Source organism: Acipenser ruthenus, chromosome 10 (assembly GCF_902713425.1).
Source record: "Acipenser ruthenus chromosome 10, fAciRut3.2 maternal haplotype, whole genome shotgun sequence".
Lineage (NCBI taxonomy): Eukaryota > Metazoa > Chordata > Actinopteri > Acipenseriformes > Acipenseridae > Acipenser > Acipenser ruthenus.
In genome coordinates, this window is record NC_081198.1 from 50,145,962 (window position 1) to 50,377,051 (window position 231,090).

The 231,090-nt window shown below is 41.5% G+C and overlaps 3 protein-coding genes and 1 long non-coding RNA gene across 11 annotated transcripts; 1 reads left to right on the forward strand and 3 right to left on the reverse strand.

Annotated features, from left to right (window-relative positions):
* The first annotated feature begins 8,436 nt into the window (after positions 1-8,436).
* LOC117413786 (homeobox protein GBX-2-like) lies at positions 8,437-12,621 on the forward strand. The gene is made up of 2 exons (XM_034924093.2): positions 8,437-9,498; positions 11,366-12,621. Exons 1-2 carry the CDS (start codon positions 8,985-8,987, stop codon positions 11,881-11,883), a joined length of 1,032 nt encoding a protein of 343 aa, XP_034779984.1. The 5' UTR covers positions 8,437-8,984; the 3' UTR covers positions 11,884-12,621.
* A 12,045-nt stretch (positions 12,622-24,666) lies between these two features.
* Positions 24,667-208,322, reverse strand: LOC117409584 (arf-GAP with GTPase, ANK repeat and PH domain-containing protein 1-like). 6 transcript variants are annotated; one of them, XM_059032522.1, is made up of 18 exons: positions 207,399-208,320; positions 114,881-114,939; positions 112,532-112,619; positions 104,970-105,055; positions 103,726-103,867; positions 100,643-100,777; positions 92,139-92,266; positions 89,117-89,272; positions 88,621-88,713; positions 72,638-72,742; positions 67,597-67,765; positions 63,402-63,563; positions 55,891-56,052; positions 42,436-42,590; positions 40,743-40,833; positions 40,066-40,285; positions 27,394-27,652; positions 24,667-27,045 (listed from the first exon to the last, which is right to left on the reverse strand). In XM_059032522.1, exons 1-18 carry the CDS (start codon positions 207,559-207,561, stop codon positions 26,818-26,820), a joined length of 2,601 nt encoding a protein of 866 aa, XP_058888505.1. In that variant the 5' UTR covers positions 207,562-208,320; the 3' UTR covers positions 24,667-26,817. The 6 variants fall into 6 exon arrangements, with proteins under 6 accessions (XP_058888505.1, XP_058888499.1, XP_058888501.1 ...); XM_059032516.1 differs by lacking the exons at positions 24,667-27,045; positions 27,394-27,652; positions 207,399-208,320 and adding exons at positions 47,595-47,672; positions 110,178-110,192; positions 138,984-141,248 and having other exon boundaries at positions 39,625-40,285; XM_059032520.1 differs by lacking the exons at positions 24,667-27,045; positions 27,394-27,652 and adding exons at positions 47,595-47,672; positions 110,178-110,192 and having other exon boundaries at positions 39,877-40,285; positions 207,399-208,322.
* A 3,406-nt stretch (positions 208,323-211,728) lies between these two features.
* On the reverse strand, positions 211,729-222,493 carry LOC117400848 (ribulose-phosphate 3-epimerase). 3 transcript variants are annotated; one of them, XM_034001184.3, is made up of 6 exons: positions 222,187-222,493; positions 220,028-220,107; positions 219,626-219,765; positions 219,156-219,290; positions 215,998-216,084; positions 211,729-215,827 (listed from the first exon to the last, which is right to left on the reverse strand). In XM_034001184.3, exons 1-6 carry the CDS (start codon positions 222,306-222,308, stop codon positions 215,705-215,707), a joined length of 687 nt encoding a protein of 228 aa, XP_033857075.2. In that variant the 5' UTR covers positions 222,309-222,493; the 3' UTR covers positions 211,729-215,704. The 3 variants fall into 3 exon arrangements, with proteins under 3 accessions (XP_033857075.2, XP_058888507.1, XP_058888506.1); XM_059032524.1 differs by lacking the exon at positions 222,187-222,493 and adding an exon at positions 221,312-221,330; XM_059032523.1 differs by lacking the exon at positions 222,187-222,493 and adding an exon at positions 221,268-221,286.
* Positions 222,494-227,747: 5,254 nt separating this feature from the next.
* On the reverse strand, positions 227,748-230,200 carry LOC117400858 (uncharacterized). Its single transcript, XR_004544268.2, has 3 exons — positions 229,783-230,200; positions 229,010-229,062; positions 227,748-227,844 (listed from the first exon to the last, which is right to left on the reverse strand). It is a non-coding gene; the product is annotated as an uncharacterized LOC117400858 (long non-coding RNA).
* Between the last annotated feature and the right edge of the window lie 890 nt (positions 230,201-231,090).

Sequence of the window (231,090 nt, forward strand, 5' to 3'; positions counted from 1 at the left end):
CACTTTCCCTGTTTTATTTTACATGACAAATGTAATAACTCATCAGTCTATATACAAATTTAGACTATATACCTTTATAAAGTTACCCCAAATATAGGATTCATTGCAAGGGTATGTTTGAAGCAAGACTGGTTGCATTTAAAATGATGGATGGGCTACAGCACTCATAATATCGCCTATCTGCTTATACACAAAGAAAAAACAAAACATATTCATTCTGTCACATATATATATTTATTTGTATTTCTTGCAAAGGGTATAGATCTGCATGGTCAAGATTCTGCAGTACCCTCTGCTTTTTAGCATTTCCAAAACAATTACTGAACCACGCCCCATAAGAATGACGGCTCATATTAGCTTGCAGGAAAAATTTAGTTTAATCATATTTCATGTTGTTAATTAAACTGGATAATTTATAAGAACAAAAAGGGGTATTTATTAGCTGGAGTGGAAATACTGCAGCATATTAGTGAAGAGACAACCACCCCCCTCCCTTCCTTCCTAGTATTGATGCCCCCAAATGATTGATAATGAGACAGTGCCTGCTATACTATTTGTCTAATAGCTGTGCAATTAAATTCTCTTGTAAATGACCCATGCCTCATTTCATCCTAATCTATGGAATTTTGATTGAATTCGTCAGCTCTAATTGAAAAATACTGCTATTTAATGTCTGCATTGCACTTTTGGATGAGGATGAGTTTAATGAGACCGTGTCCTGATGACCCTGGAGATGGGGGGTTGTTAATGCCCTTGGTTTTGCAAAGGGGGGGGGGGGGTATCTACAGTATTGCACCATTCTGTAAGTAATGTTACATTGTCATGAAAGTGTTTCAGAAGAAGTACTATCATTCTCAAAAAGAAAGAAAGAAAAAGAAAGATGTATTCAAGGATAAATTGAGATTTAAAAAAATTCTCATATAACCCAGTTGAAACTAATGTGTTTCCTTTATAAGAAACATCAAGTATTATTTTAAAATGTAAATCTCCTTCAAGATATCGATCACATTTTTAAAAACTGTGCAATATTTTTATGTTTGATCCCACTAGTAGAACGATGTGTCCGATATGCCTAGTAATAATATGACATTACAAACACATTTCTTGTTTATTTCCTATTACAATTACTGTAGTATTTATAGCTTTATGCTATTATTTATACAACAAAACCAAATCTTATATGAAAAACTTGTACCAGTGTATATAGGTCGCATATTATATTTTTAAAGGGGAGTTGTACACATTATACTGTTCTGTTGACCTATACGCCAGACAGGCATCATTTATTTAATGTGTGTAAATGTCAGTACATTTTGGGATCAGACATATTCATCAGAAATAGCCCCATATCCCTACCTTTACATACATTACATGAATGCTCTTTGATAGGATAACTAAATCTCTGCATGGGTCTGCTGTAACTCAAAGGGTTTAAGGCTCTTGCTCGGTGCAAATATACATTTGTGTTTATTTGCAAAAAATAATAATAATTTTATATAGAGCCTTTCATAGTGGACCTTTACAAGATATAGTAAAAAAAACAATGCATAATACATTAAGTTCAGTTTAAAAAGAAACAACAGCTAATAACAGATATCAGGCTTAAAGAGCATGGAAAGCAGCTGAGAGAACAAGTGGGTCTTGAGAGCTGATTTGAAGCGAGCGACGGTGGGAGCATCACACACCAAGGCTGGGAGAGGGTTCCAGAGAGTCGGAGCCATGAAGCTAATTTTTTTTTTTAACTTTTGCTTGGGGATAACATGCAGGCGAGAATCGGAGGACCTCAGCTTGTGGGCAGGGACATAGCAGGTCAGCAGGTTGAGGAGGTACTCGGGACCTGTGTGATGAAGGGCATTTTAGGTGAGCAGGAGAATTTTGAAAGTAAACCTGAACTTTACAGGTATCCAGTGCAGCTGGGCAAGACGTGGGGTAATGTGTTCACATTTTTTACATCTGGTAAGGATCCTGGCAGCGGCATTCTGAACTAGCTGCAGTCAGTTGATGGCGCGCCAGGAGACCACCATATAGAGAGTTGCAGTAGTTGAGTCGAGAGAAAACAAATGCATGACAGAATATCTCCGCATCTGGGAGGGAAAGGTAAAGATGGACTTTGGAGATGTTTCGAAGGTGGTAGAAGGAAGATTTGACCACAGAGGAGATGTGGACATCAAAGGAGAGGTTGCTGTCCAGAAGTACACCAAGGCTTCTACATTCAGAGAAGGCAGCAGCAGACAGTTTCCAAGGTTCAGGGCAGCTATATTGAGATTCTTAAGTTGAGTTTTAGATCCTACTAGAAGGAGTTCTGATTTGCAAGTGTTGAACTGAAGAAAACTGGCAGACATCCAGGCCTCAATGTCTTGAATGCAAGCCGAGAGCCAGACCATGGCAGAGGGACATCCAGGGTTGAGTTTTAAGTAGAGCTGGGTTTCATCAGCATAGGAGTGAAACATGAGGTTGTGTTGGCGGATGAGGTAATTACAGGGCAAAAAAATAGGTCTGACTTATTACAATTTACAGAATATTATAGTGCAGAATAGCAGTGGTGTGTACTGGATACTACATGCTGTTTGAAGTCCAGTAGCCTACATGTGTATGACAGCATTCTGAAGGGTCCCTTTAAAGAAGCGATGCACTAGGCTCAGACTCCAGACACTAGCTCCTTTGACCCCCATGGTGCCCACACGGTCATGTTTACAGGTTGTTAAGGATTAGCATATCTCTAAGACAAAACACCAGAGAAGGCAGATTTTAAAAAAAGCCATGCAGTGCTTAAGAAGACAAATAAGCAGCTCTTGAAGTTTGTGAATTTCAGGATAGTCCAGATAATAGCTGATAAACAAATGCAAACAGGTTTGCTATAGGAATCTTGTGATGTTGATAGCGCGGCTTATCTTGTAACCCCACTGCAGGGGGTTATAGAAAAGTGTTCCTCAATCCCACAGCCTAGTGTGTACCACAGGTAGGCGGAAGCTATGTTTTTAATACTTGTTATTTATTCAGATATGTATAATGACCCTTCTGTTTAAAACAGACAATCCCCTCTGAATATAAACGGTAGGGGAGACCGGGACAGCTGTAACACGGGTTAATTTTAACACCTCAAATTTCTCCAGTCTGAAACAAGCTACAGTGATGAAACTCACTCTGCACCTGCGCTGTTAGGTTCCCTGCTTGCCTCTAGAAAAGAAACTACCTGTGCTTAAAGCTTAAGATTGCATCTACAAAAAAACGATTTTTGAGGTAGGTAAGTAAATTTTTTTAACCAACTTTATTTTTGTGATATATTCCTGAGCAGTTCATGAATCCAAACCTATATATTTTTTATCACTAATCTGTGTAATTACAATTGGCACAGTTGATTGATGTTAGTTTAAGTTGTTTCTTGTCAGAACATGAAGTTTAGTAATGGCTCCCAGGGTTGGGGCCAGTTGTAACAAGTGTTACAATTGACCCCATACAACACTAGCTCATTTTTGTATTCATTATTTTGCTTTCAGTATGCTAAGAGTTAAGTGAGAGCGTACCGTTACACACATCCTGGAGAAAGCATCGAAGTCCAGAATGAGGGAAAGTCAGTGCGATCTGGCAAAATCATTTGATATTTGCCATATAACATTATCCAGATGTTGTAATTCCAGAAAGAAGTTAGCTGAGGAAGGATCTGGTACCTCATAGGCTCCTGCAATGCAGCTCCAGTCTTCACTGAGGAGCAGGGGGAAACAGCAGAATATATACTGAAGGCTGCAGATTCGTACCATGGACTGAGTCACCGTAAGCAGGATCATAAATTGCGCATGGTGTAAGACAATGCTGGGCTTAGTTAATAGTTGATATTGACAAACCAAGTGTTGAGAAAACTGGCAGTAGCCTAGCTGTGTTCATGGCGCTTTTCATTTATTCCTATTAAATAGCAGAAAGTGGATTTGAAACTATTTTAAAAGTAAAGTGGTGTCTTAAATAAGAATGATATATATATATATATATATATAAAACGTGTTATTTATTTGTTATTCTTTACAGTGTTGGATTTAACTCCGACCACTGTTACAACTGTCCCCGGTCATGGGGGTCAATTGTAACACATCAAATGGTTTCTGAGTAATGACGCGAAATGTAATTATATATATATATATATATATATATATATATATATATATATATATATATATATATATATATATATATATATATATATATATATATAAGCCAGACTGTTTCTGAAAATCATGATTGCTTATAAGCTGTGCTTGCTTTTCCTTGTTGTACTGAGAATTTAAGTGCGCTAACAAAACAAGAAAATAGAAAAACGAGATAATATAACATTTAAAAAAGACAGTTAAATTGTTTGCACACCGTTGTTATTAAAGTGTTTGAAATGCATCCGGTTTTGTATCTATATCATTATCATCCATTGCTTTACAATCCTCTCGATTCAGCCACAGCCTGTAAACCTAAACAAAACAAAGTTTAGGAAAATATTTAATGCACAACTCATTATTGAAGTGTGTTTAGATTACGCCATAAATGGAAAAAAAAATACCCGATATATTTTTTAACAAATTGATTAGAAAGGAAGTTTTACATATTTTATAAACCATATGAACCCGCTTTGATTTTAATAAGTAGTTTTCATACAGTCGCAAGGGAGTATGCTGATCACGTCTAATGGGGTGCTTTCCTTAAGCGAGAAGTGTGCTAGATAACATGTGTACAAACACATTGTAAAACAAAGTATTACAAATTAAAAATAATGATGAGTATTCGCCCGTTATAAACTATAATAAGCGCCCTTAAATAAAAATAATAGAAGATCGCATTCAGCGGCGGGCTGTGATAATAAATCTTGTAGCCTCATTAGAGCCGATTATTACTACAGGGGTCGAACAATCAGCTCGGATTCGTAGTATAACACTGACACACACAATTCCTGAATCTTCGAGTAACGCGGTAGCTCGTTAGGGCAAATAACGCTTTTTTCAACGTCTTTACCCAGTCCTTTCGCCGTTGTGAATAATCACTCCCTGATTTGAATTGTTAAAAACTCCACCTCTGTGATTAGGAAAATGCCGTGGTCCTCTTCAACATGTCTTGCTTCATATCTCCACATGGCACTCCCCTCTTCCTACACATACAGTTACACGCGTGGTGGTAAGCGTACACTTCGAAAGAGGATGTTTCTTAAAAACGCCATTGATGCTGTGTATAGTGCGCACACCGCAGATTTGGTCTTATAGAAATCTATGGTAAAGTCCGCAAAACGTTTAATCTACGGCTCCCGAACCGAAGGGGAAAACGTCCTCTTCAAAACAACTGCATTAGAAATTAATGTTTGGATTGGGGTTGAATATAAAAAAAATGTATGACATATATAAGAAAATCATGTTTACTTATTGTCTATATTTAAATGACCAACATGTTTTAACTTAAGCTAGGGTGCTGCAAAATAATAATAATAATAATAATAATAATAATAATAATAATAATAATAATAATAATAATAATAATAATAATAATGCGAGGGTGGAATAGGCCAGTAATAAAAACAATACATCTAAATGGAATTTCGCTTATCTTTCAGTTATGAGAGAAATATTAAATTGTAGATATCTGTACACACTAGCCACGGGTTACAGTGTTATAAAGCGCACTCAAGTCTTGTTCTTTTCAAATGTGGGGAAAGCATTCATTGAATGGGCTTGTCTCCGTTTCACTTTCAGTGCCCCCATATCGTTATTTACGGACTTTTACATTGCTTAAAGTTCCCTTGACGCTCTATTTACACGTTTAGCAGGGCCTGTTTTGTTTCGCCTTTTCATTTGTCCCGAGATAAAGCACGGGGGCTGCAAATGCTTTGAAACTCCAAGAATACACGAAGAGGCAAGCGCGGACTGAAAGATAGCCGGGTGAAGTCTCCCCAGCTCCGCCAGGATCGTCAATGGGCTCTTTTACATAATTGCGAGGGGGTTGTTTTCAGAAGTCAGAGGCTGACTTCACTTAGCCACATGGAGCCTATTTTGGTCTTTCAGATTAAAAATAAAGCGAGGGGCCATGAATGAAGTAGCCTACGTTTAAAAGGAGAAGCGTGAATGCAAGTCATCTTCCAAATTGGTGTGTCTGATGGGGATTTTTTTTTTTTTAACACAAGGATCTCTTTGTGGTAATAGCATCTCCTAGTCAAAAATAGGGAAATATTCTGGATTTGCAGGGGGTGAACGGCAAAATGATCTCCTCCTTCCCTAAATAGCACCATCCCCTTTCACTACCCAAACTCACTGTACACACTGGGGATAAGGTAATGAAATTACCCATATAACTAATACGAATAAAAAGCGCTTACTTAAGTGATTACCTGCAGTGTAATGTCTTTTGTTACACCAAGGTCATCGGGTGGATAATGGTGTACGAGTGAACAACGCTGTCACCGTCTGCCGTTTTTCATGAAGCTTTAGTTCAAGCGCAGCATTCCCAATGATGTACACGATAGTATATCTTCTCCCCTTCTCAGAACTAGTTTCCCAAACGAAAAGGAGAACTGTATAGCAACGGGAAGTAATAGCCTTGCTTTCTTGCCTGGGTGCTTTCTTTCTTTCTATCGGTAAAACGGGACTAAGTTAACAAAATTCAGAAATACTTCTTATAAATTCGAAATGATTAGCAGACATTAAATGTGAGTGATATTGTAGGTGTATTCATGCTGGAAATACGTTCATATATATTAATTCAAGCATAACTTGGCTGCCAGTCCACGAATATATATATATATATATATATATATATATATATATATATATATATATATATATATATATATATATATATATATATATGAGCCCTTAAATACATCATACAAATTGACAAGTAACCCCGTGCTTAGGAATAGCGAGTGGGTCGAGAGATCCATCTATAATGTCTGAAAGACAACAAATAACCGGGCAGATCAGGTATGAAATGGGAGTTTATGATGCGCCGCACCAGGATCGATTCCTTCATACAAGGTGCCCGTTGCTATAAAGTGTCGGAGATAGTACATCAATCTAGCCCGGGGTCAAGGGGTAATGGGCTGAGATAAACTCGTGTCCAGAAATCATCATTAAAGGGTACTACAGAAAGATGTACCTCCGAAAGCAGAATTGTACAATCGATAGACGGTTTAAAATCGATTACCGCTTTTATTTTCCAATTAAGTGTACATTTGGCTGGAAGGCCAAGTTGTTGTGACGGCCCTGTCTCACCTACTCAAGAGAAGCACAGAGGCGCTCGTGCTGTGACTGTGTCAAGCCTTGGAAGCAGCATCTGATTTGGAACGAGCATCGCTTTCAAGTTCTGCTCATTGCTGTTGTTGCATTTTCAAACAATATATAATATCAATAATAGTCATATATGTTTGTTTGTTTATTTTTTCCTGGATTTTTATTGCCCATAATTTATATTATAATATATTGGCTTTACACACCTGCCAGTATCAAAAAATGTTAGTGATCAAATTTAGAACACGAATTCGTATACACTATATCACTTTTAAACATTTGGGGAAGTCGCAGGAGAACTTCTGTTTATTTTATGCATGTATTTATTTATGCAGACATGTAGATTTTCTATGATGCGGATTGCACTCTTGGGAGTACACAAAGCTTATCCACGGTGTTTGTTGTGATGTTAACGGTGATTTAGATCGCTAATTCCATTCAATACACTCATTGGTGCTCGACTTCCATTGCTTCACAGCTGATATTTGCCGTTTTAAGTGTAGCACACATTTATACAGTGCACACAATTAATAAATAAATGCCTCTCAAGATCAAATAAAACAGACATTTCATGCATTTTATAACGGGGGTATTGGAATGGTTTGAAAATATACTTTATAGACAACAAAATAAGCATTCAATTATTTAAATAAATTGTGCTTACAATCTGCTGTATGAGTTTATGTTTAATTCCTGAACACAGTTTAAGGAGTGTCAAATCTAATTGCAAACACACACACACACAATGACTGTAGTATGTTGTCATGTCTAAGAATGCCGTTCTTAAAGCTATAAAGAAACCATGGACAACATTTCAAAAAATGTGAATATTCAATAAGTAAGGCTAATGTGGAATATTAGTGTAATACAGCTTTGAAATACATAACAGTATACACAATGCATTTTGTTTCTTTTTCTTACATACACCTTTCTAAAGACACACATAATACTTAAATAAAACCGATCCGAAGTGTTGACTATACGAGATGAATGGGGGGCATGGAATTCTGTCCTACAATTCCAAAACGACCTTTCACTTCGACCAATTAGGAACTTGGACTCGAGAGGGAGGCGGTTCTGAGGCAGAGGAGACGTGATTAAGTCAAAGGAGCGCAATTTAAACCTGCTGAGAGAGACACAGTGCGACAGAGAGAGAGAGAGAGAGAGAGAGAGAGAGAGAGAGAGAGAGAGAGAGAGAGAGAGCGAGAGAGAGAGAGAGAGAGCGAGAGAGAGAGAGACCAGCATTGTCATCCTGACAGAACGAGACTGCACTTTCCAACAGGGAAGAGATAATGAGAGCAACACTTCGACTTCCTCTATAAGACCGGAGCACCGAGAAGCGATGAAAACAGGAATGTTCGGACTTTAAAGACTTACAGCTTATACTGGACAGTATTTTAAAGTGATTTTCTCTCAATCGAGACCTGCACCCGCAACTGCATTATCTGAGGGCAACGGTATTCTGTAAGGAAGCATTTTTTAAACAGAATCTGCACTTAAATGTGCTGCAAAAATATATAAATAAATAAATAAATAAATAAATAAATAAATAAATAAATAAACAAACAAAAAGAAAAGCACGTTTCAGTTGCCTAAACTAATGCACCACTAAAGGACTGAACTGAAGATTCCTGGGATGCGTTTGGGATTTTAGTTTACTTTATTAGTTTCTTTTAAAATCTTTTACTTATTTGTTGGTATTTTTTCTATGTACGTACTTTTTATTACAGCTTCTATATGAGTGCAGCTTTCAGTCCGTCTCTAATGATGATGCAGCGCCCTCTGGGAAGCACCACAGCCTTCAGCATTGACTCACTCATAGGCGGTCCGCCCCAGCCCAGTCCGGGTCACTTCGTGTATACCGGCTACCCCATGTTCATGCCTTACCGCCCGGTGGTGCTGCCCCCGCCGCCACCTCCGCCTCCGGTCCTGTCTCAGTCGTCTCTGCAGCCGGGTCTACCCCCTGTGCACCCCCATCACCAGATCCCGAGCTTGCCCAGCGGTTTCTGCTCCAGTTTGGCACAGGGCATGGCTCTCACTTCCACCGTGATGGCCACGCTGCCCGGCGGCTTCTCGGCTTCTCCACAGCACCAGGAGGCGGCGAGGAAGTTCGGGTCTCAGACCCTCCAGGCTGTGTTCGAAAAATCTGAAGAGATTCGGCAGGATGGTGAAGACGGCAAGACGTTTCTCAGCAAGGAAGCCTCGGTATTATCACCATTCCAAGCGTCCGAACCCGTGCAGTCATCTATCGGTGAGTCCCTGTGTAACCCCACTGACGGCTGTAGGACTGGCAAAATACATACATAACAATACCGTAACAAAAGAAGATATTGTATTTTTAGTTTGGACTGGATAAAATGAGATTATATAAATCGTAAAGTTTTTAACCGATTTAAACTTTGTTTATTTTATTTAAACACGTTGCATAAGTGCTCCCAAACATCACTGCATATGAAACAAACCAAACTTTTAATACTATTGTTATTTTAGTGGTTTATTTGTTTTATTTTTTTTTACATTCTGGAAAGAAGACTATTCGATGGGATTTGTACAGGTCTACACTGGAAGCTAAAACAGTGCACTCGATTCTTTCAGCCATTATTTTGATAGCATTGCTTGTCAGTTACAAAATGCGTCTGTCCTGTAACATTACTGTGGACAAATGTCAAGATGATGGCTGGGGATATTTGCAAGAGAATACTTTTCTAAATAATTTTTCGCAGGGTTTGTTTTTAGATGGTGTATCAGTTTTCTATCATTTAAAACATGACGATTTAGGATTTAATATTTTAACAGCCTATATTTTGTGAAATTAAGTAACGAAATGTATTATAGAAAAGCATAATAATAATAATAATAATAATAATAATAATAATAAATCTGTTTGCCACTGTTTGAAATGCAACAGGGTGATATATATATATATATATATATATATATATATATATATATATATATATATATATATATATATAATTTAAAAAAATGTAACTGAAGCATGTAGAATTTTACGATTGCATTATGACATGGGTGTTACTTTATTTGTAATAAAATAATTTAAATATTATAAAAAAAAGTTTTTATTTTTTATATAAAGTTGGCAATTTAACGTAAGACTCCAAACAAAGGCTCTTACATTTCTACAATACTCTGTAGTTATTCGGGTTTAAGAAGGGGGGGGGGGGGCTGCCAGAAAAGTACGTGTGGTATTTAAACGAAAGATGATTTAACAAATGCAATACTATGTAATGGTCAAATACCAACCGAGTAGGGCCTACAGGGGAGCTGAAGTTCACTACACTTCAAGCTTCAGAGCAGTTTCTGAGTCGACAGTACAACAAATAAACAAATGCAGAAACAATTCGTTTAATTGAAATCATTGCTATCAAGAGCAGGTCAGAAACTGTTTTATTGCAATGAAAAGCAACAAGCAGATGTAGCCATCCTAGAAAACATCCAAATTAGCAATTTGAGTTATGCAGACAACAAAACTCAGCAGGGGGGAATAATCTTTATTTTGAGTAAAGGTTGTAATTATGCTGACTTGATCATCATAAATGAACTGGACGATCATTTAACATTGAATAACGTCGTCCCAAAACTCTTGGTTCGGTATAGGCCTGTTTATTTACCACTTTGCATATATATATATTTGGAAACAGCATAGATCACCGTTAGAACTGATTACAATAAAAGGCGTTCTCTCTGATATTTTAGTTTCTCATACAAGTACTTTTAACGTTACATTTTGGTTGATCTCTATACTGGGGAAACAATCTTTATAGGCTAAATCAAATATTTACACAATATCATTTATGCTTACTTTACTAGCAGCAGCATTATTACTTACATTATTAGTATTATTAGTAGTAATAGTACTAGTAGTATAAATAATACTAATAATATGAACAAATTGCTAGAATTACAACATACACCCAATTGAAAAAGAGACTGCTTCATGAATTTTCTTACAATATGACCGGTTTTAACAACCAGTTGTAATTATTAAGACACTATTAGTTTAAATGTAAAAGGAAAATGCAGTGATAAACTGCAAATGGCATGTGTCCACACTGAATATGCATTTAATTACGTTGTATTTTATTTTCCCTTTATAGCCAGAGCGCAGGGCAAAGATGATTCCAAGGACGACCAGTGCAACAGAAAGGATGAGAGTTTCTCCATGGACAGTGATTTAGACTACAGCTCTGATGATAACCTGGCAAACCAGACGCACGGTCAGAAGGACGAGGGGGACCCAAACAGCGGTCTGGAGGAGAACCTCCACGGCTCCATCGGCACTAGTAGCACCACGTCAACTGGCAAAAACAGGAGGCGGAGGACAGCTTTTACCAGCGAACAGCTTCTGGAACTGGAGAAAGAATTTCACTGCAAAAAATACCTGTCCCTCACGGAGCGCTCGCAGATTGCACACGCCCTCAAGCTCAGCGAGGTCCAGGTCAAGATCTGGTTCCAAAACAGAAGGGCCAAATGGAAGCGCGTCAAAGCCGGCAATGTTAACTCCAAAACCGGCGAACCCTCCAGGAATCCAAAAATCGTGGTCCCCATCCCAGTGCACGTCAGCCGGTTTGCTATTCGAAGTCAGCACCAACAGATGGAGCAAGCCCGTCCCTGAGTATCTATATGCCTATAAACACTTCGGTGTAAGGACAGGGTGGGGTTGTCTATTCAAAATAATACAATAATAAAAAAGAATAAATAACAATATTCAAAAAAAATAAACTGAAGAAATAAAAAAAAAAACATTACAAAAGCAAATGTGAGTTTATTAAATAAAAATACCTTTATTATGACTTTTTTTGTGAGATACGAGGATCTGAATTGAAGAACTTAATATTTATTTAAAAAAAAGACAAGTGTTGATATTACTGAAGATCATCGACAGTATTTTGATTGGTGTGTGACCAAATTTAAAAAAAAACAAACAAACACTAACCTTCTATTGTACATTCCTGAAGATACATAAGAAAGACCACGGACTGAAGATCCATAGAATTTAACATGTTTGAATTTTCCTTATAATTTCAGCAACTTTTCAAAAATGATGACGGCTAAAAACAGATTTTAATTTGTCTGTGAAGTCCAGGTGGCTGGTTTTGATTTGGCTCCCACCCCCTTGTAAAATAATGATTTTGAAGCTCATGAAACGTGACACAACAAAAGCACGCGGTGTTAATTTATTTTCCTTTTGTGAAAATGTAGCTTACTTCTTACATAAGTTATAAAGCGTTTTATTAAAAAAAAAGTCTTGTGAATAAAACTGATCAGCAATTATGTAAATAACAACTTGCCAGCATGATTTGTTTTCTCTTGTGTAACCTGTGGTTGGAATACAGGCAACTTGTGAACACAATGGTTCGTTTGCAGACTTACTCGTGTTTTGTGTGGCTACTGTGTCATTATTACTTAATGACCATTAACATCTTCCCTTTTCTTAATTGCAGGTTGTGCATATCCCGTTGACTTCCAGGTTTAGTGTTAAGCAATGGGAAGCTCAACGTCGTTTTCCCAGATGCGAGTTTAATTGTGCAATAAAGGCGTGTATCGGTTTAACGGGCTCTATGAGATAAATGCGTAATGTATCGGTATGGCTTTATTTCTTTTTTTCCATGCAATATTTCAGCATATAAACTTCTGCAAGACATGTTATTCTTGTATGTTAATTTCAGAGAGGTATTCTTAGATTTAAATAAGGCAAATGTGATTTATAAAAATGATCGACTGTAAGGAGTCACATTTTAATATAGTTTGCTTTTTTAAAATACTATATAGACGTATATTATCTGCAGTTAAATATTAAAACAAACCTACCTATACCAAAAGCGTTTTGGTACTTATTCATAAGGTTTATGACTTGGCGGCTTATATTAATGCTATCCGATAATGTGTACACCTGTATATGAAAACTGCCATTTGATAGAAGCAATCATTTGAAATAGAAACAGACCTCAATGATTCTGTATTTCACTACACGGTCGAGTGATATTTTTCTTTAGCTGTATAGGTCTGTGAGACTGTGCTATTACTGCTCTGGTTTAGTATACCAGTGGAGTCACTAAATCAGACAAACGAAAAAAAAAAATCCTTCTGCCATCCTGAATCTCGCAAAGCCAGTTGTCGGGATCGCAATGGCGTGTTGTGTTGCTTCAGTATAGTTAAATGAGCCCCGAGGTCATGTGGCGCACTACTTAAAGGTCATCATTAACATAGTTGAAGAGGTCATTCTTTTTATCAATTCCAGAATATGTGTTTCACCTTGCACTCGTCCTCGTCTGTTTGATGGAAACATGACAATAATGACACCCCCCCACCCCCCTCACCCTCACAGATGAGACTCACGCCAAGTCCAGCTTCATTACCATCAAACGCCTATTAGGAGCTGGAGGTGTATCGTGGCGGCGCTATTAACACGCGGGGGAAAAGGCACTGTGAACTAAACTGGCCACGAATAGTTACATTACCGTACTAATTCCAAACAAACATTGTTCCCAAATGAATAATTTAATTGCAATAAACATTTGATTTCCCTAAAGTTTTCCTCAAGCTGAAACATGTTAGTGTTACAAAATGCAATAGGTAGCAAGTCAATATTAATTTGATCAAATATATATATATAAACAGGTAAACAGTCTTAACGGATATTCTTCAATGGTTTGTTTTCGAATGCGAATGTGAGTTTACTGCTGCAAGTTACACTTCTACTTTGTAGCGTTTATTTATAAAATGGCCAATACTGACATGTCTATAAAATATATAGGACTTTAAAACAGTTTGTACTGTAATGCGTGTCTATAACAAAGGGAAGAGTTTAGAATAGCAACGTTACCTGTAATATGCATATCCTTAACTATTGAAAGTGATGATGAATGAATGATTGAATCCTGCATGGTGAAAAACATGCCAGTGACGCTACAGTCAACTCTCACGACTTTGTATGGCATCCAGCGCGCAGTCTGGTTATTACTAAATTACAATTCTACCATCAAAACACGGAGGTTTAACGAAATGCGTGATCAAACGATTACCTTGGTCTTAACAATGCTGCAGCTGATCCCTGATCGCCACTTCTTAGTCCAATACAAAGCGTAGATGACAAATAACTACATGGCAGCTTTAACATGCGCGTTCCTGACAGCTCAGTCTCGAGGGCATTTTCCGTATGCCTGCACCTCACCAACAAAATAAACAGCAACATCCATGCCACGCCATAAACAATCCGGCGATTTGAAGATCTGCAGCAGTCTAGTGCAGTACAAGCTGTCTTTCCACAACAGGAGAGAAGTGAAACACAGTGCCTTCTGATATCATGAATTCTACACCCTCAAAAGTTAAGGTAACTGTATTACTGATATACTTCTTTTAAATGTATAAACATGAAATATCAATTAAAAAAAACAGATACTTGCTTAATAAATAGTATATATACATGTTGGAATTACTTAAAGGAATTGTGACGTTCACATTAAGGATCTACTTTCAACTAAAACAAGGAAAAAACACGGGAATGGGGACATAAACAAGATAGATGTTTAAAGATCCTCTCACGAGTCCAAGACGCGATTGCCTCACTCAAGGAATTAATTGCAATACCCAATCTCTAACCATATTTATTAAATGTTCCGGTGATTAAACTAATTAATCTATAATCTAAAACGGGTTTACAAGCTGTATGACTGCTTTTTAGTGCTCCAAACCAGAATACTTTAGTGGGGCTCGTTCCAAACAAGTGCAACCAGACGGACCGACCAAGTGAACTGGAGCGGCACCCGAAAGAAACCTCTTCAAAGTGTAAGATAAGAAGGCAGGGATTTGATATTTCAGCATCTTCATGGCTTTTATCTGGCGGCCTAATCAGTCAGATATGTGAGAGAGAGAGAGAGAGAGAGAGAGAGAGAGAGAGAGAGAGAGAGAGAGAGGAGAGAGAGAGAGAGAGAGAGAGAGAGAGAGAGAGAGAGAGAGGAGAGAGAGAGAGAGAGAGAGAGAGAGAGGAGAGAGAGAGAGAGAGAGAGAGAGAGAGAGAGAGAGAGATCTGACAATCGTCTTGGCTCTAATGAATTTTTTTGCAAATTGTAATCAAGCCAGGCCGTCTCCGATGGCTGATAAATGAGACCCAAGGGGTTTGGCCAGGACCTCAGCTTTTCATTCTACCATGTCCCTCCTGCACCAAATTAACAGCAACTTGTCTGAGCCTCAAATTAACTCCAAATGATTAATTCTGATGTAAGGCAAGCCTGGAGAATAGCTTGTCCTAATAGATGTTGGGTTGCCAATGCTGCCTGAAATGAATACTCCCCCCCCCACCACCGCCCCCACCCCTAAGCCACAGCTTTTTATTTTTATTTCACAACAAAAACAAGTGATAGATTCTGTAAAAAACAAAACAAAAAAAAAAAACAGTGGACTGTGCTCTTAGAATCAGTCATCCTCTGATTGTATAAGAGTATAGTGACACATTAACAGATTTGTAGCTCAATGTGTGCAGTGCAATACCTTTTTATTTTCATGATCAATGGAAACAAATCTGTTGGTTCTGGAATAATGCTTTGTTTAAAAAAAAAAGTTCTCAGTCAAAAGTTATGTGGTTTGACCTAAATATTGTTAAACTCAACACACATTGCCCAAATAAAAACTGGCAAATCACACTATGCAACAGCAGCAGCTTCACCAGGTTAGAATTGCACAATTTAAACATGAGTTGCAATGATGCCCTAAATGGCAATGTCACTTTTATTGTGTGCATTGTTGACACAGAAGATCTCATAGCACTTGTCAAATACCCAGGCGTAATCGTCAATGGCACACACAGGCTTTTCTCATCCTGTAATTATGGGAAAAATGTCTCTCTTTATGCTTACCCATGCACAGCATAGCTAGTGTGTTTAAAAGAGCAGAGGGAAGGTAAATAACTAAAAAGGTTTACTGGGCTTGAGCTCCGAAGAAAAAAAAAAAAACTCCCTTAGCAAATTATTATACCAACACACCATAAATCTGAACACAGAAAGATGTGTCTACATGAATTCTCTCTTTGTCAATAAACAACTGCTAACAACATTATTTTACTTAAATGGACAAGTACTTCTTACATTCCAAAAAGTAGGAGGTCACTCACCCACACACAGAGACACACATACACAGAATAGGGTTTCAGGGATACCAACATTTTTTTAATAATGAGTTGGGTAACACAGTGGAGAGTATGGTACACATCTCCAAGCAATATCCTCAGAGTACGGTACACATCTCCAAGCAATATCCTCAGAGTACGGTACACATCTCCAAGCAATATCCTCAGAGTACGGTACACATCTCCAAGCAATATCCTCAGAGTACGGTACACATCTCCAAGCAATATCCTTAGAGTATGGTATGCATCTCCAAACAATATCCGAGTCTCTCTGTATGGGTTTGCATTCTCCAAGGACCCTAGAGTAAAGGATAGACAAGACCACACACACATATTGGCAAGACATCTTAATGAGGATCTTGCATTGACTCTAATGAAGTGTAGATTTACAATTCGAAACTCCAGAGGCGCACGGATCACCATAGCCAGTGGCGACAAAGCAAATATTTATTTTAAAACAACGCTTAGATCTCCCACGCATAATGAGGGCCGGGCCCTGGTCACACTGCACATTTCTTACTGATTTTCATCATTGTGCAGCCACAACTGGTTTATATAGCGTGACACACACACACACACTATACAATATGAAGTTCTTCTGACCGCAAGAATGTGTAATCAAGTCCAGAAGCTGCTGCACCTTGAGGCTGTGTGCAAACACCCAGACAGACAGACAGACAGACAGTGCAAGAATGCACACTAATCAAAAGTGAACCTGCATTTCAAAAGATTACAAAAGCCTGTTTTAGATAAAACGTGAGTGATTCTTGTCATCCTGTACCCTTTGCTTTATTACAGAATTACAGTAATTTACAGTCACTTTAAACAATATTTTGTGTTTCTGGAAAGATAATGGGACAGGGGCTGGTTGCATAATAAACCTTAAGTATTAAGTTTAACACTTAAGGATACATTTTCCCTAAAGGTTATTTACTTAGATGTGTTGAGCTGATGTGGTGGCAACTGGAACAACCTTGAAATGAATCCAGTTACATCCAGCCTGGTACTTTTTTGTGTGAATAAACATTCAAAAACAGTGCTAAGCTAAAATGCATGCTGTATGGTAGTCAGTGCCTGCTTTCTGAAATCTACAGTACAGTACATGATAAAATAACATAATTCTGTCTTCTCTGTGCTATGCAATGATAAGTCAGTAAGTATGATGAAAAGCCTGTTTATATTAGCGGCCTCTTTAAAAAAAAAAATAGACACCATTATTATTAGTGATGCAGCCGCTTCAGTTAAAAATGCAACAGGGTTCCCAGTGTGTCTCTATGTATAGGACAGGGCACACAGAATGGCCTTTGCACTGTTGCTATAGACTAACTCTATTCTCCATAATACCAGTACACCTACTTAGATAAAACTAGTTGTGTTCATCACTTCTGAGGGTTAAAACAGTACCCTGGGACTCCTACTGCAATGGCTTTTTTCTTTTTCCTTCTGAATTATTATCAAGCCTGGTCTGGCAATTCACACCGCATTTGGAGGTTCCTCTTGCATAAATAATCACTTTTGTTTCACTTATCATAACACTTCAGTAGGGCCTCTCTGACACAGCTAACATTAACTCATGCCTCCAGCACCAACAATTCTGAGCATTGAGAAGATAGCGGTTTGCCCAGCCCAGCCCAGCCCAGCCGCCACATGGAGAGAGAGAGAGAACAAGTAAATTGTCTCACATTCATCTCACTAATGAAATTGTTTCAGCAGCTGGAGAATCTCGACAGCAGGTCTGATCTGTGAGCATGTTTGCTAAATTGTGTTAAAACATCAGTGAACACCACTGTGATTTCCAGAGCAGTCTCGACAGCCACGTCAGGTGCGTTTCACCTCCAAAACCCTGTGGGTCCAAATCAGGAGCCTCAGAGGGGATGGCAAGCGGCAGTGGAATCCTCCTGTCTCCTCAAGTGTGCGTGGACATTGACTCTGATGAACAGACACACGTTTCACGCAGCTGAAAACATACTGAAGATGTTCTTGCCACTTCACTTCCAACCACATTTAACACGGCTGCCTGTCCAGTACCACAGTGGCATTGCACTAACCCGCAAATCCTTTGTTCTGAATGAGCATTAGTTACAACTGGAACATGTGATAGGGAGATACACGCAGACTATTCCATAGATAAAGGGAGTAAGGGGTTAGAATCAAACCGCCCACTGCTCATTACCATTGGTGTATGAATCTCGCTGTTTTGTAGTAACTTCAATACATTTTTATAACTTTGAGAAACCCTTTTGCGTCTGGCTCCAAAACACATACCAAAAATGAACAGTTCAACTGCACAGGGCTGTTACCACGAAGCTACTGAAAGTTAGGCAAATAGATTTTAAAAACTTATAAAGAATACATCAAAATCACCTTCGTCTTGAGCATTTCACACAAGCTAAAGAGAAATCAGAGAAAGGTTGTGCATCAGAATGCAATGGCTGTATCACTGACTGTCACAGAACTCCTTCATGAAATGATTCCTTTGTAATAATATCCTGTAGCTGATATGCTACTCTACTGGTCTTTCACAGACTTTTAAAGACAACACTGCAAAGACTCCCATGCATCAGAGATGCTGAGTTTCATAAGGGTTTCTGTTATTTAGAGCAAGGCAGTATTTAGATCAATATAGGCACTTGAATACCTACCAATGGTCTTTATAAAGCAGCTTGTTATTCATCTTCAGCATGCATTTGACCAGGTTTAAAGTTCTATGTGAACGTCTTAAAAGCCCTGTAAAGCACTTCACATTAGCAAGCCTGCCACACCTACACACCTCCCATCCTCAAACAGAGGAAGTGCAGTTGCTGTGGACTGTTATGTGTGTTACCTTAATTGGCCTCATTATTCCACAGCTTGATTGTCAGAAGCTCTCTAAAGTTCCGATTTGAACAGCTTCCTCCTCCAGCCTTCGCGGGGGGCACACCTCGATCCCCCCAGAGCCGGGACAGGCTGACAGGGGCTCCTGTCTAAGAATCGGAATGAAAGCACAGCAGGTCACATCAGCTGCCACTGGAGGATTGCAAACACAGCATCTTCAGTAAAGAATTCAATCAAATCGTGGTTTTACCCCCCCCTCCCCACACCACCTACCACAATGAGAAATCAAGTTTATATTTTATTGGCACATGACACTTTTACAAAAGGTCTACCATGTGCTGCTTTGAGACAGTGTTTAATGCTTTACATTAAACTTGCTCATTTTCTTAAGGTACATTTCTTTTTTAAATAAATCAAATGTACCCAGTATAGTGTATAGGCCTAGCAAGTGACCTGGTTCCAGAATACAAGGAATAAACCAAAATACAATGAGATTGTAACCATTAGGGTTTGTTTTATGTTTAAGCAGTTTACATTTACATCTAACACAGAGGAAGGAATAAAAGATTAGACTATACAAAATTGTTATTTTCTGGCAGTAATCTGTCTGAGGTTCATTTGCCAAACCAGTTCTGTTAATTTTCTGATGTGAAAGGGTATTATTGTGAGCATATATCAATGAAGATATGCATCCAACTGCAGTCCTAAATACTTCAGCTCAGCAGAAGGCACTGTTTGCCATTTCTATAAGGGAGGAATGGCCTGCTTCCCACATTTAGGAACACAATGGAGGCACTGCTGATTTCCCAGTCACTTCACTCAGGTAAAAGGAGCTCAGATTAGAATATGTCAGCACTGATCCTTGCAGCATTCCCCTTATTTGTTTCAATGGAAGCATGTGCTTGTGTTTATAATGCTTGTATTATAAACACATCAAGCTAAAGGAAACAAGTATACATACACACAGTGTGTGTGTGTGTGTGTGTATATATATATATATATATATATATATATATATATATATATATATATATATATATATATAAACTTAGACAGCTGTGCATTCTACACAAAATACACTGTGCACATGTTTCACGTAGACTAGGAAACCTGCACAGTAATGCTGTTTACTCTTATACCAGTTAAAAATACCTTGTTAAAAATGTGGAAAAAATAAACAAACATAAGAAAACAAAAATCCTCTGGGAATCATGCAGCCAAAAGGCTGGCCCCTCCTTGGTTAATTAGGGATACCACTGCAATACCCAGGAAAAACACACAACCCAAACCCTCGTCACAGACACGGCCAAAAAAAAGCTCCAAAACAAAAAGAAGTATTTTAAGAAGTATTATTTTCTTTATTGGCTATTTTCAACATAGTACTGTACAGCTGACACAAACTCATAATAATAATAATAATAATAATAATAATAATAATAATAATAATACAGACATACTAAATTGTAACTTAGTGATACAAAATTGGAGCCAAAGAAAATACTTATTTAGTTACAATACTAACATTAATAATGCATCATCATCATCTTGCTTTGAAACATGAAAATTGCCAAAATGAGGTAATAATTAAAAAACAAAAACAAACAAAATCATATCTGCTTTTTTTCTTCTTTTACTTCTTTAAAACTATTTCCATGCAACAGAATTGGAGCCAGGCGCCTTGAAATGCTTCCCAGTCTGCAGGAATCACCCAGTTTGCCACCTGTGATCCCAGGGTGACGATGCTGGGAGGTCAATGTAAACACCCTCTCATATGTCCTCACTATCCTGTACTCTGATGCTCCGCCCTACAATTGTGCTTGCTTTGCTTGTAAGCAGAGGGCTACAACTAAGTTGCCTCAACCTTGCACAGCAACAAATATGTGACTTGAAGACTCCTCACTGCAGCTTGGACTGGTGCAGAGACCCCAGTAACTGACCCATAGAGATTCAGTAGCTCACGGAGACGCTGCTGCAGCTTGGACTGGTGCAGAGACCCCAGTAACTGACCCATAGAGATTCAGTAGCTCACGGAGATGCTGCTGCAGCTTGGACTGGTGCAGAGACCCCAGTAACTGACCCATAGAGATTCAGTAGCTCACTGAGACGCTGCTGCAGCTTGGACTGGTGCAGAGACCCCAGTAACTGACCCATAGAGATTCAGTAGCTCACTGAGACGCTGCTGCAGCTTGGACTGGTGCAGAGACCCCAGTAACTGACCCATAGAGATTCAGTAGCTCACTGAGACGCTGATGCAGCTTGGACAGGTGCAGAGACCCCAGTAACTGACCCATAGAGATTCAGTAGCTCACGGAGATGCTGCTGCAGCTTGGATTGGTGCAGAGACCCCAGTAACTGACCCATAGAGATTCAGTAGCTCACTGAGACGCTGCTGCAGCTTGGACTGGTGCAGAGACCCCAGTAACTGACCCATAGAGATTCAGTAGCTCACGGAGATGCTGCTGCAGCTTGGACTGGTGCAGAGACCCCAGTAACTGACCCATAGGTTTGGTTGTTTTTGAACGATCACAAGCAACAGCAATCTACCCTGATAGAAAGCAATTCAAGCTTACTGATAAATCAGAGGGCACTTCTCTTAATTCCCCAGGCTACCCTAAGCAAATCTAGCACTAATCTCAGAAAAAAAAACAACAACAACCCTGTAGTCCCACCACTGTCACTCTAATTGTGGAACAAGTTAGATTCCCACACTGGATCCTGAGTGAAGCGTTTTATATTACCTGTTAATTATTATGAACACTATTGCAGCCGAGACCTGAACTGAGACGGCTCACATTCTTGGCTTCTTGGAAATCTCATTAGTGGATCACTCGAAGGAAGATGAAAGGGATCCCAGATTAGCTCTATCAATACCCATCCAAAGTATTTCTTCTGTATTCAGTCGTGTCAGTTTCAATGGGTTGAAGTTTGGACCTTTGATTAATGCGCGGGATGGGACGGTCCTAAAACTTGCCTGGTAGCACTTCACCTGTTGTCATTTTTAATAGACTTTAAATGTTTTGTTGTTATTTAACAGACTTCATAGCAGATAAAACAGCAATTTAAACAGAAAGGCAATGCCTGTAACAGGACCAAGTCAAGCAACACTCAAGTACAAGAAGCTGCTCTTTTCATCTTTATAGAGGATTGTCATATGTTTTGCAAGCCTTCTTAGAGCAGAATATTCAAAACAACTCTCCTTATTTGCCATGCCATACAAGACAAGACAACAACAATATAGATAGAGGCAAAGTCCGAGACTGTACAGCAGACTCTGTACTGGCCTGTAGAAATGCAAAGTGTATTAGATGTCAACTGTGTTTACAGGAGGAAAAAAAAAAAATCACTATTAAAAAGATCTCAAAACACAAATACTGCAAAACAGAGGAGGCTGTAACAGTTTGCACTTGCATATGGTGACCATAGGCAATGTTTATTTTTTTAACTTTATTTAAAGTTCCATTAATAGCAGTGTCATTACAAATTATTATTAGTTTATTTAGCAGACGCCTTTATCCAAGGCGACTTACAGAGACTAGGGTGCGTGAACCATGCATCAGCTGCAGAGTCACTTACAACTACATCTCTCCCGAAAGACGTAAGTGACTTGCTCAGGGTCTCACAATGAGTCAGTGGCCAAGGTGGGATTTGAACCGGAGACCTCCTGGTTGCAAGCCCTTTTCTTTAACCACTGAACCACACAGCCTCCTTAATGAACGAACAGCAGATTTCCACCTAGATACTTCAATTCATATTGAATTCACCAAGGAACCATTTTGGATATGTTTAACTGCTGTCCCTGCACACGGTATAGTTAATTACCAAGTACTTACACTGCAGCTAATGCAACTTTAAACAAACCAAAACACATCCTCACATTGCTCTTCTGCATGTGAAAACAAAGTGAAATATAAATACAAGTCAACAGTGTGCTTTATTTTATTGAACATGTATAGGATAGTATAAGCAACTGTTTACACAAAAGGTGACCCAATTAAACAGCCTTAAAAAATAATGTTTTGTGTTCACAAGGGTTTTCAACGTATTTTTACAAACTGAACTGTAAAACACGGATTCTCAAACAAAAGATGGGGTGTTTCTAATCTGGCATTCACTATAGCCAAACATTCTGACAAGAAATGAGTCCAGTTGTTTATGATTTCATTATTACTAGACCCAGCTTGTGCTGATGCCCTTCAGTGTATAGAATGAAAGACAGTCCTGACAAGAAATGAGTCCAGTTGTTTAGGATTTCACTATTACTAGAGCCAGCTGGTGCTGTGTGCCCTTCAGTGTATGGAATGAAAGACTATGACTAGAGGCAGTCCAGACTGAAGAAATGAAGTAGATATCTGTAGAGCATCTTATGTGTTTAGTATTTATATTAATAATGGCTTATAATTATGCAAAGCAAGTTAACATAATCATATCAAATGGGTTATGGGTTAAGTACTTCCATTTTAATATAGCAAGCATTTCTGTAAGAAATATCTTTAGAAACTGTCAAACAAAACCATCACATCGCATGAGGCTTTTTATTAGACCTCCAGTCTGTTATTAACTCCCACGTTTTGAAGGAGCCAAAACATCTGTTAATTTAAAAGTTATATATTTCAGGTCACTTTAGCAGTCAGTTTATGATAACTATAATGACACTGTAGCTGTAGAATATGGTGAATCTGTGGAAGAATGCGAATTCTGTGGGAGCCTGCAAATTCCGTGATCTTGGAGGAATTCTGTTATCCGCAGATGTGGACTGCCTCTACCCATGAGTGACGGGAATATATTTCTCATTTCAAATGTCAAGGTCCTGTCTTCAGATTGTGTCAGAGTAAGAGGAAAAGAGGATGTTGCACAACTTCAGTATTCAAAAAATGCATGCAACTCTCTTATAGATCTGATAGGGGGCACCACTGAGACCCAGCGGTTCTTCATAAACAGCGCAAAGAAAGGGCAGCAGCTCTGGTCCCCTCCAAAGGGCAAGTCTGGCTATGGACTATGGGAAAGCCATGCACTTCATGAGAAATGGGCAAGAACTGATTTCTTTTTTCAATGCTTGGGCCAGAATTGATTTCTCTTTTCAATGCTTAAATAAAAAACAAAATATCAAAACAGATCAAGTTTTTTTTCTAATCTCTTTCTGAGATCTATTGCTGACTGTGCTAATTCCAGGAGAAGTCCTGACTGTGAGAAGGTCTCTACGACATGCATGTTTTGGGCCTGTGTGTTTCCTGAAGAAAGATATGAAGAGAAAAACAGAAATCAAATCAAATCAAAAACAAAAAAAAAACACAAGCACATCTGCAACGTTGTTCTTTCATTATCTTATATCACTCCCCTCTTCTGGTTTTGAAGTGTTACCAGTTACTACAAGTTATATCATTTAAAAAACGACTAAACAAAAAAGGGTCTGAACAAATTATTTACATTTTGTTTTATAAATTACGACACCACCAAAAATGATTTACAAAAAAGAAATATATTTACAAATGAGGATTCTACAACCAAAGAAGCCCTTTTGAGTTAATCGTTGGTCAAAAGTGATGTGAGAGTTAGGGTTTTAAAAAGTCTGGGGAAAGAAAACCACAGCAGGCAAAAGAGCACGTATAGGAGCAGGAAATAGAGACATGGGTACCCAGCCACTGGGGAAACATGAGTCTGGTGAGAACCTAAACTAACATAAATGTTTCCATAATTAGTCATAACATTCTTATTCCAAACATTGAAATAACAATCAAAACAATATGATAGAACCTCTGTTAATAAAGTAAGCCTTTGAGTGGATTTCTGGAAGTGAAGTAGTGGGAGGGGACACTCTCTTTACTGCATTTCATTGTTGGTTTTCTAGTATAAAATGTTCAGACAAGCAAAGGAGTGGTGAGTGCGAGTGACATTCTTGTGGGATAAAAAAAGAAATGAAATGATCTGTTATTCATTATAACAAATAATAAAGATAATAGTTATTCCGCTTTCAAAATATAATGTAGTACTGATACATTAAATTGTGAATACATGAATTCCCCAGACTCAAAACACACAGGTAACAGAAGCGTACAGATCAGAGAATATCAAATGGCTGGATAATGAATGAACAGTCCCTGGAACCTAAACCCTGGAATAATAAAGTTCACTGACACAGTGTCATCGTTAACGTCATGGTATTTACTGGCTCTTGCAGAGTTCCCAAGTATATACTGGTCCAACACTGTGAGACGAAATGTACTGCATTCTGTCACAGTGCACTAACTTTTCATTGATTTAAAAACACAAAACAATAAAAACAATAAAGACATGCTTCCACACTTCTACACAGAAATACATCGATATTTGGGTTTGCAATATATATATATATATATATATATATATATATATATATATATATATATATATATATATATATATAATTTTTTTTTAATACCAAAATATCTTCACATTTGCATCATTTAAACAGAGAATACCAAAGAAAAAAAAGCATAATTTAGTCAAAGAATCACAACAGTGAAAACAAGTGTCAAGTTTCTTAGCTAAAAATATCCAAAACAAAAAAAACTAAACAAAACCACAATGCTTTTGAATTCTAGAAGAGAAGAACCACAGCTCTGAACTGACCAGTAGCAATTCTCCAGAAAAAACAAGTCACCTACTGCTTTTCAAAAGTAAGTTGTTTAAAATGCTACCGCAGAGTCATACGCTTGAACATTTATTATTATTATTATTATTATTATTATTATTATTTTAATGTTACAGTTTTTCCTCTGATAATTTTTTCTTCACATATGTACATATTCCCAACTAAAATCCCTTCTCTTGTCTCTTTTGTTCTGAACGCTATGAAGAGAAGGCTGGTCATGGTGGAGTGTAGAAGGGTGTATTCGTGGTCCCAGGCTGAATTAAAGGTATACAAACACACTCCTCATTCTTCTGAGTGATGAAGTGTCCGCGTAGCTGCCGCCCGGCTAATGCTCTTAAATTCCCCTCGATTCATTATTTACAGAGAACTATGAAAGAGCAACACTTTCTGGAGAGAGAGAGAGAGGAGGGACTTGGATGTACGAGTGCAATGAAGCTAATGGTCCCAGCGGGCAGATTAGCTTTGACTGGTTTGACACAAACCATCATAAGAGCTTCACAACCTGACAAACTCCTGCCCGGGCCTCTGATTCAGCCTGTCAGGCTTTCCTATGGGGACAAGCCAAGACCCAGCTCTCAGCTCCACTGGTGCGGGAGTGCAAACGATGTGAAAATGCTTCTCTTCCAGAGTTCTAGAGCAAAGGCGATGGCCTCCGGGTTTCCACTAAATGATACCTATACGGCACAGGAGAGGTGTGTGCATGATGCTTTTATCAGTACAGAAAGGTTGAAAATCTATTAATAATCCACAGTCTACGAAGCAAACAAGTTGCTCTCTAATTTTATTGGGAAGTGTTTTTTCCCTCAACCTCCAGACCAGTCCAGGTAGATTTATTTACAGACCAGTCCAGGTAGATTTATTTATAGATTTATGTATTTTTTTAACACAGATTCAGGCTGGAATCCCCACAAAATGGAGAGGACTGTGTTCAAAATCAAAGCAGAAGCAGCAGTGCCGGGGGTCGCCACCAGGGTGCAGTAGCATCAGATGATGGTCGGCATCCTTCCGGCTCCGACGATGCTGCTGCCGCTGCCGCCGCTGCTGCCGTTGTTGTTCTTGCGGGACAGATTGGGTGTGGCCATGAGGGCGAAGCGCTCGTCAGGGCAGCCGTACTGCAGCAGGGTGTCGATGCACTCCTGGCTCATGGCCTGCCGCGCGTAGGCAAGCGCTGTGTTCCCATGGGCGTCCCGGGCCATCACGTCCACCCCGTACTGCAAGGCAAAGCACAGGAAGGGTAAGGACAGAAAAATGCAAGTTGGCAAAATTATGTGAGGATGTACCATGTACAGCAGACCCTGTTGTTTTTAACTGTCTACGCCCAACATAAATGTTCAGCTATACTTCCATGAAATCTTAACAGTGTGGTTACAGGATAAAATCAAAACTACAATATTTAATTGGGGATATTAAGCTGTCTATCTATCCAGTTTGTTTTTTCAACAGATCACGGTCTAATCCATTCCTTGAGGGATGGTGTCTCTGCTGTTGATAACTGATAACAGAAACGCTGTATTAGAGTTGAGCAGACCGATAGCAAGAAGAGAACAGAAGTGCCGTACCCATATCAGCAGCTGTGTGATGACGACGTTGCCCTTACGGCAGGCGAGGTGCAGAGCTGTGCGCCTGTCTCCCTCCCCGCAGGTCTCGTTGACCTCGTCTCGCCCCCCGTGTGCCAGCAGCAGCACCACCATGCGCAGGTCCTCCTCTGCGGTGGACCTCAACAGGTGCTGCCCCAGGGGCAGGTCTGTGAGAGGCAGGGTCGCCAGGAACAGCTTCTGCTCGTACTTGGCCCGGATCCACCGCTCCCTCTCCTCCCTGAATGAAACAGGATATTTATGACTCACAACACTGCTTTCCACTCATGCATATCTATTTTTAAAGATCTCTGATGCAGTTTGGCACTCTGTATGTGAAGTTCAGATGTCATCTTTTACTCCGCAAAATAGAGGGGATACAACTTCACACAGCTTTGAGTTTGTAGCACTAATTGTAAAAAAAAAAAAAAACATGGTTCCGTGCATCAATGCAGAGGTTTAAACAACTGTGCTGTGGCTTCTCAGGGTGGATACTGTGCCTAAGTGCTGTGTGCTGAGCACAGGGCAGTGCAGCTTTCCTGGGAAAGCCTGGTGTGTGTGGACCAGGTTTCAGCACTCTGTATAATCCTGTGTCAGATCAACACTAATCTGGTTCTAATCTGGTCAGTGTAAACAACCTGCTTTCATTGCGCATCAGGATTAGTTTTGCCTCACTTCCTGCTACAAGTGGAATGACCCCAGAGTGACCACAGGGTCTGCTTTTTATTGTTGTAAAATTAGGGATATTAAGTTGTTGGCTGATAATGTTCATTTAGGAGGGATAGCTTTTCTTTGGTTCTACCCATTTTAGGGCAGATAACAAGCTAACTTCATAGAGTATAGAACACAGAGAGGTGCTCAATCTTTGTTTGCACCATCAGAGAACCTGTATAATAAATAAAGCCTCACGTTTAAGTGAAACTAAGGCATTGAAATGGTCTACTCTAACACTGTGGCTGTAATAATTATAAATTATCTGTGTACAGTATTTCGTACCAGCATCTGCTAAACATATCAGTTTATCACAGAGGCCAGCACATAACAATAGCTGATCGATGGGCCAGGGATCAATAACATGGTGACATCCTTCTTAATCACACCCAGCCCCGAGTTGACTGTCTCAAGCACACTGCAGCTTCACAAGAGATTTTCTGTCCCTTTAAAGATGCAGAACCCGCTGGACACCCCATTATCAAACCAGAGAAGAACACAATCAGATTGGGCCGATTATTCAAGGAGGAGGATACTGAAACTGTGCTTGTGGCTCAAGCTGAAATGCAGTCAATAGTCAGTAAGGGATATGGTTCAAACTGGGAGTGAATGTGAGCACATATGAATCAACCGGCAATGAGGAGCACTAAAATAAAAGAACTTTCAAAGAGCGATATGTCCTTTGCAGTCCCTCAAGAAGAGCTTTCTATACACAAGCTCGCCTTAACAATGGAAACTACCAAACGAGGTACATTTAGATAAGGAGCCCTGGGGAGGGAGTTCTGCAATTTGGATGCGTGCTAGTGGCCCCCACGCACACTGAATGCATCTTAACCATCACCAGATCACGAGAAGAGCTGGGGCTTTCTTATAGCACACTGTTAAATCCCTCCTAAAACTGCACTGCTTTCTTTTATATTCATTCCAAGTTGCCTTGAGGCTACTAAAACTGCTGTTCTTTTAATGGATACCAGCATTAGCGTGCTGATTTCGGGAGTCTCTTGTTTTACCCTGAAGGCGAAAACACATACCGACACAGGGAGAGACAGACTTCCAAAGCACAATCTCAGGTTGTGATGAGTCCACACCATAGGGAACTAGCTGCTTAATTACTTCATTGAATCTCACAGTTTCATAGTTCCAACAGTGGTCATCACTTCCGTTCAGCTAAACTGATGTCTTTATTAGTAATGAACAGTCAAATGCCTTAGGTCTGTTTCATACGCACACACAGCCAAACGGATGATGCGTCTTTCTTCTTTCCCCTCAATCAATCAACCACTTTTCCCGTGTTTGTGTAACTATACTGGCACAATCATTTTGGTCAGTTTCCATCTTGGGCGTCTCAAAGTCTGGAGTAATTAAATGCATTTGTTGTGAAACACTGCAGATTTTCTCTAGTTCAGTTCTTCATTATTGAATTAGAAGATATTTTCCAGAGATGAGTTTACAAAAAAAAAGAAACACCACAAATATGGATAATGGAGAATATTTTGAGTCCAAGTAAATGCAGCCTTGTTTTCCTATATTAACCACAATGGGAGGAGGAAGAGGAGGGCTTGAGGGAACTAGCCATTCTGGGAATTCTGCTAGCCCGTTCTGGGCTAGCAAGGAATTTGTACAGGACCTTCCTGCCTCCTCGTGAAAGTGGTGAGGCTGGACTGGGCAGGCATGGAACAGGGGCCGGGAACAATGTAGCATGGGGGTGGGGGCTCGGCAGGGGCTGCCCTCTCTCTGTTGCAGAGGAAATGCTCAGCAGTTGACTGCCCTTTGGCATGCATGCCTTCTCTCCCAGCCCTCGTTGCTAAGGGGAAACGCAGGCGAGGTCTGCAAACAAGAAAAAGGTGCACACATATTTCGGGGCTTAATTACTGCTGCTCACTGTAAACCTCTAAATCTGGCCGATGAGGTTAGCTTGCTCTTGCAGCGATGCAGATTTATCCGCTAGCCGCTTGGAAGAGCCCATAAATAACCACAGCAGCCTCTGATCAATTATGCAAGTGTGTTTTACGATCTTGAGGAAACAGAAAAACAAGAAGGGGGAGAAATAAATAAAATCAACCCATTGATTATCCTTTAAAGGTATTTAAAGTCCCACCTGCCATATCTAATTCTTATACACAGTGCTACTAGATTTTTTTTTTACTGTTTAATAAACAAACAAATTGTTTGCACCTATTAATTGCTTCATCAATCTAAGCATGTATGTGTGTGTAAAAAGTATACTTTATACAGTACACAGTTTGCTGGACAGACAATACAAGAATATTCAGTGTGTATGTATGTATGTATGTATGTGTATATATATATATATATATATATTACACACACACAGACGCTCACAGTATGTATTGAATATGATTGTAAGTAAGCATGTTTACCAACATAAGCCTGTGTGACCGTGACTGCAAAAAAAAGAGCTGAAATTGTTACTGCTGTATTAGTATCATTATTATTACAGTATGTAAAAAACACCACTGTGAAAGACGATGTCACATGACATTCCCACCAGTAATTGATTTCAATGCATTGCTACTGGAATGTACTTCCTTTGGCTGGGCGCAGTAATAAGAAGGGAGTGTCAATCACAGCTCCATCGGCGCGGGCTGCTCTTCACTTCCTCAAATAATTGATTGGATTTGGTGGTTTCCCCTGTTGTTGCGGGGCTGTGTTTGTGTGTCTCCCCCTGCTATCCCTGGCTAAGCTCTTTGTACGCTGTGTTTACTCACACAATCCGCTTCCTGGCTTCACCCACTTCCCCGGTCCTGAAGCCTGCTGTCTGTTTACCAAACTTTTTCACCGGCCTGTTCTGCTCAAAGGGGCGCGACGGAGATCCCACCAGCTGTTTCAATCTCACAGAAAGCAACAAAAGGGCTTGCTAGCCACGGCTGCAGCATCAGTGATTTTACTTTGTGAGACAGAATAATTGTGCTCAGGGAGCGCAACACTTTCCAGGTGTAATACAAAGAGAGACCACAGTACTGTTAGTCATTATCTCTGGGACTGAAGTACAAGTGACATGTGTCTGTGTGCAATTATATAACAGAGTTATTAAGTTTTTGTTTTTTTTCTGTAAAAAGAAATAGTTGATTCTACAAAACAAGTAAGAAACTGAGCAGTGTGTTTAAAATACTGTGAATACCAGGATTCCAACTTTATCGTTAAACACAATGTAAACAGTCCATAAAAAAGACCTGATTTTCTTTATTATCTTAGTCTAGTAGTATACAGCCACACTCTTCCCATGCAGTGCTTTCTGTTATACCACATCTACTTTCAGCTTCATTCCACTTTCCTTAAACTTTTTTTTTTAAATAATTATATAGCTAATTTGAACCATTAAAATACTTATGACTTGCAGGTAATGAGGTCTGACAGGCTGAATCTGTCATGCAGATAGCTGAACATCACAAATCTGCTACGAGTAAGGAATTAAGTATCGGTACCAGGACACTTCATGGAAAATCTGGTTTTGCAATGAATGCACAGCACACGGTAACTACACTATCTGCACCAACAGTGTTACAGGCACTTGCAATACACTGCTTCAAACAAAGCAACAAACCAATTCACGAGACACTTTTAGACTGAACCGGTTTCCTAAATAATCTGACATGGAGATGAGATGGCTGTAAACTAAAACTGGATTGCCATTACACTGGTGCTGACTGCTTCCTTAACAAAGTCTGGTTGTAACTAAATGTGAACTGAGCCTAAAACAGTGAAGATTGAGTAGAATTGGACTGTAAACCCACTGCATCTCTGCTGCTTGTGCAATAACCTGCCAAAATAGGCCACTGTCACAGAAAGTTTTCAGTAGGCCAACACTGAGCTAACAATGATCTAAACCCATAAATAGCATACAATAACTGCGCAATGAACTGGTATTGACAAAGCAGTGAACACACTGATTTTACACAGCTCCAGGGGAGGCTCGGGATCTCATTAATCCTCCAGAGGCACACCTGTCAAGCTCTCTCCCAGCAGGGTGCTGCCTTGACGAGTGTAGAGTACTGTAAGTTCCAATTGGCTCTGTCTTCTAAGCTGTCTCTTAATAACATGCTCAAGAACCACTTTCCTTGGCCCGGCTTTTTAACAAAGTCTGAAATCAATTACACTTTCCAAGTTCGTTGCTAGCTGCCCTTGGACAGACACAGATAATTAAGCCTGCCGTTTTATTATCTGTAGATTCATTTCGACTGAAGCTCAGGCCTGAATTGCGCTGAAATTGCCCTCCTGAAATAATGGGCGAAACTGATTTGAAGTTTCCTCAGCTGGATCGCAACGCTCCAGTGCTGCCATGCAAGCAGGGGGTAAAGGCCAACCGAAAAAAAAGAAAAGTGATACCCTGGTCACGTTGAGTCTGTACTGATAAGCAGAGGGTATAGAATACATATCATATCAAACGCAGGACTTTCATTACCACAAACCACCTCCATAGGAGGTGGCAAAGCAACAGCCAAACCAGGCTTGTACTCTACATGGCCTCTTTACTTAGTACAATCACAAACCTGGGACTAAACTAAATACAATAGGCAGCTAACACAGGTACCCAGGGTCCAAATCCATTAATAACCACATTCCTATGGCTGGTTTCACAGGCCCTGATTAGCACTAATCCTGGACTACCTAATGTTACTTTAGGTAAGGTAGTCCAAGTCTAGTGTTAATCAGGTTCTGTGAAACTAGCCGTTCATTTATTTTTCTTTCCAGATTTCCTGTCTAGTTTAAACCAACCTTGTTTCTTCTTACCGACTGCATTCACCCATCTTTCCATGTGCATTTCAGTTACCCTAATGCTCTTGTCTGAATTATTTTTAGGACTCTGAGAACAGCTCTCATACCAGAATGCACCAAACAAACAAAACATGCTGTGACAGGGTAGCCGTCTGCCGTGTGGGTGCGTGCATTCGCTGCTGAGTGACGGGCAGGAGATCAAGGCGGAGGTTGAGTTTGATATGCCCCGCAGGCGAACCGGTTTTATTTACACAGACAGACAGCTCATGTGACACTACCAGCAATGGTAGCGCATGGAGTACATACATGGGAATGTACGCAAAACAAAAATACAACACGCTACAAAAAACTGTAAACCTCACCTCACTCTCTATACTTTGGTGGATCTACAATCCCTGAACTAATCTTCTCTGTTCAATAATAAACAAACCCCGACTCCGGCTTCTCGCCGGCGGTTTCGACTTGCTTAGTCTATGGTATTCGACCCTGGTTCACACACAGCCGTCTGCTAATTTCAGCTTCTTTACGTTCTGATCCCGGGTCACTCTCACGGCGATCAGAGGATTACAGCAAGGTGTTTACGTGTCTTTGTCCAGGGCGTGTGTACGATGTTCAGCCCGTTGGCTTTGGCTTTGCAGCAGAGGTAAATAAACTGAACCTTTTTCTACCTGATGCCCCGCTGGATTCCAGTATAAAAATAAATAAAACTAGGGCAGCATAAAGCTTTCCAGTAAGTAGAGCGATCATATATAACTCTGTGATTACAAAAGAAAGGGGATTGGTTTCAGATTTGGGAAAACGACAATTTACTCATGGGCAATTCTTTTTTTTTGTTTGCATTGCTTACAATTACTTTTGTTTTTTACTAAATGTCACACACAATACCAAGCTGGAAGATGAACGTAGATGCGGCTATAATAATTTAGTAAACGAGGGATGACGTCAGCTGGAAAATAGACAATATGATTGCTTAAAGCATTAATAAAGCCTGTAGTTTTCCCTTTTTAGCACAAATTAGCATAACTTTTCAGAAATAGAGGAGAAACTGCTCTGAGATGGCCTCTCTCTTTGCAAGTTTAATGTCAACAGTAAATTGGAAGGCTCGTTAACCTAGTTGGGACATGATTACGGGCAATATTACGCAGTCATGTAAAAAAATAATATCTATTAGGCTAATTTAATCAAGGAATCCCTTTACAGATGGATTAGAATGTAGAATTCAATTATTTTAAACATTCCCTGCCCTGCCTGTCAGCACGCTGTGTTTCAGCTATTTAAAATGCGCTGGATGGGTTCCTTCATATCAATGGCTGGGAAGATAATAGCGCTGGAATGACAAGTACAATCAGCTAGTTACATTGATCAAATGGACCTCACCCGGGCTCTCATAATCTACAGCTCCTCTCAGTGACAGATCACTCCTGCAGATTGGCTTGGACAGAGTGGTTAGCTGGCTCTTGCCACACATGACAACAAGGCTGCTGACTGACTACCTTTTCCAAGTGCTGTGCTTCAATAGAAGCAGCGATTAAATACAGCACCTGCACAGCGTGGGTCTGGATAAGGACACAGCAGGGTCCTGACTTTCTACTTCACGTTGTTTGCTTGGGACTTGGGTTCTAGACCATAAAAACAAACAACAAAAAAAAACCACTGACAGCAGTTTGCCAAACTGGGAAAACCACAAAGGAAAAGATTGCTAAAAGACAAATTGGCCATTGCAGAGTGGTGGTGTATACGTTATGATAGTTAGCTGTCCTCTAAGATGTATAAAAAAAAGCTTGGATGTAATTGGTAATTGGATGTTATTGATATAATGTCCAGTTTCTGGACAGATGTCAAACGTCAAGAGGTTATAAGGGGTTAAGGCTTTGACGAGGAACGCAGTGTTCCCAGGTCCAAGACTGGGGATTACAACTAAATCCTTTGGGAAGCCTTAATCAGCTGCAGCCCAGTGCCTTACAGCGCTGTACAGACACAGACACACTGCACCTCTGCCCTTGTCGCTGGCCCACCAGAGATCAGAAGCCAGTGGCCTTGTGTCATGATCTGAGCTATTAAAAACACACACACACAGACACGCAGTCAGTCAGGTCTACACACACCCCCCCACACCCACTACAGCAACATGTGCCTAATTAATGACCCAGCGGTCACAGCTGTGAGAGCCAACTCGGGAGTGATTAATGAAATTAGCCAGCAGAGGAAATTAGAGAGGAAAAAGCCAAAGTTTGATTGCTCCATAATTAACTGTGATGCAAATAATATCTGCACTTCCAACTTCCAGAGCAGTGGATCAGGGTGTAATTAGGAGGCAGGGCCGGTCAGAGCAGTACACAGGAAATCGCAGGGCTGCACTCGTTACTGCTTCCTCGTTCTCTCCAGGCTGTATGTACTGGCCCAAGCACCTTACAAATATAGACACATATTTTTCAAAGGCAAAAGTATATCCTCCTTTAAGCTATACTGCATTGAATCCAATTTGGTTCAATTTAAAGTGATGGAAAATATCTTAAAAGACACACACATAAAATTGAATAGCCAAATGATCAAGTTACCTTTTCATGAAATGCTGTTTTTTTATTCAGTGAATGCACATGCTTGAGAAACTTTCTTTTGAATTGCGAAATTTTTTAGACAGAGACAGAAAGGCACAATGACAAGGGACATGGAAGAAAGTTGTTATTTTAATGAGGGAGGAAAATGTTGAACCTCTTCGTAATTATTATTATTTTGTTTTAAAGTGTTAATGCTGGTTTTTTTCTCACTGCCCAGTGTCTTAAATCAACGCTACCCCACCTCGCTCGCCTCGCTCTGGTTCCTGCTCTCCAATGGCCCCCCAGAGTCCTATAGCTTTCCTAATGCTTAAAACAGCACCTGCAAACCACAGCCAGATATTAAAAGCTTTTGTCCTAACCTCATCTTTAATTTTCTACCGCTATTTCTTGCATAAAAAAAAGAAAAATCTCTTTCCACAGTGACAGTCTTTTCGTATTCAGAATCCATCCTTAAATTATTACCGCCAGAACATCACTCATTACCCGAACATCAAGCTAAATATGCGCGCTGGCTTGAGAACTGTCCCGCTGGGGGAATCAATATTTCAGATAGATAATTAGGGTGAGGTTTCTATTAAGACAGGTTGTGGATTTCTTAAGTCCCTTTTATTCTACACTTTTCTGGGGCTGACCAAATCACTAGAGCAACAACACTGTATAACATATTAAAAGCAATTTCTTAATGGCAAGTCCACATTAATGCTAAAAGTGTTCAAAGAGCCTGGAATACCAAAAGAGGATTGAAAGAACGAGAGCCGTGAAGGGGAAATTAGAAGTAATGAACATTTAAAAAACAAAACAAAAGGGAGACAACTCCTTCGGTCAGTGTAACTTGGCAGAGAATATAATTCTTACAGCCACACTGTATGCGCTTCAACCTTCTATGTAAATCTCTGCAGGGCTATCACATACAATCACATTGGGAGACAAGATGTGAAATTTGAAATGGAAAACATCAACAGATTCCAGCACCACGGAGGACTGGGGCATGCCTGCCATAGTCACAATAACTCACCATGAGTCGCAATTAGTGCCACTGTCACTTCTGTCCGCTCATGCCAATTAATTTAGGCTGTCAAAGGGAAGGAGGGGTGGGGGGGGGGGGGGGGGTTGGTGTCGATAGCACACACATGATAATTAATACAATGAGAAAGGAGAGAGGGCCTGGGTGCCAACACAACTTTGCTTGCCACCGATTGCCAGCTCCTACTGTAGCAGGAAGCACATACGACAGTATGCTCAAACCATTTTTTCTAAACTGGTTTGAGTCATGTGCACCTCACCTTAAAAAAAAAAACAACACAATGCAGTGGTGTTCTGATGGGGGTAGTTTAAATGTGGACCAGCATGTATATACATATCAATCAATCAATCAATCAATCAATTAATGAATTAATCAATCAAGCAATACTAATGCTAATGTGTGTTTTCTCTCAATTTAACAACAGGAATTATCATGCTTAAGGAAATTGTTAAAATAACTTGATTTCATGTTAAGGTTTTAACTTGATGTTAAAACCTTAACATGAGTCTTAAGCACAGACCAGAATAGAATTATTTTTGAATAACACCTCAAAAATCTGGAATTAAAATCCCATCATGCCGGTATTCCTGACACACAGCCGGTCCTAAATATCAATGAATTCATACCAGTGTTTTTACCTTATTCTGTTTTCATCCGTTACAATTAACAATTACAATTAAAACAGGTTACTGCTGCTAAATAAAAAAAAACAAAAAAAAACATTGAAGATTAAGAAGAAATAAAGTGTGTGTGTGTGTGTGTGTGTGTGTGTGTGTGTGTGTGTATGTGTGTGTGTGGGGGGGGGGTTGTTAATCTCCACCCCCCTCCACCCCAAACTGAATTTAATTGAAAGGCAAGTGTTGCCCAGACCTTGACAAGCGGGAGGTCAGTGTAATTGCTGCTGGCCATATTTAACATTAAGATAATCAGGCCATTAATTACCCTTCGGATCATTAAATCAGCCACTTGCAAAATGAAATTTCAGCCTCTATTACTCACTTCATAGACTACAGGGAGGCTTATAAATTGATCAGCCAGGAGCCCTGCACACAATAGAAGGCTTTTCCGTGCTCCTATACTTTTTATTTTTGGATGGGGGAGTGTGTGTTGGGTGTCTCTTCACACCAGAAGACACAGGCTCTTATTCCAAGTGCTTGAAAGAAACAGGGATTCAAGAAAAATTACAAATGCCAGTGCTCAACACAATCAATGCACACAAAGACGGTAATCCAATTGTAGCAATAAAAAAAAAATGCCAATACCCAACTGTTAAGAAGGAGGCATGGCTGAGGAAGTACTGGCCAACTTCAGGCAGTGACCAAGGGAATGAAGCCCTGCAGGTGCAGTCTGTCCTTGGGTTCACGAGGCTACACAGTACACTGAGGAGTCACTCAGTGACAACAGTAGTGGCGTTGTGAAGACAGACGCTCGGACACCACTTATCAACCTAATAAGGAAATGATCCTTGATGATTAGGTGATCTGCAGCGGTCGCTGTGAGCAGTGTTTCATTAATTCAATCGCTTGTTAATGAGAGAAGTGCCATGTGGGGCACAGATGCCACCCAAACACAGCTGGGAGCAAGTCAGCCCCTTCCCCCTCCCCACCTCCTCTCTCCAAAACACAAAGCCTAACAACTGAGCTCCTTTCCTCTGTCCATACACAGCTATCAACAAGAAACAGGGGCTGCACGGGTCAGCAAAAACAAACAAACACGAGAAACCAAAAGAAATCCTATTGATAGCTGCCTTCACAACTTAAAAGCTATTTTATTCATGTATTTATTTCACTGCTTATTTAGGTGAATAGACAGATCTTGATAGATACTGACAGACAGCCAGACATTTTTGTTAATACCTGAAGCAGTATTGACGGTTTCTTGCATTACACATTTTACCAAGCAACTTGCATGGACACAATAACTTCACTAAGCGACAACTTGAAAACGTTTTTGCGAGAACTGCTTGACACGTTATGTAATATTATTCTAATTGCTTTTTCTTGTCTTCTTTACGATCTCAAAAAACTTAATAGGTTTGATTAAAAACAAATTAATTTAAGACGACTTTCATTATTGCATACTACCAAAATACTTACATAAAAACATAGTACATATAAAAAATATGTAGAAACAGGCATGTCGGTTAAAAATCCTGTTTAATCATATTCAGGCAGCTACTGTTTTATATATATATATATATATATTACCCAGCAGTAAGTAGACTGGGTTCAGAGATTCTGCATGTAGGGATCGAAATAAGACTCCCATTGCATAGCGGTTTGATCCATTTCTGGTTTTACTAGGAGTTTAATAAGACACTCCTGAGTTTGCTACTGTGGCTACTCAAGCACATTACTAAAACTTGGAATGCATTAACCTGCTATGCAGTAGGAGTCCTACTTCCATCCCTGTCAATGGAGAGGGCTTCAGTTCTCCCTGACAGGAGGTGAGCGAGCAGAGCATTTGAAGTAACCTCTGTGTAAGTGGTATTGATACTAATTAGTGAAATCTGGGGAAAGTTCTGGCAGGAGGCTCAGGTTAATTGAGATAATATTGACACCCAATCTAATCTGTCCTCCAACACTAAATGAGCTGCATGGCTCCAAAAAAATAACACCACATGTAACAGTGAATAGATGCAGAGTCAAAAATAAATAGAAGGGAGCCAAACAGGATCCATACTGAAAGATTTTTTTTCGGTGGGAGTAATTAAAAGGAGCTTTTCATGACTAATGATCCGGTGTAAAATGGGAAGTCAATATTCATGTGAGCAGCAGTCAGCTCTAATTTGTTATGATCACTGGTGTAGACCACACTGCTGATCCTGGGCTGCTGATAATTACAGCCAGCTCCTAGGTAGAGAGAGAGAGAGAGAGAGAGAGAGAGAGAGAGAGAGAGAGAGAGAGAAGAGAGAGAGAGAGAGAGAGAGAGAAGAGAGAGAGAGAGAGAGAGAGAGAGAGAGAGGAAGAGGAGAGAGAGAGGAGAGAGAGAGAGGAGAGAGAGAGAGAGGAGAGAGAGAGAGAGAGAGAGAGAGAGAGAGAGAGAGAGAGAGAGAGAGAGAGAGAGAGAGAGAGAGAGAGAGAGAGAGAGAGAGAGAGAGATGAACCCAGCGCAACATTCTAGACTAAAATGCTACTCCACAGAACTAGGTAAATAGCTTTTTAACATAAGCAATGTTACACGCTTCTCTCATGGGTTTTCAAGGGCTTCCATTGGATTTTCATGTTAAATTCAGGTTTGCACATTTAATCTGTAATGAAAGTGTCTGAGCCTATAGCGAGATTGAGATTTACAGTAAAATATGATTCCTGTATGTGTCTGATTGCTACATACTTCCACAGTTCAGCCTTCTCTGCACTCTACACTATCAGAAATCAGATCTTGCTGACCAGTTGTTGTAAAACGAGTAATGTATGTATACAGTAAGTATAATATAGGTGTAACATCTATCAAGGTGTCTGTAGTTATTGCAGATATGACTGATAAAAGAAAGTAAGCTGCAATATAAAAAAAACACCAGCAGGGGGATCTCAGAAGGGAGCTGTAGTCTCCCTCATCACGGTGTTTCTTCTTTTAGCTTCACTCCTCTGAAGCACACAGTACAACACTGAGGCCGCGGTCATACCTGTGGAATCTGGTGCGGGTTTCATGCGCCCCTGTGCGCTCCCCTCCCACACGCTATTAGCCAGCTCGTTGCCAATAGACGACATGACCTTGATGAGCTCCAGCGGCCACTCGTCTAGGTCCAGGGATCGAACCCGTGACAGGTGCGTGCCGAGATTGCGGTGAATTCCCGAGCATTCAATACAGATCAGCGCTCCCAGGTTCAGACTGGCCCAGTCCGGGTCTGGAAGGGGAGGAAACGGGGGTCACTGAAGAAAGCATCCGGGCTGACTTACTGTACTGCAGTCAGTCAATATTACGAAACCTCATTAACAAAGTTATTATTTTACTGAAGTCCTAGAAAATGAAACAAAATGGATTTAATCATATCGTGACCATATGGTAACTGCTTGTGCATGTAATTTAATGGGTTTAGCTTTACATGCTTCAGGATTATTTGATATACTTTTTAGTTAACGTAATTACCCAATAAAATATGCAAAAAACATAAGTCAATCTACATACTTTTTTTGGACCACGTAAGCATATCTAAAGCAAATCCGATGGGGTTTTACTCAACACACTGGTAGAGATCTGATTTTCATAACACCTCCACACTCTTATTCAGGCTGGGAGTTGAGAAGCACAAGGATGGTCTGGACTAACAGCTGTAGGTATGAATAAGCAGGCAGAGGACTCACTCTGTGCTTCACAGTCCACGCAGTGAGCGTTTCCACGCAGGTTCCTGATCGACTGCAGGGCGATGGCCTCTGTCTGGCTCGTCAGGCGAGACTGCACACAGACAAAGCAATACAAAAAGATTTAGAAAGGAAATGCAATTAACAGGAAGGGGCTAGAATACCTCAGTGAATACTCGCTAGATTCAAGATGAAATCTGCACATGTACTGTGCAAAGGTTCTGTAAAATGACCACTGATGCGACCCGTTCACCTATAAAAATGCTTTGTCCTGCCGTTTATAAATGTTATAAATATATTTATAACACCATGGTGGTAGTCTGCCTGGTTTCATTGCATTTGCATGTTTTTTTCACAGAAACAGTACAAAGTGGCCAAGTGACTTCACAGCAATCCTATATATTATACACACAGGACAGAACAGAATATAAAACTGTCTCAGTACAACGTATTACACATTAGTTGGTTCTACCAGCTCTGACTGGCAAAATGCCGAGCACTCAAGACACTGTGATCTGTAAATAAAGCAACTCATTACTTTTACTGTAACAAATAAAATCGAACAAATAGCACTCATGTTTAAAATACATCTGCTCCAGCCCCCAGGCCAAAACAGAATTACTGAATTACAGAATCCCTTTTCTGGTTTAAGCAGGTAAATAAATGGCGCTCAGGGTATTTTTTTTTTTTTTTTTTTTTAGGAGGTAGAGTAATTGCTGTTTATAATTACAATGGAAACAGCATTATTGTGGGGGCTGTGTGTATGTCTGTATATTGTCATACCATTACACTCCTACTAATGAAATGGTCTAATGCACATGCATCAGGGCAGGCTCCCTGCATTCTACCAGCGTGAGTGTGTACTGGGGGCAAGGACAATACAGAGGCACAACAACGGCAGCACAAGTGTAGCCTGTTGGAATAACATGTGCTGCTACACTACAATTTGGTTCCTGCTGACTGTGAAGCAGGAGCCAAACATTGCTAAACCACTATAAAGGCAAATGACCCGCTATATATGTCTACAGTTAAAAGTGTATTGTATGTACAGTAAGAAATAAAGGGTATGAATCCAAAGTGTATTGGCCTTAATGGTCTACTACAGTATTTCCAGTGGTCACTGGCAAATGTTAAATAGCATCAAGGTATGGACAGTATGAGAGACAATAGTTTAATATTGAAATTCTTATTCTATTCAATTACAAGAACAAAACTGCTATAAAAAGAATACCACTGCTTTTGTGTGCTAATTCTACACTGGGGTCGGAGCACCGTGGGTTATTGAAACAAACAGATTACTTAACATTTAAAACACGGGCCAACGCACAGGTGTGCTCTAGAATTTCTTGACTTTTTTTTTTTTCTTTTCAAATCAAAGTGATTCCTTTACCCCCTGAGCACTGAGCTTGAGGGCCGGTGAGGCAGCCCCTCCCTGGTCTCTCTGCAGTGCCAGGTACAGTACCTTTACCCCCTGAGCATTGAGCTTGAGGGCCGGTGAGGCAGCCCCTCCCTGGTCTCTCTGCAGTGCCAGGTACAGTACCTTTACCCCCTGAGCATTGAGCTTGAGGGCCGGTGAGGCAGCCCCTCCCTGGTCTCTCTGCAGTGCCAGGTACAGTACCTTTACCCCCTGAGCATTGAGCTTGAGGGCCGGTGAGGCAGCCCCTCCCTGGTCTCTCTGCAGTGCCAGGTACATTACCTTGTTCTTGCTGCTCTCGCAGGACTGCAGGCTGGCCAGGATCTGGCTCTCGATGGCCTGCACCCAGGCGTCCCGCTCCTCATAGGTGGTGGCCTCGAAGTGCCACGTCTGCCCCGTTAGCGACACAATGATGAACTCAAAGTTCTCCTCTTGTTCTGAAAGTAAAAGAACACGGTTTGGGATTTAATGGGGACCATTCATCTCCGCTAGTCGGGAGAAGGTCCTGTTTCAGAGACAGAAACAGATCAAACTTTGGATTTACTCCCTCTACTATCAAGCCAACAGTAGTGTGCGTGTGTGTGTTTGGATGTGTGTGTGGTGTATGGTGTGTGTGTGGTGTATGGTGTGTGTGTGCGTTTGGATGTGTGTTATGGTGTGTGTGTGTTTGGATGTGTGTGTATGGTGTGTGTGTGTGTGTTTGGATGTGTGTGTATGGTGTGTGTGTGTATATGGTGTGTGTGTGGTGTATGGTGTGTGTGCGTGCATGTGCGTGTGTTTGGATGTGTGTGTGTGGTGTGTGCGCGTGCGTGCGTGTGTGTGCGTTTGGATGTGTGTGGTCTTGGTGGCAAGGCACGACACTGTTGGTCTTGATACAGCTTGAAAGACCTGTGGACCTCAGTTACCTCATTGTCCCATCTGTTACCAACTAAGTTCAATGGACAATGGCTTCACTTCCTACACACCTCAGCTTTGGAATTCCCTTCCTGGGGTGATTCTTGAGGGAGAATTCAAAGTGGAATTCACATACAGTACAGACTGAAGCCATGCGCTCATGTGCCTGGTCTCCGACTCCTAGTATACCGTCTGCTTCAGCTTGTTGTCAATGTAGAACCAGGTCTTTGTTTTAGTGCTAAATGTATTTTTGAAGCCACATGAAATTGCTTTTCCCTACCGTGGGGACAAATCCTGTTTGGAAAGAAGAATCCTCAGAGTCTCATGAAGATCTTCAGTACATACACAACTGTAATTAAGGCAGGATGCAACGGTGACACTACGTTAAGACATGATTAGTGCAGGGGAAGGGTGTCCCAGCTGCATGAAATCCCTCGCTCCCACAGGTGTGGACAGTTTGAAATACACATTAGCCACAAGGCAAATGAGAAGTGTGTCGCCCACTTCTTAAGAGAACCAAAAAAACTCTCTTTATATATAACTGCAGCACAATAATACTAAACAAGCCAAGTCTCCATCATAAGTGTTAAAACTCATTAATGATTCTATTAATTTGACAAATAAAAAGCAGCAATATGTACTCCCTTTGGTTCACAGATGTCATACTGTCCGAAACGACACAGAAAGACACGTCGGGAACAGAAAGACGCGTCGGGAACAGAACCTCTTTTTTACTGCCGAGAGCAGTGTGAGCTTAGTCCTGGAAGGAACACATTTATTGGGGTTTGATTAGATAAATCAACTGCCGTATCTATCAAATCTGTGGTGCCTTTGGCATGGTGCACACTCCACAAGAATCTACAAAGTGCATTCTTTAATCTACCTTGCAATATTCTGATTTTGTAACCATTTTTGAAGCTGGCCTTGGAAATGGTGTCTAGAAATGGGACAAGAGCCTCCAGAACCTGTGGGAGCCACTTTCAGTACCCACAAACCCAGGCGATTATAAATAGCGTCCAGGTGATGGAACGCTACAACTTCCTATTGCAGATCAATGGTGCTTCAACCCTCAGAGCTGCTCAGCAGGAGTTCCCACCCTAGACACCTGTCCTGCGCAGGAAGTAAAGCAGGCTTTTTTTTAAACCACCAGTGCCCTTACTGGTCAGGCTTTGCTAATTGTCCAGGATGTTCCTCTAATTACGGCCATGTGCTGCCCCGAGCACTCCGACACTGCAGGACTGTCATCTCAGGCAGAGTGCAATGGAAAGGTCAATCACATTATAATAAGAGTCTTTTAAGGCGACACATGGATCTACTACCCAAACTTTCAAATAGGTTAATGGGCCAATTAAGGGCCAATTAGGACCACATTACATCGGCATCTACACAGTTACATGGTTAAAGGGCTCGGGGCACAGGGGTTAGGGAAACATGTGGAAACCGTTAACAATAGAAGAGAATTCAGACCCAAAACGCCGTCAGGGACAAACACATGGATAGAACTAGTGAACTGCTGATGAAGCATCATAAGTGATACGTGCTCAAAGGGGGCCCTGTAATGTGATCCACTGGGGTAGCTAGAGATCAGAGCCTGGTCTGGTTCAGTTTATAATGGAAAGAAATGGGGAGGGAAAGCTGAATAATTATGTAATGAAGAGGGAATCACTGAAGCTCATCTATTCGAGACAAAATCGAAATTTACCAAAGACTGAGTGCCACATGGGCTCGGAGTACGACCCAACTGGAGAACTAAACCGCTTTCGACTTTTCAACGGCCGTGACGCGCGTGGCGGAGGAATTGCTTTTTAGTAACATCGTCAGCACTGACAGCAAAGAATGACGCAGAACAATTCATTTTAAAAGCAGCACAGTGCACCATCACAAAGGGGGTTACAAATGACCAATATATGTAAGCAGAGGAGGCAATGCTGAACATGTGACCTATACTTGACAAGGTTTCTTCAGATGTTTACACTCGCTGATATGACTTACTGTACTATATCCCTGCTATATTCACGTGTTATTCATTTGAGATCATTGTGTTGCCTTTCATTGCACACGTTAATGGCTGCTAAGTGTGCAATGTACACTGCGCAGTACAACAGTTTTACGTCTTTCATTGCTAAAACCTATGATGTCTTGAGTTTCTTGAAAATGACTTGTTTTCTGAATAGGACTGAGAGGAGAGGGAGCAAGCAGGTCCAGAGCCAGGATCAGTCTGTTTACAGCTTGCTAGTTTGCTGTTTCAGATGTAGGTACCCAAATTTAGTGACCCTAATAACCACACTCAGCCAGCATGGTGTTTTTATTATACTGATTCACATTAGTACATCATGATGTTCAAACTGTCTAAAATATGTAATATATATATGTAATATATATATATATATATATATATATATATGTAATATATATATATATATATATATATATATATATATATATATATATATACACACACACACACACACACACACACACACACTTTCAAAAACACATGCACCACTATGCCTGTAACACCGAAAAAAAAAAAAAAAAAGGTTTGTCCCATCTACATATTGTTTTAGTTTTGATCAGACCCCATCTTCTCCAGTAAAGTTATGGAAGTCAGCAGCAATGTCATTATAGTTTAACTCATTGCATTTTACCTACCAGCTGGGTTAAACCCGGGCTTAAGACTAAAACAAATGCTTTTGTGTCAACTGCCAGTAAGCCATGTGCGTAGAGGATGAACTCCTCTTTAAAGAGGGGCTTGCATTTAGGTTACCTGCACTGTTGGACAATATCTTTGTTACATTGCTCTGTCCCTTACCTCACACAAGATTACCTCAACCTCAAAATCATTTCCATTCAAGGACAGGATCTGAAAACTCTACAAGTGGTCTATCTGTCACCTAGAATGCCAGAATAACCACAGAGCATATTACAAATAGTATTGGATGACTTGTATCATCAATTATTCTAATGAATAATTCAACAGTAGAATATTATAGCTAAAATTAATTCTCATTTATCGTGTTATTGCTTTCCTGCAATGCCACTGAATGATTATATATATATATATATATATATATATATATATATATATATATATATATATATATATATATATATATATATATATATTTTGTAATTGTGGTTAATCTGTTAACATTCAATAAATTCCAATATCTCAAAAAATATTATTTATTTATTTATTTATTTATTTATTTATTTATAATAGGTCCGGTTAAATGTATTTATTTACATTGACTAGCTTACACCTAGTTACAATACAAACATCATGTTAAGAAAATCAACAAATCTGCCCTGCATGCTATTCGCGAGTGACTATTTGAGCATACAGGATGAGCGGGATTTATCCTGAACTCCAAACTGGGCAGACCCCTATTACACGAGAACCCCTTCAGGCTCCGGAATAATGTTCTAATGACAATTACATTTCTGCTCTTTTTTGGGCGAGGGGAGGTTGTTTGACAATTATCGAAACCAGCAATCCAGAAAGCTGAAACATGGAGGCATAAATAACAGCCTCCACCCCTTTCCCTACGCTTTCGAGTCAATTAATGAATAAAAAGGGCATTAGGCTGTGCGTCCGTGACCCCCACGCTTATTACAACATGCCCGCTGAAACGTGACTGTCTGTGCATTCCAAATACCCCTCGTGTGAGATTCCATTACCCCAGCTGGTACTTTTCCAAAAGGGCCTGTGGCAGTTATAATAAAAACTATAATAATCATGCACAGACCCCCCCCCCCCCCCCCCAAATACCCAAACACGCACACTCACTATTTATATAGTAAAAAATAAAAAAGCAACATTATCTATGAAAAAGCCAATTTAAAAATGTGTTTATAAAAATAAAAGGTGGTTTACATTTTTTTTTTTTTTTTTTTTTTTAAATAAGCAACAGCAATAAAAAAAAGCTCGGAGCTGTACCGGCGTGCTTGCAAGAAAGCCGAGGCAAGTCAATTAGTGAACTCTGACACTGGCAACCTTTAACAGCACAACAATATACACAATTTACAAGCAGGGTGGCACATGCAAATGACCCGGCGCTGTCACACAACTGAATCACAACCACGGACAACATTATGAAGGAGGGGAAAAAGAAAAGAACACAAATTAAAAGACTGTACTTAAATGTCACAGCACCCCATTGCATTGTGACACAGATCATTACTCTCGGTACTATTCGCACCCTTTTAAAATATTACAAGGATTGCTCACATCTATATATATATATATATTAAAAGGAGGAAATGTTTGTTTTTTTTTGTTTTTTTTACTTGCAAGTAATTTAAACATTACCGTTCAACAGAGACAAATAAAGGTCAAAATTATACCTGAAATAGAGACGTACACAAGACTCACTCACACACACACACAAAAGTCACGGTTTGACTTCAAAAACACTGGGATAAATCTAAAGCATGCTCCAGGCAAACTAATAGCAATTTTGTCCCCAGTGAGCAGAGGTGAATGGAGAAAGGGAAGGAGGGACCCAGGGGGAAGAGGTTTTCATTTTGTATGTTTCTTTATTTACCTTCAGTGTTGGCGCTGCTGCTGTTGTAAATGTTGCGCAGGCTACCAACACGGTTTAGTTTCCAAGCTTTACGTTTGGCTGCATCCGGACAGCAGAGGGAGAGATAAAAAAAAAGGAAGAGAAAGACAAAAAAAGAAACAAAGAAACAAAAAGAGGGGAGAAATAAGACGTCAAAAAACAGCAACAACTACAGCAAGCATAAGGACGCTAAGCAAAGGGTGTGAGGGGTAGAGGCGAGGGAAGGGGGGTTGAAGTAGCAGAAGATCACGCTTTTGGGGTGACACACGGGTTTGTCTCGAATAAAAAAAAATTAAAAATCCAGGAAGACACACGGCTGTAACTGAGCAGCGGACCATTCTGTTGCTTTGTACTACAATAAAATAAGTAAAAGCTGAATTTAGTCTTCTACTAATCTGTCTGGTCTCACAAAAAAAAAAAAATTAAAAAACCTCACTAGAAGATAGTCTGACAAACAACCTTCATACTGAATAGGGCTTGTGGTGTGCTGTGTGATAAATGTGCACAAATAGGAGAGTACACTCATGGAGGGGTGTTAGGGGACAAAATGTCTTCCTGGAGAACATGGGGTGAAAGTGACAGGCAGAAGGACAGTATGAAGCCTTCTCTTTCAACAATTCAACAAACTGTCTACAGACTTGAATGAAATCAGAATAGATGAAACATGCCGCAGCCGAGAAGTCTGTTAATAAAGGGAACAGAAAGTGCTCGGTATAAAGCTTGTGTAGGGTTCAAGCCCACTGGCTCTCATTCAGGGTTTACCCTGCAGGATGCTAGTCTTGATCGCTACAGTATAGTAAGTGTAGCTGGTAACTGGTAGCTAAAGTACTTGCTGTGCTAGTGCTTTTGAGATGTAAAATTAAAAACGTACAAGATCTGTTCTTGCAAACAGTGCATTACCACTTCTAATCAAAAGCAATTCAGGACCCATGAGGATTGACAAGATGATCCTGAGAATACCTTTAATTGAGAATAACGCCGATTAAAACATGCTTGCTTTTGAACTAGCTCAGCTGCTAGACTGACATTATCCTTCGTGTTTCTATAGTTCTATTGATTTTTATCAATATTTATAACCAACCTCTGCATAAAAAAGGAAGACATTTAAACAGGCTGGGCCAGTGCATTCTGCTGCGATAAATGAAGTCGTCTGGAAACCTTTAGAAAGTTCAATCACCTGGATTAGAATGCAATACGCTGATCAGGGATTAAAGAGATGCTCATTTACTCAGAATTAAAGATGCCACGTGTTTGACAGAGGACACAGCATAATGCAGATCCAGTTCTACATTTGAATTTAATGTACCTTTAGGAAGCACTAAATGCGGGCCATTACATACTGAAAAGGCAATACAGTCACTTTATACAGCACCTGCCTCATTGATCTTCAGCTGTAAAGAGCTTTCTTGTGGATATTCACTGACTGGAAAAAACAGGACTACTAAAGTGCTGATTTCCTCCATCACCACACAAGTGAAGAAGGGCTTTCAGATGAATAAGATGCCCCAAAAACTCACAAAAAGGCAGTAGAACTTGAATAACGACACAAAAATGACAAGTACAAACCAACAGGTCCAAATCATAACACCAACCAGTACAGGTCTAATCAAATGTATTTATGTCACAAAGAAACCCTGTAGCTACCTTACATATATGTACACTGTTGTGCAAAAGTCTTAGACATGTTGCATTTTTCTACTCTGATGTATTATGAGCATCAACAATTTACTCAAAGCCTCCACTAGTGTTTTCTACTATTATAACAACCTCGACTTGCATAAAGAAGGAAAAGCATTGAGTGAAATAGCTCGCATCACTTGATTTTCAAGGTGTGGTATCCCGAAGCATAATCAACAAGTACAGAGAAACATCATCTGTAATTGACAAACCCAGGACTGGAAGACCCAAAAAGCTGTCTAACAAGGATGAGCAATACTTGAAGATAATATCCTTAAGGAATAGAAAGAAGACACGTGTTGAATTGACAACAGACCTGGCAGAAGGCACAGGTGTAGTTGTCCATCCATCAGCAGTCCAAATTACCTTTGATCCATAGTCCAATTTCTGTGTTCTTGTGCATATTATTTCATGTAAATGTGCTTTATTTTGCTCTTATCTGCCCCCTATTTTACTGCATTTAATCCTGTACTTCAGAATACTGTAATCTGCCAAGTGTTTAACCTGTAGTACTTTGTATTTAATCACATCCTGATGTAACTATCACTATTTAGTCATATCCTGATGTAACTATCACTATTATCTGCTGTATTATTGAATTGTGGTTTGTCACACTTGTACTTTGCTTGAACAAAAGTTATTGTATTTCTTGCTCTTATTGTATTACTTGTATTGTAACACTTGAAATGTATTTGCTTACGATTGATAAATAATAATAAAATAATAATAATTATAGCCTTTTAGTCTTGTTCCCCTTTCTTAACAGAGATATTCTTACTGCAACACGTCCTTTAAGTCCTGATTTTAAGAGTGACCTTCGTACTGTTGATTTGATGGACAACGACAAAACAAAGGATGCCAAATAGCAGTTCAAGTTAAACGTTGTTTTGTTTATTCCTGAAAAATAAATAGCACATAAAGCTGACACCGCATTTAATTTATTTTTTACTTTTTTTTTCATTCCTTGCCATTGCCGTTTCTTCGCAGTAAACGGTGGCCATAGACATGTTTTCATAAAGTAATAATATGATGTTTACTTGTGTCTTTTTGTAGCTGAACAAGCAAATGAAAACTGAAATTTAACTTTAAACACTTCAAATAAAACAAACGTGGAAATGGCATTGTAAAACAAAGGGGAAAAAACTCACAATTTTGGATCTCGTTTATTACATTCCACATAACAGAAAGTCGCAACAAAAAATATATAATATATAAAAACTAGATAAAAATCACTACACAACATTTCCAGCAAGTTGGGCACTGTTTAAGCGAGGCATTTCAGAATGACATGGTTGCCTTTTTTTTCTCCCATGAGATTCTGACTCGCTCTAAAGCAGCACAATGCTTTTTCACCCAGATGGCCTTCCATAGAGACCACTATGCATGTACACTCATAATCTGGTTTGTTTACTTTTTGCTGTCTAAAACTTTTAAACAGAGGCTGAAGAGCTCCTGTGTTTTTTTGTTTTTTTGTTTTTTTAATATATTAATCTCGCATATCACACAGAGCTCTTTTTCATTTGCCATTTTTGAAACTGTCGTGCAACTTCTGGTGAGACGGTAAATGCAAGTGCAAGGTATTTGTCATTTCTAGCGAATATGAACATCTGATTTTGGAATACGAATAGATGTCAATAAATATTTGTTTGAATGTTCGAATATTTGTCCCAGCATTAATATATATACAGTCGCCATCACTTACTGCTGAGGCTGAGGATACTGCTTTAACAGGCAGGCCATGGCTAAGCAATCAGCACTAATCAGAGGATGATCCATTCATTTATTTAGTCCTTACCAAGGAATGTGGTTTTAAGTCCCCAGTATCCTGTTATTAACTTGATTTACTCTATATACAGTGCTGCGAAAAAAAACGAAGGGACATTCAGGGATGTGTACGTCCCCCAAATCCTATACTGAGATAATGCCGAACTCCCCCAACAGTCACTTTAATGTGAAATCAGTTGAGATGCCAGGTGGTCAGGCAATGGAAATATGCATATTCGACAGTACAGTACAGTCTGTGCCGAGAAAGAGGGTCCTGATTGTCCATCCACTGTACAGCGTTAATATGCTCAGACCATCTTGACTCTGGGTACTGTCTGGGAAATTACACTACCTCTTAAAAAAAAAAAAAAAAACTTTTCCTAGGATCTTAGCTGTCAGTTAAGAGGGGAACAATATAATAATAGGAAGTGTTTCTTTTCAATGCTTATCCCCCCCCCTCCCCCCCTCCCTCATGTGCAGGAAACTATGGGTCACTCTCTTTAATATACAATTCACTGCAGGATTCCTGTCACTAACAGGCACCTCTAAAAGCGCTATTGGATTTCAAAGATCCCGGGCACTTACAAAACAGCTAATCAAAAGGTATCATTATTTAATGAGGGGTACTTAACGCTATCCAGCAGGGCTGTAATTGTTTAACTGTGATCACCAGACCACCAAACTCAGGGCTGGGAAACGCTGACAAAACATCATACGATGCAAGGCAAGACCAAGGAGGAATTTACTTTTCCCTTAAATGAATGTATAGATTTTCTTATAAGGAAATAGGGACGTTTTTATATACCTGCGTGTGTGTGCGTCTGTGTATGCGTGCACTAGTTTGCAGTTAATGAGGGCTGACGCGATAACCTAGAGGTTCTTATTTAATTTGTTTTGGGTTAGTGTGCTCACAGATTAATTATATATTATCTACTCGATCATAGCTGATTAAATCTGTTTTTCACTGTACGATCAGAAACTGTTGAGGGTAGCTGGGACTCGAGCAACAATATCTACCATTCACTGGAACAGCACTTTAATGAGGTGAGGACTGACTGAGCCTTCCAGTCTGCAGGCTTAGACAGAGGAAACAGGGCAGAGGCTGGTGCTCCCCACGGGCCTGCCCTGGGTCTTCATTTCCGTCGGCCCAATTAATCATATCCACGTTAATAACTCCACACAGACTCTATCCACCCTGTCCATCTCACGATCGCTGGCTCTGCCTGCTCGCTCAAACAAACAGATCTGAGTAGCGCAGTGAGAACAGTGAGGAAACACAGCACTGGCAAACAACTTTATTAATTCACTAGTTAATTAGCTATTACAAGAAATCATGACTTTGAACACCCTTCACCTCTGGAGCAGTCTATTCCTAATGCAGCAGGCACGTCTGTTTCCAGTACTGCACACAGCCCCTTTATAACCAGTGTAACTCATCACCGTTACTGTGGGCAGAATGACATCATTGCATTGTTTCAGCTTGGTTCTGGGCTACAATAAAAAGAGTTGAGGGGCTAAGGGGCTGAAAGCAGCCCACACATTTCTGAGCTTTTGCGAGCTCTCTGTTACAGTATGTGTGTGCAAAACTGGGATAGGTCCTAACAGGGGGAGCAGGGTCAGCAGTTTAAGTAAGAAAGGGTTAAATACTGGCACATCACAGGTTCTTAACAGATAGTTTTGAGAGACATCCCAGCTTGATTGGTAGCAGCCTAAGACTAGCCCAGCATTGCTTTACTGCTGCGCTGTGATCTTGTCAGGGTTTAAGTGCCTTTCATTACTGCAGAGATGAGGGGAGACTGGTCTGAGTTGAAGATAATGAAACCTTGGACATGCCAAGCTGCCTGTACCTGGGAGAAGCTCGTCTCAATGAATAACACGACAGTGACAGCAGTATACTTCATCCGGCCGCGAGCATGACACCAGTCGCAGGCAGAGCGCACAAGTGTTTAATGGCTAAATTGGGAGACTGTTACTAATCGCTTACTGAATAATGAAAGTGACACAGCTGATAAAAGATTTCAATACTCTAGATTATTTATAATATTTCACTTAAGTGCTTAGCTGACAAATGGCTAAACAGAATCCTGCTAGGGGCCGCGTCACAATTTTAAACCTTTCAAAAAAACGTAGAACTATGTAAATAATTTGTGTAATTTTTTTTATTAACGAGGTGGCTAAAAGATAGAACAACAAGAAGATAACACACAAACTGGGTATAATAGAGACTTTAATCTAGCACAGTAAACACCCGGTTTCCTTTTTTCTTAGGGTCAGTCCTAATATTGATTAAACTAGACAGCACACAGTGTGTTCTACACGTGAAGGAGAACACTCTCACCACTTCATACTTACTATAGCAAGGTGCTTCCACAAGCCTGCCACCAGCTCCACTGCAAATGCCCAACACTCTAAATGCATTGGCCACCACACTACCCAATCTGTACTGTATGAAGTGCACTGCATCAGTAAGAATCATGCTGCTGTATTCAATGGGTGATGTTACCAGGCTAAAAGAAAACACTGACACGACAACAGTTCTGTAGAATAGGCAGTTGCCCTGAACCCTCCAGAAGGTGGTGCTATACACAAGTATGGCACATTGAAGAAATAAGTAAAATGGGCTATTTCAAAACTGAGTTATATTTTGAATTCAGCATATTCAAAAGCCTGTAAGTTTTTATTTCTTTTTGGTTTTACACGGTTACCTCCGAGCACCAGTTATCTCTCCTGCAGAACCTTCTAATTTATGTACACGTTTCTTCCCAATGTATTTCTGCAGTTCAACCATGCACAAAGCAGCATGCCTCTCCTCCCTCTCCAGGCTAGCTGATGACAGTGCCCTCTGTGGACCTGCTCTCGGGGCCACACACAGAACAAGCCCGGACTCTCTCTGTGGGCCGTCAGCATCGCGAGGTCTGCCAGCCACAAATATTAAAGCATCTTTTATTAAAGCAAAGTGAAAGAAAGCTCCATTAATTCTGTTGTGGGCGCCGTTCCCCTCCTGTGGTGCTGAGCACTCGGAGTTCATTTTCTCCTTTAGTATTGATACTAATCTCTCTTTATCTCATTAGCCAGGGCTCAGCACATTACAGCCCATTACTGCTGGGGAGATACCGACAGACGAGAAACCCTCGGCGGCTCAGCCACGTTAGGTTTAGTGAGGCTGTGCACAGCACAACTGAAATGAGCTTATTAAAAACAGGCAGCACCAGCTTCACTACAGGGTACGAGATGAGGACTGGGTGCCTGGCAACCTGTTTTCAATGCCCTGTTCTGCTTCCAAACCTGACACACTTCTACCCGTCTCTGTTCTGCTTTTGTATTGGGTTAAATCTAATGATGTTTACTGAATATGCAAACATGGGATTTACTTTTTGTTTTAGTCTTTATCACTAGAGATTTAACCAGGCATGGAGTTAAAGCATTGACAATCATGCAGCTCATAAAGTCATTATGCTACACAAAAATACAACGTAACGGGAAACCACGGTTCAAATTCCAGCTGAGCAACCCACTCACACCGAGTGACTGGACTGGTCACTTGTACTGCCTCAGTCTACAAACACCATTAAAAAAAAAATGGGGACACCAGCAGGGCTCCAATGGGAATGAGCCGCTGCACCTTAAGCGGTTAATGTCTTGATTAAAAAAAGAAGCAAACAAATGGAGTGGACCGTGGTTCAAGTGTCAGCACTCACAAAGGCAGTCCTCTGCTGATGCACAGACAGTGTGGCCTGTGTGAATCTGACAATGTGCTATTGTGCATGTGTGTCAGTAACAACACATCTACACGGCTGTCCAATAATTCACACTTCCTGATCCCAACAGACGTGCCGACAAGATCTTGAAAAGAGCAGACCAGTCTGCACAGAAAAAGTTCATGCCTCTCCCTCTGATACACACATCTGCTCTGAAGGTGCTAATCATGCAAGACCACCGGGCCACTGCAAGTATTTTCAAAAGGAATCTGGAATGCTTTTGTATTCCAGTAAAACAGCTGAAGGAGTCACAGAAGCAACAGAAGCAGCTGGTTGTAAGGGCGCTCAATATGCAAGGTTCAATGTGGCTTCCATCAAAATGAAGTAGATGTAAGAAACAAGCAAGAGGCAAGATCAGGGAAATGACTGAGGCATTCATCCTCTTCACTCTGACCCCTACAACCCAATGACCATCCCCCTGATCTATGCAGTCTGCTATCGAGCTGACCAACACAGAGTCATCAACTGGAGCTCAAGCCCCAGATATAGTCTGTATATAACCTGGAACTGGGCAAGGACTAGAGTTATCTGTGCTACTTACAACTACAGAGGTCACTAACTGGAACATGGGCTTAAACCTTTTCAAGTGAGGGCACAGGAATGTGCTCTCCAGGCAACTACAGTATTCAGACCTCAGGATTTGTCAGCTGTATTTAAGACTGAATAAGCCTTTTTTTTTTTTTTTTTTTTTTTTTTACATATATATGGCTTGACGTAGTAAGTGCTACAAAAAAACGTACTGCACTCCCCCCAAATCTCAGCACCATAACATTACATCTCCAGGTAAGGTCAAACCTGACTTGACACCAGGGGAAGTACAACATAAGGTCACTGGACACTTTGCAGTAAACAGCTCATTGTTCTGTACTTGGTATGAAACAAACCATATTCTTTTGTTTAGAAAACAGAGAATCTCTTGGTGGCTGCTAACCAAAAACACTTTTTGGTCTGTTCCCATTGTCACAGTTTCAGAGGAGAATAGTTTACTGCTAAGGTGGCTGTGTGGATGAGGCCCCAGTTTAGTTGAGCGAGCGCGGGACGCAGCGAGCTGCTCCGGGAATCCCCGTGGCTCCAATTACCTTCGGCAGCGCCGGAGATGCCGTCCGCTTTGAAGTTGCTGGTGCTCTTCTTCCGGCGATGCTTCTTCCTGTTGGCATGCGGCGAGGCAGGGGGGTCCAGTTTGGGACTGGTGGTACTGGACATGCTGGGACTGGAGCACACTGAATCACCCAGGCCTGTGTCTGTAGCAGAAGAGAAGGGAACACAGATTACCCAACACACAAATATAACACTATCACTGAGGAATATCTACAGCAACTCTGCCCAGTGTTTGAAAAGGTCCCATCATTGTTTAAGGTCAGGTTTGGATTACAGTCTGTGTGTGCATTGGTTGTGCAGTGCACTAGTACATCATGTTCCGCACAAGTAAACAGACTTTTACCTATGGCCATATTAACTGCCAACTACATAAAGCCAGCTGTTGACAACGTACAAGTTTATAAAATATCTAAACCTGGCTGAAGTATATAAACACTGAAGACTGACTCTCTTGAGATACATTCAACTGTTTGGTAAAACCAGAGAGCCGCTCAATTATATTAATATCAGTGTAGGCCTGGGTTAAGCAAGACTGGAATCATGTCCAAGTTGAACTGTATAACAGTTTGCCATTTAAAAAAGCAGAACAATCCAGCCATCACATACTGCAGCTTATTGACTTTTTTTCTTTGAAGAATGTAAATGCCTCTATCAAGACACTTTTTTTCTGACAGGAGTTGAGAGATATGCTTGTTTCATATCAATCATATTCTGCAATAGAACATGCAATAGAACAGCTACCTTGCCTTAAAGTTCTGTGTGAAAAGAAACAGAAACCAAAAGGTTAAATCAGGACTTGAACAAATCCACACACAAGCGAGGCTACTGCTTATAAAAAGGTAAATGACAAAGAACCAAAATTAACTGAGAATCAAGCATCCCAAAGTCATGGCCCTTTCTTCTGTTTCCTCTCTCTGTGAGACTTTCCTATTAATTTTCCCCCAATCAGGAATCGGTGTTCAGCAAAAAAAAAAAAAAAAAAATAATAATAATAATAATAATAATAATAATAATAATAATAATAATAATAATAATAGTAGTCTGTCTCGCAGACCAGGAGACAAGAAACATGAGGTAGGGAAGCAGTTTCACTTTTCATTCGTCGATCTGACAGCCGTGACTGGGGGCTGAATAAAATAACATTCAGTTCACATAAATATCAAGCCAGCCAGGCTGGAGTGATGGCGGCCCCCTCCAAGAAACCCTGCCCCAGTCTTTCGCAACAGCAGACAGCCCCAAGGACACTCATAACTTATTTTACAATCATTTAGTCTCAGCTCAAGTGGAAAACGTGACAACTTATCTCTGCTGACAAGATGCCATCTCGAAGCGTACAATTAACTGTACCCGATTAACTGCCCGGCCCATCATTATCTCCAGAGTTTGATGGACTGCGGTGAGCCAGCTTGCTCGCTTTCACTCTCCCATTTCTCTCTCTCTCACTGTGATGGGCTGTGGCTGACAGCTTGACAAAAATGGCCTGCACATTAAGATTCTGGTTTTAGGGATAAAATGTTATTCCACTTAGCATGGGGTGTTTGTGACTGATGCAGCTACTTTTGCTCAGGCTAATGTTTTGCTTTCTTAAGTTAAAAAGATAAATAATAGCAACATCTAAAAAAAAAAAAAGCAAGGTTTTGTTGGGTTGGGGGGGGTAGTTTATTCTCTGTTTTCTCTCTCCCCGATGCAAGTGAAGCACAGGAAAGGCAAACTGAAGTCAGCTCTTCAGATGGGATTTAAAACTAGGTCTGCAACAAGGTGGGCATGAACATCATCACTGGCAAAACCCCTCTGCAGTAAACCTGTACTGCCCGGCAGCTGGCAGTGCATTTCTTTTGTGCTTTTGGGAATAATATCCCGAGTCCCACCACTACATAATATGATACTGGAGGGATTCTTCTGCTGCTATTGCACTTTCTCTACATCACTGCTATCCTGTGTAGTTAAGTCAGACAGCCATCAAAGCTCTTTTAAATAAATAAGGCACTAACTGTAGCACAACTGCACCACACACACTGTGTAAGAATCACAAAGCATAGCCAGGTTAGATTAACCAACATCACAGGGCATCTTCAGTTGTGGGTGGGCCCGCTGGACGCAGTGGGATGTGGAGTTTCTTGTAAGACGACCCGCTTATTGACATTCCTGTATAGCCCCCAATCAAAGACACCTGCTCTGCAGTTAAACACGTGGGGATCAGTTTCACTTCGGCGGCACAATGGGCTCTTGTGCAGGCATGGCTGCGGATATGGAATCAGTTTCTGCCTGTTACGCTTCTATCTTCCGTGGTTGCCAGTTCCAGAGCCGCTTGGCAACAGGAGAAAACAGCAAGGGCTCCACAGCCAAGCACTGGAGTTGTATAAATTACTGATCTGGAATGATATACCGGGTACAGATCCTGGTGGGATTATGGTATGAAAGGGGTCTGAACACACAACCGTGACTATTAGAGGGAAACGGGTTAAAATGTATACATTAACCACTCGAGTAGGGAACTGCCCTTTGGTGATTTATCAGTCTTGATAATTTACTTAATAATAATGCTCATTAACAATGTAAGCCACATACACAGCCAATGCACTTTTTAAAACACTTTTAAAACAGATAAACAAACAAACAAACAAACACACACACACAAACACACACACACCATGCTCTGTTTTGAAGCCTGGAAGTCAGGCGTGCAGAGGAGTTTGCTATGAGAACCTTTCTCTTTCATGTGTGGGCAGGCAGCGAAAGACAATGCCCCTGGGAGAACCGATGGTGCGAGGGCTTGGTTAGGTTTCTAACTGTTATTACCCCTGTGAAGGAAATAATGGCAGCCAGATCCACGCGGAGGACTGTCAATTCCTGGTGTCTCCTAACCGTGAGTGTACAAGGGCGATTTCAATAACTGCTGTATCATTTTCCAGCTCAGTTACCGCAAACAACATCCCTCAGTCAGGACAGGTGCCTCTGTCACAGCACAGAGATGGAGCTTTAATGGAATCTGCACTGACCTGTGCTTTGGGATGTGCATTCATTCACTCATTCATTACTCCATTCTTCCCAGCACAAACTCTGTGAGTTTGTGTGCGGCCTCCGAGATCTCATTCAACTGTTTTTCTAAGGTTGAATGAAAGGAGAGAAGGAAAACACTTATGAAGTGAGCCAGTTACAGAACATCACAGTATCGTTTTTCAAAGACTGCCTGCAAGAGCTGGAGAACATTTATGTGCAGCTGTTGTTCTACATCAAGTGCGCTATTAGTGAAAAATACATTGATTTAGAAGTGAGTGTCATGCTTTTTCTACAGGCATATGCATGTGTGTGTGTGTGTGTGTGTGTGTGTACACCACAGGCATTACACTATCAGCAGATTTAAGTGATGGTATCAGTTGCCCCCATTAGACAGTGTGGGCTCTGACCAGGGACTCGCTCCCTACCTCGGGAGCGGGAGTGGGAGTGGGAGTGGGCGCTTGGCTGGTTGTGATGGCTGCGGGGGGGATTCTCAGTCCTGGGTCCTGATCGCACAGCGCAGCAGGTGAGGGGCACTTCAAAGTCTTGGGTTGCATGCAGAAATGTACCCACCCCACCCCTCCAAGACCTGCACTGATCCTGTGATCCACCAGCAGAAACAAGGCTGTTTGAGCACACGTGCAAAATGCTTTGATTAAAGAGGGTCAGAGCTCCCCTAACAGAGGAGCTCCAGTAATTAAAGTCAGGCTATCTATCCACTGTGTATCAGGTGCAGTCAAACCTGTTTAATCATGCAGCAAAGCAGGTGGTGTTTATACACAGCTAGCAAGTCCAATCGTTTTCTTTATGGTATTTACTAAATTGGCTAATCAGGTTTGGTATGCATAAAAAACAAACTGAATTGGATGTTTCTAAACACTGACATGAGTTTTTGGGCCCAGTTATGGTATTGTTTTTATGGAACTGAATGACTGTGATACAGTAATACTGTGCAACCTCAGGCGCGTCTTTTAAAAATGATATCTCAAGGGATATTGCTGTTGCAATGACGTTGCTTCGTGATTTTGAAGTAGCCGTGAATAAAAGCTTTTTGTTTCTGTGTTCTCTGAAAAGAACGGTGCGAAAACCAAACTGCTTTCCCACTCCCTGAGCTAGGGCTCTACGTGAGAATCTTCCACAGCACAGCCCACTGCCTATACAACTGTGCTGCTTTCCCTCCAGCACAATATACTGTGGCACGTAGATGTATCTGTGTGACTCCCTTGTCTCAGGGCAGAAGGAACAATAGTTACCGTGAGCTATGATTTACAGTACTAGACTAGTCACTAGCCCTCACAACTGATTATTCGCCTGGGTGCTATGAGCAGAGAAGGTGCCTTGGAGGCAAGAAAGAGAACGGGAAAATAAAAACAGCAAGACAGTGCATATCAGCTCTGGGGACCGGAGGCACTGGGAGAGGTTAAAGGACTAAGGAAAGGACAAGAGGGGCCAGGTTGTTAAGAAGGGTTCGAAAATACATCACAGCAGCCCGGAGACAAAGGGAAATTAAAATAGGAACATTAGTCAACTCGTTAGTCAACTGCGGTGATTAGGGCCAAATGCATTCGCCTAAAGCAAGCTCCAGAGAGTGGTTAGAAAACTTTGAGGTTTGGAGTTTGCCAAAAGAACTGAGTTCCCAATTAAAACCGATTATTATTACTATTTTAATTTAATTAAGGAAAATGATCTAAGGTAATAAAGGGCAAACTTATTTGTGTGTGCGGGCGCTCAAGGCCGAGTTTGCAAAAGGCATTAGAAAGTAGCCTTGAATGTCAAGAGGGTGGAGTGCAGCACAAGGACATCAGGAGTCACCCATTTAACACAGGCTTGAATACTGGTTTTAAGGCATTTCTTCCTTAGCAAATGCTTTTCTCAGGCTATTCCCTATGGGGTGGTTTTACACTCCCTTTGTTTTTGCTCTATTGTTATTTTTGATGTTCGAAATGCACGGTACGTACCGTAGAAGCACATGCATCGCCTCACCACTGACAGTACTCCGCAGCAGACTTCCTCAATCCAGTGACAGAGGGGAGTATGGAACCAAGCTATACAACCTAGTGCATCAGTGGAGGAGCTCTTGAGAACTGTCCTGTACCTGAGACGCTTCCTGGCAGTCAGAGGGTTAGTTGAATGAACAGAAAAGGTAGGAGTTAAGCCTGTAACAGTAAGACTGATAAAACACATGTGCACTGTCCTGGCTTCTGCCTGCATTCTCCAAACTACACTCAGACACACAGCATGTCTCCTGGGATGCATTTTCTTAAGTTAACAATAACCAGCGAGTACCTTTGTGATTCTGACTTCTCCTTAAACTAATGCCATACAAAATGTAGTAAAATGCAGTAATGTACAGCAAGGGATGAAAGTTTATTGTCAACCGTTTTGACAAACGGCTGATCCACACGAGCTGGCACATGATCGAGACAAAGCATTTCAATGAATCCTCTTTTGAGAGGCAAGATGATCTCCTGTGATCTCCTGGGGCAAGAGGTGACGAGCAATCAACGTACATCCTACAGTCATGCAGCCATCACAATAAATACAATCATTTCCTCCATCTAATAACATCATTAGATACAAAGACAGTTTATTTGTAAAACCCTGCGCATTTCTAATTTTTCAGACAGTGATTGGGAAAGCGTTTTGCAGCAGTATGACCGACGCGCTCCCCCTCGCACTTGTGTTTGTTCCTAGCTTGGCAGGTGCGTTTCCTGCTGTAGCTCACATTTGCATTTGACAGAGACGGCTGCATTATTTTACAGTTAAGTGTGATGGTACTGTTACTCCCTACTAAAGACAAAGGGTGTTATTGGGCAGTACTATCACAGAACACAGAGGACAGCAACCTGGGGTAACACTTAACATGGCTTTGTCCATTTTGATACATTTGCTGTTTAAATAACAATATTTTTTTTTTACTTTTTTAGTTTTTTACTGAAGGCCAATATATGAAATTAAACAAACTTTGCTTCTTCGCATCACCTTATTGAGCATCCTTGTAATGTTGGCTTATATATGAAGGGGTTTGTAAGTTGACCTTTGGTGGTGGCTGAGTGTCCGAAATAATATAAATGAGGTGCCCCCCTTAACCCAAAGTATGGCAGAAATCTTGCAGCTCATGGTGAGGTGTCTTCATTGCTGTGTGATTACAGAGGACTGTGGAACAGTGGAAGTCATTCAAAGTTCTGACGTTCTGATTCCGTGTAACCCTTGGAACCACACTTAAGTGTTTATGACTAATTGTTTATTTAAAGATCTCATAAAAAAATAAAAATAATAAAAGCTGCTAAAGTTACTATGGGGCATTGCTGCGATAAACCCTGTCACCCATGCTTAGCATCAGACATTGCCCAAGCATCCTGTGACAGCTGCCTGTCAGGGCAAGCAAAAAGAACAGAAGGGGCATCACACAGGGGGAAAGGCGCAGAGTTTCAATAGCAAACTCTCCCTGGAAAGGAAAAAAAGCTGTAGTTCTAATTGAAAAAAATAAAAAAAACGTGATTTTTTTTTCTCCACAAACAACCGCCACCATCACCCCCTCCCCACCCCCTGCTAAAATGAATCCGGAGTTGATAATCGTGGTCTCTCAGCACCCATTAGCTTGATAAACAGTTAAAGCAGCATTAGAAGCTGACAGCTGGATCAATGCTGGATATATGAGAATCTCAACTGGAGGCTACACCGTGCAGCCCAGCATACCCCTCTCTCTCGTTTCCTCCTAATTTACCAAGCACCTTACTCCAGAGCACTGTCCTCTGTGATACAATTGATCTTAAGATGTCTGTTTAAATGGTGGATCTACTGGGGCTCTTGGGTGGCTTGGTAATAAGGACACAAGACGCTCTCTCATATAAAACTCTGCCGTTTCAGAGCACAGGCTTGTGCTAATGAAATACAGAAACAATTTTTTTTTTTTTTTAATTTAAGTTAAATTTAACCACCTTTGAAAGCTTGCTCAGTGATGTGCCCGGTTACAATTAACCCCCACCCCTTTTTACTGCCCATCAGAAATGCAGTAATTATCTCCAGCATGCTCTATTATTTTTATTTTATTTTATTAGACAACTTAATCCGTGGCATCTGCAGTTACAACAAACATTATGGGTGCAGGGTTTCAGATGGGAAGAGGCTAATTTCAGCAAAATGAAAGATAAGCCTGCACATGGATTCAAATTGGAAAATATCTACTGCACATCGCATTGCAATTACTCGGTTATTTTGTGGTGTTTGTCATACATTTTCTTGCTGCTTTCAAGCATTTTGAGCAGTACAGTTGTCTGTGTATTGATTCCATATAACCGAAGCCCAAAATAATATTCTCTTAATAAGCATGCCCCAGTGAACCAAGACATATTATTCAACACCAGTGCTATGTATATATTTTTCTCTCTTTTTATTTGCAATTTCTTATCCTACTAAAACTAGATTACTTTCCCCTCATGGTGATCTCAGTAATAGATTCCCAGGGAAGGCTGTCCGAGAGGGAAGGACTTACCGCTGCTGATGCCAGAGTTTGCAATCACTGTGGCCTCGCTCCATTGGTCAGCGCTGGACACAGAGTAGGACCGCTGGTGCATCCCGTCCGGTCGGCTGTTGAAGGCAACTAGGTTGATCCCACTGGCCATCTGAGATGCAGATGTGCTGGTCGTCACTGTGCCTGAAAGGGTTAAATAATTTGGGTTTAGTAAAATCTGCTCATTGATACATACTTTGTGTGTGTTAAATTCCGCTTCGCAGGTGGACACCCCTTCAAGACCCAGGTCTAGAATTTGCACCCAAAGCCTTGACTACTTTCCAATTCCTTCACTTTGTGTAAAACCTATGCCTGGGTGTCAAAAAGGATTTGAAAAATGTGTAGCGTGCTGTACAAAACACCCAGTGTCCTCAAACAAATATATGTGGGTCATCCAGGGTAAATAGTAATTTAGAGCAGTAAAATGAAAGAGGAAATCAACATGATGACCGACATCCATCGACATATCATGTACGAATATGGAAAGGCAGACGGACAGAAGTTCAGGGTTTCCCATATATTACCAGATTCTGACTCTCAGCGACAAGTGTGACCACAATCGTATCAACAATGACACACACGTCCCTCAAATAGGAAATCAGCAGGGGGATACAAATCTACATCTAGGTTCTATTCCCATCCCCACAAATATTACCACAGAGAAGTCTTAACTGCAGTGTCAGGCTGGTCATTAAAAGAAAGAGGTGGACCACGGGGGGTTAGGAAAGGAGTGAAGTTACTGGTAATGAAGAAGTGCCAAAACCACCTGCAAAACACTACCATGGCCAGGGCCTGAGCACAGCAGCAGCAGCAGCAGCAGCAGCTCAGCAATCACTGCTCTCATCTCCTCCAGTGAATCTGCTGGCTGGAGACCGATTGCTTGTGAAAGGCCAGAGTGAGTGCCTGTATCCCGTCTTTAATATTAGATACATTATGCTCGCTAGGTTTTGCTCACATTTCCTTTGTCAAAACAGGTTTGCTTTTAACATTTTCCACTACTACTTACACACACATAATTACCTTGGGATTTACTTCGGAGAAACATCACAGCGCGGCAGTGAGTCCAACTTTTAAATGCCACAAGTCACATCTGTCTCCCTGCTTCGTGTTTCCAGCTTTTTACTTGATTAAAGCAAGTGCCAGTTTGGCTTCGGGTTGATCAAATTACTTTTTTTCAAAAACCTTCACATATAACAGTATATATATATAATTTTTATTCTGTTGATTAGCTTGAAGGAAGTGTTTGTGTACAGTGCTAGACTGGTAAAAGTGGAGACATAATGTTTTTATTGATCTCAACAGCAGGTAAGATCTTAATTCAGGGACTGCCCTCTAGTGGTGGCCATTGGTCATTGCAGACTCCATGACTGTAGACAGATACAGGACTGCTAGCAAAGCATTTAGGGCGACACATTTCCATTCTAGATATACTATGCTGAGACCACAAGGCAATCCATTAAAAAAAAAAGTAATATTTTATCCACCAATTAATGTCTATTTTGTTTACATTTCTTATCTAGGATAATTTCCACTCAGGTATTTTTTTATTATTATTCTTTTTGATCTTGTAACTGCTGACTTACCAGGACCCCCGGTAGATAATTATTGTCATCCCATCACTTCATATCATAGGCCCTTTATGTTTCATATTAAAACTTTCAGTGATTATATAACAAAATCTTCTGCTCTCAGTCAGTCAGTGACAAGCATTCATAAGTAAACATGGAAAATCAAACACACAACAAAAACATTTAATCAAAATCTTTGGAAACGATGGAAAATGTCAATAGCATCAATTAGATATATTTTTTAATTAAATATTATGCATTTTATCAAGGTCATCTTTCGAAACAGAAAAACTGGTTCTAATCCCTCACTATTTGTTGTGAAGACAAAAAAACATATATATAGACACACAGACACACACAAACACACAGACACACACACACACACAAACACACAGACACACACACACACACACAAATACACAGACACACACACACAAACACACACAATTCCAGTCAGACAAAACTCCACACATGGTGCAAGACAACAAACTAAATATTTTGGCTTTTTTTTTTTTTTTTGGAAGGCATATTTAGTTCTTAAAAACGTCGCCACATCATTTTATCAGGAGTTACTATGTTTGTGGGGACATTTTCTCAAATTTTCACCACACATAGGTAGTAATACCTGCCCACCTACACACACACACACACACGTCTGTGGAAACAAAGTAAGCAACCACTTATTTTAAATAAGCTTTTTGAAGTAATGCAGGTAATGCAAAAATATAAGAAAACTACCTGTTCGTGTGATCTGTCACAGGTTATATGGTATGATGCCTCTGCCAGCCTAAATCTAGAAAATGAAATGTCGCGTCTCAATGTAAACACCTGTTAAATGAACACACCAGGAGCGCTCGTATATAATGACCACCTTTCCTAGACCCGAACGTGCATAGTCAAACGAAACAAAAAGAAATAGATGAACCCTTACATGCAGGGCAAGTTCCGTTTCCCCAATTCCAGATTACATGTCACTGGCACAAGGGGATTACATTCACTTCAGAGTCAGCACAATGCCAGCGGGGAGAACCGCAGCCTGTGATCAGGACGCTTTGGACTTAACGAAAAAGAGAAACAGAAGATCCCAGTGGACCACACAATGTGGGGAGAATGTATCCTTAAGTAGAGCCAATGAGCTGTCATTCTACACAGCCAATTACTTTTGTACGTCTGCCACTCAAAGAGTAAAAATGACTGGACCCATTAGCTCAAAGCCATGAGGTTCTGCTCATACTGCACCCCAGGCTCATTAATCCAGGGCAGGGCAGGCAGCACGAAACACTGAGACACAGAGGGAGAACAGAAAGACAGGGAGAGAGAGGAGCTGGAGTGATGTACACACATACATACTCTCACACTGGTGAAACAGGGCAGAGGCGGTGCCTCAACCAGCGTCCATGAGCTCCGCAAGTGAGCGTCTTAACCACTGGGCTCCTGTGCTGGTGGGGTTATAGAGCGTCTCACTCACGTTACACTCAAAGACCAAATACCAGCCATCTTCAGTGTTCCCTTTGTGGTAGGAACTCCAACACAGATAGTCTAGTCTGTATTAAAAAAGAGCTTTACAACCCCCTGTAGAGAGCATTTTGACAGTGTTTTTGGGACAGACTAGGTTCTAATACATCCTTCTAGGATGGGTACGTCATTGGCAATGTAGTGAAATAAAATAAAAAGTACTGGTTGTTTTTCATGTTACTTAACTGAAAATGATCTCTACTGGGGGCTGAGGTTCATCATCAGATTTGGTGACAGTCTAAGAGGATCTCAAAGTGGGGTCTGTAATTTTTTGCTTGATTTGGTTGATTTTCCTAACCAAGTAAAGTTAACTGTAGTAGTTGTCCACACTACCTACATACAGATTCCTATTATTACTATTCTTTAATTTTAATTTAAATCACATGCTTATGAAAGGAGATTCCTGTTAAAGTCAAGCACACATGAAAAGAGCTATTACAAATAAAAATGTTTTTTTCTTAGGACTGGAACAATAAGAATATTTTCCGCGTGAATAATGTGGGTCGCTCCATTCCAGCATTCACACGTTTTTTGGACATGATGAACAAGACAATGGGATCCTCAAACCCAGTGCTTTAATAAAAAGCATCTGCATCTCTATCTCTCTCTCTCTCTCTCTCTCTCTCTCTCTCTCTCTCATTAGACCTCATTTTCAGAGCTGGCTGAGTGGAAAGAGAAGTCTCATTGTATTAATATTCATGACAATAATTACTATTCTGGGTCACTGAATATTCATGCTATTAGTTTGGTCTTTCTGGCTTCCTTACATGATGTTGCGCTCATGGGTTAGAGATACAGGGAGGGGGGGGGGGGGTGCTGCTCGGTAGAGAGGGGTCGCTCACCCCCACTGAACACGCGTCTGTGTTTGTTTTAACCTATCCCTGGAAGGGATGAGTTCATGGATTAATACCTGGAGAATTGTTTAATTAAAAAATTGATATATAAATATATAAACAATGAAATAAATAAAACCAGTGACCAAAGGGGGCAGAAAAATCAAAGATTATTAATGAAAATCAAAGAGCCTTGTTCTCAGGGGCTGGAGAAGCGCACGCTAGTTTGTAAATGACCCCGTGGGAGGCTGGATCGCTCACCTGGTGCCTGGGAGAGCTGCAGGCTGCTCATGTCCTTGGTCAGCCCGTTGGTTTTGGGGCTGGAGAGGGGGGCACAGGCAGAGATGGCACGGGGAGGCCTCTTCCCTGGCACCTTCACGGTGGTGCGCAGCAGGTCGATCTCCTTGCCATGGACATTCTGCATGTAGTCCTGAGGAGACACATAGGAGAGATTCACTGACACTGAAAAGGAGGCTTAGGGGTAAAACACCAGGCCTGACCTCTCCTTATTACAACAACTTTCACCCAAGTTTTAGTTTTATTTAAAATTTTACTGTACGAACCGACTTCAGTTTCTCAGCATTCATTTATTAATTTAGATTTAAATAGGTTTCCCGTTCTGAAATCTCCTTCACAACAAGTGTAAATGAGCCTTAAAACTTGTATTTCTGTTAAAGAAAGTAAATAGCAGAAGTAGCAACACACAGTCTTTCAGCATGCCAACCCGTCAGGAGACAGTCAGGGTTGCAGACCATTCCTATTTTTCAATTCCAATTCCTTTTTAAAATCCATTTCCAATTCCCTTTTAATCAATTCCAACACGTCATTGATCAAAATTACAATTAGCAATAAGTATTCTGTTAAAATGAGCTTGTCACAGTGGTAACAAATAACTTAAATTGAAGCTACTGCTCGTCAATTAAATTGGATTCAAATTAAATTAATATCAATATCAAATATCAAAATATCAATTCCAATTTCTTTGATGGAATTGGAACTGGGAATTAATTTTAAAATGGAACTGGAATTGAAAAACAATAATTGACCCCAACCCTGGAGACAGTGGTTTCATGCTACTGTGAACCCAGCAATGTCCAATGTACATTTTAAAAGGACAATAGTTCAGTTTTGCTATGATAATTACCATGCTAGCAGTTCTTCACACAACCTGGCACACAAAACACATACATCTTTTCTTGTGCATGATTTCTAGTTCATGTTAAAGAATTAGATATCACACCGGCACCTGTAACCAGTACCAACCCACACTAATACTAGATAAACCCTCCCCATTCTCTGATCTGCTCCGAAGCAGGGACCAGACGCTGCCATTGTTTTAAGGTGCAAATCCTGCGTGTGTGACCGAGCAGGCAGGAAGGGAGACGGGCAGGCAGGAGCTTGACTTAATTTGTGCAGGAAAAGCTGCTCACAGCGCTGACCATGAAACGAAACAGGAAAAAAGAAGACGAAGAAGATGAGCCCCCCCCCTCCCTCCCTCCCACACCTTTAGAAAAGTAGACGAAAAGGCAATTCAAAGCCAAGTGCTCTTAACGGCACATAATAAGCCACTAGAGAGCTTTTAGGGACGGGCCCCAGAAGTGCCATCTCAGACCTCAACAGCATGAAAGAGGCAATTCCAACTCGATCTGCATTTTGTGTTGTTCATCATCTGCACCTCGTAAATGGGGGAGGCTTATGAGCTGGTATTAAGGAACCCTCTCCGGGAAAGAATACATTCGAAGGGGGGGGGGGAGGGTATGGGGGAGTAAGGGAGCGGCTGGACATCAGTGGATATCTTGGCTTCTGCCGATACAGTTTGTGTTGTTTCAAATGCTTTTTTATTTTTATTTTTTTTTGTAGTTTGCTTCTAATTATGTTGCATCTATTGCCATCCACTTAATTATCTGCATTAATGTGATTTCTTTTCGCATAGTCAAGCAATTAAGAGCTATGATTGAGTTTCATTCAATTAGCCTCAAACAAACACGCTAATTGATGCCTCTGTTGCCGATGAGATGTGATCAGGGAAAACCTGCTAGCTGTTGAGAGTACTTGACAGGGAGGGAGGGAGGGGGAGAGAGAGAGAGAGAGAGAGAGAGAGAGAGAGATAGAGAGAGAGAGAGAGAGAAGAATCACTCGTCCTTTTGATCCTTGACAGGCGGCAGTGCCCTCTCACACTCTCCTCAGCGACGCCTTCACACAGATCCAGTTCCTTTGCCTCATGTTTTTGCAGCATGCCTTTGATGGCTGTGTAACAGTGGCAGCCCATTTTGGTGTCCGAGGCTTAGCATGTAGTTCTCTATACGTTAATAAGCTTTCCTAGCTGTAAAGCCTCACTGAGATGCTGTGCCGTATACAGAGCCATTGAATTGTGTTCAAACTACAGCATCTGAGGACTTTAAGACACAACCAGCACGTCGGTTACTGCAGTGCTTACTGTCAAAAGATTTAAGTGAAGGAAAGTAGCTCATATGTTTGATTCCAGTACCTCTGGACTGTGCTACTCTATGTTGTTGAACTTATCATGTAAATCAGGGGTGTCCAATCCCAGTCCTGGAGGGCCATTCCACTCCAGGTTTAACAGGTAAAGTGCGATAATTAAGAACTTGAGGGTCTGGGTGCAGGTTTAATAGGTTCAATTAAACAATTAAGAACAGGGCTGGAACGAAGACCAGGAGTGGAAGGGCCGACTTTGTACACCTCTGATGTAAAATTGTCCACTAATAAAACTAAAACACTACTGAAAAATATAAATACACATTTACAAATAACACAGTTCTGTATTTTGGCAGTCAAAAACGTGTTATTTCCTGACATCAAGTTCCAGACCCAGCAAAGCAAGTGGAGAACATTGAGTGAACTGCCCCCTGTCCAGACGACAGCGATCTGGCATTACGCTGCCTGGCTTGCATGTGCTATGCAGCGGTGAGATCATTTAACTACCAAAGAAATAAATCAATTAACACGATTCAATCTGGCAAATACAAAAATATGAGGATTCAACATTAGCTTCTATGTTTTTAAGGCAATGAAAAAAACAATAAAGTCTGCTTTGTTTGCTTGTTTTTAATTAAATGGCCCACAAGGAATACAAAAATATTGACTACAATAATAAATCAATGAGAAGAAATAAAGCAACTACCAGTGATCTGTCTTTGGTGAAAGTTCAAGAGAGACAAGAGAAACTTAATAGATGTGCAAATGTCCTAAAATACATAATACATGGTTGATGAAATATGCCCTCCTTGGTCATACACTACAGTTATAAATGCTCCTTGCTTATGTTGTGCATTTCAGAGTATACGGTTTATTACACTTTTTTGTTCGCGGACCACCTGAATAATTTTTTGATCTCGGCAGACCCACATAATAAACAGTATTTGTGACTGAAATAAGCACATTAAAAAAAATCACTATAATACTAAGAATTACCGTAGATTTACCTTTCTTTGTGTCAGTGCGATGGGTGGGCCTGTTTCTGTGAGCAAAGTTATTTTAAAATTGGAGTTTTAAAGAACATTTCTAGTTTACTTTTCATTAACAAGAATTTACAGAGATGGGAAAAAAACTGACTGTTTTATTCTTAAATTGATAATTACAGCAGAAATTGATTTCTGTGAATTAATAATCTGTGAAGTTACATTACACCCATGAGGTACCAGCTCAGTCGGAGCTACGTGTCCAGCTATAACCTTTATTTATAAAATGAATGTTTGGATGCTGCATGCTGATTGGCTGTTGAGGATTTTTTACTGTGCAAAATAGTACAATGCATGGCAGAAAGCAAATCCTCCGTTGGAAGACAAAAAAAAAAGCAAGAGACACAAAGATTTAACAAGTCAACAACTTAATGAAATCATTTTCTGTATCTTTTCATTATCAACAAAAATAATTGATAGGCATTTTAAATGCTTGGTCACTAGCAAGGCTAACATTGCGGGTTATGTCAGCTCTGTTTATGGAGGGATTGAGACCGACACGGAGGCTTCATTCACTTAAATTAATTACAATAAATGGAAACGCTGAAAACCTCCAGTTTAATGTTTACAACAAATATACTGCTTCGCTTCGTGCATCCAACCCAATTACAGCCGTGTGTTAATGCAACACAACATACGCCCTGTCGTGTGCTACTGTACAAGCTGCACATGAGCACAATACACGAAAACACCCTAATAACTAAAACATTTTAGACACTCCAAAACTATATATGATGGAGAGTTTAGACATTTTTTTACTTGGAGATATTCTCCATGTATGCACTGTCTTCCTGCATCTGTAGCTGAGTTTTTAAGGTCTCAAATTTTGGGTTTACAATGGGATCTATAAACTATGCTGCTGCGTCCTTTCTGTATCATGTAACCTTTCCACAGACCACAGATTGAGAACCACTGGTGTAGACCAAAAAGGAGTAAGATTTTGTAAAGATTTTTCTATAGTTTTTAGAACTATAAAAGCATTAGTGGGTGTGATTATTTGTTGACAAGGCAACAAGGATGAACTAGTTAACTTTTATAAACGTTTCTTCAATATTATAGGCCAGAAGGAAACAAAAAAAAAAAGAACACAACTTAATGTTCTAGAAAAAATAAATAAAAAAGAAAAAGCAAATAAAAGTCGCTGGCTGCGTTTGAATGAGAATGACGCAGCAAGCCTGAGAAGAATCCCTTGAAGAGGCCTGGAGGGACTGAGCCTAGCCTGAGAGTTAGCAGAGCCCATATAAAGCCTTGCTTCATTTACTTCACAGCTCATCCTAATGTAATGATCAGGCAGCTCGCTGCCCCAAGATCATGCAAGGCGAGGAGGCAAGGAGGCGTGACTGCGGAGGCGACACTGCCAGGGAGGGGCCCCCCCGCAGCACAGCTTTCATTACAACAATCTTTCAGCTTTGACAAGCGCCTAATGAACACAAATCACTCTTTGATTGGCTTTTACTTACTGGCACCTGCACAACTCAGAGTGCCTACGTCACCTTTATAGGCTGCTACCTATGGCTGTCATAGCTCGCGAATGGAGCATATAGGTAGAAAGAGATAGATAGATAGATATAGGCATATAACATGGCTACATCTCTTAAGAGTTTGACTAAACTATCACTCAATAGAAATAAAATGTCTGCCACTTGGGAATTGCACTACTGTTTATGTCAAGGGAAGGAAGACCTTCAGGGCTTTTGGAGATGTCACCACCACGTCGCAGCGCTGGAGCTTTTGGAGATGTCACCCCCACGTCGCAGCGCTGGAGAGGTTCCTGATGAATATGTATTAACAGTCCAGAAGGCTGTGTAACATCCCTTACTTACATGAAGGCTGGGGTGGTAGGTGAGCAGGCCGTTGTCGCACAGGGTTACATACTTCTTCTTCCACTCTTTATTCAGAGACTTGCCGCTTCTCTTCAGGAGCATACCCTGAAACAAAAGAAGCAGTGAATACAACCGCATCACTGGGAGTTACAACAGGGGGTACAGCCTTATCTGGTCTATTATGTACCCCATTATATACGTTACCAGTTTAATATGTGTATAGCATATTACATCCCCTGCAGTCACGGTGTGTATCCGTATACCATGTTAAGTTTCCTCGCTATGCTTTACTTCAAACTGCATCTGTTTTTGTTTTTTTCAAAGTCTTGGCAGGGCAATTTCTCATACCCCATACAGATTAACAAATCTTGTTTTCTTACATTTTAAAAAGGTAGAGCAGTGCACTGTTCTGCACAGGCAAAGAAAAAAAAGGGGCCTGCCCTGCAAGCAAGTGAACATCTTTGCAGCTGGTCTCTGCTAACACATTTCAAACCCTCCTGGCAGGGGCAAACAAGGGACTAGTTTAACACTTTTCAAATTAACCGTGAAACAATGACACACAGGAGCATGTACGGGATTAGCAGGAGGAAGTGTTGGATTAGTAGAAATAATCCCTTGAATGACAGCTCTTTGAATGACAGCTCCCATTGCCTGGTTACCATGTGGGGCTTATCTTGAGTGTTCTCACCCACCGAGTGAGCAACTGCACACAAGAAAACACAGCTCAGGTCAAAGCGGTTTCTTTTAATAAACCTGAACACAGCAAATACTGGAGTTATTTATAGACAGCTCTGGAGCTTTCAATGCCACTGTAGTGGCTTGGTTTTCCTGATCAGCTGGGGTGCTTCATGAACAGAGAAACCTTGATACTAATTATTTAATATATGCTCTAATGTCTGCAGGGTATTTTTATTGTGCTAACCCTCTGATCAACCCCGTTTAATCTCTTTGCCTAAAAGGTCGGGCAGGTTAAGGGCGACCCCCGCGGGGGTATTTGCTGCAGGCAGATGGCCTCCCCTCCCGATACCAGTAATCACCTAGACTCTAAACAAACTTGTTACTGTTATCAGGTGCTTACCTGTGAATGACCCCCATCACAACTGACTCTAAAGAGGAGAGCTGGATTGCTGCCCTGTGATAACCCCACAGCCCCATCAAGAAGGCCAAATAAACCAGGCGATCAAACCAGAGATCAAAAGCATCAGCCTGCAGATCCCATCAGGAGAGCCCAGGTTGCGATCATATTCACAAGTCCGTGGCGGGAGGGATGGGATGGGTGGGATGTTCCTCGGGCACAGTGGGATTTGTTCAACTGTACCTTAAGTGTGATTTTTTTCTTCTTTTCTAAACGCCAACTAATTTAAACACCTGTCTGTCCTGAACTTGCAATACATTCCCATCTCTTGCATCCACACCAATCTTTGCTCAGGTAATGCCAATAAACAATGAAAATCAGAGATTTATTTTTTCTTTGGAAAATGTACTCATTAACATTTAGTACTGTGTCAATCTAAACTGTCTTATACAAGGATGCAAATAAGACTCTGATTGTATAGCAGATTCACCCATTCCAGGCTTAAATACAAGCTTGATTAGCCACAGTGTATAGTTAACAAGCTCAGGAGAGTCTTATTAGACTCATAGTGAAACTGGGAGTGGATCAAACTGCTATGCAATAGAAGTCTTATTTCCATCCCTGTTATGAGAAGTTTTGGCCAGGACAGTTTTTTAAAATGCCACATGAGACAGACAGCTATTCAACAATCTGCTTCTTATTTATTAACATGCAAAGTGACTGCACTGCACCTAATGAACACAATCTCAGCAGTGAAGTCTGCCTCCCCAGTTAATGAAACAGCAATAAAATCACCAAAGTTCATTGACGACAAGAATGGTCGCCCAGAGGAACAAACACAGATGCACCAGCTGCAACTTTAAAGTTAATAAGAAATTAATTATGTAATGCGCACACTGTTAACGCAAGCATGGCTGCTGTACACTGAAAGTTTGAAAACACGCAAGCTTACTTGGTAAATGTTTTATTAATTTCTTAATTGCTTCACAATTCCCCAGATCTCCTGGAAGAAACACTGCCCTGTAGTAATATTTCACAGTATAATGCGCACACTTCTACACATTTCAGATGAGTTCTGATTGTTCTATTTGGGTTGTGAATACTGTATATGGGGGTGTGCACGCTTACTTCAACATTTTCTGTTACTTTTATGGACCATCAGAATGCCACAATAAATACACATGACTTGCCTCACCTCAAGAAAAGGTCGACTGAGCATTTGATAGAAGACACAGCTTTGGCCAGGACAAAAACAAACTCAGTACCCTCATATTTAAAACTTAGTCGCGTTCAATGAACTGCATGCTTTCAAACTCAAGAACGCATAACCCTGAATGTTCAGGAGCAGCGGGGTTAGCTGTGAAAGATCCCTATTGAATTGAATTGACTTTGCCTTGCTCTTTGGTTACTTCAAAGCAGAGCTTACCTTTCGTCTTAAATACCCTGCAATGTTAATGCAATAAATGTTAAGCGTTATAGGAAATCTATAGCGCAGTATCTCAGTGTGCCCAGAGGCCATGATAAAACGATGCTCATAAATTTATATTAAAACCCTGCTCAATAGCAATTATTTACCAACAAAGATGTATTGATCTGGTTAGGGTGCTGGAGTGTAAATGAGCCAATCAGTCAGAGTGGTGAGTGGAGGGATGGTGGGGAGGGGGGCGCAATGCTATCGGGGGGAGGGGGGTGCAATGCTATCGGGGGGGAGGGGGGGGGGCCCAATGCTATCAGTCTCCAGGATCGTTACGGCAACAGCGTGAAGAGTTGGAGACAAGAGCTGCATGTGGCCACAGGCAGCAGGTAGAACTGCAAGGCGACACTGTCCTGCTCCAGATCAATATAGCCTGCACCGTTCAGAGACTCTGAACCTTGGCCATCAGCAATCTAATCTCCCTACACCAATACTCCGTGACTCAGTGAAAGCAATGTTTTTTCAAAGCTGGAATCCACTTAGACAAACCAATGTAAGTTAACTTGCAAACCATGAGCAGTACCACAACAAGCATGGCAACCCCCCCTCTCAAGTGCCACGCAATAACAAGAATTAATGTTAAATTCAGTTATTTTTTTTAGACAGAGTTAAGAAAGGGTGTATATCACTCTGGGCTCTCATTTACCTTGCCTTTGCTTTCCTTTCTATCCTGGGAAGAGTAGTTTTAATTGCGTTGTTACCGACTCTGACGGGCCTGCAGGTCACTGTGAACAGAACGCAGGCTCAGAGCCAAGCTGCCCTGCAAGCTAAGCCCCGCCTGCTGCTCCTCACAGGTCAGCTGAGCAGGGTGACCCTTCTGTCATTAGCAGGCTCTACACACTGACCCGCTGTAGCGGCTACATCACCAAGACTGGCTTCAAACACAACAGCGAGACATGAGAGCTTATCACCTCGGCATCCTGATCAAACACAAAGTAATCGGCTAATCCGCTCTCCTCTCCAGAGCTTGGCAGTAAATTGCAATAACTAAAGGAGAAACATAACCCAGCTAACTGTCCGAGGTTTACAGCTGCATGCGATTCTCCCCCTCCATACACATCTTCCCACAAACAGTGAGCCCTCGCACCGCTGTTTCGTGTAAACAGAACCTTTAACCCTTTATGAGGTTTCCCACCTCCTGGCTTTGCCTTCAATTAAACAACAACAGAAAGACAAATCCTGTGCTGTCCGAATGAAGCGATGAAACAAAATCCTTAAAATATGAGATTCAGAAACACAACGAGAATATTTTACAATTCAGGGCTGCATCATCTCCTCCCTAGTGGAACCATAGTGCTGCTGAGGTCAGGAGACAGTCGTGTTCTGGGGGGATTCGAATCAAAAACATACTAGTCTCCTGCAACAGCCACTAGATCAAACTGCCTCCCTAAATAATCAGTACAGCAATGCAACTCTTTAATTGTAAAGAGACACTGCCAGTGTAAAGCAAACATCGCTGGCTTTGCAACACCTATAAGAAAAGGGCTTGCAACCAGGAGGTCCCCGGTTCAAATCTCACCTCAGCCACTGACTCATTGTGTGGCCCTGAGCAAGTCACTTAACCTCCTTGTGCTCCGTCTTTCGGGTGAGATGTAATTGTAAGTCACTCTGCAACTGATGCATAGTCTCTGTAAGTCGCCTTGGATAAAGGCGTCTGCTAAATAAACAAATAATAATAATAAGAAGGTCACGTAGAGAAACTTTTCTGCTTGCGCCTTGATCTTCTCCAAGAGATTGTGTCTACAGTACTGTGTGTGTTACAGCAAAGAACTGAGGACAAGATACAATGTTAGTTTGGGCAATGCTGGGTGAAAAATAATAAAAATCAATATGCATAATCCATAATCCTTACATTGATCTTTTTTAAACACAGACACACACGCAGACACACACCTTTGATATAAACATAAAACTGGTCCTTATTTGTGCAGTTGTTGAGTGAGAACCAGTGAAGAAACCTCTGTTGTAAGTTGAGTGCAAAAAAAATAAAATAAATTAAAACAACCCTGCAGCGTAGTAAATGGGTTTTGACGAGAGCTTTAATTTTAAATGAAGAAAGTTGCCAGTAGCAACATAGCTGTCAGCAGCAGCCAGCGTCCATTAATAAAGAGACGGGCAGAATTTCAAGGCATGGAGTCTGGTGCCAAAGGTAGCCCCACTGCATCATGCTGTGCTAAGCTGGCTGGCCAATTTTTCTTAAGTGTCCCTGCTATTTAGGATGCAATTTATTAATTTTCCTCATCCATTGCTGGAGATGACAGGCTATCATTTTACAAGTGAGGCTAATTGAATGGCACACTAGACTTCTGATGGGTATGATTTGTCATTATTAAAGTCGCACTACAGTACTGGTTCCCATTTTCCCTTTAAAAGACTGAAAACTGGGTTTATATTTGTTTTCTTACTTGAACACTGTATTGCTGCAATTTCAGTCTATTTATTTATTTAATCAAACACCAATATTGTATGCTTTAACTACTTGATATTGAACACCTTCGAGTCCTTTTGAAGTGTCATTATTACGCTTCAAGCACTATGCAGATCAAGATCACAGTACAGCTTGTAATTGTAAGTATCATCATATTACACTTACGGTGCACTGAACAAGCACTGTATGAAGCCTCTTCCAAACCACTCCTTAACTGGTTAGTACACAATGTGGCCTAATGTAGAGCTGCAGTTAAAAGATCAAAGCAGCGACACAGCAATGATGCATCCACGTTTTTAAACAAGCATTTCCCCAGTCACACCAGATGCAAAAATCAAAACCTTTTCCAAGGGATATGTATCCTCACAGAGAGCAGTACACAAGTGTCTTCACAATCAGATTTAGCTGAGATATATTTAAATGTATATGTAAAAATGTACCTGAAACACAATAGTCCCTCCCTATATTTCCAGATTCTAAAACTCTCAGTAAATTGTTTTAAAAAGTCTCATCACAATTGGATAATATATAAGTACAGGAGCCAGTCCAGTATATCACTGCTGTCAAGAACATGCAAACCCTTCAGAGGGGAATAACGACTTTGTATGAATAAAGACCCGTTACGACCAGCATCTTTAAAAGGTCAACAGCGGAAATTAGCGACATTTTGATTGCTGATACTGCTGATTTTGCGGCAGCCCTAAATGCTGCTACTGCCACATCATGTTAGGTGTGGACAGTTCAGACTGTGGCAATGTTGCTTGCAATGATGTGAGAATGGTCACCTAAAGGGTCACAGCCCCCCTTGAGAAGGAAACACATTTCAGTTCAGTGTTCAGTGGGAGCCACCACGTCTGCACATCGGAAATCAGAATAAGCACCTGCTCCACTCTCTACGACTTGGCAAGGAAAACAAGCTATCTGTCCTCCCTGTCCCAAGCACAGAGTCTCCTCTAATCCATTTAATACACACCGTCTTAAAAAATATGACATGCTTTGCTTATTAACAAAGGGTGCACTGCACTCTGTGAGGCTCAGCACTGCCCTGGAGACAGGTCCTAGAGACAGTATAGGGAAGTGCAGTTTTCTTGCCAGACCAGCTCTGTTCCAGGCACTGGTCCATCAAATCACATTTGCAGTTTAATTTTGGGGCAATCTTTGGAAAATAAAAAACAAATAACTCAAAGATATTTAAAAACTTCCATCAAGGTTCTCAATTCAAGTGCTAATATTTCATGGTCCAGATTTAAAGCACCACAATTAAAACCGTTTCAATTTGTGTCATGTTCTGTTAAACCGCAGACAAAAAGTGTGTCCATTGGACAAACATTTAGTAACTCTTTTTGTAAAGAATGGACAATTTCAACAGCTGCTCAGAAAATTACATCATGCCTTGCCCTCAGAAACAAAAAAAGAAACAAACAAAAAAAAAATCTTCTTTTAGTTCCATTACCAACAAAAGAGAAGACAATCTGGGAGATAAAGGTAAATATAAAGGGGCCATGGAATCTCATTTCGGCTCCGGCATTGTTCTACACCGGAAAGCCGAGCAAATTAAAGGTTTCCTTTGTACGTGGGCCCCAGTCCACCGACTGCTTCGTTTCTGATTTCTGGACGTCCCGCTTCTCTGTCAGCGGGTGTCAGTCGCCTCCAGGGTCCGCAGCTCAGTGACTGACACCCAGTGAAAGCCGCGCTCCTCTATCGGAGAGCCAATCTGCAAGGGGCCACTCGCCTTCACATCTCCTGCTAATTTATCATCGGCACGGGGAGACAGGCTAACTGATTGCACACACAGGGAGAGCTGTGTGGAAGGGAAGGCCAGAGTGAGCACCCAGGAGACGAGGGCTGGGGCTGGGGACGCACACACACACACACACACACACAGAGGGGTCTGAGATAAAGTCTTCCTGACAGCGCAAGGACAAAGAAGGGCAGGCCCCAGGGAGAACAGGAAAGAGGAGATAAAATAAAATACCGGGAGAAAAAAAAAATCTCTCTGCAACTGATTTATCTGCTGAGTGTTCTGGATAATTAATTATAAACTCAATTACCCAAACCTTACTTCAGCAGTCTCAATTCATTTGGAGATAAAACCTCACTGAGTTCTCATTTTTGACAATGAGATGAAAAAAAAAACAAAAAACTTTTTTTATTTTTTATTTTGGGGGTGAAGCTCTTTTGACCTTTGCTTTGTTATTTGCTATATATACTCATACATGCACGGCTATACAGATTTGAACTTGGATCTTCCCTTCCAAGAGAAACACAACAGCCAAATCAAAGTGATCTGGACATACTAAAAAGCAAAATAAAAAAAAAGCCCATACTTGATATGATGTGTACTGTATAGTAATGCTGCTATATTCTAGCAGTCTTATATTACCATGTTCAGGTAAACCTTAAGCAATCAAGCAATTGAGTCTTGTTGCAGGACAAAACAAACAGATATATACGGTAACTGAAAACTACTGAAATGGGTGTTACACTAAATTGCTAACACAGTGGAAAGGCTGTCCTCAAAGAAGCATCTTGGTAATAGTAATTCCTTACAGACCTTCAATGGATGTAAGAGACCAGCGAATACACAGGAAAATCAGCACAGGTACTGTATCAGGCAGCTTGTTCACCAGGAAGGGATTTCCTTCTTCCTTTCTTTCTCTTTCTTTCTCTTTCTTTCTTTCTTTCTCTTTCTTTCTCTCTTTCTTTCTTTCTTTCTTTAAATCCAGCGGAAGGCAGATCTTGTCCTTCTCGTTAAAGACTTGATGACGGGTGTTTAATATTCACTGTCTTAATTAGGGCTGCAGTTAATTTCATTAAATTCCTTCGTTGCTAAATGAAGCAGATTATGAGACATCTTTTATTGCAAGGCGTGAAATTACAGCCTGTCCGCTGCCAATGGCAGAGTAAAACTAATGAATTGCAGGGTAAATAACACCCGAATTAACCAGCCAATTAAACACAGAAAAGTCAGCACTGCTTAGAACTCTCTGAAAGCACAGCAGAGACCGTGAATCTGTTAACTTCTACTGACGACTATATACAAGCATTATTATTATTATTTGTTTATTTAGCAGACACCTTTATCCAAGGCGATTTACAGAGACTAGGGTATGTGAACTATGCATCAGTTGCAGAGTCACTTACAATTACGTCTCACCCGAAAGACGGAGCACAAGGAGGTTAAGTGACTTGCTCAGGGTCACACAATGAGTCAGTGGCTGAGGTGGGATTTGAACCGGGGACCTCCTGGTTACAAGCCCTTTTCTTTAACCACTGGACCACAAAGCATCCCTGCAGGTAAAAAGAAACTCGCCTGTGTTTCACACTAGGGCTAATCAAGCTTGCGATAAAACCTGAAATGGGTGAAAAATGCTGTGCAATAGGAGTCTTATTTCCATCCCTGTATTTCTCTTTTATTTTTTTTATAACTGTAGCAAGGATAAACAAATTCTGTTTTTGAATGCACAATGAGATTATTACGGCTGCAATAACCCCAAAACAGAAAAAAATGGGACCTTGGTCAGTTAATGACCTTGTTTGGCCCCTCTGTGTGAAGGTCGTCCACTTTCAGGCTCCATTCTTCATCCCTGTAAAAACAGGTCTCATTTGGCAAACATCTTCACGCAGCCTTGTCATAAACACTGAATAAAATGCTCAGAGTCAAGGAATCAATCAACCGCGACCAGATAAACACTGTATCTGGAAACATTAAGTGCCGTCGGGAGCCCTGCACACCGATATTTCAATAACTGTTGATGGAACACGTCCATGCTGTACAAGCACTCAAACAGCATCCCTCTTTCAGAGTATTCATCACATGGCAGTGGCAAGACTAGACGAGGCTAGGATGTATTATATCACTGTACCTTGAGTAAGGTTTTCAGCAAATACTGGAATTTGTTACGGTTCTTACAGTTTAAAAAAATGACCTATGCAGCTAACAATTTAAATTCAGTTTATACTTTACTACTTGAAAGCATTTGCACACAGGTCTATTCTACAAACAAGACGGCACAGCTATTGGAGTTAAGAACAATAAACTATTATTACTTAACACATAATGATCAAGACAGCAGGTTGTAACACTAGCTCATAGAGTGGTTAACTTGGCCCTAAAGCCAGCACTGTCTTCTTACATTTCTGTAAAAATGATTAAAACACAGTTTCTCCTGGTGGAATATTTCATTAAATAAACTACGAAGTGGCACCGAAGCAGAAGCGACTTGCTCTGGGGACATGCGACCTAATGGAACAGTGGGATATTCCTCATAACCCACCATGAGCCATCAGCTGCACTCGGCTCCTCGCTCTCATCTCAAACCTGGCAGAGCAACGGCTGCACAGCCCCTCAACGCTTCGCTCCTCAGTTTCATCCTTTCATAGCAATAGCGCTGTTGCAAATTAATTTGTTAATGTTCATGCAAAACGGTCCAGTCAGTTTGGTGACAGACGCACACTCAGAGCTCTCCCGTAATTAGCAGCTAATTAGGAACAAGGAACAGATGCTGGTGGAGTTCTAGCAGTAAACAGGTTCTGTAAACAATGCTTATAAATCTCAACACATTTATTAACTACATCGCAACTGTCAGAAAGTTATGGATGACTTCTCATTTGTACTAAGTTTTGTCATTGCAAGAATGCTGAAGCTAGGACTTGTGACACCACGGTTCAACCTCCACCTTTGCAGAAGTACAGTCAGGCTGGCAATAACCAAACAAACTTGAAACTCCTTACCGTTTAATTGCAGAAAAAATGCAAAATGCACTGCACCCTCATTAGAAGTGCCCTTGCTTGCTGCGCATACTGCATGCTTTAATGAGGTGCATGTTATAATGAAGGCAATTTTGAAAGGATTTATTGTAGCTGAGAGCCAAGTAACATGGTAACCTTGTGTAAGAGTGGTAGAACAATAAGCCTGATAATAAGTGCACTGTGATCTCACGAGCTACACTGCAGCTACAGAGCACAGGGGAGAGAGACAGGACCCCCGGACAGCAGCTTCACAGCAACGCGAGAACAAGGGCTCGTGGGTATCGCGTGAAGTGAACCACAGTAACAGCACAGCGCCAAATACAGGGCTGCGCTTGATTCCAATATGAACAGAACAACCACAGCAAGTTCAAGAGTTTAACTTGCACCACATGCAGGGACACAGGCTGTTGGGAGTTGTATATCAGGACAGCATCCGACATTTTATTTTTGCAATGAAATAGGGTTTAATATTTGCTGAGAAGTTGGATCTGGTCATCTGTTTGAACAACTGCTGAATAATTCCTCGTGGGGTTAAAGATGAACCCGAATTTCCACTCCAGTGGAAAAGGACACAGCAGATCTAATAGGAAAAGCAGATCTGGAGAGGGAGGGAGCTGTGGGACCAGATGCCGAGGGAACGTGTGAAAGGGAGAGAGGAAGCTAGAGAGAGACAAGCAAACTCAGAACAGGAAAGACCACAGGGAATTATCAAATCAATTAACATCCAATTCCGAAATTAATTTCTTGCCTCTAAGCAGAAAATGTTCTGTTTTATTTTAGCGAGCAATAAGCAGGCTCATTATTATCCTGGCATGCTCTGGTTGTAGTGTTGGTAAAATATCACCCCTCGTCTCCAGTGTCCAATTACACAACATTTCTCTGCACTTGGGCTGCCATGATTGATCTGCTGATCTTTTTAGCTGAATTTATTTTTCTTCTTTTTTTTTTCATCATCATCAACACTGTGATCTACAAAGTCAGTTTTAAAAAGCAAAGAAAAACTCGCCCCTGAAACCTTGTCATATTTGTCAAGAGCAGTGCACTTTAATTAAGTACAGGTTAAGAGGTTTGAGTCAGACGGCACTGCTTATCCCCTGGGTTACATTCTCCACAGGTGAAGCTGTTTTTTCATATTTAGATCCAGGTTCTTTGACATCTTAGGTTAGAAAGGTCAAGCATTTGGTCTTTAACTGGACACCAGATAAATGATCCATCACATTATAAACCTACTCTACTGTTCACTCATTGTTAATCAAAATGCTTCAGAAGGTACAAGATGTAGCCGCTGGACGTGTAGTAAAGCATGTACATGCATGGACAATCACACATGTTAATGAGGTCCAATCAGCACACTCATCCATTCAAATGGTTAGATATCTCCAAATACCCAAGTATCTAAGGCTAAACTCTGCAATCTAAATGTCTAAAAATACAAGGTACACCCAGGTGCATCCCTCAGACACCTTTCCTTGGAGAAGCTGGTCATTAGTTAATTGTTATTTAATTGTAATTTAGGACTCACAGCAGTCTGTATAATACCAACCATAACAGTTGCTTCCTGTGCCATATTCCCTGAGTTACCAGCCACTTCCAAATGCATGCAGGCTGAGTGGCTTAGCGTGATGTCTGAGGACTGGGTGCTGCCTGTGATTCAGTCAGCAAGTAAAAAGCAAGGCCTGGTAAGATGCGAGATGTGCATCTCCGCAGGACTGTGATGAATTGACAAGCTGATTGATTCCTTAACAAAATGACAAGTGTGTTGTGTACGACTCTACAAGCATTTCCCTGCGATCAAGTGCTACATTTATAACCTGCAACGATGAAAGCTTTCCACTGCGGATGACATCTTGGGGAGAGGGTACATGAGGAGTTTCACAAACATTAGCAGTTCAGTGTTCAAATCAGATCCATACCGCACTGTGCTGCCACTCACGGCTCGCTCCCGGGGAAGAGCATTTATTTACTCTGTCAAGATGAAGCACTCCTCAAATACTCATTTGGCTAAATATGACAGCGAACAAGTCTTCCTTTAGGAGAGTTTAATTTAACCCTGTGTAGTATTGTGTGTTGGCAAGCAGCTTTTGAAAGCTCACAGCTTCTGCATACTAGTTGTACATTTAACTTCTTGTTTTTTTATTTGATTGTTTTACTTTTTTAGTCCTGCTTACAGGTCTTTTAGGAATTCCACTGAGAATGCAGCAAAGTGTTCACGCTCATGATATGTGACATGAATGTGTTTTGGCAGGGCAGGGTACAGAGTTGATGAGTGAAGTTTGGACAGGCTGGCTTACAGAAAACGCCTTGGGTATGAAGGACGAAGAGGCCCTGCGACAGCTGACAGAGCCACAGATACAGCTGCGGTCCAAAACGCACACAGGTGCAGACAAACACACTGCAAAACACAGCCCTGGAACCAGAGAATTACAGGAGAACGCACAATGCCATTTGCATCACCAGATACATCACCAGCAATGTTAAGTGGAAATAATTGATCATTTAAATATAAAAGCAGTCAAAAATAATTACAAGAGTCTAATGTGTAAATGCATCTTGCATAACTTCAAATAAACACTATCATAAAAATAATTATAAATGCTGAGTACTTGGTGAATCCTGTCATAATCAATCCTGCATCGTTAAACTGCTACAATCCATTCAACCACTATGTACTTACAATAGATACAACACAATTATAGTAGTGCTCCACAACACAAATCCAGGCACATGCACCAGTATCTATCAACGCTTGCTGTTTACACTACATTACAGAATGAAATTGTATACTTTCATTCCTAGAGCTACAAAATACTGTATATATACATATAAACTTAAACAACAACATCAGTCTATCTAACTCTCTCTACAATGCTCTCTGAAAGGAAAGTTAACACAGCACTGTAAACATGTTATTTTTATAAACACTATATATATATATATATATATATATATATATATATATATATATATATATATATATATATACATATACATACACACACACACACACACACACACACACACACAGGGTTATTAGAAAGTACGTTTACCACATCAAGGCACAATATCACTGATGTGGTAAACATACTCTGTAATCACCCTGTGTGTGTATATATATATATATATATATACATATATACACATATATATATATACATACACACACACACACACATACATACACATATAGGTAATGTTGTATAACTAATCAAAAACTGTTACAACCCTATAAATAATACTAGACCACCACACACACACACATGCACAAGCACACACACACGCACTCAAGCACCACAGCTGTCCTGCCATAAAAATAGACCTCCCATCTGCCATCAGCGATTTGCATGTCACCTTCTCCAGGCTCATTTGTACTTCATTAACTGCCATTGACTTAACAAGATTTATGCAAATGGCACGGCGGGACCTCGCAGGGCTCCCGCTGCAATCGAGTGATTATGTATGTACAACTCTGCCTGCAATGAAACATGAATACGAGACAAGCCCACTCCGCACACAGCCGGACATGCTTTCGTCTCTGTCTAACAATTTCATCTGGAGTGGCTCCTCTTCTTCCTTTGGATGGGTTTGTTTTATTTGAGAGCCCTAAATCCTTACTATCCTCCTCGTAGAATTACAATTTAAAACTTGTGACAGCAATGCTCACCCAAATTGACTGAGGGAGGTTTGTGGGGGTTTATAGACCTAAAAACATACATTAACTTGCTTTAAAAAAAAAACTAAAAAAAAACAACATTCTAGGACAACAGATACTTGGCTGTTAACTAAACATGAATTATTGGCCTCAGAAGCTACAACGCAGTGTTTAATATTACTTTTTTATTTTCAATAAGTATCTATAAACAAAGAAAAGAAATGACAACTTGCAGGTCTACCCATAATTCCGTTATATTTCATACACCTCTACCCATTAGCTATTTTGTTCTGTGTTTCAGTCTGGGAAGACTTCAGGATAGCCGAGCAGTGGCAACAGTTTGAGCTCATTAGGAACTGTCCTTAATCATTAAGGGTGGGTGGTTGATATTTCAAAGGATGACAAAGAGAGGCAAAAGCTAGCTTTAAAATTAAGACTTCCACTGTGTATCGAGTTATTCTGTACACAGGAAGAGGGAGGGAATTCAAACAACAAATTGCTGCTTTGGTACTGCTAAGCCTTGAACAAACATTGTGCATCAGGGTTTAATTACTGTATACACACAAAAAACTTCCTGATTTGAAACAAGTCTCATACAATCTCATTTGAATGGATCTTTCAAGATCTAAAGCAAGGTTAGCCATAGTGTCACAATATCAACCACTGCTTTAACCCTTAGATCACAGAACCTAGTCTTGTAGATTCTGGAATAGCCATCATCACCTGTATTCTTCTTAAGCTCAAAATAAAACTCGGTGAACTCAAACTGCAATGCAACAAAAGTCTTATTTCCACCATGCAGTCTACAGTACATTCTCAAGAACGTAAGCTAAGGAATTTTCTGCAAGTATCATCACAGTTGGACAAGCAGTTCTCAAGATATAGGTAAGAATGTAAGCGTGACTGTGACAGAAAGACAATGATTCTTGGTGGTAAATCTCCCTCCCGACCTGTGAGGGTGCTAAGTAACGAGAACAGAGTACCCTGGACTGTTTGGCCTGACACTTCATTCCCAGGGTTAAAAGAAAGTCGGTCATCTAGAAAGGGGGCAGAGCTTTGGTGCACTAACTCATCGACCCGGAAGGGAAATAATGTGGCATCCGCAGATTGGAGGAGCGGCTGCAATCGTTTACCAAGGGGTCATGTGTGACGGTATAAATAGGTGACGAAGCGACGTAATCTGTTCCTTCGTTTTGGTTAGAGAACAACCTGGAAGGACCTGTGATTTGTGTCAGAAAACGTATCGTGAGTGTTTGTTTGTTTGTTTGTTTGTTTTGTCTCTAATTTTCTTGTTATTAGTAGACAGCTAACACGTTCCGGAGCTGTCGCCAAGGGCCAGCACAAACCCGGAACAGCAAATGCACTTGTATCACAAATAACTGTATTTGCACCACGAGTACTAATTCACTCACTAACGGACTTGTGTATGTGTTTTATGTTTCGTGTGGGTGTATAAAGAACGGGACTATTGTTTCGGGACAAACCCGGGGATTAAACTGAAGTAATACACATGTACTACTTAGCATCATTTATTGTTTACTGTTTGTTTTGCTGTCAGGCACTGGATTTACAAACCCATTGAACAACATTGTACCTGGATTATAATTGTCTGTCTATTGATCACCTGCACACTGTTAACCACTTTGCCACAGTGACCTACATACCTCATGCATGATTTCAGCGGATGATGAACAGTACGTGCAAGCCATTTGTTTGCATGATTTGTTCAGTTATGACGCATTTACTTGGCTGCTTTAATCTCCTACTTTACTGCAACCGCATACATGCCAAATGTGCTATCACTTGCCAACTGTATATAGGAAGAGCCTCAGTGGAGAAATCTTATATACATATTTATTATATAATAATAGAGGACTCCTCAGCTGGACTTCTCTTAGTTTGAATACAGCATGTGTGCAGACAGGACTCATGACAGACAGGGAGATCAAACTCAACAGATTATGCCTTAAAGTTGTCAAATGAGCTCTCCAGTGTTCGCTGGGTGGTATATATCACAGCTGCAGAGAACTACTAAAAAGCAGATCTCATTTGAAGGGGACCCTAATCACAGCTACAATTTGTTCAATAGCAAACTACAAACAAGGTTGTGCAGATGACACAGCGAGCCATGATTAGCACCGCTAATTGCCTCATTCTTACAACACATCTGAAACTTGTGTCTTTCTTTTTCCAAACATGACAAATTAAGGCCAACTCAAACAATTTTTTTCAGATCACAGGGGGTCTGTGTATGCTGCTCTCTGATTTTTCCCCTGTCGATTGTGATGTTCCAATCAAAGCGCTAACACACACAAAATACTCCATTTGAAATGCACAGGAGACGGGAGATAGGTCCATATGTGGCCAGCAGACTTCATTAGGACCCCCTCTCTTTTTCTTCCCACTTCTTATCCTAATGATCTCATTTCAATACACCCGAGAACCTCTGTCTAATTGATGTCAAGTGTGTGCTCTCGCCGCTAATCAAGGAGAAAGCATCAAGCGAGACCCGTTTCTGTGTGACGCCGGATCACAGGGAACTTTTCAAACAATAAGATGGCGCTGGCTCCAATTATCCGGCCACAGACGGCAAGCTGAATCGTACCTGTTTAATTGGGATCGCACGGCCGCTTCCAATGCTGTCTGCCCGGCCCTCCAGTCCTTTCTTCTCCTTGTCTGGATCGCTTCCTTTCCGAGACTGCAGGGAAGACACATTTCCCCTCAGTTACGTTTTAAAGTCACAGCTCATTTTGTACCTTGCAGCGGTCAACAAATGCTGTGTACAGGCAGCATAGGCAAAAATGGAGAAGCATCAGACCATTTCTGCCAATGCAGCACATTAACAGGGGAACAGGATAGTTTACCAACACAAAGTTTGAAAGCATTCTTTGTGACGTGATCATCTACGCTAAAATCACAGGACAGAATAATAGGATCACTTATAAGCACTGAGTGCCAGCAGTTCTAGGCCACCTTAACCCAGCAGATCTAATACAGGTGGCCGTTTGATGGAGCTGTCAGTAAAGGGCAAAGGAATGAAAGGCCAACGGACCACGTCTGCTGTGTTGGGTCCTGTTGATTCACTGTGGGCTGGTACTCACGGTGAAGAGGTTGGAGCGGCGCTTGGACTGCTTGCGCACCGGCGTGGGTGTGTTGGCGCTCTGTGGGACGTCGATCCGCAGCTCCTTCTGGCTGGTGCTGGGGGTGGAGGGGACGGAGGAGGAGTAATCGCTCAGGCTGCCTCCGCCATTGCTCGTCTTTAAAACAGAAGACAAAAAACAACAACTGCGATCAGCACGGAACTGAAATCAAGCAACAAATGAGTAAAAACCACCTTATCCACTGAATACGAGTTTACCATGTGCAAAATAATTTGTTGCAGTTACATTGCTGCATGGAATTCTGCATCACGGAAATCAATCACAATGGGCATGAATTTAACGGAATATCAGCTTTAGGGAAATAGAATGAAAACATTGGCGCAATAGGAAGAAGCATGGTAAAAAAGATAATGAGTAGGACATCACAGTTTGAGGACATAAGACTGCATGTGAAGCTGGAGAGATCTCTACTGATCAATTCTCTAAGAAAGGCTTCCAGTATCATAAGAAGAGTGGTGTCCAGCTCTGAGACTACAGTCTGCTTTTTTTTTCCCCCCATACAGGTCCATGAATTCCCTTAACGACTGGAACAATGAGGGAGCTCCAACCCCACATCACTGCAATCAGGCTCGCTCGTGTTTTGGAGATTGCCATCTGCTGGGATGCTGACATCAATCACCCTCAGCCTGAGTTGAGCTCCCACTGATGCCAGTATTGTCAGGCTGGTAGGGGCTGGTGGTCTGAACCAGCAGGTCACACGGGGGTTTCCATGGATGGCTCTTATTACCAGCAGTGATAATACAAGCTGAGTCCGTTAATTACATGCCTGATAATTAATATACCCCAGTAAACACATAATTCAATTGTCTCAGAACACTCTTGCAAATGAGACACTGTAGCTCAAGGTTTTTTTTTTCCTAGTTAAATATTTTATAGTGGGATGTTTATAACTAGGTTACACTGGTTTTCCAGGCAGTCTCCCATGTAAAGGCATATGAACCAGAGGAAGCCCACAATTAACTAAAATAAACGTGAATGGTTGTGTCCCTGGAGGGATTCTGCTCCAGTCACGCCAACTTTATTATACAAATGAATGGTCTGATCAATTCAAATTGATTACCAATGAACAAAGCTAGGGTAGCAAACCACACGCTAAATCAGGGGATTATCACACCTGTAATAAATGATCTGCATTGACGTTGAACCAAAAAAAAAAAAAAAAACTAAAAATGCATCTGTTCTACCTAAAAGGTCACTTTCTATTTTTCCGGGTGACTGGGGGCTCAACTGGCAAAAGACAAGCAGTAAGGAAGGACCTGGAATTGCATCTGACAGATCGTGTAGGAGGCTCAAATTATCCTTTCCCCAGACGCAATATCAAAATACACTTTCCAATTCGAATTCCAGTGCTGTCCCTCCAGTGCTGAAGCTAATGCTGCAACATGATGCCTCCACAATATGTGTCACCTTCATCAGGTCAAGATCTTACATTTAGGATATTTCTTCAGTCTTCTTTTCTAGGTTTAAACATTCACTTGCAACCAAAAGCAGCCCTAGTTTAGCTGCCTAAGATGTCAGCTTTGTAAACTGTCAGCAACGGCCATTATCATTTGCTAACTGGTATCAGCGTCAAAAGCCATCAATAAGGAAGAAAGATTTAAAATAATGAATTAAAGATTTTGTTTTACAGTTCCTGTTGATGCAAGAAAACAGATTTTAACTGTTTTGTTCCAAATCAATTCAATGTAAACTGCAGATCAATGACATCAGCTCCTATCAGCCATAACTGTTTTCTGCAGTTTTGTGCAAAAAGGTGAACTGATTTAAACAGCACAGATTTCCATGTGTCTAACTCAAAAACAAATACAGGATATACCGTGTGTGTCTCTAAATAAAACAAATAATTGCTGCTACAGTAAGATACCAGGATGCAAGGTTGGATTTACAACACAAATGCATGAGAAAGTGCTGATAACCTGGCGTGCAGAGGTTACCTAACATCTAAATTGATAGTTCAGAATGCAGTAGCTGGATAATTCAAGGAAGTTACAGAAGAAAACTTGAATCCCTCAACCAATAGTTTTACTGGCCAAAACCAAAAATAGACCACCACCACCATCCTGGCTATCCGTGATCTTTTGTCTTTGCTGGCCTCGACTTCCCCTACAGTTACAGAACAAATTCACTTTTTAATTGGATGGTAAGGTTGGTAAATGCACTGGTTAATAGAACAAATACTTTCCCTGTTATTATTATCAATATTATTATTATTATTATTATTTTTGTGTGCAGTGATGCTGCTGCTATCAGGAATCGTAATGAGGTCAGTTTGCCCCAAGGGGTTCTCACCTGCTCAAGAAACAGAACAGTGTAAAGATGCAGGATACCTACACTGCACCACTGAAGTACACAGCCACATATAAAAAGGGGGTGGTTTCTCTCATAAGCGTACGCTAGGTTTTTACCTTAGCATTCAGTTTTAGCATTGTGCAGTTATTTCTAATTACAGTGGAATGGCTCAAACTGCTAGTCTAGTGTGTAAAGTAATGAATATCCATGGATTCAGGTGCAATGTAAAATTAAAGTTCCAATCCATTCAATACCCCATACACTCCGTCATACACATGCAGCCAAACCTGATGTGCGTTGTGGTGTACAGTATCTGGCCGATGTGCGTTGTGGTGTACAGTACCTGGCCGATGTGCGTTGTGGTGTACAGTACCTGGCCGATGTGCGTTGTGGTGTACAGTACCTGGCTGATGTGCGTTGTGGTGTACAGTACCTGGCTGATGTGCGTTGTGGTGTACAGTACCTGGCTGATGTGCGTTGTGGTGTACAGTACCTGGCTGATGTGCGTTGTGGTGTACAGTACCTGGCTGATGTACGTTGTGGTGTACAGTATCTGGCTGATGTGCGTTGTGGTGTACAGTACCTGGCTGATGTGCGTTGTGGTGTACAGTATCTGGCTGATGTGCGTTGTGGTGTACAGTACCTGGCTGATGTGCGTTGTGGTGTACAGTACCTGGCTGATGTGCGTTGTGGAGATGGGGACCGAGCACACGGAGGAGTGGCTGGGGGAGTTGGGAAGAGACTTGCAGGGTCCGATAGACAGCTGCTGCTTCTTCCGAGTCGCTACAATCTTCTGGGCAACTGGAGGAGAAAATAAAGCAAAACAAAAAAAACTAAAGGCAACGTTATCTAGTTGATTTATCTGTTTTTCTGTGTGTAGCGATAAGAAATTAAGAAACTTTGGCCGGTGTACGTGCTGAAAAAGCTTTTCATTGTAAAAACAGCATTGTTAAAACCATGGTTATCCATAGTAAAGCACAGTGAATCCATACTACAGTATAAGCATAGCTGGGTGAACTGGGAAACTGTAGCCTGGTTTTAACACTGAATCTATGGAGAAATAAACAGCATGATATTTAAAGATGACTTCCATGGAATTTTCTCAGCTTATCCTGTTCTTACAGACACAAAAAACATCAGTGTTATTCATGGAGACCATGAAGTCTGAACTCAAAGTTGTGCCATTTTCCCTGGAGAAAGCCAGGTACTGTAGCCGGGCCCAGTTTCAGCTACAATGCCAAAGAGCTTATTTTCAACTATGAATTGACAACCGAGGGAGTTACCAGTCTTTACAGGTCAAACCACTCTATAAACCTCGACAGTGCTGACGTGGAGGATTTTATTTATACATTATCTTGTCCATTAGTTTCCTGTGATGAGCTCTCCTGCAGGATGTGATGAATTCTGTACTCAAGAAAGTGTTCTAAAATAAACTTCCCATGCAAGAAAAAAACCCAGATTTGTTACAACTAAAGACTAAGCAATTATTAAACAATTATTAAAGTGCTTGAGCTGAGCGCTTCATTATTCTTCCCCTGATCAGGCTATTATCATATCGAAAGGGCAATATCAATTAATCCCACACCATCCAGCGTATTGATCACAGCCCCTCTGCCCCCTAATCATTGAAAAATTGCAGAGGAATATGGAAGCAGTTTGTCATTTCACATCCATTGACTGTATCGATTAGGACAGCAGGCCGGTTGTATATTAGCAGATTTCAAAATCATTACGCAAAACACTGAGTGCAAGAGGCAGGTCATGTATTAAAGGCCAATGAAAATGAATCTTTCATTTTTTAATCAGGAGACTTTGCTAAAGGCTGGGGGAGGAGGGGAGGGGAGAGAGGGAAACGAGTGGTGAAAGGTACTTGAGAACAGCAGTCAATTGCAGAGAACATTTTGGATGGTAAGGTTTCTGTAAATAAGAGTATACACAATACACAATATCACACAGAGTCCTTATTGAAAAGGTTGAGTGAATAGCATTTTTAGTCTATTTGTAACAAAGTATGGATTTTTTTTTTACCCTTGATCATAATCATGAACCTGCCTGTGCTAGCATGGGTTTTAATGATCTCACAACCTTAAATGCATGTTTTCAGCCAGACAGAGTACAGAGAGCCTTCCTGCAAAGTCTGAGGCGGTGTGCGGGTGGGAAAGAGTTAATGCAGCCAGCTCACCGCCCATCCATCTCTGTCTGCACCCCCAATAAACCTCACGCTGGTTCAATTCGCTGGAAATGAAGTTATTGTTTTAATTGGCCCTATTTAACTAGTGAAGTTTAATGACAAGTCTGTAATAAACATTTACCTTCAGGTGAAAGCCCAGTCCAACGGCAGAAACGCTTCTCTAATGTGGAACGGGCAAGGCCATGTGCAACACTTGGAGCAGAACTTTTTTGTAACTTTATACATTTGAGTGTTTATTTATTTATTATAACTATTTGTGAATTGTGCCCTTGGAAAACAATGAAAGTCAGTCTGAATGTCTAATGGGGGGGTCTGGGGTATTGATGTGTAAATATCGAATCCAGAATAACCCTACACAGAACCCCCCCCCCCCTCCCCAAAAAAAAAAAAAAAATCGTGATCATGATTAACGTGACCATTCAACTCCCCATTGAATCCAGACATGAGGGGGTTCAATTTAAACACATAATCATATCACAGTGCCTGCTCATAAAAGCAACTGGAACCTGTCCACCAGCTTCTCATTTTCAAATGACACTCTCTATAAAAAAAAAAAAAAAAAACAGTAGACACATAATGATGCATAAGCAATGGTAATAGAACAGATTCTTGGTGCGCAGATAATTATATATTCACACACACACACACACACACACAGTGTATACATAGCCTTATAATAATGCACCAATGAGGTCCGATGCAGTATATTAACCTCAGAGCCACCCCAGCCATGTGCAAATCCTCATGTCTCTGCTCCAGGGTAATAGCCAGTGTAAATGGAGTGGCCTGGAGATATAGCTCTACATATACATATAAAGACATCCCATGCTGTATTTTACTTTAACTGTTAAGAACAGTTATGATAAGACCATGTTAAATATTTAAACTGTACGGCTAATACAATTTAACTTTAACCATTAATCTTTGTTCCCACTGCGGGAAGACCGTTTATTCTAATGGAAACGTCTCACATTTTAATCAGATTTATGACAGTTCCTTGTTAAGGAGGGAAAAAAAAAGCTTTCACTACAGTAAAGGGCAATCACCAGTTACTTTATAATTCCTATTGAACACTGTACATACATACAGTACATAAAAAAAATAAAAAGTAAATAAATAAATATATATATATATATATATATATATATATATATATATACACACACACACACACACACACACACACACACACACACACAAAAGCTTTTCCTTTGCAAGCCAGGAAGCAGCCTCACAGTGCTCCGTTTCATGCTACAGTAGATGCACATTTAAATTTAAAACACTTGTAGCAACGTAAAGCAGGACTATTACTAACCAATACTTCTCTCCATTTTAAAATAAATCATTAGAGTTGTCCGTCTTTGTTAGCGACCCAGCTTTCATTGTCAGGACCATTAATTACTGGAATGGGCTGCTCCCTCTGTACTGTCGCCACCTAGAGGTCATACCTGGGAATTGCGTTACTGTGTGCCATGCAAGGAAAATGAATTTGTATTTTGCTGTTTTTTGTGAAATCAGGGATACATACGAAGAAGGTTTCTTTATAAATCATCCAATTACATATACATGTTGTTTTATCCAGAAATTCTCAATTACAAGATCTTCTACACATCACACTTGGTTGTAGCGAGGCTGCCCAATGCTTTACTCTTATGAGGAATTCTGGAAAACCATCTGTATGCCAGGTATCATTTTGAAAAGGAAAAAACGACAGTAACCATACAGGTGAGTTTGGATCAGAGGCTCATTCAAATCTAGCTACTTTAAAAATAAAGAAACCTGGAGCAATCTGTATAGGTAGATATGGTAAATTGATTACTCGAGAAATCTAGTGCTTACTAATTTAAGACCAACTGCTTTAAGCAAGTGCAAAGTTTGCTTTTTTTTTTGGGAAGAGAAAAAATTATTTTGTCCTTGTTTAAAAAAATAAATAAATGGGGGGGGGGGGGGGGCAAACCTTGCACTTGCTTGCAGTCATAGAGGGCAACAGAAACTTTGAAACATATTACAAGATAAGAAGAATCACTTGATCTTTGTCATAATGTTCAAGCAACAACAGCATATTCATTACACCCATCCAGATAAAATGATTACACACTTTTTGGTCCACAGCATCCAGAAAAAGACACTATAAAGTCCAAGTCAGCAACGTCTCAGCACCGGCTAACCTTTTCCTCTGAAAGGCCGCCGGGACGCTTAGCAAAGCAGACAGTTGTGCCGTTGAAAGAGCACATCGTGGCGAGTTGATTACGTTCCTGTCAAGTTTGTTAGCTGCAAAACGCTATAAATATTAGCTAATGAGTCATAAAGAGAGCGTGTCGGCTCAGGCGCTGTGCGCTCTGGCCCACGAGCTATCTGGAGAAAGGTCAGAGTTGTACCTCACTTAAATCTCAGTAATTAAACAATTCCTGGGACCAGCTCCCTGCTCTGTGTGACCTCGCCAGCCCACTGGGGGTGACCCTGGGGGGCACCATGTGCGGATTCGGGGGGGTCCACACCCTGCAGGACGCTGGGTCGTGGAGCCAGTGTATAGCCTTTAGATCAATTTCTGTCTCCTAATGAGGAGGCAGTGGTTAAAGAAGAGCAAGACAACTCGTTCAATGTGTTATCAAAACACTCCAGGACTCATTTATTTTAATAATCGCCCAGTCCTCCAACTGATTGCACTTCATTAAAATACAGAATAAAATAAAACAGCAGGAGGAGGAGGATGAAATGTTTCAGATAGAAAGGCTCCATCCCTTTTCAAAACATGACCTCTTGCTTGTGCACTGCAGACAAAAATACTGGATTCAGTGGGGTCTATGGGTACTTAAAAGTTTCTGTCTTAAAAGTGGCTGAAGCTGACAAAATAATTCCTTTAGTGTAGCTCCATTCACTATACAGGTCTCAGTTCTGAATGGAGCGTGTGTCATAACAGATTTGAAAGAAATCTGTTTGCAAACCTTGATTTCATTCTGTCGTTAACCAATCAGCAGCTTCCCCTATAGACCGACATGCTTTTATTCCTGTCGTTGACCAATCAGCAGCTTCCCCTATTGACTGACATGCTTTCATTCCTGTCGTTGACCAATCAGCAGTCTCCCAAATTGACTGACATGCTTTTCTGCCAGTAATCTGCTTGATCCCTAAAACAACTGTTTCACTTCATAGGTGAAATGGCCTATGAAGTGAAACAGTATTAAACTTCCTAAAAATAAGCCAACTCAGAGCTTTTTTTTAAACCCAGTACAGTACCAGATGTTTTAACAAAATCTGCTTCTTTCAAAATTGCACATTTTAGACCTACAGTATATAGTGACGTGTATTACATGAGTTATGAAAGGATGTTGTTAGCTACAATCACTTTAAGTGCATTGAAAAAATGGAGGGGAAGATCACAACTTTGTATTATTAAATGTATTATAATTTAGTATAAAATAACAACAAATCATGTTATCCACTTAATCATGTTATAATCCCAGCATTTAAACAACTGAAATATTAAAAGATAATTGATCAAAAGGGAAAACAAATTTAATATCACAATGAAAAAAATGAATTAATACAATACAAATAATAACAATAAAAATAAATACAATAATCTAAATCTTGTAAGAAAATGTTGCCAGCCATCTAAAGAATTCCTCTATCATAGCTCAATTACTCTCCGCTACGAAAACAAAAGGCAGAGCGAGCGAGTCTGAATGCACTTATTACTGTACATTAGGCTGACATGAGTGTGGCTGCAGTGCCAGCGATACAGTAATTGGGATAATTAAATTACCCAGCGATACATGTGTTTTAATGGGGGGTGCCACTGATTTATCCACTCTCCTCTGCTCCATTCTGACCTTCAGACAAGCCCATCCCTGACCCAATAAACACTACACGGGGAATGTTTCTGCATTGTATTAGTCCTAATGCACATTACAGGCTGTTTACATCAACGCTTATCTAATCATTTAATCCAGACTGCAAAATCTGCCCCTTCAGATTGACCCTATTTAAATAAATTGCTTCTCATTTTTATTCTCTCTAGAATAAACTCTAAACTTACTTAGATGAACTGCTCCAATTATTTTTAATGGTAAATGTTATGTGTTTTTTAAAGTCGCAGTCTCTCTTTTCCTATTAACTTGCTGATACACGTCTTGTATTAATAATCCGGCTCACTTAAAACATACTGTAAAGCAGCAGAGTCCTGCATAGGCCAGGGATGGTTACTAATCCCTGAAAACATTTTGTTTTGACATACTGAATACTTCCCAGAAGTGTGTGTTTTTCTTTACAGGATTCTGAGTCTAATAAATGGAAGTGCATTTAATAACAGTCTTGAGTTAAATGTGAGTGTGCTGTTCATGACAAAGAACCTAGGTGGCGCTCACTAACAGTATTATCAGTAATTCTGGAGCGTGCTACAGCAAACTTAGCTCTATCCAAAAAGGACCCAATACAGTGCCGAGCGCTCAAACCACTGAGGTTTTTCGTTGTAATAAACTGAATTGTTTTGTGTGGGGCTCATGAGACGTCATTTCACACAGTTTGAGCAGACAAACTGCACGAGATGAAATATCGTCTACAATAAGAGATGCCCTACACACACAATGTATAATCTTACAATTCGGGTAGGTGCAGTAATTAAGATTTTAATTAAAAAGCCCTAATAAAATATTCATTAAATCAGCGTGGACTAGGGCCCAGCACAGTGTTGTCATATTATTATCTCACTTCAAGTTTAACTCTAGATTTCAACTGGAGGAAAGTAAACAAAAATATAAATAAAAGAGAAAGCAGCGAGCCCGTTCACATCATTAATATTATTTTTAATACATCAGACCCTAATCTCAAAATTAAGATCATGTGAATAATAAAACACCAAAGTGGATGCTTTAATGGGAGCATCAGGCTAATTCAGGCAAACTAAACTGTACAAACACACACACAAGCACGCACACACACTCGCACACACCGCTTCAGGCATGAAACCGCTGTGAAGACACTGCAGCGACACGAAACATTAAAATAATCATTTTCAAACTCATCAGTGAATTCCACTTTGCTGGATAATTAAAACACGTGATTAACTGTGGATAATGAAATGAAATATGCAGGGAGACAGTGTCAGGAATAATAAGGAGTTTAGCCTTTTCTTGCTTCCGATTTCTGCGGTTGATGGACATGGCAGCGACACACAGACACACACACACACACACACACACACACACACACAGATTGGGTTATATTACAAGAGACATGACTGCAGCCAAACAGTGCAATCAGTAATGGGATAATAACCAGGCATTTAGCATTGTAATATTCCTTCTCCTCCACATGCAGAACAAAATGGCAAGCCTGCAAGATGTTTCTCATTGACGCCAGCTCAGGAACTGGGAAACATAAGCAGAGTGTAAACCTTATTATACTGACCCTCAGGAAGCCTTCACTGGGAATTGGTTTTGTGAAGAAGGTACCAGTTCAGAATGAATTACTGAACATCAAAAGAAAAAGAGTCAATGCTTCCAATTGCTAAGAGAAGCTAACAGTATATAAGGTTGGGAAAACTGGAATTTATTGGAATTAAAAACATCACCATTCAAGTTTTTCGCTTCAATCAAGTTAAAAAAGATGTAAATCTTTAAACAAAAGCAGTGAGGCAGAGTGTATATGGAATGACTGAAAGTGTCAGGAAAATCTACCGCTCTGATGGTGTGAATAATAATCCAGAGTACTGATAAACAACATTTCAAATGTACAAAAATATATTAGAGGCCTTTTTAAACCCCTTTCACACTAGCACTCCTACCCGGCTCTGGAACCGGGTCCCAGCGACCCACCTCAGGATGTGGGTCGACACACTTCGACACGGGCTGAGCGAGACAAAAGGCATGACGGCCGTTCATAAGCCGACGACGTAACAGCCACGCCTGCATGAAGGTTTTACTTCCGCAAGGAACACTTCTGTTTAGCCACATTTTTGTTGATTGAGACACAGCATGAGCCAGTTTGCAGCAGGGATGAAGAAACATTTGCTCTTATGAACATTTGGGCTGACGGTTCAGTCCAGAGAAGCTTGGATGGAAGCGTCTGTAACAAGCTGTTTCTGGGGCATTGATACACACATCGTGTACTTGCATCTGTCACCCAGGACAACCCTGCTTTATCAAAAAACAGTGTGCAATCGCATAGCTGACCCGCATGACACCAGGTCCTGACCCGGGTAGGTTCCGACCCGGGTAGAGCATGCCAGTGTGAACAGGGCTTTAATAGATCATAAAAAGATTCAACTTTGTATTATTGGCCTTTCAGAAACCACATGCTGTTCTAGTCATAAACACATACATACAATTTATCAACAGGTGAGATTTACAGCAATGGGTAGCCCATCGAATATGACCTCAAACCTTTTCTAATTGTGTGGCCTAGCGGACAGGATCAGACATGCAAGTGCACTGCAGTGGATCCCCAGGATCGTTGCACAGAACCACATTCAAAAGCCAGGGTGTCCAGCAGACAGGGGACTGGATCAAGAAGCCATTAGCCTCACAAGCATGATGGCCAGACATCACAGCCCAGTTTCACATTGCACTTTGACCTCTTTAGTGCATTAGTGACCCAGCTAGCATCAGTGAAACTAATTGTACTGGACTGGTACACTTGCTACCATACCTGAACATGGCCACTATGAATATTAGCATGATTCCTTTACATGTAGGTCTTATGCTGAGAAATTTGAGAGGGCATCAATAGCTGCAAGACGAACAGGCTGCGTGACACAGTGCAGTGCGTGAATTTAAGTTTTATAAGTAACTTCTGTTTTCTTGGCAAACACCTACCCCCAGCCAAAGAGTGCTCACCAAATCCTTTATTAGAGTAAAGACAGAATACTGTTATAGCATCAAGCAGTTTCTCTTGGGATCATGACCAGCGGTGCTTTTTCTGTGGATCTCTAATGTGTTTGAATGTGCATTAAAGCGCTGGTCAGCGACGACACTGTTAGCCCTTACCGTCCTGGAAGACCCTCTCCACGTTGAGCCCGTAGGTGGCGCAGGTCTCATAGTACGTGCATCTCTTCAGGTCGTTGGACAGCTTCCTCGCCCTGGCGTCGTCAATGACTCGAGGGTTCGCCGAGCTGATAGCGTCTGCAGAGAGAGGAGGCTTCAGCTTTAACTTTCAGTGCAATCAAGCCTTGACTGCTGCAGGATGGATTGCAATTGTGTTAATCGTTCCAAGCTGTTGAATACGAAAATGTCAAATCGCCCTACACCACACCTACGGCTTCATTGAGGTATTGCAAACACAATCACATGAAAGGATTTCACTGTGCAGACTCCTGCATAGGCTACTGCTAGTTTCAGTTTATTAAAAACGTGGTTTATTACCTCTATGTGCTGATTATTGTGCATCATGTCTTCATACGCTATACAATTCTAAATGTATGCAACATGTTTTAAATACCAAACTTCAAGCTTTTTAACATACTGTTGTATCCCAATCAGCTTGGAACACAGACATATTTTTACGCAGTGTTTGCTGACATCTAGAGGCCGCACATTGTAAATGCAGCATTCTTAGCAGCTCCTTCTTGGCACGTTGTGGGGAATGACTATTCGAGAGGAAAATCTATTTTTACTGTGTGAAAAATGGAGAAGCACCTCAAGACTGAGCAGAGTCACTGTCATGTATTATTATTATTAGTTTATTTAGCAGACGCCTTTATCCAAGGCGATTTACAGAGACTAGGGTGTGTGAACTATGCATCAGCTGCAGAGTCACTTACAACTACGTCTCACCCGAAAGACGGAGCACAAGGAGGTTAAGTGACTTGCTCAGGGTCACACAGTGAGTCAGTGGCTGAGGTGGGATTTGAACCGAGGACCTCCTGGTTACAAGCCCGTTTCTTTAACCACTGGACCACACAGCCACAAATGTACATTTGAGCTCAACACACTTTACTGAAAAATACGTAAGTATTGCTTTTTAAATGTAGGTATGGGAGACATTGCTGCTATCTCTTCTTGAGATGAACCTATTAGTCTATACGGGTTTGTGGCAGGCTGAGGCCCTCATGTGAATACGGTTTGTTTGTTTGCTGCACAAACCCAGCTTGACACTGTTGGCAGGGGTGGGGTTAATTCCATTCCTGCCAAATCCATGTTCGGAATACGGCTGGGTCTTGATTGATAATTGATGGTCAATCACGCCCAGCCACCTGCTATAAACAGCAGAGCCTTTGTTGGAGGGTTAGTTTAGGGAACGGCTGAGAGCCGCAGGTCGTGCTCTCTCCCTGTGCACTGTGACAGCACAGCTTTGGCACAGTCTTCATTTGTGTTTCTTTAAATACGTTGTTGTTGCTGTTTTGTTAATAAAAGTGCGCATCCGCCCTTAAACTGCAGCTTTCTGAGTCTACTTCCTGCCACTGACCAGCCTTGTCCACAACGCTCCCCTCTCGCAGGTTTATTAGGGAGTTTAACTGCTCACACAAATCTGGGGTATAAATAAGAGCTTGCACAGTTTCATCAGAAGTGCCCTTCATCATTTCACAATCAAACTCCTGGTGAAAGAAAAGTCCATGTATGGTGATTTAACAGATATCCTCTGCTTCAGCAGCACTCTGAGGAAGTCACTATAGGTGTTTGTAGTGAGTCCCATGCGAATCAGGCTTCATACTGTACATCGTAACCTGCGTGTAATAAATACTTGTTACCACAAGAGGGGGGTACGCACCACTATGAGGTGCAGACCTCAATGGTGGAGTGTGTAAAGAACTGTATAAGCTATCGGTACCATCAGAGAAGATCAACTTTCCATTTGGAGTATAATTGACCAATTTCATATTTTCTAAAGCCTCAATATAGTCGAATTCTACCCCTTGCTACAGTATATGGCATCATGCTTTTATGTAGCCAACCTCTCCAGCCAGCAAGTACAGAATGAAGCTCTTCTTGTTAGCTACCTGTTCGGTGGTCAGTAATTTTTTTTTTTTTTTTTTTTTTTGCTGTGTCACAAAAAAAGATTATTAGGACAGTCTACGTCATTGAGGGTGCATTGGTATTTCAAACCGTTTAGTGCAGTCCAGACCCCTCGGACCTGCTACCCCACTGTGGGAGCTGTCGAGGAGCTGGGAGAGGCCCCGCTGCAGAACACGCTCAGTGCTCACATTCCCCCGAGCTGCATCCCCACCAACACACATTCCCCTGACCTGACCGAGTTGCATCCCTCCCAACAACACACATTACCAGCACAATAACCCACCAACACTTGTTTTCCCCTGATCATGTAGCCTGGAAATCAAAGTATGCTTATTCCTATAATCCAGGAGTGTGTGCTGAGATACACAGGACGTTTATGATAATTCCAGGTCCCTGGCACACAACTCCTGCAATATTAAACATTCAGTTTGCATTTGTAATGTGTTTCCTATGTGTAACCAATTGCTTTGAAAACAGTCTGTGTTACCCTTGAATACTGGATCAGGAAAACAGCAAGCAAAATGAACATTTCTGCATTAACCCTTCATTCTTCATCATCTTCACTACCTCTGAAATTGCCATTACCTGCATAGCAGTATAGATAGAACTGATTTTCCATTACTTCCAATAGAAATGAAGAAAATACATTATGCACATTACACTATGCAATTTATAACTGATGTGTCCAAAATGTGTGATGGTAGTAGATGGAGGAGGTTTTCCATGTTTTATTTATTGTGGACTGCACAGACAACCGTGTCAATTATAGTGGAGGTTAAGGGGTAAAAGGTAATAAGCAAACAAAAATCATGTTCTCACTTTTCATTAGTGCCCAGCACAATTGCATTCTCGCATGTGCCTTATACAGGTTTTCAATTGAACTCCTGCCACCTCACATTGCATTCACCTGACGTTGCCTGTGAATGTGTGGCACAGCACGTGAGGTCCTAATACCTGCTGTGCAGCAAGGAAGTGGATTCAGTGTGTACTTTCACCCAATTGAAAATGAAGTCTAGAAATCTAGCAAAAATGACCTTTGAACATTTTACTGTACCTTTTTAAGAAAATGTTTTTGAAAGCCCTGGCTATCTTGATCGAACGGCCACTGGAAATCTTACCCTGGGTTCCAACCAGCACCATGGGGATGTCGGCAGTGTTGCGATAGTTGGCCATCCGGCTGTAGTAGTGATAAACCGTCTGGAAGCTGATCTCATCCTCCAGGCTGAAGACAAAGATGACAGCATCCACCCACAAGGCAAACTGATGGAGGACAAGAAAAATAAGAAGAATTGTGATAATCCAGAACACAGGGTCCCCGGGACAGCGAGATGAAGTACCTGTGAAGGGGGCTCCCCTGGGTCTGCTGACTGCCACTTCAGAGAACCCCAGAACCCTTTTCAAAACAGCATCCCCTTTGCTGATCTGGCACAACCTGGATAGTTCAGAACCATTAGTTTACAGATGTCTTATCAATAAAGGTATTGGGAAGACAGCTACAACAAAAGAAATATCACAAATGGACAATCACGTCTCTTAAGTGGGGTACATGCAAAATAATATATCTCTGCCACTGAGGACATCCATCACTAGTGGTGGATGATGAGAATTATAATACTACTACAACAACAACAACAACAACAACAACAACAACAACAACAACAACTACTACTAATAATAATAATAATAATAATAATAAATCATGCATTTATAAACTGATCTTCAGTATAGATATCAAATCACAAACGTAATTTGTCCCAAACTAATGAGTAATTGGATTATAATTATTTTAATAAAATCTTGTAATCTTTGCCTATGACTTCCATTTCTGAAAGTAATTAAAAGTAATCCTCTTTAATTTAAACCATGCCCTCTAAGTGTATTCAATTTGACAGCTCAGGAAACACATTACTGAGGATCTGTGTCTTCAGTCGAATTACTCTGCGTGTAAGCGCCAAAGAGAGCTGCCAGGTACACTTCCAGTTACAGACTAACAATGATCCCTAAATGGAACGGCTTACAAGCTGATCCCTCATGAATATCCATTCCTTGTTTCTGAAGGTCATTTTTCTGAACTCTTCAATAACATGTTCACTGTTTAACAGTTATTGAGAACACTGCGGAGTGTATGCCTCCTCATAATTGCCCAGGCAGTTCTCTAAATGCTCACTTTCCAAATAAATAAATAAATAAATAAACAAACAAACAAACAAACAAAACTCCCGGCTCATTTTCCACAGAAAAAGAAAGAATGAACAAAAGAAATACTAAAGTGAGCTACGCTATATAGCTGTAGTTATAATAAGGCACATTATTATTGGTCTGGTTGTACAAACGTAGCCACTTGCACATGTGCAGTACCCACCTGTGTCTCCGGGGGGCCCCCTTCATCTCTGATGAGCAGCAGGTAGCTCTGACCATCCACCACAATCTCCTTCTTGAAGCGGCCACCTGTCACAGAGAGCAGCACACACTGAGAGGGGGCAGAGACTGCCGGGTCTCTGATGCAATACGAGAGACTGCCACAAGAGGGACCATCAGGGGACAGAATTCAACACAATCTGCCAACTATTCTTTAATAATATATATTAAAAAAATGGAGAATGTATTTATTTAGAAAGAGGCATAAAGCTTTGGAAGGTTTATAAATCTGCCTCATAGTTTGTGATTCCCCCTTTCTAAATGAAGCCTTAATGACTAGAAGAATTTCAAAGTGTAATTATGATCATTTCTATGTCCATTGCGATGCTACTGTCCCTGAGAAAGTCTCTTGTGTAGATATTCAAAATCATGTTGAAAAGGTTCTCCTGGTTTTGTGGCAGTCGATGCGGATTCCATAAGAGCGTGTGAACAAACACACCACAGCCTCCTGTGCGAGAGGCCCTGGTGTGCACAGGGTTAAAGTGAGTATGTATACACTATGTCATCACTACAGTACAACAGAAATGTTACACTACAGGAAAGGGAACATGAAGGGGGATCTACTGTACCAGGGGGAGGACAGGTACTCATGAAAACAGGGGAAGGTGTACGAGAAGGAGCCCTTCAGACAACAGGTACTAATGGGACGAACATTACTTTGAGTAGCGACAGTCAAACAGAAACACTGCGAGGGTAACCTATACTCAAGCTACGAAGGGGTGGTGGCTTATCTAACTGCGCCAAAGAACACACTCCAGCAATCACTGCTTTAAGAATAAAAATAAAATACTTCTGTTGATTGTTTTTCAGGTTATTATTTCAGCTATCACTGCATTGGCACATTCTCAACTCCTATTGTTCCTTCTCTTGTTTTTATTATGATATATGTGTGTTAATCAGTGTTTACAACATGAACATCACGTGCCACGGTTTAGACTGGCTTATTGTAGTTGTAGGTGAACTGCACCTAAATATGGGGCCTCAGGAAACAGCGCTGTACAGTGAAACTAAGAGATGACTTCATTCATTCACAAGCATATTAACTATTAGCTTCAAGGCAAGCCCAGTTTTTCTTTTTTCTTCGTACAGTTACCAGGAATATTCGGAGACTGAACTTTTTAACTTGCTCAACACTGCGCCTGGAACCTGGGACCTGTAATACGAGACGTAATTCCATGAGCTGCCCCGGTTCAGGGATCCACAGCCTTCTCTCAATCTGTGTCCACTCTTCCTCTGCGTGACGGATTTCAGTATCTTGGAGAAGCAGATGACTTAAAACAATCATAGCCAGACAGGATTCTTCGTGAGAAATGCCTGTGTGTGTTCTCCTGATGGGTAAAGCGGATATCAGCTCGAAAGGATAGCAGGAGATTGAAAGACGATCTGTCCTGCAGAACCTACACACCAAAGTTGGGGCAAGAAGTCTTCAAATCTTTTACTTAATGCTCCTGGGCAGATGTGAAGGTCTCATAACTAAAAACTGAAGGTTCGTTTATTTCTCATGAGCCTCAACTGATCAAGTTTAAATGAAATCTCCAGAACTCATTTTAGGCACTAGGATGCCACGCTTTTCTCTGACTAACCAGCAATTGTGATGAAGAGTGCTATGACTTCCATTACGGCCCATAGGAGGCGCTGTGTTCAATCACAAATTCACTGCTCTGTAACTACAGTCATTTCTTTTTTCGACAGTATGAAGACACACAAAACAGTATAAGTGAAAACAGCTCAATTTCTGCCTTTATGCCTAAAACCAAGGAAATTAAGATGTTTAAAAATAAATAAATAAGAAAAGTTTGATTGATGCTGATTGATTCCTGACGACAACAGCCAGAAAAGAAGGTGAAAGGGTATATTATTATTATTTGTTTATTTAGCAGACGCCTTTATCCAAGGCAACTTACAGAGATTAGGGTGTGTGAACTATGCATCAGCTGCAGAGTCACTTACAACTACGTCTCACCCGAAAGCCGGAGCACAATGTTAAGTGACTTGCTCAGGGTCACACAATGAGTCAGTGGCTGAGGTGGGATTTGAACCAGGGACCTCCTGGTTACAAGCCCTTTTCGTTAACCACTGGACCACACAGCCTTGGAGGGGAATAGAAAGAAGAAGAGACGGCGAATCATTGCCCAAGGGGGGTTATGTTTTTATATATACGGTACCACTTTGTAAAGTAGACTACGCGGTTCTTGTTAATATCCTCTCGGCGCACATCTCTGACTCAAACCTGGAGCCGTTCAATTAAAAGGAACGCAGAGCTGTACAGTATGGATCTCCTCCTGTGTTTCCTTAGTTCTGTGTTGATTCTGTTCCCATGTCACTTACAACAAATCAAGCCATGACGCAGCGGAACATGTGGATCCTACTCTAAACATTTCCACTTTCTTGGGCTGAGCAAACCGTTGTTGTCAAACGCACTCACCAGAAAGGGACTCTGGCAGGGCGCAATGCAAAGCCATTCAAGCACTGGCTGAATCTGCACAGTGAAAAATGTGTTTTGGTTTTGTGGTTGGCAGGCGTCACGAGAGAAAGGGAAATTATGTTGCAATAAAATATGTAAGTTAGGCTCCAGCAATCAAATCAAACACTTAAACGTCAAATGAACGAGAGGCACTTAAGATTGAAGCTGAATGTTGTTAGAGGTGGATAGCAACAGTCTTAACATTTATATCGTATCTTTCTTTTATTTCTGTTCCTCAGTTCTGTTGCTCTAATATTCAATTGTATTTTTTTCACTGTATCAGTGCCTGTAGAATCCTAGTTGCCAGCTGCATTTGAGTACTTCCTGGATTACAAAGAATCACAGGATGCAGTGCCAGGTCAGCAGAGTATTACAAAATGTACATAGCACTAGCAAAAACAAATGAAAAATACATGAAACAATAATTGAACAGTTTTTTCCTGCAACTAAATTATTTGCTTATTTTAAACAATTAGAAAATGTTTTACTTCTCTCCTAAGAACTGATCTGCCTTTGCACGGATTGAAAAGAAGACGCTTAGTGTTTTTAAATGCTGCACAAGCGGTGGCGTGGCTTTGTTTCAGAATGACAGCGAGGTTTGACAATTACAGGGTCTTCTGCTGTTTTATAGGATAATGTTAGGAAGCTGCTTTGCTGGTACAGCACTTCTGCATATACACTTGTGTATTTATAGTAATGTTCCTGTCGTGATGTCATCCCAGGTTTTTCACTGGGAAAGCGTGCAAGACTGACGGTCACATGTCGGAATCTGACTTCTCTTTGTGAAACCAGTGGCGAGACTGGTTCAGCATGATGCACTTAAGTCAGCCAGCAACAAAGTGATAGAATAACTGTACTACGTGGTATGGTACAACAATCCAGAGATGGGCTTAAAACTGTAGAATGGATCACTAAACAAATACATGTTTTTCTTTTTTCCCCCATTATAATTTAGTGTGCATATTTAAAATCTCCACTGGAATATGATAATTAGTCAATGCATAGTTTACTACTGAAGGCCTAGAGACTTCATTTAGTTTTTTGATTTTTCAGCACATAGGTCTAAGACTGGAACGAAACTGTTAATAACCAAAAATAATTTCTTTCTGCCAGGGCAATTCCTTTCAGTCTAACTTCTCAGTTTGTTCCTGTGTCTGCTCAAGAGACCATCACTGTACTGCACTGGCCATCTTAAAATGCAGGGCCACAGAGTGGCACTGTGTTCTTTAGACTCAAGACACAAACCATACGATAGCTACAAGCCACACAAAGTACTGTGTCGAAATGTAACTTACTAAAGCATGGTTCATTATACAGCCCTTTATCTCAAAACACAGTGATTTCCACAAGAGTCTTCCCCAGCTTCAAGGTTAGTCAGACTTGTCTTCCTGAACAGGCTATAAATGTTTAACTGCTGGCAGCAGTTTCAGCTAACTCCAGTCCGGCCTAATTAAAATCTGACACAATTCCCTCAAGTTTCACAATAATCACCATTTTTAATTACTCCCTTCCAATGTATAAAGGATGACGGAGGCTGTGTGGTCCAGTGGTATGGAGGCTGTGTGGTCCAGTGGTTAAAGAAAAGGGCTTGTAACCAGAAGGTCCCCTGGTTCAAATCCCACCTCAGCCACTGACTCATTGTGTGACCCTGAGCAAGTCACTTAACCTCTTTGTGCTCCGTCTTTCGGGTGAGACGGAGTTGTAAGTGACTCTGCAGCTGATGCATAGTTCACACACCCTAGTCTCTGTAAAGTCGCCTTGGATAAAGGCGTCTGCTAAATAAACAAATAATAATAATAAAAATAAATGAACTGTACTTATTGCAGATTCTAACACATTGCTATGGAAACTTGTTGCTATGTGGGCTGGTTTCCAACCCCAAGGCTGGGAATGATTAATAAACAAACAAATACATACATACCCACAGTAAAAGTCTAAATACCAAAACATTTTGCAGTTCCTTAAACAAAAATGTAGCTGCTTTAAAATGAATAATACAAACTGTTGGTGTTTCATGGATTATACATGGTAAAGAAACAAATACAGACAGAAGAACATTAGATTAGAGCATGGTTACCTTCACACCAAGCTATCTCATAATCCAGGTTATTTGTTAATTAAATGAATGTGCCATGATTGTATTATAGCAATTATCTTTAACGCTTTAGCTAATAGAATTTTGCTCTGGTTCTTTCGCTTTGATACCAAGTAGGTTTCTAAAATGCAAAGAACCTGCTAGAAACTACTGGACAGACTCACAATGGCAATGAGACATTATGGTAGACCGGGCTCAGAATTAGAGGCATTACCACAACCAAATTCACCCACCATGACAATATAAAGCCCACTTACCTTTGAGATCAAACTGTCATTCAATGGGGTATCGCAGACTTGTTTTTATATGCATTCTGGACAGCCATTTCTGTCTAATGTTTCGGGATGAAGAGGTTACAGAGATGATACTTTACAGTAGAATGCACATCCAGTTACCGTAAAGGGATCTCTAGGGCTAAGCTCTCATGAAAGCTTCTGCTCGGACATGGTTGGGTAAGTGGCTTTAATTCAGAACCCAGCTCAAATGCAACGCCAACATTACAGGGGTTCAGGACATGGTGTATGGGCTCTATGGACCGAAGATGAGGAAAGGCCGTTGTCATGGAGACAGAGACAGAGCAAGAGCATAGTTACCTGCATCGATGTCTGCTGTAAAAGGGATAGCCAGTAAGAAAAAAAGAGAGGGAATAAAAAAGCGAAATCAAAGATCGGGATCATTCACATGCAGAATCCACAGCCCAGTTCTCAGAGGAAGTTTAGTGCAATCATCCGAAAAACACAAATGAAGAAAGAATCACTGCTGTAGAAATCGCTCAGTATATACACACTGTTTTGAACAAACAATGCGCAGGGTTTCATTTAGAGTGTCAATATTAAAAGTCATGCAATACGCTTCTTTGGAATACGTTTACTCTTAACAAAACACTTTCCACAGTGCAAGACTGTCACATGAGCTGTAATGTGAAGTGCTGTAAAAACACTATTTAAAACACAAATGTAACACAACTAGTAAAAAACAACTTAGGAGCCTTTTAATACGCATCCCTGAGTTGTTCTTTTTTTGTTTTGTAACAAACTATTTTTTTTCTTTATTATAAATAGTGCAAACTTCACACCGAAGCAGATGCTTGGTCTCAATAGTGTCCTCAAAAGCTCTTTATCCCAGTCATGCAGCCAGCACATCACATCAGCAGGAGCCACTGTGATCGCGTGTGGGGGCGGAACTGAAGACAATAACATCCAGGGAACATTGAGACAAACAAAACGGGAAGCACTAACACTGACACCTCGCCTGCCTTGCCAGCTTTAAGGAAACAGAAAGTTCCCCACCGGAGATCATTTCCTCAGTATGGCTTCATATTGTAAGGACAGCCCACACCCACACAGACAGGCATAGGCACACACACACACACACACAGAGAAAGAGAGAGAAAAAGAGAGAGAGAGAGAGAGAGAGAGAGAGAGAGAGAGAGAGAGAGAGAGAGAGAGAGAGAGCAAAACAGACAGACAGGTATAGGGACACACACACACACATACAAACAGACACACACACACACACACAGAGAAAGACAGACATAGACAGACACACATACAGAGAGAGAGACGCACACACACAGCAAATCAGACACAGACAGGCATAGGCACACACATACAGACACACAAACAAACACACACACACACACACACACAGCTCAATAGTGTAAAGTTTGCTCTGTGTTATGTATTAATTATTTATTTATATGTATATATTTATATGTTATATTAGTTACCATCACAGAGGTCAAAATAAAAATGCATAAACATATCAATGTGCTCTGTTTGGAAAGAAGATAGAACCTCTTTAAAAACGTGCGCACATTCAAGGGTCAAGGGTGAAAAAATAATAAGAATAAAAACTGACTATATTAAAGTGCTGACTTTTTATATTAATAATTTGGCTTTGTCTGATATTAGAAATATCCTCAAGACATACTCCTGCTGGATGAAGGGACCTTTAGAGCCCTGCAGCCTGTGTACACAGCCTTCCTAACAGCTAATAAAAGGCATCACTCTTACTCCTTTGCAGTGCTTTACTTGACAATATTGCAGAGAAGAAAAAGATTATAAAATGACCACCTTGGTTTGCAAAGGAAATTGTTCAGGACGTGAAAGTTTAATAGCCCAAGCAAGGGGAATGAATGGGGTAGTTTAAGAGGTGTAGCAGTTAATACAAATGAGAGTTAAAATAAACAAGGAGTCTCAGACCTGATGAAAGAGTCTCAGAACCAAGGAAGGAGTGGAATTCTATTAATCAGGATACAGTAACATTAATGCACCACTCACACAGGCAGGCATTCTCAGAGGGAGAAAATAAAACAGTTGAGTTGAGCTGCATTTTACAGTAAAGGAATCGCTTTAAAACAAACAAATACTTGTTGTAAATGTGCACTCTCATATTATGTTATGTATTCCAAGGTAGTGATGGCAAAACCCGGAGCATAACCTGAAATGTATGGTTGTTATCACCACCTCCTGCTGCGCATCACGTTCCTCTTTCAGCACAGATTGTAGCGAAGAGGGAAGTGCACATGTCCGTTAGGACAGCTCTATCAATTAATGTTTAAAAAGTAATACACTGAACACATGCCTCTGAAGTGCAAGCGTGGCTGCAGGGCTCTGCATATGTGCACCGACTGGCAGCAATTATTTTCCAGCTTTTTTCTTTTTTTTCTTTCTTTAATTATTAATATTCAATCTGCTAGTTTTTGTTTCATGGCTTGGAAAGAAAGTGTCTTTGAAAGACCAGCTGCACAGCAATTAGGCTTTCTGTTTGGTGAGAATTTAGGGTAGACTGGTTCTTAACTTCTCTCTAGACCGATGTGTACTGTACAGGTCTTCAGGTATTGAAGAAATATGACATTTTTTCAGCATGTCTCTTAGCACTGCAGCTGCTCACTGCGGGATGCAAGCACAGCAGTGAGATACTGTGAAGCTGCAGCATTTCTTACCTTCTGGAGACTCCTCCTGAACGTATGTCCCTGTCAGGTACCGGTGCACCAGGGCGGACTTACCGCTGGCTAAATTACCCACAATGCCCTGAAACAACAACAACAGAACAGGCAACATTACAGCCTGGCAGCATGGTAACCCCAGACAGAGGCCAGTGTACAGAGCTGCTTTCAAATCTGATTGAATTCATACTGTACATAAACAAGATCCACTCCAGTCAAAGGAACATATTACTATACACAACCGCCACCAACTTTGACCCAGTCATTTCAGTAGCACTTTAGATTATGTGACGAATGTAACCATGCAGTAACACTGTAATAACTGGGTAACTATCAAAGGTTCATGCTCCTGCATGGTACCTACTGCGGAATAATCACACCAGGTAAGAACAGGTTATTCACAAGGCCATTGCTACTATATGTAATTACAATGTAGTTAGTGTGCAACAGCCGCCGCTATTTACTGACTTATTACAATGTAAGTTGTATGGCTATGCATGCCTTGCAATTTAAATAGCTACCATAGTTTTATAACATATTTGAAATAATTACCCTGAACCCTGTCAACCACCTCCAATTCAAAACCATAATCTAATGCATGTCCAATTTTCTGAATCATTGTTTTTGAGTTTGTTTTTCACCAATGACCTCTGAAGATCTGCATAATAATAAAGACAGCCACCTGAAACAAGCTGGACTCCCTCTGACTTTATTATACAGTACAGCTACTGAAGGAATGCAAAGCGGCTTTACTAAGAGCTTAATCAGTCACACCAGAGTTTATACAGTATCCCGGAGGAAGCAGGTGCAACAAATTAACCTCATCTGAAATGGCTTGGCCTGCTATACAATGGCTGTATGTTTCTCATTCAAATCTTCAAGCATTCTGATGAAGAACTACTGTGTACTCTAAGAAACCAAGTCAAGCAGGCAAAGTCCCAGCCGAAGCGTTGGTCTGTCCTTCACTCTGCGGGAGATCTCTCAGGACTGCAGTGGACGAAGCTCTGCAGTACAGCGACTCTCAGTGTGCCCGCAAGTCAAATGAACAAGCCACATTTCTAGGGTCAATGGCAGCACTATGGCAATTTTGCTCAGTTGCAGCTCTTCAGAATTGCAGATGGTTCTGTGAGAGTCAGCTGTGAGGAGCACTTGACAGACCGTGTGTCAGCTGAGTGACAGAGAGGTCATTGTCACAACTGGGGAGATCAGAGTTGCCGTCTCACTCCCTGAGAGAAGCACCAGAGCTGACCTCATACTCCATCACACCGGGCACTGACAGCGCACTGCAGCAGGGAAAGTGATAGGATCCGAGAGCAATGGCCAGCAAACACAGAGGATCCACACGTTATCCAGGCTGCTCTTCACACGTGTTATGCACTGCTAGTGGACACCTAACACTGCCCAATATCACAAAAGCACACTAAACCATCCGATGATTTGAAAACACAACATTCTTGATTCAGATGGAAACCACGCACTAGTTCCCAATAAAAATACAGATTTGGGGGAGAATTAGGTCAGTCCATTGAAGTCAGTGCCTTTAACACACTGCCTTGTAAATAATCATGTGGTTTTTCTGGAGCTGGAACAGCAAAAATAGCAACAACTGTGCAAAGAAATGGCTTAAAATATCAAAAGTACTACAGCATTTTCCAATATTATACAAGGAAGAAATGACTGTTACCAGCTCCCTGATCCAAACATATGACATGCAGCCCTTACACAACTGCATCGCACAGCCAGGCTCTAAATTGCAAACATATTCACTGGACAAGAGAAACACTGACAGGGAAGAGACAGTGAAGTGATTCATTGTCCAGCTGTCCACTGTCACTGCCTTGTATATATTACAAGATGAGAGGTCAGGGAGGACAAGCAGCCCTGTGCTGTAACTGTGTCACTGTGGCCATGCTGTGTCCTATCAGCAGGGGCTTGGGCTGAAAAGCAAACTCTTACTATTATACAAAGTCATGTCATATTTGAAAAGCGAACAGGAGGGTAACTAAATCAGTAGTTTGAGCTCTCATGTGTATGGTCCCTTCTGCTTGGCTACACGTCCAAAAGTGTAGAGGACAAATCAAAGGAGGTTTAGATGAGGCTGCATAACGGACTGTGCTCAATTTCGTTGACAGCGTTACAAAAAGGACGCCGGAGAAAGTCTAACAAAGAGCAACTCGGATGACTAAGTGGTGTAAGACTTAGGACAGTTTAGAGAATTAGAATAGCGCTCAAGTGTGTGTCTCCTGACTTGACGAGACTGGATTTATACACAGACAGATCCACTGAAATGCAGTATCTCATTGCTAGGGTTTAACTCAATATTGAAGGTAGAGGAGAGACATTTACCACTTTGAGCTCCGGGACTGAGCGGCTGAGGGTCCACTCCTGGCTGTTTACAAAGGCATCTGGAAAACACAAAAAAGAGAGAAACTGTGTTACTGTAGATTCTAATGGGCTTGGACCACATGGTGGCTGCATTTTGCAACCGCTCCATTCCAGGATTGGGGTCAATCCCTTTTTTTTTCAATTCCAATTCCAATTACAAGTTGTATATTTGTTTGCTCTATAAAGCCTGTGTCATAAAATGACTTGGAGTTGATTAAAAGGGAACAGGAATTGGTACTGGAATTGGGAATTGATTTTAAAAAACAATTGCAATTGAATAAAAAGGAATGGACTCCAACCCTGCTCCACTCTTCAAATCAATGTAACCCTTTTTTTTAGTTTGAGCACATCACAAGCATTGACCAGGAAGAGATTATACTGGGATCTGAGTTCACACAAAACGGAACAGATTTCCACAAGACAATACAAATAAAATGGTTTAGAAATGTGACACTCGGAGGGTACTGCTGCAGCTCAAAAGATTAATGCATTCTGCATCTTGGGACTCACAGTTAAGCACTGCAAATAATGAAAAAAGGAAATGCACACACAATGTGCACACTCGCAGCCTATAGGCAGGGCAGTGAAGCAGGAGAGAGGGAGGGAGGGAGGGAGGGAGGGAGAGAGAGGAGAGAGAGAGAGAGAGAGAGAGCACACTCTGGGAACAAAGCAGGCAAGGAAAGCCTCAGCTCTTATTAGTTTTGACACTGCACCAGCAACCTGCAACACTGTCTCACCCTTCACTGGCAATGAGATTCAGCTTCTCCACCCAAGCGTGGCTAGCAACCCAATTATTGCCTGACATGGGAAAGGCAGCCTTCCACAACACTGTAAGAGTGTAGGAGCAAGCAGTCATCGTGCTATATTCTGTGCATGTAGGTAAACACGAGTCAGGTTTCTTTGAGTCTCGTCCGCAAGCTGTGCGATTGAAATAAGCTGTTCCACTCGTGCCAAAGAACGACCGCAATTGAACCCAGGTCCTGAGTGTGTGTGTACTGCAGGAAAGTAGAAGATGGCCTGGATGTATTGTCCTGCTCAGCACCTCCCAACACCTCCAGCAACGTGTGTTGCGTGTGGGATGCTGCCAGTCCTGTACATTACTCAGCGAGCCAAGGGCTAAACCTGCTGGAAGAAATCACAAACAACCCCACTTAAAGACTGCTACGGTACAACTTGAGTCAGACAGTATTGTTCCATGAGAAAGGGGAATTACATTTTTTGGAAGGAATTAAACCAATCTTCCAGATTTTTAGAACCATCATTTAGGTCAATTTACAGTACCCAACGCTTAAACAGATTTTATTTATTTATTTCTTTTTCCAACAGAATTCATATTTAATATTTCATGTCATGCCATCTGTTCCTCTCAGCTGTACCGGAGGGCTCTGTTGGAGGGAAAATTGACATCCATTCATTGCTGGTTGCCAAGACAACCGAAGTTAAAGACGATCCTCTGATATTAAACCCCATAATCCTGCAATCTTCAGGTCAAATAGTTTTCTCTATAACAAATCCTGGAAGAGAAACAGTATTTTATAAAGAGCACAGAACCGACAGCACTAACACTGTAAGAGGAAGCAGCACTTAGTATTACATCTAAACCCCACACATCCCAGTCATGCTCAGGGAGCTCAGATACTGAACTGAGTGAGTCCATGAGATACGAGTACCATGGCAACTATACAGAAAGTACTTTCCTAAACAACTCTCCAGCCACCGTTTTTAACTTGACCCACATCATGTCATTTCATTTGATAACAAATCACATCTCAAAGCCTGGGGCTGTATCAGAGGACTTTAAAGTATCTTGTAAATTATTTAGCAGCACACACCAGCCCCTCAGCGCCAGTACTCTCCTTCAGGCCCTGGAGCTGCATGTTCCAGGGCTTCTGTTAAACTGTCATATACTGTACGGGGGTTTAGCCTAATTGACTAAAGTAGATAAATGGTCTCTCTAAACGCTAAATATTTAACATTGCAGGAACTGTACTGTACATTGGTGAGAAGGACCTAGTCTGAAAACTGCAAAACGTTTGTGGTCTATTTTAATCATCTAATACTGCAGCAGATTTTACTGCTGCCATACAACCCAACCGATCAACCGTGTTGGCAAACAAACCCCAGCAGGATTCACTTGCCATTGTAGAGATAAGGGGTGGGGACATTCAGAATGGAGCTCCTGTGAGCAGAGTTGTTAGCAGCACAAACTAAAAGCAACTGAAGTATACAAAGCATACTCTGATGTGGCACTCCAGGGTTAGCCTGTTCCATGCCGATTTGGATGAAGAACAATTAAATGAACTGGAAGATAGCAAAACAGAAACCAATAACAAAATCAAAAAAAAAAAAAAAAAAAGCTGTCTTTATGCTCACTCACCCCGACTTTGTCACTTCAAAAAATGTATTTTAAGCGTTTTGTAAACACTAAAGAACAACACAAAAAGACACTTGTGCACGTTATCCACCCCTCTCTGACACAGATCTTGAAGAAATGACTGAAATCTGAGATGTCGTTGAATTTATTTTTATTCCTCATGTCTGTTCTGTTCAGTGTGTCTGCACTGATAGGAAGAAAAAAAATAACTCAGTGTCGTCTCAACTCTGCCCCCTGGTGTATTTTTTCAATGGCAATGTGCACACTATCAAAAAAATGATTTACTTTATTTTCTGTTTTAATTGAATTAATGTACTCATCTTAACTTAGTGTGTAGTTCAAAGTTATACATGGGACTACTTTATTTGGCTTAAGGCTATTTAATAAAAACACTAATAATTTTTTGCATTAAAAATGATTTATGCTTTTTCTTTTTTTTTCTTCAAATCCATTATTTTACCTGGATTATAAATGCAATATGGTCCATTAGGGCATCCATATATTCGACATATGCCCAGCCAGGCCTTATTGCATACATTATCTATCTATCTGTCTATCTATCTATATGCTGGGAAGAACATAAGATTTTCATGATCGGATATTCAATTTAAATTCGGATATTCGTTCATTTTCAAAAAGTAATAAAAGCCATTATATTGCTCAGAACGCAGGCAGAGACAGAATAGCAGCATGGGCAGGGGGGCGTGGCCCATGTGTGCTTTTATTTTACAGCAAGACGTTACAGTAACACGTCGAAGTAGAACAGTTTCCCAGGAGTAAAGAATACGTTGTGTAGGACTTACTTTACCCCAGTGAATGAACTACAAAAACAAGGATGCTAAATAGCATTTCAAGTTAAACATTGTTTTATTTGTTCCCCAAATACGAACATCAGATTTTTGTATCCGAATATATGTCAAAAAATATTTGTTTGACTATTTAGATATTTGTCCCAGCACTCATTTTTTTATATATGAATTACTAATTACACTTCACTTCCCCTGCCAGGGTTATTCCACTGAGAGCAATGGCCGAGACCAGACCACTGTGGCTTGTGAATCTTCACTGAAATAAACTACAGAGCTGACCACTGCAGCTTGTGAATCTTCTCCAGGAGCTGCATACAGCTCACAAGCCCAGTCATTAAGCTGCCCAGCAGGAGTCTTTCCAGTGTGCTTCGGGTGCACATCTTGATGTATCGTACATTTAGATACACTACAGGTGACTCGCCATCCATTAATCTTAAGTACTGTACTGTACAGTATGGCCTTTTAAGACTTTCAACAACTGTTTCCATAGAAACCTGACTTTTCCGCATGTTCTATGTGTACTACTGTAACTGACAAGTTACAGGGTGTGGTCCCATGAAAAAGAAATCAAATCTACCCTTTCTTCCTGCTTTTCTTTTTTTGTTTTACTTATTTATTATTTATCTTTACTGTCCAATTAAGATCCAGTGTCGTCAGTGACACTACTGCTAGATTACTTCTTGTACAGGGGAGTCACAAAACCAACAACCGAGGTGTAATGTATAAATCATTTATTAACACTTTTCAGATACTTAGTGGAAGTGTACAGTGTATTAATAAGACGTCAGAGAGCTCTAGTACAGTAGTATGAAAAGCTTTATGCTTAAAAAGTCCACATTTAGGCTACCTATTATTACTGTGGTGGGTGGATACTGTAAAAGGTTTGCATGACCCACAAAGCAACTCAGTGGCTAGTAGAACTACAGGTAGCCACTCTGCTACAGAAATCCCACTGATTTGATCACTTCATAGGAGTAGGCTGACAGTCCCATGACTATTTCATCTGTTTAATATATTTTTAAGGCAGAGATGCAAATTAAAAATTAGTTCTGCATGTGACCTAAATAAATAGAAAATAGAAATAAAATGAAAAGCAGATTGTTAAATCGCACGCTGCCAGTTTCCAGAGAAAAGTGATCTTAAAGACTGCAGGCTCCAGCAGGAAGCTGGAACATGAGCAGCGGCTCCCAAGTAGATGGGATTAAGAAAACTGCTGATTGTAAAACAGCAGTTTTTTTGTGTAGGAAAATCTACTGCATCAATCATATATTCGAAGAAGAAACTTTTATTAGAATTACAGTAAGAACAATACAGGAATCACACTTTATATAAAATGCTCATGGATTACTGTACTGTAGGTCACAGAGCCATGTACCACACAATCCGATACGATTAACCAGATTGGTTACTGTACCAGCAGCTGTATGCAGAACTGCTTCACAGTACACTGCACTGCCCTTCATATCAGCTGCATGCAGAACTGCTTCACAGTACACTGCACTGCCCTTCATATCAGCTGCATGCAGAACTGCTTCACATTACACTGCACTGCCCTTCATATCAGCTGCATGCAGAACTGCTCCACAGTACACTGCACTGCCCTTCATATCAGCTGCATGCAGAACTGCTTCACAGTACACTGCACTGCCCTTCATATCAGCTGCATGCAGAACTGCTCCACAGTACACTGCACTGCCCTTCATATCAGCTGCATGCAGAACTGCTTCACAGTACACTGCACTGCCCTTCATATCAGCTGCATGCAGAACTGCTTCACAGTACAATGCACTGCCCTTCATATCAGCTGCATGCAGAACTGCTCCACAGTACACTGCACTGCCCTTCATATCAGCTGCATGCAGAACTGCTTCACAGTACACTGCACTGCCCTTCATATCAGCTGCATGCAGAACTGCTTCACAGTACACTGCACTGCCCTTCATATCAGCTGCATGCAGAACTGCTCCACAGTACACTGCACTGCCCTTCATATCAGCTGCATGCAGAACTGCTTCACAGTACACTGCACTGCCCTTCATATCAGCTGCATGCAGAACTGCTCCACAGTACACTGCACTTCACAGCAGCTGTATGCAGAACTGCTTTACAGAACACTGCACTGCCATTCACAGCAGCTGAATCAAAGCAAAAGGTGGACGAGAAGTGAAATGTAGTCACTCCTTAGTGGTACCGAGTGTTTCTGTGCTCTTAAATAACGAAACAATGCATTTTTTCTTAATTGCTATAGTCGACAGTTACAGAACCTGCAATTTGACTCTTACTTCTTTCCCCCTTAGAGAGAAGCCTGTTTAAAAATCAGAGCAATAACAGCTCTTTATATTTTATATGTTTGCAATAATAATAATAATAATAATAATAATAATAATAATAATAATCTCTCCTTCTATGCTTTATTGACACTGATAAAAAATAGACAGAAAAATGAATAGCGATATCGGGACAGTGCATAGCCTAGAACAATTGAATGGACATTACTGTACTGTACAGTAGCTCCACCTTGCAGTTCACTGTAGGCTTGTATTCAGTGCTGGACAGTGACAGTAAACTACTGTAGTGTAACACCCTTAAAACAAAGGGAGAGTCACCTCTGCGGTTCAAAAGAAAAGTTCTGTCAACTAAACTTTGGAAGAGAAACCATTTTCATGCTTAGAACCTCCAATCACGCACCTGCATTCAGGGCTCTACATCTCAGTATGTACAGAATATGCATGACAGGAAAGGCTTTGAGAGATGACAGGGACTGACTGCGTGGGGGTGGAGACTTACCACCAGCACAGCGCACTCTCCTCTAGCCATGGCAGTGTTACAGCATTTCCCTTGTGCTGCTTTACACACACACCCACACACACACTGCAGACTGCAGTAAATCAATCGCACATTCACTTTCTGTGCGGTTTGCTTTCCTTTGTTTCTAACCACCTCCTCTTTTCCCCTGAAACGTGCTAAAAATAGCTCCCACTAGCTACAGAGCTCCAGCCCCTCTGGAATGCCACTGGCTCCAGCCCAGACTGCATGATTTCAGCTTGTCTTTTTCATTACTATTATTACCCGTCTGCAGCATGGAGAGGCTTCTTGCCACCTACTATAGTTACAGTACAATACAGTACCAGGGAGACTGCCTGGGCTTGCTCTGTCTTACAGTACCAGGGAGACTGCCTGGGCTTGCTCTGTGTTACAGTACCAGGGAGACTGCCTGGGCTTGCTCTGTCTTACAGTACCAGAGAGACTGTCTGGGCTTGCTCTGTGTTACAGTACCAGGGAGACTGCCTGGGCTTGCTCTGTCTTACAGTACCAGAGAGACTGTCTGGGCTTGCTTTGTGTTACAGTACCAGGGAGACTGCCTGGGCTTGCTCTGTGTTACAGTACCAGAGAGACTGCCTGGGCTTGCTCTGTCTTACAGTACCAGGGAGACTGCCTGGGCTTGCTCTGTGTTACAGTACCAGGGAGACTGCCTGGGCTTGCTCTGTGTTGCAGTACCAGAGAGACTGCCTGGGCTTGCTCTGTGTTACAGTACCAGGGAGACTGCCTGGGCTTGCTTTGTGTTAAAATACCAGGGAGACTGCCTGGGCTTGCTCTGTGTTACAGTACCAGGGAGACTGTCTGGGCTTGCTCTGTGTTACAGTACCAGAGAGACTGCCTGGGCTTGCTCTGTGTTACAGTACCAGGGAGACTGCCTGGGCTTGATCTGTGTTACAGTACCAGGGAGACTGTCTGGGCTTGCTTAACCACGGGGTTACCCTGAACTGTAATGACTGTTTTTGAGATCTTGTGCAGGATTTCTTTAATCAAACTGAAAAAAGAAGATATACCGGACAGCACAGGAGTGGGGGTGGGGTATACTATACAAAATGGATTGAGTAAAGTGACCTCATTGAATAAGTAACCTCAAGCTGTGCAGGATCAGCCAGGGAAAGGAACTAAAGTGATGTCACGTATTAATCTTCATCAAGTCATAGACAGAGCTCAAGATCCAGTAACATTAATCAAGGATGACAGTGTGAGTATTCTAGAGAAGCCATCTATGCAAGGGTCAGATAATCTTATTTAAATAAATATCATGAATGCAGTTGGTTTGCCAGTGTTCCATACAGAGGGGGGGCTGCTATTAGCTTGAACCAAAATTCCCAGTTTAGAATGCAGAAGGGCGACAGGCATTGCTACAGTAACAGTACTGGACAATAAGTCTACAGAGAAATAGCATACATGTTTCTCTAGCCATCTGCCTTCCCCATACTAATTCTACTGCACTTGTAACTTCACAACCCTCTACAGGGAGATTACTGGACCTCTACACTGACACACAGGGAAACCTGCAGTACAGTACTTGTAGTTACAGTAGTTTACACTTCAATAATAAACCCTTGCTTACAGTGTACACTGTACCACTGTATCACTTCAGGCTAATGTCTAGATTTGACATGCAGGTTTTTGACAATGGAAAACCTTTAAGGAAAATGTCAAACCAAGCAGCTTAAAAAACTTTTAAACTTTAAACTATTACTGTAACACCCAAGCACTTTACACAACATCCATCTCTCTGGCCACTGCGGAGAGTGATTGAGCCAGAGGTGTTGCTCTCCACTCAGAACCGCACAACTGCAGCTCCAGGTGTGGGGGGCACTGGACAAAATACAGACAGCGAGGGTGGAGGGCAAGGCAAGGCATTAACACCAATCAAGCCACCCTCACTTCAGCTAACACTGCCATCATCCTAATGACTATCAATCTTGCGGTGGGTGGCGGGGCAATCTCTCATGGAGTGTGAATGGCACACTAAAGCTAGGTGTTTCCGTGGCTCTATAGTAGCTAATGCAAACAATCTACACTTTGAACGATAGCAGCAGCTACTCTTGAAAACCTGAAACTTTCACTGCTTCTAAAGAGTTTCATCCTTGTGCTCCCAGACTCTGGTTCATCACAATCATCCCCCAAACAGCATTCAGCTCACTACTGCCATTCTCGCCAATGCAATCACGAGCAAATCTATTCAGAATCAGGGGTCGATAATAGTGTTTCCTACTATTGTGGAAGGATGTTCACCCTTCTAGTTGTAATGTTAACAGAAATGACATGTATAACTGCTGCACCTTTACTAATCAGTACACAATGGAGATTTCATCATACTGTAGACTTTAAAATGACTGCTAACCCATTCTTTAAGAATCTATGGTTTTCTAGTAGCTCTTACTGGATTTATCAACACTGCTACTGGGCCACCATAGTAGTTTTTTTTTTTTTTAAATTAAAAACTGCATTTAATCCCCCCCCCCCCCCAATTCAAGTAGATGCCAACCTGTGTCTGAGGAGCGCTGCAGTATTGGTTGCTTAAGCCTTTCCCTAACTGCCTTCCTGCTGAGGATGGTGTGGGTGTGTGTGTGTGTGTGTGTCCTTTCTGAGGCACAGTTTCTTGTAAACACTTTGAGTATCAATGGGCAGAGAGCACTTAACAAGTTGGGGCCGTTACCATTCAATCAGGACAAAAGCTTCCCATTGATGCTCAAATTAGCAAGTTTTATTACTGCAGGTCCAAATACTGCCGCCGGAGTAGCAAGAAATGGCTTGCTCCCTGCACTGCATGTCTGCATTTAAATTGCTTTGTCTGTGTGATTAGTAAAGGAAATGCTGTGCACAGGGGAATGAGAAGTAGGACATGCGGCTTTTAAAAAGTACAAACGTTTCAGCTACAGTAAACCATATTACACCGATGAAGGCAGTGCTGAACAATTGAAAAGGTGTGTCAACTGGACTAGTAACCGATTCACACAACTGTACCTAAATAATGCACTAAAGTCAGCTTGCAGGCTTTGGATCCCACCTGTGCACAAGTTAAATCAATCCTTGCAACGCATGCTAATCCTCTTAGATTTAAAATCAATCCAGTTTCTCATTTTAAAATAACCTTTTCCAACACATTCCGGGAGTTACAGCACAGCTGCAACAATGTTTTCCAGAGGATCAGGAAAGGAATGCTGCAATATTCCACACACATTCAATGCTGGATTTCCCCCTTCACAACAATCTCCAATTAAAACCCCACTGATAATCCTTGCGTACAGAAGCTCACACTGACTGCTTCCCACAGCTCTAAACATCACTGATTTAATGTGCACGCTTGCTGGGACTCCAATACCAAACTCATATGGATCTTACAATATGCAAGTCACACCAATTCAGAAACATATGGCACAAAATGCTCAAAGTATAAATTACATTTGCCATAGGCTGCACCTATTTAAAACATTAGAATTTAGCTTGGTATGGGAAAAGGTTATGGTTTGGCTTGTCACTGCAAAGCAAAGAGAATCTTTATTAAACTTTGGTTTAGGGGATAACATATTTGCCGTGTACTGCAGCTGACCTTTTGCCACAGCCGAGACTGTTCAGACAGGAATGGATACAGTCGTGTGTAAAGCTGAACAGCACTCCCCTGATTACTCTTTTACTACAACAGGATTCTCTCATTTGGTTGATTCACTTTTAATACTCTTATCTGTAATAAAAATACTATATTTTACTGTACAAAGGCCCTTCAATAATTCACTGTTTTTAGTATTTCATGTTTTTTATGTCCGATGGTGAAATCAAGAGGGAGCACTGCAATTCCAAAAGCATTGAGGCTTTCGATTCCAGTCACTCCAGAGCAGTGACTGGAGTATTTCTTTTCTCTTTAGAAATGCTGCTTGTTTTATCTCGGCAGTGAATCTTCTTCATTCTTGCTTCAGTTGTACTCCATCTCTTCTCCCCCATCCACTGCCAATCTATACAATGATAACATCTGAGCGCTCAAGAAATCCAAAACGCCCCCCAAACACTGCTGCTATTTACTAAACCAGAACCGCAAACTTGTCATATTTCTATTCCCAGAAACTTCTGCAATGTGTTAAGGATAATTCATTATGAATGCATTTGTGTCTAGTTGTTATGTTTTTTTTTTGTATTATTTATTTATTTGAAATTTAGTAGTCGCCAACTGTTTTTATCATTTTCTCCCCACTTTAGAATACCCAATTATTTTTAGGCTCAGCTCACCGCTAACACCCACGCGCTGACTCGGGAACGGCGAAGACGAACACATGCTGTCCTCCGAAGTGTGTACCGTCAGACGACCGCTTCTTTTACACACTGCAGGCCCACATGCAGCCATCCCAGAGCTACAGCGTCAGAGGACAACACAGCTCTGGGCAGCTTACAGGCAAGTCCACAGGTGCCCGGCCAGACCACAGGGGTCGCTGGTGCGCGGTGAGCTGAGGACACCCTGGCCAATCTTAAAGGGGATGCTATTGGTCCAGGAAAGGGTACTGTAGGCAGACACTGCCTAAAAAAATGTAACACACAAATCAAAATTGAAATTGAAAAAAAGAGCATAACATACAGTAGATGTGACTTGTATAAAACTGACACAACAATTCCACACATTTAGACTGAATGTGCAAGCATGGCTTTGTAAAAACACTGGCTATATAATTAAATAGGGCTGGTCCTCTATGACCAGACTCCAGTCTTCTGGAAACCCACAAGAGCAGCACTGAGATATAGGCAGTGCTCCACAGGCCCTGGCTTGCGATCAGTCAGCTGCCAAAATCACTGCAGCTCATTCACACAACCTGCATCACAAAGAGCCTTTAAATTCAAGTGCGCTGCTACACCCAGAGGCAACCCACTCCTCTTAACAGGCTCTCCTGTGCTGCTGTAGCCTTGCTCTTGATGTGTTTACCCTTAAAACTGACTGTGGTTTATCATGGCAAGGAGTAATGAAGAAGAGTACAAGTACGCTGTAGGCAAGCATGGTAAATCACAAACAGGTGGTAAATACATGGGAAACTGCAAACGTGGTACATAATGTAAGTGGTCACTCACACCCACAACATATAAACTGCAGAACTACAGTGCAGCACTTCAATTGAGCAAAAAGTGATGTTCGACCAGTCAGAGCAGCCAGATACTGATACTGTACTGTAAGGCAAAATATGTTACACTACTGTATACATATATATCAAGCAATGTCACATCACATCAATAGCTTCTCATCCTCAATCCTAATATAACAGGACATCGGCTTACGACCTAAAACTGTCTACTTTCCAAAGATGTCAATAAAATGCAGCTTGCTGTCTCTCAAAGTGGCCCTACAGCAACGCGCAGGCACCCTGTTGAAGTGAGCTGTGCTGTTCTTTTCTGATTTCCACCGCTCACAGAGAGACGACAGCCACTGGTCTGAAGCGCATGCCTCTTCAAGGATTCTTCAGGTGAGAAGTGTGAAATTAAGGAAAAGCAAGTCCCTCTTACAAAACAAATAACATTAAAAAAAAGTTGCTTTCTCCTGTTGCGGACCAGTGCTGCTTACTGTATTAGGATATTATAAACCTCTCTTATATACATCAGCATGCCAGTTTGAGTTTCTTGAATACAGATTAATAAGGGGTTTATAGCAGCTGGGGGCCAGCTCTATGAGTGATGCAGCAGGGTCACAGTATGCAGCACCCATGTATCAAAATGACTTATTGATTTCGCAGCGACACAGCCCAGCCCAGAACACGATGCTTCACCAGGAGAGAGCATGGCAAATGGCATGGAGTGCAGAGTGCAGAGTGCAGGGGGGCAGGGGCTCTGGAAATTGCTTTGCAATGTACAGCAATATTCTGTGTTTGTGCTCACTTGGTTGCTGAGATGATTTTACAGCAGGATGTATAATGCGGACTGATAAATAAGGTCGGTTTTGTGTGCAGTGCAGTGTACTTCAGACTGAAACTGTCCCCAGATTGGGTTGTAATTTACTGTACTGGAGTGAAGCTCAAATACCTAACAGAGGTCAGCTACAGTACAGTACAGTGCAGTGCACTGCAGTACAAGTACTGATCTGAACTGAAGACAATACGCACCCCCCCAAAAATAACTAAATAAATAACCCTCAGCCATGCTTAGTAATAGCCCCACACACGTTTGAATGTTAGCAGTGCAATGTGTACTGTATGTGTGGGACTGCAGTTACAGCAATGCCACGCTCTGTGGTTACACAGACGATTCCACGCTCCAGAAAGGGAGTCTTTCCTGGGTGCTGGACTCACTACAGATTAATACAAACAATAAGAGGCTGGGCCGGAGTGAGGCAGATCGATCTGCTCAAACTTGCATGATTACAGCATCGAAATAATACACAAGCTCCCTGGATAATTACAGCACAGTGCCGCGGACTCCAAAAATACCCAGCCCTTTTGTAACTACTATACCCTTACTAATTAAAAGTTAACAACGCGAAGTAGTTTTGATCTCAGAAATAACGAAATGGGTTGCAATACATTTATTGTACCTCACCTAAAACAGTGTAACAAAGTATACATTAGTACTACCCCCCACTTTAAGCTTACACTGACTAGAAGCTTATACATTAGTTTCCTTACAGCCAGACAGACTGATGTTTTCAGACAGGTCATTATTTACAGGGCTGCCCTGTTTGCACCATGTGTACAAAACCTTACACTGGTCAGAAGACAAATCACGAGAACAGTAGTAGATAATACAGTAGTCTGGTACATTACAGAATCCAAAGGCATGAATGTGCTGTACTGTGGCTGTTCTGTTCAGTGAATTTGTATGCATACAGAGGTGAGGCATGTAGGGGCCAGGAAGCAGTCGTCATCCTCACCCTTGGGTTAATTAGGTGAGGATGACGGCAGCAGCACCTGGTCTGCACAGGGAATTCAGGATAGCTCCGTTACACACCAGGGCCCACTCATGTATCTTTGAAGCTGCGGTTTTAATAATGATTAAAGAAATCTTCAAAGTGTGAGCAATCCAAACGAGCCGAGCGGCGCTAGGAGGCAGACAGGCCCATCAGTGCCTGCAGCAGAGCAGTCAGGAAGACCTGCCTGCCTTGCAAATACAGGAGGCAGGAACCACAGATACTGGGAGGGAGGGGGGAAGAGGAGAAAGTTACATAAAATACTTCAAGGAGTGCCAATGATGGAAAGCTGATCAGGCATTTTGAGAGTTAAATCAGTTTTGCCAAGAAGCAACCTCATTACATATGCCTGTGCAGATGAAAAGAATTACAATATGTAGCTGTGCGCCAAGCGCAATTTGAGTTACATTGCAATACACCGTTCCAGCATTGTTAGAAGTCTCTCTGAAACAGCACCTCTGTACGGGATGAGAACATCAGTCCCCGTGCCAAAATAACAGCTTCTGAAACCGCCACTCTCTCTACTAAATTACCTTCATTTAGAGCTAGCTTACAGCTGGGCTGTCCCCTATTGTAACTGCATACAATGCCAATGCAAACAGAGGATTAGATACGCAGAGGCTGTGACGAGAGAGAGAGAGAGAGAGAAAGAGAGAAAGAGAGAGAGAGAGAGAGAGAGAGAGAGAGAGAGAGAGAGAGAGAGAGAGAGAGAGAGAGAGAGAGAGAGAGAGAGAGAGAGAGAGAGAGAGAGAGAGAGAGAGAGAGAGAGAGAGAGAGAGAGAGAGGTGTACTTCACAGACAGATTGACAGAGGGCACACAGTCCCTAGAGAGCTCCCTGTCAGGCTGATGTAAAGATCTTCAACGACACACACTTTACTGGGCTCTGAGGATTCAAACAGCCACCGAAATCAGCTAGGGGACCTTCAAAGTTCCAACCATCTCTCTCCTGTGTTCAGAACAGCAAAAAGCCTTCACAAAGTCAGGCTGATTGGATGTTTAAAGCCTACTGTAGATATGATGCTGTAAAAGGCCATTGCGAGACTTCAACAGCCTGGGCTAAAGTGTGGGGGACACAGCTGGGACTACAGTCATCTCCCTTCAACTACTGTACCAGTTTGAAAAAAAACAAAAAAACAAAGCAAGGAAATGTTCAGCCTCTAGCTGTCCTGAGGTGATGAAGTCCACGTTTCCCATTTTTGTATGAACCCTTGGGACCCAAAACTTCAAATCAATGTGAGTGCAAAGGTCAGGAAACCTGGGAGGGCAAGTTCCCAAAGCGTGGTCCAGGTTCCCCACGCATATTTAACCCCTTCACCTCTGACCATTCCTGACATGGTTGTCTGAATCTGAAACAATCACATGTTATCCCTTTCCAAAGGGTCCTGATCCACTGCAAGTTTTCTACAGATTAATAATGGTTTGCACAGTGCAGTAGTTTTAAGAGATGATTGCTGAGCATTGGAACCAGACAATTCCAATATTTAGCCAGAACAGTTCCGGGATTTGCCTTGTCAGTGTAATGATGCAATGTGATAGAGCTTGGATTCAATTCAGAACAAGCAATGCATCTCAAATGGGGCGATTCTGAGTATACAGAATACTACTGAAGAAATGTAATCGCTTTCCTTTAAATCCTGTAGGTGTTTGATATACAAACCCCCCTCCCAAGTCACACAGGAGCTGAAGGGCAATGTTTCTTATCTTGCACAGACAAGCTCTTCCCCTGGTCCTGCCTGGAGACCAGCAGGACTTGTGGATAAGCCACGTATCTACAGTATCTCTGGGCTTTGCTTTGCTTTGCTGTGCCGCACGCTGGCTTTCAATGGGCCTTGTGTTGCTGGAGGCTCCCACCTCCTGTCCTGCTGAAGAGGATTAGGAAAGCGGTAAACAAAACAGGGGCTGTCATGTCATCTCTGAAAGCAGAAGCAAAAATAATTCCAATATATTTTTTCCTTCAGAGGCAGTGGTAGTTAACAGTTCTTAGTCAAGCCACGTTATTATGTACTGTGTGCAACTTCATGATCTGACAGTGAGATCATTAAACAGAAGTGAGCGAAGTGACTAGTTGTGCAGAAGGCTGATTATAAGGGCACCGTACTGCTGACACCCACACCAACACCAACTATAATGATTCCTTTTATAGAGGGGCCTTGGCATCCAGTGAATTACAGTAGAAGAGAGAGACATTATAACGCACAGCAGAGTGACGAGTGGCTTAGAGGACTCCCTAATGCACTGTGAGCCTTCATTGGGTTATCAGTTCAAATGTAGCCTACTGTATACAAACCTGAACTTAAATACACTACTTTTTACATCCAGTAAGACATGTTAAGAAGCAGTATTTCTTTAACACAGCGCTCTCTCATACTGTAATAACACCCCACAATGTCATCCCACTAGGTTTAAGGCAGAACACACACCGCACAGCCTCTTAGCTGTGGATCCTGACTGCAGCGTTACGCGCTGTGTATTCCTAACTTACGTTCCTTCCATCAGTGCGTTTGATCTTTCTTTTTCATTTCATTCAATCCCCGGGTTGATATTTCTTTGTGCTTCTCATGCCTGATCAGGGATTGCCCAGCTCGAGCTGCACAGCTTTATATTTACCTGAAGATCATGAACACAGACACCAACCCCCCGTCAAGATTACCTGGGTGTTTCTCCAGAAAAGGGAATTACCTATTACCAGTGCGGAACTCACCTTGCAAAGCATATCCACCCAAATGGGTTTGTTTTAAAAGGGAAGTACAGCACACAGATTAAACAAATACAACAAAAGAAATGTGATGAGAACACTGTCCCTAATGGCAGTCCCATTGTGGCTGGTTGTTGTCCTCTGATTTGCATTCTGGTACTGTACTGTACTGAGCTACTCAAAACTTGCTCTGCGTTCCAGCTCTCATAATTGAATAGTAATTACCAAGTAGCTGCCAATGGCCTATGCTGTGCTTTGACAGAAAGCAGCATCAAACAGCAGCACTGCCTCTCTGGTAATTCAGTGGAAAGTGTTCTGTCTCCTGCACTAACACACCCTCCACATACTCACAGTACAATTCACAAGCATGAAGAGATCTGCGCACAGCTGTCTCCGCTCTACAGCATTTGATTCAAAACAACAACTCGGAGGAGTCGATGCCTACAGGATAAACACAAGGAACCTGCGCGTATCAAACTCACTAATATCAAAGGAACTGTGTTTGTACGTTTGTACGGTTTGAGATGGCCATTCAGAGCCACTTCAGCTACATGTACAACAAGAAGAAATCAACCAAACAAACAAACACTCCTGTTATGCCAGCAATCACCTGCTAACAATTTAGGGCATCATTTACTGTGCTGAAGGACTTGTAGTCCAAAACATCCTGATATAATTTTTTTTTACCAATTATTCCCATTTGTATGTATCTACATTACCTGTTTCTTTTTGATTTTGGTCCTTTTGGTCCATTCATACACAGAGTAATTGGGGAGGGGGAGGCGGAGCCAGCAACGCATTCCTGGGATTGTTGGGAATTTCAGTTTGAAGCCCAGCACCATCAAAACACTGGAATTACTGTGTAAAGAGGCATGCAAGCCTTTTTACAGCATTGTACACAGGATTATGGTTACTTACTTAAGATACTGTAGGACCGGTATGCTGAAGCTTGTCTGCTTATCTACAGTAGGTCTTTAACACCTCAAGTTCTTCTTAAGGTATCCTCGATTATTTTGCAGCAAAATTAAATATTGTTGTATTAAAACTTTTAGTGATTCTCTCACAGGTACTTTAAGTATGTTTCAGGCCGAAACCATTTTTATATATAGCAATGTACTGTAGCACAGTATCCACACAGACTGGTCAAGCTGACACGGGCTGTTCAGATTTCCACCTCCTCTGTGAAATGCATTAACCTTGTCCTATCTGCCGTGCTGTCAGAAATCAGGGCCCTAGCTAACAAGGAGGCCCAACTGATTTGAGTGCAGGAGGCTGTTGTGTTAAACACAGAGGTGACAGGGGACAGAGAGATTCAACTTGATTGGATAAGCATTGATTTTTTCAGAACAAACAGCGGTGGCACAGTTGACTTGCTAATTAATGCATTCATCTAATCCAACGATCTGCTTTGCTTTGTCCTTCATCTGCAAAAAAGCTGTTCCACTCCATTGGAAAGGTTGAAAACAAGGGTTTTCCATCAGCCACAGTAACTGGGCCTTTGTCTCACTCAGGCTTAACAACAACAGCTGAGTTAATACATCCTATTTCTCTTTTTTTTTTTTTTTTTTGTAAATCATTTCAACACAATGATTGTGCTCAACGTTACTCATCAAATGTATCCAAGATAAACAGGAGTCTGATCATGAAAAGGAACTCTGCTACAAAGGAGAATGGAGTGGAGAGGAACAAGACTAAACTTCTTTTGACAGCACGGTTTCCCAAAGAGGAATACCCTAGAGTAATCAGTGCTGGCAGCATTGAGAGTGGATCAGCACAAATTCACCTTGAGTTGAATCACATGCACCTCCGCAGACATGGGACTGTGCTTGGGAACAGCTCGAGTCGTCATGAACCTGTAATCAAGGTTAGTCAGGCGCTCAGAGGACTTGGATTTGAGGAGCTGAAGTGTTAGTAACGGAGCTGCTTGCGTCAGTTGGCTTGGATACTGACATAAGCACTGGTTCCAAGACGCTAATACTCCTGCACACAGACAGCTGGGATACTAAGATATTGCTCTGACAGTGCAAAGTTTATCTTCTGAAAACATATGAAACTACAGTATTGAGGTACAGTACAGTAGAAGAACTCACACTACTGTGCATCACTCTTCTGAGTAGTCTACAGTGATGTAAACATTGCAGAGCGGATCCAGCCCTGTGACTAGCCCAGTGCCCCAGGCAGGGGAGCTCCCTCAGCCCAGGGTATATCATCTCTGAGGATGCCAAGCTCTCCTGCACAGACATGAGCTTGCTGGGTACACTTAAGCTTGCTCTCCTCACACAGCATACTGTAAGCAGCTCTCTCTCACACTCACTGGCCCTGCCTACAGTAGTGTGAGGTCACAGCAGGCCCAGTGTCTGTGCTATCCACTCCCTTTGCAGTTTGATGGCCTAGTAGAGCTTTGGTGTTTTTAAACAGCAAGGATGAGAGTAAGGTATGTCTGAAAGGTCTTATCGAGGCACCCAGGTTCCCAACATCTCTATGGATAGAATGTAATGCAAGATGTATTACAGGAACAGGAGAGAAAACTAATTCCAATTAAAACAAAACCTAATTTACACAGAAACAAAAAAAAAGAGTCTGAAATTGCCAGTACTGTAATGGGACACACAGCCAGGTGTCGTCTTTGAACTGCTACTGTATAGACAGTAGGTATATCTGATAAAAGCGATTGGGTGCAGTCCTTGTGGTCTAGTGTGCAGAGTCACCAGAACTCACAACCAACACACAGACTGTTAAAGCTTCATTTATGGGTTACGGCCCATTGCCACTGCAGACTTGGAGGGGTGGGGAGAGTTCTATATAAAGTAAACACTGGCCACCAACTCCAGCCAGCCCCATTCCTGTGTAATTTATGTAATGAGACTGTCTCGTCAAGCAATGCAACGGCATCATTTCTGGGAACAGAATAAATTCCTCCGAAAGCCAAACCCTTTTACACTGCCGCAAAGCAGCAAAATGTAAAGAGGATTAGCACTCGGTGTGTTGAGCCCTGCTGCACGCAGCACGATCATACAGTGAAAGTAAAACCGCTCACCTGCCACTGTACAGCGCTACTTTGTTCACTTGCAGAACGGGCAAAATATGTCTCTTTTTTTCAACTACTTGGAATAAAGCAGCACTCTTTATACCTGTATAGACAAATGTCGTCTTCTTCAGACAGACACACCTGGGTAAAAGAAAGTCTCACATCCGTCAGCCATCAGCCTCACAGCACTCCCTCGTTTACTGAAGCTATTTATTGTTAACGACGCTCTCTTCCTTTAGAAGTTTTATAGTGCTATTTGTTTTAATTTGGCTGATGATTCGCTCATTATATTACAGGACCCTCCTGGGAAGCATCTAACTGTTCTGTTTAATTCCGGGTTTATTTGGGGTTTTTTGTACTTCTGACTGCAGACATGGAGGTCCATCGCTGTGTATACTGGACAGTGTGTTTTTCAGTCACAGGAATATTAAAAGTGACTGTATTGTACAGTTCGTTCCACATGAAATGCTGCCCCACTGAACTTGTTGAACTTGAAATACGGGCAAAATAAAAATGAACAAAAATCAAACAGTTCCCTTTTCTCTTTATACTGTGACAATGAGTAGCCTTGTGTTTCTTTTACACACCAAAAACATTTTCATCTGCTCACCCTGAAGTCTCTGCAAGTTTTATCTCATAACCCAAATCAATAAAGTCTAAGACTAGACCTCTGGGAGAGAGAATTATGTGCAATGCATTCCTCACATGTGCTTATTCCTGATTTATATGTACAGATTATGGAGTACAGGTTTTATTACCAACTCAGTTACAAGTGAACTGATGAGTCCTTAACATTAACAGGCACAGTGCATTAGACTCTAAATACAATACACCCTTTACCCTGACAGACACCAGGATTAACATTAAGCAATTGGTACACACGCACGCACAGACACACCCCCACACATACACAGAAAGCTGCCTGTTAAAACTCTTGACACTCTCACTGCTTTCAAACAGCTAAAAAGACACAAATAATGAAACCCTTGACCCACACACATTCAAAACATTAACAAGCAATAGAATTAGGTAGAGTGACCACGTTAACAAATGGTCTTTAAATGCTGAACCCCAGTTCTTAAAGAAGCTCGCTACAGACTACAGTACATGACTAAATGAATGTGACCCCTAACCCCGGGTTAAATGGACCTCAACACAGTCCTGTAGAGCATCACACTGTGCTTCATGGTTTACAGTGTGATCTGCCTTCCTCGTTCAGTCTAGACCCTGTAGAGAAAGAGCACATTCCATTTCCGCAGATCTGTTTATGTACAGTACCTGGAAACTGTGACTCCTAGTAATGTGTTATGTGATCCTCACAATTTCAAAGCAAAAGATGTTACCATTAAAAGGGACTGCAGTAGAGTTGATAAAAAAGGGACACGCTTGACGCAAACAAAATTGATTAAAATATGAACTAACTTTAAAAAATGAAAAGGCAGTGTACAGTATTTGAGGTCTGTATTATATTATGCATATCTACTGTACAGTACTATAGGACTCCATTTAACACACACATACCCCTTTCCTTGGCATCTGGCTATCCCATGAGCGCCTGCTCTGACACTAATCTCCCTGTATTATACATACTGACCTTAATACCAGAGCTTCAATTATCTGACCCATGAAGACCTACAGTACACACAGCTGGGAGAAGCTGTGCTTTCTGGTTTTTATTTCTTTAAAATATCCCTCATCCAGCTCCGTGATACTGTTTGGACTCAAGATGATGAGGATCCAATTTATAAAATCGGAAGGGTTTGCTTTGATCTGTCCTGGTAATGCCTTTGTGAAGCTTCAGTTCAGAATGATACATTGTATGTATGCCTTGCTCAACTCATCCAGCACGATTCATTTTCTTCATTGCAAATAAAACCTGCGTGCTGTACCAGGAAACAGTAGGCGCTGCGGGAGTCTGGGCTGGTGCTATGGCCAAAAGTTTTGCATCACCCTATATAGGCTAATAATTCACAAATTTTGCTTCATAAAGTCGAATGAAACCTGCTGAATAATGTTACGTTAACATATTGAATTACACACCGCTTTGTAATTTTCCATACACTTAACAAAAAACTGACAAACTAAAAAATGTCACATTTCAAAATCGAACATGAAATACTGTGCTGCTATTATGGCTTCCGGTAGACTTTTGCAATATCATGTTGTAGTTTCTTTGACTACATGATGTTAAATAAAATACATAAATTATATTCATAGAGTTGTTTTTTGTTTGTTTGTTTGTTTTGTTTTTAATTATGTCTCAATCGTAAAATTCTAGACGCTGCAAAACGTTTGGCCACATCTGTACTGCAGGTCACTGAAGAAGTTGGCTGGGGTTTGGGGAGAGAGGTAAACAAGGCCAGCGAGGAAATGGAACAGGTCGTTTATCACTTCCCTTCCTCCGCAGTCTCTAAACAGCAACAATACTGTTGTGGAGGTGGGCAGGCAGAAATGTGGTGATCAGCAACGCAGTGGCCTGAGGTCTGAACCACTGGTGCTCACTCTACATTAACACAGGTCTTAACGTTACTTTCATGTTGCAAGCACTGTACTGTATATAGTGGGCTGGTAGGAGATACTGTCTACTCTCTTTGTTTCCTCATAAAGTCAGAGCAGCACTGCAATCTCGAACAATAACATTGCAGTGTTGTTTAAACACTGATCCACAGTGATAAACATGGCAGAACTCCATGTAACAATTCAGCAGCTTATTTCTAAATTAGGAAGGTTACAGTCTCGGACTTGAAGTCGCTCTATAAATGTCCTCTGGTTTATTTCCCAAAGCCAATGGGCTTAATATTTTTAACATTTCAACAGGATCGTCACCCTGGTTCACCAACGAATGCGTTTGTTCAGCAACATTCCTCTGGTTCTCACAGACGCAGTAATGGAAAATGTTTCTTTGGGAGCTTCTGTTCCTTGCCAGCTTTTCCAGTGAACCTTTAATTGGAGAACAGAATCCGGCACCCAGTTTCCCTTATGCAGACAAACCTGGCTGTCTGGGTAGGACCTGTACATCCTGTTACAGCAGAACTGTGGCATAGTAAGGTTTATTACAGAGGAGAAAATACAAGCTGCACATTTCTTTAAAAGCAAATATGCACACTCCCATGCTGTACTCTGCATTCTACAACAGGGATTGCTACTCTGCAGGCCCGGTATTAACTGTACAGCACAGCACAGACGAAACAGAAAGCAAGCGTTTTAATATGAAAGGGATTAATAATCAAATCTACATTTTAATCTAAATGTTGTATAATCTCATTTATAAAACCCTGACGTACAGATACAGTAGCATGCAATCCACAGAACATGTGCAGGGCCAAATGAGAAAAAGACTATGTTAATTACAGTATGGAGTGCCTGCCACCTGCCTCTTCCAAGTGAGAGAGATTGAGAGATGATGGGCTAAAGATCTCCAAATTCCAAACTGAGCAATCAAAGACAGCCTTTCGACACCTTCTAAATCAACTCCCAACAACCCTCCCACTGCAGAACACAAACATGCCTTCTATTGCCCCATGGCTATTATTTTTTAGCATACAGCTTCTTTTCAGCAGTTTCTAAGGGTCAACGACAAGACTCTACCACACGTACAGCATACATACTGTTTTAGGAACTTACGCAGCACGGGTTGACTAAATTCTGTATCAAATGTCCATGCAATATTCTATCAGTCCCCAAGATATAGCCTTACGCCAATCAGATATCAGTTTCCTTTACCGTCATTGCATTCACTTTATGTGGAATAACTTTATATCTTACCTTCCTTAAATACAGAAGTTCAAACTGTGGTACAGTACTACGATCAGTGGTTCTGCACAATGAGAATTTACAAGACAGGCTGTAGCACTAACTTCATACTGCATTTGTTTTCTTTCTTTTTAAGGGAAAAAAAATTGCTGACTAAAATTCCCAAATAGCAGGCCTCCTTCTTTCATGTCTTGAAATACAGCACTGCATTTGTGTGGGAAGCTTGTAAAATGTTTATTACATCTATTATCGAATAGTCAGGCAGTGGTTAAGGAAAAGCTGAACAACCCTCAACGTTAAAGGGTAGGAGAACGCAGTACAGTGCTAGTAACAACAGCAACCACATCTCTGGCTTCCACAGTAGTGTATTGTCAAGTCCTACATACAGTTCACTATTAAGAGCCCCCAGGTCCCTGAAGGTGCTAACAGTGTATTTCTACTGCATCTGGGAAGCAATCTGCAAATCCATTTGCCCCAGTTTCAAATGAAACAGAGGAGAAAGAACATCAATACTGAAGTATTTGGTGGAAACAGGCAGCCCTTTCCCTTTATAAGATTTTCCACGCTTCAGATCATTACAAAAAGGGAGAAATGGCACACTCAGGAACAGCCGCCACACTCAAAGCACTGCAAGGCTAGCTCTGTGACAGACAAAGCCGTGCATCTTCATTATCCGAGGCCCGGCTAGGACCCTGCTCTGCTTATTAAAACCCCCCCTTCGCTTGCACACACACCAGATGGTGGTGGTACTTTTCAAGGAAAATTATTAATGAAAAAGATCATTGGTTCTAGAAACAAAAGGTTTTCTAGCTTGCGAGGGTAACCCACACCTCTCCCACAAGGGAACGGGAAAACAAACATATCACTGAAGCCAGGGATGGATATGGTTGTTGTTTTCCTACAAAGACAGAAGGAGTCAGCAAAGCAGTATTACAAGGCTCTCAGGTATTAGCTTGAAACAGGACTGAGGGGAAGGGAGAAGACAACTGTGTGTTTAGTATAAAGACAGGAGCTTCACGACTGTATACCAGTAGCAGGGCTTCAAACTTGGGTTTCAGAACTATTCATACAGCTAAAAGGAGAGAAACAATGTATTTAACATCAGACTCCTGGCTAACGATAATCTGAAGATTATACTTCATTGAGGGTAGTTCTGAAACCTAGGACTGGGTCGGGCGAGTGTTGGTTTCTAGCCATGCAGTGGGCTAGAACATAACATGGTGTGCGGTACTGTATGTAAGAATGCATCACAACCTTTACAAATGCATAGCGGTGTACAGAGTTTGTTTGTGGTGGTGGTGGTGGTGGTATTTTGTTTGTGTGCTCATGAAATTAGGGTCAAGGCTTTGCTATGAGCCAGTAACCTAACCCAGGTGCCTGGTTCACCAGAGCCAGCTTAAGCCACTAAGCGCACACATTAAAAACCTTGAGGCATTTGACACTTTCAGCGCAGGTTCTGTTTCAGTGCCTGCACCACCAGCGTGTCCCCTAGCAAAATGAAAGAGATTTGAACAAGAAATGGATGCAACTTAAATAAAGCCTAAGGTCTCAATGTAGCAACTGGGTTCCAGAATCCGGTCGTCACCTCTGTGTCAAAAGTAAACTGCATTCTTTAAGATGCTGACACCCCCACCCCCGCCTCCTCCTGTCCACCCCTGTGCATTCAACCAAAACAAAAGAGAGAGAACAAAAAAGATGCATTACCTTTAAGAGGAGACCCGTTCACACTCTCAGTGCTGGACTGTGCATATCCCAGAGTAGCCTTCTTCTGGGAGCTTTGAAACCCTTTAGACCTGGAGGCTCTACTGCTATCCCTTAGAGGCTTCCCCCTGGGGCTCGTAAACGGCGTGGAAGTGCCGTCCTTTTTGGAGAAAATGCCGCTGAAGAACCTGAACAGCTTGCGCTCCTGCCCACTGGACCTGACCCCGCCGCGGAGGAAGCCTTCCTTCTCGTCCAGGTTCCTCTCTGACAGCTTGTGCAGGTCGCTGTTATCCAGAGTCCTGTTCTTCCTGTTCGCCCTCTCCCACCTGCCCAGGTCAGTCAGGGAATCTGTTTTATTCAGGACCTCCCCCACATCTAAGGTGTTCCTCTTCTCGCTGCACCCTGCTTCACTGCAGGAGGGGTTCTGAAGGACCACGGCTTTGCTCTCCCCTTGCCCAATACAGCTGGAGCTACTGTGGTGCTTCTCCCGAGTGAGGGCTCTGATCCTGGGCAGCTCCCCACCACTCCAGTGCCTGAAGCTGAAGCTCCTGTGCAGTAAACCCGGGTGCCTCTTGTCGGGGGCTAGGGGAGGTGTCTGCGGAGTCTGTTTTTTACCTGACCCTCTCCCTGCTAAGGAGGGGGGTCCTGATATCACGGGTGAACGGAGGGCTTCAGCCCTGGAATTCTCACATTCCTGACTATTCCTACCAGAGAAATTACCATTGGTGCCCTGAGAATACCCCCCCATGTCCTGCCCTTCTTCAGGACATTCTCTTTGCACCCGAGTTGCTCTTTGCTCCTCTGAAGGGAGCGCACCATGGCCCCCTGCACTTTTAAGTGAGTCTTTTGATTCTGTACCGTTTCCCCTGTCCCCTGAGTCAGGACTTTCCTTGGCTATAGCTGCCTTTTCTCTGCCTGTGTCAGCACGCGCTTGTGGTCCATTTTCACTAGTGCAAAGCTCCCTTTTAAACACCTCGACATTAGTAGCTCCCAGACTTTCCCCTAAACGTAAAACGTTACTTTTATTTTCCAAACCAAAGTTCACAGTTGCGACCATGCTTACAGGGCGAGCCGGGCTCCGGTCTCTCTTCGGGCTTAGTTCCAGGCCAGCTGAACCTGCTGCGTTGCCAGCTTCTTTCAATTTAAACGTCAGGTCCTTGTGAAACTGGTGCGTTTTCCTGGAGATTTTTAACTTACCCAGTTCAAGATGACCGGTACTAAACGTCCTGAAGTTTCTCAAATAGTTCTGTGTGGAGAAATCGTCTATGTCGTCCTCCTCTTCCTCCAGCTCCTCCAACAGGCAGCTTCGCTGGATCTCTGAGGCGCCCTCCCGCCTGTGACTGCCCGCTTTTGGGGTCTCAAACCTGGGATGCGCCACGCTGCTCCCGCCGCCTCCACCATCCAGCACATTTTCTTTTTTAACCAGAGTTAAAGAAATCCGGTACACGGTTTTCCTTTGCGGGGTTCCCCTCTGCATCCTTTCAGGGCAATCAGCATCCAAAAGGTACATTCTTTTGTTGCAAAAACATCCACAGAAAAATGATCCCTTAAATTATAGAATGCTAATATTGTTACAGTCCGGACATAAACGCACCTGGAATGCCCGCTGCAATTGTTCGTTTTGCACAGCAGTTGTTTTATTTATACATTTGTTTAATTGTAAAACAAAACAAAAAAGAAACAAACAAAAAAAAAAAACTCTACTCCAAGAAAAAAAACGTTAGAAAGTGCAAAGGTGTATGCCTTCCAGGTGAAAACGCAACGGACCTTCCAAATTGCAATGAATAACCCACTGCGGTCTTTGCAAAGCTGTGTAATACGAACGGTACAGATATTATACGTTACACCACTGTGCAAAGCACCCAGGTTGTACAATAAAACACGGCCAGCTCACAACCCAATCCGCACGTCCTTATGAATAATGTGAATGAAAAAAAGAGCATTGTTGCCCTCTCCCTGGCATTGTCCCGATGTGACTGTAGCCGGCTGTATGTATCTCGCTGCCAAACATATGTATGTGCTGCCCGATTAGTATTATTGCAGAATGGTATTCACCTCCAAGTTGCTTGCGACCACTACTCCGTTTCCAGCGGTCCCCAGCGGCGTGTGCCTATGTGCAGCTCGCAGTGATAGCATGCTTTTGTTTCCATCGTTATTATATTGATTTTAACATAAAAGAAGCGCACCGGTTGGCGAGCAGACACAGCGATCCGACACCCAATGACTACATTTCCAATCCTCCTTTCTCTTCCAGCAGCGATCATCACACGACACAGGGCAGATCGGCAGCAAGCACTAGGGTTCAGCTGGAAAACGCGGACTGGAATTTACCAATACACCGGACTGAACTCCAGAAACGCAAAAAAAAAGAAGCCATAAACCTAGCTATATTATCAGTATATTTAAATTACAGGCACAAAACATATTACATGATATGTGTTTTCCTATTGAATTACTTTCCTTTATTTTGTTCACCATTTCGAGACCCCCACTCTACATCGGGATAGAGCAGTAATTATTACAATGATCTACGACTACTTCAGTACCTTGGTATTTCTCTGTGGGCACAAATTATGCACGGTACTTACAATTCTGTATTTATTATGTGTAGTAATTATTATGTATGTATGTATGTATGTATGTATGTATGTATGCATTATTATTATCAAGAGGAAACCCTCATTAGATCGGCCAGCTTCGTTTTAAAGGGGGGCCCGGCTTGGCTGTTCAGTGCTCGGGTGAAATGGAGTTGTCGCTCTATGATACAACGCGTTTCGTAAATCAGAAAGTTAGAATACAGATAGACAACACTTTTTTATTCAGAATTAAAATAAAAAAGCTACATTTCGGAGAATACACCACGTGGTAACTTAACCCCTTCAAGTACACGAGGAACTGAACTGCTTTCTTCTTAAGATACATTTGAGAGTGATTGAACTATCACGAGGAAACTGACAACTTGAATGGCCAGGTCCAATGCTATGCCCTGTTTAGTGCACCTCATTGCAAAAACAAGTTAGCATCATTTTATCTGTGGGGCACACATGTCCCGTAAGCTGTACCTTTGCGCTTGGGAGCGGGGGTTTGTAAAAGCCTCGCCAAGTGGAACTCGCATCGAAGCCCAAATTCATCGACTGTAACGGGAGAACATATCGGTCCTGCAGGATCTATTTCATGACTGGCTGCTACAACACCACCATTTGCACAACTGAACGAGTAAATTGTGTCTATACAGTACTACATTGCAAGCATGTGTCATTATAACTAAACAATTAGACCACATTCTTCAAACAAACAGGTAAAATATACATGATTATTAATTAGTGTTGGGCTAGTGAGAAACCTATTAGCGTTAATAAATGCCTCGTTCTTTCTTAAAATCCACAGTTTAACACTATTTTGTATAACGCGTGTGAATGCATTAAAAAGGTACAGTATTCCAAAATTTCAGAACTCCATCCCTTAGTTTCCAGTCAGTCACACTATTGTATTGGGTGGAGTTTCTACTGCCAGCGTATATGAGAATAATGTTATGATGTTCCTCTAAGGAGATTTTTGGAATCGGGTCCGAACCGGGTATCTGTCATTGGAACCGGGTATTTTTGGAGAGGGGCATCTTATACACGTATAAACAAGCGCTAGTCATACTGCTCTACGTCAGAATAAAAACCATTAGAAAGACCACAACAATCGCAGAGCAAAAAAAGTAAGTCAAACTAAACTCATCAAGCGATCAGTCAGTTGTCTAAATCAAAGACAACTAAACGCAAATATATAGTCTAGCTAAGTGCGTCTTTTTCTTTTTTTCTAAGTATAAACGTGTCAATTATAGCTATCAAATGCATGGTTTTATGTTTTTTTATTAATCAGTTTTACTGAAAAACATAATAGTACTCACTGGAACCGGATAATTGATATTTGTACCCGGTTCGCACATCTTTATACGAGATCCTTTTTCAAACCTAGTGTAAAGAATGTTGTTGGAACTGAGAACGGGAAATGGTTAATCAGTGCAGATAGGGCCAGTGCGCACGAATTCCATTTCACACGCTTTCTTGTCAAATTTCCCAGCTTGCTAAATCTTGCACCTAATATGAATGTGTCTGTGCTTAAACTGCACGCCACAGTAAAAACCCCAAGACTGCAGAATTAAAGCACGTTTGAACTGTGTGGAGTACAGCACATGTGCAGGGTTTCGTATTTACAACATGGCAAAGTATTGGTTGACAGTGTAATGTTAGTATTTGCAGTTGTATCCTTATTAAGGTGAATCTTTTACTGCATTATTGAATGCACAAATAATACTTTGGTGTAGTATAATGTTATAACTGGCAATTTTAAACTAGCGATTTATCCATTAAAAACACATTCAGAACACTTATTTTACATATAAAATAACGACAACAAAAAACATGTACAGCAAGTGTATTTTGTGTTACCAAAATACAAAACAAAATTTGCTATTTACAATACTACTGTACAGCTCATGCTACAAAATGTATCAAATTACAATTTAAAACATAAACGTATGACATATTATAAAAGATTTGTGCAAACCACTCTTTTCCATAAACGCCTGCCAGTTTTATGAATGATCCCCATCAAGCACAGGAAATACAAAGCAACACCGTTCACACTCACAGCACTGTGAAGAACGCAGTGCGAGTGTGGTCAGGACCTGCAATCCAGACTATCCCAGGAGCTGGCCTGTGCCAGAGTGTGAGGGGAGCGCTGGAGGCTGCTCTCATTACAACACTGATCAAGCATGCTGGGGAGCCTGTATGATAACAGGCTGCCAAGAGCACACATTCAAAACAGGCGTTTTACATTAATACAGAGTTGTTATGTTTGTGGATCTAGAGTAAAGCTAATAGTTTTCTTAAACTGAATAGGCAGCACACACAGTTCAAGGAACCCCAAATACTGTGAGTGAGTATTCAGTAAACCAGTCTGTAGGGATGGAAATAAGACTCCTTTTGCATAGCAGTTTCACCCATTCCAGGTTTTACTACGAGTTTGATTCACTCCAGTGTGTATAGGTAACAAGCTCAGTTGTGTCTTGTCATAGTAAAACCAGGAATGGATCAAACCGCTATGCAATGGGAGTCTTGCTATATTTCCATCGCATATATATATATATATATATATATATATATATATATATATATATATATATATATATATATGGTCCCATATATAAAGTGAAGCTGGAATCAGGTTCTTTTTGTATGAAGTTTTCATATTAAGAAAAGCAAAATATGAAGTTTAGGCCTAGATTGTGTGTTTGACGGTAGGTATTGATGCAGTAGCACAACTGATTGTGTAAAAAGAAAATTAAGCATTTGTGCCTCCTGGTGTTTGCCTCTGACATTTCTATTCTATTAAATATGAATGTACAGTATATTTACTCTTATTAGATTGAATTTATTTCTATTGCACATATTGCTGTACAGTAATATATTATTAACCTGAGATCAGTATTCTAAACTTGGTTTGCTCTGTCGTGTTGCAGGTTTCAAGCCAGCTTCTGCAAAAGGTATCCTTGGCAACGGCAGTTGCTAAGGTGACACATTTCTGATAACACCAGGTTCAAAAGCAACAAATCTCTCAATCATCACAGGAGACACTGAAGTCAAATCTCTCCTCTGCAGCAAACGCACAAAACACAGCTTTGAAAGAGAAAGTTATTTTTTATAATAATCTACTGGTACCGTGCATTATACACTGTACATCTGTGCTTGTCAACTAAAAATCAATACATACCAATTGTTTGAGAAATTGAGAATATTCAGATCCATCATAGATGTATCTTTATTTTTTTTTTCACCAAGCAGATGTCGGTAACACAACAGTGTGCAGAACAGATACTGTATGCATTTTACAGATGATCCCAGCAGACCCTGTCATCTCCTGAGCTTGAATGTCCTTTAGGTCTTCTACTAAGCATTAATGCCAAAAAAAATATTTATGTATCTATCATGCATGCAACACAGCAAAGAACAAAAACTACCAACAGGGACTAATTCATGCCGCGTGCTGCACCACATTCATTTGTTTGAGAGATTTACAGTACCATTGCACATTTGTATTGCACATTCATTTGATCTGAAATTTGATTGACTTTACAAAGGAAATATAATATAAAGATCCTTGGATTGTAAAAGCTACTATCTGACCCAGGCTGGCTGGGAAAGCAATGTAACTGTGGGAAGAACTGCAATGGGTGTAACTGTTAGGCAATAGGTGTCTTATTTCCATCCCTGCATTTCACTCAACTCCGTTGGTCTGTCGAGTCTAATACAGTACTTACTTAACTGCAGCTCACACAATTGTTTTGTTATAATTGAATTGAATATTAGACAGAAATAAAGAAACCACAGCATATTGACTACTGCATAGTAAACTACATATCTCTTACACAACTTAATCCACATACTTAGTGCTTCACCTTCACCTGTCACTCAGTGAAACTTGTAAGATTAAGTGCTTACGAGGTCGCCTCTACCACATTCCAATAATTCATCACAGCTTCTCAGAACAGTCCGCCAGCTCGGCAGTGATAATTTCACACAAGTCAAGACATACTGTAACAGCATATTGGTTTTATCAGTCCTTGTTCTGAAATTAGTTAGCAATTCAAGTTGCGTTCTTGCCTTTTTTTTTTTTTTTTTTTACTAAAGGGAGCCACAGGGGTGGAGTTCTGTGGATAAAGTACTGTGGGGACCACATCTGTAGTTATTCAAAGATATAATGGTCCTCTATTTCAAAGAGGAGAGAACACTGATTAGTTCAGCTGCTATCTGTCACTAGACATTACCCTTCAGTGTGCATTGTGTGTCCGATACTGCGCTGTAGATCAGAGAAAGCAAGAACGCAGAGCCACAAATGAGATACTGAACAGCTGTTATAGGAACAACCCATGTCTCCATTTTTTAACAGTTATTTCTAGCAGCTCAAAGTGACACCACATCTTCGAACCAGGCTCATACTGTGGACCTTTTCATTTCAAGTTTTTCAAGGATCTCGGAATGAGTGGCAGACAAGCCTACACACACATTTGGGTGTAGCCTAACGTTTGATGAAGCCCATGTCATCGCCAATCAAAGTAAAACCTGTCACAACAACATGATGAAATATTATAGAACTATATTAAATATACTGTGCAAGAGCCAAAAATGTATCCGTTGTTATTTCTTTCTCCAGAAATATTCTGCGCATCAAAAGCTGTTTTATTGATCACTGTTAGCTCACAAGCCATTTCTCATCAATACTAATAAAGGGTGAAGAGGCTTTTGTAATAAATAACACCATCCGGCGTGCAACGCTCTAGAACAGAGAGCAAGGGAACAATAGGATGGGTTTGGTGGTTGTTGTGATTATCAGCTGTCTTTTACAATGTGAGTATTGTGACCAGCCTGTGATAAGAGCTAGAGTGCCCTGAATAGCAACGAGGCGGTCAGCAGAGACGTTGAGATCGGTCTCCAATGGACTGCTGCAACCCCTTCACTACCGGATACCTTCAGTCTATCCATATCCAAAATACCTCAGCTTTCATTAGTGTACAGTGGGGTATTAAGATACTACTTTTATAAATTAGCAATATTAGAGCAACACATTCATAATAAAGTGCACTTTCAATGAAAAGCTTTTAACTGTTTATTAAATGTTTGTTGATCACTTGCATGTTTTCTTTAGCTTTTAGCCTGCAGTCTCAGAGTACAGTTTCTTTAGCATGGTCTGTGGTGCTACCTGGATATCCCCTTTTTTTAGCAGGTGTGCTTGTTTCTGGTATGTTTCTTGTCCCACTCACCTCCCTCCCATCCCCATGGAGATCAGCAGTGTGGTGCCTGTCACTGCCTCCTGATTCTCCGAGCCAGGCACACAGACCTGCAGTGGCGTGGCAGAGCGGTTGGGCAGGGTGAGCCCTGGTGACTCTCGGCCATCCTGCTCTGAGCCCCAGCCAGATGGCTCACATGCTGATTGATTGAAACACATCCCTTGTTTTCGTCTAAAGATAACAATTCACAGTCCTTTTCAAACCACCTTCTAAAAAATAAATCTGTTTTCAAAATCACAGCCGTGATCCTGATGTCATACTCAAGCCAGTCTATAAATATCCATCTACGGAGTCTGCACTGGTAACCGATCCCAGTACAGAGGAAGCATGCTAGCCCTCAAACCATATTTCGAGCAGCTTTTATTAGACACACATTGCGTTTCCTCTCCCAGATATTATTGGAAAGAAAGCTTGTTTGTAAGCAGAGCAGCACGACAGTGGAAAAATAGAAAAAGTGCAAAGCTGGGATTTAAACCATGGCCACATCCTGCTTTCTCTTCTCTCTCTCTCCCCTCCCCTCCCCTCCCTTGCTTGCTTCCCCTGCCGCCCCAGCATTTCACACAGCTTTCGGCCCTACAGATGAAGCGCAGAGACGGACTCAAACAAGAACATAAATGCACAATGTATTCTGCTGCACGGCACTCCTGCTGTGACATGACACGAGCGGTGGTAAAGACAAGCTCAATCCAAAAAAAACAATTCCAACATATCCTCAGATACGGACTTCTGTAGCAGGATTACACAAGCAACGCAGAGCTTTGGGGTGACAAAAATAATATCACCGTGCCTGTAGGAGAGCAGGCAGTGCATTGTCTTTCAGTAGGGGTCTGTATTTTCAGATTAGATGACCAGCAACTTAGTGTTACCTAAATTATGAACCTGTTTTTCATTTATTATCCTGTTCCACAGCACCACAGCAGCAATTAAATCTGTCAACTAGAAAGGTGTTTAATGAGTATTCCACTCATTCAAATATTCTGTTCTTAAGATACTTTACAGTACCCACTGAGTTTGAATTCTTTTCACCCATCCCGCTGCTCTCCAGTCCTCTCCATCTTTACACTTGCATAATATTATTATGTACTTCTTTTATTCCCCCTTTGAAATCCGAAGGAAGAACTGCCATTGTATGAAAGTGTGTTAATGGTATTGGACTCTGTACTGGATAAATCCTCTTTAAGATCCGCACCAAGCCCTGATGGAGCCAGTGACCAGCTGAGCTGCGAGTCTCTCAGCAAATGAAGGAATCACTTCCAGGGCAAGGACTCGCTCGCTCTTTCAAGTTGGGTTATTTAAAAATCATTTGATAAGACTTGTCAACTTTTTAGTATTACATTAATCAAATAAAAACGTACAGTACTGTACATATATACACTATACTGTACTGTACATACTGACCGGATGTTATTTCAGCTTGACAAGGAAAAGCAATTTATTCCATCCAATGGCACACAGGAGAGATCCTGTGAGCTGCTGATAGAAATGGGAGCACCGGTTGTATATCAGCCTCACTTACTTGGATAAACAGTGAATATTCTATACTGCAGTAACCGCCTAGGATTGCTGTTAAACCTGAAAAAGCCATTTCAGGAATTTGTGCCGTGGAAAGAGAAGCAGCTCGTCCTCTGTGTGGGGGCAGACTGCCAGCGATCCTTTCATGTCCTGCTCGCTGCTCTGTGCGTTTCCGGTCCCATATCCATCTACTCCCCCCACCGCCTGTCCTCTATCGTCACTTGCTAATTTACTCCGTGTGGTAAACCCTGACCCCCCCACCTCCTCCCATAGCTCCTTTCCCTCTCTCTCCTCACCTAATAACAAACAGGCACCTTCTGATGTCTTCAGATTATCAAGTGTGCAGTGTGGATGGCAGCGTGGACGGCAGTGTGGACGGCAGTGTGGATGGCAGCGTGGATGGCAGCGTGGATGGCAGCGTGGATGGCAGCGTGGATGGCAGTGAGGATGGCAGTGTGGATGGAAATTGGTATTTCCTACGGCTTTCGTGACATCTAAATGTTTGTGTTTTTGCAGAATGACCAGGAAAACACTTCATACTGAATACTGAAGTTAAACGGTAGTGGACTTTCAGGAGATTTGACCCCAACCCTGCCTCTGCAGTGGACATCCTTTCTGGATGGGAATTGTGGGAAAAGGCTGTCTCCTCCGATTACCTGCTCTCATTCCCTCTCAGCAGCTGTCCAATTCCTCAGGGTTCTGTGGGCAGGATTCCAGAGTGGAACAGGGTAGAGAAACCATTACCTACCCCCTGCCTTCAATAACAAACTCACTACAGCGAGCTTCTAGAGACTTCATTCCACTGTGTGTGTGTGTGTGTGTGTGTGTGTGTGTCTGTGTGATGGTGTGCCATGGGCAGCCATGGAAAATCTGGTGGGAGAAAGAGTTCAATAGGTCCTTATTACAATTTCCAAGTCATCTGGTACTACACTCTACTCTTCTGACAGATCGTGGGATGACACAGGATTTCCACATCCTGTTTGCTGGGCCAGATCGCGGGCCCTTGTGCTCTGTGGATGTCCTGACAGAACCTTCCCATATAACCCTAGGTTCTGAGTCTCACATTTGTGCAAAATAATACACAACCCGAGTTTCATTCAAACTGGATATGCTGATTTCTAAAATAAAAAAAGTGTGATATATTTATGAAGGTATCAAACATACGGAATCCGTGTCGCGGGGGGGGGGGGGGGCTTGAACAAAAAGCAGTTCTTTTATTTTATTTTATTTTATTTTATTTTATTTTGCAGTCAGGTACAGTACTGCAGATCACAGACACAACCCTTAGGGAAAGACGGGACTCATGCGGCTGCGGATTATATTTCTCCGGTTCCAAACAAAGTCAAAAATACAAAAGCTTAGTGTGTTTTTTTTTTTCTAACTCTAATTAGAAGTTTTTTTTTTAAAAAGTATTGCACATGGAAAGGGATGTCCCCCACAGGCCACGGGACTGGGAGAGAAGCCATGCAATGGAATTAGGAAGGGGTTTGTGTAAAACAGATACCTACAGCATTCCCAAGTCAATAGCACTGATTGATTACTTGGCAGGCAGGTCGTTTGTTTCTCCCTGCTCGGAAATACACTTTATGGTTTTTAAAGTCCAGTCAATAGAAGTGCCCCGTGGTGCAGAGGTCAGGATACAGATTTACCAATTCACATGGCTGCAGCACAGACAGAGAAGGTCACCAAAACAACCTCACAGGAAATGATATAACTGAACAGGCTTTCCAGACTACATCACAGGGACTGCATGGACGGGAATGTTGAGGTTTACTGATTTATTTTTCTTGTCCTGTACGGACACCCAAACTACTGGCAAGGGCAAAAGTTTCCAATTTGCAACAATGTTCAAATGTAAAACATATGCATGCTGAGATGAGAATCATTGCAATTCGTATTATGAACTGTTTAGAATGTTTCTTAACAGTATAAAGTTAATTCTGAAGACCATGTGCACGTTTCAGATTGTATTCTACTCATTCTGTCTGCTTCTTGTGGGCCTATATATGCCTTCACCTACAAATGCAAACATTCCAGCTGGTTTCATTACGTCTCTAACCTTTTCTAAAACCCAGATGCATCAGCAGTTTGACAATGACAGGTATGCAAGGAATGGAATTTCAAAATAGCTACCAGTATGGCTTACTAGAAAAATGTCAAACGATAGATCCATTGCAATACCATTTAGGAAATGAATACATGAGCAAACTGAAGTATGAAAAACTTGTAATAGAAAACCAAATCCATCAATGGCTACTGTAACTGTACAAATGCTGTCTGCCCCCCCCGCAAAAAAAACTAAAACAAAATCAGTGTGTGCAGGACGGTTCACATCAAGCATCACATGCAAGCCTGGCTATTCCAAAACCAAACCATGAAAGCCCCTTTTAATTAATACTCAGATTTAAGCTGTTATGCAAATCAGTAGCCCCAGGGCTAGTAGTGGGTTGCTCACTTTGAGCTAAAGCCATCTGCTTTGAAGCAGCAGTAAAACTGCAAAAACAAGATAATTTATTTTTGAATGCTGTCGTGTTTAAAGACACAGTGTAATAAACAGATGACAGTGAAGTAGATTATAAACATTGCTGTGTATCTAAACCGGATGTTTAATGCAAGCTTGTATAGCTGTTTTATATCTGGTTCAATGTAAACTCACGCATCCCTTTCTGAGCGTGTGTCTCTGATTTAGCAGATAGATGCAGTAGGTTCTCCCCTCTTTCATCTCACTAACACAGGGGTTGCTTTTTCATTCTCCATTGTAAACGCTATTTAACCCTTTGCAGTGCACTGCCAAGGAAAGAGTCTTTTGCACAGCAGCTGTAAGCCTTATTGACCAATACTGATGACATAATGAATTAAGTGAGTGATGCTGAATGAGCTGAAGTGTTTTAACCATTAGTTTTGTGACTTCTTGCAGGATCGTTCCCTGGACCCTGCCTCATTGGAAAGGGCAGCTGGTACAGTAGTTATATATTAATAATAATAGATTTGCACCGTAAATTACACTTTAGCTTACTCATCTTTAAAAGACACAAATAACGGTTGAAAAACAACATCTCTTTATACTGTACATCAAATTCTAGTATAGTACAGATTGGCACTCCACTTCAGTAGCAATGGCTCATTAATTACCTCCACGCAGAGGATACGGAGAAAGGCTACAGCACAGGGGGCTGTGTTTGGGAACTCAGCTAAGGCAATAAACTCAAGAGGATCTTTCAAGCAGCCTCTGTTTCCTGTTAAGGTACTGAAGTGATTGTAGTAAACTTGATTGCCAGACAGTGCTACAGAAAGGAGAGGGCTCATTCAGGAGGCAGGCAGGCAGGCACGCACGCTCTGAGGATGTCTATTATTTTGCCTTCTTTACACAGCCAATTATTGAACACTGCTGCCAGTCGCTGACGGCTGCAATCACAGCCTGCTAGTCGCAGCTCTTTTCAAAGTTTTTTATCTATGTGTTCAATTGTTCCCGGAATTTGTCTACATTTCCAAGGTCATCATAACAAACAGTACAAGGACAAAATGCTTCTCTTTTTTTATTTTTTCCCCCGGCTATATACTGTAAATACATTTAGAATTAGAGATGTCTGGCATGCCTGAAACAAAATAAAAGGCTGTGTACAAAGAGGAGTAAACCTCTGAAATCATCCATGTGCAAAACCTGCAGTACGTTCTCCTGCACGGGGAGTGGTCAGTTTCCGACACGACCACTCCTTTAAAACCACTGCAAAATGACACGACTGCAGATTGATGGAATTTCATTGTTGTTGCTTTGTTCTAGATGTCGGTGTGGACGTGGACCACACAACACACACAAGTCAAATGCTGGAGTTAACGTCATCCATCTCTCTTGATATCTAGGTTATTTGGACTGCTGTCGTGATGGTGTAAAACAAGGTGAAGTGCGGTAACTGTACAGCTGGCTCCAAACTCTCATTATAAGGGCTGGACAAGGTCAGCCTTCAGCTATTCTGAGGTTAACTGCCAACTGTGCTTAATGGGGGACTTGGGCAGCTTTTTCCGTTATTAACATTTGCATACGGTAATTGTAAATATGGCAAGGTTGCATATCCTTGTGATGAAGGTGACAAACCCATGCAGCAGTACTGTAATGCATGAGGAGGAGGCACTATTGCAATGTTCTGCAGGGCAGCTTGTTTGAACTGGTCCGTCCCTTTGACCTGTTTTAGTCCCAGAATCTCACCCTGTAGCATTCCCTCATATGGAGCACTTTGTTTCTCTTGTACAGGATGAGGATTCCTACCCTTCCACTCCGTTTGCCCCAGCACATTCGCATGGGAAGGAGACTGACCCTCCACGAAGAACTTTCAATAAACAGACACCGAAAACCACAAGTCGTTTTAGAATCACTAAAGTCAACAGATTATTTCAGAACTGGCTTGCAAAAGCAACAATGAGAGGAACACATGGCTAAACAAAAACAGGACTTATTGTACTGTACTCTCCCGCTGATGTGAGATAAAATACAGATTCCACCTGGTTTGGTTCTTGGCAGATTAAAGAGTAATCTGCCAGGTTTTGCCACCTAGCTTGTCAAATGTTATTTTTTTGCTCAAGTCCAGATGGCTGAATTTGAGCCGTCACAACCTGACTGACTGACCGACTAGCTACCGCCAAAACTGCTGAGTCCCGGTTGGTGGGAACTCCAATAACTGAATCCTGATTGGCTTCTACAGTACATGTGGCATAACCATGAATAATGAAATGACCAAGTAATGTATAAATATGTGACCTGTTCACAGAACTGCCAAAGTAGGGGAAGCTTTGCATCCTACTTGTCTGGTATTCAATCCTGTTTATTAGAACTAGTTCCAAGAACACGGAGGATTGTGCCAGTAATCTGAGCAATCAGGATCTGTTATTAGAGGAGTTATCCTCCAAATCAGGACTGGGGGCGGTACAATTACAACCCCTTCCTCCTGCTTCGACTGTGCTCTCAGAACACAAGCTCACACTCTGAGAGAACTTAGTAGACACAGCACTGGATCTCGTCTGTATCTATTTGTTTCAGCTGAAATGTTGATCGACCCCACCCCTCAGAGTATTCTTTTCACTTTGAATTGTCTTTCAACATGCTGAAGCAGCACCGCATGGTTTATGAAAGACATGACTGATAGCTTAGCTGAACACAGGAGGAGTTCAAGAGAAACCTTGATGCCATTTTATCATATGCTGGCTGACTGATTGTGTTTGTCAGTGACTAACGACTGCACCCAATCCTTCACGCAGCACAGCATCTTCTAATACGCAGCACAGCATCTTCAGATGCGCACAGTAGGTTTTTTTATTGAACATGTTAGGTACATAGTTCTTTTTTGCAACAAACTGTACTATTTCTCATCTGTCAGACAAAAAGCTACCGAATCTTGGTTTTGGTGCGATCCAGCTCAAATTAACTCCTGCTTACAGTACACACAAAAATAAAAATTAACAACAGAAAATACTGATAACATGAATTAATGAATGGCCCTTATACAGGAAAATGTAAGACTTTTACAATTTACTGTCCTAGCAGTGAATTAATCAAATCAGTGAATTATCGAATGGTGAACTATGAAGAGAAGAGAGCAGAGCACTATATTTTATAATCTTCTGTTACTAGTACTGTATACTGCAGCATTCCAAGACACCAAGACTTCCATTTAATGAAAACGATAAGCTATTGGTTATTGGTCAAGACATTGTATTCAATTCAATTTCATAGCACAGCTGCTAATTTGATAGCTGCACCATAAGCGGGAATATGAAATACTGACCTAAAAGTCCTGGACTGGAGGTCAATCCCCCCCCATCCTGCTCTGGCTTCCACTGACCACTCAGCTCTCTTCCATGTCAATATTCCATGCATGTCTGCACCACAGCTCTCCAATCAAATCATGTATGGAAAGGAGAGCAAATACCAAGGTAATGACTAATTACGTTCTTGCGCGAAATATCGTCAGATGTTTCAAATATTTTTGTGCTGGAGATACCTGCGTTATTCCAATAGAACGCATAACAAAAGGAACCAAACAAAAGCATGCCAATTCGACTGCCTGAGGCTGAAATTTGTATTCTTTATCTGTTTTTAATACAACACATTGAAAGAAGCTGGATTGACGTCAATAAAAAAAAACGAAACTGTACAATGCAAACTTCCACACACCGTCACGGCAGTGTGGCTCAGCCACTGTGCTCTGCAGAGAGTGCCCTATTAGAGAAGTCCTGCCTCAGAAAACAGCAGAACATATCTGAATTCACACAGGCTCCCAAACCAACAACCAAGGGGAAAATGTGAACCCATTCATTACCTTCACTGAGTCACTAATACAGAAGACTTTAAATCACACCCAGCTTGTATCTAAAAAAAAAAACCACAACAGCCACCCACAACACTCAGAGCTTATTAGGATTAATCAGCTGCCTCTGCAAAGGGATACGCCTGTGTTGCTTCAGAATACCCTGGGCGATTCAAACACCTCTTTACCAGTGCCTGCCTTTTCATTTTTTACACATGAATTTGATTGATCTTTCAAATGAAGGGAAAACCCACAAATGAGGTATAAGAAACAAGTGAAGTACACAAACTCTTGAATTCTCCACGTTTAGCAGGCCAGGTGTCTCTTTTCACCAAACGGATGCTACTGTCCCAATCTACTGAACCCTGAAGGCAAGGACTCAACCTGGGAAGTTTCCAGAAAGCTTCCTCAGGCACTCAAACCAGTGGTGGTCGCTGAAAAACTTTCCTCCCAAACTCAGGGGGAGCGCAAGTCAGCAACTTACAGCATGTTAAACATGAGTGTGTCTGTATTTCTGCTAGGTGCTGTACCCACAACCCTTTGCACCACAGCCCAGCGTTTCAAAGGTTATTCATAAAGAATGTCAGGAGTTCAGTAGGCCATGGAAATTCTATCGAGAACTGTATTGTATACAGAATCCCCCAACCCCCCCCCCCCCCCCCCCACCCCCACACACCCAGGAGGAAGAGAAATTACTGAAGGAAAGTGCTTTTACCGTGAAAGGGAGAAAAAGAGAGAGACAAAAGCTGCCAGCCAGAGACAACACTTTCATATTCTTTCATCATCTCCCCGGGGGTATACGAAAATGGGTCAGTTAGCAAGGAGTGTGTGGGTCTCCCGCTGTTTGTGAAGGATAGAGGAGATGAAGATGAAGAAGTATGAATACGGTGCATATAAAGTAAAGAGGTTCTGTACAGTCATCGCGGAAACTGGCATGCTGGAGCAGAGAAAGGGGGGAAACTCCCGATAAGAGTAAATACGTTCAAAAGCTATTCTAACGCTTTGTTGCTGTTCTGTGTTTTTCAATATTGGGAGTACAGCAGCAGAAGTCACAGTGTACAAACTTGACCTCAGAATATTCTGAATAAACAAAAAAAACATCGGATGACAGCCTTAAGATTTGCGAAAAAAAAAAAAGAAATCAGAAGCGTCACGCCCAGAGCTCTTGGTTTCGAAGAAAGAATCTCTATCACCATTTAACTCCATCCTGGCTCCCTCCCGTGACTCTGTGACTGGAATTTGTGTGTCAGCAAACGGTGCAGAAAATGTGGATTTACTGGTTCCACAAGATGCCTCACCTGCACTTCTGCAGGAATTATTAAGAGCCTTGCCCCTGACGCCTGCTGCTGTTGTTCCTACCTCCCATGTTACAGTGCGGCACAGCTCCAGGGAAATCCTAGCAATGCCAACGGCTCCCACAGCGCCTCTACCACATTAACCAATCACCTCCTCCAGAAGTACTGCTACTGCAGGGATGGAACTAAGACTCCTGCTGCATAGCGCTTTCACACACTCCAGGTTTTAATACCAGTGTATAGGTAACAAGCTCAGGTGTGTCTTATAAAACTTGGAGTAAAACCAGGACTGGATCAAACTGCTATGCAATGGGAGTAGTCATACATCCATCCCTGAACTGCTATAAAATTATAACCTGAAATTGCATGGGGCAAAAATTATTGCTCCTTCTGAAAAATCTTAGAACATGGAAAATTAACACCCTGGCACAATTGTATAGCTCGCAGATGTCCAAGTTGCCACCAGGCTACAGTAACCAATTGTACACTTTTTTTGATCACTTTCTCTGCAGGCAACTCAAAGCTGTTGAGTACAAGGAGTGCCGCAGGTCACTTGACGACCTGAAGGCAAACATAAGGACGGAATGTGTTTCTCTCACCCCAGCACCCAGACTTCAGCCACAGTTATTCTTTTAACATGTGGATAAATACATTCTTATCTTCTTTCAAATGTTGCACAGAAATCCCTGATCAGCAGGTCAACCTGCACTTTAAACTAGGATTGTGAGAACAGGTCTGCCGCAGTCCGAGTTTCTGGAATGTGCAATGTTGTTTCACCCAAAACAAAAACAGAGACAGTAAACAAGCGACCCTGATGGAATGTTTCTGCTCAGTGTAGGATGACAGAGTGAAGACAGGAAGGAATCCAGTAAATCTCTATAAGAAAATAAATTTCAACAAAATCTATCAGCAGGGTGACCCGCTCAGAGGCTGGGGAGGTTGCCTCTGGCTATCAAAGCTAAACCAGCTAAATAAAAACATGAACACAACCCAGACTCTTTAATATTGTGCAGCTGATGTGTTTTGTTTATTTTTAAAAAGACGGAACTTTAAAAAGCAACAGATCATTTAAAGAAAAGCAGCAGATGTTAACTGAACCTCTTTCCTTTTTATCAGTGTCGATCCGAACCCGACAACAAAATGTGATCACACTGAGAAGGCCTCTTTGCCAAACTTTGTTGATTAATATGTATCAGTTGGATTTTAAAAGAGACTATTCCATCCAAAGTATCTAAAGCAAACTATGATTCCTTCTGCAGGATCAGACGCTGACTGTACTCCATCAGGAATAGACGATTCCAGCAGTGAAGGGGTTAAGCAGATGGATTCGAGCTGCTATGTTACGTTCAGTACTTGAACAATCTGAATGATTTGCTAAATGTACAATCTAATATAATCTAATCTAAAGCCCATTTAATACGGAGACACCAGATGATTAGGAGTAATGAACACCAAAGCCAGCACAGTGTCTCCAGCAAACACACAAAAGCACTTTAATACACCATGTTTTCACCTGCCCGCCTCTGCTGACACGCTCTCAAGGTGAATTTATCTGTGAAGGTTTTACCAAGTCCGTCAGCATGCCAGTGTGTAAACTGTAGGCTTCTCCTGACACTGCAGTGCGCAGGACACACACCTGGCAATATGCATGTTACGAATGTGTTTTTATTCAGTCTCCCTGCGTGTTACCTGAGGTTTGCAGGTTTAAATGTGGTAGCACACAAGAAATTAGAAAATGCTACTGCAGTGTAAAACAGTTTGGAGGACTGGAACCTAGCAGTCAGTGGACAGAAGAGAGACGACATACAGCACAGAGATACAATAATATCAGATTTGTACCTCTGGTTTATACAGTGCAGTGAATGTGCTTGATAGGAGCACAGTAGCTCTGCTAAACTTAATTAAACGGATAAATATGCTCTTTCATGTCATATCACTAGCCAATACTGTACGAGTAGAGGATTTAGATCCAGTCTGTGACTAAGCCAAGTATCTCTATTGGTGCTCGAATCAGTCCTCAAAACCAGTAAAATAGAGATGAGGTTTTGAAATACCATCAATTAAAATGAACACACGAGGTCCATTTTACACATTAAATACCAACTTAGTGGTACTTCCTGGATAAAACAAACAAAGGTTAATAATATTTATATACTGAAGACATACTTCTATTACTAAACATCTGTGTGTGCCTAGATACAATGAACCTGAAATCAGATGCATTATCACATCAGGGTCAGCTTTGATTGCTGGCATACTGCTGTATTATTTATTGCTAATAGAAACAGCAGCATCACTTCCTCCGATGAGAGTTAATAACCATGAAGCCCCGACTGCAGACCAGCACTCCGAACCCCCAACTGCAGACCAGCACTCCGAACCCCCAACTGCAGACCAGCACTCCGAACCCCCAACTGCAGACCAGCACTATGAACCCCCAACTGCAGACCAGCACTATGAACCCCCAACTGCAGACAAGCACTATGAACCCCCAAATGCAGACCAGCACTCCGATCCCCCAACTGCAGACCAGCACTCCAGCAATGCTGTGTGACTGGGTCTGTTTCCATTCCTCTCTCATTACAGCCTTTACATACATCGCAGGGGGAATCATTCCCCAGCCCCGCGCCCACACACGCCTCATTTGGAATAATCAGGAACATAATTGATGGGAGAGGCGTCGGGAGGCTGTTGCCCTGGCGATAAGGCTATCAGCTAATTTAAACGTACAAATTAACTTTAATGGGTCGGTTCGACAGTTAAGCTGTGAAGATGGGAGATAACAGGAATTAAACGTAATCAAACATCAAGCTAATTAAGCATGAGCAGTGGCAAGTCCTCCTCCTTCCTTTTCTGAAGAGCTGCTTAAACGATTCAGCATCAGTCACCATCGACAGCTTGTGTCTCACCAGCAAGCAGGCCGAAAATTGTTCACTTATTGGTACCATGACCAACGGTCCAAGAAGGAGGTTATGGAATCTGTGAGTAATCTCACAGTATAAACACCACCAAAATGAATGAAGGAACAGTGCGCTTTTGGCAGAAAAAGCCAAACAATCCTACAAACATAAATTTACATTCCCCATCCCAAGCCAAGGATTATGTGTCAGATCAAAGCTCAGAAATCATGAAATGCACCCTGCTATTGCACCCAATGAGTGGAAAACACATATTCACCTCTCCTAGCTAGTGGAATCTCATGCAGCAAATGCCAGGGTATCAAACATATGCTTCACGCAAGCCATCATTCCTGGAATTCACTTATACACTCATGGTTGCTACAGTGCAATGTTACTGAGTGCCCCACACAGTGCAGACACACAGAGGGTTAATCATGTAATAAGCACACAGTACGTGAAAAGGTCAAACATAGCCAACTGCATCTGAACGTCTACTGGAACTAGTGGATAGTGTGGTGAATACAGACAAACAGAGAGACAGACAGACAGACAGACAGAAGGGCAGGGACAGCAGAGTTTTTAATGAAGATGCTAAAAAAAAAAAAAAAAACTGGATCCTAAATTAAATTATTTACGTATCTATTTATTTATTAAAAATCAACATAAAAACAGCTCAGGGCATGTCATTTTCTGACAATCACATTATGCAGATTTTCTTTAAATTGAACTGACGTTAAAAACACACCAGTATCAGCGTCCTTGTGAATGATGCTGTACGTCTATTGGGGTCTTGTGTTTATCCACTGCAGAAACCAGAGTTATTGTATTTGGCAAACACATGCCTCTTGGGCTTTGTACACCCCATGTGGCACGGAGAGGGAGGGAGACAGCACATGGGACGCTGCCAAACCTGTGCAGCGCAGTCTAGTCTGCAGGGCACAGGGAAGCAGGGATCTGCCAAAGAACTGAACCCTACAGACAGGGGGTGAAGGAACAGCCCACAACAGGCCAGAATACTGCAGAATAGCATGCTGTTATTAGCAGTGAATGGATCTCCATGGACACGACATATCAGCAGTGTAGTATCTATAAACTGTCTATCAATCTACCTACAGTACCACGTCTACCGATATCTATCAGCAATATCCACGTACAATTAGTGATCTATAATCTGCTCCCACATGCCTACAGTAGTCTACCTATACTGTAGCTGCATACAGTACTGTTTATCTCCAGTATCTACCTGCAATACTGCATATTTCTCATAGTGAATAAAATATAAAAATGGTTGGGGAAGTTCGCTAGACAATGATTGTATGTAGTTACAGCACGGGTTACACAGACACAGTACCTACCCCGAAGCACTGTCACACTGTAATTATTACAAGGTGCATTTTTAAAACAGATCCCACTAGCTATATACTGTACTGTTTTGCCAGTGAACAGCATGTTTGATCTAGCCTGCAGAGCCTGCTTTGAGGGGGGCATGAAGGGCTGTTTGGATGATTTCACAAGCCTCATTGCTGGACCGTTCCCTCTGCAAGGTGCTGCTGAAAAGGAGCTCCCCCTGCAGGATGGGCTTGGCTGCCCCAGCGCTCCGCTCAGTAATGGACTTGTTGGCTTCATGGAAAGTGACAGAGGAGCCGCGGCGTGGAGAGCAGCCAGGAGAGGAGCAGCAGATGGGCTCAGATTCACTTTGACAAGCAGCAGCCGTGTGCTCATTTACAATACAATCAGAGGAGCGATTCACAGCATGGTTTACACAGGTTGATTTAACCCTGCAATGGAAAAGGCCCATTTGAAATATCAAGGTCAGGTGCCATACAAACCACATGCAGCTCAATTAGGGAGCAGAGTTTTTTTTTTTTTTTTTACAGTGGTCGAGAGATGACATGTACTTTACAGTATAGAACAGTCAAGATTTAAACAGAGTTGCTAGATAGATAAGTGCAAATCTGGTGAGATGAATGTACTGCTGGTCACTTTATTACTGTAGATGTTTGACTCACACACACATGAATTCCATGGCACATTGCTTTATATCATTATGATGCAGGATCACAGTCAGCTAGGTCTTTATCTAGGACTGCTGTTTCAATAGAAATAACGGGAATGCTTTATATTGTGTGGCATAAATTAATATTTAATATATATGCAATTGAATGCTGTTCAATTATTCCTTGTTACTTTTCATTAACATTTAAGTCAGATTAACTGTATTTTCAATTAAAAACATGTAAACAATGGGAAATTATTACAGGGTAACAAAATGTGATATAAATGGACTTGATATGCAATTACATTTTCAATCGACATTTGGTTAACATTTAGCAAGAAACCAGCTATTTCATATTTATTAAATATTAATTTAACATTAATTTAATATGCAATTACATATCTATTTAATATGAATTTATGCCACACAATATAAAGCGTTATGGAAATAACTTCAAACAACTCAACTCGTTTTTTACTATAATAGTAAAGCAACATTACAGTGACTCACTAGTTGCAGTGAGAGTGAGTTCTCAATGTGACTAAGTGGAGCACCACAACGCAATAGAACACTGATTCGAGAATCAGCTGGTAAAGTGAAAACAGAAAACCAAGCAGCCAAGCCTCAGAGGCCTCATTACAGGATCAGGCAGCCTGAGCTCACATGAATTATTCACTCTGAATCCGAGGGGGGCTGGAGGGGAGGCGGTCTGCAGCTCCATCATGGCCCTGTTACACAAACTTAAAGCACAGCTGTGTACCGCTGCTACAGCAATCCTGACAGGGTTAAACACAAAACAAAGCAGAGACAGAGCAGCAGAAACAGAGCGACAGAGAGAGACAGAGCGACAGAGACAGAGCGACATAGCAACAGAGACAGAGCGACACAGAGACAGACAGCGACAGAGAGCGACAGAGAGAGAGCGACAGAGACAGAGCGACAGAGAGAGACAGAGCGACAGAGACAGAGCGACACAGAGACAGACAGCAACAGAGACAGAACGACAGAGAGCGACAGAGAGAGACAGAGCGACAGAGAGAGACAGAGCGACAGAGACAGAGCGACACAGAGACAGACAGCGACAGAGACAGAGAGTGACAGAGAGCGACAGAGAGAGAGCGACAGAGACAAAGCGACAGAGCGACACAGTAACAGAGCGACAGAGACAGAGCAACACAGTGACAGAGCAACAGAGACAGAGCGACACAGTGACAGAGCGAGACAGTGACAGAGACAGAGAAAGACAGAGCGACAGAGCACGCTTTGTTAATGTGGCTGAGAGCACTCCACTGTCTTTTGCAAGCAACACGGAGAGTGAGAGACGGAGCTGGCTGTACGGTTTCAACTGATGTCTGCTGACTGCATGCATTTTTTTATAGTGTATTAACCAACATATTGTAAAGGAATGTGATTTGTAATTCAGTAGCAAAGCCCCTGTATTAAGGTGTTCTGGCTCATACACAGAGGGAAGGGCCAGACTGAGCTGTGCACACAGCCTGGCAGCTCTCTACAGTACTGTACTGCAGCAACAGGCTCCCCCTGTTGGACAGCAAATGAAATGACTCGCCTTGCCACACAACACAGAGAGGGACAGCTTTGCCACAGTACTGCAGTACCGTTATATTTTTGAGAGAACTGCTGTATCATTATAGACAGTACAGTAATGTTCAAAGGCCTTTGTAACTGTGACTGTACACATTTTTAGTTATGTATTTAATTAAAGACCTGTAGTTGTTAAGTGGGTGTCTGCTTATGTAATACAACAGTTGCAGTTTTGTAACTTAGGAAAAACAATGATAAATGTTCCTTATAATCCATCCATCAAATACATTACATCACTGCTAGTCAACGAAAGAAAGCAAGGTTTGTGTGGGCTATGGTGCTCAGTCATCTGCAATAATGTCAGGTCTACGGCACTCCTCTACCCTACCTGTTTCTCCAGTGATTAAACATTAACGGTTTGGGGACTAATCCTGTACAGTAAACCACACAGAACTTAAACAGCTCAGTCCCTGCAGCTAGCTAATTGTGCGTCTCCCCAGATTACATCAATCAGAGACACCCTGATTAATTAAACTCCCTGCACTTCTTACTGTAAATATGATTGAACATCTTCTGATAATCTAAAAATTGCTTCCGGTATTAATATTATCTGTTTATTTAGCAGATGCCTTTATCCAATGAGACTTACTCTAAACAAGATTCACAAATTATAAGGACTGATTCCTGGTAATAGAATAGTTTTTGTAACTATTACATGAGGTTGTGTGTGTGTGTGTGTGTGTGTGTGTGTGTGTGTGTGTGTGTGTGTGTGTGTGTAAAACCTGCTTCACACTTCAAAGGCTCCACCTGGTGGTTGTACTATTAGTCAAGCCTGTCTGTTTTAATAGGGGAGCTCAAATGACTAAAAGTTATTGGTATGAAGGGCTTTAAACACAGCATTGACTGTATAACTGTAATTTAGATTTATTATAATTTATTAACATAGTATTGGTTGTCTGCATCTCAAATTGCCTCAAAAAATCTAGTTTATTTCCAGAACGATGTTCAAATCTTTAAATCTGGTCTTGTGGTGGACACCCCGTATTACTGTGCTTTGTAGTGTTTCACAGAAGCTTCTTCATAAATATCTTGTACTGTAAAAATAATTCTTGTTGAAGTATATACGGGCAGCAGTGTGGAGTAGTGGTTAGGGCTCTGGACTCCTGACCGGAGGGTCGTGGGTTCAATCCCAGGTGGGGGACACTGCTGCTGTACCCTTGATCAAGGTACTTTACCTAGATTGCTCCAGTAAAAACCCAACTGTATAAATGGGTAATTGTATGTAAAAATAATGTGTAAAAAATAATGTAATTGTATGTGATATAATAATAATGTGATATCTTGTAACAATTGTAAGTCGCCCTGGTTAAGGGTGTCTGCTAAGAAATAAATAATAATTTTATATATATATATATATATATATATATATATATATATATATATATATATATATATATATATATAAAATAACTGCACAAAGATTAAAAACAATAATGTAAATGTTGTACAGCTACTGTATGATATTGTCTAAAAAAGCATATTATAGGCTTTTAATAAAATCAATGTTTGTTTTCCACCAGCAGGGGGCAGTGTTGGGAGGAGAATGGCTGGCTGAACAGCATGAATCAAAGCTGATCAATCTCAATTTGTCTGCATAACTTTACCCTTCATTGACTTCCAAAGAGGAAGGGATCTAGGGCGATTAAGGGATTCGGAGATCAGCCTAAACAAATTGGGACCTCTTTTCACTCTGCAGCCCCCTGGAGTCACGCTGCACATCTACTGAGCGTGAACACAGCAAACACAAAACCCTGTCATACAGCTCCTCGTGCAGCTAGAGAGACCCCCACCAACACCCGCGACATACACTATCATTCCCTTCAACAATATTAACCTTAGTGACCCCTGAGGCCTGCCTGTACTTCACACTGTAATCACTTAAATAACACATAGACTCGTGTTAAGAGCTTGTGGGCAAATAAACCAGGCATTATACCTTTCAAGAAGTTGCACAACAGAGAAGAGTTTCCACTGAAAACCTGTGGCAGCCTACTGACCAAAGGTAACAGTACAGCTGGTAGCCCAAGACTGGTGTGAAATTGGTGACTGTGAAAATAACACCCTTATTGCATAGAAGTTTCACACATTCCAGGTTTAACTACAAGCTTAATTAACTCATGTAGGTATAGGTACTGTAACAAGCTCAGTTGTGTCTTATTAAACCAGGAATGGATCAAACTGCTATGCAATGTGAAACCAGATTTTCTAATTTACTAATTTACACAAACAAGCTTCAGCTTTTTTTTTTGTTTTTTTTTGGCAGCTTGCAACTTGAACATTTTTTCCCTGCTGTGACTGACGGCATGCAACACAAATCAGTGTCTCTAAACAGTTGCTTGGAAAGAACATTTCAGATTTCACAGCCCAGCAAGGGCTGGGCTGGGCACTGCCTTCCAACTAGAACAGTCGTTTTACAGAACATGACATGATCTCATCCACATACCCGAACAGCAAAATGCCATCTCGAGTCTGGGAGCTTTAGAATTATTACAGCACTGCCTGAGATCCAGCATGTTTCCATGGATACCATCCAACAGAGTCACATTTGCAAAGTACATAAAGAACTGTTCTTTTCACACATCCAGTACAGTACGGCATCATTTCCATTAGTTCATTTCACTAATGCGCAGTGCTGAAAAATGCTAAGGACAACCATGCTGGCTGGAGAAGCTGAAACGCACCATGAAGATTCATTACGAAAATGGAATCTGATGCACGCTGATGCCTGTGAAAAAAGCGATACAGTAATCAATTGCTCTCCACAGTCAATCAAACTGTAAAAACGAACATCAAAAGAATTACAGTGTGTGCGCTAAGGTACAGTGACGCATTCTGTGTTCATTGTATGCTTGGAAATTGATTACATTTGATTTACATAATTATTATGGGCAATGCAGTAGTTTTAACCAAAAAAAGTAACTTTGCAGAACATACAGTATTTATTACTCTACATGATCCATTTTTAAACCATTCCCAGTGTTTTTCCACTATGTAGTTACATTGTCCTCTCGGAAAGATGAAGCCTAGATCTGCTCTTCCACAAAGCATCCCGCAATGCAGGAAGTCTGCCCTTATCAGGAATTATTTTCCTTTGTGTGCAGTCAATGCAACACTACACTGCAATATGAAAACAGCCCAAGACAAGTCACATCAAAGCCTGTGAAGTTCATCCGGAGGAGATGACAAGTGCAAAACCAAAAATAAATACATTTGCACTGTTTGGAGCTCCCGTCAGTGACTTCCTTAATTAATGATCTTATTAACCTTCCTCTGAAGTGTAAGAAAATGCAACAGGGCCCAGAGACAGGCAGGCATCTGAGAACAGGGAGTCCTAATCATGCACCGGTTTAATTAAATCACAGACCTTTTTTAATGGTCCAAGGTCTAAATACAGTTTGCTTCATTTTGTTTTGGTATTTTACAAATTATAATTTTCTGCTGAGCTCACAGTATCACAGACAGCTGAGCTGAAATGCCTGGTTACGTTTTCCCGTAACAGCGTAGGTGTTAATGCCTGCAGTATTCTGTATAGGCACAGAATTATGCAGTACTACAGTGTTTTTTTTGTTTTTTTTTTTAATTCCCATCTACTGTAGCTTGCTCTCTTCTCATTTACTAGGCTTGTTGACCCTGGCCTATGCGGTCTTGTACTACAAAAAACGCTGGGTCACTTCCGGCAGCCTAATCAAAGCTAAGCAGGGACAGATTGTGGATTGACTCGATTGCACAGCAGAATCTGCGCTCCACCACAGAGCTGGCATGGTTAATTACCTGCTTTTGTATGCCACGTGTCACTGAGCTCTCTCATTCCCAATTACAAACAGGCAAGAAGAGATCTTCATGATTTCCATTACATAAGAGTAGGTGTTAAAACTTCATGCTGATATTATACTCAGCTCTCGCCAAGACAAAGCTTCTTTTACTGTAAACTAATGTGATCCATCTGTGTTTCCGTCCATCTGATGATGTAGATATCCTTCTGCCTGGTGTTGATGGCTGAAGTGTAAGGCTGGCTCCAGGCATCAGCCTATTTGCCTCCCTGGCGCATCAGCACACACAACGGCTGCAATGCTGGTGTAAAGGATCAACCACAGTGCGGCCTCCCTAGCGCATCAGCGCATCACCAACCGTCTGGACTGAGTGGAGTAGGGTACTTCTCTGGGGTCTTCAAGTGGGCACCTTACATCCATCCTGGTGTTTCGTCGACTAGCCCACGACACCTCACAGTGATTCTGGCATCCCAGCATCACCCCCCTCCGTCCCCCACTCAGCTATGCCCAGCTTACTTACCTTCCTTTCCATCAATGTTGCTTTCTTTATACTGTGCTTGAGGTCCCCAACCAGAATCTTTTCATGTCAACCAGAGCCAGTTGCTACTCCTCTCTGCTGCTTCAGATAAATTCTTCATTATGCGTTGCAACTCTTGATGTCTATGAGAAACCGGGTTGTGGAGTGTGCCACAAATCCTCGACAAACCACCTCCACTGGACTCTCCATCCTCGCTGTTCCGCTTCAGCAGCTAGTTGAGCGTACCGAAGTTTCTTCCTTTCATACGCCTCATCCACAGCATCCTCCCATGGCACTGTTAACTCTACCAAGTGAACAAGGCGTGCTGATCCAGACCACAAGACAATGTCAGGTTGAAGGTTAGTAGCAATCTCAGGTGGGGAAATAAGCCATTGTCCAACATCTGCCAGCATTTTCCAGTCTCTAGCAACTCCCAGCTGTTCTAGATGAGTTCTGATTTTAATACCTTTTTTTGGTGGTTGCTCCCCTGGATGGAGGAATGTTGTTCTTCAAGTGTCACATATTGATGGAATTGGTGGCAACCTGTTAGTCATGCTGCGCTTGTCTTCCAATGCTAAGGCCAAACATCGCAGCACCTGGTCATGACGCCAAGTAAACCGTCCTTGGCCTAAACCAACCTTACATCCTGTCAATATGTGTCTTAATGAAGCTGGTGATGAACACAAAGGACACCACGGATCCTCTCCTACCCATAGATTAAGGTTCTGTGGTGATGGGAGAACATCATATGTTGACCTGATGAGGAAACTGATCCTGCTCTGTTCCACTGTCCATAGATCTCGCCTGCTGCTGAGGCAACGTGGAACTCCTAACCATTTCCTGACATATGAACTGATTAATGATTCCAGCTTCTCTACTGTTGTCAAGGAAACCTCATACACAGGTATGGCCACAGAAGTCTTGGCAGTCGACCAAACTGAAAGCACCAGAGTTTACGTTTGCCCGGTAAAGCGCTGCTGTCTGTGCTCTTCAACCCTTGCACTGCTTGTTGTCTCACTTCTCTCACACAAACTGTGTCCTTAAGGTCCCCATCATACCATCTCCCAAGACTGTTGGTACTGCCTCACCGTTAATGTAGAACTTCTTATCCACTACTTTACCTTTAATTATAGAGATACTCTTTGACTTAGTTGGCTGAATTGCATTCCTGCCCATTCAATATAATTGATTAGTTTGCCCAATAACCGATTAGTGCAGGCTACTGTTGTAGTCATGATTGTCATGTCATCCATGTATGCTCTAATTGGTGGTAGTTGCATTCCAGAAGCCAAGCGTTCTCCTCCCACTACCCATTTTGACACCCTAACAATTACTTCCATTGCCATGATAAAAGCCAATGGAAAAATGGTGCATCCTGCCATTATTCCAATTTCTAAACATTGCCATGTAGTGGTGAATTCTAAAGTTGAATAACAAAACTGCAAATCTCTGAAGTAGGCTTTCACCAAGTTTGCTGCCAGATCACATTGATGTGCTCTAAGCATCCTGGGAAACCTGGAATACCGGCTTTCTGTACTGAAGTGTCAATGAAACAGTTCTTCAATAGGTAAGCTGACAAACTCGGAGCAACAATGCTGAAGAAAATCTTCAGCATCTTCAGGGAAATAGGGCGGAACTGACCGATACTCGTAGAATCTTTTTCTTTGAGTATAAAAGACACCACCTGCTCAGCACCATGCTCTTGGTACAACCTGTTTTTCCCATGCTACTTTCATCAATTTCCACAGGATTCGTTGAACACCAGGGGCACTCTTGTACACTCTTGTACGGAAATCCATTAGGCCCAGGAGATGATGACACCCTTGCTTTTTTCACAGCTTTCTCTACTTCTTTCCACTTAGGTGTGCAGTCCTCCATTTGGTATTCTGGTGGACTGATAGGTGGGATGTCTGGAGGAATCGACACAGGCTCCTGCCTTTTTTAATCTGTGTGCGTTTCCTTGAGATATCTCTCCAGCTCAGACTTAGTTGCTTTTAATGTGGCATTTTTCTCCCTGGTGAATAACTTATTTGCAAATTTGAATGGGTCTTTATAAAAGTTAGCTCTCGCACGCTCCTTCTTTTTGCAGCGTTTCCGTAGGTGCTCAGCTCTGCGCAATGTTGTAATCTTATCTTTTATGACCCTTTGTTATAAATTGAGTGCCTACTTCTGACTTTGTTCTGCTCTCCTCCATTGCTTCCTCAGCTGCACCCTTTCTCTAACTAAGCGCTCAATCTCCTGCTGCCATCTACACTTTACAGGAATAGTTTGCACTTTCTCCTTTCTTTTTTCAACTCCAAACCTCTCGCTTCCATATGCGTAGATGGTATCCCAAAATATATCCAGCTTCTTTTTGACTGTTCCACCTAACCTTTGCAACGCAAAACAGATATCCGTGTATACTGTGTCACACGCTGTTTTCTCAGAAGCTCTTGGCCATTTAACTCCAGGCTTGTGCCCGTTGAGGTTCTTTTCTCTTTTACAAGGTTCACAAGGATCATTAATTTCATCACTAGCTGAGTTTATGCAAGTCCTCTATGACAGGGGTGCTGATACCCAGTGAACTGTGGTTTACTTTCTGTCACTGGATTTCATTTGACTGACTTGAATAACTTTGTTAAAAGTACTGATCAATGCGAGGCCCTTGTCCCTTCTCCCTCAGGCATTTCATTCTCCCTTGATGAATCTTCAAACCCCTAACCGTTGTCACTTTGCTCCAGCCACAGACACAAACCTGGAGGAGCAGCTGCTTTGCAATGATCTCTCGCATTCCCATTTACAAAAAGGCAAGAAGAGATCTTCAAAGAGGAGCAGCTGCCTTGCTACTTTTTATTTATTTCCTTCTTTGTTTTCTTCTGTCGCCTTAAAACACAGCTCCATACACTCACTCCCTTCTCCAAAGTTTAAGACCGAGGGCTACAAATGTGCAAAAGCAGGCAGCATCTCTTCAAAGAAAAACAAATGTCAGCCCACAAAAGCAGTACAGTATGACTGCATTCTAGTCATCTCGTCTTAAACAGCTGCTTGGAAACTTGGAACACACCAACATTTTATAAGAACTGTACATCTGGTCCTGTCAGTGAGGTTAAAGTTAGCAGTTCATCTTTATTTTTTGGAGGGGGCATCAAATATCAATTTAAAATATCAATTGCAGTAGCTTGTACTTCAGGTGTATCACTAAAACATAAATAACTAAAACATTAGCACTAACCAGCATATACAGTAGAAAGAAGACAAGCAAGTGGACCGGCTTGTTAAAAGTGGTATACTGTAGAACAACTCACAACTCTGCAATCAGGAGCCGCGGTCCAGCAGGCATCCGACCTGAACGTGGGATTTGGTGACAGCATTCACAAGCGAGAACAGGGCGATTGTGTATGTAAACATGTGCAGTGTGTTTCATTTAAAGCTTACAATAATAGATGGAATTATATGAATCTGTTCCATTTTGACCCCAAATGAAGTTCAATGTCTTGAACACATGAAGAGGCAGAGAGAGCATCTGTGTTAATGGAATTGAAGTACAGTACAGTAGTGCCCTGTATTTGAACTGTGGAGGAGGTGCCCTTCATGTTAGCCCCTACGCTGTTTTAATTCTCAGATGAGGTTTGCTGCCATAGATGCTGGACAGACAGACAGACGCTCTGGGTCTGGGAGTGTATTGTTGTTGGTGTGACAACCGGTGGAGAATTCCGGTGTCTCGAGCAAAATGAGAAAAGACACACTAGGAGTACAGCTTCCTGGCGAGACGGGGGAGCAGCCCACGCTTTGAGGGGTTGTAACGCACAGTGTGAGCTGCACTGCAGTGCAATCAGCAAGAGCAAAGCCTTGTCCATCAACACTCCAGCTTTCCGACTCTGCATTCACAGGATCGTCTGGGCTTGCTGACTGTGCAGTGCTGCAGCTTACCTGAGGCCCTGGGCAAAGAGCATCACTTCACATAGGGACATACTTAGAAATGAGACAACTCACAACTAATTCACTGATTATTGATCGCCGTGGCATTTAGTCTCAATTAAAACATGTATGTATCAATTAAAATTGATCTGTTGTCCTATTTAGAGCCTCATGTTTAGATTTTATTACAGTAGCACAAGCATCATTTATTTAAAGGGATCTGACCGTGTTACTGTACCGATACCCTGTGGCTCATCAAGCTTGTATTAAAACCTGGAATGGGTGTACCTCTACTTATAATGAGATGCCTTCTGGTGAATACAACTTTATAAGTTTACTATGGGACGATTGCTTCATGCCAATGTTCTTTTTCTTCCCATGAAAAAAGCTAACTAGGATATGCAAAGCTGAGCAGCCTAGCATGTTGGAACGTGCCCTGCTTTTACAAAGTGATTAAACTCACAAGAAGAAGATAAAAGAGTCAAGACAAGCCTGCCAACAAACTAACAAACTCTGTTACAGCAGCCCCTGAAATCGTTAGCAAAAGAAACCATCTTACAGAAACACTACAGTTCTCGATTTCTTTCCATGCAAACCAAGGGATCTCAAATTACAACAACAGGGTTCGGGGCAGGGGGCAGTTCCTGTTTTTCAATTCCAATTCCTTTTAAAAATCAATTCCCAATTCCAATTCCCTTTAAATGAATTCCAATTTCAAGGAAAGCTTTTGAAGGAAATTGGAATTGATTAACGGGGAATGGGAATTGATTTTAAAAAGAAATTGACCCCTAACCCTGTACAACAACATAACAGTGAAAAATAAAACAAATACATCATGCCTTAAACTAAGATGTCGCTAGGAAATTAATTTACAGGCTTCAAACACTTGAACCGTTATAATGCTATTCAGAGCAGTATTATGTACTGTAAAGCCCAGGGCTTCAGTACAGCCTCACAATGAAAGTCTTACAGAATGAGATAGCTGTCTACAGAAAAGCAGAACAAGAGAGAAGCAAATCCTTACTCTCTGAGAATGATGTTTTAAAAGTGCGACAAATTAAAATTACAAAGCTTTTGCAAATTCGTATTAAAAAAAAAAACAAAAAAAAAAACACACACACACAACGACAGTTTCACCCAGTATTATACTCCTACACCATTCTAAAACTTCTCCAGTGGACAGATACAGTGTCCTGCAGTTAACTAGTGCAATCAGAACACAAAACCCTTTAAGTGCACAGAGAGAGGGTGCAGTTCAATTCTAACAACCTTTTAAAGAGGAGAACAATAACACAGGCCTCCTTGTTCTGACCGCAGCATCACCAGTGAGAGGCTCAGTTCACTGCCCTGAAAGGAAACTTGTTGCCTGGAGTTCATTTCTGTCCAGAAGTAGAATCATTTCCTGGATCATAAATATCCTTCCATCCAGACAGCTGTAGGCCCATTGACTTTTAATACAAAGCACAGTAACCCCCAGCGTATTCATCTCATGTATTTCTGTGTGGTGTTTCTTCTGGTTGTTTTGCAGTGCTGCAAGGCAATCCCTAGCAACAGGCAACAACTATCTTCTTATAATTAGCCCAGAGCTGAGAGGGGAGGTTTTTAAAAGCAGAAAAGCAGAGGTTGGACTTTCATGTCTGCTGCCTCTTTCTGAAACACGGTCTCTGTACCCCCCATTCATCTCTTTGACCTGCAGCCATGCTCCTTTTGTATGGCTCTGAAAAGAGGATTCAAGTTTCAGGAATAGGAAGCCAGCGCAGCAGACTCAAGCTCCCTGTATCGGACTGAATGCTGGTTTTGTACCGGGGTCTCCCACCTGCCGTGGAAGAGCAGGGACCGTCCCGGCTTCACAGATCAGAATCAGCGCTCCCCCTGGTGAAGAATAGAGTGGGCTTGGGAAAGAATGGGAAGAGCCTGTTTCATTGCACTTAGTATCTGGATTTCACTTCAACAAGGTTTGAACCACAAGCTGAGTACCCATCACTACAGTACAGTGCAGCCTGGTGGATTAGGATATTTATCACACACAGCCACTAAATCTGTACATTTTATTTTATTTAATACACTATGTAAAAAAAAAGCCATTGAGGACCTTCAAGGGTTCATCATTTAATCAGATGGGTTTATTTCTCGTGCAGGGATGGAAATAAGACTCCCAATGCATAGCAGTTTCACCCATTCCAGGTTTTATTACAGTACGAGCTTGATTAGCCACAGCGTATAGGTACCAAGCTCAGATGTATCTTCTTAAACTCATAGTAAAACCAGGAATGGATCAAACTGCTATGCAATGGGAGTCTTATTTATATCCCTGCTCATGTCTTCAGTGTTTCTGCCAGCATCAGAAATGGTATGTTTCGGTTAATGTATGCATCCTGGTTCTTATAAAAGCATCATAACTGTACAAACACCTGGATCAGAAGGCACAGTATTGTCTATGCAGATGTTTTTGCTTTGTAGAGGTGAAATGGGTTAACATCCACAAAGCTAAAGTAAGAGACTTGGGATCTGAGGCACAGCTAAAACACAAACACCTCCAGCAGCTGTCTCAGCACAGCACACACTCACACTCCAGGCTGGGTTAGATGGAGAACACCCATACTGTAGTAGCCCCGATTAAAGCCATGAATCCATGTCCTTCAGGTGTTTGACAGTACCAGCATAGTCTCCCTCTGCCCCACTTACAGCAGACTGCATCGGTGGTGAATGAAGATTCCGTAAGCTCAGGAGATCTCACTGCAAGTGAGCTGCCTGCTGGCATAGGGCCTGTGCACCAGCACAAGAAATGACAGTCACTTTAGAGCCATGATGTCACCATGCTGTACCTCTTTCTCCAAGGAGACACTCTGCTTCCTCAGAATCTGTGTTCAGCAAGTGCTGGCAAGTAAGTGAGTTGCTCCACAGGGTTAATGCAAAAACCCATTTGAGTAAATAGGAATCCTTTCGGTCACACGGTATTGTTTGTGAAACTACTGTATCGTATGGCAAGACACGGCACGGCTTCTCTACAGCACTGTACTGTAGCCCCAGATCTAAGGGCACAACACAAGCTACAGTGTTACAAAGTTCAAAGGAAGGATTTCTTAAAAGGGGCATCAGAGACGATTACAAAGGATTCCTGTGAAACAGAACCACTTACAGTGCAGTACAGTGGCACCCACACAGAGAACCTGAACAAAGTGCATTCGCTCGGCAATGTGCATTCGCTCAGCAATGTGCATTCAGTGCAGGTTAAATGAACAGTTCTGCCAGCTGCAGTACATTCAAGTGTTTTTTGTGCTGCAGGCAACAACTTTGCTTACGATGTAGAATAACCAGTACTGTAGTCCTACATGCCCTCAGCTGATAAGACACTTCAAAATAGTAACACAAAAGAAAACCAAACTGTGATACCAGGCAATAGGTTACAAGTCTTCACCGAAACGCAGTCAGTAAACGAAGAAGCCTGCAGTAGGCTGGCACACCTTCACAGGGGAACCTTTCCTTCTTTGGCATTAATTCAGGATTCAGAACTGTGGTGGGAAGGCTACGCTGTACACAGTCTGAGTGTCCATGGCAACACCCTGAGAATGCACACCTGAGCGTGCAGGTCCCCCTAATCAGCGAATGAGACTGTTTGTGACTGGGGTCCCTGAAGACATTCCCAATCCACCCACCAGGAGTCCCTGAAGTCATCCCGGGTCCCAGCCAGCAACAATGGAAATACAGGTGGTATGATCAGTACGGTATGTGCGTCATGGAGCTACAGGATAATTAACTAAAACCTACAGAAACTCCATCCCTAATTACAGTTCCGATGGCTTTGGATGTGGCAGCTGTCAAAACACACAGTTAACTGGATAGAGTGAAGCAGGGCCAGGTTTGTGCATCCCTACTGTGTGCGGATACAGCCCTACGATGATCCACTTTATCTGATCTTATATCAATCACATCTAAAACGGAAAGACACACCTGGCTTGTGATCAAATGCCTCATCCTGCCTGCACATGATGCAGACCTGGTCAGTTACATTTCACATATAATCTAATGGAAATAAGATTTACTTTATTTTACACTTGTTTTAAATTAGATATTTTTGTACTATTGTACTGTATTTGATGCATACATGTAAATACAGTTCAAGCAATGTTAGTGTGAATATATATAACTGTCATTGCTACTGCATGCGGCCCAACTCCCAGAGCAAGGCACCAGCACGAGCTCCACATAGGCTCTTCGATCGAAATCAACATACAACATCTCTAACTTGTCTGCTCACAAAAACGGGCTGCCTCGTAGAATAGACAACACGATTCATCACACTCTGATCAAATTACTGAAGTCAAAGTGAGGCTTGTAAAGTCTCTTACTGGACGACAGGATCTGCCTCTGTGGCGCTCTGCATAAACAGGACAGATGACTGCGTCGAGAGTCGACAGGAGATTCAGGGCAGGCACTCACACTGGAGTCAGGGCAGGCACTCGCACAGCCTTGTATGTATTGTGCTTACCCACTGGACAGGAAGACAGACACACATTTACTGTTTTTAATGTTTGATGGGTCTGTTACTCTATTGTTGGGGCCAGTGTCAGCCATACAATTGCCTGCTTCCTTAGTTAAAATGACTCAGTGTGCTGGGAAGAAGAGCAGGAGCCTGGTGTAACTGCCCAGTTTTCATGGGTTTTTTTTCGTCTCCATGCCCTGATCTCTTACTTGTGGAGATGGAGGGTATTGTTGGCTGTATTGTTGGCTGTACTGTTGGCTGTATTGTTGGCTGCATTGTTAGCTGTATTGTTAGCTCAAATAGTTTTAAAATAGATCTCCGCTCAGATTTCCCCATTGTCTACGAGAGTGCTCTTTTGGCCCCTCTTCCTGTCTTGCCTCACTGGCTGGTGTGCAGTTTTCAGAAGCTGGCTGAAACTCAGACAGAGTTTCAAATCACAAGAGGAGGGGGGCGAGCCTGGGATCAAAGATCACTATTCACTTCCCTGTTGTCTTTCAAATATCAGGTCTAGCTTTCTCTAAGTTACAAACCCCACACTTACAAACCAGACAGACCACTCGGGAGAGCTGTCCTGCAGGATTTCTAATTATTGTTTCTCAGGTTAAAGGTTAAGTACAGTACACATGCATGAACTCATAGAACATACTGTAGTCAGTCTTTCAGGCGTATTAACACCCTTAATCCCCAATGTGTTTGTAAGCAAGAAACAACTCAACACAATTATCTAACTGCTCCCCCTTGCATCCAAGTCGTTTCTTCAGATTTCTATTAACCAAATCTGAGCAAGCCTTCCCTACAGTACCTACTGTACATATACTCGAGTGGCAGCTAAACGTTCATATCTATGGTGAAGCCCCTTTCTAGTGCATAGCAGATTGATGCACTCTTGGTTTTATAAGACACACCCGTTTGTTATCTATACACTGTTGCTAATCAATCTTGTATTACCTGGTGTGGGAGTAACTGCTGTGCAATAAAAGAGTCGTATTTAAACAGATCAATGTTATTGTAAATAAATGTGTAGGCTACATTGGTTCAGTAACAGTGCAATGCCGTTCTCCATCATGCTCCACACACAGGGGCGTACTGTACACACAGTACACATGCTGTTTATTCTCCACAGACCCAATCAAGATGTCAGGGCCAACTGTTTAACTCTAACACAAGACAATTTCATGATTTCAGATCCTTTGTTCATTGCAGAAGCTTAATTAAATGCTGATTTTCATGTCTAACCACATACTGCAAGATGTCCTCTGTGTCACAGACAACAGCTGGAAAAATGTAATCCACTGGGCAGACTCGTTTCTCAGAGAAATCTCAAACCAAGACCTCTGCTATTCTCACAGGACTGCCTGATAAACACTAAACTCAAGCAGAGATGGAGGCTTTCAACAGTGTCACAGAGGCACTGTAGTCCGGAATGAAAATCCTTATTGAGCAGAAAGAACCTTTGTATGTGACTGAACACACACACAATATATACACACATACAAACTGAGAATCGTATCTATACATCGTGAAGTACACAAATGGGTTTAATGGTATACAGCCCTGATTTATGAAGAGTGTACGGTTAAGAGCTTCATTAATAGAAATGAGAAATCCCCCAAACAGAGATATCATAGAAAGTGTGTGTGTGTGTGAACTGTTCATAACAGAGGCACGCTGCCTCTGGTAAGAACACCTGTCATTGAGTCATTGGCTTCACAGGCAATGTGATGCACATGGAGAAAGGAAAGAGCATTTCAGGTGAGTTTCTAACATAGCTCTGTCTAGCTCTATATACTGTATTTTTTTTTAAATGAGGCTTGTTGTCACAAAGGAATAACCTGCAATTGAATATCTGTCAGACTTTATAATACACCATGATTTCTGAAGGGTTTTAAAGCCTTCCTCTTGATTTCCTCCCAGCAATTGTGGTTACAGTTCAAGAAGTCCATAAAATATTTAAGAGACTGCAGATGTCTCTGCCGTTATTTCCAAACTGCCAGTTCGCTTGTGTTGTTTCTGTTCACAGCAGCAGAGCTCTCCCTCTCCCTTTCCATTACAGCTCTCCTGCACACCTCTAATACACATATACAGTATGCATGCCATATACTGTTATCATGCAATAAAACCATGGAAATGAAACTCCCTTTTCCTCTTTGGACCTGCATACGCTACAAAACCTCTCCAATAACATCCTCTCACACCCTGGGTCCAACAACAAGAACGATAGGAACTGAAATAGCTTTGGCATCAATTCTCACTAGGAATGCTGAAACAGGCTGTCGTTCTACAGGCAGTACTGGTTACACTATGGAAACCTCGCTATATATTTTTTTAAGCACACTCGGGCCTCGGAAAAATGTCAGCAACCTATTAAGCACCACGTTAAGTTTTCTTTGAAAGAGCTGTGTTTATGTAGCTTGATACATTCTAAATCGATATTTCTTCAGATTTTTTTTTTTAAATCCTTCGTTGTGGCTACAAAATGCCGGACATTCAAGTTAGATGTGCCCGTAATCTGACGTGATCTTTCACGCCGGCTATTATTATTATTATTTATTTCTTAGCAGACGCCCTTATCCAGGGCAACTTACAGGTCGTAAAACTCAACACATAGAAAACAGAGCTTTATCATCACTGTGGATACGGAAATGTCAAGAAAGGTATTACTTGTAGGCTTTTCTTATTTTATATTGAGGCGTCATAAAAGCATGTGAAGGCCTACATTTCCAGAGTTACATTTAGACTTTAGAATTAGAGTAAGCTGTCATAACAACAGAACAATAACAATTATAGTTGTTACATTAAAATTACAGGTAGATGCCAGTTAAAAATGCTCCAGAAGAATTACAAAAGTAGCCTGTCCTCAAATGAGGACAATGAGACTGAATGGGTTAAGCACACATACTGCTCTGTTAAGTGCACGTGCCATCTCTTAAAGCTTTTTCAGATTAGGCAGCCGTCTGCCTCCTGCCTTGAGCAAAGTTCAAACAAGACTCCTGTGACAGGAATTTCCTTTAAGTTTTATGATGTAAGAGGTGGAACCGGAATGAAGGAATGTTTCTTTGGCTGCTTGTTTAAAAAAAAAAAAATTGCTGTCCCATTGAACACGAACACAGATGCAGAAATGTTAAGTTTATTATTACTTTTCTTTTGATAAGTGCTGAGTAACTAGGATTAAACCTGAAAAAAATAACTTGCCACACACACACACACATTTCAACTGGAGGTCATTTAAAAACCAAAAGGAACTCTTGCGCCCCTTTCCTCACACACAGTATTATTACACCGATTTACTGACAGACAGTACCCGAGGAGGCCCCCAGCAAACTAACCCTAACCCTTTCCTCACACACAGTATTACCCCTAACCCTAACCCTTTCCTCGCACAGTATTATTACCCCTAACCCTTTCCTCACACACAGTATTATTTCTCTCAGTAAACTGGTGTCAGTACCCAAGGAGGGCCCCAGCACACTAATCCTGGCCTGGTTTAATTGGAGCTGCCCGTTCACGTTTCCTCCCTGCCTCTCTGCATGATAGCCAGGTCATTGCCAGCATGTGGCCTTGACCTCAATCCTCTGATTGATGCACTGCTGTCCCACTGGTCGCCCTCCTGCCTGGCTGGCACAGCCTGGGGCTGTGAGACGGAGGTTAGAAATAGCTGCAGCAACAAGGACAACAACAGCGACAACAACAACAACGACGACAACACCACACACGATAGGTTAACAAACTGCTACACTGACTGTGCTGTGACACAAACATACTGTCCTCAGAAAAACCAAGGGCAGACTGGCAGTATATTTTAATGGGTGCAAAGTCCTTTTTTATTTATTTTTTTAAACAAATACTACAAGTAAAAAAATAATAATTTTAAAGATTTCAACAAAGGTTAAAAGGATTGACTGATCATTGAGAGGTTAATCTAAACTTTAAATCTGAAGGGAATTCAATCCAAGTTTATCCTCCCTCCCCCAAGTCCATCTTTCCAAAATAAATGATAAAAACCCTTTGCCCTTCTGTAATTGTAGCCTGCAGCTGAGCACATAACGAAAGCAGCGTGCTTCCCACAGTCACAACGCTAAAGCAAACCTGAAGGAAATGTGGTTAGCCTGCTGATTCACCGAGTTAAATCCAGTGTACGGAGACAGGAGAGAAATGAAAAATAAAACACTGCAGAGAATATCACGCTGGAGAAGGACGCTCTGTTAATCCGTTCAGATAGCACCGTAAAACACACAAAACACTCTGTAACAGTGCAGTGTATTAATGCATTGATAAGCAAAGACTCTAACCAGCAGCAGTGGGGATTTAAATCAAGTGAGTGTACGGATGACAAGTGATGGACTCCTACGAGATTCACACATACTGCAAGAGCCTGCTCACGAGACGTCAAGAGCCTTCTTTGGGTTATAAAACTTTAACAGCATTTGTTCAGGCCTGCCTGCCTGCCAGCCAGAACGATCTCAACACGCCAGTTTGACGACACACTAATTGTGACTGAGCTGTCTAGAAAAGAACTACCGGTACTGTATATAGAATCCTGAATGCACAGCTTGCAGAGCAAAGTCAAGAAGATCACACTTCAGCATGTACGCGCCCCCAATTACACCATGAAGGATCTTTACAGCGTCGACTTACTAATATGAAGACCAAACCAGATGCTTGCTTTGTTTTTAGCTAAGATTTTACCAGAAAAAAAAAACAAATAAGAAAAAATAAATAAATAAATGCAGAAACTGCTTGTTCTTGGAAACACATAAAACAATCCAGTCTTCCCTGTCTGATTTTAGCATCTACATGCTCTTGCATACTGATAATATATGCAGTCTTCCCAGCTGGAGCTGCTCTTGTAAAAGTCTTTTCCCCAAGCAGTCTCCAGTTTCATCCATGCTGCTGTACCAGACTGCAGCTGCAGTGTGTCCATTGCCTGCGGTTTATACAGTGTAGCAGGCAGCATGTGTTTATGAAATCAAGGGAAGGTATGAACGGCCCCAGCTGACATGATGCCCATGCTCCACGTTATTATTTTCCACAGGCTTCCTGTTTATCAGGCGCTCAGGTTAACAGGAAATGCCTGCCACGCCCACCCACTGCTTCCTGGACCAGGAGGATAACACATTGTTCTCTACCAACACTGCCTGTGCTTCTACTGCACATGATGGAGCTGTAAATCCTGAGCAATGAAAAGTACATGAGCAATGAAAAGTACACGTACAGTACGTTATCATGAAAGACTCTTTTAGATAGCATCCATGACTAGACAGACATTTTATTTGGCATATGAACCCCCCTATGCCTCCCTGTCATCCACAGCTTCCATTCAGGGCAGAATGCTCAGCTTTTGCATGAATAAAATGGGAGTCCCTCTTGAAACGAATGGTGGTCAGCTTAATGAACACGCAGTTGTTTACTGCAAAGTTCTGTATGGCCCGTGGATACAGTCTAAAGTATAGTATGGATTGGTTTTTCATTTAATACGTAGCACGCTAGGCTAATGGAAGCCTTAACAAACAACCTAGATGAAATACTGCAAACTTGCACTCTCAGTTTCCCAGTCTCCTCAAACCCCAGAGACAGGCCTGCAGTTTAAAAAATGTTTTTGGAATGTGCTTGTGTGTGGGAGGGGGCAAAGGAGGGAGGGGTTTCTGTAGCAATCTGGAAGTTAGAAGGAACAAACAATAACAAATGTTCATTAGAGCAGAGGGCTTTGCGTTCACTGTCAGAGATTAACAGAGTCTTGACCCGACCCCTGAAATGAAAACGCCTTTGACTTCATTTTCAGCTTAATGCTGACCGTGATGAGCTGCAGTTTCATTATCTGTTCCTCTCCCATATGACAGAAACATCTTAGTAGAGCACCACTCGTCTAAGAAAAGGCAGTATAAAAATGCCATACTAAAACAGGGGTGGAAATAAAGACTCCTATTGAATAGCAGTCTCACCCATTCCAGGTTTTACTACAAGCTCGATTCGCCCCAGTGTATAGGTAACAAGCTCAGTGTGTCTTATTAGACTCATAGTAAAACCAGGAATTGAGCAAACTGCTATGCAATGGGAGTCTTACAGTATGTCCATCCCTGTGACAGAATTGTTTACATTTCTATGACAAATGTTTTGATGAGAAGACATTCTCAATGTCTTCATCCAGACTGGAGACAATGTTTTGCTACAAGTAATGCCACTGTGCATAAGGGCTAAAACATATTCCCTCCACAATGACTTCATACACAATATACAAGACGTACAGTAAGTAACAAAGACACCAGTGTCAGCATTTCCCAGGCCTGAACAGCTTCTCAATTGCTTTTGCTCAGAATGGAGAGGTCAGGGTTAGCAACACTTAGAAACCTAAGTTACCCAAAGAAACCTCACCCGGTGCACTACAAACCTTGCCAATCTACATTACACTAACTCCAACATTAAAACTGCATAAACATGTCTGCGTGTTGGAAGAGTGCCCAGGCACAATCTAGAGCATTCGCAAGTGTACTTACTGTATGCAAAGCTGAGCCTAACTTCATGCTCTGACTGCTCTGACATGCTGTCAAAGTCCCCTTTCCATAAAAATAATTAACCAGATATTACACTGGCTCAGCTAGAACAATTTACAAAACCAGTTAAACAACTTCACAGTGACGGCAGCAGGCAACACAGGGTACTTGTAGCACCGAGATGACTACTGCATACAGCAAGTCTGCTTTTAAACTGGTCCCCTGCCTAGTTAGCAGCGATGGAGCAAAAACACGGGTCACGTTTCAAAATGAACAGCTGTTTCCATTTGCACGCAGGAAACAGACATTAGGAGCCACCTTTCATTGGCCGTTACAGAGCGCTATGTAATCTCAGCAGGCTCAATGTAATCTACTCTGAAGGTTGTTAATGCATCTACAGCCCTTCTTGTGGTAGGTTCTGACAACCCAAACTCCAAAACAGTGGCCAGCGGTAGATTTAAAAGTATAATGGAATATGATATAGAACCAATCCAATTAAGATAACATTATGAGTGTCTTTCTACTCCATCTTAAAATCTCCATTATCCAATTTGTTTGCTACAGTACTAGCAGTTTCCGAGGAGGATGCTAAACAGGACCGCGCATCTCGAATTCCTTGGCAGGCTTGTTCAAAAGCATCTCCTGCATTCCAGACAAATTCAGCTTCAATTCCGAGCTGTACCCTCCAGCATGAGTCAGGGGGAGGGAAGATCCCCGAGGCATGAGAGTCAGTGTGCAAAGGGGAAAAAACAAAAATCCAAGCATTAACAATGGATACGGCACAGTCCAACAGCACATACCCCAGGGCTGGAACACAGCCCAGAAAGGGTTTAGCTAGCGCGCTTCACATTCAGTTGTAAATTGCAGGAATACACAACCCTGGGCTGGGATTCCAGAGATTCGCCCTGAAAGCAGAGACACTGAGGCTTCTCAATGCATCCATCCAGATCCTGACCCAGCTGATACCAGCCTCAACATCTTAGCAGCATCCATCATTTAGAAACCAGCTCTCTCAGCATGCCTCCTGCTCCTGCCTATGGATTACAAAATTCTCTTCTTGCTGTACTGCAGTGGTACAGGTACTCGCTCCCCATCCTACATTGACTGTAGGATAAAGAATGTCCCAATAGTTGAATAGTTCTTAATGCATTGCTACAGTAAGAGGACGATTTATGATTGAAATGTATACACAATGATTTAAAAAGTGTGACCTTAAATACCAGTAAGTGGGTTGTGATCACTGTGCAAATAAAACTCCAGCACGGTCTGGTTAAAGAGCCTGCACACAATAGGACTGAGAACAGCTACTGTTTGCACTTCCTGTCCTCCACTCTCTGCACTCCACATTTCAAGTGCCGCGCTGTATTTTGTCCTGTAGGCTGCAGACTATTCAATTAAAAGAAACAGCGAATTCACACAAAGAAAAACATGCTTAAGACAGGAAAGGGGGCCAATGTACTCAACTGTAATTTGGAACTTCAAGTATTGTTTTGCCAGTGAGAGGCATATTTTTAGTTTAAGAGCTGGTGAGCAGGTCATAATGGACGTCATGCCTGTAATAAAAAAAACAGACCAAGTAGATTTTGCATTATATTCCTCGCTTGAAAGCCAATGATGCTTGATATACTGTACCAATAAAATGTTTAATATATGGGGGTTGTCTTCCATTTACTCGCATTTGCAATCTTTTGACCTAAAGTGCAAGGAAAGGGCAGCATCAGATGTTGGTCAGGGTATCCGATTAGAAGATGCAAGTGGGCCCTACCCACCACATTAGTTAAATCTGCAAGCATGCAAATGTGCAGAGCTGAGCAGGGAGAAAATGACTCAGAAATAAAATCTCCTGTTTTATCAGCAATACACCTGCCGACTGCAAATGATATCTCAAGGCAAGAGCTGGAACGATGCTCAGCTTCACAGAATAGTTTGTCAGAGTGGATAAGTCAAAGACCTATTTTCAAACACTGTACATGTGTGTGCAACTGTCTTTTACCTTCTCATTCACCTAAAGGAAATCTCAATTTTTAAACTGCTGAAGTTCCCTTAATCACTTAAGTACAATGTTTATTTATAAATCTTATTATTCTAATAAAACAAACGAGTCAAATTAAATCCTTTTTTTCAGAAATGATCACATATAGGAGTATGTTAAATTTCATATAAAATACAAAGATTATTTTACATCGATGTGTAGAAATATGAAACATAATTATGTTTTAATTTGGTTTAAGACACTAAAGGAGGAGGCACAGCAGACAATGATCAATCAAACGAACAGGCTTTCATTAAAAATCCATTTTTGATTGGCAGTATTCGATTCAGAGTAAAAACATTGGACATCTCTACTGAAATCTAGGACAAAGCAATTCATTTCCATTACATCGTTAGCATTTTAGCATCTGCTAATCAGCTCCAGAATGAGGTTCCTTCATGCATTACTGGCAGAGCGGCTGGTTTGAGTCATTGTACCAGATAAACTCACAGTGCTGGGAAGTGCAGCGAAATGTCACCGCACTGCACTATGGAATGTGGTGCCCAGGGGAAGTATTGTACAGCATGAGAAAACTCAAGCATTCTGCACTGTAGAAGTATCCACCCCCAGAAGGATACACAAGTGTCTTATATAAGTGACTGGCGGGCAAATCAGAATACCTTTCCATTCCTGTTGGCGGTACTTGCACTTATCAAGCAAAGCGAACGACTGCTTACCTTTTCACTGCTCTTGTGTAATTGCTATACAGTGGGGGTGGGAATCCTTTTCACTGCCCCTTTACTCCAGGGCCCAAGAATTTCACTCTGCACTACTCTCATTCTCAGACTGCACTGTGCATCACACTTAGGGAATCCATGATCATCTGTACTCTGTGTGAACAAAGTTTGAACAATGGAGACAAAAGATACGTCTACCCTCTGAGTTTCCACAGCATGGGTACTTTGAAGTGCAGGGATGGATTTAAGGCTCCTATTGCATAGCAGTTTAGCCCATTCCAAGTTTTACTATGAGCTTGATTAGCCAAAGTGTATTGGTAACAAGCTTAGAGATGTGTCTTATAAACTGCACACTTAGTTTTCACTTGTGTCCTGGGAGGATACCGGACATACACATTCAAATGTTACATCATATACTCACAATCACATACCATACAATGCATACTAAACAAAATGCAATATGTTAAAAATAAACAAACCAACAACACCTGCACAACATGATAAAAAAAAAAAAAAAAGATATCCTGATTGTAGTGTGACCATCCTAATCTCCAGGGCAAGAAGTGCTTGAACACCAGACTCAGTGTTGCTTATCCAGTGATGGGGAGTTTGAATCCTCCTGTGTGTGCACAGTACATCCAGAGCTTGTGTGCACACAGCTCCCCCGAGTGCAATTACAATGCAAGGAAGTGTCAAAAAACAAAGGGCCTTGATCCTCTTTAGCCCCGGAGACCCGCGCCTGACAGCAGGCAGGACTGTGCCAGCGCTCCCGGAGCTGCGGGCTGATGTCCTCCACCATCTGCCTGACGGAACTCTTATTTCCCCTTCTCTTAATTCTTCTCATCTGCAGCCTCAGGTGAGGCTCCTGGCCTCCTTGCAAGCGCCTCTCAGTTTGAAAAGACAAATAACTCAGTGGAGCTGAGCGACGTTTCAGCTTCTCCTTTTTTAATTCAACTATCTCAAAAAAACTTTACGTGAAATTGAAATATTTGCCTCTTGGATGTGTATGTCATTTATAAATGGTAAGATTTATAAATAAAAATGGTGCTTTAAGTGATTACAGGATTAATGCGGGAGCAAATTACAGAAAGATTTCCTTTGAGAAAGTGAAACCCAATATACTGCAGAGGGGAGGGGTCTCTCTCAGTGGCTTTGAATTAAAAAAGAAAACTTCACACATCTCCAGATTTGCAAACTGCGATGCTAATCAAAGCATTTCGTTATTTCTGCACCTTACTCTGGACAGGGCTTTGAATAATTTTCTTGACGCTTTCGTGATAAGAAACAAGACACGTGTTTGTACGGGTACTCCGACACAAAGCTAGGTCACAAGTTAATGCAAGAAAAGGATATCAATTGTTCGCTTCATCGTTCTGCAAAACATTTTTATTTTTTTGATTGATTCTTTTCAAAGCCTATGTTATAATGTTTAGCAAGCTTTAATAGCACAAGAACATTTGCATAAAAGAGAGGAAGCTATATGGCCCATCTAAGCTCACCTGGTTCCTAGTAGCCGACTGATGTCCAAACTTTGGTCAATGTGGGTCTTCTTAGTTTCAGGCTAAATAGATTCACTTCTTTCAGCCTATCTTTGTATCTCATTATTTCAAGTCCTGGGATTAGTCTGTTGGACCCCAGCGCCCTTCGGTACTATGGTGAGCAGATTTGGGCACAGTATTGTAAGTGTGGTCTCACTATTGCACTATAGAACCTCATCAGAACCCCCTTGACACTTTTGGCTATGTACCCAAGCATTCTGTTTGTTGCCCCGACAGTGATGAGTCTATAGAGTTCACTTAATCTTGCATTTACATATTAAGTTGATGATCTCTTCGCAACCAAACAAGGCCTTTCAGCTCACAGGATATAAAGATCACACAATTAGCCACACACTGTCAGTCAGGCTGGCAGGTGGCATGCAGGAAAATGAAAGTGTAGAGCTGTGCACAGCACTGCGTTTGTGCACTCGAGTTTAATATTCAAATCCATCCCTGCAGTGCCATCAATCTCATACATCCCAAATACAGTAGGAAGTAAATGTACCGTAACATGCCAGGTTTGGTCCTATTGCAATATTAAAACTGTCCAACGAATGGCACACTGATCTCTGCAAAGACAATCTGCAGATGCAAATTTCAGCATGCTGATGTTGCATTTTAATATCAGAAAACTACTGAATTTAGTCAGCTTTATTTGTGTTATGTTTGTTTTTTTTTGTTTTTCTAAAAATCGGTATGGCTATTTTAACCTAAACAGGTTGGAAGCTTTAGTTTAATGAATTGAATAGTGAATTCTAGTTGTAGTATCACGGTTTACCATACTATAACAAACATGTACAACCCAAACAAACTACAATACAGTACAAACTTCCAGCCTGCTCCTCCTGGTGTCTCTCATTCACTCCCTCACTCACAGATGGGATGTTTGCATAACAAGAAGAGTGTAATTGAATTCAAGCCATCCTTTCCAACAGGACTGGGGACAGCTGCCCACGCCACCTGAACCTTGGACAGATAAGAGCCTGCGAGGGGGTAATGGAATCAGAGGAGCGAGAGGGGGGGGGGGGGGGGGGGGTGGGCGGAATGAAGACTATTTACTAAGCTGGCTTTTCCACCACATAAAGCAGCCCTTTGAATGCCCCGGACAGTGCAGTGAATGAGAACGAGAGAACAGATCGTCAAACAGCAGAGTCGTTACACAGGGCTCATGCTTCCACTTACCGGGGTTATGCCTAGTACAGTAAAAGTTTTTTTGGATAATAAAAGAAGAAATAACTTACTGTACTGCATTAAATATCCTTCCAGTCACTCCAGTGCTATAATATTTGCACCATTTTTTAAACATATTTTTGCTTGTTTTTTCTACTTATTTTAATTACTTACCTACTTTACATGAAATGTCCTTCGCAATGCATTCCCTTCAGTGCTACACTAGTTTGCACCATATAAAGGAAAGACAGACTGCAAAAATATTTTTACACTTTCTAACATGCAAGGAATGCACACTGTACAGTAGGCTCTCTTAAATCTTATAAATATTTCTGGGAAGCTCTGTACTGTCAATGCTTTTTATCAAGAAATAAAATGACTGAGCCCTTCCTGGTAAATGCTTTGCGATTCCCGAATCATGTCATCCTGGTGCTACCCTCAAACCACCTGTCTGTTACACAGGAGAGCAGAAGTCCCTTCATTTATATTGTCATCAGCACTAATGCCGAACATGGTAGTACTGCTTGGGCCAATCTGTCAGTAAATAACAGGGCTCAAATACAGCACTCAGCTCTTTATATTGCAACATGCAGTCCAATCTGGGCATGTATAAAAGCATTACTTTAGATGAGACCCTGATTACTGTTATCAGCTTAAGAAACTAGAAATCCTTCATTTTGGCAGCTGCAGCTCAGCAGTATAAAGCACACGTTATGCCAGGGCCAAACCACCACACATTATGCAAAAATACTATACAGCACTGTTGAGCATTTAAAATGTGCATTATAGGTTTTTAAATGCATTTACAGTAGGTCCATAAATGTTCGCTATTAAAGTCACAGCACACAATGTTTGGGATATCCAGTGTGTATACAGTACTGTAAGCATGCTTCATGTTATCAGCTTTGTTCTGTTTAATTTAGTTACTGAATATCTATTTGTATCTATTTTTCATAGGCTTGTGTCAAGCTTGTATCAAATAGCTCCTTTCCTATGTACTATGTAACTTACTCTTTACATTCAGAACAATGCAGAACTTAAACAAGCTTTGGGGATCTCCATTCTGCTATTAAAGCCATTCCAGAACCTTTCCTCCAGGAACACAACGGGGCTGCTTCAAATGTCAGCAGGTACAGTAAGGCCCTCCCACAGTAAGCCTTCAGCATGCTACAATGTGCTTGTCAGAGCTTGTTGGACCTGAGATCTCAGCAAAGACGGATTTGTGGACAATTGCAGTAACGTGTTTGGATCTGTTGCTGTAGCCCAGGCGAGTTCAACGCAATAAATCTCCTGAGATTGTAAACGCCTGTACAGCTCAGGTTAGAGGCAGGGAGGTTGCAGTTGAGAGTCCCCTTTTAACATTTACAATTGGGTCATTCCATGCCAACTCAACCAGTGCCGTTGCCCGTCCGTCTCAGACTCCCCTAGAAAAATTCACCTGGGGGTTTTCAGACACACCGAGTTCAGAAATGACAGCCATTATTATTTTTTTTAATTTCCCCTTCGACCTGTGACCTAGCAAAGGTCAACCTAAAGTGAGAAAGGGACCTTGACCAGAAAAATCACCCTGGGTGCAATTTAGATGCTACCATGTGCAGCACCTCATTCTACTATTTTCAGAAAAAAATACTAGGCGCACCCTACTCACTTCTGGCAAATTGCCAAACGAGGGGTAACAGGAGTTTTATTCGAACTTCACCTTAACCCTTTACCCTGTAGGGGATGCGGGTCCTAAAATGTAAGCATTGCTGTAAGACCCTTAGATACCAGTCTTCCAAATTCTGTGAAAAACTTTTGGTTTCAAGTCCCACCACTGGTCATTAAACCCCCTAGACGTGTTGCAGGTATCAGCCACACCAGGTGTGGCGCTGTTTAGAACACGCCCGCTTCACTAGCTCCACTGGTGGTTTCTAACGTACCCAGTCTGCTAACTGAAAGGAGCCTAGCGTAAAGTCTGCACTGCTAAATGATATACCGGTAACCCAGGAGCTTTAGAAAATGACACGTTTTATAAGAGGCAAAGTGTAATTGGAACACTGCTCATACACTTGCTGGATAAAGATAAGACACTTTAGCAAGGGGTAACCATTCCCTGTAATACAACTGAACTCAGCTGCCAAAGCTACACTTCTTTCAATGATGCTGTATTCCTGTGATATTACGTGATTCATCACATTTCGACTTCTTTTTTTTTATTACAAATGTCTTTGTGTGATTGTGGTTTTGTAATCGGAAGCCTCAATAGCTTCTTTCAGTTATGTACAATAAAGAACAGAAAGACAATGACTGTGACATACGATACCAGTGTGACTCATCGTGCTTGCATACTGTACTGTATGTTCATACACCCGAGGCTTTCTACTGCACTACAGGTCCAGGTTACTTCCCAGTCTAGACACTGCACTAGAGATGCAATGCAATACTAGGCCAAAGATTCTAGGCGCCAAATCCAGTTGCTGGGTGCCAGTTTTTCAGTGATTTGATTGTTTCCATATTCAACTGCTTAAACATACCTACAGTACACCTTTACATTCTCTCTCCCCGCTATATCTGTTCCACAGTCACTCAGAACGGAAGTGTAATTTGCACTGTGCACCCCTTTCTGCAAATCACCTTTTATTTCATCTTCAAAGACTGCAATGTACTCAGCACATACAGTATCATTGGCATAAGTTTAAGATATTTCCAAACCGTTCTTCATTAAAATAATCTGAGAGCGACATTTAGTGAATGGCATTTGTTCTACTGCAATCATGTAAGCAGCATTGAATTTCATTTTTAATTCCCTAAACATTTTTTCTTCATTTACTTCAGCAGCATGAAGCGTTGATCTGGCTAGTGGTGTCTGGGTTGGCATACTCTTTGCAATAACGTAGTCCCTAGCGCTTCTGTGGTTTTCTGTTTTCATCGTGCTTCTTCACTGACTCTTTCTTAAAATGGTTAGTTCCAGAAATAAAATCAGTTTTCCCTGCAACAACTGGCCCTGCTTTACTGCAAAACTCACAATACATGTTTTGTTTTTCATTACTTTCATTAACGTCACCAGGAAAATTCTTTAAGCCAAGAAGTCTTAAATTGCCGCACTTGCTGCTGGATCACTGTCTGAATCATCTAGCTGTTGCGCAATAGAATCATCATCAACAAATTCTCCTCTCTCACCACAAACAGAGGGTGCGTTCACAGAGATCATTCTCTGCAGAACCAGACCAATTTAGCCAATGGGTGCGTTCACAGAGCCCTGTATCCCAGAGTGTACTCATCAATGGAACTCCTTCACAGGTACGGCGTGTGTGTTATGTGAAGAGCCGGCCCCGCGTCGGGAAGCACAATGGGCTCTTCTCGATTACATCATGGCTGGTGTGAAATGTTGTGATAACGCGTGCATTCCTGATGGATGGGATAAGGCAGAGCAGCAGGTCATACGACTGCCATCCAGCACGAGATTAAAATCAAGAGTGTTCTGCAGTGGTGCGTGAGCACCGTTAACTCAACTCTGGAAAGAGAAGAACTGGTCTGCTGACGTGATTGGAGCAGAATTAGGAAACAACTGCCAGTGAGATTCCCGTTTTCACAGGAGGCTACCACTGTGTGCACAGTGCTCATTCACTTACTGCTTATCAGAATACAGACGTTCTACCAGTACAAACGTGCTTACTACTGTATGCAGGTGGAGTGTGATAAAATAACCACATTCATTAAATATTGAACATTGTCACTAAAAAGTATAGCTTAACATTAATTTATTGTTCTAAACCATTTGCCTGGTCTCCATTTCAAACTTACAGAAGCAGCCTGATCACCTAATTCAGGTATTTGGATAACTTGATCAAAAGCAGCCCTTTGTCACTGAGCATTACTGGAAGTTACTCTAGGCTGATGTTGTGTTTATCCAATACTACTATTGTGAGCTACAGCGTTTCGTCATTGCTAAGTGCAGGAGAGAGAAAGTTGTGACAACAGTCTTAGATTCACCTGGGACGACCTGCAATATTTTGTACATAAAGTATTAATTCCAATAACACAAGCACTGACTCCTAATTGCTTTTACAGATTACAACATAGATTCATCCTCAATATTACTGCGGTGAAATCATTTAGCATGTATTAAAGGAATTAGCTTTGTTCCAGCATGAGCACTCTGTACAGTGCATGATAGATTCCCCCTCAGGAAGTGCCACGTGGCGCTCATCTGTCATCAGTCATCATCAAGCTTAAAAGAGTACACTTTACACAAATTGGATTAGCCTTTGGCCATTGGGGGTTATCGAAAAAGCCAATTCTGTTACCCCAAATTACACACGTTTAATCACTTCAGACTCCCTTTATTGATTGTGCTGCTGACCTGCAGCATCGAAGCATGAACCCGGCCCAGGCTCCAGACAGGATTTAAAAAGGACAAACAATTTCAAGGACAACATTGGTTTTGTGCTCATGCGTTCTCTTCATCAGTTTTCTTCACAATTTCACAAACGCAAAACATTTCTAATAAAAAAAAAAGTCTCCTTCCTCCCTCTAGAATCCCCACAAAGTCATTATTTAAAATTGAATAAGATTTTATATTGGAGTGCAGCATTTTATTAACTTGTGAATTTTAATTTAGTCTGTGGGACCATCCTAATTTAATTCTACCCTGTAGCCACAGTAACTGATCAGTACAGGACATGAGCCAAATAATAATGTAAATCGCAACTGGGAGATTTTTGGCCTGCTTATTAAGATCTCTGAATAAAATGAAAATGAGATTCAGCAGGTTTGTAAATCTGTAATATTAAGCTACGAAGAATCATTAATCTAGACCCCGGTACACGTTCAGCATTGCTTAAGGACCCTGCACACAGACTGGTGATCAAGTGCGTAACTGTACTGGCTATATGGTGACACCTCCTTGGCACTGCTGTACAGGCAGGCACCGAAAGCCAGAGCGATAATCCTGGTCATGTCATCAGGAGATGCCTTGCCTTACCTGCTGAACAGGCTTCGAGAAAACCTTGGATCACACTGAAATCTGTTTGTGTTAACATGTAACTGCAGCACCACAAATGTAACTATTTATATAACCCCATTTCATCACACCACATGAATTGAATTTATGTCCGAAGGACAAGTTACAAGCATGTTTCAGAATCAGAACAACTGTGGTAATACTGTACAGGAAGCTGTCTTTCTGAAAGAAACTTCTGCATTAGCTAACTGGTTGGGTTAAAGTTCTCTTAATGAAGTTCAGAAGGTATGTAGCTACAGTGTCAATGGGCTACAAAATAATAACTTGATTTCTTTATTGACGACGGGCAACATTACGGACACCAGTGGCCGCCTCAGCTGAGACGGGCTAAGTTTACACAGTAATAGTGCACAAGCTGTTTAATATGGGCATGGTTTGGTTGTCAAGTGATCACGTTGAAAACAACAGACAGCAGCATTTTTAAACTGCTTGCTCTTGCTTTCTGCAAGAACAACACTGCGGTGCAATGGAATGTATTTTCACTTATTTAATGTTAATTTGCATTGCCAGGCAGCTACGATGCCTGTTTTTACAGGAGTTCAGCTGTAATCCACGCTTAGAAAAAAGTAATAACAAAGACACAGCAGACTAATCTCCAGCAGAGATGCAGTACAGACATGATCATCCATCATGCATCAAAATTATTATTAGCTACAAAAAACAAACTCTGCCTCTGCCCCCTCCCCAGTCTAAGGTGGTTTAATTTCCCATGCAAGTCATCCTTGACAATAAAGCAGACAGCGGAACGCTAAACTTGCTGCTGAAACACAGAAAAGGTTTTATGAGTTACAGGGTAGCTCACTGAGCTGCTGGCTTCTGTTCCGACACATTTATGGAAAATAAATTCAGTACAGCATTACTTCATAAAAAAAAGAAATTTAAAACCAGTAACAATCCTCCTAGTTCACATGGTCTGATTGAGGACACCCCAATGGAGTAAGTTGAAACAGCCACACAGGGCATGCTTACTTGACAGTACCAGGAATCAGCAGCAAAGTGTAATCTATAACGCTGGATTTGAAAGACAGTATCTGCAGATTAAAGTATTTAATAAAAAGCAACGCACTACAAAGGTCCAGCACAAGATGACAACAGGCAGCGGGAATGTGGGTAGTGAAGGGAATGTTTGTGTTTCTGGCTAGCTGCGATTCAAAACATTGCTGTACGTTTTCATTTTGTGTCTTTACCTGGAAACTGTAAAGAATGCTGCCAGTACTGAAGATTTGTTGTGGAAAAGGATAGTTCAAGATACAGTTATTTTTGGACCTACATAAAGTACCTGTTTTTTTTTTTTGATGTGGCGCTACTTCATTAAGGCCCATGGCATGTAATGTATCACATTAGCATCGCCGCTTCATTTCTGACAGCAAGATTACATCGCAAGCATTCCTCCTATTCAGAGAAGACAGTACATTCTCTTTGATCAAGGTGATTTACTCATTTGTTTGACACGTTTGCGAAAGATATTATTACTCGTGGCTTTACAAAACTCTAATTAACTTTCATCAAGTACCTGGGTATGGGGCAGCCAGTCCACAGAAATCCCATTCTTGTCTAGTTTAGCCTTCAGTTCAAGCTGTGAAACTGACTAGACAACAGCCCAGTTCAGTTTGTTGACAATTCTCCAAGGCTAGTTTCCTCGCCCCTACTGATTTGATATCTAAATGCCGCCACAGCACCTCACTCTGGGTGTCAAGGCATGCTGCCGTTTCTACTTGCAGCAGCCTGAGGCTATTCAGGAATGCAACAAGAAGCAAAACAACGGATTGCCTGGTAAGCCATGTGGAACGGCAAATCAGAAACAAAGAAAAGAAAAACATTTAACAACTTATTACCTTCCCAGTTACTAACAGAAAATCCCAAAGGTTCAAGAAAACAAATGTATCCAAATCTTCATCGTTTTCATGAAATCACTGCAGCACATCCAGCGCTGTGTATATACCACACAGACTGTATAATTAACACTGTTCGTGTCTCTTGGATGAGAATCAATGCAGTTTAAGTGAGTTGCTGGCATGACAGCTCTGGGAGGACATATGGAGATGTCTGGTTGGAATGAATGATTCCTGAGAATCAACTCCAGAACTATACAATGAATGTGGATCACAACGAGACAGAGATGGATAGAGCACTCTCCTCTGCAGCACATTGGCAGACAAGTGGGAGGTGGAGGTAAGGAATCTGGCACCAGGCCTGTGCAGCTCCCGTGGAGAGGAGATGCCGTCAAGGCTCAGACTGGTAGAGTTCCTAAATTTCGTTCAGGAACGGAGTTCTTGAAGCCCTGGATCCTGGGAACAAACTGTGCTTCTCTCTCTCTCTGTCTCTCTTTTTATTCTGTGTGCATGTATTGTCCAGGGCAGCAAGTCCTTGTAATCCACCTCCTCCTTTACACAGATGTATCCTCAAAGAGCACAGGATAGGATTGCACTGCAGTCCAACACTCTGGTTGCAGTTCAGAACTCTCTCTCTCTCTCTTTCACACGCACACACACAGGTGCTCCAGCTCCACCTAATCTCTGCACTTTAGTATTGCCTCCCCCCACTTTCCTCTGAGGAGGAAGAACAATGCAGTTCAGTGCAGGACAGTTCCTGCACTTAAAAACACTCCTGCCAGTTTTGAGCCGGGGAGAGGAAATCTGCTTGCAAGAGAAAAATCTTCAGCGTTCACACAATGGCTGGGTTTCATTTCTCACAGGGATTTGGTTTGGCCCAGGAAATCTCTCTTTTTTCTATTATTTTTCTTAGCCATTTTGAAAGACGTTAAACCCTGATTAATACTGTACATAACACCCATTCACACACCTTGTTGCTTCACACAGGACAATAACCACTGTAAAGGAGGCAATACAGTACCGTGGGTAACAAATAACGGTTGCAAATCGAAAAGGAAAAGCTGGTCTTGCACAGTAAGTGTTGGCATTGGAAGGGATCGATTCCACCACCGCAGGCTCTGTAGCTTAGAGGAGAGATGGATGGGAGGGAAGCAGACAGATTTATCAAAAGTACTTTTAGCTGTAGAGGTAGCAGCAGCAGCAGCAGCTCTGAATGTATCCCCAGTTATCTACGGGAGGTTTGCACATCAAGCAGACCGCGACGGGACCACAGGATTCAGCAGCGGCGGCGGCAACGGCCCGGTTTCCTCTGACTGATCTGCATCTCAATACCAAATCACAGGGGCTCTGCACTCACTGCACAGAGCGAAGGTTTACATACCCCAGCTCCTGCAACATGCTTAGCAAGGAAATCGCACTGTACTGTATAACTCCATGGACTGTCAGCGCTGATAAAGGACAGCTTTCATATGGGTTGGCGGGCTGATGAAGTCTTGAAGTTGTCACTAAAATATCAGGTGCAGTAGAGTTGCTTATTTTTGCTGAAGTTGTACAGTAATGCAGAGATGCTCTCCCCTGCCGTTCTGTCTCTGAACTCTCTTTGTTATCCTAGCCTGGTTCTTACTGTAATCCCATAGAATCTTATTTTTATACCAAGCTACTTCTCAAACCGCATCAACACACACATCTGAATGCAAACAGTCTTACAGAACAATGTAAACCTAAAGCATGCATGCGAGGGACTATGAAACCATCAGAATCAACATCGCTAATTAGAACTCTTACCATGTTTAGAAATTCTAGAATTCTTTATAGTTTACTTAGTGAACTGCACTGGTCAACTTCCCACACTTTGGTTAGTAAGAAGAGTGGAAATACTGGGGTACTTGAAGTGTTTCTTAAAGATACTGTGAGACAATGTAGTACAGAGTGAAAGACAATGATACAGGCTCCAGTCTATAGCCATTCAGTGCTGAGCGTCTCCCAGGCAGAGACTACCAACTGTCTACAGAGGTACAGTAGAAACTGAGACCCAGGGAGGGAAAGAAGACTCCAACTGCATAGCAGTTTCACCCATTCCAGGTTTTATTACTACAAGCTTGATTAGCCACAGTGTATACTGTAGGTAACAAACTTCTAGTAAAACCAGGAATGAATCAAACTGCTGCACAATACTGTATTTCTATCCCTGTATACCACAAAACACATTCAAAATCTGCCCAATAACATGTCTTGTAGCCAACGTTAGCCAACTGGGTACCAAGAATGAAAGTGATCCAACTGATGATTTATGGGAAGAGCACACACTGTCTGTCCAAAATAAATAAAATATATAAATAAATAAAACTTTAATTAAAAAATAATAATAATTTAAAAAATCGGTGATTGGAATTGGTTTCTTGAAGGCAGTGCAGCCTAAATAAAACCACACATGTGCCCAACTGACAGAAATACTTTGTTTAACCCTTGAATTGCTTTAATTACCATGATTTCTGTTTTACTGTTCTTGTGGTTAGAACCAGTTTCAGTTACAAAAGAGCAGCCTTATAAAAGCATGATAATACAGAAGAGACAGACTAGCACTCATTATCTGATGTCCTACTGTACATAAAACAAGATTATTATTATTAGTTTATTTAGCAGACGCCTTTATCCAAGGCGACTTACAGAGACTAGGGTGTGTGAACTATGCATCAGCTGCAGAGTCACTTACAATTACGTCTCACCCGAAAGACGGAGCACAAGGAGGTTAAGTGACTTGCTCAGGGTCGCACAATGAGTCAGTGGCTGAGGTGGGATTTGAAACGGGGACCTCGTGGTTGCAAGCCCTTTTCTTTAACCACTGGACCACACAGCCTCCTATAGATAGTGGTGATGCATGCAGATCAAACTGTGGCGTGAAGTAATCTAAAGCCTGCAACACATTGCTCACCATTTGCCAAGCATGCCTTTCAAAAGAATCATGATGCCGATGTGTACAGTACAGTAACTGGAAGAGTCTGGAATAAGAACAGGATACATCAGTCTGTAAGCAAGTAGCTTAACCACTGTACAAAATGATGATGTTCCTTTGTACAGGTCTCCAAGTGCCAAACAGCTGCAGGCCTAAATTATATCTTTGAAGTTACTGTACAGTTGCCAGCTTACAGGAGAACATACTGTATATTAAAGGATATACAAGAAAGATCAAGTTACTGTACTGAAACAGCACTCTCCCACAAAACCAGCACTGCACCACATCCTTACATTTCACTCTGCTAAATCCAACACAAGTGTGGATTCATAAACAATGTTCTGGAATGGACACTACAGTACAGCAGGGTTAATAGGTTACCAGGGAGAGCGCAGTGAAACAATGCTCTGGAATGGACACTACAGTACAGCAGGGTTAATAGGTTACCAGGGAGAGCGCAGTGATGTTATGCTTCTAAAGGTTTCACTTCTTTAAACACAAATCAAGAAAGACAAGCCACCACATCCTGAGAAAGAAGCGTATTGCAACCACAAAAACCACCGTACAAGTCAGCATGAAACTGCTTCATATACGCAGACTGCAGTAAATGCAGGCTTACTAACAAACCCAGCAGAGGGCTCTCTTACTGAATATTTACACTTGCAGTGCTACAGTTTCAGCATATTCCCCACTTGTCATTGGACATTACAGTATGCTTATACTTGCCATTGGTCTTACAGTAACAGGGTAGCAATTGGTCGGAGTTTTTATTTTTTTATTTGTTTTACAATGTCAGCTGTTGCTATACAGACAAAAAAGCTGGGCCAAGCTCATTTCTTTTCATAGGCAATCCACTTATTTCCTTAAGTCAAGCTCCAAATTACTTTGCAGACTGTTTTGATTAGTCTCATAAGCTGTCTAATGCTATTAAAGGTTGTAACGAGCTTTAAATCGAGATTGAGAGTAAAATAATAATAAAAAAAGAACAACTGTACAGGATTTTCCCTAATGGTTACAGTACAAGTGAAGCTTCTGGTGGATCCCTCACAGCCATCTGTGCTGCAGCAGAGCTGACTGCCATGGAAACACAAGAGGGTTTGAAAGATATATTAAAGAACACCTCCCGCCTCAAAACTGTGCTGCATTTTAATGTGATCCAGAGCGCCAGTTTTACGATTACAGGTATACAAAAGAGGGTCATTTTAACAAAACCAGTTAGAAACAGCGTACTGTAGGTCCTGGTCGAGTACCCCACATTTTTCAAACCAATAAAATGTTTCCACAATAAACATTCACTCTGGATGCCAAGCTTATGTAACACATTTTTCACACAGACGTCATCCTGCTTATGCTCCTCATTATCTAGAGGAAGCAACAGGAAGCAACCACAAGGCACACTGTCAACCTACAGAAGCGAGCCTTACACTGAACTGTAGTACAGTAGTGAATAGAGATTGTTTTCAACTGTAACCTTGCAAGACAGTGTATTGCTTCAAGGACAAACCCTCCATGTACTGTATAAAATGTGTGTTCTTAACAGTAACAGATGTTCACCTGCTCCAAGAGATTTCTGTGCAGACTCTGAAGCAGAGACTGTACATCCGTTTCTGAGTCTGTTAAACCCGGAGAGGAGCACCAGAGTATCAGCAATCAACTCTCAACTCAAAAGATTACTTCCAGTGAACAGGAAACCGCTTCATGATAACACCACCACACACAAAAGGGATGCAGAGCGGGGACTTCTGCCTGTCACACAGACTGTTTACACCAGACAAATCACTTAAAAAAAAAATACATTTTAATCTTCACACAAACAAATCTTTATCCTTAAATAATAAGGTCAGCAACACTAGAAAACATTTGGGGAAAATTATTAATCACCATACTTATAATCTGTCTGCCAGGCACCATAAGAATGTTCTGAATGTTCTGAACGTTCCTCTTGAATCCTCAGTTATTTGTCTGGGTGTGAAGCAGCTGCACACTGAGTGGCTCCTCTGCCCTCTATCACAGTCTGCAGATTCTACAAATGCATTTGCTACACATAACATGCGACTCCCATGTTTGGTCCGACCACTGTATCTAAACACAGGGCTTATCAGGAGCCAGGGATAGTGGCCCAACATTGTGCGTATCCAGTTCACATTTAAAGTGAGCACTCCCAGCAGCACAGCAAGGTTAGAACAAGGACCCTTCTTCCTGAACACTTCAGGTTCTCTGCTCTCAGCAGGGATTTGAATGACTTTAGTGGATTGCAGAGGAAGGAGCATGCTATTCATCCACCTCTTCATGCAATTCTATCACTATTCTCCTTTTGAATAAACATGTGGGATCATGAGAACACAACTGAAATGATTATAAATGGTCTTTCGTACTGCTTTTGAAAAGCATGCAACACCTCACAACTGTCATACCAACACCACACACATATACATACCCAGGATTAGAAACTCCCGCTCACCCGAGGCAAATTAAATCTGCTGAGGGCTAGTTGATGTCTGTGTCTCAGTAGTCCTCTAGGCGAGTACTTAAAACAAATGTACACATATATTCTTATGTTCAGTCTTGCGTTAAAAAAATGCAGGTTAGTCAATTTTCTAACGGGGTGTAGCAGTGGTGGATAAGCATGCACAAATAATGCTTAGAAAACAAACAGTCATTCAGAACTGAAACCTCTTTTCATCTCCCCTGCAATGCCAACCCCACTTAATGACCTTTTACGTTTGTGTTCTCCCTCTGCACGGGATGCGAAGTTAGTATCTAAACCTAGTAGATATGGCGTCCGTCAGTTCTGGAAGATTCTACTGTACCTGCTGAAGCGGTTTTCTCCCACTGCTAATTAAAATAAATAAATAAATAAATAAATAAATAAATAAATAAATAGCCACCTAGCTAACAATTTCATCCCGAGGGCTACTGTGAAACGTACAGTCTTTAAATTGAGACTTTAGTGAAGACCGCGTGTGTATGTGAGTACATTAATTATTGTAGATAGTAATTTATAGCACACACACAGAGACACACACACAGTCACTCACACACCCGACTGAGAGCTGCAAAAAGAACACTCCCTATTTTAATCTGAACCTACCTGCCTGTATAAAAACACTTTTTTCCATGGTTCGCAAGCACAGATAAACTGACTTCTCAGAAGCACCGCATTGATGCAGTAATATCGATTAAGAGGCTTCAAGTTTTATCAAGGCATTTCAAATCAAATATTTAGTCACTGAAAAAAAAGAAATGTAAACGTATTACAATGCGTGCATGGAGTTACTTTTGTGGCTCTATTAAGCAACACAAGTGTCTTTCAGGTTTAATTTTAGTTGCTGTATACGGTATAATAACTGCTTCTATTGTTTGTTTACATTTTACACCTGTAGGCTCTTGCAGTGTAGCCTTCCCAAACTGAATCAACTTCTTCTGCGATATTATTTGAAGAAGAATAATAATAATAATAATAATAAATGTCATTACTGTACCGTCTGCCAGCTACAATTTGAAGAAGAACCTGATATTCTAGCACTGCATGGGTGCTGGAGTGTGGATCCTATATAAAGAACAGGGCAGCGCACATGTGCTGGAGCACATGGCCACAATGTCAAGACAGACCCCAGTTTAAAATTAGAAGCAAGGCGACAAATCCAGTACAAGACACACCTGTTGTAGCACACTTTACAAATGACAAACGAGACAACAGCGGTCCCCGATCAGGAGTAAAGAAGCCGTTTACATGCAATCAGGTGGTAACTGGAGTTTGAAACGAAATTGGAAACGCAGTAGAGCTCAAAGGGCAAAACAGAAAAATTAAAATAATTCTCATCTAGGGTTACTATGCAGTCATTTTGTAGAGAAACACTACATGCAATAGGCATGCAATAGTAAGTGTACTCTAGTACGGTATACTGGGCAAGATCTAAAAGAAGATTGGGTATTTTTCTTTTTCTATAAACTTCCTTGTACACTACTGCATCTTTATAGTTTTGTTCTTAAATAAAACTCAGCATGATGGATAGGTTATTTAGGTTAACTAATATTAGGAGGCAGACTGATTTCACAGAATGTTTCTTCAGGCTTGCTGAAATAAAGACAGAACACCTCCTGAAAGCCATTCCTCTAGTGTCTAGAAGCACACAATAGTAATGTAACCACGGCGATGTTTGACATGATGGTGCAGAAGTGAAAAAGGTGTGCTCCCTCTGGGTCCTCAAGCAGCAGCCTGATCAAATTCACAGAATATTCAGCATATGCCCTAGAAACGGTGTTGAACAATGGCAGACATCCACTAGAAACACAGTTTTCATTCAAAACAAAACCACATCATGGAACACGTCCCACTGGAGAAATACTGGAGGTAAAAGTCACCCAGGTGAGGATGGCTGAGCTGAATGAAGAGCTGAGCTGTGTTTCAAAGTGAACTGCACATCAGGAATGAAGAGAGCTAGAGAATGCAGAAAAGGAGGAACAGGTCCCCGTCACTAACTCCGATACTCTGGTAGCTCTGGCCACTAGCCACATTGCTGCACAGCTTTGGATTCTTGCTTTCTGCAGCCTGAGTTCCCTTCCAGGATTCAAAATCAACCTGTCCATCAATGTAAATTCAATTCAAAATATTCCGGTGTACAAATCTTCAGAGCGATTCAAACTGGACAAAATTCACTTTAAGCTCTCTGACGCGACAATCAGCATCAGCAGCAGTTCTTATTAAAACTTGAACCCTGCTGTATCCTTCATCCAGGATGACAAATAACAGCTGCAGCATTTCCACATCAATCCACATCAACATAACAGACACATGTGACTCTCTGACCGAGCTGCCAACCTGCCATGGCCACACTGAGTCTGGCAGTGATGTCACAATCACTCCAGCTGCAGGCTCTCTGGCAGTGATGTCACAATCACTCCAGCAGCAGGTTGTCTGGCAGTGATGTCACAATCACTCCAGCTGCAGGCTCTCTGGCAGTGATGTCACAATCACTCCAGCTGCAGGCTCTCTGGCAGTGATGTCACAACCACTCCAACAGCAGGCTGTCTGGCAGTGATGTCACAACCACTCCAACAGCAGGCTGTCTGGCAGTGATGTCACAACCACTCCAGCAGCAGGCTGTCTGGCAGTGATGTCACAACCACTCCAACAGCAGGCTGTCTGGCAGTGATGTCACAACCACTCCAGCAGCAGGCTGTCTGGCAGTGATGTCACAACCACTCCAGCAGCAGGCTGTCTGGCAGTGATGTCACAACCACTCCAACAGCAGGCTGTCTGGCAGTGATGTCACAACCACTCCAGCAGCAGGCTGTCTGGCAGTGATGTCACAACCACTCCAGCAGCAGGCTGTCTGGCAGTGATGTCACAACCACTCCAACAGCAGGCTGTCTGGCAGTGATGTCACAACCACTCCAACAGCAGGCTGTCTGGCAGTGATGTCACAACCACTCCAACAGCAGGCTGTCTGGCAGTGATGACACAACCACTCCAACAGCAGGCTGTCTGGCAGTGATGTCACAACCACTCCAACAGCAGGCTGTCTGGCAGTGATGTCACAAACACTCCAGCAGCAGGCTGTCTGGCAGTGATGTCACAACCACTCCAACAGCAGGCTGTCTGGCAGTGATGTCACAACCACTCCAACAGCAGGCTGTCTGGCATTGATGTCACAACCACTCCAACAGCAGGCTGTCTGGCAGTGATGTCACAACCACTCCAACAGCAGGCTGTCTGGCAGTGATGTCACAATCACTCCAGCTCTCTGAAAGGAGCCTGGTCAATCACACATATTACTTCCTTGCAGGCAGGATGAAAACGGGGCTGAATACAATACATATGAAGTGGCAATGCAGGTGCCGGTTAGAGAGGAAACTGCCCTGTCACCAATTCAGTGCGCCTTGCCTTTGAGGGTCCTGAACAAACCAGGACCAGTACACAGCTATATTTCTGTTAAATACAGACTGTTTTGTTTTTAACATCCAAGCATCACCCCTTTCTAATCACTCTGTATATCACACATCACAGGGATGGAAATAATACTCCCACTGCATAGCAGTTTGATCCACTCTTGGTTTCACTACGAGTTTAATAAGATACTGCTGAGCTTCTTACTTAAACACTGTGGATAATCAAGCTTGTAATAAAACCTGGAATGGGTGAAACTGCTATGCTGTACTGTCTGTGACACGCCAGCTCTCCTGCAGAACACTTACAGCACAGAGCTCAATGCCCTCCACAGCGCTGTACTGTCTGTGACACGCCAGCTCTCCTGCAGAACACTTACAGCACAGAGCTCAATGCCCTCCACAGCGCTGTACTGTCTGTGACACGCCAGCTCTCCTGCAGAACACTTACAGCACAGAGCTCAATGCCCTCCACAGTGCTGTACTGTCTGTGACACGCCAGCTCTCCTGCAGAACACTTACAGCAGGGCAGCAAAGGAAGAGCAACACAACACTGACACATCGGCTGGGCACCAGGAACCAGGAACGGGGGCTGGGTTTGAACCCTTTAAGGATTGTGTCTTTTTTCAGCTGCAGTCACTGGGATTGAAAGCAGTCCAAATTGGCAGAAAGATTCACATTGCCTTTAGGTCTCTGTTAAAACAATACAGAACTCTTCAGTTACTATACACTGTTAATCAGCCCAACCATGCTTCAGGGACTGATTAGCAAACTGGATTGCATAAAACCTGCTGACCTTATTATTTTAAGCAATGGCTAGACGGTTAATATTGATCACTGGGAAGTCTTAAGATCTCCTCGCAAATCCCAGCCAGGCTAATCTGGGAATTGTTCTTTACCAGAAGGAGTCATCCTGATAAATATACTCTATTGAGCGTCTGCAGTATTTACATCATGAACATTGAAACCAAATAACCTTGATTATTGCTGCTGTGTAAGAGGCTTCACATGAAAAACAAGCACACTTGACATTTAAAATGAGCCCAAGCTGCTTGTTACACCGCTACAAGGAATATAAAAAAGCATCAATAGCAATTCAAGTACTGGTTTAATCTCATTTGCTTTTTTTTTTTTATATTATATCTCAGATCTATATTTAACCTTGCAGCTCATTGCACTTCAAGCCACAGCATTTATTCTGCCACAATCAGCATCTGTTCATTCAAAGAATGGGGCTTGTCTGGATTTAGCAGTGGCCACTGTGTCAGAGGTCAAAGTGAAATAGTTTGTTGTTGGCCCCGGGAGAGCGGGGGTCAGGATGGCTGAAAGCAGATGGGTCTCTCCCAAGATCTGTCTACAGATTTGCAGCCTCCAGGGACCTTGGAATTGTGACAGTGAAAATCAAAAAGAAGTTGTGAACCCATGAACACTTGTAAACTGTACTGACAATGCAACACAGCAGCCTAAAGTCCTGTGGATCATATAGAAGAGCTAGAAAAGTTACTGTATAATGTGCCAATTATATACATTGGAACTAAAGTACTGTACCTACCTATATAATAGGATCAGTCAGGTGTCCCTTGACAACTAGAAATCCTATTTTGTCTTCTTTGGTCACAGATTGAACGATTCAATCCTCCTGCCTGTTAATAATATACTTATACTCAATACCAGTGATTCACTGTGACACTAAGACTTGCACTGTGCAAGCAGAGACTGCACCATCTTTCTAAAAACTACAAGGGAACGTTTTAAATGAAGTTACAATGTTCAGACAACCGGGCGGCTGAAAGGTTTGTCTACAGAGGCTGGCAAGTTGTTGACACAGCTCAGGGTGACATCACCGTCCCTGTGGAGCAGTGAAGAGACAGCAGGTGCACTGTGGAGTGCAGTGCAGGATGGTGGTGTTGTTACTGGGGGAAGACAGTGCAGGCTCTCACAGTGTCAGGTGAGGCTGGAGAAAGGTGGGGGTGCTCGTCCCTATGGAACAACACTGGGAAGGCTGACCAAGCTAAAAAGCCACTGGGGTGGTTCTACGACGTACAGCTGGAATCACAGTTCTGACAATACTGAACAAAATGCACAGTGTTGTACTACAGTAGAGAAGACAATGTATACAGAGCAGATGAACAGCACAGGAGATTCACAGGGTTGAGCCAGCAGACCACCTCTGTCATGTGTGAACACTATCGACTTGTACACAAAGACTGCATTTGTAAGGCATACTGTGTTAACAACTCTTAATGTATTAAACAGTCCTCTCAAAATGTATCACAAGATACCATGTGTATCACAATACAGTCCATGCAATGGTCCTGATAGCGATATTTTGTACAGTATAATGTGTCATAAAATTAAATAATCTTACAGTAATTAGACATTTTGTTATAAAGCAAAACTTCAACAGCTGCCGTTTTCCTACCAACTATAAATCACATAATTAATAAAAGAACCACTTGGTGGATTACTACAAGTAGCTCCAGTACTCAGTGATTCCAGTATCTTTGTAGCCGACTAGTCTGGCCCAATCCTCGCCAGCTGTAACCCTTGAATGCATGTCCCTCCAATATTAAACTGAAGCACAGTACAAAACTAAACTCACTGTAACTCCTGATCACTCCCCAGCTCCCTCGCTAAATCCTGTGAAAAGGAGTAACATTTCTCACCCACTCACCAGACCTTCACTGGCATCACATCTTTTTCTTAAACTGTATGAAAGAATATAGGCCTTAATTAATTAAGAGGATACTTTAGCATGAAAAGCAGCAACAGTGCCATTAAAAATGTGTTCTTATAACGATGGGGACATGGGCAGAGCCCTGCTACCGTGTTTCTCTAACCCAGGCCATAATTGAATCAAAAGATATTACCCATATAGCCTACTGTATGCCAAAATGTTTTTTTCTAGTTCAGTACGTTTAAAATGCCTGCTGCGTAGCTTTACAGTAAATGCCTTGTCAAACAGTGGCTCAGGTCACACAAGAGAGTGGTGCAGCAGCAGCAGCTGACAGTACTTGATACTGCTGATGCTTCCAGTGCTGTAAGATAAGCGCAGTCATCTTTACAGTATCTGAGGGTACAGTATCTGCCAATGCCTTGTATTGGCAATACTTTAATGAAGTGATCCTGGATCAACACGGAATCGCAACGCGGTGCTAGGCTTTTTTATTACTACTGATCCATGCCAATGACACCGCTGACTCAATGTGGCTGTGAAAACAGATAAGACAGCAGCACGTGGGGATGTCAGGGGCGTTGTTCAAAGAGCCATGCCTGCTGCTTCTGCAAGGGCTGCTGCTGGTGATGAGACAGTAACTGAACTTGGAACTCAGCAATCCTGATTGAGTTCATTCACACTTTATCTACACTCCCATTTGTCTGTTCTGTGATACCCAAAGATGTTAATGTCACAGTCATTTTCAAATGTAAAAAAACATTTCAGAAGTAAAAAAAAATAAATAAATAACTGCCCCTGGTTTGCACACAGTTAAAGCATACGTGGAATTAAATGCACACAAGCTTCAGGGATGGAAATAAGACTCCTACTGCACAGTACCTTCGCCCATTCCAGGTTTCACTACAAGCTTGATTAGCCAGTGTATAGGTAACAAGCTCGGGTGTTTTCTTATTAAACTCAAAGTAAAACCAGGAATGGATCAAACTGCTATGCAATGGGATTCTTATTTCCATCCCTGAGCTTGATGGAAGCAACTGAAAAACTAGATGTTAAACGTTTAAGACAATGTGGATAAATGCATAATACAAAAACAGTGCCACCTTAGTGTTCTTCAGTGTCAGTTTGCAACACGAGTATGCAGTCACCATAACTGTAAAATCACCACAACCATAGCAGGAGACACATCACATTACCATTGCAGCTACAGCTACAGCGATTTTATAATCTCAAGCATATACCATCTGCTCAACACAGTATAGATTTCATGGATGGCAAAATCACCACATCTGCTTGGTATTTACGACAGACCTCTATATGCTCCGCCAAGTTGCATCACAACATTACTGTTGTTATTGGCAGGTATTATTGCTATTGTCAACACAAATTTAATATAATATAACGAAGCTATAGACCAATGCTTTTTAACCTGTAACGCACACGCAGATTTCAGACACAAAACACACGACCCCTGTGAACTCTGAATAATTAGAAAGGATATTGTCACTTATTAAGAAGAGCTACTGCTGGAAAATAAATGAAAGAACGTTCATCATTTGTATTCGGGAGGCGTCACTGACATCATCGTAAAAACAAACCGAGGTCAAGACCCGGCCGCGAGAAGCCCTTTCACAAAAGATAAAAGAACTATGAATGCCTTGTTTATCGTCTTTCCCCACCCCATGAGCCTTCCTTATAAAATACACTATTTGTACTTAGCTGAAAACGGTTTTTGATATAGTTTTAACAACTAAACACACAAAATAATGTGCAACATCTGTCAATGCATTACTCAAGTACGACTCCTTTGCATGCACTATTTTTTATACGTCCTATTTTTTGTATGCAAAATAAAGTCGGGTTCTTGTGTGGAAATCGACTGCATTTGCCTGCATACATGTACACGTTTTCTAAATGTTGTTTACTGTTATAGAACAGTGAACTGCTGTACTAGTAGATTACCGCACTGTCTCCAGTCTGTGCATAATTAAAAACACAGTGTGCGGTGCATGTGACAGATACATCAAAATGATGTTAGTGGTGCTCGCCTCTTACCTTCGATAGCGATGACATGCTCCCGAATCTGGTTCTGCAACGCCGGTTCCTCCACGCGCTCCAACAGCTCGTAGATGGAATAGATGTTCGGATGCACCGACTCGAATCGCTGGATTTCAGACCGGATAGCGGCCGAGTTGGCCAAATGCTGTTGATAATTCATTCTCGGATTGGTATTTTTTTATTTTATTTTTTGGTCAATAAAAATACCACGAGTAATTATATTTATGAATATTGGTGGAGAGGGGAGAGAGTTTAATCCCAGTTTGCAAATGCTAATAATGTTTTTGGTTTGTTTGTTTTTTGAGTGCGAGTTTCTTTTAAATTTTTCGCGCTCCGTCTCCTTGCCGCCGGTTAATTCCACAGAGCGTAGCCGCAGATCAGAGCCTCTGCGCCGCGGAAGGAGCCGCCGCTCCACCGATCCCACTGTTCCTGCTCCAGGCGGCCCGTTGCCTCCACTCCATAGCCACCTCTGGTCTGCCTTTTGAACAGAACCGCACCAAAAACTGGAAACAAAATCAAATATAGGTCTGATCTCTACGTACTACTGGTAAGTACACTGCACTCTCCCTGGAAAAGAAGTCACCGGGGGCAACAAAAAAAACCTCTGATTGCCGAATAGAGGAGGGCTGGCTCCAGGTAAATCAATAGCTACCAGCTCCTTGGCATGTAGTCTTCTTGCACACGTCACGGTGTTCTTGATATCCGCTGATCCATTGCAATCCGAAAAACTGCCCCTTCTGTACCCGATGATAAATGCTAAACAATCCAGAGAATTCTTCTCCAAGCTCTACTCCAGCTACGGGTGCAATCTCCGTTGCTGCAGCCCCCAGCTCCACAGTATCCTGCGAACGTCACCGCGCTAGCCCATTCCCTGCACGCCTCCTGGAAAACGTCAGTCTCTGGACGGGGATCACAGTATTGGTTTATGGGAGTTGTAGTTCTTGTGCATTTCTCTGCAGCAATTGCTAATGATCTTTAGCATTAGTTTATTATTATTATTACTATCCAATTTAATGTTGTAAAAAATACCTGCAAATATATAACTACATTTTCTGTGCGTTGTGCTTATTCGCTCGTATTTAGTTGTGTGTTTTTGGGATTATTTACCCGGGCACAGTATTGTTGCAGTCACCCATGCTTTTACTATAGTTATACTATGCACTTACCATGCATTTATACATTTACCAGCAGTTTACATTGTGTATGTCACATTATGGATTCAACAGAAAATATATTGGTTTATACATGTTAGATATTAATCATTACCATGTCTGACTATGCAATCTAAATTTCATAAACTTCTGTTAAGATGTGATTTTATATATATATATATAACCCTAAACATTAGATGGGGAGAAATAAAGCACACAGAAGTGTAGATGAACCGGCATGCCCTTCATCTCCAGGGAGGTTGTATACAAGCACACTGCAGTATAGACTCGTTTTCTTCATGACTGAAGGCCCCAGGAGAGAATTTGGGCAAACAATGCTGCCAGAAGCAGTATAACGTGGGGATATCTCTATCTCTATAGATAGAGAGATAGATAGATATTATTGCACACAGTGACTGCAAGGGATATAAGCATTACATTTCTTTTCTATATTCTATCACCATCAATACATGTTTCTGAAAAGGCTGAGCATGGGGAAGTGAGGTAGGGAAGCATGTGAGTGTTGCACAGGTTTGAGAGCACAGATCAACCAACACTAATATTGTTCCCCACCTCACTTCCCTGTAATTCACTTTTTTCTGTTGCTGTAGTAGTAATCATTACAAACAATGACCTAAGCACAAACAACAATAGACCCATACAGAACACAATGCATGTTTGGAAAATGTACAAAATAGAAAGTATCCCTTTAATGCAAAATAGTAAAATCATAGAAAAATATTATCAAGCAACAAGAAGCAAGGTTAAGCATGATATAAGCACGTTGCTGTGTAAACAGTAGAGTAGACACACAGTAAACCGAGTAATTGCAATGTATAGATGGAATCTAAATACCATGAGCAGATTTGCAAACTGCAAAGCTATTGTTCACTTGTGTTGATACATTGCATCACCTATTGGTTTTGTATGACCTGATTAAACAATTGTGCTGTACGAGTGCCACCAGCCCTGTGTATCATACATGCACTGTACTAAAGTCAACCTAATCAAAACCAGCAACCAGCAGCCAGCACAAAAAGGGAGCTGGGAGAGGAGGGGTTCAAAACAGGTCGCCCTCACATCTGCAGCTGTATTTACTGGCTCATTTATTCACAGTTAAACATGCATAATTTCAGCATCTAATAACCAGGCTACAAATATACCATTTACCCTTTCACAGGATCTGACAAACATCTGATAATAATGGCTGATGAGAATGGTAAGAGTATGTGGGTGGGAAAGCATGTTAGCTTTCAATACAGAACAGCTAAACAGTTCAAATCTAGCCCTGGCTCTGTTTCCTGTTCAGACAATAGAACACAGCTCTGTAGATGCTCTAATGTTTTTATCGTTAATTAGATTAAGAGTTAAATTGCTGCCAGGAATCAATACCACAGGGTTGCAGTTCAGACTCTCCGGAGAATAATCAGACCCTGGCCTTTTCTGAAAGTAAACTTTTCAGATGCAGGTGCCAAGCATTGCATTGCACTGAACAGCTGGTTGCCCTCGGACAGCAGTTTCTGACAATGTTGAAATGTTTAGAGGTCGTATCTTTAAAATGATCAGCTCTACTGGATTGTCTTTGTTCCCACACAATGTCTTTATATTTCCACGTGTTTATTTATGAGCAATGTATTTATACATGCTGAGAAGCAACATCCAGTTTCCTGCTCCCATTTAGCCGGCCCACATGTTGTTTGACTGCACTTGGAATGTAGCCAGGGTTCTTAGCTATTTTTCATTTCAATTCTAAGGGTAAGGGTCCCGTTCCAAATACCAAACCTGTTTGTTTCATTCATTCATAATCTTCATGCATTCTTTCTTTTTTCTTTCTTTCCCCGCCATTTCTCATTTCAGAAACATTAAGGGTATTTTTTTTCTTTTGTCATGGATTTTGAATGTCAAAATAATCTTTTAACAACATACTTAAAATACAATTTTTGCTTAATAGAATTTTTTTTTTTATTTAAAAAAGGGGTGCCGCTTCTTAGATGTTCCTGTCCTGCTTAGTTACAGAGTTCTGTCAAGAGCAGCATTCGTCATGGAATGGAAGCAGGGACCTACATTTTTTCTCTAAAAGCCTTCATTAGGTTTTTTCGCGGAGGATGCATTACCAGATACACTTGTAGGACGTGCCTGGACAGCTACTGTTTTAACTTGCCCTTTGCATGAGGAAATTATAACATTGCAAAGATCTCCCTTATGGGAAAATCCCTGAGAATTAAAACATGATTTTTGCATACTGCTTAAATATTGAGACCTCATAAAATACATTAAAATACTGTTACTGAATTAGAAAGTCATGCTCTCACAAGGTCTATAGATCCTTTAGGTCTATGCATCACTAGGCTTTACACCCTTCTAAATATACCTTTTTTTCATATAAAGTCTTTTTGCACCATATATGCAAGCATACAATCGTATCAGAAAAGGGTTAGGGTTAACTCAGTACTCAGTTAATACACAGTAATTAGAGACACTTAAACGTAAAGTGTTACCAAAATCCCAACCATATTATATAAAATTACTTTTAGCTGTCCATTTATCTTTGAACAGTAATCTGCCGCTGGCAAGCACACCTATTAACAGCAAACTGCAAGTCTTAACGGCTGACATCTCTTTTTAACATCGTCTCCCGGTCCTTGTTGTAACAGATCCATTATTGTCAGGGGTGTACCAGACCTCTAGTCCCTGTAGCACATTGACTCCTTTCCTGCAGTGAATGATGCTTTCTCATCTCAGGGGATCTGATTGTAAGCCAGCAGCAAAACACAAAGCAGCTCCTCAGTTTGCTCTGCAGTCAGGATGCGTTTCCCCGATGACAGAGATTCAGGAAAAAAAACAAGTATCTCCCTTAAGGTAAACAACCACTCAGTTTGTGCTCTCTTTCTTGAGTTTGGAAGTGTTTCTGTGCATTTTGATTGTACTGCGGCGATTGAACTGTCAAACCAGAACGCAGCAACGTAGATAGAAAACATACAACAGCCGTTCCAGGTTTTAAGGTTTTTGATCAGTAATTAAGCGCAGACATTACAGTTAAGCAATGGTGTGTAATATTTAAGTGTTTTTTTGGTGTGTTTTTCTTTTTTTTTTTTTCTTTTTTTTTTTTTAAATAACTCACAAATTAGTGCTTTTTGACTAAATCCCATAAACAAAGCTATATGCATATAATTAGCTACTTTAATATAGTTTTGCTTTAATAAACATTAACATAGTCATGTCAAATTGTGTAGCAAAATCAACTAAGAAGACACTTCATAATACATGTACCTGAATAGACAGTTCAGTTATAAAACATATCAAGTACAGATGACCTGACCGAAATGCTCCACATCGGTCGAGCTGTGATGTAATCAGGAAGCTCAGATAAACTTTTAATCCAGAAGGGTGTGATGTAACCTAAACTTCTCCTTCGCTCGTTAGCACAATGTCACAATGCCTACACTTATTGCTAACGATAAAAAAAGCATGATGGTGCTCTTTAAAAATCTGTTCAGCAGCAAATCGCTGGGATGGTTTATGGATGAAAACGTATCTCCTGCATGGCTGAGCTGAGAATAAGTTAAGATGCCAAGACAACACATTCACCAGACAATACGTTCACCAATTAAGAACAGACATGAGCTGTGCATCGCACTGTCCTCAGAACGTCACTTTTACATGATAATAAAAATACTTATAGTACACTGATGCCAAGATAAACATGGCAATTAGTGTCAAAATATAATCTACATTCAGATTCACTGTCGATTGCATTGGTAGGCCTTGTTTCCATGGCAACAACCCCCAAGGAGCTGTTTCTGGGTTGTTTTTTTCAGTATCCCTGTTAAAAAAATAAATAAATAAATCAGTTTTACACTTTAGTTCTGGGTTATGTGTTTTAAGGCATGATAAATGTAGCCATCTCTCTCTCTCGCCCTTCTTCAGTGTAGTGCCTTTGCTGGCATCTCTACGCGTAGAGTTTTAATTACCTTTCATTGTGGGTGGCATCATAACAAGTAAAGGTTACTGAATTAATACGTTGCCATATGCACCAGCTTATGAGTGCATGTATAATGGAAACCAGCGCATATGGCGACATACTAATTATTTAGCAGAATTAAACAAATAGAACAAACTCATCTAACACTGCAGCATAACTGGATGTAGGGACTCTGCAGAAGCAGCTTTATTGGCTCCACATTCCTTTGCAAAAAGAGCATCGCAGTATTTTTGTGATCAGCAAACTCCCCATAATAGATGCATTGAAGTGATGCTGTGTTTTGCATTCCGCATTACGATGCAATGCATTGGGCTATAGTTCTATAATTGTTGGTATGGCAACAAAATTATAAATGAAATACCGTCAATGCACTATGGTAGATTTTCAGCGAGTCATTCCTATAGATTTCTGGAATTTAGTATTCAATCACATTTGACTGCACATCCTTTTCAGACAGACAGCTGCTTTTTAGAATAAGAAAGTTACACGCTTATGGGACTCTGGGAAAATATATAGAAATACTGAAAAATAAACTAGTACATTTTTTGAGAAACATTTTTCAAATGTATAAGAATTGTAGTTTCTTCTTAGTACATTCCTTTGGCAAGTAAGACAGAATTTCCTGTCTCCTGAACCACACAACCATCCTTCCAGGAAAGCAGTGGCACTGGAACAAGTAGGGGTGCTGAAAGCCATTGAACAAAACTGTAACCCCTGTATATGATGGAAGCCATGCAAAGCCAGAGGGTGCTGTCGCGCCCCCAGCACCCCTAGTTCCAGCGCCCCTGCAGGAAAGATTGAAAAACAACATTGGGAATGTATTCGAATACCAGTGCTTTGTCCTGAAGACCAGTATAAAATTACCAACAATGACAACATAATGGATCTGGAACAAGTACTGTATTGCAGTGCTCCTAACACAGCAGCACACTTGTGCTTAAACTGATGCAAGGTAGTTATTCAAAGCAAATTAAATAGACATATTTAGCTGCAAAAACCACCACACATTGAAAACATAACAAAACAGCACTGACACATTGCTTTTGGCAAGCTTGTGCTATTAGCTCTTTAATCCCGAGTCAACAGGGACCTGTGATTGATGGAACTATGACCTCTAAATCTCACCATTAGAGCAGGGCTGGGGAAACGGTTCAGTTACAATATAATACATTCTCTTCACTTTTCAGCTGTTTACCATTACCGACAGGCTACTGCAATGGAGAAAACAATCTGATCCCCACCACCCTTCCTAACTTAAACCACGCAAGGTCCAGTGCTGTATGTGTTGAGGGTAATGTGGTATTATTAACAGAACATTCTCCATATAAGCACAGAGATTTGTTATAGTGCAAGTGATAGCACATTTCAGTTGCCAGAGTTGCATTTTGTTACCCTGTCGGTGTCTGGGGAGCCGAGCATGGTACGGTTGAGGGAGTGCAGATAGTTAGAGGGCGGCTGCTTAGATCAGCAGAAAACAATGTCCTACTGGGAGAAAAGACAGAAGGAAAAGGAGATTGCACTTACAAGCAGTCCCTCCCACCAACTGGGGCAGCAGCTATCTCTAAATTCACATGGACTGGGGGGAAATACAGTATAAAAATATATTTAAAAAGCCGTTAGCTCGGACAAGATTTTAGTCTGCTTCCAATTTACACATTGTGCCAACGCCACAAAACACGCATCACATGGCCAGGGGTTAAATACTTGAAAAAAGGACTGTGGAAGTGGCAAATGAGAATGCTGCTGTAAATGTAGCTTTGTATTGCTTCAAGGTGTTTTTCAAGTACAGTACACAGACCAGCAAATGTAACCCAAAGCATTTATAATCCAGTTTACTGCGCTTTTGTTTATTGGTTAATGTTCTGAAACAAACAGCATGCTCCGCTAGAGTAATCCACTGTCACTGTATGCTGTGATGTGTTAAGCTTTTACAATCCTGCTGTGCTGCACAATCTTCATGCATCTCAGGGTAGGTGCTGCGAGTTTCCAGTTCTACATTAGAAACAATTCTGTGCTCAAAACTGGGCTCACCATTAAAATTTGATTTTAAAAATATTATGATTATAGGTAAATGAACAAGAATAAATGTCTAACAAACAAATTCATATTTTAAAATGATTAAGAACATAAACGTGTTTGATTAAAAAAAAAAAAAAAATCCAATCTCTATGAAAACGATGCAGGTTAAGAAATCGCAGAATAGGAGACAGCACCACACGGTGGCCACTGATTTACTACAGTACAGAAAAGAGAGGAATATGACCTTAATGAAAGGGGGGGGGGTTAATTGATCCCTCAGCAGGTACCCCACACACCCAAATAAATACAAAGCTGATTCACCCTAAATATTAAACTAGATGTTGGCAATAAAACCCTACACTTTATTTGAGAGGAATATGCTTTAAGAGGAACTTAAAAACAGGAATGGATCTGAGTGTGTTGTTAAACTGTTAAAATTGTTTTGAGCAAACAATGTGGAAGGCATTTCTACTGTACAGCATGCTCTTTCTGCATTGCTGCCTTAGAACAGCTCCACACAGGCACAGCTCTGTAAGGACCGACAGCTTTTAAGAAGCAAAGTCTATACACAGACAAAACTGAGGTAGGAGATGGGACAGTATGGAAAACATACAATTCTGTAGCAATTTGTGCATGAAGCGGTTGGTATCATTGTGGAAGTGGGAAAGTGCCTGAAGACACAGTAACAACAGTGAATCTTATTAGGCTAGCATGTCGCGCTCCCTTCAATCAATCTGACATCCCGACAGTTAAACCCAATAAAATACATGTTCAGAAGTGACTCGGTCCCTTTTCTGAGCTTATTACAGACCTCTGTATCCTGTATAAAAATAACCAAGGTTTAGCCGTCATGCGTTTCTGTGTTTAAAAATAACTGAGCTCAACCCATGTAAGATCACACTCTATTTGAAAAAACTGAGCTCAACCCATGTAAGATCACGCTCTATTTGAAAAAACAGCAGTTTAACTTGTGATGTCATCCTGATGGGTGGATATCTGATGAGGTAAATAGCTGTCAATAGCGGGGTTAGGCTTAATAAATCTTGTCATTTTGGTCAGCCAGTTGGTGAAACTCTTCACCCCCCTGAAAGGCCTACAGGTTCAGTAACAGTCCCAGCAAGCGGACAGGCCCCCCGGAGCCACGTGTCCCTTCAGCGGTCCAGCGATCGCTTCTGAATGGCCTCCACACAGACGTTCCTCAGCAGGTTGATGACTGACCTGGGGTCGTCACTCTTCATGACGGCGCTGCCCGACACAATCATGTTCGCTCCGGCCTGAGGGAAGGAACACAACACAGACTTCACAACCACGACTCCAACTACACACAACAAGAACATTTCATTGAGATTCCAGGGATGTGAACAGGTTTCACTCCGTCTATGCCTCACTCTGTTAGATGAACGGGTTCATCTTGGCTCAGCACAGGACAGGGGGCCGGGCTTACCTCAGCACATTTATGAATAGTGTCAGGCCCCACTCCTCCATCTACCTCTATATCCAGGGAAGGGAACTGTGTTCTCAGCCAGTTCACCTGAAAAACACCAAGCAAGAGTCAATGCAATTTGGGCCACCTGCAAACATTTAAATATCCATAACGTTGAAAGCTCAACTTTTGCAGTAAGCCTGGTGCATGTTTTTCACGCAAATAACGATTAGTTAACACTAACACCGCCATAGCCGTTTTTTGAATGGCTTTTGTAATTCACATTTAAATATCTCCGTGTATGTAAATATCTCATGCATGTCCGTTCTTAAGTGTTACTAAATATTTGAATTAAATACCCATACGGTGTTTCAGCTGCAGAATCGCAAAAATGAATAAGTTAGAAGCACTTGCTTCTTCAACTGCCAGACCCGCAGTTTATGCGGCATATTGAAATCAATACAATATAGCCAACAATTTAGTCTGGGCTTTGTAATAAAATCAACGTAATTGTGAAAGAATGTATTATCTACTCCTGTCGAGTGCTGAAACACTAATGAAAGTCATTCTACACATAATATATTATTATTTATTTTATTAGCAGTCACAAAATACACACATTGAATCACAATACAGTGTATTATAGCTACGCTACTTTTTTCTCGTCTGCCTGTCCTCTGAATAGAGTTACCAACAACAGTTCAAGCCGTGCGAGCCCCCCTGCACTCCACTACACACCTCAGGCAGAACGACTGTGCCACCCTGAGTGTGTACAGGTGTAAAAAAATAAAAAATGTGCTTATTCTAAAATCTCTGCACAAATCAGTGACCATCGGGACTGATGCTAAACGAAAGCCAGAGACTGTTGCATTTTACAAAGCCGTATCAAATGGCATGGCTGTATTCTGTCAAAGGTGGTACTCGTAGGTGGCTTGTGGCTGTTTTTTATAACGCTTTGGTTTTGTACAAGGAGTGTACCGGCAACGCAATGACTCGGAGGGACTTCATTTTGCAGCTAGCCCTGAAGCTACAGCAGAAATATTTTAATAAGAGACACGAAAGCCGGCTGGCAAATGCCCCTCAACCTTCAGCCAGCGCTGCGCCCACTGGCACATGGAATAAAAGACAATGCCAGGTTGCTAAATGCAATAAAAACAGAACTTTTGATATCTGCACCCGTTGTGAAAAGGCAGTCTGTGGCAAATGCACTGATAGCTGAAAAGCATGTTTTCTGAGTAGATTGTACTTTGAAAGCTGTAATAAAACTCTGAACAGACAGACAGAGCCTTTGAACTCTGTTTCACGCAAAGCGCTTTCACGTTGCATAAGTTAGGTTATATTTTGGTTTTATGTTATTTTTATAACTAGTTATTTATTTTTTATAATTCTATACAGCGTTCTACACCTGTTTACACAAATGTTTATTGCGTAAAGTTTATTTTATTACAGTTTTTCTTATTTATATTTGTTATCTTTTTGAAAAAAATAAGAAAAAAGTTTAATTTTCAATGTAAATATGGAGTTTCTGCTCTGAAAATGTTATGTATGACATTTTGCGGGTGCAGCGGTTGTATGTAGTCCGAAATCTCGGCGGTTCTAGTGTTAGAAGCACTTCCAGAATCTCAATATGCACTGCGGTAGTGTCTGGATGCTTGAATACTGAGCTGCACAAAGCCGGGCTGGACTTGATTGATTGACATGCTTACAACCCTGCATCCTGGCAGGTGAAGATGTGAATTGAGCAATGTGAAACTAAAGCAAGGAGACAGGGGCACTGTTAAAATGTTGGTAATATAAGTCGATATCAGGAGGGTAAGGGAATTTAAGAAGGTGAATGTAGCACAAGTATGTATTCGATTAACAAAAACTTTCCCTAAAGCTGCAGATTCACTTATTTTTCCTCACATGGAACTGACTCCTACACTTGATCCAGAACTCTGCCAAAAACCCAGGGATTTGGAACTGAACTCCCATGTGTGTCTTGAGGGGAAAGCGGGGTGATATTTTCCCTTTTCATTCCACATTCATCACACAGCATCTGAAGAAATGAATTTGCCTCCGGATCTGGAAACACATTACAGCATTTTCTTCCACCTGTCAAGCACACCCACTCCAGCCAGCGTTTCCCTGGCAGCTCAGTGCTTAGTGATTCACTTTTCCCGACATCTCACTGGCTAAACTCATCTCAATTCAACATGCACCTGCTCCTCATACAAATCTGATTAGAACCCAGTAGTTTCCATTTTGCATTGTTTTTTCCTAGGATGTGTCAGGCTTTGCTAAAATAAATGCTCTTTACTGAAGTATGCAGAAAGGGTATTGCTCTAATTCACCTGCACACCACATCTTGAAGGAAGCCCAATCCCACAGCAACACAAAGCAGAGTACAATAAATCAGGAGGAAGCCACTTCCCATCTACCTCCATATACACGTCACACTTACTGAATACAATGAAATAAGAGTTTAGTGTTCTTCAGAGGCGGGGCTATCATCACACTGCCATTACACACCCAGCGTTTGGACTGGATGTGCACCTCCACTGAAACTGATTTTACAGGAGGAGTTTAAATAAAGTGCTTCATCCTAGACCAGGGCTGGCTAATCCCTCCAGGTTTAACAGGTCCAATGATATAATCATCTACTTCAGGGTCTGGATGGCGGTTTCATTGCTTCAATTAAACAATTTAGAACAGCGTTGGAACAAAGACCAGAACTGGAAGGGCCAGCTTTTGCCATGCCTGTCCTAGACAGTGACAGGGAGATTTAAAACGCTTGTTAGACGCGTCTCTGAAAATTGTGGTCTTCTTAGTGTGCTGTTTTTAAAACAGTAAGGACGGTCCCAAACTACAGCAGCCAACTAAAAAAAGACCTGGATTGCTCTGCAGCGAACAGAAAAATGATGTGATGCCAGCCATTCTGAGAACTTTACAATTATTAAACAAACAGTTTCTATAAATAAATCACACAAATAGAATAGTTTTAGCTGTAGATAAAATCTATGCTTTAAGTGAATAAACTTTTCAGAAACCAAAATCTCATAACAAGTACTCTAGAAATGTAAAAGCAATAGAGTGTCACTCATTACAGGTAAACCTGTGCAGGGCTCACATTTTCCGTTAAGACACACAGACACATATATATTATGGTAAGCGTGAACATCTTTCATGGACACACTTACCTTCGGCATCATATCTTCCATGAACTTCTGCCCCCCGAAGCCAGGCTCCACTGTCATCACCAGGGCCATGTCGATCTGTCCTGCCCAGGGACCCAGCTCCTCCACTGTGGTGCCAGGTTTGATAGCCAAGCCAACCTGCAGAGGACACAGTAACCGCAGGCCCACTAACACTCTCTGTGTGTAACACTCACTGTGTGGGCCCTGAAGCACATTTCTTAGGTTTCTCATTTTCTCGGAATGTTAAAACAAAAACAAGGGTGATAAGTGTTGATTTATTACCAACAAGGAACCAAACTTCTAGATTAGCCAGACACAAGGCCAAAACACAGGTCATGGAGCAGCACTGAACTGACTGACTGAATCCACCCCTCAAAAGGCAGTGGGTAGAGGGGAGCGAGGAGAGGGTAGCAGGTAGTGGGTAGAGGGGAGCGAGGAGAGGGTAGCAAGTAGTGGGTAAAAAGGGTTCCCACCTTCATGCCATTCTCCCGGATGTCTTTGATCAGAGCCCCGGCATTGACAGTGGCCTCCAGGTGGAAGGTGTACTGATTGGCTCCTGCTGCTGCCATTGGCTTCACCCACTGCTCTGGTCTGGAAACCATCATATGCATATCTGCACAAGAGCAGACAGAGAGCAAGTCACACACACACCCCACAGCTGCAAATACTTTATTAGAGGACGGGACGGGAGTCAATTGAGGTAAACTATTGCCACTTTGAGGAACTTGTTTTAACAGAATACTGCCAATTGCAATTTTGATTAATGATGTGATAGAATTGATTAAAAAGGGAATGAGAATTGGAATTGGGAACCGATTTTAAAAAGGAATTGGAATTAAAAACCAGGGAGTTGCAGGCGAGGAGGCGGAACTCACCAAAGAACGGGCCCTGCCCCAGCTGCTTCCGAAGACACTCCACCACAGGGTGGCCAAAGGTGATGTTGGGTACGAAGTGCCTGAAACAAGAGAATACACAGCTCTGTCATACTGAAGAACTCTACAATCAACAGTGACACCCGAAACAAGAGAATACACAGCTGTCAAGAACTCTACAATCAACAGTGACACCCGATACAAGAGAATACACAGCTCTGTCATACTGAAGAACTCTACAATCAACAGTGACGCCCGATACAAGAGAATACACAGCTCTGTCATACTGAAGAACTCTACAATCAACAGTGACGCCCGATACAAGAGAATACACAGCTCTGTCAAGAACTCTACAATCAACAGTGACGCCCGATACAAGAGAATACACAGCTCTGTCAAGAACTCTACAATCAACAGTGACACCCGAAACAAGAGAATACACAGCTCTGTCAAGAACTCTACAATCAACAGTGACGCCCGATACAAGAGAATACACAGCTCTGTCATACTGAAGAACTCTACAATCAACAGTGACACCCGATACAAGAGAATACACAGCTCTGTCAAGAACTCTACAATCAACAGTGACGCCCGATACAAGAGAATACACAGCTCTGTCATACTGAAGAACTCTACAATCAACAGTGATGCCCGAAACAAGAGAATACACAGCTCTGTCAAGAACTCTACAATCAACAGTGACGCCCGATACAAGAGAATACACAGCTCTGTCATACTGAAGAACTCTACAATCAACAGTGACGCCCGATACAAGAGAATACACAGCTCTGTCATACTGAAGAACTCTACAATCAACAGTGACACCCGAAACAAGAGAATACACAGCTCTGTCATACTGAAGAACTCTACAATCAACAGTGACGCCCGAAACAAGACAATACACAGCTCTGTCATACTGAAGAACTCTACAATCTCAACAGTATTGGCAATGCACAATTTTCCTACTTTACAGTACCTACCAGTACATAACTGCATCATATATCTCAGATGCATATCATGCAACATTGTTAAAAAAATATGTAGTTTTATTCAACCAAGGCCAGGGTCAAGCTGGAAGGAAGGCCAGACCACAGTGTTATAGCCATAGTGAGCAAAACGTTTAACAATATTTATAATAAAAAGTTACACTGTAACTGAGATCTAAACTGCACCAAAAAATGAAGACGCATTTCAGGCATTTATCTTAAAAACACATTGATATAAGTGTCTGTATTTTTCTTACATGTACCAATAACAAACGAACGTGATAAGTTGAAACAAGTTCACGAGCATGCTAGCAGTCGCAGTGTGTGTGCAGCAGAAAGTTAGGGACCATGCGAGACAACGGGGTTCTTCATGCAGCTGCAGAATACAAGAAATTAATACAACCTTTGTTTGTATTCAATGTAGCTTTACTGTAATGCACTCTGCATACTAACACAGCACGTTACCGTAATGCTTTTATGTACTGTGACCTAAGGATGTTGACGTTTTATCAACAGTGTGTAGAACATTTTTACAGGAAACTATACATAGATTTAGGGTTACTATATGGCTCCAGATTAACCGGACGCTTTGAGACAGACCGGGATTTCAAAATTCCCCCTAAATTTAAAGTAATTCACGTATAAATGATCTCCACCTTTGCTGAGATTAATCCTGCTCTGGTGGAATTGGTTGGGCGCAGCAAACAATTCACACTGATCAGCTGCTTCTGATCAGATCTTAATGAACGAATAGCTAATTTATCGATAGAGCAACTAGATGATGATGCGGTTGTATTTGCAGAATAATATGGCCGATTGAATTTTAACAAACAGAAAAAAATAGCGACTGGCTGCAATTCATTCTTAGTTTAATACAATTATTTGACGCGCATGCGGGTATTTAAGCACCATTCTTAATTGTAGCTAAGGATGGTTCATTTACACCTTCATTTATTTCAATTTAGGGGCAAGTTTGAAATCCCGTTCTGTCTCACAACGTCCGGTTAATCTGGAGCCACATAGTAACCCTATCCTAGTGTCTGCTCCTAAAGACATCTTTACCACAGAAGCATGCAGGCCAGTATGCTGCAATAATAATAATAATAATAATAATAATAATAATATAAATGGCTGTGAATGAAATGCACACAAAACATCTTGCAAATGTATATTTACCCGTCCATCACATCCAAGTGGAGGTAATCGGCGCCACAGTCCAGCATTCGTATGCATTCTGAGCCCAGACATGCCAGATCGCTGTTCAGAATAGAAGGTCCGATTTTAGCTGTGTAGGACATGGTGATGCTTTTTACTTTCTCAGCTAACGAAAATCCACGCGGTCCCTCGAAAAGCTTCTTCCTCGTACAAGGGGTGTTGGGAGTTGTAGTTGTTGAGAGCTCACGCGATTAGCGTTCGAACCAGAGGGGAGGAACAGACTGCACTACAATTCCCAAAGGCACTCTTCCCGGAATCATTTCCCAGCGGAACAGTAGGTTGTTGATTAATCGGGTTATGCAACATTTTTATTTTCAACTGTTACAAAGTTCAGTACTGGCGAAGTTTGGACCAATAAGCTACTAACAACCAAACGAGCAAGATGCGCAGAATGACCTCCTCTCGTTTGTAAACTTTCTTATGTTCTTATGTTTATTTAATAAATAAACAATGTGTAACTGCATTTTTTTTGTTGGGGGTTGGGGTGGCTACAATATTGTGTTATTTATATTTAAATACTGGATCCTACAGAGTTGTAGTCTTTAAATTTTAAATGATCTTATTAAACTCGGTTGAAGTTAACAAAAGGTGTGAAAATCACTCGAACATGATTCATGTGGAGCGTTTCCTTGTCCTGCAAAGTTGATTGAAACCCTGCAGCTGTAGCTCGGTACAATACTGTACTATAGATCAGATCTGATATCAAATCCAGGATTGCAGTCAATTTCTTATTTGGTTGAGGGTGCATGCTGATTACAACAGTAATTGGAGTTTAGAGCATTACTATAGAGACCGGTTGCAAAGCCATTAGCAGGGAAACATATTTCATAAACATCGTCAAGGCAACCAGTCATCTCATAACCATCATCACACTGCAGCTGTTACTGAGAGCTAGAGAGACCTACATGGATTCAGTCTGCAAATGTTCAAGCAATATTTAGAATCGGGCGTTTTAGTCAATGCAGAAATATAGAGGACAGTGGGTGTTTTAATGGGCTTTGCCAGTGTTTGTAATGTAAAATGATTAATAGATTTGTCACATGGGCACTTCTTTTTTTCTGCAAGCGCTCTGTTTACAAAGGCAAATGTGTTTGGTCCACTTTGACAGGCCACAAGCCATGTTGAAACGCTGTAGAATACATGCATACCATCTCTTGTCTATATGTAATCAAACAGAAATCAATAGCGTACAAAACAATAATCCACTTTTATTTAAGTATATGTTTAATATATACGGCACGTTCATACTACTGAAAGGATTTGCATTGGGGGCAGGGGCTACGTTTAAAACTGTGGAACACCTTTGCATTAGACACATGACACGTAAATCCCCATTAGACATTTGGGCCCGGTTTTTCAAAACTAATAGTTAGTCTATACCTCTGCAGAACTTATCTCACTGAATTTCTCTCTCCATCCAATCCACTCTCCTGCCAGAAACATACAGGATAGACCTTTAGCACATTATTTAGTTAATTCACACAAAACCTGTTAAATAAATCGACCCCCTTTCATTGGTATTGAGCTAGATTCATTACACACGCAATTTACCAATTTGGACTTTCATTTTAAAATCTCAGTAATATACAGTATGGCAAATACAACCGAAGCCATCTCAAGTTGTCAAAAATTAAACTGAAGACGTTTTATGTGTTAAGGTATCAAATCTCTCTGAGCAGTATTAATGGTACCTGCAGAATCTGTAACCTCTTTCCACAATAACAGTCGTAATCTATTAAAAACAATGGGGCCAGGCATATAGGAGTACTGGCATGGATGGCTTTACTGTTCTTCAATATTTAAAAGTCCAAATTAGAAAGTTTGGGCACACTAACCCTACTCGTTCCAATCACTCCCATTCAGAAATAGGTAGAGGCAGGTGAAGCAGAGGCAAGCCATCAGCCACGCTGGAGGGTCCAACCACACACATAACCTATAAACAGCAGGAGCAGTGTTACTGCACAGTCATTTATCTTGTAGGGTGACGTAAACATTTGCATGGCTTGATCCTTGACTGTCCCAGAGAACCAGCTTTGAATTTGCACAGATTTGCAGTTTACCTGGCTGTTCTAATGTTTTTATTAGCATTTACTGTGCTTCACTTGGGTTATACTTCTCTATGCTTTACCATGCTTTCACTAAGCATTTACTGTGCTTCACTAAACTCTGCTACGCTTTTATCAGACAATCTCATTAGCTTGCAATTCAGGAACACGAATGCTCTCTTATTGAATGCAACATCATATCTAAGAAAACAAAAAAATATCTGTTGCGGCTCAATCAAACTCAAGAGCAGTCAAACTATAAATATATCTATTTATGCCTGTAATACAATAATATTGTCTTTCAGACCCTGACTTCCCCTAGGACATATTAATAGGTTGTAAAAAGAATTACAATGGCGCGAACATGGATTTGTGATAAAAAAACATAATTCATTCATAAAGGAGGCCTCACCACAGCCGATCATTCAGATGGCACTTTCTGTGATGTATTAGCAGGTTTGATGCAGTTCTCTCTCTTACCAGACTGACGCAGACGTTGATCAGCAACCGGAGGTGCGGGAGGAAGGATATGATTGGCTACCGCTGAAGGGTCAGGCAAATCCCTTCAATCAGGCTGCTGGCAGCTTCCCACTCCACCTGCCGTCTGCAAACGGACAGAGACAGGCTTGGAAATGCAGTGCAGGCTCAGTAACAGGGAGGGACAGGCTGGGATGCAGTGCAGATACGCTTGCAGGTATTGTATATTTGGAGCGTGCAGGCATATTGTTAGACGGGAGGTATATTTTCATGAGTGCAATTACTGAATATTAAATATAATAGAAAACAGCAAGCACTGAATACAGGTATGTTTTGGGAGTGCAGGTTCAAGGAATGTTTTGCAAATGCACGCGTGTTTAAATATGTATAAAAAGTAGGTATATTTGGATTTAATTTAACGTAAGGAATTAGTTACCAAGGATCGCACACCTTGAGATGCAACACCTCAATGTCATTGGGCTCCTGATACTTCTCTGCAATTGTACAGCTGTGGCAGGGCTGAAGCACAAGGAGGGAGGGTGACTCCTTAGACATGTTTACTGTGGTACAACATGGAACAAGTGCAGTAAAGTGTGATAAAGCATGGAGATGTCACAATAAAGCACAGTTACAGTATACACGGTAAAGAACTGCAAAAAAAAAAAGCTGTCTGAACTCCTCCCGGGCGATGCGCTCATCCAGCTCCTCCTGGGGGAGCCCTGGGCCCTCCTGCAGCAGGTGGAGGTTATCCCTGAAACACACACAACTTCAGAAACCAGCCGAGCAGATCACCAATCAGATTGATATAGGCAGTTTGGTGTAAGATTTCCACAGCCAGCACTAGGACCAATTGAAGAAACAGCTGCTTTAATTTGTCCTTAATGTTGCTCTCCACAAAACTGTCAGCTTTTATTAGCCTCTGTGGAGAGCAGCAGCCCACACACATTCCACAGCTGTTTCTTCAGTTGGACTGGCAACTTAGCCCCATCAACACCAGTGACCCTCACCTGGGTGTCAGCTCCAACCTGCTCAATCCAAACAATTGAACAATCAGTTTGTGCAGCTCTAACATATGTACAGTAAACCTTATTAATCATACAATAAAAGCACTTGGTTTTCATCCAGCATGTGATACAGTAACCTCATCGACTTCTCATAATAACTTTTAACTGACAGTTTTCTACACAGTTGACATTATCAAGCAGGACCTGGGTTAGGCTCCTAGGTTCCACTCATTCATGTGACATACCTGGTGTCGGCGCCCCCTGGCACAGTGTGGTTGTGGTGCAATCATGGGCCTGGTCAGTATAGACAGCACCACAACAACATTAAGACAGTGGGAGGGATTGGCAGCAGGCTCAGTTCCGTTGGGAAAAAAGGAAGCTTAAGAAACTGGATCCATAACTCTGTGTTTCCCTACTGGAGCTGAAAACCTAAATCATATCTAAATTCGTACAAGATGTTCCTCTGAACTTAATCTGAAAGGCTGTGACTTGCAGTGAAAGGGATTGCATGTGCTAAACACGTTTGTGGATAGAAGAGGAACAGTGCATCATACTGGAGTCTCTGTGCAGTGTACCTGGTGAGAGCCTCGACACTGTACAGCAGAGCCTGGAGGGAGGTGGCAAGGGTGGCGATGGCTGTGATCTCGTCCCTGGCTGCGGAGGCCGTCTCCAGAGCGATGGTCTCCTTCTTCAGCCTCTGCAGGAAACAGGGAACCAGGGCCTCCAGCACCATCAGCATCAGGTCCAGTTTCACAAAGCAAGCTTGCAAGCAATCTGCTTTCTGGCAGTTTCACAACAATATATCAATACAGAATGGTGCAGTTTTTTTTTAGAAATCAGCTCAGCTTGTCCAAAATATAATATATAAAAGTTGTCCTTGGTTTCAGTCTATTTTCTTATGTACAATTAAACACGATTTAGCCAGTGTGAAATTGACCCCATATTCTTACAAGCATTTTTTTCTGTGAAGACACAGACACACAGAGATGTGTTATTGATTGCATGCTGATGTGCTCTCCTCACCTGCTTCTGAATGAGCTCCTGTCCCTTGTCAGGTAACATGTGGACCAGGTTGAGCTAGGGCGAGACTGACCTCTGTAACGGGTATATAGCTCGCAAATAGGTCTGAAGGGGAGAGCATAGTTAAAGGATTTAGAAGGACATCATTTTGTTTCTAACTGTCACCACTAGATGGCTCCATGGTATAGATCATATTCTGTGAGTCATTTTCATTTATCCTGTTGGAGTATCCAGTCTACTGGAAAAAAACATGAAATACCAAAGTATTGAAAGAGAATATTACTACATGAGGACTGACAAAAATGAAACTTTATACTGATCAAACATATGCAATCTAGAATAGATAATTAAAACATTTCAATAGGAGTATTTATTTATTTTTGTAATTCATATTTTGCCCAAAAGTTCCAAAAGTAGCTTGTGCAAATTAACAATAATTACTGTATACAAAAGTTTAGAAAAAAACAAACAAATAATGGATAAAAGGGTATGTCATACTTTGGCGTAATGGATGAGGTTCCAGCGCTTGTCCATCAGGAAGTAACGAGCGGACTGAGCTTCAGGAATGTTGAAGAACTCCAGGCACTCCTGAAAAGAAAGAGAACCCCATCACAATCTGAGAGAGACCCGAGCAGGACCGGACCGGGACACAATCTGAATGAGACTCCAAGCAGAACCGGACGGACACAATCCAAGATAGACCTGAGCAGACTGATGCTAGTTTAGTTTAGTTTAGTTTATTCACTTTGTGCCCATAAACACAGATAAAAGCTGATGTACCCAAGAAAAGGTTGCTTGGGTCTCCTGTTTTATCGCTATTGTCCCACTCCAAATAGCCACTAGAGGGGGCTGTCACTTCATTACGGTAGAACTATGCGGTGTAGCTTTACTGATATAGTGCACTTTCAGCCCTGCCCCTTCATACAATCAGTATAATTGGAAAGGAAATAAGGAGTAACAGTAAGAAAGGGACGTGCCTTGAGCAGAGCCTCGAACTGTGTGTCCTCATGCACGGGGAGCTGGGTGGGGATGTCACACTCGTTCTGCCCCGTGCACCACCAGAGTCTTGGTGCCTGTGGGGAGGAAACACACGGGGACACTGGTACTGCAGCTCATCCCAATTTACATAAAGAACAATGAAATGCTTAATGAAGCACAACTAACTACTGCACTTCTGTAAACAATTATGAGACCTACCAAATCAACCTTCTGAGTTTGCTGGTTGCTAGTTTTGTCTATTGTGGTTTAAATGGAATCTGGATTTGACTGGCCCACAGACAGTGATAGACAGCTGTCCAAGGAGATCATGCCTGTCTGTCTGTCAGTTTGCTTGCTCTGTGAGCTCATTTCCTACAGTATTAGTATTTCAAATGATCTCTTCCACATTAGTCTAATAGCTAGATTGGGGAGAGCCCCTCTTGTTAACTTTACTATTTACTTCTTCCTTTTCTGGTTTTGCACTATAAGAAACCATCAGCTGCTGCACTGTTTTTATGAAACGTTTTCAAAATACCTTATATCAGCTTGGACTTTCATGACTTCCATTTACAGTGCCTGACATTTCTAACAAGAGGGTTATGTAAACGTGCTAAATGGGTCATGTTTAGAACTAGGACTTTGCAGTAATAGAGCAGTGTCTGGTGAATGATGCTTATCATGCTGTACGTACAGTAAGATCCAGACAATGGTTCTGAGTGGACAATGTATTTTGAAAGTCAGCAAACATTGTAAGAATTTAGTCAAAACTGAATTGTCAGAATCTCTCTAATGCCCTGTTTAGACCCCTATAAGGACTGGTTAAAATGATTGTAAAGGAGAGCTGCACACAATAGAGAGGTCAATGGGAAGGACTTGACCTGGTCTTCCTATTGAGTTTGCCATCTGGCTGTAGTGTTGTGTAATATCATTGTGGGGTTACGTGGGATAACCATAAAAAAGCCGCAGTTTCCATTCCCTCAGATATCTGTAAACATCCTCACGTTTGTGTGCAAGTACACGGTCCCTTGTGAAAAAACACCCAAACAATAAGCGCCAATTGAGTTTTCAGAAGGCTGTTTGATTTTTAAACCACATGTTTCTGGATATGTAACTTGAGTACAATCAGGCACAAACAACCACAGTCAATGAGAATGCAATGTATAAACTTGGTTTGGAATTTGCAATGTGTTTATTTTGTTACTGATTTGTGATTTTGCTTTGATACCAGAATAATGAAACTCGCATTGGATAATAACCTACCACACAGGACGCCTGCTTCATACTGCTTCCCCAGTTTTGGTTTAAAAAATGCACTGTAAAAAGAAAACGAGAAGGAGAGTTCTTATAGGTTCGCATGTGTTCCGTGTCCTTTAACCTTCTGCATGTTGTGCTCATTTGTTTACCACCAGTAACCAGTTCATCAACACATTTCCCAAAAGACCCACTGATACAGATATATAGAGACGTAGGAACAACGTGTATATACAATCATGGGGAGTCGCAGGATTTATTATAACATCAAACTTGATACAGACAATCGAATCAACCGCTTCCCATACAACATTAAGAATATTTATTGTGTTGCCTCCAGATAGTTAGATTAAATCATGTTTTATAAACGCAGGGCCTCTGGCAGTGGTGAATTCCATTCTTAATTAAATTCAGCTTGACAACGCAGGCCGATTTAATTAGATAAAAATTCAAATAAACAACGACGGCCTTACTTATAATCAAAACTGATGTAAGCGAACACATACAGTATATGTGATTTAAAAAGACACCGAAATTATAGTGTGAAAATATCCATAATAAAATACATTTATAGAATGAATCTATCTATTTTTACCTGGTCAAGTCGGTAATTGAGATTCAGATTTCTGGAATAATAATAAAAAATAAAATAAAATAAAATAAACTGCACCTCGCTATCATTTTGCACAGAATAACAATACATACGTGAATAAACGTTTGATGTATAATGCTAAACTGTAGCTGTCTTAAAAAAAAAAAAGAAAATATCCTAAAATTCTAACCTGTTTTTTCTCCACAGAAACGTCTGGATTGGGAAAGGTATACCTCTCCCACATTCCTGATCGGGATCCTCCAAACTCTTCCTCTTCACCATGATTAAAGATGACGTTTTATTTGGTGGTTCTGGTGATGACGTTTCAAAACATTGTTTTGGTTAAAACGGCTGCAGGCAGCGTCTTAACCAGAGCTGAATTCTACCGAGGTCAAACTTATGTTTCACGCTATAGCTGGCAGTATTTACATGACTGCTTGATATTTACTATTCAACCTCCAAATCTACGATATATGGCAACCCAACAGAGATTATTAAGGAGTATTTTGTAGTTTATCAGAATTTTTACATGAGCATCAGCACTGATGATGCAAAAAATAAAAAATAAAACCCAGGACACGACCTCGGTGTCCTCATAGCTAGTTACGGCCATGGTTGCAAGTACTGAGCAATGGTGAGGCTGCAATTTCAGCACCACCCTCCGTGGACAGCAACCACAGACTGATACGTAAACCAGAATCGGATGATCAAAAGAAATAGGACGCCAACCACAAACATCACTTTCAGGCAGGCAGCCAGGTAATGGATCTATAAATTGGAAGGCAATTAAAAATTCATATTTCTCTAGGGCTGAGAAAGGGAATGGGTTTTAGAAATACTGTCATCCAAAAACATACGCAGCAGCGACCGGGAACATGTTACTTTATTACGTATATATTATTTTTAATTTTAAGGATCACTATGAAAACATATATATCGTATTGTAATGACACACAGTCAAACACATACACGTGCTAATGAATTTAAAGTTAGTACATTTTTTAGTTTGAAAAAGTGCTGTAGACAAATTTAAACTTTGTGTCCAGCGAGGGGTATAGAAGAGTAAGAACTCCTTCTGTGATGTTCACTCCTATACAGCAGCTGCTGTTATTTGTCTTAATTTTTACTTTTTTGCCAAATGATTAGTTTGTTTTCTTATTAAACAGTAAGGAGACTTCAGTTTGGAACACTGTGCCAGTGACTGAAAGGAAAACACAGACAGACAGACAGACTCATTTTCATATTATACTTTAATAAGCCAGTGTTCACTTACAGTAGGTTGCCTATACAAAATACCATTCTCTCCCATTAAAATGTAATGTATGCTGTGTACCTGCCCGTATCTGAATGGTGTTGGTAGTTCACGGGAATTCCGTTCTCAGCTTCCATCTGCACACGTTCTGGAGGCGGTGTCAAAAAAGGTTGGCAGTGCTTCCATTTTAATCCTATTCGGACTGTGGTGTCTGCACACACACAATGAACTCTCCTAACCTGACTT

Excerpts from the sequence above, each read along its gene's own strand:
- LOC117413786 (XM_034924093.2), top strand. The coding sequence starts at position 8,985 with ATGAGTGCAGCTTTCAGTCCGTCTCTAATGATGATGCAGCGCCCTCTG. Across the intron at positions 9,499-11,365 it reads ACCCGTGCAGTCATCTATCG|CCAGAGCGCAGGGCAAAGAT; the intron begins GTGAGTCCCTGT and ends TTCCCTTTATAG.
- LOC117400848 (XM_034001184.3), bottom strand. The coding sequence starts at position 222,308 with ATGTCCTACACAGCTAAAATCGGACCTTCTATTCTGAACAGCGATCTG. Across the intron at positions 219,291-219,625 it reads TCCGGGAGAATGGCATGAAG|GTTGGCTTGGCTATCAAACC; the intron begins GTGGGAACCCTT and ends TGTCCTCTGCAG. Across the intron at positions 216,085-219,155 it reads TGGAAGATATGATGCCGAAG|GTGAACTGGCTGAGAACACA; the intron begins GTAAGTGTGTCC and ends GGTGTTTTTCAG.
- LOC117409584 (XM_059032516.1), bottom strand. The coding sequence starts at position 140,490 with ATGTACCTTTTGGATGCTGATTGCCCTGAAAGGATGCAGAGGGGAACC. Across the intron at positions 114,940-138,983 it reads GAACGGGTCTCCTCTTAAAG|ATGCCTTTGTAAACAGCCAG; the intron begins GTAATGCATCTT and ends TGTGTTTTCCAG. Across the intron at positions 40,286-40,742 it reads CGTGGACTGTGAAGCACAGA|ACCCGGACTGGGCCAGTCTG; the intron begins GTGAGTCCTCTG and ends CTCCCCTTCCAG.